Here is a 285,272-nt window from a genome sequence, read left to right on the forward strand (position 1 = left end):
TGAATGATTCCCTTAATTTGTTCAGAGCACTTTGAATAGCGGGTAGTGAGGACGCAAGAATGCTTCTTTTTGCGAGACTGGCCTTAAAAGAGATTAAGGGACATTTTAATGTTTGTACTTTTCTTAACTAATTTCTGTGTCCTATACATGTGCTGTTCTTTAAACCAATGTCTGTGTTCATGCAAGTCGCTGACTGCATAAGTCACACCTATCAGTAACTGCAATTTGGCAGTAAGCCCAGACCGTGTTTTGAGAACAAACAAAAGATCTCAGTTTCAAGGTCTCAGCTTAGAGAAAGAAGCCTTGGGAGGTGTTGGTCTGTCACGTTATAAAACAGTATTGGTCAGTCACATGGATGAAACAAAACGGTAATGATGAATGAATTATGCTAAATCATGTAAATGTAACTAGTCTGTGTATAGCCGTATATAAGACAACTGTTGGGACTGCCCTGGCAGAGTTTTTCCTGACAGACGTGTGTACTATAGTGCAATGAGTTGGTTGGAACCTTTCCAGCTCGCTGACAATAACAAACTACTATTCATTTAAGATTGACTTTGTGTCCCTGTGTAAATGTTTGTTTTGGATTTTCTCAACGGCGGACAATTTTTGTACCCTCTCCCCTTGAATTTTCTTTGCATCTCAGCCATGTTTTTGATGCGACAGAATTGGCTGTAGGGCAAACTGTATTTAATGGGAAGTGGGTGACAGCCCTCAAACTGTTACGATCAATAGGTTTCCTATAAAGATCAGTGTCTAGTTCATCATCCTCACACGAAATCAGATCAAGGAAACTGATTTGACGTGTGTCACATGGCATAGTAAATCCCAGGTGCTCAGAACAAGTGTTAAGTTCCCAACCTGGCCCTCACACAATCATTATCATCTATTGTCAAATGTATTATCACCAACCAATGATATTGCTGTATTTATACATGGCATGTTATATAAATGTCATATCAGAATTTGTTTAATTACATTTTCAAATGACCAAGTCTGATTTGTTCAAACATCTTAACATCTTTATTAAGCAAATAACATTATAAATAAAAAAAGTGCATAGAAAAATTAAACGGGTTTAGAAATATGTATACAATTATTTACAAACTCAGGGTTTATTTGTACAAGGTAACAAAGACAAGTTCACACATTTTCTTATGTCTTTTACACTTTGTTATACTTAATAACCCTACCATATAGAACATACAGCTTTCTGAACCAGTCCTGGGAGAGATCGTCACGGTAACTTCAGGTTTCCAACTAGTGCTTTGTATGCTTCATCGAACACACAGGCCAGCTCTGCAGGACATTAAAACCAAGTTACTCTAATTATATTATCATCCTCCTCTTTTTTGCATTAGTATTCTTTAACATCTGTCAGAACAACTGAGGTAGAATCCTGGCAAGAGGTTGGGGAGTGGAGTGGGTATAGAGAATCTTTCTGCTCTGAGTGGTGTTCCCACATCCGGTTTAAAGCAGAAAAGGAAGCTAGGTTAAGGATAGCCGTATCCCTGAAAACCAGATGCATCCTGTTAATGGCAAACTCTGCTAAGGGTGTTAGATGATTGACACATGGGAATACAGGCTCCATCTCACTGATTGGTCGCGCAGGCAGGCGGGCTTAAGCTCTTCCTTACTGTGTATTAAATTCCAAAAGGACAGTACTCATTTCCTTTAGATTATTATCTCTAGCTTGAAGGGTTCTCTGTAGCATGCAGATGGGAAGAACAGCATGGACTCGAATGCTTGCTATTCTCCTGTTATAAAGCCTGCCGATACTAAGGCCTGCTGTACTTTCTCCATGAAAATTAAACCAGAACAAAGAAATAAAATCGAAAACAATTCAAAAAGACCTGCTTTAGAACAATGTCTTGTGTAAAGACTGAAATGTAATACACAACTGTCCTCAAACATCAAGGTTCAAATAAAAGAAAGAGGAAACAAAGTAAACAAAAAGAGGAAACGAGGGGAGAAGATTTCCCACAAGACCACCACCATTTACACTAACCAAAGCTAGTTTCACCAGTCCAAAATCTGAACAGAAACATGAATAAATACAACTATTCTAGAGCTCAAGCCATCTCTCATTGTAAAGATGTGAACAACAGTGTGTACATTTGATTTCCTAATATGTCTGACTGAACTGACAGCGTAGACTAAAGTTGTACGACAGCAAACGTTAAGGTGCTGAGTGCATTCTCTCCCCATCTAGGTTTTACACCAAGACATGATTCTCTCTTAAAGCTATCCTACGGAGCAACACAGTACAGTACTGGCCTAATGCCATGCTTGAGATCTCCAGTGCACACGGGTGCTGTCAGTCCACACAGTCGGGAATATAGAGTTTATAACGCATCTCTTAGTGGTGTAACTTGGACAGTGTTCCACCCTTTGTGGATTGCGGAGAATGTCAGAGAGAGAAGTCAGTTCTTTGTTAACTCCACTGAATGTTGAGAAATATGAAGTCTGGATTTTGTTAGTTCACTAAAGACGCGCAACTGTAACGCAGCAAAGTCGTAGGCCTAATATTATTGCAAAAGGTAATCAGCATTTGCCATGATAGTAATAAAATATATTTTAAAATAAAAAAAGATGCACTGAGGTTTCCAGCTAAACTCGTCACTCTTGGATTGGGTAGTGTTTGCTACATACAAAAATGGTGAAGGGAAAGTTCTTAAAGATGTGATTTAGCTGCAGCAAACTCTATAAGGGTGACACTAACCATTATCTAACCGTTTAACTGAACATAATGGAGGTCCCTTCCCCGGTCTGTGTGAGAGGGGAGTGGAGAATGGATAGAAAAATAGGTATTATTGGCAGGGTCTCTGACCTAGGAGCCTCCAAGCCTATTGCCCATCATATTTAGCACCATGGTTCTCTGAACAGTCAACGGAAAGCAAATATGTACAACCTGACGCATGATGAGCACTGTGAAATATAATTTCAAATAAATAAAACTATGATTAAAGGATCAAGTAAAGATGGAGATATGGCTAAGGGATCAACCAGATAGGATGGAGCCAACATGATTATGGGTGTCAAAATTAAAAATGTACTCCCGCCCCCGACAAAAAAAGATAAGGAATATCTCCAAGTCTAGCTTTTCTGGTCCACCCTTATTTCAACAGAAAGGGCTTGACTTTATGGCGTCAAGGAAAATACCTTCATGCAACATAGAACCGGCATAACCACAACAGATGTCTGCAGGGTTCAGTATCCTGTTCTCAAGAAAAAACCCACACTATAACGGTAGCTAATTCCACCCTCTCCTGTGGTGAACTTGTCCAACCTCTGGCAGGTGCATATTGGTTAGATAGAAGTCAATGTGAGCTTATGGATGCATGTCCCTGTGTGGCGCTCCTCTTCCCTCTTGCTCCCCATATCCTGGCCCTGGTTCCTCTCCCAGTCTCTTCATAGTGGCTCATCCTTTCCTGTATTTTCTCCTCCCCCACCTCCCAACCCAGTAAAACCTTCATTTAAGGCTTTTAACCTCTGTCTTCCCCTGTTGCCTCTGCTCTCACCCCCTCCCCTAGTGCCTTGTTCCCCCTGCAGAGACTGGCAGTACCACGTCCTCCTCCTGCCCTAGTTGAGGAAGCGTCTGCATTTCCGGGCCCCGCAGTTGCAGTTGAGCTTGCTCGCTGGGTCTTCGATGGGGAACTTGTAGTCGTAGGTGAGCTCCTCGCCTCGGTAGATCTTGCGCAGAGCGAAGATGACGATGTGCTTCTGGCCCTCCACGTTGATGACGCGTGAGTAGCAGTTGGGCTCGCACGAGTGGTTGATGAAGCGCGCCGCATTGCCGTGCATGGTGGCGTCCACCACGTCAAAGTCATCGATACGGAACATGTAGCAGCCGATACCCTGTGGAGGAAGGAGGGAAAAGAGACAGGAGACTTAGTTTTAGTTTAACATGTATTATGTTGGTATCAATAACATGTATTCATTCAAGCCCACAATTAGTGGATTTTAAAGAAGTCCAACTAAGGTCTCGTTGGGACAAACCATAGGGCTTATGTCGTCTCAACCACACTCTGAACTGATTGATCTCACCTTGCCATCGTAGTACTTCTCTCGCTTGTCTGTGAGCACTGAGCGAATGACGATGCCGGCATACTCGATGACCATCTCCTGAGCATCGATGTTCCTCTTGCAGAACAGACCTCGGCCGTGGATAGCAGACCTACACCAGAGAGAGACGTCAAAAAAGGCACAAGTATGAACAACAGTTTTCATAGCTAATCTCCTTGGCTTTTAAAAAGATGCTATGATCACATCATTTTTGTATTTTTTATTATCTGATCCTGAGTCAATGGGAATTCATTTTACGCATTTTGCAGCAGAATAACATAATAGCAGAAAAGGGAGAGGCAGAAAATATACTGCTCAAAAAAATAAAGGGAACACTTAAACAACACATCCTAGATCTGAATGAAAGAAATAATCGTATTAAATACTTTTTTCTTTACATAGTTGAATGTGCTGACAACAAAATCACACAAAAATAATCAATGGAAATCCAATTTATCAACCCATGGAGGTCTGCATTTGGAGTCACACTCAAAATTAAAGTGGAAAACCACACTACAGGCTGATCCAACTTTGATGTAATGTCCTTAAAACAAGTCAAAATGAGGCTCAGTAGTGTGTGTGTGGCCTCCACGTGCCTGTATGACCTCCCTACAACGCCTGGGCATGCTCCTGATGGTGGCGGATGGTCTCCTGAGGGATCTCCTCCCTGACCTGGACTAAAGCATCCGCCAACTCCTGGACAGTCTGTGGTGCAACGTGGCGTTGGTGGATGGAGCGAGACATGATGTCCCAGATATGCTCAATTGGATTCAGGTCTGGGGAACGGCGGGCCAATCCATAGCATCAATGCCTTCCTCTTGCAGGAACTGCTGACACACTCCAGCCACATGAGGTCTAGCATTGTCTTGCATTAGGAGGAACCCAGGGCCAACCGCACCAGCATATGGTCTCACAAGGGGTCTGAGGATCTCATCTCGATACCTAATGGCAGTCAGGCTACGTCTGGCGAGCACATGGAGGGCTGTGCGGCCCCCCAAAGAAATGCCACCCCACACCATGACTGACCCACCGCCAAACCGGTCATGCTGGAGGATGTTGCAGGCAGCAGAACGTTCTCCACGGCGTTTCCAGACTCTGTCACGTCTGTCACATGTGCTCAGTGTGAACCTGCTTTCATCTGTGAAGAGCACAGGGCGCCAGTGGCGAATTTGCCAATCTTAGTGTTCTCTGGCAAATGCCAAACGTCCTGCACGGTGTTGGGCTGTAAGCACAACCCCCACCTGTGGACGTCGGGCCCTCATACCACCCTCATGGAGTCTGTTTCTGACCGTTTGAACAGACACATGCACATTTGTGGCCGCTACCTTCCACAAAGGCGGAGGTAGCGGTCCTGCTGCTGGGTTGTGTCCCTCCTACGGCCTCCTCCACGTCTCCTGATGTACTGGCCTGTCTCCTGGTAGCGCCTCCAAGCGCTGGACACTACGCTGACAGACACAGCAAACCTTCTTGCCACAGCTCGCATTGATGTGCCATCCTGGATGAGCTGCACTACCTGAGCCACTTGTGTGGGTTGTAGACTCAGTCTCATGCTACCACTAGAGTGAAAGCACCGCCAGCATTCAAAAGTGACCAAAACATCAGCCAGGAAGCATAGGAACTGAGAAGTGGTCTGTGGTTACCACCTGCAGAACCACTCCTTTATTGGGGGTGTCTTGCTAATTGCCTATAATTTCCACATGTTGTCTATTCCATTTGCACAACAGCATGTGAAATGTATTGTCAATCAGTGTTGCTTCCTAAGTGGACAGTTTGATTTCACAGAAGTGTGATTGACTTGGAGTTACATTGTGTTGTTTAAGTGTTCCCTTTATTTTTTTGAGCAGTGTATAAACCATGCCTCAGTTCCTAGTTTGCTGTGATAGCTGTAGAGAACCTCAGTGACGGCTTCCTGTCCAGACAGAGTGCAAATTATCTATTGTGGGGTCAGTTGGCACCCCATTGAGAAAAACATGAGCTCTTTAGCCCAGAATCATGATCATAGTCACAGGCTCTGTCCATAGTATTGGCTTTGACCTCAGTGCCTGAGGGGGGACGAGGACTAGTTGTGTGCTGACCTGTACACGCCTACAGCCTCCTTAGATGTCCTCTCCAGATGTCTGAAGCGCATGGCCATGGGGAGCTCCAAGCTCGTGGCACGTCTAGGAGAAAAGGGATAAGCAGAGAAGATGACGATGTGCTTCTGACCTTTCACGTTGAACTCTGAGAAAAGAGTTACTAGAGACTCAGACACAAGAGGGTAGTATACATTTTTAACGTTGCATGTTAGGGGGAGGTAGTTGCAGAAATGACGGAATGGTTTAGTCCAACCACAAAGGTCACTTTAGGGGAGTTACAAATACAGAAATGGCCAACATTTCAATTGTGAATTAGTTACAGCTATAAAAGCGATTATGTAAACCTGTAGTTGTACAGCTCCTTTGTTACTCATAAGTCTGAATGAGAACATTGATATGTTATGGCTACCAACTTATAAATGGATCATTTGTTGATGTGAAAGTTGTTTTTTTAAAGGAACAACACTTGCGGCCATGTACAACAAGTTCTAAGAATGTTCCGCAAGACAAGATCTTTCATGGACTAGCTCCTGCCGTATTTAAGCCAAAGTTTCCTTTTTTAAAGATGTCAGCATTTAGCTGGCTTCCTTTGCGATGGCCAGCATACAATAACTCTGTAATCTGACCTTGTGGATTTGAGTGGGACTTCATCCTCTTCCTCATCGTAGGGGTTGATATCAGGCAGCTGGCGGTGAAGGGAAGCCAGGAAGTTGAACATGTCGAAGGTGGACTTCCTGTAAGAGAAGACAGGAACAAAGGTGTTACGTTCAATTTTACAGTATGCAGGCTTGACTTTCTTTATCATTGTTTTTTTCCCTCAGCATTGGTGTAGAATTTGGGATGTGGACATCACCTACACATTCTTCATATGTTAATGAATGGAGCAGCATAGACATCATACAGGTCTTATTTACGCAGACTGTGGAGGTGGAGATGACGCTCACATAGAAACACAACAGCCACAGCCTTTGTCCCTCTAAACCTGACAGATGTCTACATTCAAAACATACATTTCACCAATACTCTACACAGAGAGACTAGCTTCCACTTTGAAATTGAAAACCACCTACAGAGGGGAAACCCCAGATTTTCCAGACATTTTCTAGACAGTGTTATGGGGTTGACCAACTGCAAGGTGAGGACACAGTAATACCGGTTCCCACCGTTACACTTGTGGTGATGTACCAATTCTCTGAAACTTCCAAATTAACATATTTGTATTTATTAAAACTTCTTCCAACCTATGACGCATGATTAGTGTTGCACATTTTGGGGAATATTCAGGTGGAAACTTTCCGTGGGAATAAACAGGAAATAACGGAAATATATGCAAATTAATATTAATACAATTTAAATGTAGATGTTTTTTGCATTGGATATATTTACCATATCATATGGAGACAGAAACATAAACCTTTTACCCTATCATAAGTAGACATAATTGCTAATTATTAAATCCTTCCAATAGAAAAAAAAACAACCTTAGTTACGAATTGAACTTTAATTAAATGAGTTGATTCTTCACATGGGATGATTTCACTGAACAAAAGAAAGCGAATATTGAATATTGAATCCATCGCATCTCCCAAAAACATTTTCAACATACATCTGTAAAATGATAGTCTAGAAACTAAAGCTTTGGTTGTCTTCCTCTCAGGCTTCCATGTCTTCTCCCTGGACCTCCTCAATGTCCACCTCTTGAACATCAGATTCTGAGGCCTCATCTTCCCTGTCACTTTCCAACCAATTTTTCAACCCTTGTATTGGGCAGCCTGTTGCGTGCTTTGGTGTGTGTGTTCCCAAACAAGGACCAGTTGCGCTCTGAGGCGGCTGATGTTGGTGGGATTTGGAGGATGATGGAGGCAACAGGGGAAAGAGCCGCAGATCCACAAAGTCCCTTCCACCAGGTGGCTGATGAGATATGTTGGCACGACTGCCATATTGCATCTCCATCCCAAAGCCCTTGCTTGGAAGTGTACTTTGCCAGACTGCCAAGAACCTTGCCCTCATCCAGGCTAAGGTGGCGAGGACACGGTAGTGATGACACCATAGGCCTTGTTGATCTCTGCACCAGACAGGATGCGCTTGCCAGGATACTTGGGAGTCCAACATGTACGCTGCGGCATGTATGGCCTTCAGGAAGAAGTCTTTGCGCTTTTTGCTACATTTCAGAACTGCAGTTTCCTCTGCTCGGAGCAACAGTGAAGTGGGCAGGGCAGTACGGATTTATTCTCTTACATCTGCAAGCAGAGGCTGAACATCAGACAAGACGGCATTGTCTCCCTCAATCCGTGCAATGGCTACTGCTACAGGTTTCAGGAGATTCAGGCTGCTTACCACTCTCTCCCAAAATACATAATCCAGGAGGATCCTCTTGATGGGGCTGTCCATATCAGCAGACTGCGATATGGCCATTTCTTGGAGAGACTCCTTCCCCTCCAGGAGACTGTCAAACATGATGACAACACCACCCCAACAGGTATTGCTGGGCAGCTTCAATGTGGTGCTCTAATACTTCTCACTTTGCTTGGTGAGGTTTATTGCTGCTATAACTTGATGACCCTTCACATACCTAAACATCTCCTTGGCTCTCTTGTAGAATGTATCCATTGTTTTCAGTACCATGATGTCCTTGAGGAGCAGATTCAAAGCATGAACAGCACAGCCAATGGCTATGATGTGAGGGTAGGACTCCTCCACTTTAGACCAAGCAGCCTTCATGTTCGCAGCATTGTCGGTCACCAGTGCAAATACCTTCTGTGGGCCAAGGTCATTGATGACTGCCTCCAGCTCATCTGCAATGTAGAGACCGGTGTTTTCTGTTGTCCCTTGTGTCTGTGCTCTTGTAGAATACTGGTTGAGGGGTGGAGATGATGTAGTTAATTATTCCTTGCCAACGAACATTCGACCACGCATCAGAGATGATTGCAATACAGTCTGCTTTCTCTATGATTTGTTTGACCTTCACTTGAACTCTGCATCTAGCAAATGACTAGATAAAGCATGTCTGGTTGGAGGGGTGTATGCTGGGCGAAGAACAGAAAACTCTTCCAATACACATTGCCTGTGAGCATCCGAGGTGAACCAGTTGAATGCACAGCTCGAGCAAGACATTCATCAGCATTTCTCTGACTACGTTCCTCCATTGAGTCAAAAAAACATCTGATTCCAGGAGGACCATGAGCTGTTGCTATTGATAAGGTGTCTCAACATTTTCACCTCAAATTGAAGTAGAGGGACTTTGTCAGAGGTTGCTTGTTTTGAGCGCTGAGGGAACTTTATGCACTTGGCCAGATGATTCTGCATCTTTGTTGCGTTCTTCACATGATTTGGAACAGTATTTGCAAATGTGCACAGATTTTCCTTCTACATTAGCTGCAGTGAAATGTCTCCACACATCAGATAGTGCCCGTGGCATTTTCCTGTAAAGATTAGAAAACAATTGTAAGAAAAAACAAAATGCAATTCCATGTACAGATAAATAGTTAAGCAGTTAGATTAAACAACTCCTTTGTAAGATAAATGTTTTAAAATGAAACATGTATGGAAACAGGTAAATTAACACTCCTCAATTAGCCGGCTAAAGCAGGCTAAAACCCAGATGGTAGCAAACACTAACTAGCAGATATTGTTAACCAGTAGAAACGGACTATAAGCCGCAACTTTTTTCTCACACTTTGAACCTCGCGGCTTAAACAATGACGCGGCTAATATATGGATTTTTCCAGCTTTCACATTTTCCCCCCCCAAAAAAACACATTCTGTGACGTGCTCAGTTTTTTGGTGGCATGAAGCTTTCATTAGACCAATGAAATTGCCGAACGGGTTAAGGTCAAACAACTTTTTTGTTTACTGTTTAGATTAAATCGAGCGCTCTCAAACTTATTACGGTAGTCATTGTCACCCTCATCATGGCAAAGACACGGAGAAATGCATATGATGCAGCTTTCAAGTTGAAGGCGATTGATCTGACCGTTGGAAAAGGAAATAGAGCTGCTGCACGGGAGCTTGGTCTTAATAAGTCGACGATAAGACGTTGGAAACAGCAGCGTGAGGAATTGAAAAAGACAACTAAAGCTTACTGCAAATTTTAAATTTTTTGTTACAAGCCGTGTTTCGTTAAAGCCTATTTATTTTTGTTACAAGCCATGTTTCGTTAAAGCCTGTGTAAACTTAATTTGTTTCAATGTACCGGTAGGCACCTGTGGCTTATAGACATGTGCGGCTTATTTATGTTCAAAATAATATATATTTTTAAATTCAGTGGGTGCGGCTTATATTCAAGTGTGCTTAATAGTCCGGAAATTACGGTAGTTAACAAAAAATCATGAATGTCATAAAATATATTCACCCCACCCAGTATTGTAATCAAAACTTACCCGAAAGCATGTAGTCCTTGGCTCAGTGTAGTAGTGTGGGCTCAATTGCATCTCATTAGTGTGCAAGATCTTGAGAATCTTGATGGAAGAGTACACTGCACATGTGATGGAAGAATGCACTGTGCATGCAGAGGGTTGCCATTCCATTGAATTGGGGATAGTTGAACCAAAATGTGCCACAAGACCTAGAATTGCCTTGTGTATCCCACAAAAAAGGTTCACTGTTATAAGCTAACTTTTTGGATGAATTTAAGCAAAATTCCCAGGCTTAACTTCCCATGGAAAAATTCCCAGAAAGTTTGACACTTTGCAACCCTATTCATGATACCTAGGAAGTATTGGTGAAATGTTTACAAGATATGTAAGATGAATCGGTAAGACAACTCGGACTCAATTTACACTACAAAATAATGACTTCCCTTATAATTTCTGTATTTAACTTCCAGGGCCCCTGTAGTAGACAGAACACCGGGACACTGACCTGAGGTAAACCTCAGAGCGGGCGCATCCAGAGGGGTTGACAGGCAGGTCCTCCTCTTGGCTGATCTGTTTAAAGAAGCGGAAGGCGTGGCTATGGCAGCGGCGGGCCCCCTGGAGCTGCTCCACCAGGAAGACCACTGTGTCGTGGAGCAGGCCCAGCATACGGGCACCTGTCATCCCAGAGAACGACAGCTGCCTAAGCCTGGCCCCCGCCCGCGCCTCCTGGACACAGTCGATCACTGCCCTCCAGGCCTCTGAGGAGGGAAAGGAAGGGGAAGAGGAATGGAGACAGAAAAGAGTAAAACGTGTGTAACACAGAAGAACACACAAATGTAATACATATGGAAAATAGCCAACATTTTGTGATAGATGGTTTATTACACAAGTTAATTCTAGCCAATTATGAGAACAAGTATTTGTCATAATCTTATGTTTAGTCATACAGTTGAAGTTGGAAATGTACATACACCTTAGCCAAATACATTTCAACTCAGTTTTTCACAATTCCTGACATTTAATCCTAGTAACAATTTCCTGTCTTGGGGCGGTTAGGATCACCACTTTATTTTAATGTGAAATGTCAGAATAATAGTAGAGAGAACGATTTCAGCTTTTATTTATTTCATCACATTCCCAGTGGGTCAGAATACATACACTCAATTAGTATTTGGTAGCATTGCCTTTACATTGTTTAACTTGGGGGAAACGTTCCAGGTAGCCTTCCACAAGCTTCCCACAGTAAGTTGGGTGAATCTTGTCCCATTCCTCCTGACAGAGCTGGTGTAACTGAGTCAGGTTTGTAGGTCTCCTTGCTCACAAACACCTTTTCAGTTCTGCCCACAAATGTTTCTATAGGATTGAAGTCAGGGCTTTGTGATGGCCACTCTAATACCTTGACATTGTTGTCCTTAAGCCATAACTTTGGAAGTATGCTTGGGGTCATTGTCCATTTGGAAGACCCATTTGCGACCAAACTTTAACTTCCTGACTGATGCCTTGAGATGTTGCTTCAATATATCCACATAATTTTCCTCCCGCATGATGCCATCTATTTTGTGAAGTGCACCAGTCCCTCCTGCAGCAAAGCACCCCCACAACATGATGCTGCCACCCCCATGCTTCATGGTTGGGATGGTGTTATTCGGCTTGCAAGCTTCCCCCTTTTTCCTCCAAACATAACAATGGTCATTATGGTCAAACAGTTCTATTTTTGTTTCATCAGACCAGAGGACATTTCTCCAAAAAGTACAATCTTTGTTCCCATGTGCAGTTGCAAACCGTAGTCTGGCTTTTTTATGGTGGTTTTGGAGCAGTGGCTTCTTCCTTACTGAGCGGCCTTTCAGGTGATGTCGATATAGGACTCGTTTTACTGTGGATATAGATACTTTTGTACCCGTTTCCTCCAGCATCTTCACAAGGTCCTTTGCTGTTGTTCTGGGATTGATTTGCACCAAAGTACGTTCATCTGTAGGAGACAGAACACGTCTCCTTCCTGAGCGGTATGACGGCTGCGTGGTCCCATGGTGTTTATACTTGCGTACTATTGTTTGTACAGATGAACGTGGTACCTTCAGGCGTTTGGAAATTGCTCCCAAGGATGAACCAAACTTTTGGAGGTCTATAATTTTTTTCTGAGGTCTTGGCTGATTTCTTTTGATTTTCCCATGATCTCAAGCAAAGAGGCACTGAGTGTGAAGGTAGGCCCATCCACAGGTACACCTCCAATTGATTCATATTATGTCAATTCGCCTATCAGAAGCTTCTAAGGCCATGACATAATTTTCTGGAACGTTCCAAGCTGTTTAAAGGCACAGTCAACTTAGTGTATGTAAACTTCTGACCCACTGGAATTGTGATACAGTGAATTATAAGTGAAATAATCTGCAGTAAACAATTGTTGGAAAAATTACTTTTGTCATGCACAAAGTAGATGTCCTAACCGACTTGCCAAAACTGTGGAGTGATTGAAAAACGAGTTTTAATGACTCCAACATAAGTGTATGTAAACTTCCGACTTCAACTGTATGTAGAAATAGTGGGTATTTGTGCAGAAATCATTGCCTTGAGTATTGGGTAAATGATCACTACAGGTAAGACGCATGAAGTCTATTCATTTGCCCTTTCCTCCCTGAAACCTCACCCTCTACGCTGTCTGCCTCCACACTGAAACCGTCATCGCTTTTGATCTCGAAACGGAGGTGGGGCTGGTCTCGGCTGGGGGGGCACTCATCGTCCTCGTCTGAGGGCAGCAGCTCATCATCTGAGCACGATACAGCACCTGACAGGATGGGAATACCACAGGGTATTTTCAAATCAGGCAGACTTGTTTACATTGTACAGGTATAAGAAGTATCATCAGTCATCATCATCATACAGACATACTGTTCATATGGCACTATTACACATAAGTACCTGAGTATTTGTTCCAGTCAGTCAGGGCACTGCGGCCCACTGCATCCCAGTTCTGTTGTTTACCTGTGTCCATCCCTAATCGAGGTATCGACAGGCGGTCCCAAAGCCCTGGCCTGTGAGGAATACAACAAGAGAAAACACTGAAATCGACTGGATACAGGCTTCGGTTAGGGCATAAATGCAGTGATGACAATTGGAGAGCATCGTGCAAACTAGGAGCTGTATTGTAGATTGTAATAACCGTCACCAGTCATTTACCAATCTCAGTTATGACTTCAAAAAAGGTTTCTATGCATGACCTGCTCTTTATAGTTACTGACCTCTACAAAGCCTATTGACAGTTCTATTTCAGGAGTAAAATGCCTTGTTCCATTTGTCATATCATACTATAGGTTACTAATAGGGAGAGGAAGAGTTAAGCATAAAGTTAAAAATAGCCAGACATGATCTTATCGACACTGACGAGAAGAGGCCCACACTGGAAACATGAGTGACGTGCCAATAGTGAAAAAAAGTATATTTCAATATGATTCTGACCTTTAGCATAGTTGCAGATGTAGCAAGTTACCCACTTTTAATAAAAAAGGAACACTACAAGAGACTCACTTGCCATTCAAAATAAAGGCATGACTATTCTTGTATTATTAATTGAAAATAATATGTGTACATTTTGTCTCATTACTCATTTCATTAGATCACTGCCCTGATAAGTTCTAAAAGACTAACCTTGTGCTTTCAGAGTCACTCAAGTGCTCCTCCTTTAGCTTGTCCAGGTCCAACACACCTTTCACCGTTGGGGTTTTAATGCGAACACCCCCGGCCCTGCTGGAGACAGCAGAAAAGCTGTCTTTGGGTACCGGCAGGTCCTCCTTAGCACTAGGGGGCTCTGGCTCTAGGAAGTCTGTCTTGGACTTCTTTGTGGCACCAATGCGATCTGAAAGGGAGGACACCCTCTTCATACGGACATGGGCGCGAGGAGGGCGGGGTGTTGAAACAGACAGTGTGGTGGCTGCGGGCTCGGGTTTGATGAGTAGTCCTGGGGGCAGGACCACAGATTTCAGGGAAGGGTTGTTAAGGAATGTGGAGGGACTCAGTATGCGCGGACCGGTCCGGTTGGGGGTGTAGTTACTGGCCATGGCTTGGTTGATGATGGCTTGGGCGCTCTCAGTCTTGGTCATGGAGGAACTCCCGTCCTGACCAGCAAACTCAAACAGGTCTGCAGCTTTGTCAGACTTTTTTCTCCTAGAAGTCGTGGAAGGTTCTTTCTTCTTTCTGGGTTTCTTCATCCCTGGTATAGCTCCATCTGCAGATGTGCTTGCGTTCTTCCTGGGTTTCTTGACTGCTGCCACTGTCCCATTGCTGTTGTGTGTGAGCAGTTGAGTGATGGTACCTGGGTTCTGAACCACAGGCGTGGCCATCCTAGGGACATGGGTTGGCATGGCAGTCCCTGGAGCCGGGGTGGACATTGTACCAGCTGCTGCCAAGGTGGCAGACAGGGCATTGCTCTGAAGGAGGCTGGCTATCTGAGTGACACAATTATAGGAGGGAGAGCTCTGACTGGGCAGCTGGAAGGTGTTGCTCTCTGGGTTCTTCACAAAGATCTGGCCCAGGCGGTTGACCAGCAGAACGTGAGGTGTAGGGTCCACGTTGGGACCACCCACTTCCTTCACAGTAAGGATAGCGTGGCCAGGTAGTCCCTGATGTAACAGCGGCTGTTGGGGCTCCAGTGGCGGCCTGGGGGTGGAGAAGTTGATGGAGATGGTGTGTCCCATGGTAGCTTCCTTCTGCAGAGACGTGGAGCTGTATCCGTTAATCATCACAGGGGCAGAGGAGGGCTGAAGCGAAGAGATCATTGGGTGACACTGGGTGGATAGAGCATCGGAGAGAGAGCATATGGAGGGAGAGGAGGATACAATGGTAATTGCTGTGGAGACCATGGCCTGGGATTGTGTGGAGAATATAGGCAGAGAGACTGATCCATAAGATGGGAGACTGACGCTTGATGTTGCAGACAAAATGGGATCAATTTGAGAGGACAAATGTGGAAGGGCACTGCCTGGAATAGGTGCTGATAATTTGGTACAAAAGGTCTCCATGGGCGGCAAGACTGTTGACCCTTGGGAGGATGTCTGGGGTTGTAGCGAGATGCTAGTGAGAGGTGGCCTCGAAGGGTTAAAGCCAGGCAAAGAGGACTGCACAGAGGGACTCATTTGTAAAGGGTTCATCTGGGCTACGCTGGGGTTAGGGAAGTCCGAGGAGATAAGAGAAGAGGGTTGAAGAAGCTCCAACAGGGTGCCCTGACTACTGCTCAACGAGGGATCTCCAGAACTCTCGGTCAAGTGGTTCATGTAAATTGCAGATCCATCTGTGGGCAATACAAAGTGGCCGCTGTTAGAATCCAAGAAGAGGTCTTTTGGATGTTGAGGCTGATGGGTTTCCATGGGAGCATCAACCTGGACAGGGACCAGTTCAGTGAAACAGGTGCTGGGGGAGGGAGGATCACACCTTTCAAGAACAAGTGGAGCCTCAGGGGCAAAGTCTAGACCGGAACCTTGGAATAAATCCTCTGGGTAGACCATATCAGGCACCTTAGTATGGACAAAGTCCGGCAGAGTTCCTAAAAGGGGTGCAATCAGCACTGGTTCCTGGGCTTCTAAGGTGGGGATTGAGTTCTGTTGTTCAAGAGGAGTTGGGAAGGTGTATAACTGCAGGGGAGTAGTATTCACATCAGCAGGGCTGTATGTTGTGGATGGGTCCACTGCATCTGGTCTTCGAGCTTCTGGTGAGATCTCAATTGGCGCAAGGGTCACACTGTCCAATTCAGTCCCAGCTAGTTGTGCGGCATTAAAGGCTTTGGATGGATCCTGGGGAATATACGCTGGGGGAGGTTTTGTTGAGGGGAGGACAACTCTGGTTGTAGACTTGAGAGGGTTGCTAAGGGGTGACTGATCTGGGACAGGGCTTCCAGAGTCTGCACTTAGACCATTTGTCGTCATTTCTACTTCAGGCGGAACATGCAATTGAGCAGGGTTCTGAACTTGACTGGCGGTCTTCAGTTTCTGAGCCCCGTCTGTGGTTGTCACGCTGGCATCACTCTCAGTCCCATCGTCCACGCCATCCAGTTGAGGGATAGATCTTGAAGAGGGAGAGGTAGGACCCTGGGTTGTGTCCCTGGAGCCTGTGCGACTGACCACAGTCCGCGAGAAGTCAAAATAGTGCTCCATGTCCTCATCGGAGGAAGTGTTCCCCCAGTCTTGCCTGGCAGACGCAGCTGAACGGGTCAGGGCTGAACGTGTCTTCCTCTTGCGAACCTCTGGCTCCCAGAACTCCTCTTGGTTGTCGTCGCCCTCCACGTCTATCTGGGCACCACAGTTCATGGCCACTCCCTCATTCACTAGCATCTCCTCAATCTCAAGCTCAGTCTTCAACTCGGAGCCCATGGCCACGTCAGAGTCCTCACGGAATTGTGTGAAAGAGCCCCTAAGTGGTGAGGTGCTGTTAGGTGCAGGGTTATCCTCCGGTTCTGGGGAGGCCAGGAAGTTGTGTGGTACCTCCACCGAGTCTGACTGGTTCAGGTCAAAAGACAGCCTGGGTCTAGGAGAGTGCTGGATGGTGGGGGAGAGGGACAGGCCAGGGGAAGGAAAGCTGCCCACACTGTCTTCCCATGGTGGCTGGGGAAAGAGTCCTGAGGTAGAGTGAGTCATGTTCCCGGGGCATCGGGCAGAGGAAGCACTTCGACCTCCGACAGGGCGGGTAGAGGGAGAGGTCAGCAGGATATCAGTAGCCCCGAGGGGAAACAGCGGAGAGGTGGGCACGGAGGCCTTGGGATGCATGGAGCCCCCAGTGCGGAGGGTGATTAGTCCAGATCCAGTTGGAGAACCCAGGGGTGGGGAGGACATGTCCCTGCGGGTTTGGGAGTGGGGGCTGTGGCGACGAGGCCTGCGTGTCTCCTCCAGGTCACTGATGGTCAGGATGTGGTGGGGTTTGGACTTGGTAGCTCCTGCAGAGGAAAAACAGATAGCAGTAAGACAACTGAACGGACACAAACAATCAATGCTTTCTGGGTAATATCTATAAATCAATCCAAACCTGACAATTGTTGTATTTTTTTACCCAGAGGTGTTCTAGAAAACAACATCAGCCAACTACGGAACAGTTACCTGGGGAGGGCAGAGGCCGGAACAGTCCTCCAGCTGGTCTCCTGATTTTGGGCCTTGCCCCTTGGTCAGGTTTAGGGAGTGGAGCTGAGAAGCTGGGAGTAGTGGGTCGAGAACGTGCCACGTCAACCTCTTGGGCATCAGATTCTAGAGGTGAAGCAACAACAACAACAACTGTGTTTCCTATGCCACGGCTAAGTCTTGCCAATATCCACTTTGCAGTGTAAGAAAGCCAAGTTACACATTCACACTAATATTTTATTCTGAACAAAAATAGAAACTCAACATTCAACAATTTCAAAGATTTCATAAGGAAATCAGGCAATTTAAATAAATTCATTAGTTCCTAATCTATGGATTTCACATGACTGGGAATACAGATATGCATATTCTGGTCACAGATATCTTTAAAAGAAGGTAGGGGCGTGGATCAGAAAACTGGTGTGACCATTATTTTTGCCTCATGCAGCACAACACATCTCCTTTGCAAAGAGTTGATGAAGCTGTTGATTGTGGCTTGTGGAATGTTGTCCCACTCCAATTCAACGGCTGCGGGAAGTTACTGGATAGTGGCGGGAACTGCAACACACTGTTGTACATGTCGATCCAGAGCATCACAAACATGCTCAAGGAGTGACATGTCTGGTGAGTATGCAGGCCATGGAAGAACTGGGACATTTTCAGCTCCCAGGAATTGTGTACAGATCCTTGCGACATGGGGCAGTGCATTATCATTCTGAAACATGAGGTGATGGCCGTAGATGAATGGCACGACAATTGGCCTCAGGATCGCGTCACGGTATCTGTGCATTCAAATTGCCATCAATAAAATGCAATTGTGTTCTATGTCCGTAGCTTATGCCTGCCCATACCCTCACGTCACGATGAGGCACTCGGTTCACAACATTGACATTAGCAAACCGCTCACCCACACGGGGCCATAGACGTGATCTGCAGTTGTGAGGTCGGTTGGGCATACTGCCAAATTCTCTAAAACAACTTTGGTGGCAGCTTATGGTAGAGAACTGAACATTCAATTCACTGTCAACACATCTGGTGGACATTCCTGCAGTCAGCATGCAAATTACACGCTCCCTCAAAACTTGAGACACCTGTGGTATTGTGTTGTGTGATAAAACTGCAAATTTAAGAGTGGCCTTTTACTATCCCCAGCACAAGGTGCACCTGTGTAATGATTATACTGTTTAATCAGCTTCTTCATATGCCACACCCGTCAGGTGAATTGATTATCTTGGCAAAGGAGAAATGCTCACTAATAGGGATGTAAACAAATTTGTGCACAGAATTTGAGCGAAATAGGCTTATACATATAGGCTTGTACATATTGCTATGATATTTTATTTCAGCTCATGAAACATGGGACCAACACCTTACACATTGCACTTATATTTTTGTTCAGTGTAGTAGTGAGGGTTTGATGCAGTGTTGTGTTACCAGGACTCTCACCTGACTGGGGGCAGGGGCTGTGTGCTATAGTGCTATTCTCTCCCTTATCAGGCATCTCTTCAGCAGGTTTCTCAGGGACCGGAGGGCGGACCTCACGGATCGTACATGTGTATTTGCATCGCCGCAGTGGGTTCACCGTGCTCCAGTACCAGCGAGAACACCTGCGGAGAGGAGGAATTGAAAGGAAGTCATAAAAACCACATCTGAACATGCCAATTTCTGATTCATTATTAATTATGAATTGCTGCTACTTACCGGTAACCCACTGGGAAAAGTTTTCCTTGCTTTGCAGACAGCTCAGTCAGAATACCTAGCTTTTCAATCTGCAAAGAGCCTGAATTCAGAAAATAACAATGATTAGTGAGTAAAACCCATGACCAGTCCTGCGTCCACTGTACTGTGATACCTGTACTCAAGTGAGCTAAAAATAACAATGTAATGTGTTGAGAAAACATACCAATCATCAAATTGATGTTTTCTGGCTCCAGTCCGGTCAAGAACTTCCTGCGAAGACTGACCCCATCAAAGTCCACGTACATCCTCCGATTGACCTCAAACCCTTGGCCGGTGATGATCTGCAATGGAACAAGAAGAATGTACACATGCGTGAGGAAACTCATGAAAAAAAACACAGTCTCACTACTGAGTAGTCCCAGGACTTTACCTTGCCACTGATGAGGTCTCTGTGTTTGTAGCAGTACACCTTCTTGTCGTCCTGGAATACACAGTTGCGGGAGCGGGCACACATGAAGTGGTAGTTGCTCTGGCAGGAGGTCAGACAGCAGCCCACTGTGGCACCTGTATGGTTACAGCGTTCACAGCGCTGAGGGAACAAGAGACAGACAGGTTAGATCAGTCCAGGAGGAAGAGAAAAGGGGTGGATAAGGCATTTGAGAGAGACGGACGTTGGACAAAGAAACACAAACTACAGCTGCTGGAAAAACAAGAACAGCACTGCACAAATAAAGTGAAGCCTCACCATGAAGCGCCCCCTAGCGACGGCACTGTGCACGTGCATCAGAGAGCCATTGTCCTCCTCGAACACCTCGGCGGACCACATAGAGCAGTTGATGTGAGCCCATTCGTTCTGGCCCAGGTACAGCAGCCTGCCCGCCTCCTGAGGAACACACGGAGGAGGTTAGAAATACAGAACTGCTGGGTTACCTACTGTGTGGATTTGGTTGACTTAATTTCCTGTGAGTCAAGGGATGTTATGTTGAACAAGGATGTGAAGGCTTAGTGCTCTGAAGTCAGATTGTGTTTGGTGTTTCTTTCCACCATGCTGTGATTCCGTAAGTCATTTTTGACAAGGGCTTCTCAGAAGTGTTCTGAAACCTAGTTTCAGTCTTACTCACATTGGACTTAGCATCTCCATACTTTTGGCACAGTGAGCATTGCCTCCCGTCGTCCTTGGACCACCCTGTGTCTAGGTCAGCCTTGGACAGCCGTCCCTCAGACTTGGATAGCCATCCCTCAGACATGGATTGCCGTCCGGCTCTTCCCCTTTTCCCTGAGGGACAAATGCCAGACATCACACAAAAACCACAACAATTTCCTTAGGAAATTGGTCTATTCAATATTTGCTTTCTCATAGTTTTTCCACCCCTCAGTTGTGTAAAGTACCTTTGAGTTTATTAAGCCTGAAAGCCCTGTTTTTTCTGAAGTGGAGGCCCCTGGTTGGCTCTGTGGTCAGTGGGGTGGTGGGGTGAGGCACCTCTTCTTGTTTCACCTCCAGGAGTGGTACATTCTCCATCTGCAGGGTCCCCAGAGGGGCCCTGGACCTTAGCTCCTCCCTCTCACGCCACTGGGCGTACACATGCTCAGTGGTGGGGGGCTGAACCGCATGGGACAGCATCCCACTGCAATGGGAAAGAGAATGGATGGAGAAATGGAGGGGTGAGGAGATGAAAAAAAGAGTTAGTCAAGTTGAGTCATGCTGTGCCAGATTCCAACTTGAGTTACCAGCACGTAACTCAAATTTGGATGGTTTAGGCAAACATCTGAGTTACATGCACACAGTTACACTCAAGTTAGAATTTGACTTGAAGAGTACACAACTGAGACAGTGGCTCACATCTAGCTGATTATACTCATTTACATTAAGAAACAATTCATGTTTATTAATCAATCTATCCCCCCAGAAGATAAGGTGACAGGCAGGTCAGGTCCTGAGCTAAATGAAGTCACTACTTTGTGTCCTCCGTCGCAGGGAAGGAAAGACGTGAACTGGGAATGTGTGAGAGAGGAGGGGGACAGTCCTGGTTTTAACATCCAGAAGAAGAAAATAATTGTAAGACTAACTTCTGTAACTTCCTGTCACATTATATTTGAATGACTGTTCCCCCACTTTAAGGTTGTTGTTGGCAGTATAGTACAATTCAATCAACTCATCATTTCCCATCAGGATGTGAACAACATGGGTGGCATACAAATGTGTGGCAAACCAGGAAACAATAAATCAGTTGCTCCACTGAATGTAGGCTTATGTTGCTTCATGGGAAAATACATACATTCCTGCAGGGCAGTAGTGAAGAAATATGTTACAACCCAAAGTTAAACTGGAATTTCATAGACATTTTCACATGAGTCAATATCTGATGACTTAAAACATGGCAACTTCTTCAACCTAAGTGTTAAATCCCCCAAATCCCAATGTCTGAGAAATAACTCCCAGACAGATAACCATCTAAGAGCCTTGGTAAATCGATCCCCGAATTTACAAGCATAACAAAAACCAGGTTTAACAGACTATGACAGGATCATTAACTAGTCGACTGCAAAATGTAGACTGCGAAATGATCACAAGAAGCTCAAACAGATATAATAATTTGACTAAAACAGTCATATCAAAACGTACATTTGTATAAAACCACTTATTTCTCTTTATGCGTGGGAAATAAAATCACTGTGGGCCACCAGTTGAGATATCCTGAACTAGAAGATATGAGGAGCAGATTGCTACTCACATAGGCAGGTCTTTGGGTCGGGGGTCCCACACTTTGGGGTCCTGACTGTTGAACCAGCTGAAGACCTCCTCCAGAAGCTGCAGAGAGAACAGTGAGGAGAGGGTGAATCTACACTCCCCTGTTGGCCATTTTAAAACGTGTACTGCTTTTTTCTTTACAATAAACATTCCAAATGTTCTTGGATTCAACCATCTTCTATGACTTTAGTTTGAACCAAGTGAACCTATGACCACCAGGGGAGTCATGACCACCAGAATCACAGCGCCCCATAACTCATTCTCAATTACATACCGTTCTGCTGACTAGACAGCCATATGGAACAACTTAAGACACCACAAGACATATACTGAGGACTGATGTCACTGACTGAGTACAGACCATGCATTGTGTTAGGGTGAGGGTATTCAAGTGTCTGTGTTGTCTAACTTCTGATATGTAACTTTATGAAACATTTAAACTAGTGTGTACAGTCTATACACAATATTTCAAAATAAGTTGAGAATGTCTCAAGCAAGATGAGCGTAAACAGCTGTGTTCACATAGTGCAGCCAAGTGTAGTGGGAACATTTGTATATCCGTTTATTATCACGTGTGTGTGCTTTTAACAAAAAAGCTGTGTTCATGTAGCTAAAGTACAGGAAAAACGCAATAACATTGCAGAAGACCTCGTTCAACCAACTGTTTTTCCGTCATACTGAAAGTACTGTGCTTGCAGCTACACGATCAAGTAAATACTTCCGATTCGTTTCCTCCCAGAGTGTTGCTGTCTGAGTACTCAGCATTACCTTCAAGTAGTAGGAGCGGGCCACGGCTGTGGGCCTTTCATCCTCCGGGAGAGACTCCTCCTGATCCAGACGCCTCCGCACCACTTGCACCACATCTTCATGGAATGATTTCTACAACATAAATAGACATGGAAATATACAAACAGAGTTATTTAGCTGACACTGCTCACTCATCTTCCTTTGAAATCTTTGAGATCCTGTCCTGCCAATTCAGATGCTATATAGATAGACACTGACCAGGGTGGTGTAGAGGCCTTTGTCAAACTTCTTGCCCACAGCACGGAGGTCACAGGCTGGCTGGCCCTCCGCTCCACTGTCAGGGTCAACCTGGGTCACACACTACATGAGGGGAATAGGGTCAAATTTAGTATGCTACAGAGAAACAACACTGAACATATAGCCACACAAGCACTTATGTGCAACAGTTCAAGAGGAACAGGCAAATAGTCCTAGCAGATCTGTCTGTAAATGTACATCTGATATCAGCTAATAAACTTTTTTTTAAAAGAGAGAGAGTCGTTGCACTCGTTCTTTTAAATGATTTCTTCAGAAAAGCCACATCAAAACTTGACTACAAGTCATGCTAGGTGTTAAAAAGCCTGTTGCTATTTTCAGCCTGAGCATCCTGTCTCATTTATCATCCTGTGGTAAGAAGCATTGTACGGCCTTGTATCTCCCACCTGTGAGCAGGCAATGAGGTGCTGGGTGAGAGTGGAGGTGAGCAGGCAGGCCAGCACCTTCTCTACCCCGGCCCTCAGCTCCATGTGGAGCAGCTCCCTCCAGGCGCTGGGCTGGGACTGGCTGCAGGGCCGGCAGGAATATGCCACACTCTCTGGCAGGCTGGACAGAATCTCATACAGGTCACCTGGAGGGGAAGAGAGCGGAGAACCATAAGAACCATTCCTTGGCACTACATCAAAGCATGGGAGATAACAGCATGTGATTAACTTCAGATTTGGGCTGACCCAGACAGAGGCATCTGTTCCTTAGACCAACCAAAATTGTACATTTTTCCCCCCACATATAAACACACCCTATGCATTTGAATAAAATCAACTATATGCACCGAGCTTGTCTGGTGATTTAAGCTCAACGTTTGATTAAATAATTTAGACAAATTACTCATGAGGGAGCCCATTGGGCACACTGAGTAAAAACATTTAGAATAAATGACAGCAAGTCTCTCCTCCCTGGTGCAGCAAACAGCAAGTGTTTATTGCACTGTCCGTGCCAATGCTGCAACATAATAACAGCGATTTCATTTCTTACTTGTTTCTTAAACTGAAAAGTTATGTTACTGAAATACCTACATTTGTTAAGGAACAATATTCCCTAGACCCTTCTTCTCTTTACGTGAAATATGTATGCACTGCATGCACGTGACCAATAAGGCCTTGCCTATAGCCTATCATAATCAGATCAATAAATTGGTTAACAAACTCCGAACACATGAAAACAAAATGGATGTGAAAAATAAACTTGAAAGTGCCAAGAGTGAGCAAAGCTGTCAAGACAAAGGGTGGCTACTTTGAAGAATCTCAAATATAAAATATCTTTGTTTGTTTACTACATGATTCCATGTGTTATTTCATAGTTTTGACGTGTTCACTATTATTCTACAATCTAGAAAAATAAGATTTCAGAGTGCCCTATGGTGGCGGTGGGGTTATGGTACGGGCTTGCATAAGCTACGGACAACGAACACAATTACATTTTATGGCAATCTGAATGCACAGAGATACCGTAACAAGATCCTGAGGCCCATTGTCGTGCCACTCATCCGCCGCCATCATATTTCAGCATGATAATGCACGGCCCCATGTCGCAAGGATCTGTACACAATTCCTGGAAGTTGAAAATGTCCCAGTTCTTCCATGGCCTGCATACTCACCAGACATGTGACCCATTAAATATGTTTGGTATGCTCTGGATCAACGTGTATGTCAGCGCATTCCAGTTCCCGCCAATATCCAGCAGCTTCGCACAGCCATTGAAGTGTGGGACAACAATCTCATCTCTGTACCACACACAATCAATTCTCATTTCTGTACCACACACACACACTTATCTGTAAGATCCCTCAGTTGAGCAGTGAATTTCAAACACAGAATCAACCACAAAGACCAGGGATGTTTTCCAATGCCTTGCAAAGGTCACCTATTGCTAGGTGGGCTAAAAAAAGCAGAAATTGAATATCCCTTTGAGCATGGTGAAGTTATTCATTACAGTTTGGATGGTGTATCAATACACCCAGTCACTCACTACAAAGTTGCCAGAGAGGAAGTAAACCGCTCAGGAATTTCAGCATGATGCCAATCGTGACTTTTTAAAAACAGTTAAAGAGTTTAATGGCTGTGATAGAAGAAAAATGAGGATGGATCAACATTGTAGTTGAAAATAATCATGGCCTCTAAACCTTCAAGCTGCATACTGGACCCTATTCCAACTAAACTACTGAAAGAGCTGCTTTCTGTGCTTGGCCCTCCTATGTAGAACATAATAAACGTCTCTCTATCCACCGGATGTGTACCAAACTCACTAAAAGTGGCAGTAATAAAGCCTCTCTTGAAAAAGCCAAATCTTGACCCAGAAATTATAAAAAACTATCGGCCTATATCGAATCTTCCATTCCTCTCAAAATTTTAGAAAAAGCTGTTGCGCAGCAACTCACTGCCTTCCTGAAGACAAACAATGTACACGAAACGCTTCAGTCTGGTTTTGGTCCCCATCATAACATTGAGACTGCACTTGTGAAGGTGGTAAATGACCTTTTAATGACGTCAGACCGAGGTTCTGCGTCTGTCCTCGTGCTCCTAGATCTTAGTGCTGCTTTTGATACCATCAATCACCACATTCTTTTGGAGATTGGAAACCCAAATTGGTCTACATGGACAAGTTCTGGCCTGGTTTAGGTCTTATCTGTCAGAAAGATATCAGTTTGTCTCTGTGAATGGTTTGTCCTCTGACAAATCAACTGTAAATTTCGGTGTTCCTCAAGGTTCCGTTTTAGGACCACTATTGTTTTCACTATATATTTTACCTCCTGGGGATGTCATTCGAAAACATAATATTAAATTTCACTGCTATGCGGATGACACACAGCTGTACATTTCAATTAAACATGGTGAAGCTCCAAAATGTCTCAGACATAAGGAAGTGGATGGCTGCAAACTTTCTACTCTTAAACTCGGACAAAACAGAGATGCTTGTTCTAGGTCCCAAGAAACAAAGAGATCTTCTGTTGAATCTGACAATTAATCTGGATGGTTGTACAGTCGTCTCAAATAAAACTGTGAAGGACCTCGGCGTTACTCTGGACCCTGATCTCTCTTTTGAAGAACATATCAAGACTGTTTCAAGGACAGCTTTTTTTCATCTACGTAACATTGCAAAAATCTGAAACTTTCTGTCCAAAAATGACGCAGAAAAATTAATCCATGCCTTTGTTACTTCTAGGTTGGACTACTGCAATGCTCTACTTTCCGGCTACCCGGATAAAGCACTAAATAAACTTCAGTTAGTGCTAAATACGGCTGCTAGAATCCTGACTAGAACCAAAAAATTCGATCATATTACTCCAGCGCTAGCCTCCCTACACTGGCTTCCTGTTAAGACAAGGGCTGATTTCAAGGTTTTACTGCTAACCTACAAAGCATTACATGGGCTTGCTCCTACCTATCTTTCCGATTTGGTGCTGCCGTACATAAGGTGAATGGAAAGGCTGGAGCAACGAACCGCCCTTGCTGTCTCTGCCTGGCCGGTTTCCCCTCTTTCCACTGGGATTCTCTGCCTCTACCCCTATTACGGGGCCTGAGTCACTGGCTTACTGATGTTCTTCCATGCCGTCCCTGGGAGGGGTGCGTCACTTGAGTGGGTTGAGTCACTGACGTGGTCTTCCTGTCTGGGTTGGTGCCCCCCCCCTTGGGCTGTGCCGTGGCGGAGATCTTTGTGGGCTATACTCGGCCTTGTCCCGGGATGGTATGTTGGTGGTTGGAGATATCCCTCCAGTGGTGTGGAGGCTGTGCTTTGGCAAAGTGTGGGGGGTTATATTCTACCTGTTTGGCCCTGTCCGGGGGTTTCATCAGATGGGGCAACAGTGTCTCCTGACCCCTCCTGTCTCAGCCTCCAGTATTTATGCTGCAGTAGCTTATGTGTCGGGGGGCTAGGGTCAGTCTGTCACATCTGGAATATTTCTCGTCTTTTCCGGTGTCCTGTGTGAATTTAAATATGCTCTCTCTAATTCTCTCTTTCTCTTTCTTTCTTTCTCTCTCTCTCTCGGAAGACCTGAGCCCTAGGACCATGCCACAGGACAACCTGGATTGATGACTCCTTGCTGTCCCCAGTTCACCTGGCCGTGCTGCTGCTCCAGTTCCAACTGTTCTGCCTGCAGCTATGGAACCCTGACCTGTTCACCGGACGTGCTACCTGTCCCAGACCTGTTGTCCCAGACCTGCTGGAACCCTGACCTATTCACCGGACGTGCTACCTGTCCCAGACCTGCTGTTTTCAACTCTCTAGAGACAGCAGGAGCGGTAGAGATACTCTCAAAGATCGGCTATGAAAAAGCCAACTGACACTTACTCTGTGTTACTGATTTGTTGCACCCTCGACAACTACTATGATTATTATTATTTGACAATGCTGGTCATTTATGAACATTTGAACATCTAGGCCATGTGCTGTTATAATCTCCACCCGGCACAGCCAGAAGAGGACTGGCCACCCCTCATAGCCTGGTTTCTCTCTAGGTTTTGGCCTTTCTAGGGAGTTTTTCCTAGCCACCGTGCTTCTACACCTGCATTGCTTGCTGTTTGGGGTTTTAGGCTGGGTTTCTGTACAGCACTTTGAGATATCAGCTGATGTAAGAAGGGCTATATAAATACATTTGATTTGTAGTTACTCCACAATACTAATTGACAGAGTGAAAAGTAGGAAGCCTGTGTATACCAAAAATTCTCCAAAACATGCATCCTGTTTGCAGTAAGGCACTAAAGTAAAACTGCAAAGAATTTGACTAAGAAATTAACTTTATGTCCTGAATACCAGTGGTGTAAAGTACTTAAGGAGTACTTTCAAGTTTTTTCCCCAGTATCTGTACTTCACTATTTATATTTTTGACAACTTTTACTTCACTACATTCCTAAAGAAGGTATACTTTTTACTCCATACATTTTACTCTATACATTCACACACTTATCAAGAGAATATCCCTGGTCATCCCTACTGTCTCTGATGGACTCACTAAACACAAATCCTTCATTTGTAAATTATATCTGAGGGGGAGAGTGTGCCCCTGGCTAGATGTAAAAAAAAAAAAAAAAAAAAGAAAACAAAAAAGAAAATTGTGCTGTCTGGTTTGCTTAATAAGGAATTTGCAATGATTTACAGTTTTACTTTTGATACTTAACTATATTTAAAACCAAATACTTTTAGACTATTACTCAATTAGTATTTTACTGGGTGACTGTCACTTGAGTCATTTTCTATTAAAAGGTATCTTTACTTTTACTCAAGTGAGCATCAAGAGCCTTTTAGCTACGCTTTCCTGGATATCCCTTAGATGTTCATTACTCTCATTTGCAATCTCCAAGTTGTTCCTTGTCTTTTCCTCTGAGGGAAGCCATGGTTGAGTCACTGTGCTTTACCAACTGATTGGTTTGTTGTTATACATAGATTACCAGGTACTTGGGGATATATTGACCTATCGATTTTATGGGCATAATTTAAACTCTGGTGTCTGGCTTCTATATATACAAACAGTTTTGTCTGTAAAAACACATCTACTCACTCCCCATGCGTCCTATCGGTACCCTCCTATGGCGTAAATTCCAAGGAAAACTAACTGAAACTAGACAATTTTTTGGGGAGAAACATGTTCCTGAGAGTAAAGGTCAACTTCTTCATAACTGGAGAAAAAACCCACTACAAAAGCACAAGATGGGAAACTTTGTTATTATATACAGTTGAAGTCAGAAGTTTACATACACCTTAGCCAAATAGCTTCCCACAATAAGTTGGATGAAGTTTGGCCCATTCCTCCTGACAGAGCTGGCGTAACTGAGTCAGGTTCGTAGGCCTCCTTGCTCGCACACGCTTTTTCAGTTCTGCCCACAAATTTTCTATAGGATTGAGGTCAGGGCTTTGTGATGGCCACTCCAATACCTTCACTTTGTTGTCCTTAAGCCATTTTGCCACAACTTTGGAATTATGCTTGGGGTCATTGTCCATTTGGAAGACCCATTTGCGACCAAGCTTTAACTTCCTGACTGATGTCTTGAGATGTTGTTTCAATATATCCACATTTTCCTTCCACATAATGCCATCTATTTTGTGAAGTGCACCAGTCCCTCCTACAGCAAAGCACCCCCACAACATGCTGCCACCCCCGTGCTTCACGGTTGGGATGGTGTTCTTCGGCTTGCAAGCCTCCCCCTTTTTCCTCAATACACAACATTTCAACTGGATTCAGCTGGTCAGTCTGTCATGGAAATAGCAGGTGTGTCTAATGTTTTGTACACTCAGTGTATGCTCTCTATTGTGAAAGCGGGGATGCAAACTGTTGAGGGCCAAAAAAGGTGACAGACATTCTTTGCACAGAAACATACAAAAAAAACTACGTAAACTGCAAGAAAATGTGCCTATTTTCAGAGTGGGGTTGTCACCATACCAACACTTTACTAAGGATGTGCTACCAGACCAAGTATCATAATACAGAGCAATATGTATCCACTTCCCTTGCACTGCGAGCAGCTCCAATAATTAAACAAATGTAACAGAAACCACATCACTGTCTGCACACCCCAGCTCGCCATCACGGCTAAATAGCATTTTAAAAGTGATAGAGATGTGCAGAAAGAACAGATGGAGAGAGGCCGCTGAGCAGGCTAACGGCTGGTTAGTGGGACGCAGCTGGCTGCTCACAGCTGTCACACGTGATACTGGATGAAGCACTCGTTCTGATCTGACATACCTGACATCCCGATCTAAACCCTGGTATTCTATTTGTAGGACGCAGAGGGTCGGGATCACACAGGGAGAAGATCTGTTGGGGCCTCGACGTTATAACTCAATGAGTGATACACTACATATAATGCACTTTTTGTCAGATCTACATGACTCACGTGGATGACCTTCTTCATTCTGAGATAAAAAGGCAAATAACACGGAAAAGTGACAAGTTTGCATCCTTGTGAAAGGTACTGCTGAGCATGGGAGCCTGTTACACAGCAGAATAAGTTGGGCGTAACACTGGAAAACCCACCTGTCAGGTCCTCACACTTGGCATGGACCCAGTGGTTACAGGTGGCACACTGCATCATCTGACTGTCGTAGTCACTGTCCTCATAGCACTTGAAGCAGATCGGACAGTAGTTGCCTTTAGAAAGAGATATCGTCAATATCCTGCCATTCCCATATAAACAGTGAAATCAAATAAATGAACTTGTCTAATCATGTTTTAACATTTGTGTTTGCAGATCGACTTCCCCAAAGCGCTCACGTCGTCTCACCTTGGTCGTGGAGCTTGGTGCAGTCTGGACAGAGTCCTTTATCGTGGTTCCACTCGGTGTCCCAACTCTTCCCTGGTGTAACCCCACAGCTTTTACACCTGATGCACGTCATACACACCCAGGCCTTCCTCCTCCTGTTGGGTTTGGGGTAGTTAGGCCCCAGGCATGAAGGGTGATAACAGTTCTGACATCTGTCACACTCCAGCAGAGGCTGAGGAACACCAGAGAGATACAGTATTACAGTTACACATAGATTGGTGGCAATACTGATGTCACAGTTTTTTCCTGATCAGTAACAACCAAAGATGGTGGATATATGAAGATAGTTCGTACTCAGGCCGTTAACAATTGAACAAAATGTCAGTTTTGGTCTACTTAAGTGTCTCTCCCATAGACATCAATAGCAGCTAGATCTGGTCTACTCAGTTCATTGACTCTCATTGAACCAGAAAATAAACAGAGTGCAGTGTCTCACTTCCTCTTCAGTCTATGGGTTAACTATAGACCCTAGATACAGCCTAAAAACTAGTGACCAGGTGGTTAAGTCCTCAGGTGTGACTGGAGTGACTGGGGCCTTGTGTGGACCCATACCTTGGAGTGCTTGTTTTTTCTGCCACATATATGGCAGCACTTGCAGCGGCGACAGCACCAGTTCTCCTTGTTCTCCTCAGAGGGCCGTTCCGTTGGCTCAAGGCAAAACCGGTGGAAGGGCTCACAGCACACCTGGCAGTACAGCATTTGCTAGAATAGGAACAGACAACGGTCTGCAGGTTTAAGACTTTCCAATGTGGATTCAAAAGATCCATCATGGCCATACATTGACAAAAACATCCTATATGTCAAAACATACTATAGAAAATAGCAGTGTTGAAAACAGACATTCCTCCAATGGGACATTGGAATAACAGAGCCATGTTGTGAGCCTTTACCTCTTGTTGTCCTTTACTGGCACACAGCAGGCAGACACAGGGGGGCATGATGGGCACAGAGGTCAGGATACTCAGGCCTCCCATCATCCACACGTTCTGGAGGTTACAGTCCTCCTGCATGGCAGACAGGGGAGGCTTAGACACAGCTTTCAGCTCTCATACTGAGGCCCGCAGGACAGAGTCAGACACAGGAGTGGGAGATACAGAGATGGGAAACAGCCTTTTGGACTCATGATGTAGAAGAACACTGACATCCAGTGGATAGATAAGGGTATTACAGAACTAAACCAAAGACAAAACCTGATGATGACCATGGCTAATTTAACCATGGTTATAAATGGAGTAGTTTGGGTCCTGGATGCTGATGGGCTGAAACAGCATTCTTGCTGTGTATTTTGCATACAATATAGCACGGGTATGACACAAAACAACTTATTTACTGTTATATTTATGTTGGTAACAGTTTATAATAGCAATAAGGCACCTCAGGGATTTCTGGTATATTGGCCATTATAAACTGGGTGGTTCAAGCCCTGAATGCTGAATGGCTGACAGCCATGGTATATCACACCGTATACCACGGGTGTGACAAAACACTTAATTTTTACTGCTCTAAATCCATTGGTAAACAGTTTATAATAGCAATAAGGCACCTCAGGGGTTTGTGATATATGGTCAATATACCACGACTAAGGGTTGTGTCCAGGCACTCCGTGTTGCGTCGTGCTTAAGAACAGCCCTTGGCCGTGGTATAATGGCCATATACCACACTCCCTCGGGCCTTACTGCTGAAATATACCACACCTTCTCAGCTTTATTGCTTAATTATAATTCAAGGCTCAAGTTCAGTTGTTTAAATCAATGCACTTGTGCTGGGCCTATATCTTTCTGGATTTGCTCGACAAGCAAAATCAGTAGCTGACTGGTAAATGAGATCTCTAAAACCACAGCTACAAGAGTCAGGGAAAAGCATCCGACCTTGAAGTCCACGCCGATCTTGTGCGTAGGCTCGGAGGGCTCCCTCTCCCTTTGGTCGAATCCATTGGCTAGGGCGGCCAGGACGCTGGGTGGCGTCTGTTCCAGAGGATTCTGGGAAAAATACGACGGAGGATGAAAACGGGCTCGTCCCCACCCCTCCTCCACCAACATCCTTCCCCTCTCACCCCCTACCCTTGCCCACACCGGGATGGCCCCAGTGTGGGATAGCAGGCGCCAGGGGTGGGGGGACCCCTGGTCCTCGGGGTAGGAGGATAGCTCCAGGTCTGACTGTGGGGGGGACTGCGTCATCTGCAGCAGTAGCTGCTCCGCCGACAGCCCCTCTGACTCTCTCTCTCCCTGGTGGACATCGTCCAGCCAGCTGTAGACACCACCACTCCATGGGCCTGTCCGCCTTTGCTGTGCCTGTGAAGGGTGGGACTGCTGAGGCCAAAGCAAAAGAGCACCAGCATTATTGCAACGAGCACCTAAGCAAGCAGAAGCTTAACTCAGAATGAGAGGAGAGAGAAGGAAGAGAGGACAGGGAATCCCACCATAAGGTGCAGCAGAGAGAAGACGAAGTGATTGGAGAGAGAGAGAGATTGGAGAGAGAGATAGATGGGGGTTGTGGAGATCCTTTGTGTTATACACCTAGGAGACCCAGAAACTGTCAATTCATGCACCGCCTGCTCAGTGGCATCAGAGCAGCAGCAGCTCTGTTGTGATTCTTTACCTTGTCAGTTTTACGGCGACCAGGAGGGACTCGGTGGTGCAGCCTGCGATGTCTCACACCGTCGTCCGACAGGTCTCCCAGGAATCCATCCAGAGAGACAAAGTCTGAAGACGAAAAGGAACCATTGCAGCGGTCATTAGACATACAGCGTTAATACTTCAGAGTTAACGCATTACCTCACAGCTTTGAACGGGATCTTCTAGAACAGTGGTTCCCAAACCTTTTATAGTCCCGTACCCCTTCAAACATTCAACCTCCAGCTGCACCAGGGTCAGCGCACTCTCAAATATAGTTTTTTGCCATCATTGTAAGCCTGCCACACACACAAACACTATACATTTATTAAACATAAGAATCAGTGTGAGTTGTTGTCACAACCCGGCTTGTGGGAAGTGACAAAGAGCTCTTATAGGACCAGGGCACAAATAATAATATAATAATATTTGCTCTTTATTTAGCAATCTTACATATAAAACTTTATTTGTTCATCGAAAATTGTGAATAACTCACCACAGGTTAATGAGGAGGGTGTGCTTGAAAGGATGCACATAACTCTGCAATGTTGGGTTGCATTGGAGAGTCTCAATCTTAAATCATTTTACACACATAGTCTGTGCCTGTATTTAGTTTTCATGCTACTGAGGGCCGAGAATCTACTCTCACATAGGTACATGGTTGCAAAGGTCATCAGTGTCTTAACAGCGGGATTTGCCAAGGCAAGATAATCTGAGCACAGCCCAATCCAGAAATTTGGCAGTGGCTTCTGATTAAATTCAATTTTCTCTTGTTCAGATATCGATAAGTGGGCGTGAAAGGGATAACGAATCCAGTTGTTTGTGTCATCCATTTCGGGAAAGTATCTGCGTAATTGCACACCCAACTCACTCAGGTGCTTCACTATATCACATTTAACATTGTCCATAAATTTGGGTTAATTTGCACATAAAAAAAATCCTACAATGATGGAAAGACCTGTGTGTTGTCCTTGTTAATGCAGACAGAGAAGAGCTCCAACTTCTTAATCATAGCCCCAATTTTGTCCCACACAGTGAATATAGTTGCGGAGAGTCCCTGTAATCCTAGATTCAGATCATTCAGGCGAGAAAAAACATCAACCAGATAGGCCAGTCGTGTGAAAAACTCCTCATGCAAGCGGTATATACAAGTGAAAATGATGGTCAGTAAAGAGAATCGCACTTCTGTGTGTGGTTAAAGCATTACATGGTCGCTGCCCATATCATTGCATAGCGCAGAAAATACATGAGAGTTCAGGGGCCTTGCTTTAAAATGTAACCATTTTCACTGTAGTGTCCAAAACGTCTTTCAAGCCGTCAGGCATTCCCTTGGCAGCAAGAGCCTCTTGGTGTATGTTGCAGGGCACCCAAGTGGCGTCGGAAGCAACTGCTTGCACATGCGTTACCACTCCACTATGTCTCCCTGTCATGGCTTTTGCGCCATCAGTACAGATAACACATCGTGACCACCAAAGTCCATTTGACAAGGCCCAGCTTTGTCACAAAGCTGTCCAGTACTTTAAAAATATCCTCTCCTGTTGTCCTGGTTTGCAGAAGAGGATGTCTTCCCCCATAAACGTAACGGACCTATACCAGGAGCTGTGCCAGGCCCACCACGTCTGTTGACTCATCCAGCTGTAACATATATAATTCACTGGCTTGTATGCGAATCAGTAATTGTTTCGAAACATCTCCTGCCATGTCACTGTTGCGTCGTGAAACAGTGTTGTTTGATGAAGTCACTGTCTGTATAGTTTACTTGGCCTTTTCCCCCAGCCATATCCACGTCAGCAGGAAGAATTCAGTCCTCCACAATAGCATGGGGCTTGCCTGTCCTAGCCACTCGGTAGCTCACCATATAAGATGCTTCTAGCCCCTTCTTATTAATGGCATCTGTTGCTTTTATACATGTCTTACTACTCAAAAGTCATCTTAATTCTCGCTCAAAAAACTCCTTTGGCTTATAATTCAAATTGGCATGTTTTGTTTCTAAATGTCTGTACAAGAGTGAAGGTTTCATTGAGTTGTGAGATAGTACTTTTACACATATAACACACTGTGGCTGAGGAAAGGCACTACTCCCAATGTAAGTGAACCCCAAATCAATGTAGTTGTCATCATATTTGCGCCTCTTCGATGGTTCAACGTCCCTGTCTGTTGTTCAGTGCTTTCCCAGGTAAGGGGGCAGTAGCTCTTCGGCTGCATCAGATTCACAACTGTCAGTGTCCATGATAGCTGGGCTAACAACAAATGTAGAATTACTGATGCTAGCATTGGACGTGCTCGTGGAAGCAGAACAATGTGTCGTTGACTGGTGCAGGTGTAGTACTACTGGTAATAGCGGTACTACCTGTAGAGCTGGTATGTGTCTCTATGGACGCGGGCCTTACTAAATGGACTGCTGGAAAATGTGAAGAAAAAACTATTTTTTTTTTTTTATTTAAAAATGTGAATCACATTTTTATTTGGCGTACCCCCGACGGCATTGCGCGTACCCCAGTTTGGGAATACCTGTTCTAGAAGATCTGAAGATATTAAATAAACAGAGGAAAATCCCTTTGTATGATCACTTCTCAATAATGTTACATTACTACCTTGGCTGCGTGGGCCGGGGCCTCTCCTCCGGCCAGGGGAGGCAGAGTTGGAGCCCACAGTGATCTCCAGGTCAGAGTCATAGTCCAGCAGGTCAAAGTAGGAGCGAGGCTTCACACAGCGCCTCGGTTGCTTCCTCACAGATGGGCTCTGGCTGTCCCCCACCTCCATCCCATCAACTTCCTCATTGCTAGACTGAACCACGCTGAGGAAGTGCCGGCTGCGCTTACCAGGACCTCTAGGAAACTTGCCACTCAGACGACGTGCCTTTCTGTCTTCAATCTGATCGCATCTTTTATATCTTTTGGAGAGAGAAATACATTTGTCATTTAGTTGTCTATTCAGTCTATATAATTCAATAGCATATATGTGAGTTGGTCACCTTTGCAATTCTGATGAGCAGTACACTTACATGCAGCACTGTCGCTTCGTATTGGGTCCTCCAAATTTGGGTTTGTCTAGGCAGTTCATGCAGTCGCCACAGTCCTCCTCGTGGTTGCAGCCCTTGCAGATCCCACATCTCCGAGAGCGGAGCCCGAACGGTCCAGGGCTCTTTTGTTTAGCAAAACCTGCTCCCGACTTCCTGACCTTGGTAACCTTCTGGTCCGGCAGCCCAGGGCTGTCTGGCCCAGAGGGAGACCGACCACCTGCAATAGGTAAGGTATATAATTATGATATCTTTCATATGAAAGTCAAAGAAAGTTGTGGGGAAAGACAAGAACGCATGATGTCACTTAAAAATGTTTGTTGAGAGATTTGCATTGATAATCAGTTTTGAAAGCTTGATGCTCTACCTTGGTTCTTGCCAGAGGGGGATATGCCAGTTCTCTCATGCAGTGGCAGAGCACTGAGTCTGGGGATCATGTCATCGGGCACCAGCGCACGAGGCTGGCCCAGCACCACAGCTGCTGCACGGCACACGTGTTTGATGCGTGGACCCCCCGCTCTGCGGAACTCCTGGTAACAAGGAGAGAGGGGGGACAGGGAGGGATGCTGTTATGACACATTCTTTTATCACAATAAAAAATGTATTTATGACCAGAATAGGTGGGTCTTAGTGAGGAAGAAACAACATACTGATACTTTATTGAGTAAGAGAAAGAGACAAAGTTGCATTCAGACACATTGAAAAGCAAGAGACACTGAACATAAAATATGCAGAGAACAGCACAGACCAGGATTGTGTTTATATGCCCATACCTGTGACAGTGGAGGGTCAGTCATGTTTGAGGCAGCAGGCTCAAGCTGCTCTTTCGGTTTCCTCCTTTGTCTCTTCCCTGCTGCATCTCTGGAGCCAGCAGGCCCTGATAGAAGCTGCAGGTAACATGTTTCATCACTATGGGCTTACACAGGAAGCTCTCCAGAGATATCACAATATTGATGTTAATGAATATCATCCTATTTAATGACAATGAAGGGAAACATAAAGCATATTCTGTATCAGAAAAAAGTCCCATCATGCATGTTGTTTACTGCAAAAAAATAACTGTCTGCATGCCAATTTTAAAGTGTATTCTTTTTATGAGTGAGACAATTATTACCCCTGAGGACTTGAGTTGTTTCTGCTGGTCGATCTTGTTGAGCTGGACCTTGGCTTTCTTGAGCAGATTGAACATCCTCTTATTGGCCCCTGTGAGGCAAACTCTCTGGGTGGCTCCTTTCTCCTCAGCAGTAGCACGGTCAGCCTCAGCGATCATGTCCAGATGCAGTTCCTGTGGCTCAAGCTTTCCTGCTTCTGGGACAGAGAATGTCCAAAAGTATGTCACTTTACTTTCCAGGGTAGTTTAAGCTTTGAAAACATACTCAGAGACATTAAACCAAGTAACATACAAATAAACAAAAATACCAGGTTTACATAATGCGCAGTTATTTATCAAGCAAGCTAATGTTGAACAACTATACGCATTAATTGATTGCTCTTCTCTTACCTGCAATAACATTTTCAGCATTTGTTTTGTCTTCCTCTGTCAACTCCTCATGTTCTCCATATTGAAATGTTAAGAACTTTGAATTCATAGTCCGAACACACACAGAGACTTTTCTCACAACACCAGGGCTATCAAGGTCCTCAATCTTGAGTTTGGATTTGCCTTGCTTTGATTTGGGTTTGCTTGGAGCTGTGATTGTGGGACGTTTCTTTAGACAGATGCTCTTGACTTCATCATCCAGACCTTCCGCTAGCATATGAACAGAAGATTGAAGAGTATTGCAAACACCATCTGTCATCATGTTTTTTCTTCTCCTTTTGGGAAGTCCTGGTTGCAGCTTCTTCAGTCGCTTGTACATATTTAGGTGAGATGTTTGCTTGTTGAACTTGTAGGACCTTTTCTTTTTCTGAACCTCCTGGGGATTGGTTGATGGGTCAGAAGCAATTTGGAATTCTTTGGATAAAAGTAAAGTCTCATACTCGCTCTGAAGAGTTTTGTCCAGCGTATATACTTCCTCGCCAGACTCTCCTGGCACATGCCATTTGAAACTGGGATTCCTCAAAAGGGACCTCCTCTTTCCAAACTGCTTTCCGGAGGATAAGCCATCACTCACGTCAGTGGTTTCCTGTTCGAGTTCCTGAGTTGAGAACAAATCGACATCCAACTGCGCCTCATTCAGAAATTCTTCATCGTCGATAGGCAGATCAGGAGTAAGCTCTCTACCTGTGCCATCTTCTCGTTTCCTTCCAGTGCGTGGGTGTAAGCCGAATAGTTGGCCTTTCTTCGGGGAGTTTCTACGAGGCAAAACAGACATGCCAGCATCATCCATAAACCTCTGTGGTGTCTTGATCACCCGTGAGGACCGGGCACTGACAACAGGCATGATGAAGTGCTTTATGTTTTTAAGGTACTTTGATTTACCATGCTGGTCATCAAAAGTATCAGACTGTGGTTCATCATCCACAGTGTCTTGTATATCCTGCTCCTCCAAAATTTGCTGGTTGAGATCCATTTCTACCTGCTTAGATAGAGTGTTAGGCCTGGCTCTTGGTCTTTTGGTACCAAGGAACTGAAGGCTTGAATTGGGGACCTTTTTCCTTCTGTACTTGGTCTTGAGGATGCCAATGAGTTTAGAGCTTGCCGGTGTGGAAGCAGCCTCTGGGGAGGAAACTTCCTTTAGGTCTACCTCTTCAACAGCTTCAGATACCTTACTTTCAGGTGATTTACTCTCATCACTCATTCTCCCTCTTGGCCTCTGCCTTTGTTTCTGCCTCTGTCCAATCAAGGCTCTTCGCTTATTTTTGCCATGTTTGAACAGACTTCTATGACGGCGTGGTTCTGTCTTTTCAATAACAGAGGGCTCCAAAAGCAGCACCTTTCCACTCCCTATTGGCTGGGTCTCTGGCTCCGCCTTTACCTCTGGTTGAGTGTCAGCCGAAGTCACAGGTTCAGATTGGGCTAATTCTATGTTTGGAGTTTCAGATGTTGGCTTCTTTGACTTCTTTCTAATTGAAAGGCTAGAAGTTCTTCTCCTAGGTTTAGAGACAAGAGCCAATGTGGAGATCTCCTCTGTCTGTAGTTCAGATCGGGCCATCTCTTTGTTTGGAGTTTCAGATGATGTTGGTTTCTTTGACTTCTTTCTAATTGAAAGGCTAGAACTTCTTCTCCTTCTAGATTTAGAGACAACAGACAATGTGGAAATCTCCTCTGTCTGCTGTTCAGATCGGGCCGTCTCGGTGGTTGGAGTTTCAGATCTTGGTGTCTTTGACTTCTTTCTTATGGAAAGGCTAGAAGTTCTTCTTCTAGGTTTAGAGACAACAGACAACGTGGAGACCTCCTCTGTCTGTGGTTCAGATGGGGCCATCTCGGTGTTCGGAGTTTCAGATGATGTTGGTGTCTTTGACTTCTTTCTAATTGAAAGGCTAGAATTTATTCTCCTCCTAGATTTAGAGACAACAGACAATGTGGTGATCTCCTCTGTCTGCTGTTCAGATCGGGCCGTCTCAGTGGTTGGAGTTTCAGATGTTGGCGTCTTTGACTTCTTTCTTATTGAAAGGCTAGATGTTCTTCTCCTAGGTTTAGAGACAACAGACAACGTGGAGGCCTCCTCTGCCTGTGGTTCAGATGGGGCCATCTCGGTGTTGGGAGTTTCAGATGACGTTGGTGTCTTTGACTTCTTTCTAATTGAAAGGATAGAATTTATTCTCCTCCTAGATTTAGAGACAGACAACGTGGAGACCTCCTCCCTCTGCTGTTCAGATGGGGCCATCTCTGTGTTTGCAGTTTCAGATGGCATCTTTCTTGACTTCTTTCTAATTGAAAGGTTAGAATTTCTTCTCCTAGGTTTAGAGACAACAGACAATGTGGAGACCTTCTCTGTCTGTGGTTCAGATGGGGCTAACTCTGTGTTTGGAGTTTCAGTTGGTTCAGGTAACATCTGTGTCTTCCCTGGCCTCTTTCTAACTGAAACACTCAAACTTCTCCTCCTTCTAGGTTTATAAACAGACAATGTGGAAACCTCAGTCTTCAAAACCTCATTGGTCTGTGGTTCTGCTTCACTGGCAGGTTCATCAGATGGATGTTCCACATTTGGACTTGTTTGAAGCTTGTGTTTGTGGGTTGTCCAGGGTTTATGACTTCCACGCTTCTTCCGTGGTGTAGACATCTTCGCCAGTCTTCTCCTCCTTGCTTTGGGAGTTGGCACAGCATTTGTGTCTGATAAAGAAATTTCTTCCTCCAGAATTTCACTTGAATCTTTTGTGATTACCAGTATCTTTTTTTCATCAGCCGCAGGAGTAGTTTGATGGATCAAGAATGATGGTTTTGAGCGTTTAGGTTTACCGGGTGAGGAGACCTTTTTTATCTGAAGGGGTGGAACAACCTTTGCCACAGTATCACCACATTCAGTTTGAGTGGCCTCCTCTGGATGTGGTTGCGTTACCTGTCCCACTTCAACAGGAAGAGAAGACTTTTCCTCAAGAGACGAAGTCTCCTTAGTCTTCTTCTTGGAAGACTTCTCATTATGTGTGTGCTCAGCATCTCTGGAAGTAGTACAACTCGTGGCCTCTTTCTCTTCAGGGTTCTCAACACTCTTGATCACACTGGGTTCAAAAAGAGAGGCATTGTCTAATTCAGTGGTATTCCGCTGCTTCTCTGTTCCTTTGACAGTATTTCCAGAGCCCTGCACTTGGGTGTCCTTTCTTTTCCCCTTAACCAATGTAAGTGTCCACACAAACTTGCTTCGTTTCTTCTTACGAGAGGAGCCCTTACTGTCAGACCGAGATGAGCCTTCCAATTTGGGGTTTCTGATTTTAATCAGCTTAAAACTTGGAATCCCGATTATGTCATCGTCATTTTTAAAAGCCAGACCGTCATTGGATTCAACAATTGGCTTTTCAGGTTCTGTGGCTAACGGAACATGGATTTCTGTGACAATCTTCTCTTCTTGATGTGCTTTGCTTTGTTTACGCCTACTCTTTCTGGATGGTGGTTTGGCTTCCTCTATTCTTGAAACCTCTAACAATGACTCTGCCAGACATACTTTGTCATTGCTCTGGTTTTTTAATTCTGTTACAAGGCCTTCATGTGTTTCGGAGGGTGGATTAGTAGTTCTATTTCTTCTCCGGATCACCAGTTTATTGACTTCAGTGCTTACCTCTGTGGTTCTTTCTTTCCGTTTGAATTTCTTAATGTCAGTTTTTGGCTCCGCATTTCCACTTTCCAGCGCAATGTCCTGTTTGCCTGTTGATTTTCTACCCCCCTCTGATTTTTGGTCATCAACGTCCCCAACTTTGGCCCCCCTTTGAACACACGGTTCAGTGTTCTTGGAGGCAGATCTACCACGCCTCCTTGCCGGTATGGCTCCTCCGCCTCCCTCATCCTCAGTGCCATTCAGATGCTGTGCCTCATCAGCTTGTGTCTCGGTCTTTAATTTGACATGGGCACTGGAGATCAGGTCACCTTTAACGTCATTAGCCTTTGATTGAAAATGTAATCCTTTTACCTTCAGCTTCTCCACAGATTTTAGACGTCCTCCCTTTTCCTTTCTCACCGTCTTCTTGGCCACCAACTTGATGGTAATCCTTGGAGTTAAAGCTGCCCCGTTCTTCGCAGGACGCCTCTCCTTTGCTGGGTTTGAGTGCTTGTTTTTTAAACCCTTCCTACCATCCTTGGAAGGCACTGCATCTGGAGGAATTGCACAATGGATTTCTTGTGAAGATTGTGCATCTTCTTCAGGAGTCGGAGACGCATCTGTCTCCTTTGGGGTGACTACAAGGCGTGGCTTCTCTCGTATCCTTTTTGATTTTGTTTGGACAGGATCACCTTATGGAGGAAAATAACAAATGAGAGAGGAAATTACTATCTAAGCTGATATACAATGGCTTCAGAAAGAATAAATACCCCTTGTCTTATTCCACATTGTGTTACAGCCAGAATTCAAAATGGTTCAAAATGAAATTTCTCACCCATCTACACACAATACCCCATAATGACGAAGTGAAAACACAAAACAATAAAGGTTTGCTAATTTATTGCAAATGAAATACACAAATCTAATTTACATATATAATTAACTCAGGGGTGCGAATAGTTGTCAGAATCACCTTTGGCAGCAATTACAGCTGTGAGTCTTTATGGGTAAGTCTCAAAGAGCATTGCACCACTGGATTGTACAATATTTGCACATTACTCTTTTTAAAATTCTTCAAGCTAGTTGCTGATCATAGCTAGACGTCCATTTTCAATTCTTGCCATAGATTTTCAAGCAGATTTAAAGGATAAACTGTAACTAGGCCTCTCAGTAACCTTCAATGTCGTCTTCGTACGCAACTCCGGTATATACTTGCAGTGGTGAAAAAAGTACCCAATATACCTTAACAGAAAATGACTCAAGTAATAGTGAAAGTCACCCAGTAAAATACCAGTCTAAAAGTATTGGGTTTTAAATACACTTAAGTATCAAAAGTAAATGTATAAATACATTTCAAACTCCTTATATTAAGCAAACCAGATCACCATTTTTTTTCTTTTTCTGGATAGACAGGGGCACACTCCAACACTTACACATAATTTACAAATGAAGCGCTTTGTGTTTAGTGAATCCTCCAGATCAGAGGAGGTAGGGATGACCAGGGATGTTCTCTTGATAAGTGTGCGAATTAGACCCTTTTCCAGGAATTTTGAGTGTCATAGAAAATGGAGTAAAAAGTACATTATTTTCTTTATGAATGTATTGAAGTAAAAGTAGTCAAAAATATAAATAGTAAAGTCAAGCCCAAAACAAACTACTTAAGAAAAAATACTTTCAAGTACTAAAGTACTTTACACCACTGTATGTACGTACGTACGTACAGTTGAAGTCGGATGTTTACATAAACCTTAGCCAAGTACATTTAAACTGTTTCACAATTCCTGACATTTATTACTAATAAAAATTATATAATAATAGTAGCGAGAATGATTTATTTCAGCTTTTATTTATTTCATCACATTCCCAGTGGGTCAGAAGTTTACATACACACAATTAGTATTTGGTAGCATTGCCTTTAAATTGTTTAACTTGGGTCAAACGTTCCGGGTAGCCTTCCACAAGCTTCCCACAATAAGTTGGGTGAATTTTGGCCCATTCCTCCTGACAGAGCTGGTGTAACTGAGTCAGGTTTGTAGGCCTCCTTGCTCACACAAGCTTTTTCCAGTTCTGCCCACAAATTTTCTATAGGATTGAGGTCAGGGCTTTGTGCTAGCCACTGCAATACCCTGACTTTGTTGTCCTTAAGCCATTTTGCCACAACTTTGGAAGCATGCTTGGGGTCATTGTCCATTTGGAAGACCCATTTGCAACCAAGCTTTAACTTCCTGTTTTGAGATGTTGCTTCAATATATCCACATAATTTTCCTCCCTCATGATGCCATCTATTTTGTGAAGTGCACCAGTCCCTCCTGCAGCAAGGCACCCCCACAACATGAAGCTGCCACCCCCGTGCTTCACGGATGGGATGGTGTTCTTCGGCTTGCAAGCCTCCCCCTTTTTCCTCCGAACATAACGAGGGTCATTATGGCCAGTTCTATTTTTGTTTCATCAGACCAGAGAACATTCTCCAAAAAGTACGATCTTTGTCCCCATGTGCAGTTGCAAAACGTAGTCTGGCTTTTTTATGGCAGTTTTGGAGCAGTATGTCGATAAAGGACTCGTTTCACTGCGGATATAGATACTTTTGAACAAGGTCCTTTGCTGTTGTTCTGGGATTTACACTTTTCGCACCAAAGTACGCTCATCTCTAGGAGACAGAATGCGTCTCCTTCGCAAGCTGTATGACGCTGCGTGGTCCCATGGTGTTTATACTTGCGTATTATTGTTTGTACAGAAGAACGAGGTACCTTCAGGCGTTTGGAAATTGCTCCTAAGGATGAACCAGACTTGTGGAGGACTACAATTTTTTTCTGAGGTCTTGGCTGATTTCTTTTGATTTTCCCATGATGTCAAGCAAAGAGGCACTGAGTTTTAAGGTAGGCCTTGAAATACATCCACGGGTACACCTCCAATTGACTCAAATTATGTCAATTAGCCTATTAGAAGCTTCTAAAGCCATGACATAATTTTCTGGAATTTTCCAAGCTGTTTAAAGGCACAGTCAACTTAGTGTATGTAAACTTCTGACCAACTGGAATTGTGATACAGTGAATTATAAGTGAAATAATCTGTCTGTAAACAATTGTTGGAAAAATGACTTGTGTCATGCACAAAGTAGATGTCCGAACCGACTTGCCAAAACTATAGTTTGTTAACAAGAGATTTGTGGAGTGGTTGAAAAACAAGTTTTAATGACTAGCCAGTCTCCAGATCTCAACCCCATAGAAAATCTTTGGAGGGAGTTGAAAGTCTGTGTTGCCCAGCGACAGCCCCAAAACATCACTGCTCTAGAGGAGATCTGCATGGAGGAATGGGTCAAAATACCAGCAACAGTGTGTGAAAACCTTGTGAAGACTTACAGAAAACGTTTGACCTGTGTCATTGCCAACAAAGGGTATATAACAAAGTATTGAGAAACTTTTGTTATTGACCAAATACTTATTTTCCACCATAATTTGCAAATAAATTCATAAAAAATCCTACAATGTGATTTTCTGGATATATTTTTCTAATTTTGTCTGTCATAGTTGAAGTGTACCTATGATGAAAATTACAGGCCTCTCTCATCTTTTTAAGTGGGAGAACTTGCACAATTGGTGGCTGACTAAATACTTTTTTGCCCCACTGTATGTCTACTTATGATGAGGTAAAAGGTTTACGTTTGTCTCCATATGATATGGTAAATATACTGCTCAAAAAAATTAAGGGAACACTTAAACAACACATCCTAGATCTGAATGAAAGAAATAATCTTCTTAAATACTTTTTTCTTTACATAGTTGAATGTGCTGACAACAAAATCACACAAAAATAAATCAATGGAAATCAAATTTATCAACCCATGGAGGTCTGGATTTGGAGTCACACTCAAAATTAAAGTGGAAAACCACACTACAGGCTGATCCAACTTTGATGTAATGTCCTTAAAACAAGTCAAAATGGGGCTCAGTAGTGTGTGTGGCCTCCACGTGCCTGTATGACCTCCCTACAACGCCTGGGCATGCTCCTGATGAGGTGGCGGATGGTCTCCTGAGGGATCTCCTCCCAGACCTGGACTAAAGCATCCGCCAACTCCTGGACAGTCTGTGGTGCAACGTGGCGTTGGTGGATGGAGCGAGACATGATGTCCCAGATGTGCTCAATTGGATTCAGGTCTGGGGAACGGGCGGGCCAGTCCATAGCATCAATGCCTTCCTCTTGCAGGAACTGCTGACACACTCCAGCCACATGAGGTCTAGCATTGTCTTACCTAATGGCAGTCAGGCTACCTCTGGCGAGCACATGGAGGGCTGTGTGGCCCCCCAAAGAAATGCCACCCCACAACATGACTGACCCACCGCCAAACTGGTCATGCTGGAGGATGTTGCAGGCAGCAGAACGTTCTCCATGGCATCTCCAGACTCTGTCACGTCTGTCACGTACTCAGTGTGAACCTGCTTTCATCTGTGAAGAGCACAGGGCACCAGTGGCGAATTTGCCAAACTTGGTGTTCTCTGGCAAATGCCAAACGTCCTGCACGGTGTTGGGCTGTAAGCACAACCCCCACCTGTGGACGTCGGGCCCTCATAGAGTCTGTTTCTGACCGTTTGAGCAGACACATGCACATTTGTGGCCTGCTGGAGGTCATTGTGCAGGGCTCTGGCAGTGCTTCTCCTGCTCCTCCTTGCACAAAGGCGGAGGTAGCGGTCCTGCTGCTGGGTTGTTGCCCTCCTACGGCCTCCTCCACGTCTCCTGATGTACTGGCCTGTCTCCTGGTAGCGCCTCCATGCTCTGGACACTACGCTGACAGACACAGCAAACCTTCTTGCCACAGCTCGCATTGATGTGCCATCCTGGATGAGCTGCACTACCTGAGCCACTTGTGTGGGTTGTAGACTCCGTCTCATGCTACCACTAGAGTGAAAGCACCACCAGCATTCAAAAGGGACCAAAACATCAGCCAGGAAGCATAGGAACTGAGAAGTGGTCTGTGGTCCCCACCTGCAGAACCACTCCTTTATTGGGGGTGTCTTGCTAATTGCCTATAATTTCCACCTGTTGTCTATTCCATTTACACAACAGCATGTGAAATTTATTGTCAATCAGTGTTGCTTCCTAAGTGGACAGTTTGATTTCACAGAAGTGTGATTGACTTGGAGTTACATTGTGTTGTTTAAGTGTTCCCTTTATTTTTTTGAGCAGTGTATATCCAATGCAAAAAACATCTACATTTAAATGGTATTAATATTAATTTGCATATATTTCCATATATTCCCAAAGAAGTTTCCACCTCTGAATATTCCCTAAAATGTGCAACCCTATTTCCCCAGTCACATTTTTATTTATGAAGCATCCCATAGTTTCCCAGAACAGCAGCCAGCCATGTGAACATTGTAAACAACACAATGGGAGAAAGCGGGAGCTGGTGAGTCCATTGTGTTCTATATCTATCGGTGAGTCTCTGCGTGGCGCACATGAGGTGATAAAGTTACACTTGTATGCAATTCCCTTCTAAATGTTAGCCATCAGATATCTTAAAACTGTCTAAGATGTGCTATACTCTCCAGCTGTGTATTTGGTTACTTGTTAGTTATCTAAGTAAGTGGCTGAATTAATAAGGAGACGGGCGGTTAGATTTCTGCCGTGTTTGATAAGTCAAAGAGCTCTGGATGAATCAGCTGTACAGTTGCAATTTTTTCTCTGTGCTTCCAACTATCGTTTTTTCATCCTTTCTGTTCTCCACCCCTCTTCTCAGCGTACAGATGCTGTTCTTCCTTCAGACAAGTATGCATTACAACTGTTTAGTTGCACAATTTTTCTTGTTCACTTCAGCTTGTAAATGTCCACACCAGAAATGACTACTAGCTATACTTGTAGAATTTTATGAGCTGGATTTGCCAGTCTTTGCAATTGGTTTGCTCGTTTGTGCTCAATAGCATTCAGCTAAAAGCGTCCATGAGAATTTGCCATTAGTTGTGCTAATTTTGTTGGAATTCTGGTAATAGACTGCCAATGGGCCTTTTTTGCGTTTTGAGCCACTTGTGTGCTATACCAGTAATACCGTAAATCCCGGGATGGCAGAATAACAGTATGAAAATCTCGATTCCGCCCAAGAATAATAGATAGGTGGCAAGGGATGGGCATATGTGTAGAATAGGCTAATACTTACTTTTGGAGGGATTATGTCTGGACCGTATGGGGCCTTTATATCCTTTACGATCAGATTCAAATCCTGTGAAATCATCTCCCTGAAAGGCAAGGTCAGATTATTAACTTTGGACACCCAACATGCATTTTCCGACTGTTTCACAATTTTCCATAACCTCACAACAGTTTGATCCGAATATGCATTTGAAATTGATGAATAGTAGTTTACATGCAACAATTAGGCCTAAAAGCTTTGACAACAGTGACAATAACCTAACACACACACACACACACACACACACCTGAACACAACTAGGCCTATGCAATTGAATGCTAGTACGAGTACTGTTGACTACAGAAGGTTTTTTTATATCCCAATCTTGAGGGAGAACAGTGGCATGGCAATCAACAATTATATTATGTAATGTCATGTAGTGAGTAGGTCATTCCATGGTAATGGTATTACGCCGAGACTCCTATTTTTTTACATTAAAATGTATGCTAAACAAAAAAACAGTGATTTCAAAGTTGAACAACCCATACAACTCTATGCACAAGGAGAACTTTGAACAATTTACACAGAAAATGTCACAAAAATACATTTACTGGAAGAACTGTGCTGATGTTAAATTTGGTATCAGTAAAATTTCCCTCTGTTTATGCAACCACATTTTCCAAAAACTTCAGATTCAAAGATGTTTGCAGAAAGAATGGAGTGTCAGCTATGACATGACACCTTGACTTTGAAAATTGACTTGGGTTATTGAACACACTATGTGAAGTGAATTTACAACCGGTAACAGAACAATGATTGCGGAATTACCTAATCGGTCTCTGATCTGTACAACACAGAAATGCATAATTATGGATATGAATGTCACTCTTCATGGTGATGTCCTGAATTAGGTACACAAAAGGTAAAAACATGCAATATCATACTTTGCATATATGGGTATTATTCTACACACTGGCCATTATTCTCATGATCTCTGTCCCCAATTAAGACCAAATTTGGTTGGTCCGGAACAAATCTGAACCAATCATAGACTTCTATGTAGGTTACAGTACAGCACAGTATTAGGATTGCAAATTTTGGTAAATTTTGCTGACGACTATCCAACACCAACATTAACCGGTCAATAAAACAGCTACATTTTTACAAACAGTAAAATGGCATGACCAACCGAAAATACTATACATGGAAAAGGAGCGGACATTTTTCATTAAGAGCTTAAATGCAAACATGCAACATTAGCAAGCCTATAGTCTTACAGTCAAAAGGCTATAGCCTATTATGGAACATGCAACTCTTGTAATGAAGCAGCTAATAAAATGTAATTTTCAAACATTTGCCAAAATGCATTATGCGGGAAAAAGCCGTTCTAAAAGTGCGCGCCTAATGCGAGTGGTTTCATGTGTGACAGGGATTAAAATCTGTTACACAAAAAGATGGGGAATCTAACGGCAACAACTAGGATGGGTTGCTAATATGACTAGGATTGTGCCTTTGGCTTCTAGCCAACAAAAGAAAGTTGATATGAAAATCAATAGAACAGTAGAGAAATTAAAGTTAATGGCATGAGGAAGTCTATATAAAATAATTGCCTGTTTTTATGGTTGGATTTTCTCTGGGCTACCTTGAAGCCAGGTAAGACATGCCTCATCATTTGAAGTAAAGTAAAACTTTCAGGTTTCAAACAATTATACTGCCTAAAGCTCATGTTGCAAAGCGGTGGGTGACACACTGATAGCCTGGCTACCGTTGACTATAGCATACAGTGGGGGGGGGAAGAATTTGATCCCCTGCTGATTTTGTACGTTTGCCCACTTACAAAGAAATTATCAGTCTATAATTTTAATGGTAGGTTTATATGAACAGTGAGAGACAGAATTAAAACAAAAAAATCCAGAAAAACACATGTCAAAAATGTTATAAAATGATTTCCATTTTAATGAGGGAAATAAGTATTTGACCCCTCTGCAAAACATGACTTAGTACTTGGTGGCAAAACCCTTGTTGGCAATCAGAGGTCAGACATTTCTTGTAGTTGGCCACCAGGTTTGCACACATCTCAGGAGGGATTTTGTCCCACTCCTCTTTGCAGATCTTCTCCAAGTCATTAAGGTTTCGAGGCTGACGTTTGGCAACTCGAACCTTCAGCTCCCTCCACAGATTTTCTATGGGATTAAGGTCTGTAGACTGGCTAGGCTGTGCTTCTTCTTGAGCTACTCCTTTGTTGCCTTGGCCGTGTGTTTTGGGTCATTGTCATGCTGGAATACCCATCCACAACCCATTTTCAATGCCCTGGCTGAGGGAAGGAGGTTCTCACCCAAGATTTGACAGTACATGGCCCCGTCAAATGATGCGGTGGAGATGGTGTTGACAGTACATGGCCCCGTCCATGTTTGACGGTGGAGATGGTGTTCTTGGGGTCATAGGCAGCATTCCTCCTCCTCCAAACACGGCGAGTTGAGTTAATGCCAAAGAGCTCCATTTTGGTCTCATCTGACCACAACACTTTAACCCAGTTGTCCTCTGAATCATTCAGATGTTCATTGGCAAACTTCAGACGGGCATGTATATGTATTCCTGAGCAGGGGGACCTTGCGGGCACTGCAGGATTTCAGTCCTTCACGGCATAGTGTGTTACCAATTGTTTTCTTGGTGACAATGGTCCCAGCTGCCTTGAGATCATTGACAAGATCCTCCCGTGTAGTTCTGGGCTGATTCCTCACCATTCTCATGATCATTGCAACCCCACGAGGTGAGATATTGCATGGAGCCCCAGGCCGAGGGATATTGACAGTTCTTTTGTGTTTCTTCCATTTGCGAAAAATCGCACCAAATGTTGTCACCTTCTCACCAAGCTGCTTGGCGATGGTCTTGTAGCCCATTCCAGCCTTGTGTAGGTCTACAATCTTGTCCCTGACATCCTTGGAGAGCTCTTTGGTCTTGGCCATGGTGGAGAGTTTGGAATCTGATTGACTGATTGCTTCTGTGGACATGCGTCTTTTATACAGGTAACAAGCTGCGGTTAGGAGCACTCCCTTTAAGAGTGTGCTCCTAATCTCAGCTCATTACCTGTATAAAAGACACCTGGGAGCAAGAAATCTTTCTGATTGAGAGGGGGTCAAATACTTATTTCCCTCATTAAAATGCAAATCAATTTATAACATTTTTGACATGCGTTTTTCTGGATATTTTTGTTGTTATTCTGTTATTCTTCAAATAAACCTACCATTAAAATTAAAGACTGATCCTTTCTTTATCAGTGGGCAAACGTACAAAATCAGCAGGGGATCAAATACTTTTTTCCCCCACTGTATGCACTCGAACGAGGAATGGGAGGCGAGCTTAAATTACGAGTTGAGATTGAGAAATAAAAAGTAATATATAAAAGCACGTTTCACTCCAGTACCATCTTTTGAGGAGCTGCTCTCTGACAGGTGATAGGCTATTCTCTGTATGCTGTGCGCGTGCGATAGATAAGATACATGACAACCAACGAAAATACACACGGCCAATTTAATTCCCCTAAATTATGCAAATTAACCTAGACTGATAAGCATGAACAGTCAAATGTATTTTCGGCAGCTAACCAATTAACTGTTAAGATCCCTATTCAGTACAGTAGACTCTACTGCACCAAACTTTACTCTACTGTACCAGGGATAGCGTTAGAGTTCAGAAATCTGCATTTTCAAAAATGCAGACCATCAAAATCTGCGTTTTAAACCATTTCCCACGTGTTTTATGTTGAAAGAGTGTCTTTTTGTTTCAATAGGGTGATCAGGGGAGTCCAACTATAGTTCTTCACAGAAAGTACATTAGTGCAACACATTCGTCAGAAAATAGCTTCATTTTCAGACGACAACAGAAGTGCAACACTATTTTTGGCTAACATCCACACAAGTAAATTAGCTTACAATGAAAAAAACAAGGTATTTTTTGCAAAAACGCTGCATGACCATCATATTTCTATTGTTTATCATAGAAAGAGCAATGCCAGCTACATTTCCTAATGTGTTGCTTGAAGTTAATCTTGCATTTTACCTGAGAAAAATAGGCTACACCGAGAAAATTACTAGAGAAAAGTACCTACACATCAGTCAGAGCACAATGCCTGTTCGTGAATTCTCAATTGAGTGAAGTGCAACTGAAGCAAAAAATTTGTCTGATGCCGAGCAGAAATTACAATAAGCATTTTAGATCTGTGCTTACAAAATGCGCCAAGATACAGTATCTTAAGAGTTCTCTTTTTCTGAGTGAAAAATGAAGAATTCTGCATTAATGCGCAATGAACTATACTCTTCTTTACCGTACCGTGCAAACTTGTGAAACAGACGTCTATGATTGCTGATCGGACCAAATCTGAACCAATCATGGACGTCTATGTTTGGGCCAAATCGAGGCCGGTCTAAACAGACCCAAAAAAAACTATGTCTGTGGACATTGAAATCAAGGCCGTAGCGGACTGACCAAATGTCAACGTCCATGGACGTCCGGTGTCAGTCGGTTCAGATGCCATTTCCAGTAAATGGAAAGCAAGTGGTCTCATGGGTAGTTGGTTGTCAGTGAGAGCTGGGAGAGGTAACATTAACTACTGGGGGGGGGGGGGTAAATCAGACCCTTTTGAATTTTTCCACAACAAAGAAATATATTACAACCTTATTCTAAAACGTATTACATTGCTGCCACCCACAAAAAATCTACACGCAATACCCCATAATGACAAAGCAAAAGCATTTTGCAAATGTATTAAAAATAACAAACTGAAATATCACATTTACATAAGTATTCAGACCCTTTACTCAGTACTTTGTTGAAGCATATTTCAGGTCTCTCCAGAGAAGTTTGATCGGGTTCAAGTCCGGGATCTGGCTGGGCCACTCAAGGACATTTTGAGACTTGTCCCGAAGCCACTCCTGTGTTGTCTAGCCTAGTGGTTAGAGCGTTAGGCCAGTAACCGAAAGGTTGCTGGATCGAATCTCCAAGCTGACAAGGTAAAAATCTGTCGTTCTGCCTCTGAGCAAGGCAGTTAACACACTGTTCCCTGGGCACCAAAGATGTGGATGTCGATTAAGGCTGCCCCCCGCACTGCTCTGATTCAAAAGGAGTTGGGTTAAATGTGGAAGACACATTTCAGTTGAAGGCATTTAGTTGTACTACTGACTAGGTATCCCCCTTTCCCTTTCTTGGCTCTGGGCTTAGGGTCGTTGTCCTGTTGAAGATTCAACCCAGTCTGAGGTTCTGAGCATTCTGGAGCAGGTTTTCATCAAGGATCTCTGTACTTTGCTCCGTTCATCTTTCCCTCGATCCTGACTCCCAGTCCCTGCCGCTGAAAAACATGCCCACGGCATGCTGCTGCCACCAACTTGCTTCACTGTAGTGATGGTGCCAGGTTTCCTCCAGACGTGACACTTGGCATTCAGAGTTCAATTTTGGTTTCATCAGACCTGAGAATCTTGTTTCTCATGTTCAGAGAGTCCTTTAGGTGCCTTTTGGCAAACTCCAAACAGGCTGTCATGTGCCTTTTACAGATGAATGGCTTCCGTCTGGCCATCCTACCATAAAGGCCTGATTGGCAGAGTGCTGCAGAGATGGTTCTCCCATCTCCACAGAGGAACTTTGGCGCTCTGTCAAGCAGAGTGACCATCGGGTTCTTGGTCACCTCCCTGTCCAAGGCACTTCACCCCCGATTGCTCAGTTTGGCCGGGCGGCCAGCTCTAAGAAGTGTTTTGGGGATTCCAAACTTCTTCAATTTAAGAATGATGGAGGCCACTGTGTTCTTGGGTACCTTCAATGCTGCAGAAATGTTTTGGTACCCTTCCCCAAATCTGTGCTTCGACACACACAATCCTGTCTCGGAGCTCTACGGACAATTCCTTGCTCTGACATGCACTATTAACTGTGGGACATTATATAGACAGGTGTGTGCCTTTCCAGATCATGTTCAATCAATTTAATTTACCACTGGTGGACTCCAATCAAGTTGTAGAAACATCAAGGATGATCAATGGAAACAGGATGCACCTGAGCTCAATTTCGAGTCTCATAGTAAAGGGTCTGAATACTTATTTACATGGGTTTTTTAATATTTTTTTATAAATTTGCAAAAATTCCTAAAAACCTGGTTTTTGCTTTGTCATTATAGGGTATTGTGTAGAGATTGATGAGAACAATGTTTTATTTCATCCATTTCAGAATAAGGCTGAATACTTTCCGAGTACACTAACAGTATGCCAGTGGGAAGGAGGACAGTAGTAGGTGATTCAATGGTGGTTTGTGACTACTATGATTTCCCATTGTTGACAATTGCAGTAATTCCATTAATGATTACTTAATAATTGATTAATGAAAATCAGTAAAAACAAACTAATTGTTTGGTGGGTTCTTTTACATGGAAACGACGATGTATAGTGTTATAGGTTACTGCCTAATTGGAATAGGTCTCCCATGTCAAATGTTTACCATCATTGGGATGACCTGTAGATTATTGTGCTAGTCTTGAGCACCAAACTATACCATTACAAACCCAACACAAGTGCACTGGACAAGCCATTACATCAACTAGTTAAGTTAATCATTCAAAAACAGTCCAAGCACATCTTTCAAATGATCTTCTCCTCCAGGTAATGCATCGTTGTTCATGGATGGTGAGGCATTACCAAGAAACCAGCAGCAATTTACCCAGTCACGCCTGGGAACTGGGGAGGGGTTGCAGGCCTTTAACTACATCTGCTACATGCCTGTTAATATGCAAATAAAGTCGATATTGTGGCAGCAGCATTTTGTCGGCTAATGTGGAGCTTGGGTCCAAGCCAGATTATTAACATATGAATACTTGCAGTCATTAGGTAGGCCTAGGTCATTTATATGTCAAATGTAAATATCTAATATGCTTGGTGCTCCTCTCTTGCCTGTAATGAAATAGAAAATGGACTGCAATAGCAGGCCAAGTAACGTTAACATCTCACATCATGACAAATTTACCCACTACCGGCTTTCGTTATCATAGTTTTCCCTCCAATGACTTCTCCAACAAGCTAGTTACATTAGCAAGCGTTACATTAATTGACTCGGTGACAGCGACAAAAAAACTGACCTGGTGACATTCTGCAAGCCATGTTTTTTAAAGGAACGTGAAATGATCCCCATACACGTTAGTTAGCTAGCTATCATAGAGAGTAGGATTCTGACGTAGCCCCTCCCCCTCTTGAATTCATAGAAACATTTATGTAGCTACGTTCGTTACTCACTGCAGCAATTACAGGCATAAAACAGCTAAATACTCATTTAAGACAAATACATGGCTAGCTAGCGTGGGTGTAAGTTATTCGTGGTAAATTTTATGTCTAACTAACCATAGAGCTACAATGCAGACAAATATTACATTAGCCTTCCCCTTTGTTAGCTAGCGCTATTGACGAACATCTCATGAAGTCGCTACTGCTAACGTTAGCTGGCTAGCTAACTAATGTTGACACTTAAAGCAAAGTATTATGAAACGGGGCTAACTCTACATGACACACACACACAAAACTACACACCAACACAGGTAACCAAAATGACATGATAAAAGAAGCAAAAATATACTAACTCCAGCAGCGATTTGGGCTCTCACCTCTTCGCTCCCACTTGAGCTGTACCCAGCCTCCGCTAAGCTCTTGTGGTTCGACTCTATCCCAAGTAAGCGCAAGTGAGACTGGTCCTCGTTTAACGAGAGAACCAGGCTTGTGGGCCTTGGGCCTCCAGTATTAGTCACATCGTCAGCTTCTGCCCCTGATCGGTCGAGTTGCCATCGCCTCTCAGAACGCAAGCGGCTGCGAGACGACCAAGGCCGACCAGGGAAGCGACCTCGGGGTGCAGCAGTACCAACTTGGCCTCCTATGGCAGCCGCGGTTGCTGATCCGCATCCCGCTGCCGCCATCATAGCTTCAAAAACAACACCGATAGCAACTTGAGGTGAGACGAGAGGGAAGGCGCGAGATAGGGAGGGGGGACCCGCAAGGCTGCCGGGAAATGAAGTATGTCCAAGGAAAGCTTCACAGGGTAACTTGCAAATCTTTATTTAAATGATGATTGAAATTTATAGGAGTTGTGTGTGCAATGCAATATGTAATGCATGTAATAAACCCCTTTGATATTAAACAAAGGACACATTGCTCGATCATAGTTTCATTACAACCATTACGTTTATCGATAATTAACTACAAGGCCCAGCTTCCCTCAATGCCAAAAAATACACATTTTGTGAATGGCCATCTACCGCTGAACCAATATTTTTAGGCTTGTCCCTATTCCTCAGTGGCCGACCGGCTTGTCCTCGTCTTTTGATATGATCATACAGATTAAACCACTATACATTATGTGCGCGCTCCTTACGTGAGAGAGAGAGAGAGAGAGCGCGAGTCACTTAAATCAAGCTCTAAACATAATTTGAAAAGAAGAATTGAAAACATCCACAAGTCTTATATTTTTTTGCATTGATAAGAGGAGAATTATGGTTGTATATTGTAGTAAAACTTCACTGATGGACATTATTCACAGAATAAGACAGGCAGGTTAACAGTAATTTTGCAACTGCAAGGCACATATTTTGCATGGCAATTCAGATCATCTGCACTGTCAGCAATAATAGGTGATTTACTACAAGCAAAAGTTAATTACACGGTTGAAACATATTTTAATGTAAATGCCAAAACATACGTTTCTATGTACGCTATCTGAACTACATTACCCACAATGAACTGGGGGGGGGGTAATATTGACGTCACATCCCCCTCTTCAGAAAACTGGAGTAGGAAGCAGAAAGGAACAAGTTGAAATTCTCTTTTGTGTTGATGGTCTGAGCTGTTTAACGTTAAGTCGTCAAGCAATTTAGATCTATTTGACATATTCAAGATTACAGGTAAAAGCCTCGGAAAATATTAATGATGTATTTTCTGTAATAGTGGTTGCTATAGAGGACAATTGCTGTTAACATTGTAGCATATATTGTTAGCCATCCAGCACGCAGTATTTTCGACCGCTTTTTCAAAACTTAGCTACTAGCCTACACATTTCGCCTTAAAATACTTAAGTTCGCAAAATGTGTGTTAAAATATGTTATTTTATCGTGTAATCTGGGCAGATAGCCAGGCTAACGTTGGATGGAAACACAAGACTTGTTCCATTCTTATCGATAGGGGGCACCCTCGTATTTTAGACGGGCAGTTCCATGAAGCCGAAATGTGCCAGTCTAGATCTTCAAAATACCCTCTCACTTTTATACTCTTCCATCATACTTCAAGGTCTCTTTGAAAAACTGTCAATACGAAGGGGGAAATAAAAGAAAATCAACATGAACCTAGAGCGCCTTCCCAATGAGGAGAAACTCACCCTCTGCAGGAAATACTATTTAGGTAAGTTGGTAAGTCTGAACCACCAAGTGTTGTTTTTCTCTACGTGACCAGGGGATTTCTGTCCCCTGGCATGGTTCAAATAGAAAAGTATTGCATGAACTATCCAATGTTAGTGTTTACAACGTGTATATATATATGTAGTAATACTGTAATGACTTTCTATCTCAGGGGGATTTGCATTCCTTCCGTTCCTGTGGCTGGTGAATGTGGTGTGGTTTTTCAAAGAGGCCTTTGTAAAGCCAACATATACTGAACAACTTAAGATCAAAACATGTGAGTGTCAATCCGCCAATCATAGTCTATGCACACAGAGAAAGTGCTGTTAATTAATATAACTAATGATTATTGTACAAATGATTAGTAGTCCAGGTTTTTTTGTGGCACATCCACATACTGGATAAATAATACATTTATGTTACAGGTTGTGTGTCTAATGAGATGTAGGCCTATGATCCATGATGAGATAAGATGATCCAGCTAAAACAAAGTTGGCTTTGTATTAGTTTAACATTAGTGTAAGTATTAGTGAAAGCATGCAGTTTCTATTCAAACATGACTACAATAAATTACATCTCTCTTTCAGATGTAAAGCGATCAGGGCTGGGGTTGCTACTGTGGGTTGCAGTACTCACCACATGGATAACCATATTCCAACACTTCAGAGCAGAATGGGGTGAGGTGGGCGACTACCTCTCCTTCACCATTCCACTTGGCATTCCCTGAGACAGACAAGGCGGGGAAACAAGAAAGCTTCCTACTGTATAAAACTTTACCATGACAGAATGAATAGACAAATGTAACATACGTTGAAATAGTTAAGTGTAGTTGATCAATGGATAATCATAGTAATTTTTCTGGGCTTTAATGAGTGGTAAGATGTCCTATGAACACTGCACCTTTTCCCCAAATTGTGTCTAGTGTGTGGATGTCTCAACACGTTTGAGTAAATTTGGAAGGTTGTACAGGCGAATGGTATGTATGACAAAAATAAATAGCAAATTCATTAACTTTCTAAATTAAATGGAAGTGTATGCCTTTTTTATTTGCTGTAATAAAGTTGAGTTTAGATGCCAGATTGTGGTCTAGTGTGCATTTCATTAGACATTTGGCCCCTATGGATAATATGAATGGTATGAGCATAGCTTTGGATAACAATATCCAATTGGTTTTGTTTAATATGTCAGTATTTATAACACTGCTCACGATAACAACATACTTATTCCAGATAATAATATTCATAGTATCCTTTGTACTCTCACAGTGTAAACAATTCCAACAGTGATGAGATATTAGCCAGTAAAGTACTTTATGATTGAAGAATTATGATTTTTAAGTGCTTAAATGAGGTCCGCTTCTGGCCAATCTCTTAGGCGCCTATTATGAAACTCAATCCATCTGTAGCAAATGTTACCCCCCCCCTCTTCAGGATCATGGTTGATGCCATTTTTAGGTACTCAGAGTCAGACTCTACTTCTATTACCAACCGACGCCATGGCAGGAAGGACATGTCATCCCACCAGCTCCAGTACTTAACAAGTCCATTGAGTCTGCCAGGGTTGTATAAGTAACACGACTGTCTGCTCTAAATGGGGTCAAGGGGCAGTGGATGTAAACCCAAATCAGATGTGTGTGATGGATGGTCATAAGATACCCAATCGATGAAGTGCTAAGACCTGTGACATGCAGGAGGCTTATATGACATTGTTGTGGATGTGGTGTCAGTGTAATTGTAGAACATGATGTTCACCCTGCATGTCATGATGACCTAATTATTGTAAGGTCGTTTTAATTCCCCCCCCCCCCCCCAATTCCTCTCCAGGACAAAGTGGGTGGGGAGACTGGCCAACATTAATCACAGATTTGTTCATCCCTCTCTTTGGGATTTCTATCATCTCTGTTGAAATTATAAAATTAATACAAATATTGAATCATTTTTCTTTCGAATAAAAAGATTTCCAAATAAGGCCAATGTGATTGAAGATTAGTGTGCTTAACACCTGCTTCACATTGATCAAAAGATCATTACAAAAACAATGTAACAGAAACATCTGAAGTTTGTACACCTATAAAATAAATATTGTAACATCTTTAATATTCCAGTGTTTGGTAAAATATTGTTACAGGGTGTGACATTGACAATGTTTGTGACCTTGTTCAACCTGTTTAATAAGCGGAGGTAAAAAAAAAATAAAAAATCCCATGCCCCAGTTGATAACCCGGGATAAGCAGTTTAATCAGTGTAGGCCTAATGGATATCATCATTCCAATTAAGCCTGTCAAAATATAATTGCAATATTTAATCAGTTTAAGGAATCTGTAGCAGCAATTATTGAGCAGTCCAGGATAGTTATGCAGTCTATCCCTAGAAGGAAGCGTTCGAACTGTTGCCTGGCAGAACACTGTATTGAGATTACTGCTTTTGGCAGTGTTGAATGCCAATTGCCAAATCACCAAAAGGGGCTCCCCAACAGGTGTGTCAAGGAAAACGACAATGTAAGGTTAATTAAAGAGGTGCATTATCACACGTACACTATATGATTTTAACGGAGAATATGGTAGCAGTTCTTCATATATAGGTTGATATGATAGGGAGGAGTGTTCCTTAAGGCAGGTCCCTACGCTATCGAAGAATTTGATCACATCTAAAACAAAATCATAATTCCCAGGGGAACTGGTGGTGAATCCAAAGCAATGCAGGGTGCCCCACAGCGAAGTTCCCGCCTCATTATGTTACTCCTGCTATCATAAATACAGACCTTAACTGGCACTTCCACAGTTTATGTCAGGGAAAAGGGCAGAGTCAGATACACGGACGCAGCAATCCATCCCATTGGCAGTCAGAACATAATAGGACTTGCAGGCATCTCATAACGGTAAGTGCTAACGACTCTACGTCTCAGACGGGATTTTACACGGTGACCCTACCCAGCAACAATTCGAAAGGTCTTTGAGGTTCAAGCGGATTCGGTATTATTTACTGCAACATTCCAGATTTGACAAGGACTATAAAAACCATCGCTGTAGCTTTTACGAATCAATCACTTTCTGAACCTCAGCAGTGAAGAAGCGGGTATATTATGGTTGAATTATTTCTTGCTTCATTCTAACAACTTCTATTAGGCTAATAGTTTCTCGAATAGACCTACATGTATTGGACTATCATTTTCCCATATGCCATTTCTCCCTGTGGCCTAGAATATTCGTAACATCCCCGGCCCATACGGGTGTGAAAGGCTGTAGTAATCACTGCATATTTTATTTTTTACCTCAGACGCGAAATGGACTTCGATCTGCCACCCACTTTTCCAGCCAGCGGTATCGCATGGGAGAGGGTCCTGCCGCCTCTTCTTCCCGGGCTGAACGGGACATTCGGGCTGTACTCATTCACGCCGTCGGAGCTGCTCACCCCAGTGACGGAGCACACTGGCGCTGCACAGGTAGGTTTATACCCGTTGCTCTAATTTCTCACTGATTAAACCATTTCTGGATTCATTTTTCATGACTTTGTTCTGTATCAATGAGGTAGCCTTGATTAATTAATTTTATGTTTTACTTTCTATATTCTACTGACATTTTAATGAATGCCCATTTACTGCAGGTGCTCTTGCATTTTCTTATCGTTTAAATAGAATTACAGAAGAAGATTAAACCAGCAGTAATAGAGCAGCAATAGTGTCAATCTGAGTAGTAATATTGGGTATCTTCCCCTGTTACCAGGTGTGTTGTGACCACAGTCGATTCACAGTTCAGGTTGATGTGAAACACTTCAACCCAGAGGAGCTGATGGTCAAGGTGACGGGAGACTTTGTGGAGGTCCAAGGGAAACACAAAGAGAAAAAAGTAAGCAACTACTGTGTTACATGTATTATGCAAGAGTTGTTCTCTGTTCATAATCACACTGCCCTGGTGTGATGAGACATTGAATATAGCCTGGTTGCTATGCAGTCTGTTTCTGCTTCAGACAACTACTGACCAAACAGACTGGAAACCAGGCCACTTGTTAGCCTGAAAACGAGCATTCCTCACTGACTGTGTTCACTATAAACGTGTGTTTGCAGGATGGGTCAGGGCTGGTGACACGACAGTTCAACCGGCGCTACAGGATTCCAGAGGGAGTGGACTCCATGGCTGTGGAGTCGGCTGTGTCGCCTGAAGGCATCCTCATCATATCTGCCCCTATGTTGCAGAGGGAGAACTCCAGACACCTGTCCCACTCAGAACCATGAGCATACACACCATAGGAACAAACACACAATCCATAGGAACCAGTGTTGTGGGGGGGTAGTAAACTACATGTAGTTCAACTAGTAATTTAACTACATTTTGCAGTAGCTTGGTGGCAGTTCATATCTTGGTAGTATTTAGTAGTTCGCTACACGGCAAAAAAAGTTAACTACACACTACTTTTTTGCAAATAGAAAATATGGGTGAAGTAGGCAATAATTTCCCTTTCTTTTTCAGTATTACCCCTTTCAAATTCTCATTTGAAACAGTTGTTTAATTTAATATGTTAAATTACACATTCTGTTAACATCTTACTCTAGAGTGATCTGTTCTTGCAATTTGTAGTCTGACATTTCAAATTTAAATATAGTTTATCGCAAAGTAGTTTGCAATTTTTCAAATTAACTTTAGTTAAAGAAAATAAAAATGTAGTTATGGGTAACTTTAGTGTAGCTTAACTTCTTCCAGTGTGAAGTAATTGGTAGCTTGGTAAACTGTACACACACCAAATAAGGATAGAAGCAAAAATACAGGCACGCTCTCCTCCAACAGACATATCAAACACTCACCAAGGAGTTGGTGCCTGCCTGTACCAAAACACCCATTAACTAAGCCGTCACACCATTAAAATTCCCTGCTCTCTCGCTCTGAGGTTTGTACATATTAACAGGACAGATTCCTCATTTAAAAGCATGCCTCATCCTAAAGAATCACATTTAACTCATCAATCTTAATATTTTTATGGAACCATTCATTGTAAATATGATATAAAACAATTAAAAATGTTGATTTGATTGTGTGGTGTGTCAATGCCCTCTAAATCATGTGTAAATGTTATAACACTCAGATTATCAAGTATGTTCACAAAACCCAACAGTAAGGTTGTTGTATATTTTCTAACTAGTCATTGTAAAAAGAGAATTTGTTAACAAAAAATAAATGCACTATATATTTCGGTAGAAAAATAAAAATGCTGTTGAATTGATTGTTGTTTTTGTTCCATGTGTGTGCTCACCACCAGTGATCACGCTTCCTGGAATTCATCCAACAGTGACTCCACCTCGCTGAAAGAAAAAACATCTATTTTTAGAGCATGTTCCAAGGTTGCTTCAACGCTTTGCATAGCCAAATATTATATCACTCTAGGAACCATATCTGTGTCTGCAATGAGAAAAAAAAAGGTACAATTTTACTCCAAAGACAAAACAATCAGCGTAACACATGATTTAACAACACAGTGCATTCGGAAAGTATTCGGACCCCTTGACTTTTCCCACATTTTTTTATGTTACAGCTTTATTCTAAAATAGATTCAATCGTTTTTTCCCTTCAATCTACATACAATATCCCACAATATCCCAGAATGACCAAGCAAAAACAGGTTTTTAGAATTTTTTGCAAATGTATTACAAATAAAGAACTGAAATATGACATTTACATAAGTATTCAGACCCTTTACTCAGTACTTTGTTGAAGCACCTTTGGCAGCAATAACAACCGAGTCTTCTTGGGTATGACGCTACAAGCTTGGCACACCTGTATTTGGGGAGTTTCTCCCATTGTTCTCTGCAGATCCTCAAGCTCTGTCAGGTTGGATGGGGAGCATCGCTGCACAGCTATTTTCAGGTCTCTCCAGAGATGTTCGATCAGGTTCAAGTCCGGGCTCTGGCTGGGCCACTCAAGGACATTCAGAGACTTGTCCCGAAGTCACTCCTGCATTGTCTTGGCTGTGTGCTTAGGGTCATTGTCCTGTTCTAAAAACTTGTTTTTGCTTTGTCATTATGGGATATTGTGTGTAGATTGCTGAGGATTTTTTTTGTATTTAAACCATTTTAGAATAAGACTGTATACAGTGCCTTCAGAAAGTATTCATACCCCTGGACTTATTCCACATTTTGTTCTGTTACAGCCTGAATTCACAATTGATGAAAAAAAATTCTCAACCATCTATGTTTTTAGAAATTATTCACATTTATTGAAAATGAAATACAGAAATTTGTAGACGCACCTTTGGCAGTGATTACAGCTGTGAATCTTTCTGGGTAAGTCTCTAAGAGCTTTTAACACCTGGATTGCGTAACATTTGCCCATTATTAATTTCAAACTCTGTCAAATGGGTTGTTGATCATTGCGAGACAACCATTTTCAGGTCTTGCCATAGATTTTCAAGTCGATTTAATTCAAAACTGTTACTCAGCCACTCAGGAACATTGACCTTCTTGGAAACCAACTCCAGTGTAGATTTGGCCTTATGTTTTAGGTTACTGTCTTGCTGACAGGTGAATCGGCGTACACATCACGGACAAACTGAAATAGTCCACCCACACAGACAGCGTCTCTTCAACCTCAGGGGGCTGAAGAAATTTGGCTTGTCACCGAAAACCCTTACAAACGTTTACAGATGCACAATCGAGAGCATCCTGTCGGGCTGTATCACCACCTGGTACGGCAACTGCGCCGCCCACAACCGTAAGGTTCACCAGAGGGTAGTGAGGTCTGCACAATGCATCACCGGGGACAAACTACCTGCCCTCCAGGACACCTACAGCACCCGATATCACAGGAAGGCCAAAAAGATCAAGGACAACAACCACCCGAGCCACTGCCTGTTCACCACGCTATCATCCAGAAGGCGAGATCAGTGCATCAAAGCTGGGACGTAGAGACTGAAAAACAGCTTCTATCTCAAGGCCATCAGACTGTTAAACAGCCATCACTAACAGAGTGGCTGCTGCCAACAGACTCAAATCTCTAGCCACTTTAATAATTCATGTAATAAATTGGATGTAATAAATGTATCACTTGTCACTTTAAACAATGCCACTTTCTATCATGTTTACATACCCTACATTACTCATCTCATATGTATATACACTGTACTCTATACCATCTACTGCATCTTGCCTATGCCGCACAGCCATAGCTCATCCATATATGTACATATTCTTATTCATCCCTTTACACTTGTGTGTATACAAGGTAGTTGTGAAATTGTTAGATTACTTGTTAGCTATTACTGCACTGTCGGAAATAGAAGCACAAGCATTTCGCTACACTCGCAGTAACATCTGCTAACCATGTGTATGTGACCAATAAAATTTGATTTGAATTCATCTCCCAGTGTCTGGTGGAAAGTAGACTGAAGCAGGTTTTCCTCTAGGATTTTGCCTGTGTTTAGCTCCATTTAGTTTTTTTTATCCTGAAAAACTCCCCAGTCCTTAACGATTACAAGCATACCCATAACATAATGCAGCCACCACTATGCTTGACAATATGGAGAATGGTACTCAGTAATGTGTTGTATTGGATTTGCCCCAAACATAGCACTTTGTATTCAGGACAAAAAGTGAATTTCTTTGCCACATTTTTTGCAGTTTTATCTTTTAATACCTTATTGCAAACACAATGTATGTTTTGGAATATTTTTATTCTGTACAGGCTTCCTTCTTTTCACTGTCATTTAGGTTAGTATTGTGGAGTAACTACAATGTGGTTGACCAATCCCCAGTTATTTCCTATCACAGCCATTAAACTCTGTAACTGTTTTAAAGTCACCATTGGCCTCATGGTGAAATCCCTGAGCGGCTTCTTTCCTCTCCGGCAAATGAGTTAGGAAGGACGGCTGTATCTTTGTAGTGACTGGGTGTATTGATACACCATCCAAAGTGTAACTAATAACTTCACTATGCTCAAAGGGATACTCAATGTCTGCTTTCTTTCTTCCTCTTTGTTTACCCATCTACCAATATATGCCCTTCTTTGCGAGGCATTGGAAAACCTCCCTGGCCATTGTGGTCGAATCTGTGTTTGAAATTCACTGCTCAACTGAGGGACCTTAAAGATAATTGTATGTGTGGGGTACAGAGATGAGGTAGTCATTCAGAAATCATGCTAAACACTATTATTGCACACAGATTGAGATCATGCAACTTATTATGTGACTTGTTAAGCATATTTTTACTCCTGAATTTATTTAGGCTTGCCATAACAAAGGGGTTGAATACTTGACGCAAGACATTTTTCAGCTTTTAATTTTTCATTAATTTGTAAAGATTTCTAATAACATAATTCCACTTTGACACTATGGGGTATTGTGTAAGCCAGTGCCCCCCAAAAAATCTCAATTTAATCCATTTTAAATTCAGGCTGTAACACAAAATGTGGAAAAAAGTGAATACTTTCTGAAGGCACTGTAATTACCCTGAAAATATATTAAGTTCATTATCTTAATGAGTAATGGAAAGGTCAATGAAATAAATGCCTGTATAAATAAATGTACTGTATCTAGGGAACATATACCAGTACTTTACCTGATTTGCTCCTTCACCCACTCTCTGCTGCCTTAAGACCTTCAGTAAGGGGTCGTCTTTAAACTTCTGCTCGTCTGAATCTTAAGGGGGGGAAAAAATATGCAGTTAAAATGTCACTGTGCAGATAACAAAAGTAACTTTAGGAGCAGTTGATTCCATGACCGATTCTTTTTGTTCTAACTTTAGTTACTTTCCAGCAAAGCTATGCCAGGTGGTCATAATATGTTATATTAGATCACATGTTAATTGTACAAAGGTTTTAAATAGCCAGAAATGTACACATGAACACCAGCAAGGTGAAGTGAAAATAGATAACTGTCACTGGTCCACACGGTCAATGTACTCCTGTAACAGAAGACTATGGCATCACTCAATTGATATGCCGCCCTATATAGTTAGCAAAAGACCCCTTTAGCATTTAGGTGCAAAATCCTAACTTATTATTTAGAGTAAGTAATGCATGTATAGGAATGGGATTTTCAGGAAAAAGTTCTTTTGGATTCAGTCCTGGTGGAACTTGACTGGAGGCTATATATACACTGTATTATACAGCCAGAGTCTATTCCACCTCTGCTACCTAGAGAGTTAAGGTCAGCAGTCCCCACTGCACCAGGCAGTCTCACCTTCAGCCTCCTGCAGCAGCTGAGCTACGACCTCCCGGGGCTGCTGTGCACTGGGAGGCGGGGCGGGGGACTGTGGGGGCGTGTATCTGGGAGAGTCAGAGGACACAGGGGTTCTGGGCGGGTCCGGAGAGTCCGTGGTCAGGAACAGTACCTATGAAACTACCTGCCAAGGTAAATTAATATGCTTTACTCAACTAATATCTTTATTTAAATTAAACTAACCTGGATAAATTAATAAAGTAAATGAATATTATTGTAACACTGAAAAATGAATAACAGTCTTTCTTCAATGTATTAATGGCATCTAGCATCGGTGATGCTGATGACCCACGGTGTTAACTGACCTGTCCCAGGGTAATGTGTATGGGAGAGGGTGGTGGCCCTCTCTCACTACCCCTGGCCCGCTTTCCTGTTGCCCCCAGTCTCTGCTGGGCTCATCTCTCCATGGGGTGAACCTGTCTTTACCTCTGGTGCTGTGTTGGCTCACACTCCAATCTGTAAAGCTGGGCCTCTCAGCATGGTCCGCATCACCAACGTGATGCCCACAGAGATATTATCATTGAGTTTTCCGACTGGGCCACATAACGCATCTGCTTCACATGTCATTCAATCAAAATGTCACCCCTATTAGATACAGGTCATACCTGACTGATTTCTTCTTTCTGCAGGACGGCCCTGTCCGCTTCTCACTCCTCTCCTCCTGTAGCGTCTCCTTTTTTGTCCTCTCGGTTCTCCTCTGTTGAACTGCCCACTATTCCTCTGTAGTCTCAGACGAGGCGGGCGGTGGTGGAGAGGACTCATGTTTACTCGTGGGCTCCTCAGTGGAGGTGTCTGTGGAGCTGAACTGGGCTTTGGGCTGCCTGGCGGTCCGGTCGGCCCAAGAGACCTCCCTCCTCTTTGGCCTCCTCTGGTGGCTGGGTGGAGGGGACAGGGGCTGAGCAGTATAAGGAAGGATGTCACAGAGGAGGTGCATGTGGGGACAGACCAGGGTATCCGGCTGCAACTTGGAGACGGTGGGGTTGGAGATGGGGAGGGAGAGGGCAGCTGCAAGGGGGAACGGTCCATGGGGGACACTGGTCTCCTGGGGGGCTGGGGTGAAGGAGCGGGTAACTATATGAGTGGAATATGCAGGGTGGGAATTCCGCTGTACCTAACGAAGGGAAACAAATCAAATTATCTGTGATTAGCTAAATGCATTGGAAAATCCTACCACACAATGGCAGACATTTCAAAGAGACTTCAAAACATATTTCTAATAGCAGGTGTAGTAGACAGGGGGGTAAGTACCTTGTGTGCCTGCCAGCTGACAGAGTGCTGATGAAGGGTGTGAACCTGCTGTGGGTGTGACTGAAACCACTGACTGGCCTGCTCCATCTTCCTCCTCAGACGCCACTGAAACAGGATGTCCTCCTCTGGGCGTGTGCGAGGGTCAGGGGGACCAACCAAGGACAGTTTGGGCATGAGCTGAGCTTAGGTTCCCCACAACTTGAGGAAACGATTGCACAAGAGGAATTATTGCAATGTGTATTCAGATATAAAGTGAGAAGAAAGAAAGTTGCAAAAGGAAAGTAAATCGTGACCATGAGAAATGAGGGACATGGCAAGAGCACAGAATAACAGTGGCTCTGGGAGTTTGAAAAAGCAATATCATGTGGTTGAGACAAGGGAAATTCATGCAAATCAGATGTTTTGAACTTCCCAACCCCCATGGCTCACCAGTGGTTGAGTTGATAAGACTGGTAATTATAGGCCTTCGGATTGGCTCATCTATGCTCACAGGGGAGGACAAATTGGAGCAGCCCAGGCCCTCAGAGCTGATGGGGATAGATCCACTACTGAGTGAGTGCTCACTGAAAACATAAAATGTATTTTTTGTAAGACTAATCCAATTCTCCACATTGCAACTGACTGAATTACATTTAATTGACCCCAACCCTGCTCAGTGTATTCCATTTCTCCCAGCATATCTACCTCTGTGTAGCAGACTACTGGCCTTCTCCTGTAGATGCAGTATCTCAGAGTCTCCAAGGTCACCGTGAGAGGAGTCTGACAGGCCCTGCCAGGGCATCAGAAAGAGAGAGGCCAGTGAGTGCACCAGAGGCACCATTTCTATCACCAACATTCTAGAACATTCACAATGTTGTTTAACTGAGACCTCAGCGGGTTCCGTTTTGAAAACGCTTTATGGATCAGTTCTATAAAAGTTCATGTCAGTTGCATATCGAGTTTAGGGCATTCCCTCAGGAATATGCAGCAAGCTGGATATGGAGCGGTGTTTTGACCAGAAGGGGTATCAACAAAGGCATCAAACACAGTTGCATAATCAAAGGGAACAGCTTCTAACTAGTTCATATAAACACATTGGTTGGGCAGGACATGTCGTCTGGTGTTGGTATGCAAATATTTATGAGAGGCACTCTGCATGAGGAGTCTTTCTTCCAATACATCTCAGCCATTCTGGCTCTTGCACACTTGACAGCATTACATAAACCTGTCCAATACCAATATATCTCACCATCTCAAACACAAACTCTTACCAAAACATAGCATGAACAGAACAATGTTGTTCTGATTAACACCACTAGATGGCTACACTGACCCCACCAATTTAATTTACACTTGTAACGACAAGGTTCGTCGCACACCATGGCACTAAGATCAAGGAGTCCCCTGCATGGGGAGAGGGTGGTGCCATGCCAAAACTGCCCAACTGGACTGAGGGTGGTGGCTGAGTCTTTTCTAAGGGAAAGGCCTGTGTACATAAAGAAATAGGGAATGAATGAGAAATTGTATTTTACTGTTTATACACACACAACAAATGTATTTATATTCTGGATTCTTGATATATCTCACTCTAATATATCTACTGCTGTACATATTTATCCAGTGTATAGATTGCATTTTGATAGTGCTATTTGGGTTGTTAACTGGATTCGTCCTGACATTCTTGATTTCTTTCCTTAAATATATATTTTTTTAATTGTTTGACATTTGACTGCATTGTTAGGAGCTAGTGACATAAGATGTTCACTGCACCCGCTATAACATCTGCTAAACTGTGTACACGACCAATAAACTTTGATTTGAAATGGAGAGCAGAGCAAGACAGTAGGTCAAATGCATCACAACGGTCACTAGATTCCTTGTTTTATAGAGCCAACAAAACATTTAGTGAGTTTCAATGAGATGTAAAGAACAATGAATGATCCAAGTGAAGTACCTTTGTCAGTGGTTTGAGTGGGTGTAGAACAGGAGGGTAGAGGGGAGGAGGACAGCCACCAGAAAGGCTGCTGGCCCTCTCCCACCATCGCCGACATCTGCAGATGTTCCTCTTGACTCTACGGCCTTCCGTGACAAAAGCGTTCAATGTACCTGGAAAAGGAATTATTGTAGTTACTAATGAGACATGTAAAGGGCATAACACCATAAAGCAATACAAAAATACTATACTCGTCAACTGCAAGCTTATTGTGGATATTATTATACACACTACAATGAAGACATACATAAGGATGCAGGGTCACAAATACTGTATGACATGTCACAAATAAAACATAAATTACCATTATGTAATTTGAGAAATAGTATTAAGCATACTTTGCCAACACTGAATCTTCCTGCTCTCCTCCCCCAGTGGAGACCAGGGACTTTCCTGATGTTGGGTCCTGTGTCAGTGTGTCTGTGTTCGGGGAGGCGGCAGTGTATGCCGGGGAGGACACAAGATCAGTGGAGGGCCAGGACTCTAAGAAAGTACGCTGGGCCTCTGTGGCAGGAGGACAGAGGACAAAGTGGTTGGCTGCCCCAAGGAAGCACAGGTCCTCTAGGGTTAGTGAGTGCGTCTGGAGAGGAGGAGGGCTGGACAGCTGGGCAAGGCCAACAGGGTTCAGGTCTAAGACAAACCAGGAAAAAAAGCTAAAGTTTGATCAGGAGACTATACTGACAATCCATATATTTACTGTATTGGAGTATGTGTATTTGGAAAAGACCCCGACAGCCCCATAGTTCAGTTCTTACGTTTTTCCTCTGTTGCTTTGGAAGCAAAAATCTCTGAAGCTGGAGACTCATATCTCCCTCACTAGCTTTAAGCACCAGCTGTCAGAGCAGCTCACAGATCACTGCACCTGTACATAGCCCATCTGTAAACAGCCCATCTATCTACCTACCTCATCCCCATACTGTATTTATTTATATTGCTCCTTTGCACCCCAGTATCTCCACTTGCACATTCATCTTCTGCACATCTACCATTCCAGTGTTTAATTGCTATATTGTAATTACTTCACCACCATGGCCTATTTATTGCCTTAACTTACCTCATTTGCACTCACTGTATATAGACTTGTTATCTTTTGTTCTACTGTATTATTGACTGTATGTTTTGTTTATTCCATGTCTAACTCTGTTGTTGTATGTGTCGAATTGCTATGCTTTATCTTGGCCAGGTCGCAGTTGCAAATGAGAACTTGTTCTCAACTAGCCTACCTGGTTAAATAAAGGTGAAATAAATGGTGCATGAGGGGTTGTAATGTGTTTTTCCCAGTGGCGGGTCTGGCGGAAAGGGATTCTTCCTCGTGAACAGAGCAGCACCACTAAGAGATGAAGAGAGACAAAAGGTGACCATTTTCATTGTGGTAAAAACACATCGTTCTGGTTTTGAAAACGGTAGCTCCGCATTCCTTTTCATTTGTTCCACGTCTCACCTGGATTTCATGCACCAACTCACACACTGGGCAGAGAAGTGTTATAGCCCACATGTAGACTACTCTTTGTTATAATCATAGAATGAGACAGTGTTAAAGTGTGTGTCAGGTAAATAGTTAGCACACATGCACTTGATTTAACAAGAGAGTGAAAAGAGCTAGCTGGCACTGCAAAAAAGTTATCCCTGTAACTTAGCTAGCTAACAGCATTGCAGTTTAAAACTAGTTTGTTCATTTAGAAAGGCTAGATCGCTGACACCGACAACGTATTAAATAGTTTTTAAAAAGCACGTACTTTCCATGTAAATGTTACTTGAGCATCTCGATTTGATCACTGCCTGGGTTGATTCAATGAAAGAAAAACACACTGCGCCTTCCGGGTTTTTATCTGGCTTAGACTTGAGTCAGTTACCAGGCAACCAAACGGCTAAATAAAATAGTTCGATTAGGAAAATCATATACATAGTCTAGACAATTAGTTCTACTTTTCTAAATGTTACATTCCTCGTAGGAAAGCCTTTTCTTCAACTATTTGACAGATTCGATAATCTTGAGTTTATCTTTACCGAGAACATCATTATCAACAACAATCGATTCTGGCCAATCTACAGAAAGTTGGTAGTGACAGACATCGATCTGGACCAATGATAGTCGTGTAGTCGACTCCACATTGTCCAACCAGCAGGCAGGAAACGACCTGCGCGCGGAAGAGGAAAGTCTACTGAAACAAATCCGACCACCGCGCTAGCCAGGCAGCTAGCTAGCTAGTTGTTGGAGGGTAACAAAACTACGTTCTATGTATAGATACGTGGCCTTTAGACATTAATTCGACAATAATGTTCTGCTGATGAAACGTTATGTAACAAATAGACACAAGTCGAATAATGCGGCTACACACGCTTATTCAAGAAAAGACTGCTTCAATTTGCGTTAGCTAACGTTAATTAGCTACTTAAGCTACTTTTTAGGTTCGGTATCCAGGCACAAGAACAGTGTCCCTTTGGGTCATTTGACGTTAATATCTAGAAACATTTTGAATCAGTGTTTCCCCGTATATAATCAATTTAGCAAGCTTGTTGTTGTAGCTAGCTACCAACTAACTTGTATTTTATCTTTTGTTTTGGGGATTTCTGAATGTCAGTGTGGACGGGCAGACGGATCATGCATCACGTCAAGATCAAGACTGAGAAGCCAGGTGAGAGCTTGAATATTTCAAATCCAAATACCCATTCAGCTGACGATAGTGGTATCTACTGGAATTATTATATCTCTCCTAAGTAAAGTCGACTGTTAATTTATATATGACAGATGCAGAGGGGAGTGGTGCACGCAGCCGACTAGATGCAGTATTACAGGGGCTGGTGGAGAAGAGTGATAGTGAGAGGTTGGTGTTTTTATTTTATTTGGAAAGATGCAGTACATTAACTGTCTTGACACTGAAACGTACAGCTTCAGGAACTTTTCCTTTTCCTCTTATCAAGCTTAGGTGATGGGAAATGCTGTTTTTGCTGTTTTACAGGGAGCAAAATGAAGATGAGACAAAGATGGCAGAAGAGTCTCTGAGCAAGTATGGCCATTTTTTTCTTTATTTTCTGGTATTTTTTATATTAAAAGTATGCTATTTAGACTTGCTCAATAGCCTATTGTGGTTCCGTTAGTACCACTACTTCTGTAGTAATTCCGATTGCCAATTTCTTCCATAGGGATGTGTCTCCATCTTCTGCTGGGAAGCGGTAAGCCTTATTTGAGTTTTTTAAACACATCTGACTGTGTGGCTGTTAGACACTGAAAGGCCTTGACCTGTCCCCTTTCCCTCGTTGTTGATGTCATAGGCCATCGTCACGGTTCCCACAGCACCGGAGAAAGAAACGGAAAGAGATGGATGATAGCTTAACAGAGAGCAACCAACATAAACAAAGTAAGTCTGCTGCAGATGTCAATCCCCTGCCAAACACAGATAGTTTGACTTTTAAAAACCTTTTCTCTCTCACTCACTGACTCTACCATTCAAGCTCTAGATATTCACCTACATATACAAACATTTGTTCTCCTCCCTCTCTGCTAGATGCCTACATTATCAAGTTGTTTGACCGCAGTGTGGACCTGGCCCAGTACACCACCAGTACCCCACTTTACCCCATTTGCCGGGCCTGGATGAGGAACAATCCAGCGGTCAGAGAGAGGGCTGCATCCCCAAGCCCCCCACACAGCATGGGGGAAGAGGAGGTAAGCTCACACCCAAAAAGCAGGACAAAGATGCCCACAATGTGGGCATAAATATATATCTTTTTCAATAGCGCTCTCTGTTCAGTATTTGTTTTCACCTACATCTTGCCAGGCTGCAGACATGCTCAATGGTAAGGGACAGAATGTGTATCGCCTCCCTCCGCCCACCTCCTGTCCTCTCAACCCTTCTGGAGATCCTGTCAATCTGAGGATCCCGCCCACAGAAAAGCCTATCGTCAGCAAGGTACTGTATAACATCTGTTACGCCCAGCCATCACTTTCATATTTGCCACAGTAAAACGGTTGATTGTTTCAATCTGTCTGTCTTTGTCACCAGTGTACAGATACAGCTCTTGTCTCTGGTCCCCTCATATACAACCACATAGAACGCTGGAAAAAGATAAGGCAAAAGTAAGTCCAAGGCATCTAAATAATCACAAAAGCTAACTTTGTTGACATGGATAGATTGGGGAGTCGAATATCAACTATTGAACCGACTGTAATCTTGATTGGGAAAAAAAGTTGATACAAGTTCTGTCAGTAAACATTGTTTATCTAGCTGCGTTCAATTGTATTAATATACATAACTGTGTTCAGATGGAAAGAAGCGTCCAACAAGAATCAGCTGAGGTATAGCGAGAGCATCAAGATCCTGAAAGAGATGAAGGAAATGTACGACCGCTAGATGGGAATCCCCCAGGCAGTATCCCACAGCAGAGGGAGGAGAAAAGAATAGCTGGTAGGAGTCACGAGGAAGTCATCTACTCCAGGACGCTGCACTAGTCCTCTCCCCAAGGAGGATATTACGTGTGACAATGTCAGAGGAGCCTCATGGAGCCCATTTTTACCATATACAACCACATTTAAGGACCCAAAGTCCTCGTTTTGAAAATGTAGCAATACTTTCAGTAATTTGACGCTTCTGGTGGGCCCAAGTTCACCTGTGACTGGTGTATTGGGATTCTATTTAGATAATTATTACATGTTTTTTTGTCATATTACAGAATATCTGGTAATGCATTATATAGTCTGTTGTCGATCCCACAATGTGTCATGAAAAGGTTGTAAACAGGTTGCGTAGTGTACAACATTTGTCTAAATTCTGGGATACTCTAAATCAATTCCAATGGTAAATATTTGTTTTAGGATCACCAGTTTCCCAGACAAGCAGTGCCCTTGGGAATATTTTTTTTCATAGACGTTCAAAAGAAAAGTCTCACACACATCTCCCTAATTTAAAGTAAGTAAACTGTAAAAAAGTTATAAAGTATTGAGCTATTGTAATTTATTTATCGCTATAATACATCTGCCAGTGTGCTGTTTTTACAGTTGATTGATTTCTGAAATGTAATTCAAAGGATTTCTCCACAGCAGTTATTTTGTCATCTGTAGGTCAGAAACACAGTCCACATGGATGAAATAGGTCCAAGATATCTATCACATACAGGCAATAAATGTTCTGTTTGTTTTGGATCACAAAGGAATGTCGTCTGAAGTAAAACCTTTAGCTGACCAAAGAAAAACACTTACGAATAGTCCTTTTAGGAGTCAACTCTTATATTAGCTACAAGCAAAATATAAACAAAGAAATTAATAAATGGCCTTAAGAGTTTTTTTTATTTTTGATACCAAAATACTTACAGTTAATAGATCCGTCTGGTCGAACAGTCTTGTAAGATTTTGAAATTAGAGGTTTAGGAGTGCTATTGTCTGTTTGTTTGTGATAATGTCCCCATAATTTCCCCATAACGTCAACATAACATCCCCATAACATCAAAATAAGGTCCCCATAACTTCAACATACCATCACTACAACATTAGAAGTTAAATCTGGTAACTGCATTTGCATTGCTTGCACTTTGAGGTTTTAGGCTGGGTATCTGTAAAGCACATTGTGACAACTGATTTAAAAAGGGCTTTATAAAAGACATTTGATTGATTTTGATTAATGCCACCATGAAAACCACAATGACCACAACTACTGACCATTTCAAGTCTCATAACTACAGTATAGATACAGTCAAATTACACTGTAATACAGATGTACTAGCCCTGTCTTTTGCAGACGTCTCCCATCTCACACCTCGGTTTCCACTTTAACATCAGACTGGTCAGCAGTGAGGTGTAAATGTCCTTCTCCTGGAGCCAGAGACTCAGACTTACGGGAGAACCGGGAGAGATGGGAGCTCAGGGAGCGCGTTGATGACACAAAGTTCATCCCGTGGTCCTCTGCAAAAGCGTTCTCGAATACAAGCAGCACGGACTGACGCAGCTTCTTCTGGAACTCGTCACACATGAAGACGTACAGGATGGGGTTCAGGCAGCTGTTGAGGAAGGCCAGGCTAGTGGACAGGGGAATTCCGATATGCACGACCAGGTTGAGGCCTGGGCTGCCATTTGTCATGATGTCCAGAAACTGTAAGACGTGGAAAGGCATCCAGCAGATGAAGAAGGCCAGGACAACGGAGACGATGATCCGGAGGGATCTGCGAGTTGTTCCTCTCTGAAGGCGCCTAGCGCGTATCCATATGGCAATGTAAGAGCCTATGATGACCAGGAACGGGATGAGAAAGCCCAGCAGGAAGCGGAACACAACCAAGTTCCTGTAGGTGGAAGAATCATGGGAAAATGAATAACTGCACATTGTTCTATTGCCATAGTGCATGATCTGCCGAAAGATGGTGAACGGGAGGCTGCAGACCAATGAGGCTAGCCAGATCCCCACACAGATGACCTCGGCCCTGCCTGGTGTGCACTTGTTATGGGCCCACACAACCACCCACGTGGACACACAGCGGTCCAGACTGATGGCCGCAAGGAGGAAGATGCTGGCGAACATGTTGAGCACATTCACCATGCTGTTTAACTTGCAAAGGATGTCACCGAAAGGCCAATCATAGCCACGGGCGATGTTGATGATATAGAGGAGTAGAAAGGAAGTGAAGAGGAAGTCAGCCAAGGCCAGATTGAGGAACCAAACAGAGTTGACAGTCTTCTTTATCCTGCAGCTTGTCACGTAGATCACCAAGCCGTTGCCAATGGGGCCAAGCACAAACGCCACACAGTAGACAACCAGAGATATTATGTCTAGGTGCCTTGTGTCCAAGACAGAGTCCATCCCAGTTGTCACATCGGAATACACCATGGTAGAGTTTTCTGAAATTAGAAATTTTACCAATTGTCTTTTAGGCTCTGACACATTGTAATCTGAAATACAGTGCTGATCTTCAGACTTTTCTAGAAGAGATCATTTGAAACAGATGTTAACTGAAAGTCATTGTCAAGGTAAGTCAGTATCTTGCAAAATGGTGCAAATGTTGTGCAATTTTGCACACGTCTACTGCACTGCTATAGATGAGCCTTAAATATCTATTTGTTTATTTGGATAAATTATTGACAAGAAATGGCCCAATGGAATGGGGGGGAAAGAGAAAAGGTTACATTTTGGTCATTTGTTACCCCAGTTTTTATAAATTTCCCACCTATGACCAGGTAGGACTTTCAACAAATAAAGTCATTCGATTTATAGAAGACATTTACTACATGACTTCGCCCTCATGGTCTTTATTCACACAATGCAACAATTCTAATGCATATAAGTTTCTAAAAAGTATGAGTATAAAGCAACTGACAAATTGAGATGACATTTAAGAATTGCAAGTTTGTCATGAAACTCTACTTCTACAAATGAAACATAAGTCTGAATGAAAAGTTAAAGCACCCAGGGTCAGAGATCATAAGGGTAGAAAATAAGACTAAAGCGTCTTACCCATTTCCATCCTATTCTCTATAGCAATGAATATCATCCACTCTCTCCCACCACAAATGAAACAGCTCTCTCTCACGCTCGCTGTCGCGCTCTGCCTCCCTCCCTTTCTCTCCAAACATCCTCTAAGTTTAAAGTGCCTTTTTTCATATTTGAAGATGGTATGGCTTTGGGTTGAATAACTGGAACTGGGTTACCGAGATTTACCACCCAAACCTACTCCTTTTCCCCAGTATAAATAACTGAGAAACCGGTAAATTATAATAAACAGGCTCAGCATGATGTGAAGTGGAATTCTTCAATTATAAGCCATATCTTAATCTGGCTTCTCTGGAAAAAGTACTCAATTGTCATGCTTGAGTAAAAGTAAAGATACCTTAATAGAAAAAGACTAAAGTGAAAGTCAGCCAGTACAATACTACTTGCGTAAAAGTATTTGGTTTTAAAAATACTTAAGTATTAAAAGTATGAATCATTTCAAATTCCTTTATATTAAGCAAACCAGACAGCACTATTTTTTTTATTTTTTTTATTGTCGGAAAACCAGGGCACTCTCCAACACTCAGACATAATTTAAAAACAAAGTATGCGTGTTTAGTGAGTCCGCCAGATCAGATGCAGTAGGGATGACCAGGGATATTCTCTTGATAAGGTCAGGACCATTTTCCTGTCAAAATGTAACGAGTACTTCTGGGTGTCATGGAAAATGTATGGAGTAAAAAGTACATTATTTTATTTAGGAATGTAGTGAAGTAAAAGTTGCCAAAAATATAAATATCAAAATAAAGTACAGATACCCCCAAAAAGTACTTAAGTAGTACTTTAAAGTATTTTTACCTAAGTACTTTACACCACTGCAGCCATGTCCTACTCTGCTATCTGCATTATCAATTATCAACGCTTTTCAGTATGGAGCGCAGTTCACAATGCATGCATCTCATCATGGTAACTTTTTTTATTGTGAAAGGTAGGACTACATTTGCATCAACTTAGCCTATGCTACAGTAATATAAGGACTGAATGCAGTCCAATTTACACTTCTCCATCTGGATATCGGGGGGGGGGGGTTCAATATAAAGATGCATTTTTTAAATTGCAGCTGCAGAGTTTTAAAACAGCCTATCACTCAAATACCGTTACTTTAAGTCAGTGCGTTTGCAAACATCGTCTTTCTCGCTCCATCAATTCCATTCAAATTGCATCCAAAATAGATATGCTGAATCCTGGTCAAGATTGATACATGTTGTACAGTGCATTCGGAATGTATTCAGACCCCTTGACTTTTTCCACACGTTATTTTACAGCCTTATTCTAAAATTGATCAAATTGTTTTCCCCCCTCATCAATCTACACACACTACTCCATAATGACAAAGCAAAAAGAGGTTTTTAGAAATGTTTGCCAAAAAAAAGAATAATCTCAAATTCACAAATATTCAGACCCTTTACTCAGTACTTTGTTGAAGCACCTTTGGCAGTGATTACAGCCTCCAGTCTTCTTTGGTATGACACTAAAAGCTTGGCACACCTGTATTTGGGGAGTTTCTCCCATTCTTCTCTGCAGATCCTCTCAAGCTCTGTCAGGTTGGATGGGGAGTATCGCTGCACAGCTTTTTTCTGGTCACTCCAGAGATGTTCAATCGGGTTCAAGTCCGAGCTTTGGCTGGGCCACTCAAGGACATTCAGAGACTTGTCCCGAAGCCACTCCTGCATTGTTTTGGCTGTGTGTTTAGGGTCGTTGTCCTGTTGGAAGGTGAACCTTCATTCCCAGTCTGACGTCCTGAGCGCTCTGGAGCAGGTTTTCATCAAGGATCTCTGTACTTTGCCCCGTTCATCTTTCCCTCGATCCTGACTAATCTCCCAGCCCCTGCTGGTGAAAAACATCCCTGTAGCATGATGCTGCCACCACCATGCTTCACTGTAGGGATGGTGCCAGGTTTCCTCCAGACATGACGCTTGGCATTCAGTCCAAAGAGTTCAATCAGACCAGAGAATCTTGTTTCTCATGGTGTGAGAGTCCTTTAGGTGGCTTTTGGCAAACTTCAAATGGGCTGTCGTGCCTTTTACTGAGGAGCGGCTTCTATCTGGCCGCTCTACCGTAGAGTCCTTATTGGTGGAGTGCTGCAGAGATGGTTGTCCTTCTGGAAGGTTCTCCCATCTCCACAGAGGAACTCTGGAGCTCTGTCAGAGGGACCATCAGGTTCTTGGTCACTTCCCTGACCAAGGCCCTTCTCGCCTGATTTCTGAGTTTGGCCGGGCGGCCAGCTCTAGAAAGAGTCTTTGGGTTCCAAACTTCAGCCATTTAAGAATGATGGAGGCCACTGTGTTCTTGGGAACCTTCAATACTGCAGAAATGTTTTGGTACCCTTCCCCAGATCTGTGCCTCAACCCAAACCTATCTCGGAGCTCTACAGACAATTCCTTCGACCGCATGGCTTGGTTTTTGCTCTGACACGGACTGTCAACTGTGGGACCTTATATAGACAGGTGTTTGCCATTCCAAATCATGTCCAATCAATTGAATTATACACATTTTAAAATAGGCCATATTATATTTCCAAATATAATTGTGACTTTGTAGGCCTCATGTCCTGCACCAGCATCACGTTCTCTCCCAGCTTCATGTTTTGAATGAGGTCTGTAATTCCAGTTCATATAATACAATACAGTATACTAATACAGTCCACACTCAAAAAGATTAGGCTACTAGAGCTTGTTTCCTTTATTTACCCAAGAGAGCATGTATACATCTATTGGCTTTTATGTTTTTGTGTAATGTGCGGTAGCCTATATCATAAACAATGTATTAGATAATGGCACTATTATTTGGGCTTTTTTTGCGCTTGGGATCATAAAATGTCTTTGTTGTATGGCTCATCAGGCTTGGATGTTCATGCCGATCAAAGCTCTAATCAAATCCAGACATTTATATTCTTTATATACTTTAGAATGGCACTTCTGGTTTTGGCATGAAATACTGGGTTCGTCATGTGACAAGTCATTTATTTTCGGGATGGAACATTTGTAAAATGCCAGGAAAATATGTAACCCTGGTATGGCTTGCTTGCTTGACATGTTTTTAAATTCTTTACATATTTGCGGTCTGGGGAAAAGTTTTGGGGAAAAAAGCTTTAATTTCCCCAGGACAGTTTACACATTTAAAAAAATAAACAATAACTGTGCCAAATGTGTTTTAGTAAGACTCTCCAAGGGTTACTATTAATGAATGCTATGTTTTTGTTGTGTGTGTGTTTTGTTTTGTTGATGATTATGTTTTTCCTGAGTGGTCTCTCGGCACTGTTCTGACTTCAAACAGAAACAACTTCTTTATACAACTTTAATTGAATGCATCTTTTTCAATTACATTGAAAACAATTAGACGGTGGCAACACAGTGAGCAGCTGTGCATGAGACAGGTTGAAATGGCACTAGCTGATGGAAAAGCCTGTATGACATCAAACACTCATGTATGGGACCACTGTTTGCAGGAAGAAGAGTTTGTGTCCGGAGACATGGCTGCTATTGCAGCTGGGGTCCACTGTGACTCTAGTTGGATGCGACGGTCTGATCAATCCAGCCACGCAGGTAGGCGACACGGGAGTAGACGGCAGGGGTATTGACGTTGCAGTTGGAGGTGCCCCAGGACACGATACCCACCTGAAACCACACACCACTGCTCTGACACACCAGAGGACCGCCAGAATCACCCTGGAGATGGAGGAGAAGAAGGGAGAGGTTAGGAGCACTGGCACTGGTAGAGATTATTGTAATAGGGGCCGAGTGGTGGACTATCCATTGTCATGCCATTGCCAGAGAATTTGGTTAAACAAATCTGTATCTGGCTGCTTTAAGATGGCGCGTGTGTTGGGGGAAAGGTTATTGCCAGATGAAATGATACCAGAGTGATTAGAGAGAAATGTTCAGTAACTGACTGGCGAAAGGTAGCCTCAACTTGCTCCAGGAGTACAGTCAGTTACCTGGCAAGAGGACACTCCGGAGGCTCCGGCGCAGATCATGGCGTCAGTGATCCTGTTCTGGCCCCAGTACTGCTTGCACTGAGCCGGGCTCAGCAGAGGAAGGGCCACCTGCTGGAGGATACGGGGGCTTGCTGGGGACGGGGGTCAGGGGACATGGTTAGGAAGGAGCTCAGTGCTCTAATGAAAGCTGAGGTGGAAACATTGGCATCCATTTGCACATACTCTTGTATTAACTGTAAATATATAATGTATCAATAATGGTTCAGTAGCTTGTGTGGCCACTCACAGGTGGTGCCAGTCTTGCCCCAGCCAGTGGTGACACAGCGGGTTCCAGAGGGGAAGGAGGTGCTGGAGGTGGCCAGGCACACACGGGACACGCGGGAGGTGATCTGGACGGGGGAGGACAGCTTCAGCAGGGTTATGTCGTTGTTAAAGTTCTGGCTGTTGTAGTAGGGGTGGGTGATAGCCTACAGGGATCAAGGAAAGATGTAGACACATAGTGAAGTGATTCATCTTCGAAAGTGAACAGAATCTCAGAACTCTGGTAAAACCTATGAAGCAGGCAGGCATGTTGTGGTTAAGTGAGTGGATCTCTCCCCAGGCTCCTGGACTTACCCTGGAGATGCTTTTGACCTGGATCGGCTCAGCATTGGACTGACGATCGTGCTCTCCCAGGATCACATGGTGACGGCCAGGACTGGAGAGAGAAAACAGATTACAGTGTGTATGAATGAACACAGCTCATCTGAGTGAAACTAAGAGGAATGCAATATGTACTTATGAATATGGTGCTAATAAAGCACTATTGAATGGAATTAAATGTACTTACGTGACACGGCAATGTGCAGCAGTGACAACCCAGTTCTGGCTGATTAGGGAGCCTCCACAGAAGTGGAATCCAGAGGCATCCTGAAGGAGAAAGGGAGAGGTGGAAGACAGTATATAGTATGGGTCTGACCATAATGTGAAGACAGTAGATAGATAGTATGGGTCTGACCATAATGTGAAGACAGTAGATAGATAGTATGGGTCTGACCATAATGTGAAGACAGTAGATAGATAGTATGGGTCTGACCATAATGTGAAGACAGTAGATAGAAATATGGGTCTGACCATAATGTGAAGACAGTAGATAGATAGTATGGGTCTGACCATAATGTGAAGACAGTAGATAGATAGTATGGGTCTGACCATAATGTGAAGACAGTAGATAGAAATATGGGTCTGACCATAATGTGAAGACAGTAGATAGATAGTATGGGTCTGACCATAATGTGAAGACAGTAGATAGATAGTATGGGTCTGACCATAATGTGAAGACAGTAGATAGAAATATGGGTCTGACCATAATGTGAAGACAGTAGATAGAAATATGGGTCTGACCATAATGTGAAGACAGTAGATAGATAGTATGGGTCTGACCATAATGTGAAGACAGTAGATAGAAAAATGGGTCTGACCATAATGTGAAGACAGTAGATAGAAATATGGGTCTGACCATAATGTGAAGACAGTAGATAGAAATATGGGTCTGACCATAATGTGAAGACAGTAGATAGAAATATGGGTCTGACCATAATGTGAAGACAGTAGATAGAAATATGGGTCTGACCATAATGTGAAGACAGTAGATTGATAGCATGGGTCTGACCATAATGTGAAGACAGTAGATAGAAATATGGGTCTGACCATAATGTGAAGACAGTAGATAGAAAAATGGGTCTGACCATAATGTGAAGACAGTAGATAGAAATATGGGTCTGACCATAATGTGAAGACAGTAGATAGATAGTATGGGTCTGACCATAATGTGAAGACAGTAGATAGATAGTATGGGTCTGACCATAATGTGAAGACAGTAGATAGAAATATGGGTCTGACCATAATGTGAAGACAGTAGATAGATAGTATGGGTCTGACCATAATGTGAAGACAGTAGATAGATAGTATGGGTCTGACCAAAATGTGAAGACAGTAGATAGATAGTATGGGTCTGACCATAATGTGAAGACAGTAGATAGAAATATGGGTCTGACCATAATGTGAAGACAGTAGATAGATAGTATGGGTCTGACCATAATGTGAAGACAGTAGATAGAAATATGGGTCTGACCATAATGTGAAGACAGTAGATAGATAGTATGGGTCTGACCATAATGTGAAGACAGTAGATAGAAATATGGGTCTGACCATAATGTGAAGACAGTAGATAGAAATATGGGTCTGACCATAATGTGAAGACAGTAGATAGATAGTATGGGTCTGACCATAATGTGAAGACAGTAGATAGAAATATGGGTCTGACCATAATGTGAAGACAGTAGATAGATAGTATGGGTCTGACCATAATGTGAAGACAGTAGATAGAAATATGGGTCTGACCATAATGTGAAGACAGTAGATAGATAGTATGGGTCTGACCATAATGTGAAGACAGTAGATAGAAATATGGGTCTGACCATAATGTGAAGACAGTAGATTGAAATATGGGTCTGATCATAATGTGAAGACAGTAGATAGAAATATGGGTCTGACCATAATGTGAAGACAGTAGATAGAAATATGGGTCTGATCATAATGTGAAGACAGTAGATAGATAGTATGGGTCTGACCATAATGTGAAGACAGTAGATAGAAATATGGGTCTGATCATAATGTGAAGACAGTAGATAGATACCATTGGTCTGACCATAATGTGAAGACAGTAGATAGAAATATGGGTCTGATCATAATGTGAAGACAGTAGATAGAAATATGGGTCTGATCATAATGTGAAGACAGTAGATAGAAATATGGGTCTGATCATAATGTGAAGACAGTAGATAGATACCATTGGTCTGACCATAATGTGAAGACAGTAGATAGAAATATGGGTCTGATCATAATGTGAAGACAGTAGATAGATACCATTGGTCTGACCATAATGTGAAGACAGCACTTCCCAACATTTTCAACATACATTTACTGTAAGTGGCTAACAAGAGTCATCAGTGATTACAGCATTGTGGTGTGAAAAAACAATGTATAGAATGAAAGAGTAGAAATGGGGATACCTGAAGGGACACTTGCCAGGGCCAGGAGCCAGATACGGCGTTCTGTCCGTTCACAATCTTCAAGCCGCTCACCTGCGGCGGGATGCTAGGCACTCCGCAACCTAGGGCACAAACACACAGTCTCAAACAACACCCTATCCTCATATATAGTGCACCACTTTTGACCAAAGTCCTACATAGTTTTGATTAGCCTCAGAGTATGGACTGACATGCCTTCAGTAACTACCAAAATATAATACAACACTTCACCTCCTTCTTGGCCAGGGCTTCTTTTAGCTATTCATCTCAATAGGACTTACCTATGTGAATAAATAAAGGATCAAAAAGATCAAATCAGTTCATGCTACCAGATGTTGATGACGACACCACTCACCCAGGGCTGAGGCCACCAAAGCGAGACAGCTGACGATCCAGAGCATGGCCATAGTGTAGTAGACTGTGCTTGACGTCTCTTTTTCCCTCTCCCTCTTATACCCTGACAGGCCCATCAGTCATGTCTCCCACTCACCCATGGGTTCCCCCAAGGTCTGATAGAGCTGGGAACAGTCAGGTGGAACAGATTGGAAAATCTCACGCCTCAGGGACTGTCAGATACACGCTTGTGTTTGCCATGTAGTGCACTGTACTCTATGTGGGCTAGGCCTAAGCAAACAAGGCTTTGCACAATGATTCCAGGGAAAGTCATAATTCTTTATCTTTATGCTGAGTGGAAAATATACCCAGACCCCAAATTTGGTCCTCTGAAATGCCCTTGATGCCTATTTTTCTGGTTTCTTATCACGCTGTCCAATTGGAGTTCTGATGATGGGCAGAACAATAACATCTTGTAACCGTGTGTTGCAATCCCACAAGCAGGGTGGAAAACCATGGTCAGACCATTCTGTTTCTATGCAGCCGTACATGACAGCAAAACAATCAAAAACAAAACACTTGATTAACATTATGGATTCAGATCATATGTTTTATGGAGCTCTCTGTGACAAAAACATGTGTTTTATTAAGAAAGGAAGCTATTGGGATTTATTCATCTATACAAAGTAGCAGTGAGGACATGTGTTCACATTGCTATTCAAGTTCATACTTTGACACATTTAAAATGTCACTACATTTGAGGGTTGTAACAGAGGGCCCACCACCACGAGGATGAGGCCACTGAGAAAACCTCCAGAAATTAGGATCTTATCCCATTAAATGTTGTTTATCAACCAGTCAGGAACCAAATCTGAATCTGCACATGGTGCTGTCTTCACACATCATAATCACATACATACCTATTTCTACTTGTTCATAATAAGATTGCTGCAAAATGAATGTCACTTTTGAGGGAACTTTTCTGATGAGCAATAGTGCAGATGTTCATACAAGTTTATAAGACTTTAAGCACTTTGTGACTCTGTTAATGTACATTAACTCTGTTAATGTACAAAATGCATTTGTCATCTCAAACTTCAGGGAGGGTATTTGGTGGGAGGTTAAAGAAAAACACAAAAAATGCTTATCAGAATCCAGCTTTATTGGTTGTGATATATTCAATCTGATAAAAGTGAAGGTTGTGTGAACTGCACAACAGTACAAAGCTGTAGGAGCCTGCCGTAGATATAAATATTACACAGGATGTACTCAATAAGAGAAGTGATGACACAAGCCAGGTCTGCAGTAGGTGATGTGTGAAGCCTGGGAGCTGAGATGTGGACAGGATGTGGATTCTCTTCTGTAGAGGTCAGGGATTTTAGTCAACCTCCTCGATGGTTGGACCAGAGGAAGAGCCAGCCCCAGCACCTCCAGGGAAGCCTCCAGGCATACCGCCTGGCATACCGCCTGGCATACCTCCTGGTGGGCCTCCGGTACCCTGATACAGATTGGTAATGATGGGGTTACACACCTTCTCCAGCTCCTTCTGCTGGTGCTCATACTCATCCTTCTCTGCTGTCTAGATAAAGACAAGGGGAGAGACGAGAGAGGAAGGGAGAGAGTATGAGACACAGGTGGTAATCACAATATTCTATCTTATATGTGTAGCCTACTTTTACCATGGGAGGAAATGCATCAATGTGAAACCATTGCTAACCAACTGATGTTGCACTAAGAACACTCAATCTAGGTGGAACTCTAGACCAGCCCCTTGTGGTTTACCTGGTTCCTGTCCAGCCAGGAGATCACTTCGTTGCACTTGTCCACGATGGTCTTCTTGTCCTCCGGGCTGATCTTTTCCGTGAGCTTCTCGTCGTCCACGGTGCTCTTCATGTTGAAGGCCAGGGACTCCAGTGAGTTCTTAGCTGTGACCTTCTCCTTCTGAGCCTCGTCCTCAGCCCTGTACTGGTCAGCCTCTTGCACCATGCGCTCAATGTCCTCCTTGGTCAGACGTCCTGGGGGATAACAAGATACAGACATCATTATATAATTTCCCATATGTGACATATTCATTATCTCCTACTCGCTCCTGTTGTCTCTCTTTCTTTTTGGGACTCTTTTCTTTGAGGAAAGGGTTGGAAATCAATAAGACCTTTGATCATATCGTGAGGTTCAAGGTTAAGGAGGCATACCTTTGTCATTGGTGATGGTGATCTTGTTCTCCTTGCCGGTGCTCTTGTCCACCGCAGACACATTGAGGATGCCGTTGGCGTCTATGTCAAAGGTCACCTCGATCTGGGGGACGCCCCGGGGGGCAGGGGGGATTCCGGTGAGCTCAAACTTTCCGAGGATATTGTTGTCCTTGGTCATGGCTCTCTCCCCCTCATACACCTGAGAAAGAAATTGTGGGAATGGATTAATATCAGATAGAATCACAGAGGGTATAGGTGATCTGGCTACTTTACACAAACGTTGGCCTTGTACAGCTGATAAAAGACTCACCTGGATGAGCACTCCGGGTTGGTTTTCTGAGTATGTTGTGAAGGTCTGGGTCTGCTTGGTGGGGATGGTGGTGTTCCTCTTGATGAGCACGGTCATGACCCCTCCGGCTGTCTCAATACCCAGGGACAGGGGTGTGACGTCCAGCAGCAGCAGGTCCTGCACGTTCTCTGACTTGTCACCGGCTAAGATGGCAGCCTGCACAGCTGTGGAGGACAGAGAGGAGATGTTGGATGAAACATTGAATCACATACACTTGACACAGTGAAATTTTCCTGCAACACACAGTGAGATACCTACCGGCACCATAAGCCACAGCCTCATCAGGGTTGATGCTCTTGTTGAGGTCTCGGCCATTGAATAAGTCCTGCAGAAGCTTCTGGATCTTGGGGATACGTGTGGAGCCTCCCACCAGGACGATGTCGTGTATCTGGGCCTTGTCCATTTTGGCATCTCTCATAGACTTCTCCACGGGTTCCAGGGTACCGCGGAACAGGTCAGCGTTGAGCTCCTCAAAGCGAGCCCTGGTAATGGAGGTGTAGAAGTCGGCACCCTCATAGAGGGAGTCAATCTCGATGCTGGCTTGGGTGCTGGAGGAGAGGGTGCGCTTGGCCCGCTCACAGGCAGTGCGCAGGCGCCGCACCGCGCGCTTGTTGCCGCTGATGTCCTTCTTGAATTTACGCTTGAACTCACCGATGAAGTGGTTGACCATGCGGTTGTCGAAGTCCTCGCCTCCCAGGTGGGTGTCACCAGCAGTGGACTTCACCTCAAAGATGCCATCCTCGATGGTCAGGATGGACACGTCAAAAGTGCCGCCGCCCAGGTCGAAGATCAGGACGTTGCGCTCACCGCCGACCTGATAAGAGAGAGCAATTAAGTCAGTAGGACTTTCAAAGGACTAATCAAGCAGACCTAGTGTGAGCCGTACAACACAGTGTTTTTTTGTTTGTTTTGGGGTTTCTGTACCTTCTTGTCCAGGCCATAGGCGATGGCTGCAGCGGTGGGCTCGTTGATGATGCGCAGGACGTTGAGTCCAGAGATCACTCCAGCATCTTTGGTTGCTTGGCGCTGGGAGTCGTTGAAGTAGGCAGGGACTGTGATGACAGCATTGTTCACTGGCTGAAGATGGAAAAACACTATTAGTTAGATCTAGTGTGTATCATCCCTAAATAGACTGTCAGTTTGAGTTATTAACATATAATGTTTACCCATCCAATCTTTTCAAACCTACATGGAGTGCATGGAGTGGGTAGGGGCTAAGAGTAGATTTGGAATTAAGGTGTTTTTTCATTTGGTTAGTCAGACTCCCTACCTTGCCCAGATAAGCTTCGGAGATCTCCTTCATTTTGGTGAGCACCATGGAGGACACCTCCTCAGGGAAAAAGGTCTTCCTCTCTCCCTTGTACTCTACCTCCATCTTGGGCTTGCCACCATCGCTCACCACTGTGAAGGGCCAGTGCTTCATGTCCGACTGTACCACGGCATCATCAAACTTACGACCAATTAGACGCTTGGCATCTTTGGACACAGGGATGGCAGAGTAGGGTTGATTTTCAAGAGTAGGATGAATTTGTCTGTGGACACTGGTCTAAGGTCAGTTTTGCATTTCCCCCTAATGGAGTGGGGCGAGGCTGATGGATTTAAATCTAGTACTTTTAGGCCCTCAAGTGGGGACTACTGTTAACAACAGGCAAGAGGCTACAGCGCTGAGCTTAAAATAAACCTTGATTCTGTTCCCTTTGTCCACTAGAGGCTTCATCTAACTACCCACTGTGTGTCAAGGTGAGGTGATGTGCTTACCGAACACAGTGTTGGTGGGGTTCATGGCCACCTGGTTCTTGGCGGCGTCACCGATCAGCCTCTCCGTGTCGGTGAAGGCCACATAGCTGGGTGTGGTTCTGTTGCCCTGGTCGTTGGCGATGATCTCCACCTTGCCATGCTGAAAGATGCCCACACAGGAGTATGTGGTCCCCAGGTCAATGCCTACTGCTGGTCCTTTAGACATCCTGCAACAACAAAACCAGAATTAGAGTTCATTAGTGAGAGGAGAATTACTTTCATTATTTGAGAATTACGTAGGCCTACAGTATCATACAAGAATGTTGAAAGATACTTTTCATTAAGACGATAATGTTATAAAGCCTTCTCTTTTGAATATTATCAGTTATTAGTAGCCAGCAAAAGGTAGTTGGATGACAACAGTCAAATGTTTAAACTTGTGTTGAAAGCCTTTGGGGTTAAAGGTCATCATGTTCATGTATGTGCATGTGTGTGTATGCGTGCACGCGTGCACGTCTTTGACAGTGTGTGTGTTCCTTCCCTGTCATTCACAGAGAGCAGATGCAGTCCCACGTGAGCCCCCAAATTGGAAGAGATCCCCGGGGCTCAGCTGTTCTAGAAAGTGCTGTCATGGCAACATGCCAACCAGTGGAGTGGTACCAACACCACAACTCCTTAAAGCAGCAATACCACCAGTAGCATACCACCAGAGCCAACAGGCCACCCTCCCTCACCCTCCCCTCATCCTGTTCTCCCCTCTCCACAGATCATTCTGGCAATACAACACCCAACTGTTACCAGCCAGGCTAAGTCAATGTGATGTATTAACACAGTGGCTTTTTTCCAACAGCTGAATCCCACAAACTACCAACACATTCTATTAATATGGCTCACAGATCTGTTGTTGGAACACAGGTTGGATTAAATTAAGTGATTATTAATGAGCTGTTAAGTAAAACTGGACTTTGCCAATATCATATGTACTGAGCAGTTACCTTGTTGAAATACTTACTACTGTACTTCACTATTGTGTAATATGGAAGTTATTATGGGCCTGGACTGTAATAACAGTAAAAGCCTTAGAAACCTCACTACTGGAGAAGGAACTATGATATACTTTAAAGCTGTTACCTCACAATTAACTAATACATTAAGTCAGTGGGGAAACAAGGGGGGATTGTTGAAATGGTGAACATGCTAGACAGGGCCAGATCATGTGGTGAGGCCCAAATAATTATCGTAAAAAAATTTTTTTTTACATTTTGCATGTAAATACTGTACCTAATTCTGTTTTACAGCCACTCACTGTACTCTTGTGAAAGGATAAAAGTAGCATTTCTCATATTCGGGATGGATTAAACAGACAAAGCCACCTCACATAAACTACTGGTACTGGTAAATTCCTTATCACTTATGATCTAATTCTGTTACTCCTGGTATACTCATTTAATTTGAACAAACTCGTTAGCATCCTTTTTATCTATTTTTTAAAACGTATCTAATAACTATCGGTGCTAAGCATACCATACATACCACTGTACCCATATTTAGATCAGCTGCGCATATTTCATATGTGCATTAGTGTTCAAACTGACAGAGAAGCATTAAGCATGGATCAAGCACATGGACAGAGCTGACACCATTGGGTGTGGTGTGTGACACTATGACAGTGTTTGTGACATACAGTGAGACCAGGCATGACACAAAGGGATTACAGGCACAACTTCCACTGGTCAAGCATGTCAGTGGACACTGGACAACATGTGTGCCCAGAAACAGAAAGTCATGCAATAGACAAATCATTCAAACAGGCTTTACAAGAACATTTGGCTTCATGCTACTTAAAAAACACTGCTTAAACAATTTGAGATAAGCTTTATGCTAGTTCTTAACACTCCTCCGACAGCCAATAGTTGACATAAAGCATGCTAGTGTCATTATGAGAGTGGGGTCATGTCCCTTGAGTTGGACAGGAGCTGGCAAGTCAAGCTGAAAAAGCAGAGCTGAATGCAACGTTTCTTAGAAAAGGAGTTACCTTGCTCAGTCAGTTGTGCAACGCTTCAAAGATTACCACACAAACCACAGAACACCGCCTGCTCAATTCCACTGAAGCACTCCTCTCCCTTTCCTGGACAGAAAGACTAAGAGGACGAGTGTCAGGTCTCTCCAGAGTATATAGCCACAGACAGTGAGCTGTGTGCTGTCTGAGATTCCATCAGGGAATCAGGTGACTCAGCCAGAGAAAGTTCTAGGCCCATGTAGCTGCCTGCATGTGCCCATTCAGTGCTTGCCAACTAACTTGATCTGGTATAGGAGTTAGCTGAATTGCTGTTAGCCCGTTTTCAGTGAATAAAAATTGAAATTAGAAAAGACTATTGTATTTTCTCTCTACACTTTATCTTAATTCCTGTTCTATAAAAAAAATGTGAAAAAAGTTTGTCCTGTTCACAGAGTAAAGAGGTTTTCTCAGGGCATGTTTAATTTGATTCACATGGTCTGGGGGCTGTTCAGTGAGATAAGCACTGTGAGAAGACTACAGATATCTCCTACCAGCAGCCGGGCTGTGGATTCACATTCATTAGAAAAGCAGGACAGCAAGCAGCAAAGCACATTCTAGTTTGTACAGTAAATTACATGATGTAATGAATTGAAAGTATTTTGGAATAACAACCTTTCATAGCATGCTCCATGAAAATACTACACTAACCATGAAAGCATTCACCAAGGGCTTACGTCAAGTAGGTCACACAAAGGCTATTCTAAAAAGGTTAAATGAAGAAAAGATTCACACGCCTTTAATGTCCCACAGTTTATTACATTTAACCCTTATACAATAACAGTCCATGCATACAATGACAAGCCTGTCCCTCCAACATGCGGAAACCTATTCTTCACTCTCTAACTTGCAGGGCGAGGAACTGAAATGTCAAGCAGCTATACATCTGGAAATAATCCTCTTCCTCACTGGTGGCCTTCGTTTGTAAATTTTTTTTAATTTATTGCTCCAAACCCAATTATACTCGGAATTACATGTTCACTCCTATCTGCCTAAAAGCACTGGACACCTGAAAGTGACATCTCCTTCAATGGCAATTTGCTGGATCAGAATAAAACAGAATAAATAAATCACAATATTTAATCACCAACAAACTAACCCACACACATGATATCAAACTTTCACTAAGCAAGATTGTGACAGGCATGCATATTTATTTTAGTATTCCAGACAGTATTGGCACACTGTCTAGAAGGGTTCTGGGGGCCTACAACAACCCCCCAAACAGATCAAAATAAATTTTAAATTACAGGAAATTAGCTTTAAAAATGCTAAATTCTCTCAGCCTCATGGCAAAATGTGTAGAATAGATTGGGACTAGCTATAAAACTGCAGTATGCCACTGTATTGGCAATGTGGCAGAATGCTAAACGTGCTACTCGTCAATGTTTAGGGATTTCCAGAGGGATGTCCTGTCCATACTCTGAGCTATTTCAGGAGAGGTGACACACAAGTATGGTCTTAAAATACAGCCAGGGCTGAGGGCTCTTGTAGAACTTATCAAACCTGACCCCACCTCCCGGCTCTTTCTCAGAACTGAACCAATGAACAGCTTCTCCTGTCACACAGGTCCATGACACATAGGTCAGCTGGCGTCCTATTTTATACCTTTACAAATAGACTAACTAGAACAGGCATCCCCGTAATTCTATTTCTATGCTTACCAATACTAGGGAGTCACAACACATGCAAACTGTTGCTACATGCAATTTTTCAGTGGTCTTGATGCAGTTCCAAGACTTGTTTTCTTCCAGTAGTATCACATATTATATAGTTGAATCTCAGATCAAGGGTGAGAACACCTTTTGGCCACATCATAGTCCTAATTATTATATCATTTTGGAAACAGGGCTTTCTTCTAAACTCACCAAGAAAAACATAGAAATCAAGTAGGCCAAACTCCCGGTGAACGTATGTAACTAATTCAGCGTTGCACACTTTTCTACCCGCTCATTGACACCTTTCTAAATAATAAATAGATGTTTTAAATAGATAGAAATTAGCATAATCAGATACAACAACAAAGAGAGTCCAAATTGATAGAATTGTTGGTAAATAAGCAGCATCACTCACTCAAGGTAGATCCCACAGAAATATGAATGCTTCAACGTTAGTGGACAAGACATGTCTCTTAGGAAATAGGTCCCTTGTTTTGAGTCCACCCAACAGTTACTACAGGTTGTAGCTGAATGTTCAAGAGGTTAAGTTAAGGACTGATCTGGGTTCAGGAGAAGAAGCTGCGGAGCTGGAACAAGAAGTGTCCCTCCTTGTTTTTACTTGTTGTGCAGCGGCCATTCATATAGTCCCAAGCAGAGCGCTTACAGTAGTTGTAGAAATGCTCCTCTGCTTTCTTCAGGGTGAGGTTCAGGTCCAGAGTGCCCTGCAAACTGCACAGAGAGAAAGGCTGATGAGTCTGGTTGTATTGCTTTGTAATGACAAGGCGAATATTTCAGATGATGGACACACACACACCCCTACCTGTTGGTGAACTGGATGAGCTGCACATCATTCCTACACCTCAGCAGGGCATCTCTGTTGTCCAATAATATGGTGGCACAGATGAAGAGTTCAAAGGTGAATTCTGTGTTGACGGCCTGTGCCTCAGACACTGGTTTATCCTCTGGAACCATCCCAGAACATTCGTTACAACACAAACACATCACAAGAAGGACAACAAACCATTGTTATAAGCAAATACAGAAGGACCAAAACGGCTTCTGTAAATTCATATTACCAATTGTATGGACATATACACTACATGACCAAAAGCATGTGGACACCAGCTCGTCGAACATCTCATTCCAAAATCAGCACTCGGTGGTCCTGTTCTGTGAGCTTTTGTGTCATCTACCAATTCGCGGCTGAGCCGTTGTTGCTCCTAGACATTTCCACTTCACAATATATTGTGTATTTGGAACCATGCTGTGCGGTGTTTCTTATGTACTGTCACACATGTGACATGTCACTGACTCACTAGCCTGGGACTTGGAAGGATGGCCACAGGAGACTACTGTCTCACCTATACTGTGCCTGCGGGCGATCCTCTCCTGGTAGCGGGCGCGGTCCACCTGCTGGGAGATGAGCTCCAGGTGGTCACAGCTCAGGATCTCAAAGAGACGCAGGGCGTCACAGTGCTCAAACTCCCTTTGGAAACCCAGCAGCAGCCATCTGGGAGAGGGGACACACATAAATGTAAGTATACACATTTCATGCAAATACACCCCTTCAAATTAGTGGATTCTGCCATTTCAGCCACACCTGTTGCTGACAGGTGTATAAAATCGAGCACAGTCATGTAATCTCCATAGACAAATATTGGCAATAGAATGGCCCGTACTTAAGAGCTCATTGGACTTTCAACGTGGCACCGTCATAGGATGCCACCTTTCCAACAAGTCAGTTCATCAAATTTCTGCCCTGCTAGAGCTTCCCCGGTCAACTGTAAATGCTGTTATTGTGAAGTGGAAACGTCTAGCAGCAACAACGGCTCTGCCGCGAAGTGGTAGGCCACACAAGCTCACAGAACGGGACCGCCGAGTGCTGAAGCGCGTAAAAATTGTCTGTCCTCGGTTGCAGCTCTCACTTCTGAGTTCCAAACTGCCTCTGAAAGAAATGTCACCACAATACATTTTATTTGGGAGCTTTATGAAATGGGTTTCCATGGCCGAGCAGCTGCACACAAGTCCAAGATCACCATGCGCAATGCCAAGCGCCGGCTGCAGTGGTGTGAAGCTCGCCGCCATTGGACTTTGGCGCAGTGGAAACGCGTTCTCTGGAGTGATGAATCACGCTTCACCATCTGGCAGTCTGACAAAAGAATCTGGGTTTGGCAGATGCCAGGAGAATGCTACTTGCCCCAATGCACAGCGCCAACTGTAAAGTTTGGTGGAGGAGCCATAATGGTCTAGGCCCCTTAGTTCCAATGAAGGGAAATCTTAACACTCCAGCATACAATGACATCCTAGATGATTTTGTGCTTTCAACTTTGTGGCAACAGTTTGGAGGAGGCCCTTTCATGTTTCAGCATGACAATGCCCCTGTGCACAAAGCGAGGTCCATTCAGAAATGGTTTGTCGAGATCGGTGTGGAAGAACTTGACTGGCCTGCACAGAGCCCCGACCTCAACCCCATCGAACACCTTTGGGATGAATTGGAATGCCAACTGCGAGCCAGGCCTAATCGCCCAACATCAGTGCTCGACCTCACTAATGTTCATGTGGCTGAATGGAAGCAAGGCCCAGCAGCAATGTTCCAACATCTAGTGGAAAGCCTTCCCAGAAAAGGTGAGGCTGTTATAGCAGCAAAGGGGGGACCAACTCCATATTAATGCTCATGATTTTAGAATAAGATGTTCAACTAGCAAGTGTCCACATACACTACATGGTATGTGGAAAAAGTATGTACTGCAAACACATACAGATGCAGTATATGCGTGTGTGTTGTGTACCTGTGACAGAAGGTGAAACTCTCCATGCTATCTGTGATCAGGTGGGTGTGGAGCTGAGGATCCAACTCCTTCAGCAGTGCTGCCTCCAGCTCTGAGTGACAACAATCAAAACGTTAATAACATTACCTTATTATCAAGTCTACCATATTATTACACATGTACAGAGGAGACAGATAAATAAATAAAAAACATAATTAAAACTAACAAACCTATCTTCCTGTGCAGGCCGTCGGCGCGGAAGTCCTTGGAAAACTTCTCCATGTAGCAGGAGAAGCTCCAGTAGGTGTCCACCTCAGAGTCCAGGACCTCCAGGAATCGGCTACAAAGGTCATTCATCCCCTGGGCATAGCTCACCTCTGACCCCCAGCACAATAGCATGAAGAAAGTAAGTAAATACAGTTACTTTAGCTTCCTACTAAGACTAAGGGGATAATCTGAACATGAAATATGAGTGTACATTTCTCGTAAGTTATGCATTTACTTCCATGGCAGATAGCCGTGAAAACGTACACACACATTTGTTAAGTTAGGATTGTGTGACATGTTACTCCGCCAACATATATTTATCCACTAGAGGGCTCTCTAACAAAACTTCCTTTCAGTGGTTGGGTGACAACCGGCTCATGACCAGTATACAGTATTTACAGCACTACAAACTGAGATAGCCAGGATCAAAGAGAAACAGAGAGAGTGAGAAAAGAAAGAAAAAGAGACAGAAGAGAAAGAGACAATAGGAGAGAGAAAGAGAGATTACCTGGGTGAAAAGCAGCATATGTGATCAGAATATCCCTCAACACCAGCAGATTGCCCAAGCCTTCACCCCTGTAAAAGCAAACAAACCAAAAACACTAGTGTTGCAAAGGGAGAAAATGTTACCGGTAACTTTACCAGTACACTACTAGAATATTAGACACTTTCTAGGACTTTAGGTCATTTTCATAACATGTAACAGATAAAATAAAATAAGATGTTTTAAATGTGACAAAGCTGTTAAAAATAATCCTTAATAAAACCCATTAATTTATGAATACAGTTAGTATTTAATATGAGGGTTTCAGCATGGAATATCCTTTCTATTTATTTTACTACAGGTATGTCAATATGTCTTTGTTGTAAATGTTTTGGGGCCGAACTGGTGGCAGTTGTGAAAAAGTAAAGAGTTGGAAGAGTTGCAGAGGTAATTGCAAACAATGTCATTCTATTTAATATGCTTTTTTTCCATTATGTAGGCCATTTTCTCCTGAACCATGTGGTCTATCCACTAGAACAGGGTTTCCAGAACTTTTTGTTGTTGTTGCAACCCAACCATGTAAAAACAGTGATGTAATCAAAGGCCAATGTTTACTTTTTTAATTGGGTCTATGGCAGTCTTTTACAAATCAGTTTGACAGTACTTCAATCTAAAGGAAGTATGGTTTGAGGTGACTGAAATGCATCAGAAAGGTATTGGGAAGTTCAGAAGATCATCAGGCAATAATTTAGCATGATATTCTGTGTTGAAAAGATCATTGATGATATTCTTTTCCCCCCAGTCTGATTTAGAGCCTGGTCTTGTCCACTCTGTTCTAATGAGTCCTGCGCAGCTTGAGGGAAACAGAAGACACATACGTATTCCTTATCTTTCAGTGAAGGGGTCATAATATTTTGTAGCTTAAACCGTAAAAAATGTTGAGACACATTTGTAGGAAGAAAACAGAAACTGCTCTGTTTATTACAACCGTATCTAGCGGCTACTGGAGGTTACTGACAGAACCCCGGTTCTATGAACCAAGCGCAATTATTCATTTTTTCTTTCAGTCGCAACCCTTAGTTTGGGAAACGCTGCACTAGAAACTAATGGACAATATGGACACAGATGCAAAGATTAAGAAAATATCACTATTTTATATGAATCTTTTTTTTTTAAGGTACCATAGATAAATTAACAGTTAATTACCCAAATTACTTGGACAAAATCTGATAACTTTGGTAAATTACCAGTAGTTTTGCAACCCTCGTTAAAACAAATCAGATCAAATACACTGATACCTCACACAAATACCTCACACAAAAAGACTGATCCTTAATATGAGCAGCTACATGTAGCCTACTGGCTTTATATGGGTTGTAATGTCGAGCTAAAAACCTTTAACGTTGTAACGACACAGCCTTCTTATCCTAAAACCAACAGGTAGTCAGTGTGTCACTGCTTACACATGTTGACAGAGAACGAACACTGAAGGCCCTACTCCAATATGCCCTGTTGATTTAAGTGTTGAACTGTTTGTAGCTGACAGCCTGCCAGAGGAGTTTAAACATAAATCCTGTTAAGCTTCCTGTTTCTGTTAAGTGTTGAGTAATGTTCCTTGTAAAGGCATCAGCATGCTTTAGTTCGCCTGGCACCTAGCCGAGCTCAGCTAACCAAACTAATGTGATCGCTTACTCCAATAAAAAACCTTTGCTTGAAAAACAAGAAAGAAAAAAATAGTGGCAAGAGTACCGTTTGTCCATTTTGAGATGCCGTAGCCAGATTACACTTCCTCAAAAAAGTCAGGATTAATTTAAGATAACTCAAGAAATCTGTCATTAATTTTGAGGATTTCCAGAGGAGATCTTAATCGTGCAATTTTGCATCTGACTAGAATGTTTGGTTCAGTATTTCCCAAGTGAAAAAATGTGCATGAGGATGAGTCATCTGTCGTTGAATGACAACAAGCACTTCATAGAAGAATCCCTACTGGTGACCAATATCCAACGAGGGGGCGTAGACTCTGGCTACCGACTTACTATTTGATCACCACAAAGTATTGAGTATTCATCTGTGAGCTAATTTCATTGGCCCCCTGTCTCAATGTACAGAGACTGAAGTTGATAATGAACTAAAGCCACTCACGAGTAGTAGGGTAGGTCTCTGTCTGTCCGAGGCACGTCCTTGTCGATGATTCGGATGGCCTCTTGGAGCTCCTCCAGATCAAAGGTCACCCGCTCAAACAACACCTGGGTTCAGGGATCAGAGAAACAAAGATATTAGTGGTCAGATGGATTATGTCATCATCTCAGACTTCAGTCTATAACATACTGTAGACTGTAAAGGTCTGTAACAAGACATGTCAACCTCTGAGAGCGCGACCAGCTGTTAAGAGATTGTAAAATATAATAATATATATAATATTCAGTAATACAATGAGAGTGGATTATATTGACATGTCCATGACTAAACACACAGTTTGTAGCCTAACACCCATATCCTGGTGCAATATAAACTGACAACATTTCAAACAGCCCCAAGCTAAATTACCTTAGTACATTTTCAACGCATAGCACTTCTGTTGAATAGCTGAATGGTCAATAAGGAAGGTGTATGGTAATTTTGATTTCTTACACTCAAAAATGCAAAGAGGGAGAAGTAGTTAAACCATGTACTCTTCAGAGGGTTTTGTGTGTACTTTCTGAGGCTGGTGGTTTACCTGGGCCTGTAGCTCCAGGAAGGACAGCCTCTCCTTGACCTCGTCACTCTGGTTCTGAGCCTGCAGCTGGACCCTGTCCTGCCTCACATCGAAGTACCGCACTGCTGCCACCAACTCAGCTAGAAACACACACAGGGAGGGAGGAAGAGAATGGGAGGCAGGTGAGCGAGAGTGAAGGAAGCAAATTCACAGAAGGAAACCAGGGAGAATTTACAAAATTGGTTGAGCTCATAGATTCCAGCATAAAGTTGACAAGTCTAGAATAAGGTGCTGAACAACAATAGATAGCGAGAGAGAGAGAGAGCGAGAGCGAGAGAGAAATAATAAGTTGATCTACATCCGGGCCCTACCATCGGTGCCATTTATACGCAGTCGGATGGCAGAAGGAAAAAGCTGCTGCCACTTCCTCTTCATGGAGTGGTAGCGGACGTTGAGCTGCTCCTGCAGTAGGGGGCGCTCCAGAGAGGTGGAGCTGCAGGGGTACATCCCGAACAGGAAACGCCACACCTGGCCACGCCCCGAAGGGGACACACCACCTAGACACATACAGCACAGGTTGAGTCCAGATACTTTACAATGGCTTCTTTCCTCCTGTGTATTCCATTTCCTCACTCCTCACTGATGGGAAACAACGGGATAGGTGAGAGATGCAATGACATGTCCACTTGGTGTTCTGGACTGGTAGGTCTCTAGCTTTTCAACAGAGTCGACCCAGGTTATAATGGTGAGACAAGGACTTCTGCATAATTTTACAGGAGTGTGAAGACTAGACCTAAAATATAAAAGATAAGCTATTGGATCAATTGGCCTCTGACTAGATATTAAAAAATATATATATTTAGCTAGGTAAGTCAGTTAATAAATAATTCTTATTTACAATGACGGCCTACCCTGGCCAAATCCTAACGACGCTGGGCCAATTGTGCGCCGCCCTATGGGACTCCCAAACACGGCCGGTTGTGATACAGCCTGTAATCGAACCAGGGTCTGTAGTGATGCCTCTAGAACTGAGATGTAGTGCCTTAGACCGCTGCGCAACTCGGTAGATAAAAGTGGCTAATTTATTCCTTCTAGCTAATTTATCCCTAGACAAACTAGGCTTCTCAAGGAATGAGTGGCTTATAATGTTTAGTGTGCAAAACAAGTCTTGATCCCCAGCATGGAGACCTTTAGCCCGCTTCTTAGAGCTCTGACAGGGATCATTATATAATGTTTTTGCACCATAGTCATTTCAGCTAAAGATGTCACGCCAGAGGAGAGAAGGAATGTGCATCAATGAAAATGGGTGGGGGGGTTCCATGTTAAGTTTTTTGATAAACACAGTCACAGTAGTAACCCCTCTGTAGCAGTATACCATGTACCTAGCTCACAGAGCACTACCTTGCGTGCAATGGAAGACTCATGACTCTCTCTGAGCTTTTCAGCATGATGAAGCCCTAGGGATTCCCAGGAACTAAAGTCAGGGGGGGGGGGGCAGTGTTTACAGTCAACACTATACACCCGGAGTCCTACATCTTGGTCATATACTGTAGCAGTTTCCCCTAACCACTGATACATGGTCAGATATTTTGTCATCCCTAAATGGTTAAGATTATGATTGGTAGTTGGATAATCTGATCCTAGATCTGATGTTAGGGTCCATTTCACCTTGAAAACATGTGAGTGAAGGCCCTGAGTGTACCGGTGACTGCAACTTACTTATGGAGCATTGATGCAGATAGAAGCTAGAAAGTATACAGTCCCCAGCTATTCACCCATTCATACACTCCCCTCTTGTTTTCCCTCAGGAGCAGATGTGTGTGGACTGTTGATGTCCTACCCACAAACCATGACTGATGGATTTCATGTGAATCATGATTTTTCCTCCCTCTGAAAATAATATGTCAGATCACACCAAAGGTCTTGGCTGGTAACTGTAAAACCAAACCATTGTCTGTTTCTAAAAGTCTTTGCTTGAGGGGTCTCAGTGAGGTTTGATTACATGGCTTTCTAGAGAATGGTTGAACTGTAGTGCAGTCAGCTAGCTCCTCAGGCAAACATCACTTGACTTCCTCTTGACTTGTAGATATTGATTGAGTAATACCAAATCTGGGAAACCCAGCACTGGGAAACAACTTAACTTTACTTAATTTAAACTTTGTGATAGGCTCCAGCTTACTGGCCCATAATGTTTGAATATTAAATCATTTTCAATCAATTAATATGTTGAATTATGAATTGGCAGTGATTCATGCCCATCAATTTCTCTTTAGGATATCGTATCCCATCCTTACCATTGTTGAAAATGTGCATCCGCAGCCTGGACTCGTCCACTCTCCCCTCTGCATCCATAACGCCAGGTAACTCGAGAGGTGTCGTGGGTAGAGCAGGTGCGTTTACCAATGATACTTTCTGTTGGTTCCCAAACTCCGCCGTGACATTATTGACAGGTGAACTTCTTTTCGTTGTCCCATGCTTTCCCTTTGTTTTAAGGGGAGCCCCATGTACTCCGAGTTCTTTGGCGGTACTTTCACGACCGGGAATATCGAGTGCAGGTGAGTGCGGTAGCCCGTTCTCCTGTAGAGTGTCCATGATGTATATTCTCACTAATGACACGAAGTGTAAAATACAAACATCCCTCCTCGTGAAAACGGGTTGAGTGCCCGCTACATTTGTTTGTTGTAAAATGTAAAAAATAAAATAAACTTCCTTTCAATTTTATGTTTATGCTGCGCTCCGACTTGAAATGGAATATCCTTCAATACACAGGAGTTAGGACATTTCCCAGTTCAGGCAGGAATCCATGTTGTGTGAGACTTCTATGCTCTGCCCACTTTAAACCTCACGACCAAAGTTCTTCCTGTGAGTCAGTCATATGACTGAACCTTACTGTTTAGTGTGTGTGTGAGGCTTACATTCGGGTTTTAATGTCGGGTTGAAAGCCGCAATTCTTCGGCTACAGGAGCATTTTAACACCACCTAGGGTTTTTTACGAGACAACTATTTCTACTGTATAAGGCTAGGCTACACGTGGTCAATCTGGCATAAGCGTTTGAAAGTGAAACGCCTTCATTCATATTCGTGGCTTCTTATGATGGACAAGGCTTACAGCTAACTAGTCTAAACTGCTCTTTTATCATGCTACACCAAAACCTAAATCTTTACATTTCCTCCCACACTATGAATGGAAGTGGTCTGTGAAATGCAGATTCAGTGCAATACTAAAAGTACAAACAAATGACCATAAAATATGTTGGGCCTTTTTCCATTAATGAATTGAATAACTACTTAACATTTTTTTTTTTTAACCTTTATTAAATCCTCCAAATGACATCTTTAAGAACTGATTGTGAGGCCTCCAAGCACTATGATGACCAACAGCTTCACTAACAGAAAAGCATAAAAAGAAAATAGTTGCATCTCTGAAGTATTCTCCTCTTCTGCACCTTAAAAAAATAATAATAATTGTGAAAACATTAACTACAAAGGGAAGGACAACATCATCTGTATGATAACTTGATACATTTTTGAGCAATACAATAGTAAGGGAATAAATGTGATATTTTTTGGCCTAATATGTGAAAAATGTTGTTGTGTTACCTGGGATAACTGAGGTAAATATTAACCCATAAGGTGTAGGCTTAGCCTCGCTGAGGAGGAGTCTTGTCCCATTGCCATGGTACTGCTTGTCCTTCCCATTGACGTAGCACTGCAGAGTGCAGAACTAATAGCCTATGTCATTCAGCTCTAACCAGGTCATCAGGATGCTTGTATCTGTTGTGTTCAGGTCGTAGGTTTTCTGAAACCTCCCCTTGAATCGGGGCAAGTCACCCATCTCCCTCCACACCTTCCTCTGGCCATGTGTGGCCGTGTTGATGTACCATTCTGCCCTGCAGCCAGTGATCAGCTCTCCGCTGTCCAACAGGACACGGCATCCCATGGAGACTTTCTGGACCAGTGTGCCGGTCACCACAGGGTCCTGGTCCACCCATACACGACAGAAAGCTTGATGAGGGACTGGACAACAGAATAGACAAATACTTGTGACAAATGTTCTCGTTATGGTATAATTAAGCAATAAGGACCAAGGGGGTGTGGTATATGGCCAATATGCCACGGCTAAGGGCTGTTCTTATGCACGACGCAACGCGTTATTGCTATTATAAACTGGTTACCAATGTAATTAGAGCAGTAAAAATACATGTTTTATCTTACCTGTGGTATACGGTCTGATATACCACAGCTGTCAGCCAGTCAGCACTCAGGGCTTGATCCACCCATTTTATAAATAACTAGATTCCTGTCAAGAGGATGACTTTCTTTGCCATCATGACAAAAGAGTGAAACTAGATGCACCTGTTTAGATCTCTCCTATAGTCAACATTGAGGTTTGTGTCTGTGAACTGCGCAAAACTAAATTAAAACCCAAACAAGATAAAACCATTACCTTTGAGAAGGATGATCACCATTAGGACAATGTGAAAGGTAGTCATTCTTTATGTCAACAAGAGCCAAAAAATTTGCATGTTGTATGATACTAAAAGTCAGATTTTGTGGGTTTAATAGTGGAAGAATTTCATCCAGATAAGAGATTCAGAGAAGAAATGTACTAAATGTCATTAAAGTCTTACCTTATGCCCCCAAATAGTACCGCAAAACAATTACAATAACCAACTTTACTTCCTTAAGTTCATTTCCTGATGCTCTACCTACACTCTGAGGTTTAAAGAAATATAGATATGAGTCAAACCCACTGTGGTTTCCAATGTAGGTTTGTGTGAGCATATGTCGATTGGATGTGGATATCAGAAATACTTCATGTGTATGTTTAAATCATTGACCTTGCAAAGGCCTAAACAATATAAAAGTGGTTTTGTTTTCCTACTTTAAAAGTTCCAGAGAGGGGTAAGCGAAAGAAAGAGGGGGGTGAGCGATAAAGCGGTGAGGGAAAGACAGAGAGGTGTGAGGGACAGAGAGATCGAGAAAGGCAGAGAGATTATATGAGATTTTTTTTCTGCGTTCCTGATCATGCGTCAGTTACATTCATACTCACTACCCCACAATCCCCACCCCGTGGCAGCCCCTCTCTAGTAGAACACCATGTACCTAGCTAACAGAGCTCTACCTTGTGTGCAATGGAAGCCTCATGACTCTGAGAGTTTCAGCATGACAAAATATCTTCAGCAACCACAGGTTAGAGATGATTGTGTTTACAGTTCAACACTGTATACCCTGTGTCATATCTCTCTTTCTCATATCTCCCTTACTGATAGATTGAGAGAGAAAGACTCCTCAGCACATTTGGTTCCTTGAAAGTTGTGGGAATGTACACTTTTAGTTACCCATTGGTTCTGGGAACAAAGCCACACGTCTCCTGACTGGTGACTTTGTTTTTTAAATGTTCTGATAACGGAAGCAAAAATTCAGCCTGTTCTGGGAATGTTCATTTTTAGGGTACAGGGTTCTGAGAACGTTTCATTATGGAACCCTGAAAGTTTTCCTGGGAGGTTTTATTAACATTTTGAGAACAAAAATGATAGGCTATTTGAAGGTAATTAAATAACATTCTGAGAACATGGAAATTAATTTGTTTAGGCATTTGTATTGTTATGGCAAGGCATCGGTGAGATTCGAACCTATGATCTTCTGTTTTCTATTCATGGAATTAGTCCACTGCGCCACCAAGATGTACAAACAGGCCCAATTTCAAAGGAAACTAGCGCTCATTAAGATTAGGTGTCGATAGAGAGAGTTTTGTTGATGCTGAGAACGGAATGTTTTTAAATTAAAAAAAAATGTATTGTGGTTTTTATGGAAAGTTTTCTTAATGTTCAGAGAACATGACGTTAAATAGAACCATGAGGAATACCTGCAGAAAACATTATGTTGAAGTACTGAAATTCCCACAGAAGAACGTTGTTTCTTAACATTCTCTGAAAGTTCAGAGAACATGACTTTAATAGAACCATGAGGAAACCTGTAGAAAACGAAATGAAATTCCCACCTAAGAAACATACGGTTCTCAAAACGTAATGTGCCATCTGGGTATCCTGCACCGTTCCCAGAATGTTGTGGGAAGGTTGTATTCAAACACACTCTCACCAAGCTCTAAGAAACATATGGTTCTCAGAATGTTATGTGCTAGCTATGTCTCAAGTAATTAGCCAACAGTCACCTTCAGTTTACACATTTACACAAAACTTCCTCTAATTCCTTTTTTTGTTCAATCGACATCGTTGTTAAGTAACAGGAAATATACATGCAATACTTTTGACACCACTCTTGTTATAACTGCTTGTCACTCATTTTACTGGAACCAGTTGGCTTTTAAGATGTGTGCCGGTGCCATGATCACTGCTGGTGTTTTCCTTGGACCTGTAGCCTCCTGCTTTGGCACCTTTTTTCACAACACAGTGAGTATCCTCCGTAGATTTGAGTTTTTATTTTGTTGTTGCTGAACCAACATTATTTCCCAATGCTTTACAGTCTCTGCTATGCTTGTTGGTCAGTGGTAATGTTGTATTTGGTTGACACAATTATGATGGGAGCGCCATCTGACACCAGGCATCTTTAACACAACATGTAAACAATATTAGGAATCTGGTGCGTCATTAGTTACAATTAACTTTCAAATCTCTCTGTTGGACCAGATGAGCCCATTGATGTGGATTGAGATGATGCTCATTTTGTCTCAGGCCTCTGGCGCTAGTGGTATGTGATTCGTTTTTATGTCAATATGCACTCAGTGTTTTCTTATGCTATGTCTAAACAACATAAACTGAATAATCCTAATACTTTTGTTGTTAATTCAAACACAGGTGTGGATTGGAAAGCTGATTACCAGAACGTTGTTTTTACCAATAAGGGAGATGATGTGACCATTCTATGCAATGTTACCTATCCCCCGTCCCCATCTAAAGAGCTTATCCAGGCCTACTGGAAACGCCTGGGAACAACTAAACTTAACATCAATGATAATGACAAGAATGAATTCCTCTATCACCCCAACAACACATTCGTCATCAAGAGTTTTCAGAACAGGACCAAGCTGACAGGAAATGTCGCTAAGGGAAACTGCTCCCTGAACATCAAGGGAATTGAAGAAGGCGACATGAGGGACTTTTACTACTTGAGAATTGCCACTGGAGCCAACAACTTCAGTTTTATTAATCAACTTGTCTCCATATCTGGTAAGCAGTAGAGGATGCAATGTAAAGTGCTTTTGTTCAGTGAAGTGTGTCATTAATTTGATTTGGAGGAAACTAATCCCTACTGTATTTTTTCCATTCAGGAACCTCCGGGACTATTTCAATCATACCAATGGACAAGTCAAACACGGGTGAAGTATTCAGCTTAGAATTTTCACGTACACACAGAATTTTAACTGTTGCTCTGAATCAGATATTGGTTTACTTTAGAAATGACCAGTGAACCTGGCACAGTTGATAACAGCGATAACAATGTATTTGTCAAAGTTAAAAAGTGGGCTGAAGTTGTTTTGTCTCCTTCTCAGTTGATTCCACGACTACAGTCCCACTAGACACCACAGAATGTAAGTAGACTCTCAGGGCCAATTTCCCAGACCCACATTAAGCTTAGTCTTGGACTAAAATGTATGCTATATCTACAGTGCCTTCACTGCATTCAGAAAGTATTCATACCCCTTGACTTATTACACATGTTGTTGTGTGACAGCCTGAATTCAAAATGGATGAAATATTTGTTTCTCTCTCATCTATCTACACCACAGGAGGTTGGTGCCACCTTCATTGGGGAGGACAGGCTCATGGTAATGACTGAAGCGGAATTAATGGAATGATATCAAATACATCAAACACATGGTTTCTATTTGTTTGATGCCATTCCATTTACGCCGTTGCAGCCATTATAATGAACCGACCTCCACTCAGCAGCCTCCACTGATCTACATGCAATACTCCATACTGAGAAAGAGAAAACATATTTTTAGAAATGTATGCAAAGTTATTGAAAATGAAATACAGAAATATCTTTACATAAGTATTCACACCCCTGAGTCAATACATGTTAGAATCAGCTTTGGCAGTGATTACAGCTGTGTCTTCCTAAGTTTCTAAGAGCTTTGCACTCTTGAATTGTACAATATTTGCAGATAATAATTTTTTTAATTCTTCAAGCTCAGTCAAGCTGGTTGTTGATCATAGCTAGACAGACATTTTCAAGTCTTGCCATAGATTTTCAAGCCAATTTAATTCAAAACTGTAACTAGGCAACACAGGAACATTCAATGTCGTCGTAGTAAGCAACTCCAGAGTATATTTTGCCTTGTGTTTTAGGTTATTGTCCTGCTGAAAGGTGAATTTGTCTTCCTGTGTCTGTTGGGAAGCAGACTGAACCAGGTTTTCCTCTAAGATTTTTCCTGCGCTTATCTCTATTCTGTTTATTTTTATCCTAAAAAAAAAACTCCCTAGTCCTTGCCGATGACAAGCATACCCATAACATGATGCAGCCACCATGCTTGAAATTATGAAGAGTGGTACTCGGTGATGTGTTGTGTTAGATTTGCCCCAAACATAATGTTTTGTATTCAGGACATAAAGTACTTAAAAAAAAAAAAGTGCTAACAGGATGCATGCTTTGGAGTATTTTTATTCGGTACACGCTTCCTTCTTTTCACTCTGTAATTTAGTTTAGTATTGTGGAGTAACTACAGTGTTGTTGATCCATCCTCAGTTTTCTCCTATCACAACCATTAAATTATGTAATTCAAATCACTGAGCGGTTTCCTTCCTCTCTGGCAACAGAGTTAAGAAGGACCCCTTTATCTTTGTAGTGACTGGGTGTATTGATACACCATCCAAAGTGTAATTAATAACTTCACCATGCTCAAAGGCATATTCAATGTCTGCTTTCTTTTTACCCATCTACCAATAGGTGCCCTTTGCAAGGCATTGGAAAACCCCTGGTCTTTGTGGTTGAATCTGTTAGAAATGTACTGCTTGACTGAGAGACCTTACAGACAGTTGTATGTGTGGGGTACAGAGATAAGGTAGTCATTCAAATATCATGTTAAATACTATTATTGCACACAGTGAGTCCATGTGACTTGTTAAGCAAATCTTTACTCCTGAACTTATTTAGGCTTGCCATAACAAAGGGGTTGAATACTTATTGACTCAAGACATTTCAGATTTTCATTCTTTATTAATTTGCAAACATTTCTAAAAACATAATTCCCCTTTGATATTATTGTGTGTAGGCCAGTGACACAAAATCTCAATTTAATCAATCAAAAATGCAGGCTGTAACACAACAAAATGTGGAAAAAGTCAAGGGGTGGGAATACTTTCTGAAGGCACTGTATCCATTTCAAATCAAATCTTTTGAGAGAGTGTCTCTTGATTTTGCATTGGGAGGCAGTTAGTCTAGCAGTTAAGAGTGTTGGGTGGGTAACCAAAAGGTTGGTGGTTCGAATCCTCGAGCTGTGAGAAATCTGTTGATGTGTCCTTGAGCAAGGCACTTAACCATAGTTGCTCTGGATAAAAGTGTTGACAAAAATGTGAAAAAATATTAATTCAAATGAATAATGGAATGAATAAATATTCCTCAGTCCTAATCAGAATGTTTTTCACAGTGTGTAAGGAAGCGCTATCCACGACCATATATATTGCCATCACGGTCCCAGTGGTTGTAGTTTTACTGGTTGCTGTATTGGGAAGTGTTTGGTTCTTCAAGTACAAGAAAAGGTGGGTCTGGTTGATGGGTGTTCCCAGAGGGATGCTCTCAAGTTTGACTGACATTGATCAATTTCTATAGCAACATGATGTCCTCTGCCTTCTATTAGTCATTGCAGATACATTTTAAATACATTTTTCTCACATTCACTATAATAACAACTGATTTGATTTTCTAGGTCCAGGTGTGTCACTAAGCAAGTGTCTGGATATTATGCTAATTTCACCATGACTCCAATGGCCAAACCTGAAAGGTATGCTTAAAACTATGAAACATCCTTCAGTAAATTGCTAGTTTGACATATTTCAGATTTTCTTCTGAGTGTTACTCTAAAATATGTTCTTTGAGTTGACCTACAGTGTCAGTGAACTACTTGTCTTCCCCTATCTCCACAGAGTCAAAACTACAAAGAAAGATGACACCCAAGTTCCTCCTCCAAGGGTCATCGATGAGCCCGTCTATGGCAACGTCCAGGTACATTACAGCACCCTGAGCAGATCTGTTTTAAACTGACAGTACTCTTTATAATGATAGTACATGTAGACTGTTGATAAGTCATCAGCTTTGGACCTAATGGTCTTTACCCACTGGGCACACACTGGTTGACTCAATGTTGTTTCCTCGTCATTGAAATGACATGACAATGAAGCAACGTGAAATAGATGTTGAGTTGACGTCTGTGGCCAGTGGGTACTATATATGTTTACCATGTTGGCCATTTAGTGTTGTGCTCATAGCTTCTTGATAGACCTTTTCCTACCTTCCCTGCCTGATTTATCCATTTCTCTTTACAGGGTCCAAACGAGCCGATGGACAGTATGGATCAAATGGACAGTGTATATGCAAATGTGGATCATGCAAAACAGTGACGAAGCTGCATCTCAGATTTCATCACTGCTTAATAATACTTGTTGAATGTGTGTGTGTGTTTTTTATCTTGATTGTTATCTTGTCAAAATGCAGTTTACAGAGTGTTAGCCCTCGTTTCTCACATCCTGTTTTGACTTTCACTTGGTTAGACAATATGTGCAGTTTGTTTGTTATATGTAAAATACATAGTTCAGTATGTAACTATTTTTGAAAGGACTGTCTTTCAAATAAACATACTTACTGAGATGATATGCTACCGGTTGTTTGATTCAATCTATGTCAAAACATTTCACACAAAAACAGCTCTCGCAGTCCTATATTGACAAGAATTCGCAACTAAACACAACGTTTGTGCTGAGTTGGACAGGAACATAAGGCTGCTAGAAATGGTCATTTCTTTTGACTAAGGCTTTCTGGATAGTCATGAGTGAATGAAGTCATACACATGAGATTCACGTCTCAAAGTGAATACATTTTTTGAGTTTTGATTGGTTGAGTTTTAAGTATTCTATGTTGCATATGTGAACAAACAGTATCTGATAAGAAACTTTGCAGACAATAACTGCCATTAATTGTTTCTTCTTCAGGGGTCGGATGCATATATAGGCCTTGATTTTGGTACTCAAATGCAACGTCTCAGGGTAAGAGTGGGTGAAACTCTGCCATATTACTGGACATGAACTAAGGAAACACAGAAAAGGTACTTCTGCATTCTTATTTTTTCAGTTCAAACTCATACATTGTATTCTGTGTTTGACGAATGAGAGCTGTTCCAATTGCCTTGGTTTTAGGATTTCATCTCCACGGCATCTGTTTTAACACATTTCCTCTCTTCCACAGTCACCTGTGATGGAGCTCAAACTGCTGTTTCATGTTTTGCTGTTATATGGTACCTCCTTAAGGATCAGACCCTTTTTTTCAATTTTTACCAATAATGACATACCCATATCTAACTGCCTGTAGCTCTTGACCTGAAGCAAGGATATGCATATTCTTGACACCATTTGAAAGGAAACTCTTTGAAGTTTGTGGAATATGAAATGAATGGGAAAATAACACATTAGATCTGGTAAAAGATAATACAAAGAAAAAAACATGCGCTTTTTATTTTTTTCATCATCTTTGAAATGCAAAAGAAAGGCCAGAAAGTATTATTCCAGCTTAGGCACAATTTAGATTTGCCACTAGATGGCAGCAGTGTATGTGAAAAGTTTTAGACTAATCCAATGAACTATTGTATTTCTGTTCAAAATGTTGTATAAAGTCTACCCAAATGTGCCTAATTGGTTTAGTAATAGATTTTCAAGTTCATAACTGTGCACTCTCCTCAAACAAAAGCATTGTATTCTTTCACTGTAATAGCTACTGTAAATTGGACAGTGCAGTTAGATTGACAAGAATTTAAGCTTTCCGCCCATATCAGATATGTCTATGTCCTGAGAAATGTTCTTGTTACTTACAACCTCATGGTAATCACATTAGCGCACGTTAGCTCAACCATCCTGCGGTGGGACACCGATCCCATAGAGGTTAATTTCCTGGTAATATTACAGCAGTCATGTTTGTGCAAGCTGTCTATGTACGCTAGGAAGGATACCGTTTAACTCTTGATTGACTTGAGCCCAATGACTTCTCAAGTGATCCATGGGGTCTAGTCTCAGGTCAGCAGATGTCCCAGGGGTCAAGACATTCCAGGTGTCCCTATACTTTCAGGTACCCTCCCACATGGACACACATCACAGACTATAGAGGCTCCTGTTATACCCTCTCCTGGTGGGGGAAGGTCAACTGAATCTACAACCTACAGGAGAACACCAGATGGGCCCAGAGTTTGCACCCAGATCCTGGGAGACCTGAGCAAGGGAAACTGCATCCTGAGGATCGATAATGTTCAGCGCGATGACGTTGGACCGTTCTGTTTCAGGACTGGCATGCCAGAGGACAACCAGTTCTCCTATGTTAGTAACATGGTTTGCGTCAATGTGAAAGCTGGGTAGGCCTATGTTGATTTGGTTGAGGATTTTTTTGCTATCTGTATCCTGTTGAATTGTTGAACGTGGCTTATTAAATGTGCCTTTCAAAAGGCCATATATCAGTCTTTGACTAATTGTTCAATGGATGCTTTTCTTCTGTGTCAGTCTGTCCAGTCCCCTCTTTGTCAGTGAGGGAGGAGGTGAAGGAGGGGGAGGTAGTATCTGCCTCCTGCTCTGTCTCACTCCTGCCCATCTGATCCCCCTCTCCTCACCTGGAGCCACTCTGGAACACCCAGCATCCAATCACAGCAGCATACCAAGGGCCATTGGGAGGTGACATCATCCATGACCTTTACCCCCGCCATCACTGATAACAAACCAACCTCTGGACAGTGAACAGCTCCAAGACTCTCAATGTCAAATGTCACTCTCTATGTCAAAGTCCTGTATAGTATAAATGAGAGTGGTTATATTTCCTGACAATGTTGTTCCAAACCAAGTGGTGTGGCAGCTGTTGGGCTGAACAAACAAACTCATAATTGTTGCATTGTGGGAAAGAATGACCCAGTCGGTGGCTCATCTGCATTATCAGTGCCGATTTTAACATGTAAATCTTGGTGGGGCAAACATGACATAAAAAAATTGGGATGCATGCCAGCAAACCCACTACAGTATACAACACAAAAACAATAAACAATAGATGAATTGCACTATAACGGTGACAAACGCTGCCCACAAACTGTTAGGGCCTACATAAAGCTGTCCCAAAAGCAGTCCCAAAACCTTACCACTGCTACACCTGACTATCAGCGGAGCCTTGTCTGGCAGCAAAACAGTTAATTCAGCCTCATTTACTGCCTTTAAAAAAAACATAGCTGATATGGCTGACTTGCTTAAACAAATGTCTACTGACTATTGAGATGTACAAACTATGGCATAAGGGGACGACAAGCGGATAAGAGGCAATCCGTAATTTCAATTAAGACATTAATGAGCGAGCTAGGACAGACGTAGTCAAAATAACTATTTGTTCAGCACTTTTGAAATGTACAGTGACAGAAATCATAACATGGGCCGTTCTTACAGTGTTCTCCAAGTCAGAACCGTAGGATAAATAAAGGGGGCATATACGCAGACAATGACATTTCTTACAATATTAGATAATTACATTTCAGTTTAAGTGGAGGGGGAGTTTGAGGATAAGGACACTATATCCTGAACTCCCAGGAATGAGTATGGGAATTATGAATTAGAATACTAGAATATTATTAAAATATAAATTATAAGAATTATTTAATAGGATCTCTGTTTCTCACCCTCTCAATGATGTACAGTAGGAAGGAGAACACACCATTCCCACTATTCAATACACTGAATCCTTAAAAAAAATGTCAATGCCTTTCAAATCAAATGAAGGATTTGTTAAAAAAACATGTTTTGTGAAATATTTTTTTTTCTCCAGATTTAATCATGTATACAGAGATACAATCAAAACCATGAAAAAAATGCATAATTGTCTGTATTTTGATTTGTATGCCTGTTACCGATATGTTCTTATAGAGAAGGTCAAGAAACCTAAAGTTTACTAAATCAGTGTTGTGAAAGAGTTCAAACCCTATGGAAATAAACAGATGTTGAACAAATAAATGACAGAGGAACCCCAAGTGGAGAAACACTGAAAGTCCCACACTCGTATTCTAGCCTCAGATAACCCTCAAGACACAATTTCAACAGACAGCTGGGGAAGTGTGAAACAAGCTATTGTTAAATACTGGTTGTATTTAACATTTAGTAAAAATCCTTCTGAATCAACCAAGCCACAGATAATAAACAAACGCCTTGTAAAAGCCGTAACATAAACGCCACAGCCCAAATAAGAATGCACCATATTCATTAGCCATAAGAACCATAAAGCTACATCAAGTTAACAAATATAAGCAGTCACCTGTTCTGCTACATTGGGTTAAAATGTTAATATTTCACTGGAATCTTTGAGAGACTGAGTACCATTGGCTCTGAACCAGCTGACTTCCACATGCTTTCCTTTTGTGTTCACACGTTACCATAGACTGAATCATCTCCACCATCACACTCGAATTGGTCGCCATCCTCTTCAGCCTACAGGAAACCAGATCAGAGATATCATCAACAACACTTCTTGTCACGACTTCCGCCGAAGTCGGTCCCTCTCCTTGTTCGGGCGGCGTTCGGCGGTCGACGTCACCGGCCTTCTAGCCATCGCCGATCCACTTTTCATTTTGCATTTGTTTTGTCATTTTTTACATTCCATTTTAGTCATTTATCAGACGCTCTTATCCAGAGCGACTTACAGTAGTGAATGCATACATTTCATACATTTTTTTTCTTCTGTACTGGTCCCCCGTGGGACCAGTACAGAAGTCTCTCTTACACACCTGGTTTCAATCCCCCAATTACTTGTTCATTATTTAACCCTCTGTTCCCCCATGTTTGTTTGTGAGTAATTGTTTGTCTTGTATACGGTCCGTTATTGTGGGCTCGGTATATTGTGTTGTATTTGTGATTACTTGAGTAAATACATTGATTACTCATATCTGCTGCCCTGCGCCTGACTCTCTACACCAGCTACTGTTTTTTTATATAGAGCAACATTTTCTCAGATCTCTACAGCAACTGTAAATGTCTGCAGTAGGCCTACAGTACATACCTCTATGTTGCCATATAGGTGATTCTTGGTATAGTAGTTTGTGTTGATTTCACTGCTGGTGTCTTTCTGCTCTTTCCTGTGGATAGAGTTAGGGCCACTCTCAGATGCATTCTCTTCATTTGATAAGACACAACAAGAGTGAATGTAGGCTAATCGGCTTTAACAACTCAGCAGGAGGTATACATTATGATCACAGATAGAACAGCCTGTAGCAAAATACCTTGATGTTGAGGGATCTGAGGAAGCACACTTGGATGCATCCATATCCTGCATACTGGTTACTGGCTGGTCACTATGACTCCTCCCACTGATGAGAAAAATAATGCCAATTTATACAAACAGAACAAAACAGCTAAAAACAAATACAAATCTGCATAGCTCCCTCCAAAAAGAAATAAGAGTAACTTACCCGTTGTTCAATAGGCAAGCTGACATGGGAACTAGTATTACCACCACCACTAATGCAGTAATACCAATTGAAACGTAAAGCATCAACATCTTAACTGTCCAAAAACAAATAAATTTGATTTATTAACGTACCAATGATATCCTTTATGATGTTAATATAGTTTGGAATACTTCATTTATGATACACTTCCCCAACTGTTTCCCTTACCATTTGTGGACACAGTAAAGGACAAGGTGGCATTGCCCTGTGTATTGCTGGCATGGCAGTGGACGGTCTCTGAGAAGCCTAGTGCCCTCTGTAGGGTCACCATGGTAACTGACCCATGCCTCTCAAGTCTGGTACTGGGCAGGGTGGGCAGGGGTTCAGCTGGAAGAGACCACTCCACTGTGCCGGGGGGTTCCAAATTCACAATGCACAGACAGGTTACCATGGAGATGTCTGAAGTGCAGGCGGAGCCCACTTTGATCTCAGGGGGGTCTGGGATGAGAATGATGAACAGTTTGGTTTTAACCGAACATGTAGTGCTACATCCTGAAGAGAACTTTCTTCATTATATATACACAGACATGACATGCTCCTAATATACAGAATGGCGGCATCTACTTACACTCTACATTGAGCTTCAGTGGGCTGGATTGGCCTTGTCCCTCTGTATTGATGTAGAAAACGAAATGAAATTCCCACCTTAGAAACATACGGTTCTCAAAACGTAATGTGCCATCTGGGTATCCTGCACCGTTCCCAGAATGTTGTGGGAAGGTTGTATTCAAACACACTCTCACCAAGCTCTAAGAAACATATGGTTCTCAGAATGTTATGTGCTAGCTATGTCTCAAGGAATTAGCCAACAGTCACCTTCAGTTTACACATTTACACAAAACTTCCTCTAATTCCTTTTTTTGTTCAATCGACATCGTTGTTAAGCAACAGGAAATATTGCAATACTTTTGACACCACTCTTGTTATAACTGCTTGTCACTCATTTTACTGGAACCAGTTGGCTTTTTAGATGTGTGCCGGTGCCATGATCACTGCTGGTGTTTTCCTTGGACCTGTAGCCTCCTGCTTTGGCACCTTTTTTCACAACACAGTGAGTATCCTCCGTAGATTTGAGTTTTTATTTTGTTGTTGCTGAACCAACATTATTTCCCAATGCTTTACAGTCTCTGCTATGCTTGTTGGTCAGTGGTAATGTTGTATTTGGTTGACACAATTATGATGGGAGCGCCATCTGACACCAGGCATCTTTAACACAACATGTAAACAATATTAGGAATCTGGTGCGTCATTAGTTACAATTAACTTTCAAATCTCTCTGTTGGACCAGATGAGCCCATTGATGTGGATTGAGATGATGCTCATTTTGTCTCAGGCCTCTGGCGCTAGTGGTATGTGATTCGTTTTTATGTCAATATGCACTCAGTGTTTTCTTATGCTATGTCTAAACAACATAAACTGAATAATCCTAATACTTTTGTTGTTAATTCAAACACAGGTGTGGATTGGAAAGCTGATTACCAGAACGTTGTTTTTACCAATAAGGGAGATGATGTGACCATTCTATGCAATGTTACCTATCCCCCGTCCCCATCTAAAGAGCTTATCCAGGCCTACTGGAAACGCCTGGGAACAACTAAACTTAACATCAATGATAATGACAAGAATGAATTCCTCTATCACCCCAACAACACATTCGTCATCAAGAGTTTTCAGAACAGGACCAAGCTGACAGGAAATGTCGCTAAGGGAAACTGCTCCCTGAACATCAAGGGAATTGAAGAAGGCGACATGAGGGACTTTTACTACTTGAGAATTGCCACTGGAGCCAACAACTTCAGTTTTATTAATCAACTTGTCTCCATATCTGGTAAGCAGTAGAGGATGCAATGTAAAGTGCTTTTGTTCAGTGAAGTGTGTCATTAATTTGATATGGAGGAAACTAATCCCTACTGTATTTTTTCCATTCAGGAACCTCCGGGACTATTTCAATCATACCAATGGACAAGTCAAACACAGGTGAAGTATTCAGCTTAGAATTTTCACGTACACACAGAATTTTAACTGTTGCTCTGAATCAGATATTGGTTTACTTTAGAAATGACCAGTGAACCTGGCACAGTTGATAACAGCGATAACAATGTATTTGTCAAAGTTAAAAAGTGGGCTGAAGTTGTTTTGTCTCCTTCTCAGTTGATTCCACGACTACAGTCCCACTAGACACCACAGAATGTAAGTAGACTCTCAGGGCCAATTTCCCAGACCCACATTAAGCTTAGTCTTGGACTAAAATGTATGCTATATCTACAGTGCCTTCACTGCATTCAGAAAGTATTCATACCCCTTGACTTATTACACATGTTGTTGTGTGACAGCCTGAATTCAAAATGGATGAAATATTTGTTTCTCTCTCATCTATCTACACCACAGGAGGTTGGTGCCACCTTCATTGGGGAGGACAGGCTCATGGTAATGACTGAAGCGGAATTAATGGAATGATATCAAATACATCAAACACATGGTTTCTATTTGTTTGATGCCATTCCATTTACGCCGTTCCAGCCATTATAATGAACCGACCTCCACTCAGCAGCCTCCACTGATCTACATGCCCATCTACCAATAGGTGCCCTTTGCAAGGCATTGGAAAACCCCTGGTCTTTGTGGTTGAATCTGTTAGAAATGTACTGCTTGACTGAGAGACCTTACAGACAGTTGTATGTGTGGGGTACAGAGATAAGGTAGTCATTCAAATATCATGTTAAATACTATTATTTATCACAGTGAGTCCATGTGACTTGTTAAGCAAATCTTTACTCCTGAACTTATTTAGGCTTGCCATAACAAAGGGGTTGAATACTTATTGACTCAAGACATTTCAGATTTTCATTCTTTATTAATTTGCAAACATTTCTAAAAACATAATTCCCCAGTGACACAAAATCTCAATTTAATCAATCAAAAATGCAGGCTGTAACACAACAAAATGTGGAAAAAGTCAAGGGGTGGGAATACTTTCTGAAGGCACTGTATCCATTTCAAATCAAATCTTTTGAGAGAGTGTCTCTTGATTTTGCATTGGGAGGCAGTTAGTCTAGCAGTTAAGAGTGTTGGGTGGGTAACCAAAAGGTTGGTGGTTCGAATCCTCGAGCTGTGAGAAATCTGTTGATGTGCCCTTGAGCAAGGCACTTAACCATAGTTGCTCTGGATAAAAGTGTTGACAAAAATGTGAAAAAATATTAATTCAAATGAATAATGGAATGAATAAATATTCCTCAGTCCTAATCAGAATGTTTTTCACAGTGTGTAAGGAAGCGCTATCCACGACCATATATATTGCCATCACGGTCCCAGTGGTTGTAGTTTTACTGTTTGCTGTATTGGGAAGTGTTTGGTTCTTCAAGTACAAGAAAAGGTGGGTCTGGTTGATGGGTGTTCCCAGAGGGATGCTCTCAAGTTTGACTGACATTGATCAATTTCTATAGCAACATGATGTCCTCTGCCTTCTATTAGTCATTGCAGATACATTTTAAATACATTTTTCTCACATTCACTATAATAACAACTGATTTGATTTTCTAGGTCCAGGTGTGTCACTAAGCAAGTGTCTGGATATTATGCTAATTTCACCATGACTCCAATGGCCAAACCTGAAAGGTATGCTTAAAACTATGAAACATCCTTCAGTAAATTGCTAGTTTGACATATTTCAGATTTTCTTCTGAGTGTTACTCTAAAATATGTTCTTTGAGTTGACCTACAGTGTCAGTGAACTACTTGTCTTCCCCTATCTCCACAGAGTCAAAACTACAAAGAAAGATGACACCCAAGTTCCTCCTCCAAGGGTCATCGATGAGCCCGTCTATGGCAACGTCCAGGTACATTACAGCACCCTGAGCAGATCTGTTTTAAACTGACAGTACTCTTTATAATGATAGTACATGTAGACTGTTGATAAGTCATCAGCTTTGGACCTAATGGTCTTTACCCACTGGGCACACACTGGTTGACTCAATGTTGTTTCCTCGTCATTGAAATGACATGACAATGAAGCAACGTGAAATAGATGTTGAGTTGACGTCTGTGGCCAGTGGGTACTATATATGTTTACCATGTTGGCCATTTAGTGTTGTGCTCATAGCTTCTTGATAGACCTTTTCCTACCTTCCCTGCCTGATTTATCCATTTCTCTTTACAGGGTCCAAACGAGCCGATGGACAGTATGGATCAAATGGACAGTGTAAATGCAAATGTGGATCATGCAAAACAGTGACGAAGCTGCATCTCAGATTTCATCACTGCTTAATAATACTTGTTGAATGTGTGTGTGTGTTTTTATCTTGATTGTTATCTTGTCAAAATGCAGTTTACAGAGTGTTAGCCCTTGTTTCTCACATCCTGTTTTGACTTTCACTTGGTTAGACAATATGTGCAGTTTGTTTGTTATATGTAAAATACATAGTTCAGTATGTAACTATTTTTGAAAGGACTGTCTTTCAAATAAACATACTTACTGAGATGATATGCTACCGGTTGTTTGATTCAATCTATGTCAAAACATTTCACACAAAAACAGCTCTCGCAGTCCTATATTGACAAGCATTCGCAACTAAACACAACGTTTGTGCTGAGTTGGACAGGAACATAAGGCTGCTAGAAATGGTCATTTCTTTTGACTAAGGCTTTCTGGATAGTCATGAGTGAATGAAGTCATACACATGAGATTCACGTCTCAAAGTGAATACATTTTTTGAGTTTTGATTGGTTGAGTTTTAAGTATTCTATGTTGCATATGTGAACAAACAGTATCTGATAAGAAACTTTGCAGACAATAACTGCCATTAATTGTTTCTTCTTCAGGGGTCGGATGCATATATAGGCCTTGATTTTGGTACTCAAATGCAACGTCTCAGGGTAAGAGTGGGTGAAACTCTGCCATATTACTGGACATGAACTAAGGAAACACAGAAAAGGTACTTCTGCATTCTTATTTTTTCAGTTCAAACTCATACATTGTATTCTGTGTTTGACGAATGAGAGCTGTTCCAATTGCCTTGGTTTTAGGATTTCATCTCCACGGCATCTGTTTTAACACATTTCCTCTCTTCCACAGTCACCTGTGATGGAGCTCAAACTGCTGTTTCATGTTTTGCTGTTATATGGTACCTCCTTAAGGATCAGACCCTTTTTTTCAATTTTTACCAATAATGACATACCCATATCTAACTGCCTGTAGCTCTTGACCTGAAGCAAGGATATGCATATTCTTGACACCATTTGAAAGGAAACTCTTTGAAGTTTGTGGAATATGAAATGAATGGGAAAATAACACATTAGATCTGGTAAAAGATAATACAAAGAAAAAAACATGCGCTTTTTATTTTTTTCAGCATCTTTGAAATGCGAAAGAAAGGCCAGAAAGTATTAATCCAGCTTAGGCACAATTTAGATTTGCCACTAGATGGCAGCAGTGTATGTGAAACGTTTTAGACTAATCCAATGAACTATTGTGTTTTTGTTCAAAATGTTGTATAAAGTCTACCCAAATGTGCCTAATTGGTTTAGTAATAGATTTTCAAGTTCATAACTGTGCACTCTCCTCAAACAAAAGCATTGTATTCTTTCACTGTAATAGCTACTGTAAATTGGACAGTGCAGTTAGATTGACAAGAATTTAAGCTTTCCGCCCATATCAGATATGTCTATGTCCTGAGAAATTTTCTTGTTACTTACAACCTCATGGTAATCACATTAGCGCACGTTAGCTCAACCATCCTGCGGTGGGACACCGATCCCATAGAGGTTAATTTCCTGGTAATATTACAGCAGTCATGTTTGTGCAAGCTGTCTATGTACGCTAGGAAGGATACCGTTTAACTCTTGATTGACTTGAGCCCAATGACTTCTCAAGTGATCCATGGGGTCTAGTCTCAGGTCAGCAGATGTCCCAGGGGTCAAGACATTCCAGGTGTCCCTATACTTTCAGGTACCCTCCCACATGGACACACATCACAGACTATAGAGGCTCCTGTTATACCCTCTCCTGGTGGGGGAAGGTCAACTGAATCTACAACCTACAGGAGAACACCAGATGGGCCCAGAGTTTGCACCCAGATCCTGGGAGACATGAGCAAGGGAAACTGCATCCTGAGGATCGATAATGTTCAGCGCGATGACGTTGGACCGTTCTGTTTCAGGACTGGCATGCCAGAGGACAACCAGTTCTCCTATGTTAGTAACATGGTTTGCGTCAATGTGAAAGCTGGGTAGGCCTATGTTGATTTGGTTGAGGATTTTTTTGCTATCTGTATCCTGTTGAATTGTTGAACGTGGCTTATTAAATGTGCCTTTCAAAAGGCCATATATCAGTCTTTGACTAATTGTTCAATGGATGCTTTTCTTCTGTGTCAGTCTGTCCAGTCCCCTCTTTGTCAGTGAGGGAGGAGGTGAAGGAGGGGGAGGTGGTATCTGCCTCCTGCTCTGTCTCACTCCTGCCCATCTGATCCCCCTCTCCTCACCTGGAGCCACTCTGGAACACCCAGCATCCAATCACAGCAGCATACCAAGGGCCATTGGGAGGTGACATCATCCATGACCTTTACCCCCGCCATCACTGATAACAAACCAACCTCTGGACAGTGAACAGCTCCAAGACTCTCAATGTCAAATGTCACTCTCTATGTCAAAGTCCTGTATAGTATAAATGAGAGTGGTTATATTTCCTGACAATGTTGTTCCAAACCAAGTGGTGTGGCAGCTGTTGGGCTGAACAAACAAACTCATAATTGTTGCATTGTGGGAAAGAATGACCCAGTCGGTGGCTCATCTGCATTATCAGTGCCGATTTTAACATGTAAATCTTGGTGGGGCAAACATGACATAAAAAAATTGGGATGCATGCCAGCAAACCCACTACAGTATACAACACAAAAACAATAAACAATAGATGAATTGCACTATAACGGTGACAAACGCTGCCCACAAACTGTTAGGGCCTACATAAAGCTGTCCCAAAAGCAGTCCCAAAACCTTACCACTGCTACACCTGACTATCAGCGGAGCCTTGTCTGGCAGCAAAACAGTTAATTCAGCCTCATTTACTGCCTTTAAAAAAAACATAGCTGATATGGCTGACTTGCTTAAACAAATGTCTACTGACTATTGAGATGTACAAACTATGGCATAAGGGGACGACAAGCGGATAAGAGGCAATCCGTAATTTCAATTAAGACATTAATGAGCGAGCTAGGACAGACGTAGTCAAAATAACTATTTGTTCAGCACTTTTGAAATGTACAGTGACAGAAATCATAACATGGGCCGTTCTTAGTGTTCTCCCTGTACACCAAGTCAGAACCGTAGGATAAATAAAGGGGGCATATACGCAGACAATGACATTTCTTACAATATTAGATAATTACATTTCAGTTTAAGTGGAGGGGGAGTTTGAGGACAAGGACACTATATCCTGAACTCCCAGGAATGAGTATGGGAATTATGAATTAGAATACTAGAATATTATTAAAATATAAATTATAAGAATTATTTAATAGGATCTCTGTTTCTCACCCTCTCAATGATGTACAGTAGGAAGGAGAACACACCATTCCCACTATTCAATACACTGAATCCTTAAAAAAAATGTCAATGCCTTTCAAATCAAATGAAGGATTTGTTAAAAAAACATGTTTTGTGAAATATTTTTTTTTCTCCAGATTTAATCATGTATACAGAGATACAATCAAAACCATGAAAAAAATGCATAATTGTCTGTATTTTGATTTGTATGCCTGTTACCGATATGTTCTTATAGAGAAGGTCAAGAAACCTAAAGTTTACTAAATCAGTGTTGTGAAAGAGTTCAAACCCTATGGAAATAAACAGATGTTGAACAAATAAATGAAAGAGGAACCCCAAGTGGAGAAACACTGAAAGTCCCACACTCGTATTCTAGCCTCAGATAAACCTCAAGACACAATTTCAACAGACAGCTGGGGAAGTGTGAAACAAGCTATTGTTAAATACTGGTTGTATTTAACATTTAGTAAAAATCCTTCTGAATCAACCAAGCCACAGATAATAAACAAACGCCTTGTAAAAGCCGTAACATAAACGCCACAGCCCAAATAAGAATGCACCATATTCATTAGCCATAAGAACCATAAAGCTACATCAAGTTAACAAATATAAGCAGTCACCTGTTCTGCTACATTGGGTTAAAATGTTAATATTTCACTGGAATCTTTGAGAGACTGAGTACCATTGGCTCTGAACCAGCTGACTTCCACATGCTTTCCTTTTGTGTTCACACGTTACCATAGACTGAATCATCTCCACCATCACACTCGAATTGGTCGCCATCCTCTTCAGCCTACAGGAAACCAGATCAGAGATATCATCAACAACACTTCTTGTCACGACTTCCGCCGAAGTCGGTCCCTCTCCTTGTTCGGGCGGCGTTCGGCGGTCGACGTCACCGGCCTTCTAGCCATCGCCGATCCACTTTTCATTTTGCATTTGTTTTGTCATTTTTTACATTCCATTTTAGTCATTTATCAGACGCTCTTATCCAGAGCGACTTACAGTAGTGAATGCATACATTTCATACATTTTTTTTCTTCTGTACTGGTCCCCCGTGGGACCAGTACAGAAGTCTCTCTTACACACCTGGTTTCAATCCCCCAATTACTTGTTCATTATTTAACCCTCTGTTCCCCCATGTTTGTTTGTGAGTAATTGTTTGTCTTGTATACGGTCCGTTATTGTGGGCTCGGTATATTGTGTTGTATTTGTGATTACTTGATTAAATACATTGATTACTCATATCTGCTGCCCTGCGCCTGACTCTCTACACCAGCTACACACAGGCCGATTACACCTCTATTGTTTTTTTATATAGAGCAACATTTTCTCAGATCTCTACAGCAACTGTAAATGTCTGCAGTAGGCCTACAGTACATACCTCTATGTTGCCATATAGGTGATTCTTGGTATAGTAGTTTGTGTTGATTTCACTGCTGGTGTCTTTCTGCTCTTTCCTGTGGATAGAGTTAGGGCCACTCTCAGATGCATTCTCTTCATTTGATAAGACACAACAAGAGTGAATGTAGGCTAATCGGCTTTAACAACTCAGCAGGAGGTATACATTATGATCACAGATAGAACAGCCTGTAGCAAAATACCTTGATGTTGAGGGATCTGAGGAAGCACACTTGGATGCATCCATATCCTGCATACTGGTTACTGGCTGGTCACTATGACTCCTCCCACTGATGAGAAAAATAATGCCAATTTATACAAACAGAACAAAACAGCTAAAAACAAATACAAATCTGCATAGCTCCCTCCAAAAAGAAATAAGAGTAACTTACCCGTTGTTCAATAGGCAAGCTGACATGGGAACTAGTATTACCACCACCACTAATGCAGTAATACCAATTGAAACGTAAAGCATCAACATCTTAACTGTCCAAAAACAAATAAATTTGATTTATTAACGCACCAATGATATCCTTTATGATGTTAATATAGTTTGGAATACTTCATTTATGATACACTTCCCCAACTGTTTCCCTTACCATTTGTGGACACAGTAAAGGACAAGGTGGCATTGCCCTGTGTATTGCTGGCATGGCAGTGGACGGTCTCTGAGAAGCCTAGTGCCCTCTGTAGGGTCACCATGGTAACTGACCCATGCCTCTCAAGTCTGGTACTGGGCAGGGTGGGCAGGGGTTCAGCTGGAAGAGACCACTCCACTGTGCCGGGGGGTTCCAAATTCACAATGCACAGACAGGTTACCATGGAGATGTCTGAAGTGCAGGCGGAGCCCACTTTGATCTCAGGGGGGTCTGGGATGAGAATGATGAACAGTTTGGTTTTAACCGAACATGTAGTGCTACATCCTGAAGAGAACTTTCTTCATTATATATACACAGACATGACATGCTCCTAATATACAGAATGGCGGCATCTACTTACACTCTACATTGAGCTTCAGTGGGCTGGATTGGCCTTGTCCCTCTGTATTGATGGCAGTGCAGTAGAGGGCTTCAGTGAGTCTGTTCACATTCTCCAGTGTGAGTGTCGGTCCAGTGGTGGGCAGAGGCCCTCTGCTGTTGTGCCAGCGGTAGCTGTGGGCAGCAGGGTTACTGTCACTGGAGCATCTCAGCTCTACAGAGTCTCCCTCCTTCACACTGGACACTCCCTCAACCTTCACATCCACTGGGGCATCTATGAATAACATCATTAGTAAGAATGATATTACTATGTAATAAACAGCTTAGGACAGATTCAGTGGATCAATTACATGCTTTCAATTTATTTAGATTTCTAAAGGGAAGTTTGCTACATCCAGACTTTGGACAAAGTTAAGGTTTTCTTTTTCAAATAAGTTTTGTTTCTAGTTTCACTTTTGTCATTTGCACAGATGTATTCAGTTTTCACAGAAGTGAAAGTGTAATTTACCAAACACTGTTGTTAACACACAGGTGTGGTCCACTTTTTATTTTTTTATTTCACCTTTATTTAACCAGGTAGGCAAGTTGAGAACAAGTTCTCATTTACAATTGCGACCTGGCCAAGATAAAGCAAAGCAGTTCGACACATACAACAACACAGAGTTACACATGGAGTAAAACAAACCTACAGTCAATAATACAGTAGAAAAATAAGTCTATATACAATGTGAGCAAATGAGGTGAGATAAGGGAGGTAAAGGCAAAAAAGGCCATGGTGGCAAAGTAAATACAATATAGCAAGTAAAACACTGGAATGGTAGATTTGTAGTGGAAGAAAGTGCAAAGTAGAAATAGAAATAATGGGGTTCAAAGGAGCAACATAAATAAATAAATACAGTAAGGGAAGAGGTAGTTGTATGGGCTACATTATAGATGGGCTATGTACAGGTGCAGTGATCTGTGAGCTGCTCTGACAGCTGGTGCTTAAAGCTAGTGAGGGAGATAAGTGTTTCCAGTTTCAGAGATTTTTGTAGTTCGTTCCAGTCATTGGCAGCAGAGAACTGGAAGGAGAGATGGCCAAAGGAGGAATTGGCTTTGGGGGTGACCAGAGAGATATACCTGCTGGAGCGCGTGCTACAGGTGGGTGCTGCTATGGTGACCAGTGAGCGGAGATAAGGGGGGACTTTACCTAGCAGGGTCTTGTAGATGACCTGGAGCCAGTGGGTTTGGCGACGAGTATGAAGCGAGGGCCAGCCAACGAGAGCGTACAGGTCGCAGTGGTGGGTAGTATATGGGGCTTTGGTGATGAAACGGATGGCACTGTGATAGACTGCATCCAGTTCATTGAGTAGGGTATTGGAGGCTATTTTGTAAATGACATCGTCGAAGTCGAGGATCGGTAGGATGGTCAGTTTTACTTACATTTGACATTGAGAGTTTTCAATGTTTTCGTTGTCTTCCCCCCCTGTATGCTGCTGTGCAGACCAGAGACTGGTTGTGATCAGTGCTGCTGGGGTTAAAGGTCAGGGATGATGTCACTTTCCACTGTCCGTTGGTCAGCTGCTGTGATTGGACACTGGGTATTCCGGAGTGGCTCCAGGTGAGGAGAGGGTAATCAGATAGGCAGAAGTGAGACACAGAGCAGAAGGCAGACAGCCCCCCCCTCCTTCACCTCCTCCCTCACTGACAGAGAGGGGGGGTCTGGAGAGCCTGAAATCAGCACAGACAAGAGAACAGTTATTGCAGTTCTTTTGAGGTGTGCCTCCACTACTTCTTGGTTCTGTCCTTTCAGTAATATAATTTATATCAACAAGAAGCTATAGCTATCATTAGGGTAAATAATGGGATACTATAATACAACAATTGAAATTCTCCTTGTCATTCTTCCCTTGGGAACTTACTGCTCACTGCAATGGAGACTGTGTTATCTTTGTATAAATACTTGTCATGGCCTTTGATTTCAATCCTGAAAGTAAAGGGTCCTTTGTCACTGCAATGGAGAGGGTCAATTCTGAGAGAGCAGTTCTTCAGCCGGAGATCTCCCACCAGCTCTGTACGACCCTTGTAGTCTTGAATGATGTTGGAGCTGTCTGGGTGGTATATAACCTCATTGTTGTCTTTGAACCAGATGCCAGTGAATTCAGAGGGCTTCTTCTCCGGTTCCAAGTAGTTGAATGAGCAGGGAATCACAATGGGTGAGCCCCGCAGGCCAGAGACTGAGTTGGGCACCTCAGCAGTCCATGACGAGGCATCAACTCCCATCCCTCAAATAGCAATGGGAAACATTTTAGTAAGAGGTGTTAGACAGTTAGACATGCAACTGACCACACTGGTTAGTTTGAACAAATTCAAAAAAATTCAAATGATTTACTATATACAGTATGCAAGCCATACCTCCAAGCCAAAAGCTGTGAGTAATAAAATGCCACAGTAATTGTTCAATTCCCATCCCTTCCTCTCAGTGCTGGACCTGCAGGGAAAAAGGAGAAGTTACTCTCCATATAATATTTAATGTTACATATAAGACTTTCAATGTCCAATTTCTTGCTTACTATTATCTATCTTGCTGTAGTCTGATAACCACCCTTCTTCATAGACTAAGGGCATTGACATATAAAGGAAATATTACCATCCTGCTCATATTATCCATTTCACATCTAACGTGATTTCTTTATTTTTGGACTTCACCTATTTTATCTCTGACTGAAGTTAGCTCTTCCCTTGAGGGTTAACCCCCTAAAATGTAATGTCTTCGACAAGATTTTTTCACATTGCCAAACTCAAAGGTTTTCAGAAGCGAAAGGTGAAATCTCTTGAAATTAGCATACAATCTTATGACTGTTTCTGTACCTTTCCCCATGTTAACTTTAGTCAAGGCTATTTCACTCAGTACCACTAAAACCACATGATTAAATCAAGCTTTTTGTCATATGAATTGCAATTCACAATTTTCTTCAAACAATGTACTTGTGATCAAATCTTTCACATCCTGTGGTGTATCATGATCTGTGCCGTAATTCGACTACATATTTCATTAATCTGACGCTTGGCATTGATAAAGGTCATTAGCCACTCGCAATTCTAAATACAATAACCATGGCCGTAGCTACATACACGTAAGAGGACACAGAGGTCCGGACCTCTGTAATTGTTTCAGTCGGGTCTCAACTTATTGTTGAAAGTTAGAATAGTAGAATACGAAAGGTGCATTTTTTTTTATTGGTTGTTCATCAGCAGTTTTCTTGTTATATGTCACTCACTGACAGTCACTCAATTAGCCCATGTCAGTATTTTTGAAAAGATTGGTTAATTAGTCTAGCCAGCTATCTAAACTTGTTGTAATAATGGCTGAATTACCGACCGGGTATGCAGGGGCTATGTCCTCCAGGGAGCCCACATTGATTTTGATAGTTACTCTCACCCAGATATCATAGGTAATGGCAAAATGTGTAGAATTGCAGGAAATTAGCTGTATAACTGCATCACAACAGATTCCTAACAGATCCCTCTGTACGTATTAAATTATAGTTTTTAATCCCGGTGCTAAATTAATGTGAGTTAATGTGTAGCGTCTAATCGTATAGCTAATTGGCTATGTGTTTGAACCTACAGCTAGGTGAATGAACCTACAGCAATCAAGGTGATAGTGGCTGGGGTCATTTTTATTTGTTTCAGCTGTTCTCCAAATAGCATTTTAGAGATGTATGTTATTTTATAGAAATGCAGTAAATGAGTAAACCCCCTCTGGGTTGCACCTCTCTCCCTTATGTTGTTGTGTTAAAATATTTAATTTTAATTATGACATATTTGTTAAGGAACTCACTTGGTGAAGGCCACAGGACTGAAAATGTATGAATGCAAACACCATGTCTCTGTCTGTAATGAGGGTCGTATGAAGGGGACCAAGGCGCAGCGTGTAAAGTGCTCATATTTCTTTTAATGACAACACTTAAACAAAAATAACAAAAACGACAGCCAACAGTTCTGTCAGGTACATAAAACGGAAAACAACTACCCAAAAAACCCAAAGGAAAAACAGGCTGCCTAAGTATGGTTCCTAATCAGAGACAACGATAGACAGCTGCCTCTGGTTAGGAACCATACTCGGCCCAACACAAAGAAATACAAAATATAGAAACTGAACATAGAAATACAAAAACAGACAAACACCCCCTGTCATGCCCTGACCTACTCTACCATAGAAAATAACAACTTACTATGGTCAGGACGTGACACTGTCACTAACAAATACAGTCATGGGTGGTAACGCTACAATTCACTCGAAAGGCAAGGCACTTTGGAAATATGCAAATAAGGTGTTACACGTTAGCAGTGTGTTAATTTAACACTGATGTGGACCTGTACAGACACAGGACCAGTATTAAATGTAACACTCTCAGTGTTGATGTAACACTGTGTAATTTGCTGTGAACAATTCAAAACCTATTCCTTATGATAGATTTAGATTTAGATAGATTTTGACGGTCTGTTTTGCCATATATGAATGTGTTAATCAATGCCTTTCTATGACCTATAGTAATAAAGGCCAAATTCAATGTTTTATATATGTCATGTCTAGTCCTGCTCCTCCCCTCCGGTATTCGACGTCACCGGTTTACTGACCACTGGTCCTGGCATTCATCATTACGCACACCTGCACTTCATCAATAGGCACACCTGGACTCCATCACTTCACTGATTACCTATTGACTATGTGTTTCATGTCTGTACGCTACTTGTGTATCTTGTATTGTTCCGTTTATGATTAGACTCACCACCTGCACTTGCATCCCAACTCCCAGCGTCCACGTTACAGAATACTGCCTCATCAAATGGAAGCTGCAGGAAATCTCCCAGACGGTAGACAAACAGGGATATCTACTTTGTAAGCACTACGACCAGCTGGCGCAACTGGGGATGGCTATGGAAGAGGTTCTTCTCAGTTTTCAACGTCTAAAACATGCGGCATTGCCTTCTACTAACGGAGGATAGTCTGCCACCAGTCGACCCAGCGAGCCAGCACATCAGTCCGCCCAGGTCAGCGATGCCCGTTTGTCCCTTCCGGATAGATATGATGGAACCCCATCTAAAATGCAGTGGATTCTTACTCCCGTGCTCCCTCTATTTTGCACATCAGATGGGAGCCCCCACCACCAATAGGTCCAAGGTTGCCACGGTTATTTCTCTGCTGACTGGACGGCGTTTGAGTGGGCTATGGCCGTCTGGGAGAGAGGGGAGGAGATGGCTTTGCATGAGGGGGTTCATGGCTCTGTTCAGAGGTATTTTTGATCAACCACAGGGAGGGGGATGAGCGCCTACTCCAACTATGGCAGGATGACCAGACAGCTGCCAAGTATGCACTCACCTTCCGGACAGTAGCAGCATCCAGCGGATGGAATAAACCGGCGCTCAGTACGCTCTTCTGAAGAGGACTGCGCGAGGAGGTCCAAATGGAACTGGCATGTCGTGACGACAGGACTTGTTTTCCTGTTCCCTCGTGTCGTAGCCCCTGTGGTCTGGGACGTAGATGTAGACATTAGCCAGGCTCTGGAGGGAACCCGCTCCCACTACTTGACCTTGGCACACACAATGGTTGTCGCTGGGCATCCTGGGATCACCCGTGCTATACAATCACTCTCCGAAAAGTATTGGTGGCCCACCTTGGTGCAGGACGTTACTCGCTACGTCAACTCCTGTTCTGTGTGTGCCCAAACTAAGTCTCCGGGCACGCTCCAGCAGGGAAACTCCTTCCACTTCCCGTGCTTCAGCGTCCCTGGTCTCATCTGTCCATTGACTCTGTTACCGATCTCCCCTCTGACGGTTTCACCATCATTCTGGTGGTTGTGGACAGATTTTCTAAATCATGCCGGCTTATTCCTCTCTCTGGTCTCCCTACCTCTCTCCAGGTTGCTGAGGCACTGTTCCAGCAGGCCTTTCAGGCACTACAGCCTTCCGGAGGACATCGTCTCCAACTGTGGCCCCCAATTCATGTCACAGGTATGGAGGGCTTTCATGGAGAAACCGGGGGACATGTTCAGCCTCACTTCCGGTTACCGGCCTCAGTCCAAAGGGCAGGTGGAGAGGATGAACCAGGAGCTGAGGAGGTTCCTGAGGAGTCACTACCAGGAGTGGCAGGGAGAGTGGGCCCGATTCCTTCCCTGGGCGAAATACGCCCAATTCAATATGTCACTCCTCCACCGGGCTTACTCCCTTCCAGTGTGTCCTGGGTTATTAGCCGGCCCTGGCTCCGTGGACTCCGAGCCAGATCGAGACCCCTGTGGTGGACGAATGGTTCCGGCATACAGAGGAGGTCACATCTACTCCTCCCCTCCAGCATTCAACGTCGCTGGTTTAGTAACCAACGGTGCTGGCATTCACCACTACGCACACCTGCACTTTATCAATAGGCACACCTGGACTCCATCACTTCACTGATTACCTCCCCTATATCTGTCACTCACTTCATTCCATTCCCCAGGTAGTATTGACTATGTGTTTCATGTCTGTACGCTACTTGTGTATCTTGTATTGTTCCATTTATTATTAAACTCACCACCTGCACTTGCTTCCCGACTCCCAGCGTCCACGTTACAATATACACTACTGTTCAAAGGTTTGGGGTCACATAGAGATGTCCTTGTTTTTGAAAGAAAATCACATTTTTAGTCCATTAAAATAACATCAAATAGATCAGAAATACAGTGTAGACATTGTTAATGTTGTAAATGACTATTGTAGCTGGAAGCGGCTGATTTGTTATGGAATATCTACATAGGCGTACAGAGGCCCATTATCAGCAACCATCACTCCTGTGTTCCAATGGCATGTTGTGTTAGCTAATCCAAGTTTATCCTTTTAAAAGGCTAACTGATCATTACCCTTTTGCAATTATGTTAGCACAGCTGAAAACTGTTGTGCTGATTAAATAAACAATAAAACTGGCCTTCTTTAGACTAATTGAGTATCTGGAGCATCAGCATTTGTGGGTTAGAGTACAGACTCAAAATGGCCAGAAACAAATAACCTTTTTCTGAAACTCGTCAGTCTATTCTTGTTCTGCGAAATGAAGGCTATTCAATGCGAGAAATTGCCAAGAAACTGAAGATATCGTACAAAGTTGTGTACTACTCCCTTCACAGAACAGAGCAAACTGTCTCTAACCAGAATAGAAAGAGGAATGGGAGGCCTCGGTGCGCAACTGAGCTAGAGGACAAGTACGTTAGAGTGTCTAGTTTGATAAACACCTCACAAGTCCTCAACTGGCAGCTTCATTAAATAGTACCCGCAAAACACCTGTCTCAACGTCAACAGTGAAGAGACGACTCCGGGATGCTGGCCTTCTAGGCAGCGTTGCAAAGAAAAAGCCATATCTCAGACTGGCCAATAAAAATAAAATATTAAAATGGAGAAAATAACAGACACTGGACAGAGAATTGGCTTTTTCTTTGCAAATCTGCCGAGAAGGCCAGCATCCCGGTGTCGCCTCTTCACCCCCACCTACAGGGGTCCTAAAATTCAAATAGCTAAGTAATGCATGGTATGACCATCGAGTGGTGCAGCGGTCTAAGTATCTCAGTGCTAGATGTGTCACTACAGACACCCTGGTTTGAATCCAGGCTGAATCACAACCGGCTGTGATTGGGAGTCCCATAGGGTGGTGCACAATTGGCCCAGTGTTGTCTGGGATTGGCCGGTGTAGGCTGTCATTGTAAATAAGAATTTGTTTTTAACTGATTTGCCTAGTTAAATAATAAAATCTATAGATATTTAAAACAATTATATATGTTGGCTTAGTAGAACCCCCCCGTCCTTGTAATACGCTCCGGCATATTTTTACTACCTGAAAATTGAGACATGCCATATAAATTGGTTCTTTGATTTCATCTAGGCTATTCATCAAAGTAGCCTATTTTGCATTGATAAACAAATATAATCTCAGCGACTGTTCAAACAATAAACCCCAAACAACATTGTAGCCTTATAGAATCCCCCTAAAATGTATTTTGTTTAGAAATAATAATGTCAATCTAGGCTAAAACAAAATATGGGAGCAAATACATTGAAGCAGCATATCAAATTAGGATAATGTTAGGCATATTATTTCAATCTAAATAAGATTATTTCACATGGAGATGTAGGCCCAAAGGCTAGCAACAAAGTTTAGCTAGCTTGCAGTGTTTAGCCAACTTGCAAGGGAAGACAAGACAAGAGACTCTTTTGCTTTCAGTACAACATTTTTACTGCATTATGAGGATTTTTTTATATTTATTAACTGTCAATATGCCAACATACTGGCTGAAAACAATTGATGTTAGGACTTATACAGGTGGTAAATGCAACAAGTACTAACATTATGTCATATAATAAGACAGCTTTCTAAGAAAACAAACATTGAGACCTTGGTCTATTTACATATATTTAAGACGCTATTTATAGAGAATAGGTGTATATAACCTATATATACACTGTAATTTATAGTGATATGACAACATTGAAGGTTAACAATAATTCTGTTACACAATGTTTTATATATTACATGCCTTCTATTTTCCTGCAAAAGTAGCATCACCTATGCCTCTACTGTCATTCATTCCAATTAGACTGGTTTGGATTTCTCCCTGACCACAATGGCTTCAATTTTCATACATCCAGGAACTTTGAGGGTTTATGACATACAGTGGGGGAAAACAGTATTTGATCCCCTGCTGATTTTGTACGTTTGCCCACTGATAAAGAAAGGATCAGTCTATAATTTTAATGGTAGGTTTATTTGAACAGTGAGAGACAGAATAACAACAAAAATATCCAGAAAAACGCTTGTCAAAAATGTTATAAATTGATTTGCATTTTAATGAGGGAAATAAGTATTTCACCCCCTCTCAATCAGAAAGATTTCTGGCTCCCAGGTGTCTTTATTACAGGTAACGAGCTGAGATTAGGAGCACACTCTTAAAGGGAGTGCTCCTAACCGCAGCTTGTTACCGATAAAAAAGACACCTGTCCACAGAAGCAATCAATCAATCAGATTCCAAACTCTCCACCATGGCCAAGACCAAAGAGCTCTCCAAGGATGTCAGGGACAAGATTGTAGACCTACACAAGGTTGGAATGGGCTACAAGACCATCGCCAAGCAGCTTGGTGAGAAGGTGACAACATTTGGTGCGATTATTCGCAAATGGAAGAAACACAAAAGAACTGTCAATATCCCTCGGCCTGGGGCTCCATGCAAGATCTCACGTCGTGGGGTTGCAATGATCATGAGAACGGTGAGGAATCAGCCCAGAACTACACAGGAGGATCTTGTCAATGATCTCAAGGCAGCTGGGACCATAGTCACCAAGAAAACAATTGGTAACACACTACACCGTGAAGGACTGAAATCCTGCAGCGCCCGCAAGGTCCCCCTGCTCAAGAATACATATACATGCCCGTCTGAAGTTTGCCAATGAACATCTGAATGATTCAGAGGACAACTGGTGAAAGTGTTGTGGTCAGATGAGACCAAAATGGAGCTCTTTGGCATCAACTCAACTCGCCGTGTTTGGAGGAGGAGGAATGCTGCCTATGACCCCAAGAACACCATCTCCACCGTCAAACATGGAGGTGGAAACATTATGCGTTGGGGGTGATTTTCTGCTAAGGGGACAGGACAACTTCACCGCATCAAGGGACGATGGACGGGGCCATGTACCGTCAAATCTTGGGTGAGAACCTCCTTCCCTCAGCCAGGGCATTGAAAATGGGTCGTGGATGGGTATTCCAGCATGACAATGACCCAAAACACACGGCCAAGGCAACAAAGGAGTGGCTCAAGAAGAAGCACATTAACCTGTTGAGGACAGACGTTAACCCCTAGCCAACAGCCAATGGCATCGCACGGAGTGAAATACAAAACCAACTAAAATACCACAATTCAATTTTGTCAAACAATCAACTATTTTACACCATTTTAAAGATAAGACTCTCATTAATCTAACCACATTGTCCGATTTCAAAAAGGCTTTACAGCGAAAGCAAAACATTAGATTATGTTAGGAGAGTACATAGACACAAATAATCACACAGCCATTTTCCAAGCAAGCATATATGTCACATTGTCACGTCCTGACCAGCAGAGGGAGTAGTTGTTTAGTATTTGGTCAGGACGTGGCAGAAGTTGTATGTAGTTTCTAGTTGTTCTGTTTCTGTGTTAGTCTTGTGACTCCCGATCAGGAACAGCTGGATATCGTTGTTCCTGATTGGGAGTCATATATTAGGTGTGTGTTTTTCTCTTGGGGTGGTGGGTTGTTTTATTTCGCACTGCTGTAAGTATTTGTATAGCCTGTGAAACTGTCACTTTCATTTCGTGTTTATTGTTTTCCGTGTACATCATAGTTAATAAAAAGTATGTTGAGCACGCAATCTGCTGCGTATTGGTCCACCTTTTCTGACAGTGATTTTCAGATATCTTCAGACGAAGGAGAATATCGTGACACACATAAACTCAAACCACAGCTAAATGCAGCACTAACCTTTGATGATCTTCATCAGATGACACTCCTAGGATATTATGTTATACAATACATGCATGTTTTGTTCAATCAAGTTCATATTTATATCAAAAACCAGCTTTTTACATTAGCATGTGATGTTCAGAACTAGCATACCCACCGAAACTGTCCGGTGAATTTACTAAATTACTCATGATAAACGTTGACAAAATACGTAACAATTATTTTAAGAATTATAGATACAGAATTCCTTTATGCAATCGCGGTGTCAGATTTTAAAATAGCTTTTCGGCGAAAGCACATTTTACAATATTCTGAGTACATAGCTCGGCCATCATGGCTAGCTATTTTGATACCCACCAAGTTTGGGGCTCACTAAACTCAGAATTACTATTCGAAAAATTGGATTACATTTGCTGTTCTTCATCAGAATGCACTCCCAGGACTTCTACTTCAACAACAAATGTTGTTTTGGTTCCAAATAATCCATAGTTATATTCAAATAGCTCCGTTTTGTTCGTGCGTTCAGGTGACTATCCGAAGGGTGACACGCGAGTGCAGTTCGTGACAAAAAAATTCAAAATATTCCATTACCGTACTTAGAAGCATGTCAAACACTGTTTAAAATCAATTTTTATCCTATTTTTCTCGTAAAATAGCGATAATATTCCAACCGGGCAACGTTGTATTCATTCAAAGGCTGAAAGAAAAAAATTGAGTAGTCTCGTGAATGCGCATCTCAGTCTCACTGTCTCCAGGCTGACCACTTACAAATTCTGCTGCTGTTCTTTGCGCAGAGACAGCAGACACCCCATTCCACTTTCTGGCGGCTTTAGAGAGCCAATGGAAGCTTTAGAAAATGTCACGTTACAGCACAGATGCTGTATTTTTGATTGAGATGCAACAGAAGGACAACAAATTGTCAGACAGGGCACTTCCTGTATGGAATCTTCTCAGGTTTTGGCCTGCCATATGAGTTCTGTTATACTCACAGACACCATTCAAACAGTTTTAGAAACTTTAGAGTGTTGCCTATCCAAATCTACTAATTATATGCATATTCTCGTTTCTGGGCAGGAGTAGTAACCAGATTAAATCGGGTACGTTTTTTATCTGGCCGTGAAAATACTGCCCCCTATCCCAAAGAAGTTAAGGTCCTGGAGTGGCCTAGCCAGTCTCCAGACCTTAATCCCATAGAAAATCTGTGGAGGGAGCTGAAGGTTTGAGTTGCCAAACGTCAGCCTCGAAACCTTAATGACTTGGAGAAGATCTGCAAAGAGGAGTGGGACAAAATCTCTCCTGAGATGTGTGCAAACCTGGTGGCCAACTACAAGAAACGTCTGACCTCTGTGATTGCCAACAAGGGTTTTGCCACCACGTACTAAGTCATGTTTTGTAGAGGGGTCAAATACTTATTTCCCTCATTAAAATGCAAATAATTTTATAACATTTTTGACATGCGTTTTTCTGGATTTTTTTGTTGTTATTTTGTCTCTCACTGTTCAAATAAACCTACCATTAAAATTATAGACTGATCATTTATTTGTAAGTGGGCAAACGTACAAAATCAGCAGGGGATCAAATACTTTTCCCCCCCCACTGTAGCCCCTCTGGTAATTGAATAGGATGTCAATGGCTGTGACTAGGTAGAAATATTTCACTAATCTATCCTTTAATATTGGTAAAGATCACTAGTAAATCTAAGTGCATGCTTTTCAACCGATTGCTGCCCGCACCCTCCCACCCGACTAGCATCACTACTCTGGACAGTTCTGACTTAGAATATGTGGACAACTACAAATACCTAGATGTCTGGTTAGACTGAAAACTCCTTCCAGACTCACATTAAGCATCTCCAATCCAAAATTAAATCTAGAATCAGCTTCCTATTTCGCAACAAAGCCTCCTTCACTCATGCTGCCAAACATGCCCTCGTAAAACTGACTCTCCTACCGATCCTCGACTTCGGCGATGTCATTTACAAAATAGACTCCAACATTCTACTCAGCAAACTGGATGTAGTCTATCACAGTGCCATCCATTTTGTCACCAAGGCCCCATATACTACCCACCACTGCGACCTGTACGCTCTCGTTGGCTGGCCCTCACTACATATCATCTATAAGTCTATGCTAGGTAAAGCCCCGCCTTATCTCAGCTCACTGGTCACCATAGCAACACCCACCTGTAGCACGCGTTCCAGCAGGTATATTTCACTGGTCATCCCCAAAGCCAACACTTCCTTTGGCCGCCTTTTCTTCCAGTTCTCTGCTGCCAATGACTGGAACGAATTGCAAAAATCACTGAAGCTGGAGTCTCATATCTCCCTCTCTAACTTTAAGCATCAGCTGTCAGAGCAGCTTACCGATCAATGTACCTGTAAACAGCCAATCTTTAAATAGCACACCAAACTACCTCATCTCCATATTGTTACTTATCCTATTGCTCTTTTGCACCCCAGTATCTCTACTTGCACATCATCATCCGCACATCCATCACTCCAGTGTTAATGCTAAATTGTAATTATTTCGCCTCTATGGCCTATTTATTGCCTTACCTCCCTACTCTTCTACATTTGCACACACTGTACATATAATTTTATATTGTGTTATTGACTTTAGGTTTGTTTATGTGTAACTCTGTGTTGTTTTTGTCGCACTGCTTTGCTTTATCTTGGCCAGGTCGCAGTTGTAAATGAGAACTTGTTCTCAACTGGCCTACCTGGTTAAATAAAGGTGAAATAAAAATAAATTAAATAAAAATTTGTCACGCCCAATTCTAAATACAGTAACAGTTCCAAGCAACAAAAAAAACTGCATACAGTATATCCTAAACTAACACAATTATTAAAATGGTCTTTACCTTATAACAATGTCCGGTCTTCAAGTAGATGTGTGTATGGTGAGAAAGTGTTGTTTGTCATGTATAGCTTTTCGAATCAAGTTGAGCAGTGACTCAATCAGGAAGTAACAAGAGGTCTAATTGTAGGACCTCATACAGATAACTGTTATCGCACCTGAATGCATCTACTAAAACATGCCCATTAACATGATAAAGTGTCAAATGTTACAGTGAGTAATTAAAAGATTACAGTAAAGAACATGCTGAACACAAATGCTGAAGCAGTTTTATTGTATTCCGGAGTGTACCTGACCCTTCGATGCTATCACCATCAAAACCCCTATGGGTGTCCTATTTTCATCTTTCAGTGGCTATGCGTTGTGTGTATTAGCCTAAACAGGATGTGTCTTCATTATTCTATGTATTCTTGGGGAGTGAGAGAGTACACTCTATGGAGAGAACAGTAGAGAATCAGACCAAAGGCCTTCTGTAGGCCTACTCTTTTCACACCAATCCTTGCTCAGTTGAAAGGAGCAACACAAAAACAATAATATACTGTATATACACTTCCCAATAATTATAACTGTATAACCATTCATATCAGGTTCATTCTGATTCACCCAAGCCATAGATATAAACAAAATCCAAGCCATAACACAAAGCCACAACCAAAATAAGAACGTACTATATTCTTTAGCCATAAGAACAATAAAGCTAACAAATAAGCAGTCGGCTGCTGTGCTACATTGGGTTAAAATGTAAATATTTTACTGGAGCCTTTGACAGACTGAGTACAATGGCCTCTGAGCAAGCTGACTCCCACATGCTTCCTGTTGTGTTCACATGTTACCATAGACTGCATCGTCTCCACCATAACACTCGCATGGGTCATCCTCTTCAGCCTACAGGAAACCAGATCAGATATATCGTCAACCACAACAACACCTCCAATGTTATTTTAATCCTTTGTATTTAGAGCAAAGTTTCTCAGATCTCTACAGTAGCTGAAAGCATAATGCAGTAGGCCTAAAGTCAAGGTGTGAATTATTGGGGCTCCAGGGGGGGCTCAGCTCCCCTGAATGAGGTGTTAGCTTCCCTAAATGCAACAAGTCAAACTTTGAGGGGGTCTCTATAAATGATAATTTAACCATTCTTCTGTTTGTTTGAAATGTAGTGATAAGTATGTTTTACAGTGGTAAATATGAAAATTAAAGCTCCCAAATGAAACGAACACCCCCACCTCTCTGTCATGGTTTAAAGCTGACCAATGGAGGCCAGAGCTCTCACTTAACTTAATTTCACTTTCATTCCGACTTACATGTTATGCAGGCCACCATAGGAACTACAAATGAGAGGGCGGGGCTTACATTCACTTCCTGGAATGTCAAGGGTTTAAACGAACCAATTAAGAGAGGCAAGGTCCTAGCCCACTTGAAAGCACTCTCGTCTGATATTATATTTTTGCAAGAAACCCATCTGAAAAACAATTCTCATAACAGACTTAAATGTAAGTGGGTGGGGCAAGTGTATCACTCTAACTTCTCTGCCAAAACAAGAGGCACAGCGATTCTGGTACGGAAAGGAATTCCCTTTCTACATAAAACCACTATTGTGGACAAAGAGGGTCGTTATGTGATCGTAATAGGAGAGATGCACTCTACTTCTGTAACTCTACTAAATATCTATGGGCCAAACATTGATAACCCCTCTTTTTTTTTAAAGTGTCCTTGCCCTGATGCCAGATATCTCCCATACTAACCTGGTCATTGGAAGGGACCTTAACTGTGTGCTAGACCAATATTTGGATAGATCCTCTACCCGGCGAACCCCTACCTCCTATTCAAGCGAATTCTTGAATACCTACATAGAAAATTTTTACTTATTTGATATATGGAGGATCTCTAACCCAACGGGTAGGGAATACTCCTTTTACTCTCATGTTCACAATGTTTATACTCGAATTGACTACTTTTTGGTTGATGCTAAAAAACTCCCCTATACCTGTAATGTGAGATATCATGATATTATAATCTCTGACCACAGTCCACTCACCTTCTCCCTGAGATTGGGTGACATCGTACCAAACGAGAGGGTCTGGAGGTTGAATCCTCAGCTCCTCACAAAACCAACATTCTGTGAACATCTTAAAGACCAAATTACATTTTTCATTGATACCAACGACAACACAGAGACTTCCCCAGCATTACTGTGGGAAACGCTGAAGGCTTATTTGAGAGGCTGTATCATCTCCTTTCAGACTGCCAGGAGTAGGCAAAACAGAAGAGAATTGGTAGAGCTGGAGGGACAAATTCACTTACTGGATAGGGAGAATGCTAGACACCCATCTAGGGAGAAACATAAAAAAATGATGTCTTTAAAATTTAAATACAATCAGATCCTCTCTGCTAAAATTGCTAAATCTTTTCTCTATGCCAAGCAAAAATATTTTGAGTTTGGTGACAAACCACACAAATTACTCGCCAGACAACAAAAATGTGAGTGACCGAATGATTCACAAAGTTAAATCTGCATCTGAGGAATTACTCTCTTCCCCCAAAGACATCAATGACAGATTCCGTCAGTTTTATGAGACTTTATATACATCTAAAGCGGATCTTAACCCCTTAATTATGCAAAACCTTTTGGAGGACTGTAATCTTCCTGCCCTGAACCAGGAAGACTCTAACTTCCTGAATAAGGAAATATCTCTTGAAGAAATTAGAGAAACAATAAAATCTCTAAAGAGTGGCAAGACCCCGGGCCCAGATGGATACCCTGGTGAATTATATAAAACATTCAGCAACATGCTCTCTCCCAACCTACACAAAATGTTGGTTCAGGCCAATGAGGATGGAGCTCTCCCATCCACTTTGGATGAGGCGTTTATTACAGTTATACATAAGAAGGGTAAAGATCCGGAAGAGGTAGGGTCATACAGACCAATATCCCTCCTTAATACAGACCAAAAGATTTTAGCAAAAACTTTGGCTAACAGGCTAAGCACTTTAATTGGCAAATTGGTCCATTCGGACCAGACCGGCTTTATCCCGAACAGAAACTCATTCTTCAATCTCAGGCGCCTATTCAACATTATGTATTCTCAGAGGTTACCTAACGTGGACCTTGCCGTTATATCTCTTGACGCCGAAAAGGCCTTTGACCAAGTTGAGTGGCCCTATCTATTCAAGTTACTACAGAAATGGAATATTGGAGATGGGTTCATAAATTGGATCCAGCTTTTATATAGGAACCCCTGTGCGAGAATACTCACTAACCAATCATTGTCGCCCCGATTTAACCTTTACAGAGGGACGAGGCAGGGTAGTCTGGAGCGTGAGGAGTGTCACCCTTTCTCTATTGGTGCTGTGATTTTGTCACCTGTCAATCTGGAGATGTCACTTTACCGTAACAATCCTATTATACATAGCACAGTCCGAATCTGGAAGCAAATTAAAGTCCACTTTGAGTTTAGACCAATATCATTCATGCTTCCTGTTGCCAGGAATCCCTCCTTTGCCCCCTCTAACCTTGATAACACCTTTGAGCGGTGGGGAGAGTTGGGGATAAGTACCATAGGGGATTTATATATAGGGGGAACCTTTGCTTCCTTTGAATCGCTGAGGGAAACTTATAATCTTCCCAGAAGTAACTTTTTCAGATACCTACAGATTAGAGACTATGTTAGAAAACACCTCCCAACATTAGGGAATGCTAAACCTTCAATGTTTGACGGATGCATAAAAATATGCCCCACCTCAGACAAACTGATATCTCGTATATATGATGCTTTTCAATCTGTTAGCGTACCCTCTACTGATGCCATTAAGGCAAAATGGGAGGAAGAACTAGGGACTGATATTTCGGTGGCAGACTGGGAAGATAGCTTGGAGTATATCCACACCTGCTCCATTAACTCCAGACATCGTCTCATACAATTCAAGGTATTACACAGATTACACTATTCCAAAACCAAACTGCATAGGATATTTCCTGATACATCCCCATGTGTGATAAATGTCAGGCTGAGCAGGGTACACTACTCCACTGCTTTGCCCTATGCTCTAACTTGTATGGTTATTGGTGTGGAATTTTTGAGGTCCTCTCTGAAGTTCTGGAGACTTCAATAAACCCAGACCCGCTTCTGATAATCCTGGGAGTGTCCGATTCCCTAAACGGATTAACCAACTCCCAAAAACAATTAATCTCTTACAGTCTCATTTCGGCAAAACAAATTGGAAAAGGAGGGAAGTGCCCTCTACCAAATTATGGCTCAACGAATTGGCAAACACTGTACACTTAGAAAGAATTAGATATATTCTGAACAATAAATTATCAACATTTGATCAAATCTGGCAGCCTTTCCTCTCTTACTTGGACCAGTCGGCGTTGTGAATTTGCACTTTTTAACGCACTCTCAATTGTCATATGGTAATCTACCTTTGGGCAGCATGTGCATGCCCCGCCACCCGAGCAGTTGGGAGGGGAATAGGGTGGAATAAGGGGGGGATAAAGGGGGGTATAAGTGGGGGGGTTATACATCTACCCTTTTTCTTTCTACCTGTCCTTGTTCTGTATGTCTTGTTTTGTAATATTTGTTTTGTGCCCAGAACACTGGGTCTTGTGGTTAATGTCTATTCTCTTGTGTTTAGATAAGAACTGTAAATTTGTCTTTTATACCTATACACCATTCTTATGTGTGTGTTCAATAAAAAATATTTGAACGGAGAAGAGGTTAACGTTCAGTTAGAAGCATTCGATTTCGCAATGGCATAGGACAAACATTATTTTGGATTTGTGTGCCCTTAAAGTGTTTTCACGGCGAAACATAATGAAATGTTATGAAGGCATAGTTACACTTACAGTGCATTTTCCGAGATCTCCAAGATCCATGATTTGTACAGGGTTTAAGTTCAATGTTCTAATTAAATCATTAAATGCTTAATAATGACAAATAACACTGTCATACACGTCATACACATTCCGGGTTCGCATACACATTCCGGGTTCGACCATATTAATGATCTAAGGCTCGTATTTCTGTGTGTTTATTATATTATAATTAAGTCTATGATTTGATAGAGCAGTCTGACTGAGCGATGCTAGGCTCGTAAGCATTCATTCAAACAGCACTTTCGTGCGTTTTGCCAGCAGCTCTTCGCAATGCATTGCGCTGTTTATGACTTCAAGCCTATCAACTCCCAAGATTAGGCTGGTGTGAAATGGCTAGCTAGTTAGCGGGTGTGCGCTAATAGCGTTTCAAACATCACTCGCTCTGAGACTTGGAGTAGTTGTTCCCCTTGCTCTACATGGGTAATGCTGCTTCGAGGGTGGCTGTTGTCGATGTGTTCCTGGTTCGAGCCCAGGTAGGAGCGAAGAGAGGGACGGAAGCTATACTGTTACACTGGCTATACTGAAGTGCCTATAAGAACATCCAATAGTCAAAGGTATATGAAATACAAATCGTATAGAGAGAAATAGTCCTATAATTCCTATAATAACTACAACCTAAAACTTCTTACCTGGGAATATTGAAGATTCATGTTAAAGGGAACCACCAGCTTTCATATGTTCCCATGTTCTGAGCAAGGCACTTAAACATTAGCTTTCTTACATTGCACATATTGCACTTTTACTTTCTTCTCCAACACTTTGTTTTTGCATTATTTAAACCAAATTGAACATGTTTCATTATTTATTTGAGGCTAAATAGATTTTATTGATGTATTATATTAAGTTAAAATTAGTGTTCTTTCAGTATTGTTGCAATTGTCATTATTACAAATGTCACGTCCAGACCAGTAAAAGGGGTTGTTTGTTATTGTAGTTTGGTCAGGGCGTGGCAGTGGGTGTTTGTTTTATGTGTTTTTAGTTAATGTTCTATGTTAGTATATTTCTATGTTTGTTCTAGTTTTTCTATTTCTATGTTTAGTTTATTGGGTTGACCTTCAATTGGAGGCAGCTGTTCCTCATTGCCTCTAATTGAAGGTCTTATTTAGTAGAGGTGTTTTTTCATGGGTTTTTGGTGGGTAGTTGTTCCGTATGTAAGCTGTGTGCCTTACAGGACTGTTTTTCGTCGTTGTTTTTGTATAAGTGTTTATTTTGGTTTTCTTCATAATAAAGAAGATGGGTATTCACATTCCCGCTGCGCTTTGGTCCCATCCTTACGACGAACGTGACAACAAATAAATAAATAAAAATCGGCAGATTAATCGGTAACGGCTTATTTGGGCCTCCAATAATCGTTATCGGTATTGGCGTTGAAAAATCATAATCGGTCGACCTCTAGTCTGGTCACTCTCTCCAGTGTGAGTGTGGGTCCAGTGGTAGGCAGAAGGTCCTCTGTTGTTGTGCCAACGGTAGCTGTGGGCAGCAGGGTTACTGTCACTGGAGCATCTCAGCTCTACAGAGTCTCCCTCCTTCACACTGGACACGCACTCAACCATAACATCCACTGGGGCATCTATGAATAACATCATTAGAAAGAATGATATTACTATGTAATAAACATCTTAGGACAAATTCAGTGGGTCAACCACATGATTTCAATCTATTTTCATTTCCAAAGGGAAGTATGGACAAAGTTTTAGTTCCCTTTTCAAAGAAGTTTAATTTGTCAAATTCACAGAAATATTCTGTTTTCACAGAAGTGAAAGTGAAAATCTTCCAAACAGTGTTAAAACACAGATGTGGTCCACTTACATTTGACATTTATTGTCTTGGAGCTACTCACTGTCATTCCTCCCTTGTATGCTGCTGTGCAGACCAGAGGCTGGTTGTTATCAGCGATGCTGGGTCTAAAGGTCAGGGTCAATTTCTCTTCCCACTGAGAATTGGTCTGCTGCTGTGATTGGATGCTGGGTGTTCCAGAGTGGCTCCAGGTGAGGAGAGGAGGATCAGATGGGCAGGAGTGAGACACAGAGCAGGAGACAGATACCACCTCCCCCACCTTCACCTCCTCCATCACTGACAGAGAGGGGGGGTCTGGAGAGCCTAAAATCAAAAAGAGATGACAACAGTTATAGCAGTGTGCTTCCACTTATTCTTCGGTCCATCCTTTCTGTACCATTACAATTATAATCATCAAGAAGCTATAGCTAATAAGATAACATTAGATTAACATAGGTCACTATAATTAACACATTTGAAATGTTCCTAGTCAATTTTCCCTGGGAAACTTACTGCTCGCTGTAATGGAGACTGTCATCTTTGTATAAATACTTGTCATAGTCTTTAATTTAAATCCTGAAAGTAAAGGGTCCTTTGTCACTGCGATGGAGGGGGTCAATTCTGAGAGAGCAGTTCTTCTGTCTGAGGTTTCCTACCAGCTCTGTACGACCCCTGTAGTCTGTGATGTTGGAGCTGTCTGTGTGGTAACTAACCTCATAAGTGTCTTTGAACCAGATGCCAGTGAATTCAGAGGGCTTATTCTCGGGTTCTGGGTAGTTGAATGAGCAGGGAATCACGATGCATGAGCCCTGCAGGCAGGAGACTGAGACCGGCACCTCAGCAGTCCATGACGAGGCTTCAACTCCCATCACTCAAATAGCAGTGGGGGAAATGTTAGTCAGAGGTGTTGGTCACATGTCAAGGAATATGAGTATAAGAATGGAATGCAGCTAGCTAGCTTAGCTTACTCAAACAACCATCTCAAACAGAAAGGGATGCTAGCTTTTGGTTTAATAAATGTATTGCAACCAGGGCCCGCCAATTTAAATGCTAAACTGCTCGCTGCTGACTGTACACTGTACTCCATGATTGTAGCGGGTTTACTAATGCGTTGGTTCTATTAGCTATGTTGACTATGATGTGAAAACGATGTAGTCTGTGTGAGGTTAGCAGTCATGATATGAAGGTTTGGCTTGGAAAGGTTTTTTCGCCTGGCACAGACAGCTGATGTGTTGTGCACTGAAGTACACAAGCGAAGAGAACCTGTGAGAGGATTACAGAGCGTAGATAGATTCGAGAAGTAATTATATTTCCAATTAGCAGTTGTATGTGGCTTCTATGAAAGTGAACTGTGTTTGCGTGTGATCAGGTGTGTATTCATTGTGCCGATTCTGTTGAAAAGCCATTTTTAAAAGGAATCAAACAGAACAAAACGGGGATAAACATACCTGAATTGGTCCAATATAAACTCTCGTTTGCAACTGTTGGACCAATGATTATACACTAGATCAGCTAAATCCAGGCAAGATTGTGATAGGTGGTACTGACTGTGTCACTGTCTGTCACCTTGATTACTCAAAATTCTGTCAACCTGTGCAATGTTCATCCACTGGCTAGGTTGTAGCAACCTCATGATGGGTACAGGGAACATTTTTGCATCGTGTAGTAGCCTAAACCTATCGATGTTACATTGAGCTGGTTGAAGGGAATATGAATGACAGTCATCCAATATGCTGAAATTGAAATAAGAGCATGTTCATAAATGGCAATGACCACCACTGAACTCACCACATTGTTTTGTATTTTCTTCTGAGCAAATTATTAAATAAATACATAAACTCAGCAAAAAAATAAACATCCCTTTTTCAGGACCCTGTCTTTCAAAGATAATTCATAAAAATCCAAATAACTTCACAGATCTTCCATAGACAATTATTGAAAATGCACCTGTGGAACGGTCGTTAAGACACTAACAGCTTACAGACAGTAGGCAATTAACTTCTATGGGCTACTAGCGTCCCACCTGCGGGACACAGCCAGTGAAATATCAGGCCGACAAATTCAAAAACAACAAAATGTCATAATTCAACTTTCTCAAACATATAACAATTTTACACCATTTTAAAGATACACTTCTCCTTGATGTAACCACATTGTCCGATTTCAAAAAGGCTTTACAGCGAAAGCAAAACATTAGATTATGTTAGGAGAGTACATAGACCAAAATAATCACACAGCCATTTTCTAAGCAAGGACATGTGTCAATAAAACCCAAAACACAGCTAAATGAAGCACTAACCTTCGACGATCTTCATCAGATGACACTCCTAGGACATTATGTTACACAATACATGTATGTTTTGTTCGATAAAGTTCATATTTATATCCAAAAATGTGCATTTTACATTGGTGCGTGATGTTCAGAAAATGTATTCCCACCAAAACCACCAGTGAATGTGCACATCAATTTACAAAAATACTCATCATAAACGTTGACAAAATATATAACAATTATTTAAAGAATTATAGATGGACTACCCCTGGATGCAACCGCTGTGTCAGATTTTAAAATAGCTTACGGAGAAACCACTTTTTTCAATATTCTGAGTACATACCTCAGCCATCACGGTGAGCTATACAGACACCCGCCAAGTTCAGGGCAACCTAAACTCAGAATTAGTATTAGAAATATTCTCTTACCTTTGCTGATCTTCGTCAGAATGCACTCCCAGGACTGCTACTTCCACAAGAAATGTTGTTTTTGTTCCAAATAATCCACATTTATGTCCAAGTACCTCCATTTTGTTCATGCGTACAGATCACTTATCCAAAGGCATAACGCGTGAGCGCGGAACCAGAGACGAAAAGTCAAAATGTTCCATTACCGTACTTAGAAGCATGTCAAACGCTGTTTAAAATCAATCTTTATGGTATTTTTTACGTAAAATTGCGATAATATTCCAACCGGACAATAGTGTATTCATTCAAGGAGAAAAAGAAGGAACAGCGTGCTCGCGTGACCGCGCATATCCAATTCCTTTGTTGCCAGGCAGTCCACTCAGAAACTGAGCTCCTATTATCTGCCCAGTGACAGGAGAATGCTCAAACCACTTTCTGAAGGCTTTAGACAGCCAATGGAAGCCTTAGGAAGTGCAACGTAACCCCACAGATACTGTAGTTTCGAAAGGGACTAGAAAGAAGAACCACAATTCTCAGATCCTCCACTTCCTAGTTGACTTTTTCTCAGGTTTTTGCCTGCCATATGAGTTCTGTTATACTCACAGACACCATTCAAACAGTTTTAGAAACTTCAGAGTGTTTTCTATCCAAATCTACTAATAATATGCATATTCTAGTTTCTGGGCCAGAGTAGTAACCTGTTTAAATTGGGTACGTTTTTCATCTGGCCGTGAAAATACTGCCCCCTAGCACAGACAGGTTATGGTCAGTTATGAAAACTTAGTACACTAAAGAGGCCTTTCTACTGACTATAAAAAACACCAAAAGAAAGATGCCCAGGGTCCCTGCTCATCTGCGTGAACCTGCCTTAGGCATGCTGCAAGGAGGCATGAGGATTGCAGATGTGGCCAGGGCAATAAATTGCAATGTCCGTACTGAGACGCCTAAGACGGCGCTACAGGGAGACAGGACAGAGAGCTGATCATCCTCGCAGTGGCAGACCACATGTAACAACACCTGCACAGGATCGGTGCATCCGAACATCACACCTGCGGGACAGGTACAGGATGGCAACAACAACTGCCCGACAACAACTTACACCAGGAACACACAATCCCCCAATCAGTGCTCAGACTGTCCGCTATAGGCTGAGAGAGACTGGACTGAGGGCTTGTAGGCCTGTTGTAAGGCAGGTCGTCACCAGACATCACCTGCAACAACGTCGCATATGGTCACAAACCCACCGTTTCTGGACCAGACAGGACTGGCAAAAAGTGGTCTTTACTGACGAGTCGTGGTTTTGTGTCACCAGGGGTGATGGTTGGATTTGCGTTTATCGTCGAAGGAATGAGCGTTACACCGAGGCCTGTACTCTGGAGCGGGATCGATTTGGAGGTGGAGGGTCCGTCATGGTCTGGTGCGGTGTGTCACAGCATCATCTGTGACACATCGATGATGCTGACTGGTGGTGCTAGTTGTGTAACCTACTTACAAATGCTGCCTGCCAACGATTGCATGAATGTGTTGAGGGTAAGAAGTCATGAAAACATAATTGAGCCACAAAAACTGCAGCAATGTTATTTCTTACCAGAGATGAGTTTGGAAGTGTCTTGCCTCTGCAATCAGCAACTGATGGAAAGGTGGTTGACTTACTCTTTTTATGGCAAAGATCCTGTAGGCCAGAGAGGTGTGAATGGGCCTAGTCACCATCAAACAAAAGGTTTCACTCAAAACGATATAGACAAGATGATTGTATCAATCAGGATTTCTGATTAGTTGAAACAATACCAGTTCACTTCCTCATTGCTGATGAATGCATTTGGCTCTCAATCAATTTAAGATTGGTGGTACAAAAGAAGCCCAGGCATTTCAAAAAGTCTAAATTAAATGATTGCAAATATTGTAAAATACCCCAAAATACATAGAGTTGGCATCCGAGTTGTTTGAGACTGTTTGTACTCTGGGTATATTTAAAAAAAATACCGTCCGCTACACTATTAGGGAACACTTCTATAATAAAGTCTATAATTCTGTTGTTGTAGGAGATCACTATGGGATAGATTCTCTTCAAATCAAAAATCAAATCAAATTTTATTGGTCACATACACATCTTTCTTTTTCCCAACGCAGTTATGCTAAAACCACAACCCGTTATTCAGAGGGGCGTTCTGCTATGCTCCCATTGGCTGGCTAGCATTGTCTCACTCACAGGCAATCAGCGCAGAGACAATGACCTTCCAAGGTAAGGATGGAAAGTGTAATTGAAAAATTAACTGCCTACTGTTATGCAGGCCTAATATTATCATGTTTGGTTGGAAAAAATACTTGTGTCATGCACAAAGTAGATGTCCTAACCTACTTGCCAAAACTATAGTTTGTTAACAAGAAATGTGTGGAGTGATAAAGCCAACTGGATGCTCTCAATTGTGCATCTGTAAAAGTTTGTGGCCTTAGTGCAGTATGATTTATTGTGTTCCAAATCTACAAAGAAATTGTCATAGTTGTAAATACAGAGTAGAACTGGTGGTACACTGGGTTTGTTCACATTTTAGTCGTTTACATTTTAGTCATTCAGCAGACACTCTTATCCAGAGCGACTTACAGTAGTGAATGCATACATTTCATATACATTTTTTTTCGTTTAAAAAAAAATAAAAAATAGTCCTCTACTTCTCTTTCTCCCGAGTGGCAGTGTCTTAGACCACTGGGTCTAAGACACTGCATCTCAGCGCAGGAGACGTCTTTGCAGTACCTGGTTCGAATCCAGGCTGCATCACATCCGGCTGTGATTGGGAGTCCCATAGGGTGGCGCATAATTGGCCCAGCATCGTCTGGGTTTGGCTGGGGTAGGCCGTCATTGTAAATAAGAATTTGTTCTTAACTGACTTGCCTACTAGTTAAATAAAGGTTAAATAAAAAACATATGATGTAATACCTTCTACTAACCAACAGGAGGAGACTATGATTTACAGAGCTCATTGGTGACAAAATTACTTCGATATTTACATTCTTTCAGTACATTAAGTTGATTTATGAAGTTGATTTATGACAATATGTTCATTTTTCCCCACACAGCAAATCAATGTGGATCAGTGTCCCAGTAAAAAAATAAACTGTGATAGAAAAAGGATGAAAAATAACTCAGAAGTAGATTTGGAGATTTAGAAACAAACATTACAGCCTATATTAAAATGCAATGAAACACATATATTTTTATTTGATCACTGTTGTTGAACATTTACACATGTTCATATTTCCACTGATCTGGAGATGATTTTAAGGTACTTTACTTTATAATCTTTGAATTCTCTATCTCAAGTGCATACAGTATATCTCAATATGGCCTGTTTTGACAAATTACACTATATTGTATCTGTCTGTACATTCAAGTGGACAACAGAAGCACTGTGTTGACCTGAGTGTCAGTTACACATAAGTACACACAGTTGAAAGGAGCAACACAAAAACAATAATATATTGTATATACAATTCTCAACTATTATACCTGTATAACCATTCATATCAGGTTTACTCTGAATCACCCAAAGCCATAGATAAAAACAAACACCTCGTAAAAGCCATAAAACTAAAGGCAGAACCCAAATAAGAATGTGTCCATTTTATTTAGCCTTTAGAACCATAAAGCTACATAAAGCTAACAAATATAAGCAGTCACCAGCTCTGCTACGTTGGGTTAAAATGTTAATATTTTACTGGAACCTTTGACAGACTGAGTACCATGGCGTCTGAGCCAGCTGACTCCCACATGATTCCTGTTATGTTCACACACTTGTATTGGTTGCTATCCTCTTCAGTCTACAGGAAACCAGATCAGAGATACTATCATCAACAACACCTTCATTGTTTTTTATATCCTTTCTACTTAGGGCAATGTTCTTCTCAGATCTCAGATATCTACTGTAAATGTCTACAGTATGCCTACAGTACATACCTCCATGTTGCCATATATTTGATCGTTGGTATAGTAGTTTGCAGAGGTGGGACCAAGTCATTGTTTTACAAGTCACAAGTAAGTCTCAAGTCTTAGCACTCAAGTCCCAAGTCAAGACAGGCAAGTCTGAGCCAAGTCTCAAGTCCTAAAGTTTGAGTCCTAAACAAGTCATAATGTGCTCTTCCCCAAATTGAATACCATTTCATATTTTTAACAAGAGTAATAGTTAGTATATTACATGTACGCAAATCATGAATGCTATTAAAAATACATATTTATTACTTTCCACATAAACTTTATATTTCCATGGAAATACATGAGTAGCCATGAGAAAGACACATCAATATGACAACAAAAGCTAAATATTGTAGTGCTCTCTCCCTCTCTCCAGATATACTCTAGACACCTAAAACAATCCTGCCATAAAGTGGAAGATGACCTGGCCTCCACAATCACCCAACCTCAACCCAATTAAGATGGTTTGGGATGAGTTGGACCGCAGAGTGAAGGAAAAGCAGCCAAGAAGTGCCCAGCATTTGTGGGAACTCCTTCAAGACTGTTGGAAAAGCATTCTCGGTTAAGCTGGTTGAGAGTATGCCAAGAGTGTTCAAAGCTGTCATCAAGGCACAGGGTGGCTACTTTGAAGAACTAAAATATACAATATATTTTGATTTCTTTAACACTTTTTTTGGTTACTACATGATTCCATATGTGCTATTTCATAGTTTTGATGTCTTCACTATTATTCTACAATGTAGAAAATAGTACAAATAAAGAAAAACCCTTGAATGAGTAGGTGTGTCCAAACTTTCGACTGGTACGGTATATTTTTAATTGTCACAAAAGTAGTGCACTGGGCCTTCATTACTTCTGTATGAGGGGACCAAAATAGCTGTTTAATTTTGTTTTTTAAATCACTCCTACCCCTAGATATCTACCCACGGTCATGATCACATTGAGGGATCTGAGGAAGCACACTTGGATGCATCCATGTCCTACATACTGGTTATTGGCTGGTCACTACAACTCCTTTCACTGATGTAAAAAATAATGGTAAGTTATCAAAACAGAACACAACCGCTAAAACCAAATAAAAACCTACGTAACTCCGTCCAAAAATAAATAAAAGAGTAACTTACCCCTTCTTGGTCAACAGGCAAGCTGACATGGGAATTAATATTACTACCACCACAAATGCACCCACTGTTTCCCTTATCATTTGTGGGCACAGTGAAGGACAAGGTGGCATTGCCCTGTGCCTTGTTGGCATGGCAGTGGACGGTCTGTGAGAAGCCTAGTGCCCTCTGTAGGGTCACCATGGTGACTGACTCATGCCTCTCACCCTGGTATTGGGCAGGGGTCCAGCTGGATGAGACCTCTCCACGGTTCCGGTGGGCTCCGAATCCACAATGCACAGACAAGTAAACGTCTGAAGTGCAGGCAGAGTCCACTTTGATCTCAGGGGGGTCTGGGATGAGAATGATAAACAGTTGTTTCAACTGAACATGTAGTGCTACCTACATCCTCAAAAGCACTGTCTTAATATTATATACACAGACATAGTGACAACATGTGGATGGATCTACTAACACTGGATCTATGCTGCTCTTCATTGGGCTGGAGTGGCCTTGTACCTCTGAGTTGATTGCAGTGCAGTAGAGGGTTAAGTGTGTATGGTCCCGTGGTGAGCTGAGACCCTTTGTCGTGCTGTCCGTGGTAGCTGTGGGCAGCAGGGTTACTGTCAATGGAGCATCTCAGTTCTACAGCAGTGGAGGCTCCATCCTCAGTGAATTTCATAAAAATAAAAATAGTGAAACATTAAAAAAGTATTGTTTTTAGATAAAACTATACAAAATATATTCACGTCACCAAATAATTGATTGAAACACACTGTTTTGCAATTAATGTCACAGTATCCTAAACAGCACTCTGTAGGGTAACACCATGGTGTACCTGGAGGACATCTAGCTTCCGTCCTCCTCTGGGTACATTGATTTCAATACAAAACCTAGGAGGCTCATGGTTCTCACCCCTTTCCATAGACTTATACAGTAATAATAACAACTTCCGGATGGCATCCTCCAACCTTTCAGAGCTCTTGTAGCATGAACTGACATGTTGTCAACCCAATCATAGGATCAGAGAAGGTATCTAGTACTGAAAGCATAAGCAACAGCTAGCCAGCACTGCAATGCATAACATCTGGTGAGTAGTTGACTCAAAGAGAGAGAAAGACAATTGTTGAACAGTTTTGAACAAATTCATTTCTTCCAAAATTTAGGAGAAGCAAGAGACCGAGATATTTCGCAGTATATTTTTGGTTCAGTTTCACTTACTTAGCTAGCGTCAAATGCAGTTAGCTAGTTTAGCCTACTCCAACACCTGGCTCAAACAGAGAGGGATGCTACTTTGGAACTTTTCCAAGTCAAGGTAAGCTTTTGGTTTTATAATTTTTTTAATGTTTCCTTTATTTTACTAGGCAAGTCAGTTAACAAATTCTTATTTTCAATGACGGCCTAGGAACAGTGGGTTAACTGCCTTGTTCAGGGGCAGAATGACAGATTTGTACCTTGTCGGCTCTGGGATTTGATCTTGCAACCTTTCGGTTACTAGTCCAACGCTCTAACCACTAGGCTACGCTGCCGTGGGCCCCACCTGTGTAACTGTACTGCATGATTGTAGCAGGTTTACGTTAGTTCTAGCAGCTAGGTTAACTATGAAGTGAGAATGATTTAGGATGTGTGTGGTTAGCGGTCATGATGGCTTGGAAAGTTTTTTTTTGCCTGGTCACAGACAGCTGATGTGTTGTGCAATGAAGTCCACAAGAGAAGGGAAAATGTGAGAGGAGAGCGTGTAGATTTTTTTTAGATTTACATTTTAGTCATTTAGCAGATGCTCTTATCTGTAAGAGCAACTTACAGTAGTGAATGCATACATTTCTTGTACTGGCCCCCCGTGGGAATCAAACCCACAACCCTGGTGTTGCACGCACCATGCTCTACCAACTGAGCCACAGGGATAAATGTGAGAAGGAATTATACATACAACGAGCTGTTTGTATGTTGTTGCTATGAAAGTGAACTGTGTTTGCGTTTGATCAGGGGTGTATTAATTGCACCGATTCTGTTGAAAAACTTGCCTTAAACGGAAGCAAACGGAACGAAACAGGGATAAACATACCTGAATTTGTCCAATAGAAACTCTCGTTTGCAAATGTTGGACTAATGATTACACCGGGATGCTGGCCTTCAAGGCAGAGTTGCAAAGAAAAATACATATCTCAGACTGGCCAATAAAAAGAAAATATTAAGATGGGCAAAATAACACAGACACTGGACAGAGGAAATCTGCCTAGAAGGCCAGCATCCCGGAGTTGCCTCTTCACTGTTGACGTTGAGACTGGTGTTTTGCGGGTACAATTTAATACAGCTGCCGTCTGTTTCTCAAACTAGACAATCTAATGTTCTTGTCCTCTTGCTCAGTTGTGCACCAGGGCCTCCCACTCCTCTTTCTATTCTGGTTAGAGACAGTTTGCTCTGTTCTATGAAGGGAGTAGTACACAACGTTGTACGAGATCTTCAGTTTCTAGGCAATTTCTCGCATGGAATAGCCTTCATTTCTCAGAACAAGAATAGACTGACGAGTTTCAGAAGAAAGTACTTTGTTTCTGGCCATTTTGAGCCTGTAATCAAACCCACAAATGCTGATGCTCCAGATACTCAACTAGTCTAAATAAGGCCAGTTTTATTGTTTCTTAAACTGCACAACAGTTTTCAGCTGTGCTAACATAATTGCAAAAGTGTTTTCTAAAGATCAATTAGTTTTTTAAAATGATAAATTTGGATTAGCTAACACAACATGCCATTGGAACACAGGAATGATGGTTGCTGATAATGGGCCTCTGTACGCCAATGTAGATATTCCATAAAAAATGTGCAGTTTCCTGCTAAAATTGTTAATTACAACATTAACAATGTCTAAACTGTATTTCTGATCAATTTGATGTTATTTTAATGGCCAAAAAAAAATAGATTTTCTTTCAAAAACGAGGACATTTCTAAGTGACCCCAAACATTTGAACGGTTGTATACGTATAGATTGCTTTTGGATTACTGGGACAGTGCTATTTGTGTTGTTAATTGGATTCTGACAATTCTTGATACATTTTTTATTTTACTTTTTGATGATTTGTGTTCTTGTTTGACATTCTATTGTGTTGTTAGGGGCTAGGTAACATAAGCATTTCGCTGCACCCGCTATAACATCTGCTAAACTATATAGGTGACCAATACATTTTGAACAGACTCACTGAAGCCCTCTACTGCACTGCCATAGACACAGAGGGACATGGGTGCTCCAGAGAATGGACAATCACAGTAGCTTATAAGGACCAAGCCTTTATGACTTCTATTACCCAGCTTCTCCTTTAGCTAGGTTGTAACAAGGGTCGTCTAAAAATGTCTAAAGGGGACCAAGGCGTGGCATGTAGAGTGCTGATATTTACTTTATTAATGAAACACTTAACAAAAACAACAAAACAACCACCAACAGTTCCGTCAGGTAACACGTACAAAACGGAAAACAACTACCCACACCCACACATGAAAAACAGGCTGCTTCCGCCGAAGTCGGATCCTCTCCTTGTTCGGGCGGCGTTCGGCGGTCGACGTCACCGGCTTACTAGTCACCACCGATCTATGTTTCCCTGTTCGTTTTGTCTTGTCTTAATTATACACACCTGTTTTCAATTCCCTGATTATGTTCCTTATTTAACCCTCTGGCTTCCCTTTCTGTCTTGTCCATGATTGTTCATGTTTATTGGTTGTTGGAGGTGTTTCTCCCAACCCTGTTATTTTGATGTGGGAGAATTTTTGATTGTGGTTTTGAGTAAACACGTTTGTTTGCACTTATCCCTGTGTCCTGCGCCTGACTCTGCTACTTCTCCAAACGAAAGCGTTACAATGGCTTCCAATCAGAGACAACAATAGACAGCTGCCTCTGATTGGAAACCATACCTGGCCAAAACATAGAAAACAAAAACATAGAAATCGAAATCTAAACCCCACATAGAAACAGAAAACCAAAACCACCCAAAACACCCACCTGTCACACCCTGACCACTCTACTATGGAAAATTACCTCTTACAAGGGTCAGGACGTGACACAGGTAGTAAATTGAGTCACTTCCTAGTAATGGATACACTTGGAACATTAATGTTTCTCACTAGTTTTGCTTGTCATGACAAGTTAACAGGGGTATTTCCTGAAGATCATAGTAATTGGGGAAGTTCCAGAGTTATTGTAGCTCATTGCACTTCTGTAAGTGGCCTGTAAATCATATGCTGTGTGGCTGTAAACTAATGGTTTCATATTCTCCCAACAGACCCTCCAGATGTGTATGTGGATTACTCGGGCTGAACCAACAAAACCAGACATTTGACTTGTCAGTTTGTTGTGGATCCCCACTCCCCTGCAGAGGTCAGTTGGACAAGTGCATCTATAACGTTAGTCAACCGTTTCAATGGGTTCAACCTCTACAGTTTTAGTGGAGGGGGAGTTTGAGGATCAGGACACAATGTCCTGTTCTGCCAGGAATGAGTATGGGGAGGCCTTTCTCACCATATACTTAGGAACTGACGACTAGAATATTATTCAAATATTAATTAGAAGAATTGAATAGACTCTGTTTCTCATCCTCTCAATGATGTAGGTAGGAGAACACACATTGTCCACACTTCAATACACTGAATCAATTTCTATGCATTTCAAATCATATGAAGGATTTGTTTAAAAAATACATGTTTTATTTATTCAGATTTGATAATGTATACAGAGCTACAATCATAACCTAATACAAATGCATTATAATCTGATTTTTGATTTGCTTAACTGTTACTGGTATGTTATTATAGAGGGTCAAAAAACCTAATGCGGCAGTATATTGACAAAATCAGTATTGTGAAATAACTCAAACCCTATGGAAATAAACAGACGTTGAACATCTCAATAAATGAAAGAGGAACCCCAAGTGGAGGAACTGAAAGTCCCACACTCGTATTCTATCCTCAGATTACCCTCAAGACACAACTTCAACAGACATCTGGGAAGTGTGAAACAAGATATAGCTAAATACTGGTTTGTATTGTGTATAAATGACATTTAGTAAAAAACATTTCTGAATTACCCAAGCCACAGATAATAAACATAAGCCTTGTAAAAGCTATAACACAAAGCCACAGCCCAAATAAGAATGTACCATATTCTTTTGTCATTAGAACCATAAAGCTACATCAAGCTAACAAATATAAGCAGTCACCAGTTCTGCTACATAATATTTTACTGGAACCTTTGACAGACTGAGTACCATGGGCTCTGGGCCAGCTGACTTCCACATGCTTCCTGTTGTGTTCACACGTTACCATAGACTGAATCATCTCCGCCATCACACTCGAATGGGGTCGCCATCCTCTTCAGCCTACAGGAAACCAGATCAGTGATATCATCAACAACACCTCTATTGTTTTTTATATCCTTTGTATTTAGGGTTAAGTTCTTCTCAGATCTCAGAAATCTACTGTAAATGTCCGCAGAACGCATACAGTACATACCTCTATGTTGCCATATTGGTGATTGTTGGTGTAGTAGTTTGTGTTGATTTCACTGCTGGTGTCTTTCTGCTCTATCCTCCTAGGGACACTCTCAGATGCATTCTCTTCATTTGATAAGACACTACAAGAGTGAATGTAGGCTAATGGGCTTTAACAACTCAGCAGGATGTATACATTATGATCACAGATAGAACAGACTGTAGAAAAATACCTTGATGGTGAAGGATCTGAGGAAGCACAGTTGGCTGTATCCATGGACTGCATACTGGTTATTGGCTGGCCACTCCGACTCCTCCCACTGATGAGGAAAATAATGTGAAGTTATCAAAACGGAACAAAACAGCAAATAACAAACACAAATCTACAGTTGATGTCGGAATTTTACATACACTTAGGTTGGAGTCATTAAAACTAGTTTTACAACCACTCCACAAATTTCTTTCTAACAAACTATAGTTTTGGCAAGTCGGTTAGGACATCTACTTTGTGCATGACAAGAACATTTTCCAACAATTGTTTACAGACAGATTATAACTCACTGTATCACAATTCCAGTGTGTCAGAAGTTTACATTCACTAAGTTGACTGTGCCTTTAAACAGCTTGGAAAATTCCAGAAAACGATCTCATGGCTTTAGAAGCTTCTGATAGGCTAATTGACATCATTTGAGTCAATTGGAGGTGTACCTGTGGATGTATTTCAAGGCCTACCTTCAAACTCAGTGCCTCTTTGCTTGACATCATGGGACAATCAAAACAAATCTGCCAAGACCTCAGAAAAAAATTGTAGACCTCCACAAGTCTGGTTCATCATTGGGAGCAATTTCTAAATGCCTGAAGGTACCACGTTCATCTGTACAAACAATAGTACGCAGGTATAAACACCATGGGACCACGCAGCCATCATACCGTTCAGGAAGGAGACGCGTTCTGTCTCCTAGAGATGAACGTACTTTGATGCAAAAAGTGCAAATCAATCCCAGAACAACAGCAAAGGACCTTGTGAAGATGCTGGAGGAAACAGGTACAAAAGTATCTATATCCACAGAAAAACAAGTCCTATAATCAACATAACCTGAAAGACCGCTCAGCAAGGAAGAAGCCAAAACCAGCATAAAAAAGACAGACAACGGTTTGCAACTGCACATGGGGACAAAAATCGTACTTTTTGGAGAAATGTCCTCTGGTCGATGAAACAAAAATAGAACTGTTTGGCCATAATGACCATCATTATGTTTGGAGGAAAAAGGGGGAGGCTTGCAAGCCGAAGAACACCATCCCAACCGGGAGGCACGGGGGTGGCAGCATCATGTTGTGGGGGTGCTATGCTGCAGGAGGGACTGGTGCACTTCACAAAAAAGATGGCATCATGAAGAAAGAAAATTATGTGCATATATTGAAGCAACATCAGAAGACATCAGTCAGGAAGTTAAAGCTTGGTCGCAAATGGGTCTTCCAAATGGACAATGACCCCAAGCATACTTCCAAAGTTGTGGCAAAATGGCTTAAGGACAACAAAGTCAAGGTATTGGAGTGGCCATCACAAAATCTTGACCTCAATCCTATAGAAAATGTGTGGGCAGAACTGAAAAAGCATGTGCTAGCTAGGAGGCCTACAAACCTGTCTCAGTTACACCAGCTCTGACAGGAGGAATGGGCCAAAATTCACCCAACTTATTGTGGGAAGCTTGTGGAAGGCTACCCGAAATGTTTGACCCAAGTTAAACAATTTAAAGGCAATGCTATCAAATACTAATACCCACTGGGAATGTGATGAAAGAAATAAAAGCTGAAATAAATCATTCACTCTACTATTATTCTGACATTTCACATTCTTAAAATAAAGTGGTGATCCTAACTGACCTAATACAGGGAATTTTTACGAGGATTAAATGTCAAGAATTGTGAAAATGCATTAAATGTGTTTGGCTAAGGTGTATGTAAACTTCTGACTTCAACTGTATATAACTCCCTCCAAAGATAAATACAAGAGTAACCCTACCCCTTCTTGGTCAACAGGCAAGCTGACATGGGAATTAGTATTATTACCACCACAAATGCACTAATACCAATTGAAACGTATAGCACCAACGTCTTATCTGTCCAAAAACAAATAAATATGATTTATTCATGTACCAATAATATCCCTTATGATAATACCTCTTTGGGTTAGGTGTCCCCCTAGCGTCCCAGCACGACAACATCCTGTGAAATTGCAGAGCACGAAATTCAAAATACAACAATAGTAATATTAAACATTCATGAAAATACAAGTGTCATATATCATTATTTAGCTTAGAATCTTGGTAATTTAACCGCTTTGTCCGATTTACAATAGGCTTTACGGCGAAAGCATAGCATTTCATTGTCTGAGGACAGCGCCCCGCACACACCAGCATTAAAAAAATTCAAACCAGCAGGGGTGTCACAAAAATCAGAAATAGCGATAAAATAAATCACTTACCTTTGAAGATCTTCCTCTGTTTGCAATCCCAAAGGTCCCAGCTACACAACAAATGGACGTTTTGTTCAATAAAGTCCTTCTTTATATCCCAAAAATGTCAGTTTAGTTAGCGCGCTTGATTCAGTAATCCACTCGTTCAACATGCATACAAACGAATCCAAAAAGTTACCAGTAAAGTTTGTCCAAACAAGTCAAACGATGTTTCTAATTAATCCTCAGGTACTCTAATATCTAAATAAATGATCAAATTTAAGACGAAGAATAGTATGTTCAATAGGGAAGATAAATAACGAAGAGCGCACACCTCATTCATGCGAGCAACAAGACTACCTTTCTAATGAGAGACACCTTGGAAAAACTACAACTACTCGTTCGTTTTTCAAAAAACAAGCCTAAAACCCTTTCTAAAGACTTGACATCTAGTGGAAGCCATAGGAACTGCAATCTGGGAGAAATTCTTTTGAATATCCAATAGGCTTGAATTGATATTGCCTGTGACCTAAAAAAAAAAACTTTCCGGATGGATTCTCCTCGGGTTTTTGCCTGCCATATCAGTTTTGTTATACTCACAGACATTATTTTAACAGTTTAGAAACCTCAGGGTTTTCTATCCAATGCTACCAATTATATGCATATCCTAGCTTCTGGGCCTGAGTAACAGGCAGTTTACTTTGGGCATGTTAGTCATCCGGAATTCAGGATACTGCCCCCTAGCCTTAAACAGAGACATTTTTTGCAAAAAAAGATATTTATTTTAACATGCCCATGGGCGTTACAATAAAAACGTAATATTCAGTATGGGTGAGTTAGACTAAATATTAGCACCACACAATCTGGTGGGTAATAACCGTCAATCTGGATAACAACACAAAACAAATCATAAGACTAGAGAAATTGTTACAGTATGACAAATATTACGAAAACAAGCAACACCCAAACACGACGGAGAGTAAAACAGGGGAACCTATTTCAAAACGAAAACATGACTCTTCTACATATAGGAGAGTTAAAAAGGTTATTCCATCAAACTTAAAATTATTAGAATAGTACACAACGCAGAACAGAACAACCAGGTTAACGGTCAGTGGCCCAAGCCCGCAAACAGGAATATTCCAAGTTCAGACAGAAGGGGGGAGTCAGATCGCTATGAATGCCAGGAACTTTACTTTTGGTGTCTATTTTTAATTGTTGTGCTACTAGTGCTGCCTGTTGATGTAAGTAGGCAGCTACAGTAGCTGAATGATGTTAACATCTTTGGGTTTTATTTCATTAAATGCATTTTATTTCATCTGGGTGCTTACGTCACCTACTAACACCCTGGTACTACCCGTGGCCCCCGTTCTCCTCAGTCTGAGAAAACACTGAGAGAGAAAGGTATGTGTTGCAGATTCCTCCTTTGTGGAAGTCCATAACGTGAAATAAATAAAACATCCCAAGGTTAGTGCTGTAGATATTGTTATAAGGGTGTGTGAGATTCTGGAAACATGTAACTTTCAGAGTTTTATTGTTGTTATTAATATAGTTTACAGAGTGCTAAAAAGTATTGCTGTCACTAGCTAGCATGCCTTTCTGTGATGCAAACGGTTAGCTGAACTGCCGACTGATGCTAGTGCTGCATTATGGGAGATGTAGTTTTAGCCCTCTAAGATCTGAATGGGATAAAGGCGATTTCACGTTGTAGCTTGTTTGTATTACCGTGTTTTTGTACATGAGTTGTTGTATTTTAATACTGTCAACACTGAAAGCACCAAGCAATGTATTGGGGATGTGAGACAGGATATGTGTTTTACCTTTCTTCATGCTCCTGTATAGAACAACTTGTCAGATGGTGCATTGGAGACTGATGTGTTCCTGTTCTGTCTTTTCACAATACTATTGCAGGTATGGTTTTATTGTCTAAGAATTAAGATCATACATTCTTTGTATTAAGTACTGGTTATTATTTTATACTATACATTATGGCTTTATGTATGAATGTGATTGTGTGAGTCCGAGAAAACACTGACAGGCTGACTACACCGCTCGCGCACGTGCCAAAATAAATTTAGAAATCTATATTATTCAATTATTGCACCAACACTGCTCGCGCGTGCCAACGAGCGTCTGCATTGTCAAGGGCTAAAATAGTAGTCAGTTCTATTTCAGACACAGATCGCGCTGCAAGTCCTGCCTCTCCTCATTGGTTTATAGAAGCAGGTACCCACGTGCCATCTCCTCATTGGTTATACCCACGTGGGTGACTGAAAGACGAATGAGGCCAGTGGCAGTAATGCACCTAATTTATGAAAGTTGCCAATCGCAATATAAAGTCAAGAGAAGAAAGAGCCTGGAAGGAGGAGAGATGACTAGAAACGATTCGGTTGGCCGTTTTATGTGTGGATTAATTGGTGGAGTAGAGGACCTTGTGCATTTCAGATAAAATAACAACTCGATGTTTATATCCCAGGACAAATTAGCTAGCAACAGCAAGCTAGCTAAATAGGACAAATTAGCTCGCAAGTGCAAGCTAGCTAGCTAAATTGCCATAAATGTTTAATGCTTTTCGACCTGTCCCCAAATGATTATAATTGGTTCAGAGTTTGTTTTGATATTTTAACCTGCGTGTCGTGATCGTGTTTGGTGTGGGGGGACAAAATACATTTGTGCACGATGGCGCTTGTGCACGATGGCGCATACGCGCAGCCGGTTTGGGTTCCTTGTGAGAGAGAAAGAACAACTTGTCAGATGGTGCATTGGAGACTGATGTGTTCCTGTCCTGTCTTTTCACAATACTATTGCAGATCAACATAAAAGCCAAAAAGACAGCCGTGGTGTCGCTCTTCATTTCTTGGTTCTCCTGTGGTACATATAAAGACCGCTACATACATACACAGACTATTTTATCTTTTCACCACCGGGAATGGTAAAGGTCGAAATCGATCTGTTAAAATCAATAAATGACAAACTGGTCATACTTAACACTAGTCAGTAAGGATATAAAAGAGTTGAAGGAAAACCTCGAAATGAGCGACGAAAAAGCTTCGACATTGGAGAAAGACACAAACAAGCTAAAAGGGCCAGTCAATAGATTGAAACCGAAGTTAATGAACTTAAAAAGGAGAATATCGTTCTGAGAGAAGCCTTACTTGACATACAGACTAGATCCATGAGAGAATCTGGTACTTACAGGTATCCAAGAGAAAGAAGGATAAGTTCCTGAATGTGTAGTTAGAGAATTCCTCCTTATAGCGCTTCAGATCCCACGCAAGCTATCGACAAAAGCCAAATCGAACGTGTACACCGCTTCAGACAGAGGGCAGAGGTATGAACGCCCAATCATTGCCAAATTTGCTTTCTTTAAAGATAAAATAATGGTTAAAAGCCTGGGTAAAATAACTTCCGGCACGAAAATATGCATGAATGACCAGTTCCCGAAGGAAATTGCAGAACGGCGCAAAGTTCTGTATCCAATTTTCAAGGAAAATAGATTGAAAGGGAAACGCGTAGCTCTCGTGGTCGATAAACGGTATATTGATATACATATTTTCTATCTTCAAATATAACTAATTAGAACACAAAAGCACTAATTCAACATGGTGGAGATAAAAACACAGTAAACAGAAGGCACAGTATGTGTGGATGATGTGGTGTGTGTTTTTTGGTTTTTGGGAAAGTGGCATTGAGTGAGAAAGGAAGTGGTTGCATATCCCAGAACCAATGTATGTCTGTGAGTAGGGGTTGTGAGAAAGCTTTCAATGTTGTGCAGATGAGGGATATACATTTTATAATGAATTATACATCTAATTTATTCATTTATTTATTGTCCTATCATGGTGGAACTACATTTTTAAAATTAATTATACATCTAATTTAATTTATTTATGGTCTTATATTGATGGAACGGTCCACAACCCTATACCCTAGATGCCTACCTGAACGACCCAGATACTATGGAGAAGTCCCTATCTGTTTTATGGGCCTACTGTAAGTAGCCTATGCGCAGCCAAATCAGAAAGATTAATGCGGTCAGAGACCTACTAAAGCAGCACCGCCCCCTCAAGATTCTGAGCCTGCCTGGCAGGTTTGGTCCTGCAAATCCAAAGCCCCCTGATGGAGAGCATAATCACAAGGAAATTCTCAAAGCTGCTAATTAGAACCTTGACGACCTTATACCTAGCCGGTGGGGATCCCCCCGGCTACCCGAAACGTTTGACCCAAGTTTAACAATTTAAAGGCAATGCTACCAAATACTAATTGAGTGTATGTAAACTTCTGACCCACTGGGAATGTGATGAAAGAAATAAAAGCTGAAATAAATCATTCTCCTATTTTTCTGTCATTTCACATTCTTAAAAAATAGTGGTGATCCTAACTGACCTAAGACAGGGACTTTTTACTAGGGTTAAATGTCAGGAATTGTGAAAAACTGAGTTTAAATGTATTTGGCTAAGGTGTATGTAAACTTCCGTCTTCAACTGTATATTTATTTTTTTAATGTCTATATATAATACAAATCAAGGTGAGGGCGATGGAAATGCATTTGGCAGTTAATCTGCTCCTGTTCTGTGGGTGGCACTGTGTGCTCTTTTCGAAGGATGGAATTGATCAACTCTACAAGCAACACTAGACTCTATTATTATGGTGGGAGATTTTAATACGGTTTTAAATACCTCTATGGACCGTAAATGAAATCACACTACAAACTATCTCCCTCGGGCACTTAAGGAAATCATGAATGTCATGGATATACTGGAATTAGTGGATATATGTAGACTTACAGTGGGGGGAAAAGTATTTGATCCCCTGCTGATTTTGTACGTTTGCCCACTGACAAAGAAAGGATCAGTCTATAATTTTAATGGTAGGTTTATTTGAACAGTGAGAGACAGAATAACAACAAAAATATCCAGAAAAACGCATGTCAAAAAGGTTATAAATTGATTTGCATTTTAATGAGGGAAATAAGTATTTGACCCCCTCTCAATCAGAAAGATTTTTTGGCTCCCAGGTGTCTTTTATACAGGTAACGAGCTGAGATTAAGAGCACACTCTTAAAGGGAGTGCTCCTAACCGCAGCTTGTTACCTGTAAAAAAGACACCTGTCCACAAAAGCAATCAATCAATCAGATTCCAAACTCTCCACCATGGCCAAGACCAAAGAGCTCTCCAAGGATGTCAGGGACAAGATTGTCGACCTACACAAGGCTGGAATGGGCTACAAGACCATCGCCAAGCAGCTTGGTGAGAAGGTGACAACATTTGGTGCGATTATTCGCAAATGGAAGAAACACAAAAGAACTGTCAATATCCCTCGGCCTTGGGCTCCATGCAAGATAACACCATCTCCATCGTCAAACATGGTGGAAACATTATGCTTTGGGGGTGTTTTTCTGCTAAGGGGACAGGACAACTTCACCGCATCAAAGGGACGATGGACGGGGCCATGTACCGTCAAATCTTGGGTGAGAACCTCCTTCCCTCAGCCAGGGCATTGAAAATGGGTCGTGGATGGGTATTCCAGTATGACAATGACCCAAAACACACGGCCAAGGCAACAAAGGAGTGGCTCAAGAAGAAGCACATTAAGGTCCTGGAGTGGCCTAGCCAGTCTCCAGACCTTAATCCCATAGAAAATCTGTGGAGGGAGCTGAAGGTTCGAGTTGCCAAACATCAGCCTTGAAACCTTAATGACTTGGAGAAGATCTGCAAAGAGGAGTGGGACAAAATCCCTCCTGAGATGTGTGCAAACCTGGTGGCCAACTACAAGAAACGTCTGACCTCTGTGATTGCCAACAAGGGTTTTGCCACCAAGTACTAAGTCATGTTTTGCAGAGGGGTCAAATACTTATTTCCCTCATTAAAATACAAATCATTTTATACAATTTTTGACATGCGTTTTTCTGGATTTTTTGTTGTTATTGTCTCTCACTGTTCAAATAAACCTACCATTGAAATTATAGACTGATCATTTATTTGTAAGTGGGCAAACATACAAAATCAGCAGGGGATCAAATACTTTTTCCCCCCACTGTATTATGTAGCTGGGACTCTTGTGACTGCAACCATATGAAGATCTTCAAAGGTAAGTGATTCATTTTATCGCTATATCTGACTTTTGTAATTCCTTTCTTGGTTGTAAAATGTTTGTATGCTTTTGTAAGCGGGGCGCTGTCCTCAGATAATCACATGGTATGCTTTCGCCAGTAAAGCCTTTTTGAAATCTGACAAAGCGGCTGGATTAACAAGAAGTTAATCTTTAAGCCGATGTATAACACTTGTATTTTTTATGAATGTTTATTATGACTATTTCTGTATTTTGAATTTGGCGCTCTGCAATTTCACCGGATGTTGTCGAGGTGTGTCGCTAGCAGAACGCCTGCGCCAGAGAGATTAACCCTCTTCCCACAGTGTATCCCAGATACTCTGTTTCCTCTAACCCCACATAACACTTGGCAGGGTACGCCTTGAGCCCTGCCTTCCTAAGGGCGTCTAACACTGCCTGTACCCGGGGTAAGTGGGATTCCCAATCTGGGCTGTAGATCACCACGTCATCTAAATTGGATGCGGCGTATGCTTGGTGCGGTTTTAGGACCTTGTCCATTAGCCGTTGAAAGGTGGCTGGGGACCCATGTAATCCGAATGGCATGACGGTGTATTGAAACAAACCATCAGGGGTTGCAAAGGCTGTCTTTTCTTTGGCTCTGGGGATCAGAGGAATTTGCCAGTAACCTTTGGTTAGGTCCAGGGTTGTAATGTTCCGAGCTTTACCAATTTTCTCCAGCAGTTCATCTTCTCGAGGCATAGGGTAAGCATCAAACTTGGAGGTTTCATTTACCTTCCAAAAGTCATTACAGAACCGCAAAGACCCATCAGGCTTGGAGGCCATCACAATTGGGCTAGACCACTCACTATGTGAATCTTCGACCACTCCAGCTGCCAACATTTTCTGTCTCTGATCTAATCGCGGCCTGTCGAGCCTCAGGTACCCGATATGGCCTCATGCTCACTTTTCTCCCTGGTAGGGAAATGATATCATGAGCTGTAACCTGAGTTCGGCCGGGTATCTCAAACACATCTGTTTTTCTGGATCAGGGTCTTTACTTCCTGTACTTGTGCTGGGGACAGAGTAGGTGAAATATTTGCTTCTCCTGAGTGTGTGTGGGGTACGTGACCATTAGTGTTTTTCTCTCTCTCTTCATGCTTTTAACGGGTTTATGTGATAGATCTGTTCCGGGGGTGTCGATCTATTCTCTAAAGTACTTCATATGGTCCTTTCCATGTGGCTAGTAGTTTGCACTATCGTGGGGACCAGCACTAACACCTTATCTCCCGGTTGAAATTCCCTCAGGGTAGCCTGCCGGTTATAAGTGTGCCGCTGGTGCTCTTGTGCTTGTCTCATGTGCTCTCTGACGATGAGCATGACAGTGGCTATCTTGTCTTGTATTGACATGCTCTATAACACTAGTATACGGGGTGGATTGGTGCTCCCAGGTTTCCTGGGCGATGTCAAACATTCCCCGGGGGTGCCTCCCATATACAAGCTCAAAGGGGGAAAACCCCAGCAAGGCTTGTGGAACCTCTCTAATGGCAAACATCAGATACGGCAACATGCAATCCCAGTTTTTCCCCATCCTTATCAATTACCTTCCTGAGCATTGACTTCAGGGTGCGGTTGAATCTCTCAACCAGCCCGTCTGTCTGAGGATGGTAAACCGATGTCCTCAACTGTTTCATCTGCCACAATTTACAAAGATCCGCCATAAGGCGGAACATAAAGGGGGTCCCCTGGTCAGTAAGGATCTCCTTTGGAACCCCTACCCTGGTGAACAGGAGCACTAATTCCTTGGCGATATTTTTGGAAGCCATCGTCCGAAGGGGAATGGCTTCTGGGTAGCGAGTGGCATAATCTAGAATGACCAGAATGTATTGGTGCCCTATGGCAGATTTGGGTAGTGGGCCCACTATATCCATCGCTATCCTCTCAAATGGCATTTTGATTTTGGGATGTGGCACTAACGGGCTTCTAACAGCTGGTCGGGGAGCTGTTAACTGGCACTCCAGGCACTCTCCACAATGCCGAGCCACTTCAGCCTGAATTCCTGGCCAGTAAAACCTCCTTACAATCCGGTCTCAGGTTTTATCGATACCAAGGTGTCCACCCAGAATGTGCCCATGAACTAGATACAGTACTGTCCTCCAGTACCGGGTGGGGACCAACAACTGTTCCACCACATCAACCTCTATTTTTGAGACTCTGTACACCAAACCCTTTTTCATGATGAAGTGGGGAAAACTATTAGGCATCGTCCCATCATTTATGGGAGTACCATCTACGACCTGCACATCTGCTCTGGCTTGCTGCAGGGTTGGATCCTGGTTTTGGGCCGTTAGTCGGGGACCTTGCCAGGTCTGCTGGTTCTAGATAGTCGTCCTCTGGATCCAGATCGACCCCAGCCCCACTAGTACCGGGCTGCTCGTTATGGATGAGGTCTGCCACTTCTTCCTCATCCTCCCCTACTAGCACCTGTGAGGTTAACCACTGGGAGACCTTCTCTTTTCTTGGCTTTGGTTGAAGGCTACATGCTACTTCCTGCTTGGTCAGGGTTGTTGGCTTCTCAAATATGCCGTTCTTTTGGCCTAACTTTGCAAAGTATCTACCCAGTATTACATCATATGGCATCTTTGGGACGACGCTGACCTCATAATCCAGCAGCCCATCCTCGGTTTGTATGCTCACTAAGGCTGTGGGGTACGGGCGGGTATCCCCATGAATGCACGTGACACTGATATCCTGACTTGTATCCAATTTATGAGTTGGCACTAGGTTTGCAACGACCAGGGTTAGCATACTGCCGGAATCCAGCAGTGCTTCAACCTCTTTCCCTTCAACCTTCACCATGCACATATGTTTGTTTCTTGATCTTTCGAGTACAGTGGTTACCACAGGACATGCGTACAGTATATCAGCTTCTTCTTTTTCACCAAGGTTACATTGCATTGGCTCTTCTTTAATAGGGCAGTATGCTGCAATATGTCCCAGTCAATTACAATTGTAACAGATAATAGGGTTTGGGGGGGGGGGCCCAACCCCAACCCCTGGTCCCGGTTTCCGGCTTTTTCCGTAGTGTCTCGGCCCCATTCTGATACTTTCCTCATGGCCCCACGCTGCTCTCTTCCCCCTCCAAATATTGGAACAGTCTTACCCTGTCCGCTGGTTTGCCCAGGCCTGGGGAATGGGGATCTTTCCTCCTGTGCCTGCTCAGCTGTTCCTGCCATACAATACCGTTCAACCAGGCCCACGAGATGGTCGGCGGAAAGTACCTCGTTCTGGCCAACCCATTGTCAAGCTTCTTGGGGTAGACCTCGCTGAAACTGGTCAAGTACGATGGTCTCGGCGATCTCGGCGGAAGAACGGGTCTCCGGTCGCAACCATTTCCATGCCAGGTGAATCAAGTCGAACATCTGTGTTGGGGGGGGGGGGGGGGGGGGTTGTCAATGTCGGTAGGACCACTGGTGGAAGAGATGTGCCCTCATGGCATCGGTCACTCACAGTCTAGTCAGAATCTCTCCCTTTTAGTTTAGCATAATCCTGTGCATCTTTCAACTTCAGGTCGAAAAATGCTTTTTGAGCGTCCCCTACCAGGTATGGTACCAGAAGCCCTGCCCATTCTTCTTTTGGCCACTTCTCCCTCTCTGCCATCCTTACGAAGGTGGTGAGATATGCTTCCACATCATCCTGCTTTGTCATTTTTTGAAGAAAATGATTGGCCCACCTCTGGGTATTTGTAGCTGGTAACTGAGCCCCAATTTGGTTCGCTTGCCCCTTTAGGCCTTCTCTTAACTCCCAGGTGTTTCTCTCTTGCTCCTTTCTGAGCAGCTGGTTGGTGCGGTGCTGGACCTGTAACGTGTCCTGATAAATTCGCATTGCATCCTGATGAGCTATTTGTTGAGCTCTAGTTGCCTCTTGTTGGACAGCCGCCGCTTGTAACAGGGCCTGTATGGCTTCCTCCATGCTCATTTTCCCCGAGCAAACTGTCCTAACCAAACAAAGCCACAAAAAAACCTGACTCCCCTTTGGAGTGCTAACTGAATTTTTTTTCTTCTACCTAACCAGCGGTATGGTTAGTCCATATGCCCGCATTCTCCACCACGTGTGACAAACCTTTTTAAGATTAGGAGAATTTGTCACAAATTAAACGTGAAACCATCACCAAAATTACCCCAGAATGAGAGTTCTTTCGAACAGGACAGTACCTGTGTGTTTGTTTCTCCGTCCTGGTCCACACAGGCCACAGGCGAGGTCAAGGACAGCAGGGTTCGGTACACGAATCAGGTTCTCGATAGGTCCAGGTCCAAACGCCAACAGGTAGGTCCAAACAGTCCAGCTCATACACGATAAATCCAACCGATATATATTGTCTCTTTCTCTTTGGTTCACAGATCCTTCCAGCTCCTCCTCTCTCTCTTCCTGGTTTGTCTTGACACCTTATCTGTGGGTCGGCCCCACCTTTTGAGCGTTCCACTTGCTTCTGGGAATTGTAGTTTTGGCGGTCGTCCATTTTGTGATCTGTAGTTCTGATCGGGGTGGCCATTTTAGTGAGAGGGCAGAGCCCATTTATTCGTTCTGCTCTCACATATCTGCCATTTATCACTCGACCCCCTTCTTTGCCACAACATCAAGAAAGCCAGTCAGTTGATTATTGACAAGTTTTACAACACTTTTGATAAACAGGGCAAAATAGAATTGGGCCTATAACAGTTAGGATCAGCTTGATCTCCCCCTTTAAATAAAGGACGCACTGTTAACATGCAGAAAACCCAGGCTTTTACGAGAGCAGAAATCAGTGAAGTAGATATCAGAGCACAAATCAGAATTGGGGTCAGCAACAGGAGAGGGGCCAGGAGGTACATGCACATTTCCAGATATAACCAGCAGTAATACAATCAGGGCACGGCAGAGGACAGGGAGAGTTCTGCAGTGTTGATTTATAACATTTGAATGTGCATTCGATGGCAAAAATATCATATTGACAGCAATTTCATCAGGTAACATGACTGCAAAGCCAAACTGTTTCGCTGCCAGACAAGGCTCCGCTGACAGCCAAGTGTAGCGGTGGTAAGGTGTTGGAACTGCTGTTGGGACTCTGCTGTTGGGACAGCTTTTTATAGGCCCTAACAATTTGTGGGCACCGTTTGTCATTGTTATGGTGCAATTAATGTATTGTTTAGTGTTGTGTTGTGTTGTGTTGTGGCTTTGCTGGCATTCATCCCCCAAATGTTTTTGTTTGTTTGCCCAACCAAGATGTACTCGCTAAAATCGCCAAGTGATACGTCACATGCCTTACTTTTATTTCCCTGCATAAGTAAAAGCAGAAAATGCATCACCTATGCCTCTACTGCTACTCATTCCAATTTGACTGGTTTGGATTTCTCCCTGTCAACAATGGCTGGCATTTCATACATTCTGGAACTTTGATGGTTTATAACATAGCCACTCTAGTAATTTAATAGGATCTCTTTGGCTGTGACTAGGTAGAAATATTTCACTAATCTATCCCTTAATATTGGTAAAGATAATTAGTCACGCCCAATTCTAAATACAGTAACAGTTCCAAGCAAAAATGCTGCACACAGTATATCATTCTCTAACACAATTATTAAAATTGTCTTTACCTTATAACAATGACTGGTCTTCCAGTAGACATGTGTATGGTGAGAAAGTGTTGGTTCAACATAGAGCGCCCCACCCTCGCTTGTCATGTATGGCTTTTCTAATCAAGTTGAGCAGTGACTCAGTCAGGAAGTAACAAGTGGCGCAGCTGTAGGACCTCATACATACAGTAGATAGTGGTTATAATGCCTGAATGCATCAACTAAACATTACCATTAAGATGATAAAGTGTCAAATGTTACCGTGAGTAATTAACAGATTACAAGCAAAGAATGTGCTGAACACAAATGCTGTAACACTTTATTTTATTCCTGAGTGTAGCCGGCCCCTTCGATGCTATCACCATCAAAACCCATATGGGTGTCCTATTTTCATCTTTCAGTGGCTATGCGTTGCATGTATTAGCCTACACAGGATGTGTCTTCATTATTCTATATATTCTTGGGGAGTGAGAGAGTACTCTATGGAGAGAACAGTAGAGAATCAGACCAAAGGCCTTGTGTAGGCCTACTCTTTTCACATCAATCCTCGCTCCCTCTCATGTTCTGTCTATGTAACATATCTGATATATTCATATTCTGGGTACTGTAGTCATATGATCAAGAGGAAAGCCTGACTTCCATGTGCAGAGTGGAGTGGTTTGGGAAATTCCAACTAAAAAAATGAGGCGAAACAAAATTGACAGTGTGTAAAATATAATTTTAATACTGCAAAATGTATGTATTTAAATAGAGTAAAGACAAGTGCATGGTAAGTTCTGACCTAAAGACATTGCTGTCAGGTGTGGGTAAAATCACTTGGGAAGAATATGATGTGGCTGTCCATGGTTCTGATTTCTGTGTGCGTGTGTGTGCGCATGTTCGTGCAAGTAGAAAAACATGTTGACTGACCCTCCTTGCAGAGAAACGCCAAATCATCCTCCTCTCATGTTGACGAAACAATCTATCACTCTGTCATACAGTACACGCTTTCATTTTTTGTTGTCCTAGGCTACCTGGCTAAAATGCTTGCTTGCTGGCCTAACTTCCATTCATGGGTAACGTTAGCTGGTTAACATTAGCCTTCTACATCTAGCTACATATTGAACTTCCATCCTCTCAGGGGCAAAACAATGTATTAATGGTTGGATCAGAATCACCATAGAGATCCTATTCAATTACTAGTGGGGCTGTGTCATAAACCCTCAACGTTCCAGAATGTATTGTAAAAAAAACAAAATAAGAAACATTCCCCTTGTGTATTGTTTATATCGTAAATGGTTTAGACTGTTTGTACTCAGAGTATATAACTTTATAGGGGATCACTTTGGGATAGATTCTCTAGATGTGCTTTTACTGCAACACCATTTATTGTGATCCAAATCTACAACAAAATCGTCATGATAATATTTGATGTAAATCTAGAGCAGACCAGAGAACTGGTGGTGCATTAGGTTTGTTCACATTTTAGACCTCTACTTCTCTTGCTCATCAATCCTCAGTCCATTTTACATAACCATATGATGAAACACCTTCTATGAACCAACAGGAGGAGAAGTGTTGATTTACGGAGGCCACTACGACCTGAGAAGAGTTTCAACTAGATTACACAGCCACAAAGTCAATGGACTATATCCTTATAATCTATGAAAACAAAACTGTGTTTTGTTTTTAAATTTAAGGTTAGAGTTAGGTTTATAAGCAGATTTTAATTAGATCACTTGTAGATATAGCTGGGGTTTATGACTTTGTGGCTTTGATAACCAGTGAAGACCCCTGCGAAGAGGAAGACAAGTGAAGACAGCAGCTCATTGGTGACTAATAATTTCTTCTGCTTGACATTTACATTCTTTGAGTACTTGAAGTTGATTTATGATAACAATAGATGTTTGTTTTTCCCACACATTAGATCAATGTGGATCAGAGTGTCCAAGTAAGAACATAAAGGATGAAAAATAACTCATTAGTAGATTGGGAGATTCAGAAACAAACATTACAGACTATATTAAAATGCAATGAAACACAGATATTTTTCATTTGATCACTGTTGTTGAACATTTACACATGTTCATATTCAGTCTGATCTGGAGAAGATGTTCAAGGTACTTTACTTTACAATCGTTGTATTCTCCATCTCAAGTATATACAATATATCTCAATATGGCCTGTTTTGACAAATGACACTATACTGTATCTCTCTGTACATTCAAGGGGACCACAGAAGCACTGTGCTGACCTGAGTGTCAGTTACACATAAGTGGATTACAGTTGAAAGGGGCAACACAAAACCAATAATATACTGTATATACACTTCCCAATAATTATAACTGTATAGCCATTCATATCAGGTTCATTCTGATTTACCCAAGCCATAAATACAAACAAAAGCCTTGTAAAAGCCATAACACAAGCCACAACACAAATAAGAATGTACTATATTCTTTAGCCATACGAACAATAAAGCTAACAAATAAGCAGTCGGCTGCTATGCTACATTGGGTTAAAATGTAAATATTTTACTGGAGCCTTTGACAGACTGAGTACAATGGCCTCTGAGCCAGCCGACTCCCACATGCTTCATGTTGTGTTCACATGTTACCATAGACTGCATCGTCTCCACCATAACACTCGCATGTGTCATCCTCTTCAGCCTACAGGAAACCAGATCAGAGATATCATCATCAACAACACCTCTATTGTTATCTTAATTCTTCATATTTCGAGCAAAGTTCTTCTCAGATCTCTACAGTAGCTGTAAACATATGCAGTAGGCTGACAGTCAAGGTGTGAATTACGGGGGAGCCAGGGGAGGCTCAGCTCCCCTGAATGAGACATTAGCTCCCCTAAATGCAACAAAGTCAAACTTTGAGGGGGTCTCTAATAAATGCTAATTTAACCATTCTCCTATTTGTTTGAAATGTAGTGATAAGTATGTTTTACGGTGGTAAATATGGAAATAAAAGCTACCAAATGAAACGAACACCCCCACCTCTCCGTCATGGTTTAAACCATTTATTACTATGTGGCAGCACTGTCCACCCAGCAGTGCTGAATTTTGGCCTAAGCTGAGCTCCTTTGCGCATAGATTTTCCTTTGTATTTCCTAATTTTCACAATTTCTTTGTCATATGTCCTTGATAAAAAATAGCCTGTATTCCAATGCATTAGGTTAATCCGTTGATTTATCATTGTTTGTTTTTGTCAGTCAGCTGTTTAGAGCACTCATTGCTTTGTTTTTCAGGTGCGCACTGGTTTATTATTATAATTTTTTTGTATATATATATATATATAATTTTTTTTTATTAAACCGTAACATGCAAATCATAAACAGAACAGCCAGAGGGATTCCAGAAAGAAATAAGAGAAGAAAAAATTATAATAATAATAATAATAATAATAATAATAATAATAATAATAATACAGATCCACATTATATCAATTGAAATACAGAAAAAAAAAATACGTTTTGTATACGTTTTAATGACTCTAAATAGTTTTCCAAATCAGATTAAAAAAATTAAGAAAAGGGGATTTTTCTTCATAAATTTTGATTTGTGTATAGATGCGCGCTGGTACTGGTGTTCTGTGTGCCATCCGTGGCAAGAAGTAGTATACCATTTATTTAGCTTTATTTTTTTATATCAATATTGTTTTGTTTCCTGGATCAGTTGATGATGGTTGACAATATCACTAGACAACTAGCCTACAGCTAAACACCAATTCACATCAAATCCATCCAACAAGTAGGCTATACTTTAATGACAGTAGGCCTATAAGGTGACTCAGTTAGAAGAGGTTAACGTTCGGTTAGAAGCATCCGATTTTGCAATGGCATAGGACAAACATTATTTTGGATTTGTGTGCCCTTAAAGTGTTTTCACGGCGAAACATAATGACATGTTATGAATGCGTATTTACACTTATAGTGCATTTTCCGAGATCGCCAAGATCCATGATTTGTACAGGGTTTAAGTTCAATGTTCTAATTCAAAACTCCAAGTATTAACTCATGAATTATGGACAACTCATGAACTAGGGTGTAAAACATTTTTTGATTAAATTATATTGAATGAAGGCTACCTGTGTGTTTGAATATGTGTGTAAAATAGTCTCGACTGAGAGACTGAGAGGGTAGGCTACTGGCAGTGGTGTCAGCCTAGTGGAGGCTAAACGCAAGTAAACGCCATTTACCCACCTTTTTTAGAGAAATTCATTTAAAGTATAGGGAGTGTTAATTTTTTTTACCCCGACCGGCAATCAGAGTTTACCCACGTATGTTTTTTACCACTACCTCACTGGCTACCAGTAGGCCTATTTGAAGTTCATGGTAATACACATTGTAACCTAGTCTAGTAAATTTACTGTTAGGCAGTGGAATGTTAGGCAGTGGAAGCTCCTCAGAGGAGGAAGGGGAGGACAATCCTCCTCAGTGAATTTCTGTCACGTCCTGACCATAGAAAGCTCTTATTTTCTATGGTAGAGTAGGTCAGGGCGCGACTGGGGGTTGATCTAGTTTATTTATTTCTATGTGGGGTTCTAGGTTTGATTTTCTATGTTGGTGATTTGTATGATTCCCAATTAGAGGCAGCTGGTTATCGTTGTCTCTAATTGGGGATCATACTTAAGTAGCATTTTTTCCACCTCTGGGTTATGGGATATTGTTTATGTTTAGTTGCCTGTTAGCACTGCATTGTCGTCACGGTTCGTTTATTCTTTATTTGTTTTGTCTTTGCCGAAGTTTCACTTTATTCATTAAAATTGTGGAACTCTACATACGCTGTGCCTTGGTCCGATCATCATTCCAACAAACGTGACAATTTCATAAAAATAAAATTGTGAAACAATAATAGATAAAACTACACTAAATATACCACGTCACCAAATAATTTATTAAAAAAATACTACTTTTCCTGTGAAGGTCTACAGTAGCCTCAACAGCACTCGCTAGGGGAGAACAATGGTGTAGCCGGAGGACAGCTAGTTTCCGTCCGCCTCTGGGTACATCGACTTCAATACAATACCTAAGAGGCGCATGGTTCTCACCCCCTTCCATAGACTTACACAGTAATTATGACAACTTCTGGAGAATGTCCTCCAATCTATCAGAGCTCTTGCAGTATGAACTGACATGTTGTCCACCCAATCAATGGATCAGAGAATGAATCTAGTACTGAAAGCATAAGTTACAGCTAGCTAGCTAGCACTGCGGTGCACAAAATGTGGTGAGTAGTTGACTCAAAGAGAGAGAAAGATAATAGTTGAACAGTTTTGAACAAATTAATTTATTCAAAAATGAATTAGAAAGAGCGAGCTAACTATATTTCATTGTCCGTTTTTTCTCACTTTCACTTACCTAGCTGGTGAATGCAACTAGCTAGTTTAGCCTATTCAAACACCTGGCTCAAACAGAGAGGGATGCTATGTTAGCCATAGCCAGCTGGCTATCCAACACTAGAACTCTTCCAATTCAAGATAAGCTTTTGGTTTTATTAATTTATTGCCACCGGGGCCCGACGGTGTAACTGCCAAACTGCTTCCTTTACACTGTACTGCATGATTGTAGCAGGTTTAATAACATGTTAGTTCTAGTAGCTAATGTTAGCTATTTTGACTATGATGTTAGCTAATATGGTGACAACGATGTTGGCTGTGTGTAGCGGTTATGGTATCAAGGTTTGGCATGGAAAGGTTTTTTCACCTGGTCACACAGCTGTTGTGCAATGAAGTCCACAAGCGAATGTAAAGGGTGAGAGGAGGAGAGTGCTTAGATGCAATAAGGAATTATATAATGAGCAAATGATCATGCTATTTGTATTTGGCTGCTATGAAAGTGAACTGTTTGCGGTGATCAGGGGTGTATTCATTCTGTCCTTAATGTTGAAAAACATTTCTTAAATGGAAGCAAATGGAATGAAACAGGAATAAACATACCTGAATTTCTCCAATAGAAACACTCATTTGCAACTGTTGGACTAATGATTATACCCTAGATCAGCTAGATACAAGCAAGTGTGCAAGGCGGTATTGAATGTGTCAATGTCTGTCAACTTGATTACTCACATTTCTCTCGACCTGTGCAGCTACTTTGTAAACTTTCATTCACAGGCTAGGTTGTAGCAATCTCATGATGGGAATAGGGAAAATGTGTATATCATGTAGTAGCCTAAACCTATCGATGTTACATTGAGCTGGGTGAATGGAATATGAATGACAGTCATCCAATACGCTGTAATAGAAATAAGACCATGCTCATAAAAAAATAAAACAATCGTCCTCCCTCATCTTAAACGGCACTGTCCGCAACTGATGTTAGAGTGACCATCCCGTTTTTCAATTAATGTAGGCCTTATCAATGGCAATCGCTGAATGTCATTGGCTTAACTTTTTGGTGTTTTGTAAGAGAGGTATATTTCCATTTATCAAACGGGGCAATTAGAGACTACAGTTTGGATGCTATAATTATTTTGGAGTAGACCAACATGCAGAGGTAGCTTACTTTTTGAAGTGATTTGTTTGACAATCAGATAAATATAATGACTGTTTGTGTTCATGCCACATTGAAAGGTAATACCTTTTTACTGTTTAAATTACGTATTTTTTGTTAATTGAAATAAATGATGCACGGGCAAGCGAGTGCACTCAATAGAGACCCCCTGAATGTCATGGTGTAATTCACTACAGTACATACAGTACCTCCATGTTGCTATATAGGTGATCGTTGGTGTAGTAGTTTGTGTTGATTTCACTGCTGGTGTCTTTCTGCTTTTTCCTGTGGATAGAGTTAGGGCCACTCTCAGATTCATTCTCTCCATTTGATAAGACACAAGATTGAATGTAGGCTATTGGGCTTTAGCAATACAGCAAGGATTGTAGGTTATGATCACAGACAAATCAGCCTGTATAAAAATACCTTAATGTTGAGGGATCTGAGGAAGCACACTTGGCTGCATTCATGTCCTGCATACTGGTTACTGGTTGGTCACTATGACTCCTCCCACTGATGAGAAAAATGCCAAGTTATCAAAACAGCTATCAAAAAAATTTTTACTTAACTCCTTCCAAAAATAAATTAAATAGTAACTTACCCCTTCTTAGTCAATAGGCAAGCTGACATGGGAATTAGTATTATTACCACCACAAATGCAGTAATACCAATTGAAACGTACAGCATGAACATCTTATCTGTCCAAAAACAAATAAATATGACGTATTAAATGTACCCATACTATTCCTTATGATATAAATAATTATGTGTTTAATTAATTAATTAATGATACACTTCCTTCCAGGGTTTCCCTTACCATTTGTGGGCACAGTGAAGGACAAGGTGGCATTGCCCTGTGTGTTGTTGGCATGGCAGTGGACGGTCTCTGAGAAGCCTAGTGCCCTCTGTAGGGTCACCATGGTAACTGACCCATGCATCTCCACCCTGGTACTGGGCAGGGTGGGCAGGGGTCCAGCTGGAAGAGACCACTCCACAGTGCTGGGGGGCTCTGAATCCACAATGCACAGACATGTTACCATAGAGATGTCTGAAGTGCAGGCGGAGCCCACTTTGATCTCAGGGGGGTCTGGGATGAGAATGATGAACAGTTTGGTTTTAACTGAACATGTAGTGCTACATCCTGAAGAGTATTGTCTTAATATTATATACACAGACATGACATGTCCCTTAGTGACAACATATGGACGAATCAACTAACTCTGGATCTACTTACACTCTACGTTGAGATTCAGTGGGCTGGAGGAGACTTGTCCTTCTGTATTGATGGCAGTGCAGTAGAGGGCTTCAGTGAGTCTGGTCACATTCTCCAGTGTGAGTGTCGGTCCAGTGGTGGGCAGAGGCCCTCTGCTGTTGTGCCAGCGGTAGCTGTGGGCAGCAGGGTTACTGTCACTGGAGCATCTCAGCTCTACAGTGTCTCCCTCCTTCACACTGGACACTCCCTCAACCATAACATCCACTGGGGCATCTATGAATAACATCATTAGTAAGAATGATATTACTATGTAATAAACATCTTAGGACAGATTCAGTGGATCAACCACATGATTTCAATCTATTTTCATTTCCAAAGGGAAGTAAGGACAAAGTTTCATTTCTCATATTCACAGAAATATTGTGAAAGTGAAAATCTTCCAAACAGTGTTGTTAATACACAGATGTGGCCTACTTACATTTGACATTTATTGTCTTGGAGCTACTCACTGTCATTCCTCCCTTGTATGCTGCTGTGCAGACCAGAGGCTGGTTGTTATCAGCGATGCTGGGTCTAAAGGTCAGGGTCAATTTCTCTTCCCACTGAGAATTGGTCTGCTGCCGTGATTGGATGCTGGGTGTTCCAGAGTGGCTCCAGGTGAGGAGAGGGGGATCAGATGGGCAGGAGTGAGACACAGAGCAGGAGGCAGATACCACCTCCCCCACCTTCACCTCCTCCATCACTGACAGAGAGGGGGGGTCTGGAGAGCCTGAAATCAAAAAGAGATAACAGTTATAGCACTTATTCTTGGGTCTGTCCTTTTTTGTACCATTACAATTATAATCAACAAGAAGCTATAGCTAATATGTTAACGTTAGGGTAAATAGGATACTGTAATTAACACATTTGAAGTTCTCCTTGTCAATTTTCCCCGGAGAACTTACTGCTCACTGCAATGGAGACTCTGTGTTTTGTGTATGAAGCCTTGTTATAGTCTTTGATTTCAATCCTGAAAGTAAAGGGTCCTTCGTCACTGTGATGGAGGGGGTCGATTCTGAGAGAGCAGTTCTTCTGTCTGAGGTTTCCTACCAGCTCTGTACGACCCCTGTAGTCTGTGATGGCGTTGGAGCTGTCTGGGTGGTAGATAACCTCATAAGTGTCTTTGAACCAGATGCCAGTGAATTCAGAGGGGTTTATCTTTGGTTCTGGGTAGTTGAATGAGCAGGGAATCACGATGCATGAGCCTTGCAGGCCGGAGACTGAGCTTGGCACCTCAGCAGTCCATGACGAGGCAGCAACTCCCCTCACTCAAATAGCAGATGTAGAAATGTTAGTCAGAGGTGTTGGACACATGTCAAGGAATATGAGTATAAGAATGGAATGCAGCCAGAAATCTTTCTGATTGAAAGGGGGTCAAATACTTATTAAAATGCAAATCATTTTATAAAATTTGACATGCGTTTTTCTGGATTTTTTGTTGGTATTCTGTCTCTCACTGTTCAAATAAACCTACCATTAAAATTATAGACTGATCATTTCTTTGTCAGTGGGCAAACGTACAAAATCAGCAGGGGATCAAATACTTTTTTCCCCTCACTGTAGCTAGTTTAGCCTACTCATACACCTGGCTCAAAAATGAAGGGAGACTTTGTTAGCTAGCTGGCTATGGCTATCCAACGCTGGAACTCTTCCAAGTCAAGGTAAGCTTTTGGTTTTATTAATTTATTGCCACCAAGGCCCGCCTGTGTAACTGATAAACTGCTTGCTGCTAACTGTACACTCTACTCCACACACTCTACTCTCTGATGTGTTGTGCAATGAAGTTCACAAGCGAAGGGAAAATGTGAGAGCGTGTAGATGGATGTGAGAAGGAATTATACATACAACGAGCTGTTTGTATGTTGCTGCTATGAACGTGAACTGTGTTTGCGTGTGATCAGGTGTGTATTCATTGCGCCGGTTCTGTTGACGGGGATAAACATACCTGAATTGGTCGAATAGAAACTCGTTTTCAACTGTTGGACTAATGATTATACTGCAGATCAGCTAAATACAGGCAAGAGTGTGGTAGGTGGTGCTGACTATGTCACTGTCTGTCACCTTGATTACTCAAAATTCTGTAAACCTGTGCACCTACGTTGTAAATGTTCCTTCATCAGATAGGTTGTAGCAACCTCATGATGGGTACAGGGAAAATTTGAGCATCATGTAGTAGCCTCAACCTATCGATGTTACATTGACCTGGGTGAATGGAATATGAATGACAGTCATCCAATATGCTGTAATAGAAATAAGGCCATGTTCATAAACGGCACCGACCGCCACTGCTGTAATCACATTGTTTGTCAGCAAATTAGTAAATAAATACAATATTTTTCACTGTATACAGAATCTATATTTGTAGCCTACCTCCAAGCCAAATGCAATGAATAAGAAAACACCATGGTAATTTTTCAATCCCCATCACCTCCTCTCAGTGCTGGACCTGAAGGTATAAGGAACATTTTATTATCACTAGTAAGTTAACATTGGATATGATACTTGTAATGTCTAAAATCTTGCATAGTTTGCCAATTCTTGCTTGTTCTTCTTGCTCGTTCTTGTCAGATATCCACCCTCCTTCAGAGAATAAGGGCACTAATCTGTACATTTGACATCTAATTCCCATTTCACATGTAAAATGATTTCTTTATTTTTGCCATCAGGAGTTCCCATATTTTGTCTCAGACTGATGGTGAGGCGAGTTAACTATTCCCTTGAGGGTTAACTGGCCTCCGCTCAGTACCCTGCCCTGAACCTTAGACACTGTCACTAGCCGGCTACCACCCAGTACTGCTGCCCAATGTACATATAGTCATTGAACAATGGTCACTTTAATTAATAGTGTTTACATGTTGTTTTACCCACTTTATATGTAAACTCAGCAAAAAAAGAAACATCCCTTTTTCAGGACCCTGTCTTTCAAAGATAAATCGTAAAAATCCAAATAACGTGACAAATCGTCATTATAAAGGGTTTAAACTGCTTGTTCAATGAACCATAAACGATGTTGAAGGGGTGTGTTGTCTACCATCGTTCACATCCCACCATTCACTTCCTGAAGTTCTCAAAATGAGTGAACCCTTACTCACCTCATTTTGTTATAGCATCTTTGGTCCGACAGACGATCACGTGAAACCCAGAATGCACTGTATATCAACAAACCTGGCTCCACACACATAGCTGGAATTAGCTTAGCTCATCAATCAGTACAATCTTCAAATAATTGTTTTATGCACATACTATGTGCCCATTACAATCTATGCAAAAATTGGAATGCATGATTTATCACTGGTAATTGAAAAACGTGAATAAAATAGTTGTCACGGTTGTCGTCGGGAATGGAGGACCCAAAACACCAAAACAACAAAACGAAACACACGAACAACAAAACAGTCTTGTCATGCTTACATACGCAAAACAAGAAACAATCTCCCACAAACACTAAACCAAACAATTACCCATATATAGGACTCTCAGAGGCAACGAGAAAGCACCTGCCTCCAATTGAGAGTCCAACCCCCCATTAACCTAAACATAGAAATATACCAACACAGAAAGAACATAGAAGTACAAAACATAGAACATAAACCAAAACCCGGAAATAATAAATCAAACGCCCTACTAAATAAACCACCACCCCGAACCACATAAAACAAATACCCTCTGCCACGTCCTGACCAAACTACAATACCAAATAACCCTTATACTGGTCAGGACGTGACAATAGTAAATATATCAATAATACCACACAAAACATTTTCTGATAGTGATTTATTGATACAAATGGCGCATGCAGGCAGTCAATCATGTAACCTCTCACTCCCACTGAGCCATTCAGTGTTGTTTATGAATGTAGCTAATGAGCTAAGCTGTAGCATTAGCAATGTCTTTCAAAAGGAGACAACTCACAAATTCGGAAATTCTGGAGATTTAAAGAAATTATGACAATGAGTCTGAAAGTCAGGAATCAGATTCTGACAATGAGGAGCTGCCCCCCCAGCCATTGAGAACCCTCAATCTGAGGACCACTTGTCCACTGACAAAGTCTTACAGTGGGGAGAACAAGTATTTGATACACTGCCGATTTTGCAGGTTTTCCTACTTACAAAGCATGTAGAGGTCTGTCATAGGTACACTTCAACTGTGAGAGACGGAATCGAAAACAAAAATCCAGAAAATCACATTGTATGATTTTTAAGTAATTAATTTGCATTTTATTGCATGACATAAGTATTTGATACATCAGAAAAGCAGAACTTAATATTTGGTACAGAAACCGGTTGTTTGCAATTAGAGATCATACGTTTCCTGTAGTTCTTGACCAGGTTTGCACACACTGCAGCAGGGATTTTGGCCCACTCCTCCATACAGACCTTCTCCAGATCCTTCAGGTTTCGGGGCTGTCGCTGGGCAATACGGACTTTCAGCTCCCTCCAAATATTTTCTATTGGATTCAGGTCTGGAGACTGGCTAGGCCACTCCAGGACCTTGAGATGCTTCTTACGGAGCCACTCCTTAGTTGCCCTGGCTGTGTGTTTCGAGTCGTTGTCATGCTGGAAGACCCAGCCACGACCCATCTTCAATGCTCTTACTGAGGGAAGGAGGTTGTTGGCCAAGATCTTGCGATACATGGCCCCATTCATCCTCCCCTCAATATGGTGTTCTTGGGGTTGTACTCATCCTTCTTCTTCCTCCAAACACGGCGAGTGGAGTTTAGACCAAAAAGCTCTATTTTTGTCTCATCAGACCACATGACCTTCTCCCTTTCCTCCTCTGGATCATCCAGATGGTCATTGGCAAACTTCAGACGGGCCTGGACATGCGCTGGCTTGAGCAGGGGGACCTTGCGTGCGCTACAGGATTTTAATCCATGACGGCGTAATGTGTTACTAATGGTTTTCTTTGAGACTGTGGTCCCAGCACTCTTCAGGTCATTGACCAGGTCCTGCCATGTAGTTCTGGGCTGATCCCCCACCTTCCTCATGATCATTGATGCCCCACGAGGTGAGATCTTGCATGAAGCTCCAGACTGAGGGTGATTGACCGTCATCTTGAACTTCTTCTATTTTCTAATAATTGCGCCAACAGTTGTTGCCTTTTCACCAAGCTGCTTGCCTATTGTCCTGTATTCCCATCCCAGCCTTGTGCAGGTCTACAATTTTATCCCTGATGTCCTTACACAGCTCTCTGGTCTTGGCCATTGTGGAGAGGTTGGAGTCTGTTTGATTGAGTGTGTGGACAGGTGTCTTTTATACAGGTAACGAGTTCAAACAGGTGCAGTTAATACAGGTAATGAGTGGAGAACAGGAGGGATTCTTAAAGAAAAACTAACAGGTCTGTGAGAGCCGGAATTCTTACTGGTTGGTAGGTGATCAAATACTTATGTCATGCAATAAAATGCAAATTAATTACTTAAAAATCATACAATGTGATTTTCTGGATTTTTGTTTTCGATTCCGTCTCTCACAGTTGAAGTGTACCTATGATAAAAAATGACAGACCTCTACATGCTTTGTAAGTAGGAAAACCTGCAAAATCGGCAGTGTATCAAATACTTGTTCACAAAAACATTATGCTACAGTAGAAACAACATGACACGACATGCAGAAACTATTATAACGTAATAAGGCACTTACTTTGATAGAAACGTACACATTTCCAAAGTAAATATTGGTAACGAAAACAGCTTTGATTGCGATGCAGGCAACAGACAGAAAATGTGAACACGTATGCAGGACGGGACATGAGCAAATGTCTGCAAACTTGAACTGCACAAACAATTGGGAAGTGTTTGGGGAATTTTGTCTGGGTCAGAAATGTCCGCAAAAGTAAAAATGACTACTTTTATGTGAATGAATGAGGCGGAACACACCTCAATTAAAACTGTTATTAAAAAATAGAAAACTTGTTAGACAATCATTTAAAGTTGAAAACAGCCTATAAAGAAAAACAGGCTGCGTGCTTTGGTTTGAGGGCAGCGCGGATTAAATGTACTGTTACATAACAATCACTTTCTGGAATGGAGAGAACTTTCTAACATCACGTGCATAAAAAAACTCATGCTGGGGCAACCGTTAGAGATATTTGGAACTCAACATGCACCTGTAGAATGGTTGTTAAGACACTAACAGCTTACAGACGGTAGGCAATTAAGGTCACAGTTATGAAAACTTAGGACACTAAAGAGGCCTTTCTACTGACTCTGAAAAACACCAAAAGAAAGATGCCCAGGGTCCCTGCTCATCTGCGTGAACCTGCCTTAGGCATGCTGCAAGGAGGCATAAGGATTGCAGATGTGGCCAGGGCAATAAATTGCAATGTCCATACTGTGAGACGCCTAAACCAGCGCCACAAGGAGACAGGACGGACAGCTGATCATCCTCACAATGGCAGACCACGTGTAACAACACCTGCACAGGATCGGTACATCCGAACATTACACCTGCGGGACAGGTAGAGGATGGCAACAACAACTGCCCGAGTTACACCAGGAACACAATCCCTCCATCAGTGCTCAGACTGTCCTCTATAGGCTGAGAGAGACTGGACTGAGGGCTTGTAGGCCTGTTGTAAGGCAGGTCCTCACCAGACATCAGCGGCAACGATGTCGCCTATGGGCACAAACCCACCGTCGCTGGACTAGACAGGACTGGCAAAAAGTGCTCTTCACTGACGAGTCGTGGTTTTGTCTCACCAGGGGTGATGGTCGGATTCGCATTTATCATCGAAGGAATGAGCGTTACACCGAGGCCTGTACTCTGGAGCGGGATCTATTTGGAGGTGGAGGGTCCGTCATGGTCTGGGGCGGTGTGTCACAGCATCATCCGACTGAGCTTGTTGTCATTGCAGGCAATCTCAACGCTGTGCATTACAGGGAAGACATCCTCCTCCCTCATGTGGTACCCATCCTGCAGGCTCATCCTGACATAACCCTCCAGCATGACAGTGCCACCAGCCATACTGTTCATTCTGTGCGTGATTTCCTGCAAGACAGGAATGTCAGTGTTCTGCCATGGCCAGCGAAGAGTCCGGATCTCAATCCCATTGAGCACATCTGGGACCTGTTGGATTGGAGGGTGAGGGCTAGGGCCATTCCTGCCAGAAATGTCCGGGAACTTGCAAGTGCCTTGGTGGAAGAGTGGGGTAACATCTCACAGCAAGAACTGGCAAATCTGGTGCAGTCCATGAGGAGGAGATGCACTGCAGTGCTTAATGCAGCTGGTGGCCACACCAGATACTGACTGTTTCTTTTGATTTTGACCCCCCCCCCCCCTTTGTTCAGGGACACATTATTCCATTTCTGTTAATCACATGTCTGTGGAACTTGTTCAGTTTATGTCTCAGTTGTTGAATCTTGTTATGTTCATACAAATATTTACACATGCTAAGTTTGCTGAGAAAAAAAAACAGTTGACGTTTCTTTTTTTACTGAGTTTATATACACAGTATGTGTGTACAAAACATTATGAACACCTGCTCTTTTTGTTATGACATAGACTGACCATTTTAGGTAAAATCTAATCTAGGTTAAATCTATGATCCCTTATCACTTGTTAAATCCACTTCAATCAGTGTATTTGAAGGGTTTGAGATAGGTTAAAGATGGATTTTTAAGCCTTGAGACATGGATTGGGTTGTTAATTTGATTCGTTATGACATTTCTCAATATTCTTTATTTTTTTACTTGTTTGACTTTTTACTGCATTGTGAGGAGCTAGTAACATAAGCATTTCGCTGCACCCGCTATAACATCTGCTAAACTGTGTACGTGACTAATAATCTTTGATTGATTTGCCCCCTAAAGTGGAATGTCTTTTACAATATGTATTTTGACTTTGCTTTCCACATTGCCAAACTCAAAGATTTTCAGAAGCTAAGTGTGAAATCTCTTGAAATTAGAATTAAATCTTATAAAATTGTATCCTGTACCATTCCACCATTTTCACTTTAGTCAGGGCTATTACTCACACTCATTTAGTACGACTAACAGCACAGGATTAAATAAAACTATTTGTCATATGCTTTTCAATTCACAATTTCATTCAAACAATGTACTTGTGATAAAGTCTTTCACAGTCTGTATCATGATCTGTGCTGTGACCATAGAATTGGGGATAGAATACTGGAATGGACTTGAAAGGTCTTATAAAAGGTCAGCCATTTTGGTCAGGGAGTTGGTCAACCATGGTCAGCCAGTGTGCTATGATAACTATTCTGTTACATCTGCTCCTGCCACGCCCTCTACTGCTCATCCTGTGTCTCCTTGACCTGCCGCCACTCCCCCAGTACTCTCTCCCTCTGTGTGTGTGTGAGATTGTGTGGGCGGAGACAGGTGTGCTGGAGTCAGAGCAGATTCCCACCAGCTGCAACCTGTTCCATAATCAAGACCTCTACAAATACTCAGCCCTGCCACTTCCACGCTGCCAGATCGTAACCTCTGCTCAGTCAGTCTACGGTTCTAGCCATTTGTTACTATTTAGATCCTTTTGTGCCTGTCTTTCCTTGCCTGATGATGTTTTCCTCTCTGTAACTCCCTCCAGTAACCACGAGCACAACCGTTCCTTGATTTTAACTGGCGGCTTTATTCTGTAGTTTAGTCAGAATTATCACCTTCCATGAGAACTATAAAGTAAATGAAAATACAGTTTAAGCACACTCTTACACCTTCTTGTCTTATGAGTGACTTATTAGCTTGGTATAACTCTGAAGTGCTTACATACATACACAGTTTAGCTGGAGCTATAACAGTATCAGATTGAGCACACGAATAAAGGAAAAAATACCTCATTGGCTGCTTATTACAGAAGGGAGGAAATCTAACTTCACACTTATTATTCCTGGCATGAATTCACGCTTCATCCTAACATACACATATCAACCTTTATGAACTACACCCGGTAACATGAAAACTTAGCTAACACTGCGCGGGAATGCCTTCACCCCCAAAGGTGTGTTGCTACGATAATGATCCCCGTTACAACAGTTATTAGCCACATAGTTCCACTTGTCTTATCATTTCACCCGCATAGCGAACACGTAAACAATTCAAACAAAAAACTACGACATAGACTTACAGATTAATTGTCAGTTACACTCTCCGCTACAGTTCTGCCCACTCTGACTTTGGTCCCTGTCTCCAGTCCCACGTCTCATCATCCTGCTACTCTGTCCTGGATTCCCCTCTCTACTACTCCCTTGGATTCCCCTCCGGACCTGCTTACCCTGTCCCAACTCCTCTCACTCCAGCCTCAGCCTCCACCCCTGGTTTCCTGAAACCCGCCCGTGCTTCCCCTGACCTGCATTCCATCTTCCCCCTGAGTTTAATAAATACATTGGTTACTTCGTCCCAGTTTCCTCGTCTGAGTCTGATCTTGGGATCCCCTGTTCCACTCTGCATAACATATTCCACTTAAACTAGCCAGCCAGTTGAAGTGGAAGGGTTCCAATTAATTTTTTTAATTAACTGCCAATATGCCAACATTCCATTGAAACAATGCAGTCAATCTACAGCCATATAATCAGTTGAAGATAGGACTTAAACAAGTGGTAAATGCAACAAGTACTAACATATATAACACACAGCTTTCTAAGAAAACAAACATTGAGACCTTGATGGTCTATTTACATTTTAGAAGCTATTTATACAGAAAATGTGTATAAAAACAATGTATACTGTATTTATAAGTATATGACAATATTGAAGGTTACCAATAATTATGTTACACAATTTCTGATATATTACATGGATTTTATTTTCCTGCAAAAGTAAAAGCAGGAAATGCCTCTACTGCTACTCATTCTAATTAGACTGGTTTGGAATTCTCCCTGACCACGACCACTATTTTCATACATTCTGGAACTAAGGGTTTATGACATAACCCCTCTAGTAATTTAATAGGATCTCTATGGCTGTGACTAGGTAGACATATTTCACTAATCTATCCCTTAATATTGGTAAAGATAATTAGTCACACCCAATTCTAAATACAGTAACAGTTCCAAGCAAAAAAAACAGCATACAGTATATCCTGAACACAATTATTAAAATTGTCTTTACCTTGTAACAATGTCTGGTCTTCAATTAGATATGTGTATGGTACGAAAATGTTTCAACATAGATCGACGCTCCCTCGCTTGTCATGTAGGCTTTTCAAATCAAGTTGAGCAGTGACTCAATCAGGAAGTAACAAGAGATCTAAATGTAGGACCTCATACATAGATAACTGTTATAGCGCCGGAATGCATCGACTAAAACATGCCCATTAACATGACAAAGTGTCAAACGCAACCATGAGTAATTAACAAATTACAGGAAAGAACATGCTGAACACAAATGCTGTAACACTTTATTTTATTCCTGAGTGTAGCCGGCCCCTTCGATGCTATCACCATCAAAACCCATATGGGTGTCCTATTTTCATCTTTCAGTGGCTATGCGTTGCATGTATTAGCCTAAACAGGATGTGTCTTCATTATTCTATGTATTCTTGAGGAGTGAGACAGTACACTCTATGGAGAGAACAGTAGAGAATCAGACCAAAGGCCTTGTGTAGGCCTACTCTTTTCACATCAATCCTGGCTCCCTCTCATGTTCTGTCTATGTAACATATCTGATATATTCATATTCTGTACTGTAGTCATGCGGTCAAGAAGAAAGCCTGACTTTCTTTTTTTATTTTATGTTATTTTAATATTGCAAAATTAACATATTTAAATAGAGTAAAAACAAGTGTATAGTAAGTTCTGACCTAAAGACATTGCTGTCCATTGTTTCAATGTCCCAACAGACTCAGAAATGAGACTACAGCTTTAGTTAATTTTGGACAAGTTTTTCCCAATATTCTAAGAGTCAGATGCATTCTTCCAGTTTTCACTTTAGTGTGTACTGCCCTACCAAGCAAAAAGGCAATAACTGCTCATAGTGTGGAACTGAGAAAAATTGCTTTTATTTATATTGGTTTCACAGTAACCTACTGCAGTTACTGCTAATATGACCCCCATTTTCTCCAGAACACAATACAACAGTGGCAGGATACTTGTCCTCATGATGAAGCATGTATTTAATGTAGCAAAAATTACATTTACAAATTTTTGACCAAATTAGCAGTTACTGCCTTTTTTCTTGGTTGGGCAGTATAGCTGTCCATGATAAACAGAAGTCAATGGTTCTTTCCTGGGTGACTCAGGAGTTCTGGTCTTCCACAAAGGCTGGGTTACACATCTCTCCCCTGTTAAGACAGAATTTGCTGGTCTGAGGGCATGTGGGCAGGTGGACGTAACGGATGCAGCTGCTCCTAGCGAGATGGTCCAGCTTGTTCCTAGCACAGCCATGCTTGGGGACCACCAACAAATCCTCTTGCTGTTTGGCCAGGAAGTCCTCCAGCTTGGCCTTGTCCTCCTTGCAGCTGCCCCAGGACAGATTCCCAAGAGGGTGGGACATGTGGCCGCTGGATACTCTGTTTCCCATGGGACAGGACGAGGTTACTGAAGACAGATAGAGGGGTGGTCTGTGGATCACAGAGCACATGAGATATGGAAGTTAAACACACAGTAATCAGTGTCATGTGAGGAAAAAGGACATATACTGGTGCTAGTTGTTAAACCCACTTACAAATGCTGCCTGCCAACAATTGTACGAATGTGTTGAGGGTAAGATGTCATGAAAACATAATTGAGCCATAAAAACTGAAGCAATGTAATTTCTTACCAGTGGTTTTGCCTCCGTGGTCAGCAACTGATGGAAAGTGGTTGACTTACTCTGTTTATGGCAGAGGTCTTGTAGGCCTTAGAGAGGTGTGAATGGGCCTAGTCGCCATCGAACAAAAGGTTTCACTCAAATCTATTTAGACAAGATGAATGTATCAATTAGAGGATATCTGATTAGTTGAAACAATACTACTTCGCTTCCTCATTGCTGATGAATGCATTTGGCTCTCAATCAATTTAAGATTGGTGGTACAAAATAATGAGGAAAGCACAGGTATTTCAAAATATGTAACTTGTAAATATATAAACTTGCAAATATTGTAAAATGTAGTGGAAAAATTAGAGGGGATATACACTTAACTGCCAAGTGGCTGGCATGGGGCCAAGCAAGATGACTCAATCACGATTTAAGACATTGTTTGGATGACTGACCATTTGTGGACTATCACAGGGGTCAAACAAACCTTATCTGTGGCAATCTCAAGGAAGGGAGGTTCCCACAGAAGTCCTGGTAGCACGGACACTGTTGGAGGTGTGAAGACAGATGAAAACATGAAATCGACAAAATGAATGTTACTGTGTGAATTGAATTATCATGTTTGGATAGTTTCAAGAGTTCATAAAGAGCTATGCATGTTGATATGTTTTATGGTACTTTATAAACTGGGTGGTTCGAGCGCTGAATGCTGATTGGCCGAAAGCCGTGGTACATAAGACTGTATACCACGTGTATGACAAAACATTTATTTTTACTGCTCTAATTACATTGGTAACCAGTTTATAATTGTAATAAGGCACGTTGGGAGTTTGTGGTATTTTGCCAATATACCACACTGAGGGCTGTATCCAGGCACTCTGCGCTGCGTCGTGCGTAAAAACATCCCTTAGTCGCGGTATATTGGCCATATACCACACCCCCTCTGGTCTTATTGCTTAAGTAAGTGCTATTGATGTATTGTTACAGGGAAACTGTTTTGTTCATCGGATGGCAGATACGTGGGTCATAGATGCACAGGGGTGTGCTCCTATCATTTCAAATGAGTTGATTAGAATTTGGATGTGTTGTTCCTGTCTTTTGTTTTTACTAGCAAGGTGCCAAGAAATGTTAATTCAGGTTGGGAGTGAGTTTCTGCTTGAAATTGGTTAGATTCTTCCAGAGACACACAGGTCCTCTTGCATTTATTCACATAATATTGGAGTCAGATTGATGAATGTAGTTTATTATTATTTTCAACATAATTTCTACATAATGGCTGTATGATTTCTAAACCTAACATTGGTGCATTGGATTTGTTCACATTTTAGTCCTCTATTCCTCTTGCTCATCATTCATATTTCACATAAACATATGATGTAATACCTTTTACAAACCAGCAGGAGGAGACGTGGTGATTTACAGAGGCCACCACAACATGAAAAGAGGAAGACAAGGGGAGACAGCAGCTCATTGGTGACTAATAATTACTTCTGCTTGACCTTTATATTCTTTGAGTACTTGTAGTTGATTTCTGTAGTTGATTTATGACAACAGATGTGTGTTTTCCCCCGCACAGCAGATCAATGTGAAGCAGAGTGTCCCAGTAAGAACATAAACTGTGGTAGAAAAAGGATGAAAAATAGCTCAGTAGTAGATTGGGAGATTCAGGAACAAACATTACAGACTATATTAAAATGCAATGAAACACAGATATATTTATTTGATCACTGTTTATTTGATCACATTTACACTGTTCATATTTCATCTGATCTGGAGGGTACTTTACAGTCATTGTATTCTCCATCTCAAGTACATACAGTATATCTCAATATGGCCTGTTTTGACAAATGACAGCATATTCTATCTGTCTGTACATTCAAGGGGACCAAAGAAGCACTGTGCTGACCTGAGTGTCAGTTACACATAAGTGGATTACAGTTGAAAGGGGCAACACAAAAACAATAATATACTGTATATACGCTTCTCAACTATTATAACTGTTTAGCCATTCATATGAGGTTCATTCTGAATCACCCAAGCCATAGATACAAACCAACGTCTCGTAAAAGCCATAACACTAAAGGCTTAACCCAAATAAGCATGTACCATTTTCTTTAGCCTTTAGAACTATAAAGCTACTTAAAGCTAACAAATATAAACAGTCAGCTGCTGTGCTTCATTGGGTTAAAATGTTAATATTTTCCTGGAACCTTTAACAGACTGAGTACCATGACTTCTGAGCCAGCTGACTCCCACATGCCTCTACAGAAAACCAGATAAGAGATATCAACAACAACACCTCTATTGTTTTTATATCCTTTGTATTTAGGGCAAAGTTCTTCTCAGAACTCAGATATCTACTGTAAATGTCTACAGTTAGCCTATAGTACATACCTCCATGTTGCCATATACAGTTGAAGTCGGAGGTTTACATACACCTTAGCCAAATACATTTAAACTCAGTTTTTCACAATTCCTGACATTTAATCCAAGTAAACAATCCCTGTTTTAGGTCAGTTAGGATCAAAACTTTATTTTAAGAATGTGAAGTGTCAGAATAATAGTAGAGAGAATGATTTATTTCAGCTTTTATTTCTTTCATCACATTCCCAGTGGGTCAGAAGTTTACATACACTCAATTAGTATTTGGTAGCACTGCCTTTAAAAATTGTTAAACTTGTGTCAAATGTTTTGGGTAGCCTTCCACAAGCTTCCCACAATAAGTTGAGTGAATTTTGGCCCATTCCTCCTGACAGAGCTGGTGTAACGGAGTCAGGTTTGTAGGCCTCCTAGCTCGCACACGCTTTTTCAGTTCTGCCCACACATTTTCCATGGGATTGAGGTCAGGGCTTTGTGATGGCCACTCCAATACTTTGACTTTGTTGTCCTTAAGCCATTTTGCCGCAACTTTGGAAATATGCTTGGGGTCATTGTCCATTTGGAAGACCCATTTGCGACCAAGCTTTAACTTCCTGACTGATGTCTTGAGATGTTGCTTCAATATATCCACATAATTTTCCTGCCTCATGATGCCATCTATTTTGTGAAGTGCACCAGTCCCTCCTGCAGCAACGCACCCCCACAACATGATGCTGCCGCCCCTGTGCTTCACGGTTGGGATGGTGTTCTTCGGCTTGCAAGCATCCCCCTTTTTCCTCCAAACATAACGATGGTCATTATGGCCAAACAGTTCTATTTTTGTTTCATCAGATCAGAGGACATTTCTCCAAAAAGTACAATCTTTGTCCCCATGTGCAGTTGCAAACCGTAGTCTGGCTTTTTTATGGCGGTTTTGGAGCAGTGTCTTCTTCCTTGCTGAGCGGCCTTTCAGGTTATGTTGATATAGGACTCGTTTTACTGTGGATATAGATACTTTTGTACCTGTTTCCTCCAGCATCTTCACAAGGTCCTTTGCTGTTGTTCTGGGATTGATTTGCACTTTTCGCACCAAAGTACGTTCATCTCTAGGAGACAGAACGTGTCTCTTTCCTGAGCGGTATGACGGCTGCATGGTCCCATGGTGTTTATACTTGTGTACTATTGTTTGTACAGATTAATGTAGTACCTTCAGGCGTTTGGAAATTGCTCCCAATGATGAACCAGACTTGGGGAGGTGTAAAACATTTTTCTGAGGTCTTGGCTTATTTCTTTTGATTTTCCTTGATATCAAGGAAAGAGGCACTGAGTTTGAATCTAGGCCTTGAAATACATCCACAGGTACACCTCCAATTGACTCAAATTATGTCAATTAGTCTATTAGAAGCTTCTAAAGCCATGACATCATTTTATGGAATTTTCCAAGCTGTTTAAAGAAACAGTCAACTTAGTGTATGTAAACTTCTGACCTACTGGAATTGTGATACAGTGAATTATAAGTGAAATAATCCGTTCTGTAAACAATTGTTGGAAAAATTACTTGTGTCATGCACAAAGTAGATGTCCTAATCGACTTGCCAAAACTATAGTTTGTTAACAAGAAATTAATGGAGTGGTTGAAAAACGAGTTTTAATGACTCCAACCTAAGTGTATGTAAAACTTCCGACTTCAACTGTAGCTGATTGTGGTGTCTTTCTGCTCTTTCCTGTGGATAGAGTTAGGGCCACTCTCAGATGCATTCTCTTCATTTGATAAGACACAAGAGTGAATGTAGGCAAATGGTCTTTAGCAACTCAGCAAGGATTCTAGGTTATGATCACAGACATAGCCACAGGAAGTAGGGGTGCTGATGGGTGCTGCAGCACCTCCTGATCAATCAGAATAAATAAACAAATTAAATAATAATAATAATAATAATAATACACAAGGAACAAACTATATCCAGGCTGTATCACATCCGACCGTGATTGGGAGTGTCACGACTCCCGCCGAAGTCGGCCCCTCTCCTTGTTCGGGCGGCGTTCGGCGGTCGACGTCACCTGCTTACTAGTTGCCACCGATCTATGTTTCACTGTTCGTTTGGTTTTGTCTTTATTGTGTACACCTGTTTTTGATTTCCCTAATTATGTTCATTATTTAACCTCTGCATTTCCTGTTTGTCGGTGATCGTTTCCTGTTTTGTGTTGTTGGAGGGGTTGTTCCCCAATCTGGGATTTTTGGAAGAAGTTTATTATGAATTTTAGTAGACACATATTTGTTTACACTCATTCCATGTGTCCTGCGCCTGACTCCGACACTTCTTCTAACTTGTGCATTACAGGGAGACACATAGGGCGGCACACAATTGGCCCAGCGTCGTCCGGGTTTGGCCGGGGTAGGCCGTCATTGTAAATAAGAATTTGTTCTTAACTCAATTGCCTAGTTAAATAAAGGTTAAATACATTTTTAAAAATGCAACATGTAAAGTGTTGGTCCCATGTTTCATGAGCTGAAATAAAATATCCCAGAAATGTTCCATACGCACAAAAAAGTTACTTCTCTCAAATGTTGCACATAAATTTGTTTACATCCATGTTAGTGAGCATTTCTCCTTTGCCAAGATAATCCATCCACTTGACAGGTGTGGCATATCAAGAAGTTGATTAAACAGCATAATCATTACACAGGTGCACCTTGTGCTGGTGACAATAAAAGGCCACTCTAAAATGTGCAATTTTTTGTCACACAACACAATGCCACAGATGTTTCAAGTTTTGGGGGAGTGTGCAATTGTCATGCTGACTGCAGTAATGTCCACCAGAGCTGTTGTCAGATAATTTAATGTTAATTTCTCTACCACAAGCCGCCTTCAAGCCGCAGACCACGTGTAACAAAGCCAACCCAGGACCTCCACATCCGGGCTTCTTCATCTGCAGAATCGTCTGAGACCAGCCACCCAGACACCTGATGAAAGTATTTATTTCCAATGTTCCCTCTAAGCTGTGCATGAGTAGCCCCGAGACTGCCGCTCAGCTCCCCCGGGACTGCCGCACAGAAATATTAGCCCACAGAGAGAGAAGCATGAGATTGAACTTCACTCAACTTTCTAGAGCAGTGGTCACCAACCAGTCGATCGCGATCAACTGGTCGATATTCAAGGCATTTCCTAGTTGACCACCCAACATTTCTGTAAAAAAAACAACGATAAAGCCTTGTGTTCCTATTTATTTTTATTTGTCTCAGGTTGTTGGCGGTAGGTGCTGTGGAGGGGGGCCCAGACAGCAAATTAAGTGCACTATAGGTCTACCGCTGGCCAATGAAATGGCTCAGATGACGATGTCTGCAGTAAAGTGGCAGGCATTAAAAACAGCTACAGCAAAGTTGATACTGTGAGATTTAAAAACGTTTACAACCATGACTAGAGAGAGACCACACAGCAAAGAGACGCTGTTTTAATAAGTGAGTTCATGTTTCAATTCTTACTCAGCACTATCAACACTTTGTATTCAACACTTTTATAAGCCATAAAATGTGCATTCTTCCTACCATACAAAAAAAGATTGCAGTTTTGAAACTGCAGTAAAAGTGCATTACCTGTAGTCAACTGTGGTATTTTGGACACAGTAATTGCAGCATACTGCAGTTATACTGCACTCTAATTGCAGTTATACTGCAATGTCCTGCATTTATACAGTGCTCTGACTGCAATCTTTTTTCATAAGGGTATTTTCACTCAGCGCCACAACAAGCACTGCAGCAGTAATGAATGAGTAGGAAAGTGTATCTATAGGCTTGCGTTGTGGTTATGATTAACGGCTTGAGTCTTTTTGAATATCGAGGAATATTTTACCTTCTTTCTTCATAGGATGGAACTCGAGTTCGCCATCAGCTGGAAGATGGTGTCCCTTTTTGTTCAGTGTCAGTGGAGGAAAGGGATAGCGGAGGATGACCCTCAGTCTGCTGCTCTTTCCCTCGGCTGAGACTGACCATCAGATGCAGGCACAATCAGCCCAGTAAAATTAAAATAAAAAGCAAATGATTTAAATGTATGCTCACTCAGCTGTGCTTCACAAGTAATATAACAACGGCTCTATTACCGGTGTGATCACATAGCCTAACTCAAATGTTTAAATATAATTTTAAAAAATGGCCCAAACAACAATGCATTGGCAGGGCAATTCAAGAAAGCCAATATGCAGTAATAATATATTGGGCCTATAGCTTACTGCACCTACCTCACTGCTACAGTACTGTTTTAATTGGTTAATGTTGCACAGGCTTCCATTTTTTAAGTCATGTTAAAAAATAAATCTGAGAGGTAGATCTCTGCTTGCATTTTGACAAAGTCATCTTGACTCAGAAAAGGTTGGTGACCACTGTTCTAGAGTTTTCCCTGTTAGTTAACACTATCAACGTTTCCCTTTACTGTGGCAATTGTGATCGAATCAACGCAATAGAAGCCACTTTCAATGCAACATACAATAACAAAACACACTATGCAACAGATGCTGTTGTAGGCAGAACGCATTGGAGTAGGATTCTATTGTATTGATAGCCCATACTCTACAGTCTACACAGACTGTACTCTAAACAAACTGGTGCAGCATAAACAATCAGAGCTGCAGTAGGACTATATGCAAATAGACCATTGCCATATATGGATCAGTGCCATTTACTTTGAACTGGACTGTGTTCCTAGATCATGTGTAGTCAGCAATAGAGGAGTGATTGTTTCCTACATACATTTCTAGACATCTTAGAAAGATTTGTTTGTTTTAAAGGGGCAGTGTTGTATTTTGACACAGGCTTAAATAGTAGCCAATAGACAGATGGTAGCATAATTTGTCTGATTCTCTGTGATAATGGTATGGGAATAATAATGCATTTTATTTTGTAAAGTGGTTTCCTGCATCAAACAACACAACAACATTTTCAGTCACCTCCTTGTCTGAAGGACAAGTGGATAAACAGGTTACTGTCAAGCCCTGCATGTTTTTTTTCAAAAGTCTCATGGAATGTAGGCCTACATTGAACACCACACATTGGATGCTACTGTAGGCTGAATGATAGAACAGCCATTTCCATGTTAAAATGTTATAGGATGCATTTTCTCTACTGTTTTTGATGGTAAGCCACTTTGGTAGGCCTATGATATGATCAAATAGCCACAGTAGCCTGTGCTTGAAATGAGTGGTATTGTACAGCTCTACAGTGGATGGTTAGGAAAAATCCACTTGAACGGCCATCCAACTGGTAATTACTATTTAAATCAGCCATGAATCCCCTTGTGACAAGAAGAATGGAAGCTTGTTGTGTGCAACAGGGAAGGGCAATTAAATGCAAGATTCACAAATAATTTTAAATTGTTAAACATGTCTAGCCTGTCTATCTATGGGTAACAGGATTGCCGTATTATGCTAGACCCGCTCAGTTTTTCACCATAAAACACCAAAAAATGGCCAAAAGAGTATAACCAGCTCACCTGCTTTTATACTATCATTTAAAAAGGAATAGTTCCTCCGTATTAAAACGAGAGTTCAGTTCACGTAACAGACAAAGGAATCCCTTTTCACATAAAATAAATAATAATCTTCAGAAATAACTTTGTCAAAGCAACAAAATAACTAGGGCTTTACAATACCAAAACTGAGTATTTTTGGGGTTACTGGGTTCAAATCTTTCTAGAAGTCATAGGGGGTGCATGGAGGGACATGAATTTTGACATTTTTGTAGTAATTTAAATGCATTTAAATGCATGTTAGTGTTTTTGGTTTGTGTCAAGTACAATAAAAATGTATTTTGACTAAATATATTTTAGAGGTGGCAGCCTGTTAGAAGACTTTGAGGCTTTTTGGCCTCACATGAGACGGAATGTCATGCCAGTTAATGTGTTAGGTTGTGTTCTGTAATTAACGGTTCAGCTTGTGCACAGTTCTGCAGTCTTAATGAGACTGACATAAGTGTATGTGATACCAAACAGCCTGAATCACCTAAGCCATAGATCATTTTAAAAAAAGACTTGTAAAAGCCATAACACAAAGCCACAACCCAAATAAGAATGTACAATTTTCTTTAGCCTTTAGAACCATAGAGCTACATAAAGCTAACAAATATAAGCAGTCAGCTGTTCTGCTTCATTGGGTTAAATTGTTAATATTTTACTGGAACCTTTGACAGACTGAGTATCATGGCCTCTGGGCCAGCTGACTCCCACATGGTCCCTGTTGTGTTCACACGTTAGCATAGACTGCATCATCTCCACCAACACACTCATATGGGTCGTCAACCTCTTCAGCCTACAGGAAACCAGATCAGAGATATCATCATCATCAACAACACCTCTATTGTTTTTTTATATCCTTTGTATTTAGAGAAAAGTTTGTCATGGAAATTGCAAGATTATGTTATAATGCTTTTATTGCATTATAATGGTTGTTTTATTCGACAGAATAGAGTATTCTGTTAACTATTGTGTGTGTTTTACTGAGGATGGGCCTCTATGAGATAACACTGACAGAGGAGATTTACGATGTCTTTGGGTGATAAAACCTAAAGAGCATTCCAGAGAACATGAGGTAATGTTTGTGCTACACCGTACCAGGGTGAGATGGTTCCAGTTTGGAATAGGAGGACCAGACACTGGTCTATACAATGAAAACTGTTGACACAGCAGTTGCTGTCTGCTATGTATTATGCATATCTTTCATACAAATGTTAACCCTGTGACCCATTCTATGTATATGTTGTTCGTCATGTTGGTTGAGAGGGGTGTATCTTGGCTATAAAATATCTTTGTACTTTTGTTTTATCACTCTCAACGGTTCATTAGAAATGGTGCATTGTTGAATGTCAAATGCTATTGCAAAGCTCTTATTAAAGATGTAGTTTAAGTATAACTTTGACATGTGTGAAGTTTGTCTCTCCTCGTTTGATAATACAGAAATTAACCACCACAAGTTCTTCTCAGATCTCTACAGCAGCTGTAAATGTCTGCAGTAGGCCAACAGTACATACCTCCATGTTGCCATATAGGTGATTGTTGGTGTAGTAGTTTGTGTGGATTTCACTGCTAGTGTCTTTCTGCTCTTTCCTGTGGATATATATATATATATATATATATATATATATATATATATATAGATAGATAGATAGATAGATAGATAGATAGATAGATAGATAGATAGATAGATAGATAGATAGATAGATAGATAATAACACTAACAGCTTTATAAGAAAACAAACATTGAGACCTCTATGATCTGTTTACAGATATTTTAGGGGCTATTTATACAGACAATGTGTATAAAACCTGTAAATACGGTATTCACAATTATATTTAATCATGTTTACAGTAGGTTAATAATGATTATATTACACAATTTCTGATATATCACATGCCTTACTTTTATTTTCCTATGCCTCTGCTGCCATTCATTCCAATTAGACTGGTTTGGATTTCTCCCTGACCACAATGCTGCCATTTTCATACCGTTCTGGAACTTTGAGGGTTTATGACATAGTCCCTCTAGTAATTTAATAGGATCTCTATGGCTGTGACTAGGCATACTAGACATATTTCACTAATCTGTCCTTTGATATTGAAAAAGGTCATTAGTCACTCCCAATTCTAAACACAGTAAAAGTTCCAAGAAGAAATGCTGCATATATCCTATTTTTTTATATTTGTCTTTCATTTAACTAGACTAGTCAGTTAAAAACAAATTCTTATTTACAATGACGGCCTACCAAAAGGCAACAGGCCTCCTGCGGGGATGGGATTCAAAATAAAAATAAATTAAATAAAAATATAGGACAAAACACACGTCACGACAAGACAGACAACACAACACCACATAAAGAGAGACCTAAGACGACAACATAGCATGGCAGCAACACATGACAACACAGCATGGTAGCAGCACAACATGGCAGCAGCAACACAACATGGCAGCAACACAACATGGTAGCACAAAACAGGGTACAAACATTGTTGGGCACAGACAACAGCACAAAGGAAAGAAGGTAGAGACAACAATACATCACGCAAAGCAGTCACAACTGTCAGTAAGAGTGTCCATGATTGAGTCTTTGAATAAAGAGATTGAAATAAAACTGTCCAATTTGAGTGTTTGTTGCAGCTCGTTCCAGTCGCTAGCTGCAGCGAACTGAAAAGAGGAACGAGCCAGGGATGTGTGTGCTTTGGGGACCTTTAACAGAATGTGACTGGCAGAACAGGTGTTGTATGTGGAGGATGAGGGCTGCAGTAGATATCTCAGATAGGGGAAAGTGAGGCCTAAGAGGGTTTTATAAATAAGCAACAACCAGTGGGTCTTGCAACGGGTATACAGAGATGACCAGTTTACAGAAGAGTGTAGAGTGCAGTGATGTGTCCTATAAGGAGCATTGGTGGCAAATTTGATGGCCGAATGGTAAAGCACATCTATCTAGCCACTCGAGAGCACCCTTACCTGCCAATCTATAAATGACGTCTCCATAATCTAGCATGGTGTAACGCCCTGGCCATAGAGAGGGGTTTTTTGTTCTTTATTTTGGTTAGGCCAGGGTGTTACATTGGGTGGGCGTTCTATGTTCATTTTCTATGTTGTCTATTTCATTGATTTTGGCCATGTGGCTTCCAATCAGGCACAACTGTTGTTGGTTGTTGCTGATTGGGAGTCACACATAAGTGCCTGTTTTTCCGTTGGGGTTTTGTGAGTAATTGTTTCTGTTTAGATTATTTCCGAACAGGACTGTTTTGCTGTTGGTTATCTTGTTTTTGTATAGTGTTCTTACGTTAATTAAATACAATCATGATGAACACTAACTCCACTGCGCCTTGGTCTACTCTCTCTCCCGACAGCCATTACACATGGGTAGGATGGTCATCTGAATCAGGGTTAGTTTGGCAGCAGGGGTGAAAGAGGAGCAATTACGATAGAGGACACCAAGTCTAGATTTAACTTTAGCTTGCAACTTTGATATGTGCTGAGAGAAGGACAATGTACTGTCTAGCCATACTCTCAAGTACTTGTATGAGATGACTAGGTTTAGGGCAGAGAAAGCTTGTTAGACACTAAGAAAGCTTTGTTGTAGAGTGTTTAACACAAAACCCAGGGAGGGGCCAGTTGAGTATAAGACTGTATCATCTGCATATAAATGGATGAGAGAGCTTCCTACTGCCTGAGCTATGTTGTTGATGTAAATTGAGAAGAGTGTGGGGCCTAGGATCGAGCCTTGGGGTACACCCTTGGTGGCAGGCAGTGGCTGAGACAGCAGATGTTCTGACTTTATACACTGCACTCTTTGAGAGTGGTAGTTAGCCAACCAGGCCAAAGACCCCTCAGAGACATCAATACTCCTTAGCCGGCCCATAAGAATGGAATGGTCTACCGTATCAAAAGCTTTGGCCAAGTCAATAAAAATAGAAGCATAACATTGGTTAAAATCAAGGGCAACGATGACATCATTGAGGACCTTTAAGGTTGCAGTGACACATCCATAACCTGAGCGGAAACCAGATTGCATACCAGAGAATACTATAGACATCAAGAAAGCCAGTCAGTTGATTATTGACAAGTTTTTCCAAAACCTTTGATAAACAGGGCAAAATAGAAATAGGCCAATAACAGTTAGGATCATCATGATCTCCCCCTTTAAATAAAGGATGAACCGTGGCTGCCTTCTAAACAATGGGAACCTGTCTAATTGCATAGTATCTACAGATTGTACATTAAAGATAAAGATTTTCACTGAAAGTACTATTATATTGTTTATTGATTGACTACGGTTTTCCAAATCTTCCAACAATGCTAATTTTAGAGTTAATTTGAGATACCGGTAAATTATTTTTCAGCCATTCCTGAACCTGTGACCAGAAATAAGCGACATAGAGGCAATACCAAAATAAGTGATCCAATGATTCTGTCTATTCGCAAAAAAATCTGCAGAGCTGAGATTGTCGTATGCCCCATATATATAACATTCGGTTTGCAGGAAGAATTTTGAATAAGAATTTGAATGTAAAAACTTGAATCAAGCGTTGTTTTGCATATCAGTTCATAAACCACGTGCCATGGAATCAGCACATCGAAAATCTCTTCCCAACTATTTTGCAACCTATATGGCGCCGCAGTCAACATTTTGGTCCTCAAATAAAACTGATATATCTTTTTTCAATTATCTTTTTTGACTGTATTGTTCTTTAATAAAGGCAGACAAACAAGTTCCTTATCTTCTTCTACTTCCACTTGCATCCTCCATTTTTGCAGTAATTCTGCAATCAGCTTATTGTAATTTTGGGTAGAGCAAACATTTCCATATACACTATATATGCAAAAGTATGTGGACACCCCTTCAAATTAGTGGATTTGGCTATTTCAGCCACACCCATTTCTAACAGGTGTATAAAATTGAGCACACAGCCATGCAATCTCCATATACAAAGATTTGCAGTAGAATGGCCTTACTTTAGAGTTCAGTGACTTTCAACGTGCCACCATCATAGGATGCCACCTTTCCAACAAGTCAGTTTGTAAAATTTCTGCCCTGCTAGAGCTGCCCCAGAAGCGTCTAGGAGCAACAACGGCTCAGCTGTGAACTGGTGGGCCACACAAGCTCACAGAACGGGACCGCCGAGTGCTGAAGTGCGTAGCGCGTAAAAACACTCACTACGGAGTTCCAAATCTCCTCTGGAAGCAACGTCAGGACAATAACTGTTCATCGGGAACTTCAGGAAATGGGTTTCCATGGCCGATCAGCCACACACAAGCCTAAGATCACCATGCGCGATGCCGAGTTTTGGATGGTGTAAAGCTTGCCGCCATTGGAGTCTGGAGCAGTGGAAATGCGTTCTTTGGAGTGATGAATCACGCTTCACCATCTGGCAGTCCGATGGACAAATCTGGGTTTGACAGATGCCAGGAGTACGCTACCTGCCCCACTGCAAAGTGCCAACTGTACAGTTTGGCGGAGGAGGAATTCTGGTCTGGGGCTGTTTTTCATGGTTTGTGCTCAGCCCCTTAGTTCCAGTGAAGGGAATCTTAATGCTACAGTGTACAATGACATTCTAGACGATTCTGTGCTTCTAACTTTGTGGCAACCGTTTTGGGAAGGCCCTTGCCTGTTTTAGCATGACAATGCCCCCATGCACAAAGCAAGGTCAATAGAGAAATGGTTTGTTGAGATTAGTGGGGAAGACCTTGACTGGCCAGCATAGAGCCCTGACCTCAACCCCATTGAACACCTTTGGGAGGAATTGGAACGGTGACTATGAGCCAAGGCTAATCGCCCAACATGGGTGCTGACCTTACTAATGCTCTTGTGGCTGAATGGAAGCAAGTCCCCGCAATAATGTTCCAACATCTAGCGGAAAGCCTTCCCAGAAGAGTGGAGGTTGTTATAGCAGCGAAAGTGGGGACCAACTCCATATTAATGCCATGATTTTGGAATGAGATATTCAACTCGTAGGTGTCCACATACGTTTGGTCATGTTTGTTAACTGCACATGTGACATAACTCCACCTTTCCTATTCATAATATCACTAACAAAAAAAACATTTCTTTGTAAAAAAAAAAAAAATTACTTTTTTTAATCAATTAGTATGTTTGAATTTAACCATATTATTTGTTGTAATATTTGTTGTGTCTTTTCTGGAGGATGAAACTGGAATTGCAACCAGCTTTGTATGGCTTGTTATAGAAAGGGCAATATTTTGAAAAAGGTTCCATTTTCAAGTAAGTGAAAGTGAAAGGTAATCTGGTTAAAGGGAAAAAGGCAACGTTTTAACAAGGGGTGATCCATTCTTACTAATCTACTGGAGAACCAGTTCTGGATTAAGTATAACTTTTGTATGACTGATGCTTTTAGTGAGAGGTTGAATGCATTAATATTGAATAATTTTAGCACCCCGAAATCATATTCATTATATAAATAACAAAGAGCTGCAGTCGGTTTTAGAATGGGTGACAAGTAATAAGAGAGTACTGTCACACCCTGATCTGTTTCACCTGTCCTTGTGCTTGTCTCCACCCCCTCCAGGTGTTTCCCATCTTCCCCAGTTATCCCCTTGTTTCTCAGCGCCTGCAGTCGCTCTTTTCTTGCCCTCCTGGTTTTTGACCATTGCCTGTCCTGACTCTGAGCCCGCCTGCCTGACCACTCTGCCTGACCCTGCCTGCCGTCCTGTACCTTGGACCCACTACTCTGGATTATCGAACCCTGCCTGCCTTGACCTGTTGTTGGTGTGCCCCGGTTGTTTCAATAAACATTGTTACTTCAACACAGTCTGCACTTGGGTCTTACCTGAAACCTGATAACTACTAAATATTTCCAAAAACTTAAAGCATTGTATTTGGGACAAACCATTCACTAAACCCTAAACCTCAACTAAATCTTGAAATGAATATTGTGGATTTTTGAAAATGTATTTATTCATTGCCTTATTGGAGGGGGAAGGAGGTTGTGAGAATAGTCAGCTCATCTATTCAGTAATTCATATACTTTAATTTACAGAATTCATCTTGTTCATCAATTAGGCATTGGAAATACATTAACACTTTACACATCCAGTGACATTTAATTTCAAGTATATTTCTGCCATGTTAAAAATGGGATTCAATAGCCTTTTTTATGTTGTACAGAATGTTAAAATAATGTGAAAGCTAACAATGCCAATGATTTGAAGCAATGTACAACACTTACTTAGATTGGCAGATGCCTCGCCAAACATCCATGCCTCACTGACTCACAGGGCCTTGAAGAGAGAAGAGGATGGGTGTGGGTGTGTGTAGGGGTTATGGGATGGGTGTTGGTTGTGGGTGTGTTTTTATTACGAGAGCTGTCCCTAAAATGAAATGGCTGTAGTGCATTCCACAGGTGGCTGCAGCATTACGCTAGTGGGGGTGGAGGGGTTGAGTTAATCCTACACAATGTGAAGCCCCAAGGGAGCGTCTAACGAAAGGGGCTATTCAATAATATCCATTATTAATACACACAACAGGTGTGATAGTGGAGACTGGGGAGTGGGGAGATGGGGGGTGTGGACAATGACAGGGAGGCTCCTGTTACGATGAAACTAATAAATAGAATGAGGCAATGCCCAGAAGAGGAAAGGGGAGGGGAAAGGAGGGGAGGTAAGGAGGTGAAGGCAAGGTGTCTCTCAGTGGAACAGGGCCACAGAGACCATGGATGTCACCAGGAGCAGGAGGCTCAGTCCGATGCTCTGGGCGTTGTTACATAGGTTTCCCTCGCAGCACTTCATGTCCATGCCCATGGTGGGCCCCAGTGCTCCTGACATGTCTCCCACACAGATGCTCTTGGAGGCACATCCCTTCATTGTCATCTTCTCGCCACCCATGTTCACTAGCAGCACACATAAGACAATGTTACTGATATTCTCAAGACTTAATGCTTCAAAGGCCAGTCAACTCCTGATAAGTGCAGATTGGATAAAACTTTCAGCCCATTCTGTTATGGAATACACCAGGAGGTGCCGATTCTGTAGGTACCAGATTACATTTGGACCTGCGAAATATGAAGCTATACCGTCCACTAGGGGCAAAGTGAGTGCCTATTACCATCTAGTAGGCTTGCTAGCATGTTGTCGTTGGGGATGGGGTGTTTAAGCTGCAGACTCTGGCTCTGAGGGTTGTATGTTCAATTCCAGTGCTAGGCACTCAGTTGTTTTTTTAAGCCTTTCCCAAACCTTAACCCTTAACTTAACCACTTGGAATTAAGTGTTTAAGCCACAGAATCCGGCTCAGAGGGTCGTGTGTTCAATCCCAGTGCTAGGAACTCGTTTTTTGTTTTAAGGCTTTCCCAAACCTTAACTTAACCAATCAGAATGAATGCATAAACCTAAGTTTTACCCTATCCCTAATCTTAACCATTGGGAATGAATGCCTAAACTTACATGTTAGTTTCACTTTTAAGGAGTTTCACTGACAGCTAAGATCACATGTCGTAATTAAAACTTCAGGCCATGGCGCAAATCTTTTGCAACAGTTAGGCCACGGGTTGGAGGTTTATTCTGAGATTAGGGAAACTTTCAGTGCAGTGCAGTAAACATTCAACTAAAATACTGTACATTAAGCTTTTACTTGCTCAGGGTAACTGCATGCTATCAGAGACCAGGACTATATAATCACACAGAATATCAAGCACTCCTCATCAGAGTAGGCCTATTATCATACATATGAGATGTGCAGACTCTGCCACATGGTCTCAGAGCATTTCGTATTATTCTGTACGTAAATCTGAGAACTCAAGTTAGTATGAAATGTTACCTTTCGTATAGTATGAATTAATTTGTGGATGTCCCTCATCCATTTTTTATAATATGTTACAAATTGCAATTCGTACAATATGTTATGAATTTTCAAAATGTGCAATATGTTACGAATTTACTTAACATATGATATGTTACAAATTCCAATTTGTTGTTGCTATCATTACCTATGTGGCTAGTTGGCTAATCTTATCTAGCACTAGGGGTTAGGGTTTAGGGTTAAGGTTAGGAGTTAGGGCAAAGGTTATATAAAAGGATTAGGGGAAGGGTTAGTTAACATGCTAAGTAGTTGCTAAGTAGCTAAAATGCTAAAGTTGTCAGTGATGAGATACAAACATGCACCCTTTGGGTTGCTAGATGTTCGCATTATATGCCCACCCATCCACTCCGACCAACCACCCTCCTTACGTGTTTGCCTTAGGTAACATTCTATCTGATGTAATTATACCTAATTTAACATATTACCCAAATTATGGGTGTCCCGGATTTACGTTTACTATGTTATGTCTAGTCTATGAGATCAGTCAAAGACTAAAGGAAGAGGCTTTAGGAATGTAAAGAATGTGCGGATAACGGCGCGCCATTAATCTGAAACACTACCTCTTGTTGAGATACAGCGGTCCTCGTCTCCCACACAGCTCAGAGCGCTCGTGCAGTCCGTTCCGGTACAGGTGAAGCACTTCTGGCCATTAGGGGTGGTTTTAGTAGATTCTACAGGATAGGTGATTCCACTTTTCACTCCCAGCTCACCACAAACCAAAATAGCTTCATTCTATTCCTTATAACAGTCTAATTAAATTATTCCTCTATGTTGAAAACACTTGGCAGCTGTTAAATCATTTCGCTAAATAAATCGTCTGGTTGTATTTCATTTTGAGGTAGACATGCCAATTTAAGAATTGAGTTAGAGTCTAATTCATAAACTCCTCATAGAACTATCAATTACAACAATTCATTTCAACTGTCAACTTTTAATTTCACCTTTCAACATGCTATCAAATCGAATGTTTTAATAGTAGCATTTATTGACGCTACCAGACAATACATTCTCATTGAGATAGTTACCAGGGATGCTTTGGGAGTTACAGAGGTCTGTATTGCAGCATGTGCTGGCGATCATAGTGCGCATCATTCCGAAGTTCACCGATGCAGTGAGACACTGTGCAGGCACCGAGCAAGACTTCATGTTCACATCGGATAATTTTGTACCACCTGGAAATAGAAAGAAGAGGTCGAGACAAGCAAAACAATACAGGTAATTTAAAAAAACTAAATGTTTGTTTTGGCGTTAGGCTAAAACTTGTGAGCTAAATGAACCTTCCTTTAATTTACCCATATAGGATGTAATTCGCGTGTTTCCACATTGGGTTGGACAGTCAGTCTCCTTGTCCGTGCATGCTCCTGATTCTCCTGGTGTGCACTCAAAGCACTTGAGTGAATATGCTGAGAAGGTGAAAAGTTACAGCATCCCATTACTTGAAATTCCGTTCATAAATTATCAGGGATATAATAGACCAAAATGTGGACACTTTGTTCTTTGGCTGAAATGCATTTGTCATTCGGTAAATTGATCAATGCTGTTGAAGTTAGATAGATGTATTGCATCTTCATTATAGTTCTAAACTGTTGGCTATAGGCTAAACTGAAATTGCAAAAACGTATAATAATTACCGAACTTCATCTTCAAAGCAGTAATAAGTAATACAAAAAGATATGGGCTACAGCTATATATATATATATATATATATATATATATATATATATATATATATATAGACATTTAAAATACATGATCATCAAATGCAATTTAACCGTAGGCTATAGCCTAAATTGACTTCTTACCTTTGGGGAGTAGCAAGCTCACGAGGATGGGTACAATAAGGTACATTTTGACTTGGAGCTGAAGGAGGTGAAATGATTTAGTGTGTGTCGAGTTACAGCATTTATCTGTTATCATTTAGAGGTGTGGTATGTTTGTCGAGAAGCATCCACACTCATGGCTATCGAAATCCACTGTGTTCAATAATTGAGCTTTGAATACAATGTTCTGTTGCAAAGCATACCATTTATAGAATGTGGCAATTAGAATTTTTACATTTAGTTTTCTGTGTTTTTACAGCCTGGAATTAAAATGCATTCCCTTTTTACTTTTTTTCACTGCTCAGTGCTCTGTAAAAACCTTCACAATTTCAAAATAAAAAATACATGTAAAAAAATATTATTTTATTTTTGGATAGGCCTCTACCAACTTTGCACACATCTTTCACAATTTCTCAGTCAATCAAGTTGTTTGCAGATCATTGCAGTCAAAAATATGACAGCCCCATTGTGAATATTATTTTATTTATTTTTATTTATGCTGTTGTCTTTATTGTTGTTAAATCTGTCTTTTGTCATTGGCAACGAGAAAACACTGATTTAATAACAGGAAATAAAACAAGTAAAATTATAGTCACAATGGCGCTATAGGTGACTCAGGAGTTTCCACTGTCTTGTCTGGGTAAGAAACAGTTTTCTTTCAATAAGAAAGTGGTTTTGGACTTGTGTTTTGTGTTATAGTCCTGCTAAAAGGAGAAAGTCTCTCCCAGTGTCAGGTCTCAAGCAGACTGGATCAGGCCTAAGGGCGTCAGCATGCTTCAGATCGTCTGGCGGCTAGCCAAAGTCGGCTAGGTGAACCAAATGAGTGTGCTTGCATACTCCAAGACCTTCACTTGAAAAAACAAGAAAAATCAATCAATCAAATGTATTTATATTTATTTTATTTATTTATTTCTTTTTACAGGGACAGTGCACATTAATCAACGTTTCAGTAAAAGTGCTGGTTTTAGCCAGCCGGCTAATTTTCAACCGCAGTCCCTGGGCAGGTTATTAAAAACAATTACAATATTGACAATCATTGAACAGTGAGCACACGCAGTGTAACATAGGACAAGCAAGACATAGCATACAGACAGAGCAACATAGGACAAGCAAGATGTAGCATACTGACAGAGCAACATAGAACAGCAAGACAAAATCCATAAAAGCAACAAAGTGTTTCCACACCTCACAAGCTACAGACAACAGACAACATGGAAAGTGGCAATACACAGCTAGCGATTATGTTCACAAATCTGATTGACCTTTAGCCATGTCTTCATGCATTTTGTGAAAGTGTGATATGTGGTGCAGTTATGTGTGTCTGATGGCAGTGTATTCCAGACATGGGAAGCTCTCACAGAGAAAGCGGAGGACCTGAGCCCTAGGACCATGCCCTTATAAAGCCCTTCTTACATCAGCTGATGTCACAAAGTGCTGTACAGAAACCCAACCTAAATCCAAAAAACAAGCAATGCAGGTGTAGAAGCATGGTGACTAGGAAAAACTCCCTAGAAAGGCCAGAACCTAGGAAGAAACCTAGAGAGGAACCAGTCTATGAGGGGTGGCCAGTCCTCTTCTGGCTGTGCTGGGTGGAGATTATAACAGAACATGGCCAAGATGTTCAAATGTTCATAAATGGCCAGCAGGGTCAAATAATAATAATCACAGTGGTTGTAGAGGGTGCAACAGGTCAGCACCTCAGGAGTAAATGTCAGTTGGCTTTTCATAGCCGATCATTCAGAGTATCTCTACCGCTCCTGCTGTCTCTAGAGAGTTGAAAACAGCAGGCCTGGGACAGGTAGCACATCCAGTGAACAGGTCAGGGTTCCATAGCCGCAGGAAGAAGAGTTGAAACTGGAGCAGCAACACGACCAGGTGGACTGGGGACAGCACAGAGTCATCAGGCCAGGTAGTCCTGAGGCATGGTCCTAGGGCTCAGGTCCTCCGAGAGAGAGAAAGAAAGAAAAAAAGAGAGAAAGAGAGAAAGAAAGAAACAAAGAAAGAAAGAAAGAAAGAGAGAGAAAAACAGATAGAGTTGAGAGAGCATACTTAAATTCACACAGGACACTGGATAAGACAGGAGAAATACTCCAGATATAACAGACTGACCCTAGCCCCCCGACACATAAACTATTGCAGCATAAATACTGGAGGTTGAGACAGGAGGAGCAGGAGACGCTGTGGCCCGTCCGACGATACCCCCGGACAGGGCCAAACAGGCAGGATATAACCCCACCCACTTTGCCAAAGCACAGTCCCCACACCACTAGAGGGATACCTTCAACCACCAACTTACCATCCTGAGACAAGGCAGAGTATAGCCCACGAAGATCTCCCCCATGGCACAAACCCAAGGGGGGGCGCCAACCCAGACAGAAATATCACGTCAGTGACTCAACCCACTCAGAATGAATCTAACATAACTCAAGAAATCTGTCGTTAATGTAAATTGTTTCAGAAAACTAGGTGTATGTCGCACATCACTACTTCACAGGAGAGGCATTTGAAGTTCATTTACATTTTTTTCATAAAAATGCGTTTTTTGGCAGAATTGCCTTCTGGAACATTTCATGTGCCTTAAAAACAAACATGTATGCCATCTGTATATACAAGATAAATTACGAGCATAGTTGGTTTAGCCACGGGAAAAGACAGGGACCTTCCCACTAGCCATGATTGGCTGAGATAATGGATGGGCTGGACATGCCAAGAGACGAGCTCAGATTGATCTAAAGCGAAAGAGAACACAGAAGGCTGTTGTATAAAACACCTGTCTGGATTACATCTTCAAACTAAGGGCAACCATGGCATCTGTGACAGAGAGGGAGAAGTGTTCATCCATGTATACGGGTAAGAGAGTCTAACTAGCTACATTTTCAGATATTATACATTTCTAATTTTGTCAGAAAGTTGTTTTCATTGCAAATTAAAGAGTACTGTTAGCTAGCTAGCTATCATTAGCTGGCTGGCTGGCTGGCTTACTAGCTAACGTTATGTGCATGATCTGTGTATTAATGTTATTCATTTCGCAAAGTAATTTGCATTGCTAGTTATAGCTTAATGTTAGCTAGCTAGCTAACATTGAACCTAGCTAGTTGGTTATCTTTAGCTACCTATAGATTCATGAAGGGTAGTAAAGTTATGAGTTGGCATTATGGTTAATTGTTTAGCTGGCTAGCTACATGTCTAAACAAAAGACTCCACTATGCAAGTAACCATTTCACTGTACCGTTTACACCTTCTAACAAGCTAGAAACGAACCAATACATTATTTATAAAGTTACTTTTAGTTGCCTGGTTTGCTAGATTGACATATACTGAATTCATTTTTAAACAGATGGGTTTATTCGCGTTAAATTGCACCAGTTATTCAATTTTAGACCCCCAGGCTGCTGATGTCATGCAGCCTGTCGATTTTGTAATTATACTTTTATTACAATGACAATGTCATAACAGTTGTATTGAGTGGACCAAAACGCAGCGGGTAAAGTGCTCATCTTCTTAATTTTATTAAAGAAAACACTTAATCAAAATAAACAAACGACAAAAACAGTCCAGTAAGGTGCACAGACTATACTAGAAACAACCACCCACAAACACAAGTGAAAACAAACACAACTAAATATGGCCTCCAATTAGAGACAACAAGCAGCTGCCTCTAATTGGAGGTCATTGCCAAAAGTCACATAGAAATAGAAAAGCTAGATTAAACATAGAAATAGGAAAACTAGAACCTAAACCCACAATACCCAAACACACAAAACAAACACCCCCCCTGCCACGCCCTGACCAACTATAATGACAAATAACCCCTTTTACTGGTCAGGACATGACAGACAAGTTTGATGTTGGACGACAATAGAATGTTCATGATGTCTCTGTGATAACTGTATACAGACATGTTGATAGAAGTAGTGTAAACCATTCTTGATCTTAAAATATTTGGTTGTACACTAACATACTCACTGTTTGGTGCAGTATTTTTCAATAAAAAAAAATGCATGAAAATGAGTGGAGAAATTTAGAGGGTTACTCAATTAAGTGTTGTGTTGGCTTTGCCCCAAATATAACACTTCGTATTTTGGCTTTTTTGCAGTACTAAGTGCCTTGCTGCAAACATGATGCATGCTTTGGAATGGGTTTCTCAGCACAGGCTTTCACTCTGTCATACAGGCCAGTGTGAAGCGACTGCGATATTGTTGATTCATCCAAATGCAGTTTAGCATTTTTTGTCATGAATCTTGTTCTGGAGACAGCTCAAAATAGTGGTCACTTGCTGGCACCCTAACTTTAACCCTAATCAACACTACTAATCCTAATGCCTAACCACATGAACATATTACCTCGACTAACCTGTACCCCCGCACATTGACTCGGTACAGGTGCCCACTGTATATATAGCCTCGTTATTGTTATTTTTATTGTTTAACTTTTTTTTACCTTAGTTTATTTAATAAATATTTTCTTAACTCTTATTTTTCTTCAAAATGCATTGTTGGTTAAGGGCTTGTAAGTAAGCATTTCACGGTAAGGTCTAAACCTGTTGTATTCGGCGCATGTGACAAATAACATTTGATTTGACTACTAACTACTACTAAATTAAGACCAACAAGCAAGTTATTTACAATAAAAAACATTTTGACAGAACACAGACTTGAATTGTATGAATATGCATGGCATGAGACTGATGGATTTGTTTACTGTGTTCTACTGTTTTTTTAGTTATTTGCTTCTTGATGCACAGTCTCTGATCAGAGAGACATTTGGACAGGAGTTAATGTTGACCTGATGAGCAATGAGGAGGATGGCCTGCAAAACGGCAAAGCAGTGTTTTGCATTGTCAAGAAATACAGAGCTGCTCAGAGAGGGACCATAGCTACTTGGCGAGCCACACCACACGGATCATGTCTGGGGACTTTTCGTCAAGGCAACATAGATCCCATGGGCCCCTCAACACTATAGCAGCACTTTAACCCTAATTGAAATTTTCCATGGGCAAAGCTGGATGACTCATGTCATCTCTCCCCCCTTAACCCATGTATGCAGGTAAGAACCACATTCGAAATTCATAGATTAATGAAAGTATTTTCAAAAGAATCAAGCAGAGTACTGACAGGAGTCATCCAGCTTGGCCCAAGTCACCTCCATGGGGGTTACTTTAGTTTCAGGCCCTGCTTAGACTAAATCAAATCACATGTTTTATACAACAGGTGTAGATCTTACCGTGAAATGCTTACTTACAAGCCCTTAACCAACAATGCAGTTCAAGAAATAGAGTCAAGAAAATATTTAGTAAATAAACAAAAGTAATTTTTTCACTAAAAAGTAACACAATAAAAGAACATGTCGGTAGGGGTAAAGTGACTATGCATAGATAAAAAACAGCGGGTAGCAGCAGCATAAAAACAAAGGGGGGGTGGGGGGTGTCAATGTAAATAGTCCGGGTGACCATTTGATTCATTGTTCAGCAGTCTTATGGCTTGGAGGTAGAAGCTGTTAAGGAGCCTAGACGTGGCGCTCCGGTACCGCTTGCCGTGCGATAGCAGAGAGAACAGTCTATGACTTGGGTGACTGAAGTCTTTGACTATTTTTTGGGTCTTCCTCTGACACCGTCTAGTATATAGGTCCTGGGTGGCAGGAAGCTTGGCCCCAGTGATGTACTGGGCGTACACACTACCCTCTGTAGCACCTTGTGGTCGGATGCCATACCAAAATCAAATCAAATTTTATTGGTCACATACACATGGTTAGCAGATGTTAATGCGAGTGTAGTGAAATGCTTGTGCTTCTAGTTCCGACAGTGCAGTAATATTGTTGAAGAAAAGGCAACATTTTTACATCCGTTCTCAGAACATTTAAAAAACTTTGAACGGTCAGGAAACATATCGCTTCATTCCCAGAACCAATTGGAAACAAAAAACGTACATTCCCACAACTTCCAAGGAACCAAATGTGCTAGCTGGGAAGTGCCTGGCCGCAAACAGGATGCATGCTTTATAATGTGTTTTTCAGTACATACTTTCACTGTTTTCACTCTGTCTACAGGCCAGTGTGAAGCAACTGCGGAGTTACGGATCCATCCAAACACAGGTTAGCGTTTTTTGTCATGAATCCTGTTCTGGAGGCAGCTCTGCATAGTGGTCACTTGCTGGCACCCTAACTTTAACCCTAACCACACTACTAACCCTAATGCTTAACCCTAACCTTAAATTATGACTAAAAGCACATTTTGGTTTTCATGAATTTTTACAATATAGCCAATTTTGACTGTGCAGCTGGCCCATGTTGCCGAAATAGCTCAGTTCTGCCGCAAGGAGAAGACTCGTGATATAAAATACAGTATATACCTGCTATCCAGACACAGTTTAGTTTCTCCAACCTCAGCCATAGTAGCTGTGACAAAATGAGCATCTGTGTTTAATTATATATTTTTAGATGATACTGTACCAGAAAGCCAAATATGGGTTTGAGAAGGAAATGATCAGGGCTGGATACATCCCGAAACAATTCTTGAATGTCAATCTTATGGAGGAAGTCAGGAAGGCTGTTGAGAATGCAAGAGTAGCAGCAAGCAAACCAACATGAAATGAGGGGCTTCCTAATGAGGCACTAGTTTCCTAATTTACTGCCAGTTCTATTCTCAAAATGGTATCCCGATAATCACTGCATTTGGTGTACGCACCCACAATTTCCTTTCTCTCTACAGTGTATACGTTCTCTTTTGCCTACTTTGAGTGCTGACATCTTGTCTTTGTCTGGTGGCCAGGTGTGTGTTATTATTTTGTGAACTTCCAAATAACTCCTATTCAGTTACTCACAACAAGTAAGTTCTCGACATTTCTGCCTCATATTGACCCAATCATAGCTACTTCCTTTGTCTCCATGCGTCAGACCTGCTGTTTACAGTATCTCTCGCACTAGTTTGTGGTCTGCCCGTCTATGCCAACCTACATCTGGTTCTTGTAACTGTTTGATGCCGTGGTCTGCATACCTGTCTCCCTGAGCATGAATAAGCCCATGTATGGACACCAAGCCCCCTATAGGGTGTTTGTCTTGTGCCTAGAGGCTGACAGCTGTTCATCATCCAGACAGGAAACACAGTGGCAAGTCTACAACTGCACAAGGAAATATGTCCAACAGACCAACCGGGACATTGAAACCAATGTAAATTGATATTTCAAAGTATTTAAAGGTCCAATGCAGCCGTTTTCTCTCAATATCAAATAATTTCTGGATTGTTTTCAATTAAAATGGTTAAAAAATAAATATTTTTATTTTACCTTTATTTAACCAGGCAGGCCAGTTGAGAACAAGTTCTCATTTACAACTGCGACCTGGCCAAGATAAAGCAAAGCAGTGTGTAACGATCGTCCAAAGGAGTAGACCAAGGTGCAGCGTGGTATGTGTTCATTTTGATACTTATTTTAAATCTGAACACTTAAACAAAATTATAAACAATGGAAAAACGACCGTCACGTCTTGCAGGCTTACAAAGCAGTACAAAAATAAGATCCCACAACTCAAGGAGGGAAAGGGCTGCCTAGGTATGGTTCCCAATCAGAGACAACGATAGACAGCTGATTGGAAACCATACCTGGCCAAAACATAGAAATATAAACCATAGAATGCCCACCCCACACCCTGACCTAACAACATAGAGAAATAAACCGTCTCTCTCAGGTCAGGGCGTGACAGTACCCCCCCAAAGGTGCGGACTCCCGGTTGCAAACCTGAACCTATAGGGGAGGGTCCGGGTCGGCATCTATACTTGTCGGCGGCTCTGGTTCGGGGCGTAGCCCCCACACCGCCCGCTGATCCCCCGCTTCTGTGTCGCCGGAGGAACCAGACCGTGGATCATCGCCAGAGGCTCTGAACTGCCGACCGCCACTGAAGACTCTGGGCCGCGGGCCACCACTGAAGACTCTGGGCCGCGGGCCGCCGCTGAAGACTCTGGGCCGCCGCTGAAGGCTGCGGGTCGCCGCTGAAGACTCTGGGCTGCGGGCCGCCGCTGAAGACTCTGGGCTGCGGGCCGCCGCTGAAGACTATGGCCTGCGGGCCGCCGCTGAAGACTCTGGGCTGCGGGCCGTCGCTGGAGGCTCCGGACTGGGAAGCATCGCTGGAGGCTCCGGACTGGGGAGCGTCGCTGTAGGTTCCGGACTGGGGAGCGTCGCTGCAGGCTCCGTGCCATGGATCGTCACTATAGGTTCTGCGCCATGGATCATCACTGGATGTTTGTGCCATGGATCATCACTGGAGGCTTCGGACCACGGATCATCACTGGAGGCTTCCTACGTGGAGCTGGAACCGGTCTCACCGGACTGGGGAGACGCACAGGAGACTGGGTGCGCAGAGCAGGCACAGGGTATACTGGGCCGTGGAGGCGCACTGGAGGTCTGGAGCTTAGGGCCGGCACACCCCGTCCTAGCTGGATGGTTATTTTTGCCCAGCAAGGGCGGAGCGCTGGCACAGGACGAGCTGGGCTGTGCTGGTGAACGGGGGGTACCGTGCGTAGAGCTGGTGCAGGATAACCTGGGCCGAAGAGACGCACTGGAGACCAGGAACGCTGAGCTGGCACACTTCTTCTTGGCTGATGGCCAACTCTAGCACGGCAACGGTGAGGAGCTTGCACTGAGCGCACCGGGCTGTGAGTGCGCACTGGTGACACAGTGCGCATCACCGCATAACACGGTACTTGCTCGGTCACTCGCTCCCGACGGTAAGCACGGGGAGTTGGCTCAGGTCTCAAACCCGACTTCGCCAATCTCCCCGTGTGCCCCCCCCCAAAACATTTTTGGGCCGCTGCCTCTCAGGCTTCCGTTGTTGCATTGCCTGTTCCTCCCAGTATCGCCATTCCGCTTTCGCTGCCTCTATCTCCTCTTGCGGACGGCAATACTCCCCAGGCCACAGCCAGGGTCCTGCCCCATCCAGGATTTCCTCCCAGGTCCAGTCATCCTGCCCACGCTGCTTGGTCCTTTGGTGGTGGGATCTTCTGTAACGATCGTCCAAAGGAGTAGACCAAGGTGCAGCGTAGTATGTGTTCATCTTGATATTTTTTTGAAATCTGAACACAATGGGGAAAAACAACCGTCACGTCTTGCAGGCTTACAAAGCAGTACAAAAATAAGATCCCACAACTCAAGGAGGGAAAGGGCTGCCTAAGTATGGTTCCCAATCAGAGACAATGATAGGCAGTTGCCTCTGATTGGAAACCATACCTGGCCAAAACATAGAAATATAAACCATAGAATGCCCACCCTACACCCTGACCTAACAACATAGAGAAATAAACCATCTCTGTCAGGTCAGGGCGTGACACAGTGCGACAAAAAACAACAACAGAGTTACACATGGGATAAACAAATGTACAGTCAATAACACAATAGAAAATCTGTATACAGTGTGCAAATGAAGCAAGGAGGTAAGGCAATAAATAGGCCATAGTGGCAAAGTAATTACAACTTAACAATTTACACTGGAGTGATAGAAGTGCAGATGAGGGGATGGGGTAGGGGATGGGGTAAGTAGTTGGTTGGATGGGCTATTTACAGATCGGCTGTGTACAGCTGCAGCGATCGGTAAGCTCCTCTAACAGCCAATGCTTGAAGTTAGTGAGGGAGATATGAGTCTCCAACTTCAGTGATTTTTGCAATTCGTTCCAGTAATTGGCAGCAGAGAACTGGAAGGAAAGGCGGCCAAAGGGGGTGTTGGCTTTGGGGATGACCAGTAAAATATACCTGCTGGAGTGTGTGCTATGGGTGGGTGTTGCTATGGTGACCAGTGGGCTGAGATAAGGCGGAGCTTTACCTAGCTAAGACTTATAGATGACCTGGAGCCAGTGGGTTTGGCGATGAATATGTAGTGAGGACCAGCCAACGAGAGCATACAGGTCGCAATGGTGGGAAGTACATGGGGCTTTGGTGACAAAACGGATGGCACTGTGATAGACTGCATCCAATTTGCTGAGTAGAGTGTTGGAGGCTATTTTGTAAATGACATCACCGAAGTCAAGGATCGGCAGCATAGTCAGTTTTACGAGGGTATGTTTGGCAGCATGAGTGAAGGAGGCTTTGTTGCGAAATAGGAAGCCGATTCTAGATTTAATTTTGGATTGGAGATGCGTAATAAGAGTTTGGAAGGACAGTGGTAACTTAGTCTCTTAACTAAGTTACCACCTGGTGATGTCACCAGGCAGGCCAAAACTCAATCCCACCAAAGCAGGTGGGATCTTTTCAAACAGCTCTTTCACAAAAAAAACTAAACATTTTCACAGAATTGTTTCAACCTCATTGTGTGGAAATATATTTAAAACACAGAAAAATAAATCATGCTTCGACTGCACTGGGCCTTTAACATCTGCATCTGACTCAGGTTTGTTAGACGCAAAATAGTAATCTCTCCACTGTAGTAGCTGATGTGTGATGAGCTCCACATCCCCCTCTCATACAATGCAATATACACTGAGTGTACAAAACATTAAGATCACCTTCGTAATATTGTACAAAACATTAAGAACACCTTCCTAATATTGAGTTGTGCCCCCTTTTTCCGTCAGAACTGCCTCAATTTGCCGGGCAATGGAGTTTGTGTCAACAGCGTTCCACAGGAATGCTGCCCCATGTTGACTCCAATGCGTCCCACAGTTGTCAAGTTGGTGTAAAGGCCGTCGTTAAAATGAGACCAAGGTGCAGCGGAGGATGTGTTCATCTTTCAAGATATTTAATGGAACGCATGAACACTACAAAATAAACAAAACGACCAGCAACAGTTCTGCCCGGTTACACACTAAACAGAAAACAATCACCCACAAAAACCCAAAGGAAAACCAGGCTACTTATGTGTGACTCCCAATCAGCAACAACGAACTACAGCTGTGCCTGATTGGGAGCCACACACGGCCCAAAACAAAGAAATACAAAAACATAGAAAAATGAACATAGAACGCCCACCCAATGTAACACCCTGGCCTAACCAAAATAAAGAACAAAAACCCCTCTCTATGGCCAGGGCGTTACAGTTGGCTGGATGTCCTTTGGGTGGTGGACCATTCTTGATACACAAGGGAAACTGTTGAGTGTGAAAAACCCAGCAGGATTGCAGTTCTTCACACACTCAAACCTGTGCACCTTGCACCTAATACCATACCCCGTTCAAAGGGCACTTAAATCTTTGGTCTTGCCCATTCACCCTTTGAATGGCACATATACATAATCCATGTCTCAATTGTCTCAAGGCTTAAACCTATTAAGGATCCGCAAGGATATGCATATTCTTGATACCATTTGAAAGGAAACAGAAAGGCCATAATGTATTCTTCCAGCCCAGGACCAATTTAGATTTTGGCCACTAAATGGCAGCAGTGTATGTGCAGTTTTAGACTGATCCAGTGAACCATTTCTGTTCAAAATGTTCTATCAAGACTGCCCAAATGTGCCTAAGTGGTTTATTAATACATTTTCAACTTCATAGCTGTGCACTCACCTCAAAGAATAGCATGGTATTCTTTCACTGTAATAGCTACTGTAAATTGGACAGTGCAGTTAGATTAACAATCATTTTTTATGTCCTGGGAAATGTTCTTGTTACTTACAACCTCATGCTAATCACATTAGCCTATGTTACCTCAACCGTCCCGCGGGGGACCCACCAATCCCAAAAATCCTTCTTTCACCTGTCTCCTCCACTTCATCTACACTGATTGAAGTGTATTTAACAAGTGACATCAATAAGGGATCATATCTTTCACCATAGCTTTCATGGAAAGAGCAGGTGTTCCTAATGTTTTGTACACTCAGTGTATATAATATGTCATTTAGCAGACGCTTTTATTCAAAGCGACTAACAGTCATGCATGCATACATAAATGTAAAATATTTATTTAATCAAACCTATTATCCTGGCGTTGCAAGCGCCATGCTCTACCAACAGAGGACCAAAATGCTTCAAGCACCTGGTGGAAAGGTGCTATATAAATCCAATCCACTGTTGTTGTTATTATTAACTACCTGTTAGGGCACATCAGGACTTTGTTGTTCCATGCTCTGATTGGGAGCTATTCCATGAGAAGATGCACCTGACAATCTTAATCCTATCCCTCCACTTCAGCTAGCCTAAACCAAGCCCTGTTTCAGAAGTACCAACGTGCGATGCCAGTATATTTATCTTTATAATAAGAAAGTCTGCACATGGTATATTCCTCTCCCAAGTGCTTCAATTTGACCTGCACCTGGTACAAGGTGCTCCTCCCGAATGTTAAAGACCTTCTTTTTCTATTTATATAATTTATTGTTTGCAGCAGGGTGTGCCTATCGCTCACACTGACTTCTTGTATTGGTACACAACACATGATTCAATCCCTGCTGAGTAACGAGTGCTGGTCTTGCAAGTGCCCTTTATACTTTTCAATAAATTACACTAAAAGTGTGGTCTCCATGTTCCCAAGACTTATAGCTAAAAGTCTTGAACTTGTCTCAAATGTATCTGTTCTGACACAAACATGTCTTCTCTAATGGGTGAAGATTTCTGCAGTTTCACAATAAATTGAGTTTTCCCTTCTGTTCTTGATCCAACAAGGATCATTGAGGTTTAGAATATTCTAATGATATTTCTCCCAGTGATGGTATGAGGACTCAGGAAATCTGACCACCCATGTAATCAAATAACAATAATGTTATTTTTCTGGACAAAAAGTAAAGTGAATTTAAACACTTAACCCTAGTTGTTCCTGTAAGTCACTCTGTATAAGAGTGTCAGCTAAATGACTAAAATGTAAATTTAATTTGTCCAATAGAACAGAATTGAACAGACTGATACAATGTTTTTCCTATGATTGCAACAATGTCATTGGGGTGCCTGTGCAGAGCATACACCAAATATGCACAGTATAGCATCCTAATGAGTGATGAGGGGACAAAGAAATGGCAAAGGGAACAAAGTAACACAAACGCATACAACACTTTGCCCTTGAACTGAAGCTAATCTGTAAAATATTTACTAATTATTTACATTTGATTTGGTTGGTGATATTAGTTTGTCACACTCCAGTTTTTACTTTCATTTACTCTGCAAATGAGTTGTTAAGTTTCTGTTCCTTTAGTTACATTTTCAGTCAACCTCAAACCTCATGTGATAGGCCCTACTTTTTGAATTGATAAACCCTCAACACTTCCTTTCTTTCATTGTGTGGTCTATAACCCACATGTTTTTAAGATTCTGTTTCTCTCAGTTATGTTTTGTGTCATGAGCCTGTTTCACAACTTCTCGCAACAAATAGCGAGCTTTGTCTGTGTTGCTCCTATTTGTTATTGTTTGAATCCGGGAAAACAATCTGGATCCCAGTCAGAGGAACACCCCTCCGATGCCTTAGGGCGTTTTACAGTTTTTTTCCTCCTGTAATAGACACCTTAGGAAAATTGGCTGCTCTGTAGTTGCGTGAGAATGAAAAGCTTTTTCAAAGCCCATTACCCTGGCAGTGCTAACTTCACCTTTTTAACCATTCATAATCATTCCAAGTTCATTAACCTACATTTTATACTACCCTGTCATTATTACAGTGTATGTAAATTTACCAAAAAAGCAGATAGACTAGGGATCTTGTTTTTTAATAGAAATTAATGAAAGTAAAAAATATTGACTGAACAATAAATCAAATTAAATGTTATCGGTCACATACACATGACTAGCAGATGTTATTGCGAGTGTAGCGAAATGCTTGTGCTTCTAGTTTATTAAAGTGACTAGTTGATCCATTTATTAAAGTGGCCAATGATTTCAAGTCTGTATCTAGGCAGCAGCCTCTCTGTGTAGTGATGGCTGTTTAACAGTCTGATGGCCTTGAGATAGATGAGATAGATGTTAACAATACTGTTATTAAGAAGGTTAAAAATAAGCACTGAAATGATTAGGGTCTTATGTCCATAGCCACAGGAAGTAGGGGTGCTGCAGCACCCCCTGAAAAATGTAAACAAATATTTTTCTGAAAAGTAGTGTACTGGGACGTTAGCGGACCAATATAGCCGTCTGCAGCACGGGCAACACTTTTTTTTCTTCAGGACTTCCAGAAAATTCAAATTAAAGGTACACCAAATTCAAATGGATAGCTTTAGATAAATGTACCCAAAACCCTATTGAATGTAAACTCCATGAGCAACTCTGATGGCCAGCAAGTGGGAGGGTTTTCAGGTGTTTAATTACATTTATTCAGTACACGCAAGGGAACCACAAAGCTCATTATTCATAAAGTCAGTCTGAATACCAACTACTGAGAAGTGCGTAGGGCCGATTGAAGTGGATTTAACAAGTGACATCAATAAGGGATCATAGCTTTCACCTAGCTAGATTCACCTGGTCAGTCTATGTCAGGGAAAGAGCAGATGTTCCCTACAGTGTATGTAGACACCGGTGTCGTGCTGGTATAGAATAAAGCCTAATGTTAAAAAGTAGCTATCTAAAGGCAAAGAAAAATATATTTTTAGGGGTGATGTCATTATGTCCAGCTGTTTTCATCAAAAAGATAGTTAATGGAAACTCACCCTAGCAGACAATTGTCGCATCTATTTTCTATGCCAACTTTCTAAATGTCGACCCCAAAAAATAAATCACTGGACAAGTCAATGAAAACATAGTTACTGTTGTGGTTGTACTTGTCTTGATTTTATTTGCTTTGCTCTTCTTAGGACTTCGAGTATCATGGTGTGGAGTCTCCTCGGGTCTTCCTCATCTCCAGTTACAGTACCTCTCTATGATTTCCCCAAGCTGGGGGAGACGATGGAGAAGGAACTTCCATTCCCAACATGAAAATCAACCAGAGGAAGAAAGAGGCTCTCCAAGCCAACACATGGAGATCAGCTATTGTATCTGTGTGGCAGCAATACAGTATCAATTTCAGGTCTCTCCTTTAGTGTAGATATAACCATCTTGGTAAGGGAGATCAGAATGTACTATCAGGCTTTTGGTCTAGATAATGAGTCTCTGCAGAACCTTGCTGATGAACAAATGTGCCAGTGGAGGAGCTGAAAGCAGTCAAGTCCCCTCTGAACAAGGAGATCAGACAAGACGCATCAAAATTCTGACCAAGGCACTTGGGTCAACATCGATGGTGGTTCAGTACTTCTTGAGTACCATTCCAGTCTTGGGCTCCATGGCTGCAGGAGGTATTTCATATGGCACCACCTACTACATGCTGAAGATCTGTCTGAAGATGCGCAACATTTACTGAAGAAGGCTCTGAAGGCCGATGAGTGAGATAATGTCAAAGAGACTGTTTTTATTGTGTTTATCAAGATCGAGGGATGTTTTTTCATAAGTGCCTTTTTATTATATAAGGAAAATATATATTGCCCAAAAATATATGTATGAAATACTATGCTTACTTTTGCATATCCATACCAATTTAATCTCTATAACCTACAGCATGAAATCTATTCTTTTTAAAAAGGATTCTATCACCACCATGACAGTCAGATGATTGCATAATCCCAAAATCTTTTTTTGCTTCTGGATTTGAAAAGAATCCTAGTTAATAATTAATATTACTTGCCTGAAATGTAAAGGAGGTGGTATACAAAGGATTTTATACTCTTTCAGAATGTTCTTACAATATTCTTATGTTATTACATCAGAAGAAGGGAGAAATAACAGAGTATATCGGTTTAATGTTAATGATTACATATTTTTATAAATTCTTGTCAAGTTGCAGAAGTGTCTCGTCCTGAATCTCAGCTCCATCTTTACATAATAAACAAATCAGAACATTTCAGGTGAACAGGTAACAAATACTTTAGAGAATCACACATTATGAAATAAAAATGAAGCACCGCTGTATGCTTCAACTAAATATTACTCTCACCATTTGCATCATGTTAGTCAGAATGTATCTTTCAAAGTCAGTCATTTCTGTACCATCTGATTCTTCTAACACTTAGCAGGGTTATTTACTGTCACATTGATACCTGAATCTTATCAGCTGTCCCTTTTTCTCCCTCTGTTACAAAGACACCAAGTTGAACTATCTGTAGATCCATGAGATGAGATGGACCTCTCCTCAACATCAAGCACCTCATATCACCACTGACTGAACCTGTGAGCCCAATAGTACTGGCACTGTCCATCTCCAGACCCACCTCCCTCTGTCTCTTCTGGTCCTCATGTAGGAAAGGGACATCCATTTCCTCCAGTATATTCATAACAGGTTGACATTGTTGCTAGGCCTGTAGACGGCTGTATTCAGACAGGGCTGAGGACTTCTTCACCCCGTCCCAGATACGAGCTGCATAGTGAAACCTGTCACAACATAACAGTCAAACATATTTTCGAGTACAGTTTTGCCTCATTTCCAGCTAATCACAAAATGTATACAGTGAGTGACAGACACGCCAACACTTGTCCCTCTGTGCTTCCCTTACCAGTTCTTCTCTGTTAGGATGGTGTGTGACAGCTGACAGCGGGACATGGCCAGGATTTGGCTGCGGAGCTTGGAGACCTGAGAGGAGAAGGTAGGGTGTCCTCTGTAGCCCGGGAGGAGGGAGAAGAGAGGGGCAGACCCAGACCCTAGAACAAAACACCAAGACACAGACATGGGGAATCAGTATAACAAAGGAATGAGAGAGGAGAACATCCACAAAGATAGACAGACGTGTGTGAAAACTAAGACATGGTATTTGCTCTGACCTGCTTTGGTTAGCGCATCCTCCCCCTCATTCTCCATGAGGGGCAGCAGGAACATGTTAACCTCTGTTTCCAGGTAGTCGCGGTCCAGGCCAGGGAAAATATTACAGTCCAGCATGGACAATGTGCCTGCATATAGAAACCAAAACATGATCAGTAAATACATGCTAACTAAGCCCATGTCTGCATACTTTATGGGGCTTTTTAATGACATTTGTCACTGCTTTGCACTTCTCACCCTACAAAAAGATGCACGTGCAGGAATCCTAATATAGAAACAACACAATAGTATAGTGTTTAAATATGTGAATGTTGTGATAAGCCTGTTGGTATATCCTCTCCAGTCTAACCTTTGTATTTCAGATGGGAGTGGGCCATCAGCTTGTCCACTGCCATATGCATCTTCTTCAGGTTTCTGGGACAGAACTCATCACGACTAGATTTGTTCTGCAGGAACACTAGACAACAGAACAATACATTATTGAGCGTTCAGTACACTGAGCCCAAACTAGAGTGTGTGTGCGTGCGTGTCTGTTACCTATGTGAGGGTAGTACTCTGATCCCTCTTCGTTGCCAGAGGAACCAGTGCTGTCGTGGCTGGCTGATGGGGTGGAGGGCTTCAACATCTCTGCTGTCTGGAGGAACCTGGTCAGAGACAATATCATCATCACCACAGAGACACTTCATACAACCTGGTCAGAATATTCACACAGCACAACAACCACTACAACAACAACATGAATATGATATCAGAGCATTCCCAATGGTGTGACAGTGGAATGGACGCGAGGTTGTAAAACATTTCCCCAAAAATATTTCCATGGTGATGAGTGGAAAAGGTAATGCCACAGCCAAAATACACTCAGACACGGAACACCACCCTCCAATAATGATCCCATCTGCCCTGATTTGGAAACCCATGATTAGCATTAGTGAATCAGTGCTAATGGACTCTTTTTTCCCCCCCCAGACGGATAGAGTGGTTACCTGTAGAGGTTGATGTCAGTGAACCAGTCTTGAATCACAATGACCACGTGGCACACTGTGAACAGGAAGGCAGTGATCTGAAGAGACTGATTCAAAAAGAGCAGAGGTGAAAGACTGAGTTAATACCTTGAGAAAACAGTAAAACTTACAAACCCACTTCAACATACATTATGGAAACACGTTATGCAAACAGACATGTTTTTAGACTCAATCATAAGACTGGATCAGATTAGACAGGAAGTAGCTCTCCTTTAGAGCCTCTGTTGCCCAGTGCCCCCTGCTGGCCCCTCACTGACCTGCATCTCCACATAGGTGTGAGGGAGGTTGTACTCTGGAGGCAGCTTGCGGTCGTTGTTGATGAGGTGATCCAAAATGGAGGGGCTGAGAATGGGCTGGAGGAACACACAGGGAAGAGGAACACATTGACATAGAAAATAACGTTGGAGAAAGAGGAATGGTATATGGATAAATACCATATTAGAGACACAGCAAATTGCCTTAACCGCTGATGCTTTAATCTGACCTGTGTGTCCAAGAAGATGACTCTTTCCTGGGTAATGTAGAAGTCAATACCAGTGCTCTGGTTCCCTCCTCTCTCTTTGATCTCCTGAGTCTGAGCCCTGAATACATAGACCCTACACAAACACACACAGGCGTGTCAGACACAGGGATACAATACAACCATCTGTTACCATTTACTTTCAAATTGAATTACATTCGTTTAGACTATAACAATATACAACACAATATTCCCTGTCTTTATAGATGGAAAGAGCTCCATGTAAGGAGGTGCCCAATAGAACAATACCTTTGGTCTTCTTCAGGTGCGTTGGCAGACAGGAGAGACATGATGGTAGATTTCCCTGTTCCCTGCAGGCCAATGACTCCCACTACCAACATGTCTGTCTGGTCCCTTAGGTACTGTAACACAGGACAACACAACATGTCTGTCTGGCTCAGTGTTCCTCTGGAAGAATGTGTAGCAGTGGGTAAACAACAACAGTGCTTTTTTCGCGAATGGCTTGTTAAATCGTCACCCGTTTGGCGAAGTAGTAAATTAACAGGCACTGCATCGATTATATGCAACGCAGGACAAGCTAGATAAACTAGTAATATCAACAACCATGTAGTTAACTAGTGATTATGTTAAGACTGATTGTTTTTTATAAGATAAGTTTAATGCTAGCTAGCAACTTACCTTGACTCCTTGCTGCACTCGCGTAACAGGTAGTCAGCCTGCCACACAGTCTCCTCGTGGAGTGCAATGTAATCGGCCATAATCGGTGTCCAAATATGCCGATTACCGATTGTTATAAAAACTTGAAATCGGCCATTCCGATTAATCGGTCGACCTCTAATGGGGTTGTGTGGATTTTCTATTCATTTATTTTGCAAAGGAAAAGTTAATGTGGACTGTCCTAGCATCTTCAAAGTGCCACAGCTAAATGACTGCAGCAGAAACACTGATCTGGTCCCTTAGATACTTTAATGCAGGACAATAAAACTGTTACACAACAGGGAACATGTGTAGCCTGGCTAGAGATCTATTACACATATGTATGGCATGACAACGATAATCAGAAGAGCTTTACCTCCATGGCGCTGTCACACCAGTTCATCTGATCGTCCACCAGCTTGATGCTGTGCTTCATCTTCTCAGGGGGGACAAGCTTGGTCTGGCCAATCACAGCTGTAAGTAATGTGCATGTGTTACATATTGTATTCACTGCTACAGTAAATAAACACTTATGATGGCTAGGGTAATGCTGATGACCAGTATTGACTCACGGTCCACAGCACCGCTGGAAGCAGCTGCTCCCATGCCTCTGTTTTGGATCTGGTAGACAGGTTGAGTAGGGCGCTGGCCCTCCCTCTCTAGCTTTGAGGCCCCAGAACATGGAGAAGCCACCTCAGGAGGGGTCCCTGGTTTCCCCCCGTCCTCCCTGGACTTGATGAGCATGATGGGCTTCTCCAGGGCCTGGCCTCCACTGATGGGTACACTCTGGGAAGGCTTGGACTGAAACAAAACAAGAGCCAATGCATTATACTTGAAGAATTTACTGCCAAGAACCATGCATCTGAATTCATTAAAACCTTTAGTCAGCTTACAGACAACAACCTTCAGTAAGAGCATCTCTCCTTACCCGTTCTCCAGGGGGTTTGGCCAGGATGATGGGGGTCTTCTGAAGGAGTGGTCCTGGAGGCTCCTCACTGCCATCCTTCAAAGACCAGATGAGAACTACAATAAACTAAGGAAGCCCATATAGATAATTTTCCCACATAGGAAAGCCTTGCACTCTTGTCCTTACCCTGCGTTCTCTGGGGACATATTCCCGATCTCGACTGGGACCAGAGAGGTTTTGCCCCGGGGGACCCACATCCCTGTCTCGGCGTCGCCTTCTCCTCCTTCCCTGTCCGTACATGCCAGGTTGACTGTGGCCAGATTCTGACATGTTGCACACTATGGTCAACTGTCAAAATAAAATGGGAACAGATAGCTACAACCAGTTCAAATGTAATGCATTCTGATCTACTGAAATGCAGTGGCTAGCTACAGTAACATATTTGGGTGGAATGGATCTGAGTGACTCTTTTCACACTTCAGGGTTCTTAAAAGCGGAAGTAGCTGCAGGTGGGTAGACGCACTTCCGGCAACAGAAATGCCAATGGCGGAATCGAGAAACATACGTTTTTGTAGTGTCCCGCAGTGCTCAAATTCCAAACGTAAACATACATATTTCCCCGAGCAATAAGATACGTCGAGGAAGCACATACTGTATATTTGCAGCTTACATTTAAACCCTGGCGACTATCTTCCTTCGTCAGACCGCAAGGGTCTGACGCCGGGGGATGTTCCAAGACGTTTTCAATGGAACGACTATCATCCCACAACAACCTGAATATGAAAGGGAAAATGCTCGTCTTAGAGTTGATGTTCGAGAAACCGAGAACCAGGAGCCGGACACTTAACTGCTCGTGTTGCTGGCGACCACGACTATGCGAAACCTCCTCCTCTTGGTAACGCTAAGTGGTGAATGTCTATTATGAGCTACATCAACTCGCTGTCCATGTAAAGTGGACGGGAACATTTTAAATGGAAGATATACATACTACATGAACAAATCATAGAAATTACCATAGCTTTAGCCGGGGAAATTACAATGATTGAATGAACGCTACTAGTCTTTCCAGGCCAACGACGCATATATTTAAAACACTTTCACTTGTCTTTCATTTTACTATACACATTGTTATTTCGTTAACACTTACATTATGCGATTAATTTGGTTTTCAAAAAGGATTAGCTACTTGCTTTCCAGATAGAATCCACAAAACGGAAACAAAATCAGATGGTAACGCTGAAGTACAGCTCTCAAATTATTTCGTTGGGAAACGAAGCCAGCTGCATTCGTTCCGGGCAGTTCAACGTGATTTTGCTGCACGACAGGGGTCTATTCATTACGCAAATTCTGTTGTAAAACGGAAAACGTTTTGCATTGAATACGATCGTTTTTTTTGTTGATAAAGTCAAGTAGGTTGGTGCTAGGTCCCTCCGTTTGCTCTGTTTTCTTCACTTTGGTTCCCAAACGGTAAACGGTTTCCGTTGCAAGACGTAACGAATACACCCCATAATTCCATGTTTTGCACACTGATTGGAGTTCCAACATTTTGGAAATGCAGTGTAAAATGTGGTTAGTAAAATGTAGCACCGTTCATGTAGTTCAGGCATACTTTTAGCTAATCATACTATATATATATATATATATATATATATATATATATATATATATATATAAACAGGCCTGGCATGCAGTAGAAACAGGGTGTCACAATAATTTCAGATAGATTTTGAAATGTCCTCTAAATGAACCTAGAATAAATCATGTGAATAGGCTTCAGTGCACAGATTTCAAACCATACATGCATGTGTAATGAGCCAGTGCCACGAAAACATGTTATTTTGTTGTTGAGGGTGAATATAAAATATACGCCTAAACCCTGGTAAGACTAAAAATATCAAAACTTTACTCCTCCAAATACGACTCGTCAGGAAAGCATGCAGTTTATTAGGCTACAGATTAAAGTAATTATGATGAACTTCACGGAGTGGTGAAAGTGCATGGTAGTGCATCTGTAGAGTTGAAAATTAGATGGAAACCCATTTAACTTTTATTTTTTATTCAGAAAATGGGAATTTAACAGCAAATTGTATTTTTACGCACAGTATTTTATCTGCAACAAATCAATTTGGTGGGAAAATGCGCACATTGTTTTTATGCGGATTTTGGAATATTCGCATGATAATCTGTCACCAATTGGATGGAAACCTAGCTAGTGATGCAAAACTGAAAAAATAATAATCAAATAGAACCACGTGCATTTTTGTAGGCCTATATGGTATGATATCATAATCTAGTGCAGAAAGGTTTTATGACTATGTTATTGTCATTAGATTGTGCCTTTAGGTTGTAGAGAACCTAAAAATAGTAATTTTGCTACCTAACAGCAATATAGTCCTATTGTTACTAATTTAAATTCCTCACTTAGCTAATAAAATAGTCCTAATAATATAATTAGTTGAAATGGCATCAACACTTGGCATCACATTTAAATCCTCAAGTATTGTAGGCCCTTATGGAAAGAGGTTACATTATGGTAAACAAAGGTACAGTGTGTAGTTTCTACAGCAGTCTTTCAACTTGCAATAGAAGTATGTGTAGCCTAATTATGAATGTGTTTGTTTATTTGTTAGTTTTTTTGCAAATGTGTGGAATTCGTTGAAATAAAATATGAATACTGGGAGTTGTAGTATAGCGTTTAGAAAGATGGCCACTGGTGCATACTGGGAGTTGTAGGCTTCACACTGACTCCACCCATTCCTGTTTAAACAGGAAATAGAGAATAAATGATGGAAGCCAAAGCAGGGAATATTAACGTTTTAAAAAGGACTTAAAAGGTAATGTTTTTCGAAATGTTGCTATAGTTATGTACAATTCGTAGTAGGTGTTAGCTAGGTAAATAAGTCAAAAAATGAATGAATCAATGCCAATTTCGCACGTGCACCAAACCAACGACATTATCGAATGGGGGAACGCGCTCTCTCTATTGATAACAACAACGTTGAGGGCGTCATTGCTTTGGAGAGAAATTGTTACGTCATCCTCACATTTGAGAATTAGCTTGTACGTTAGTGAGCGATCTAGCTACACACCTGTGTAGTCTGAAGTACATAATTGGAATAACTTGTTGTCTCATATCTAGTTCTCTCATATATCATATTCTTGACGCTATTCTGTTGCAAAACGTTTCGTAAACGGAAGCAAACGAAACGGGGTGGGACCTACCTGAATTTGTCCAATTTGCAATTGTTTGGACTAGTGATGGCCCCCTAGGTTGTCTGAATAAAAACATTTGATGATAACTTGTGAAGTAGCAATCTGCGTATCCCAGCTAACGGTGACGTTAGTACCAGCAGAGAGGAATAGGCGACAGTACCAAGTAGCTAGTAACGTTAGTGGTTAGCTTTACAATATAATGGAAGTTAGCAATCCGCTTGGTCAATATTAGCAACGTTTTGCAGATACTGACTTTAGTACTAATATTTTGCCTTTGGGAGTTGAACTATCACAGTAATACCAAAGATACTGGTAACTAACCCTTCTTCTATCTGTGGTAATACAGTAGCAAGTTATTCTGACTTAATCCATGTCACTATATCATCTGTGTGTCTGTCAGTCAGTCTGTTTGTGTGTGTGGATTTCTCTTTGCTTACTTTGTGTCACTCAAAATGTAGGGAGCCAGTATATGGTTGCTATGGAGATGGCTGCTGAAGACATAGTGATTCAGGAGACCGTGGGGGCAGAGGTGGAGCTACTGGAGGATGTGAACAAAGCCCACAAGCAGAGTCCACCGGTGAGTTGTTTAAACAGAGTTGATACAGGCCAGAGACATTAGTTATCAATGATATCCTATCAGTGTTCACAGTGGTATGTCATCCATCCCAAATTATGTACAGCGGGAGAGTACATATCATTTTGATAGCTGTCAATTTAGATAATAATTAGTTGAATGAATTTTTCATTTTTTAAATTTTTTAAACCAAATTCCCTTTCGGTCAATTCAGTCTGGCATGGAAATGGAATTGGTTCTGTATCCCTCTTGAATGTATCCCTATCGATACTTCTCTCTTTCCTCTCTCAATGCCCTCTCCATCAGCTGCCTTGTTATTTTTTCTTTCTCTTTTCTCCTCTGCAGGACAGGGAACACTCTGAAAATCCCAACTTTATTTCTACTCCTGTACACTTGGTACTTTTGATATGTTTTCCTTTATGTAGACTATTAAAGGAGACATTCACTCTTTTGAAATAAATCTGTATTTTGGATGTAAATGGCATGTTATTGAAGTACCCAGACACTTTTTTTGCGATTTCACTTGTTTTTGGGAAGTGTACCCCAACAGCGATATACTTCCTCATGCTCGTTTAGCAGTTACAAGGGCATTATAAAATGTGAACAAAGGCTCCAAAAACACTCAAGTACATATTTTTAGAAACAGCAACTTTCTCAGTATAGTGATGCAGGTCTTTAGATCTTGTACACATGAAATTGTGTGATCCAAACTTTATCCTCACTGTTATATTCCATTTTGTGTGACTCAAGTGATACTTCTCCATGTAACCCATGATACTTTTCCATGTGCGTATGTGCAGGCTACATGGAGAAGTGGCACAGATGGATAGGGGAAACTGTTCGAGTCGCACGAAACGTTGGTAGCCATGAAGTGCTTAGAAAGGCTGGTCATGGCTCACATCAACAGCATCCTCCCGGATACCCTGGACCCACTCTAATTCACATAGCGCCCCAACAGATCCACAGATGACGCAATCTCAATCGCACACCACACGGCCCTTTCCCACCTGGACAAAAGGAACACCTATGTGAGAATGCTGTTCATTGACTACAGCTCAGCGTTCAACACCATAGTGCCCTCAAAGCTCATCAGTAAGCTAAGGACCCTGGGACTAAACACCTTCCTCTGCAACTGGATCCTGGACTTCCTGACAGGCCGCCCCCAGGTGGTAAGGGTAGGCAACAACACATCTTCCACGCTGATCCTCAACACTGGGGCCCCTCCGGGGTGTGTGCTTAGTCCCCTCCTGTACTCCCTGTTCACCCACGACTGCGTGGCCAAACACGACTCCAACACCATCATTACGTTTGCAGACGACACAACAGTGGTAAGCCTAATCACCGACAACGATGAGACAGCCTATAGGGAGGAGGTCAGAGAACTGGCAGTGTGGTGCCAGGACAACAACCTCACCCTCAGTGTGAGCAAGACAATGGAGCTGATTATGGACTACAAACAGGAAAAGGCGGGCCGAACAGGCCCACATTAACATCGATAGGGCTGTAGTGGAGCGGGTCAAGAGTTTCAAGTTCTTTGGTGGTGTCCACATCACCAAAGAACTATCATGGTCCAAACATACCAAGACAGTTGTGAAGAGGGCACAACAAAACCTTTTCCCCCTCAGGAGACTGAAAAGATTTGGCATGGGTCCCCAGATCTTCAAAAGGTTCAACAGCTGCACCATAGAGAGCATCCTGACCGGTTGCATCACTGCCTGGTATGGCAACTGCTCGGCATCTGACCGTAAGGCGCTACAGAGGGTAGTGCGAATATGGGGCCAAGCTTCCTGCCATCCAGGACCTATATAATAGGCGGTGTCAGAGGAAAGCCCATAAAATTGTCAGAGACTCCAGTCACCCAAGTTATAGACTGTTTTCTCTGCTACCGCACGGTGCCGTAGCGCCAAGTCTAGAACCAAAAGGCTCGTCAACAGCTTCTACCCCCAAGCCATAAGACTGCTGAACAATTAATCAAATGGCCACCGGACTATTTACGTTGTTGTATTCGGCGATTGTGACAAATAAAGTTTGATATGATAAAGGTGTGATTAAAGTTCTGAATGACAGAATGTCATGTGTATTGCTGGTGGGGTAAGTTTCTCAAAAACAAGTGAAATCTCAAAGTGTCTGCATACTTCAATAAAATGCCATTTACATCCAAAATACAGAACTTATCCTTTTAATAAATTGATTTAGAAAAACTACTCTGGCTGTTAGGCTTTGAATATGCTTTAGCTTAGGCTGTATCTTTCTGTAGACTGTTTCCAAGGCTCTATTTATTGACGTTCACCAGTGCCTGCCTCATATGTAAGCAATTGGCAAACAATAATATATTTGTGGTCAGTCAATAGTCATCACTTTGTAAACTATTGATTGATTCATTTACTCACTTTGTCTCTAATATGTAATTTTGCTGTGAATTGCAGGAGATCCCCAGGGTTTCTGTGCCACGCCCGTTCTCCATGCCAGAGGACTCGAGTGACGATGACTGTGACCTGTCAGGGGACAGCGTCTCTGCTTACGGCATGCATTCCATGGAGCTGGGGGGAAAGTGCTGGGAATGTGGCGTGCAATTCAAGTCTGGCCAGGAGTTGATCGAACACTTTGAGAGCCACAGGTCCAAGGTCTCAACGTCCTGCAACATATGTCGGGTGACTTTCACTCGCACAGTATCACTGGCTATGCACCTAGTCAACGCACACCCAAACTCAGTCCTCCATTGCAGCAACTGCCAGCTGCATTTCAGCAACTTGTGGGATCTCAACAAGCACATAGGAATACACTTGTTCACCGAGCTGTTAAATACACCCCTTGAGGACATCTCAAATAATCGCTTGAATAGCAGTGAAGAGACTTTAAAGGGACAGTATACTCTACCTTCAGCCTTGGCCCTCAAACATGAGGACAACTCAAATGATGGCTTGAATGGCAGTGAGGAGACTTTAAAGGGACATTATACTGTACCTTCAGCGGTGGCTCTTGACCATGTGGACACCTCAAATGATGGCTTAAATGGCAGTGAGGAGACTTTAAATGTACAGTGTACTCTACCTTCAGCAGTGACCTTAGACCATACGTATAGCATGGAGAGCAATGGGAGAATGACAAAGACAAGACATAGGCTGGAGGAGGAGGAAGATGTCAAACCAGACCCTTCCACTCTGACCCTAGGCCCCTCCATTCTGACTCCCTCACTGAGGATCCGTGTCAAACTGGAGAGAGGGATTGAGGTTGATGGCGCCCCCCTCCAGTCGGATGAGGGTATCAGCGATGGAGAGGGGAGTGAACATAGCGAAGACACTGAGAGTGCAGGAGGAACAGACAACGACAGGTTAACAGAGAGCAGCGGAGAAACGGATATCGATGAGGAGGATATCAGGCTGAGTGAAGAAGAGGAGGAAATGAAAAGCAAACAGGGGGAGGATAGGAAGAATGACATCCAGAGCAAAAAAGAGGATGAGGATGCTGAGATGCTGATTGACCAAGATGGTGAGCCCTCCTCGTCTGAGCGGGAGTCAGAATTTGACCCAGAAGAGTTATCAGATTCTGACTCGGGGTCCAGCAGCACTGGGGAATCCAGTGGGTCTTCTTACACTCCTGTACGCACACGGAAAGCCAAGACCCGGCCATCCCGGACTAAGCTGCCCCAGACCAAGTTGTCCCAGGTCAAGCCTTATTATTGCATCTATTGCACCAAAGGACCGTATCATAATATGGACTTTCATGTGAAGACCTGCAATAGGAAGGGCTTTCAATGCTCTTTATGTCAAGCCGTCTTCCCTACCGAGATGGCCATGTTGGACCATGAGGTTCGGACTCACTCTGAAGCCATATCGGGCCAAATGTACACCTGTGAGTTCTGCCGTCAGGTCTTCCCCGATCTGGCCATCTACAAAAACCACAACTGTCCCAAAAAAGACACATCCTCCCCATATGTCCCTGATCCTACTATGTGTATCCATTGTGGAACAGGGCCATTCACTAATATGGACGTTCATTTGAGAGGCTGCAGTTGGAAAGGTCTTACATGCACTGAGTGCAGAGTACTCTTCCATAATAGGAAGGCCCTGCAGAACCATAACGTTTCGGTTCACGGACAACTTTCCACTATGTGTGCTGTTTGCGGCAGAGGGCCATTCACTGATATGGACTTCCATTTGAGGAGCTGCTCTAGGGATTGGTCCTTCCAATGCTCTGAGTGCAAAGTCCAATTTCCTTCTGAGAAATCCCTGGTGGACCATAATCTTCAATATCACAGTGCCACATCAAAGACCTCTGACCAAGGTGTCTGTGTCTATTGCGGCAGTGGACCATTCACTAGTCTGGACATCCACATGAGGACCTGCTCTAAGCAGAAGGGCTTAAAATGCTCTGTGTGCAAAGTTTTTTTTCCTACTGAATCGGTCCTGGCTGATCATGTGGTTTGCTATCACAGCACCCCATACCATGTCCATAGAACCCCATGCCAAGTCCAGAGCATCCCATACCAAGTCCAGAGCACAGACTCAGAGACCCCTGAAGGCACCTGTCTCCATTGTGGCAGAGGTCCATTCACTAGTCTGGTTATCCACTTGAGGACCTGCTCTGGGAAGAAGGGCTTCAAATGCTTTGTTTGCAACGTTTTTTTCCCTACAGAGACAGCCCTGGCCGACCATAAGGTTCTCGTTCACAGTATCCCATCAGAGACCCCTGACAAAGGTACCTGTGACCATTGTGGCAAGGGGCCATTCACTAATCTGGACAACCACATGAAGACCTGCTCTAAGAGGAAGTGCATCCAATGTTCTGTGTGCAAGTTTTTCTTTCCTAGTGATGTCCTGGCCAACCATATGATTTCCTATCACAGTACCAAATCCCGAGTTCAGAGCCCAGTCTCAGAGACGCCTGACAAAGGTGCCTGTGTCCATTGCGGCAGAGGGCCCTTCACTAGTCTGGAACATCACATGAAGTACTGCAATAAGCAGAAGGGCATCCAATGTGTTATGTGTAAAGCTTACTTTCTTACTGAGGGCAGTCTGGTGGACCATATCGTTTTGGCTCACGCTGACAAGCTGGTCGCCCAAGCTGGTGGGTCCTCCGCTACGACTTTCTCCTTCGTACCCATGGCTATCTCTACCACCTCAGGCCAGCAGAGCCCCAGTAGCTCCACCCTGATGTGTTACAGTAGTGGCAATAAGGAGCTGAAACGACTGGCCCCAGTCCCCGTGGCTGATCAGGGCCCCAATGCAGTTGGCCTGCTAACACCTGCTGGACAGTCTACTGTGTCTCTGCCTAGAGTAATGCTGTCTACCACCTCCTCTTCCCAGCCAGCTGTTCCTGTGGTGGCCACCTTGCTCTTTGACAACACTGGTGGTGGTCCAGGGAAAATGGCCAGGCTGGTCCCAGTGGCCCCACAGACCAACCCTCCCAAACCGCAGGTCACGGCACACACGCAGACTAACACAGCAAAGCCCATTGGGCAGTTCTCTAACCTTCTGCAACAGACTGTCCATCAGGCACAATCTGTCCAACAGCAGACACCCAGGCCCACTACCCTAGCCATGGACCCTATCAGATCCCCCACCACCCCATCCCCTAGACCTGTCTCAGCCTCTGCCCCGGGGAAAATCACCATGATCCGCCTCTCACCTGTCCCTACCCCCCCTCTAGCTCAGTCTTCCCCCCTTACCCTTGCCTTTGCCCCAGTCCCTCTAAGCATAATGTGTATGTTTGTGAATAGAAGTAAGGAGCTGGCCCTGGAGAAACGCATGAAGATGAGCTGGCGCTCCAAGGGCACCTACACCTGCCGCCAGTGCGGCGCCATCTCGCAGCAGCCCTCGCTCAGTGTGAAGCACCGCTACCTCCACCGGGGCTCCCGGCGGTACCGCTGCCACTGTGGTAGGTCGTTCCTGCGGCGGCTGCACCTCCTGCGCCACTACCTCCAGCACGCCCAGGCCACCCGCTACATATGCACTGCCTGCGGGGAGACCTTCGACGGGGCAAAGTGCCTCGCACAGCACATGGTTGGAGCTTCCAACACGACTAGATGTCCAGGTGACAGCATAACTTTGAAGCTGAGGAAAGAGTGCCGGATGCCCTTCTCTTGTCACTGTGGGCAGGTGTTTTGTAGGCCCGCTGCTTTTCTCTGGCACAAACTGAAAAACACCCAAAGGACTTAACACTGAAATGGGCCCACAGCAGGGCCCAGTCTAGGCCCTATTCAAAACAGTTTTTTTCCCCATGGCTCACACACAGGCAAGCCTATCATTTACTATGCTTAGGGATAGAGGAGGACAATGCAGGTTGTGGACTTGTTTGACTTTTTTCACTGTGAATGAAAGATGATTCCTTATGAAATAATCGGTATGTATTGGTTTAAAATGTGTTTTCACTTCCACTAAAACATTCTGTTTTCACCAAAAGACCAAAAATACAATCATATTAAAATTATATATTTGACTTTGAGTTGTCTTTGTAAGAGGTCATAGGTTATTTGTACATTAGAACACTAAAGCATTATCATTAATTCGGTTCCATGAAATGGCAATATTATTATCGTTAATATTATAAGTAGGTTATGATTTAGTTGGTAGAACAATACTCATTCAAAAACTTCCATTCACCAATGGCTTTTAATTGTCAGGAAGACCAGAAAATGTATTTACAGTACATGGTTTTATCATGTGCAAAAGAAAACCTGTAAACGTTTCACTTCACATCGTTTTTGCAGAATCTATCCTTTTGTAAGCCGATTTCACAATATTACCTGTACGTATGATCCTCATGTTAAAAAAACATTTTTTTTTAAAGAATTACATATCTTAACTCCAGTTAATGAAAATGCAGAAGTCCCGTTTAAATACAACCATGGGAATAGTTGTCCTCACAAGGTGCTTGATTTGGTAATGCCCCAGATTACCAGCCTTACCATTGGGGCTGGAGAACGGGTACAATTTGTGGATTCACAAAGTAAATGACATACATTATGCAAATAAGACAATGCTGTGCCACTGACCCATATTTCCCCATTCACACTTGAGTGCAACATGTATTGAGAGCTGTGTTCTAAAAATGCACCCTCATTTAAAGACTGGCCACTTTTAATCCTACCTGTGTACTAAGTATAATTTGGCTGTTACTAGTCCAAAAACAATCCATGTCACACAAGTATTGTTTGGTAAAGGATTTCAAAAGTATTTTGACTGTGATGATGTATTACCCATAGGCTGCCACAGAGCCCCAAGAATATGATGTCGTTTGACTGGTGTGTGATTGTCAAGCATGTACATATCCTCTGGGAGGAGCTGTTACATCAGTATTAGAATAACAGTGAGCAATGTCTCCATGTACTTTATGCAGGTTGACGTTTATTGTCGTGAGTCTTGCCCTGGAGGCAGAACTGAGCGGTTTCCGCTAGATGGGCCAGCTGCAAAGTCAAAATTGGCTATATTGTAAAAATTCATGAAAACCAAAATTTGGTTAGGCATTATGTTTAGCAGTGTGGTTAGGTTTCAAATCAGATTTTATGACTGGCTGTGCCAGATAGGGACCACTCTGCAGAGCTGCCTCCAGTACATGAGTCATCCCAATAAATATCAGCCTGCATACTTTATTAGGCTATGCCACTTGTCTCTTGATCATTATGAGAACAGCTTAACTATGTAAACTAACTGCTTCCCCATACAATCATCCTTAAGACAGCAATATATGTTGGGCCTTAACAGTCTAGATTAGTTCTTTATGGGAAAGAGTCTCTGTTAAATTCAGAGTCTACTTTGGTAACTCCACAGTACCTTAGGGAGTGTTTGAGTGGGTGGCCGGGCAGGCCTTGAGATATGGCAACTGACGAGCAGTTTATCCCTCTGACTGAGGCTGTGTGAAGAGAAATTGTGTTTTATTTCCTGATCTAACAAAATGGAGAGGATTAGAACAGTAAGAGAACAGAGATGTGTATTTTATAAGTGACCAGCAGCTCTCTCTAGTAATAAGGCAGTTGTCTCATACACTGGTGCCTCTGAGGATGTCACCGCTTTATACTTCCTGTTAGGAAAAATGTGTGGAATAACCATTGTGTTTTACTTGTGGAAAAAGGTATAATTGAAAGACGCTTTGAGGGAGGCTGTCAATACTGAGTGGCATTCAAATAAGTTTCCCTCACATTTAAAAACGCTGTTTAAACCTCTTGTTCCATAGGAACCAGGCATTATGTTTAGGAGACTCCAATGTAACTTGTAACACTAATAGCAGGAGTTAGGGGACTTACTTTACAGAGCCATCAGAGGGTGAACCCATAGAGCCCCTCCCTCTGAGATGACACAAGCTACAGAACCAGAGGCCGTGTTACTGTAGTTCTTAATTGAGATTGTTAACGCAATACTTTGTACATTTAACACATCTGATAAGAATACACCAGTCATCTATATCAGACCCCGCTGTAGAAAAATGAAGTCCTTTTTCTTTTTTGTCTTTACAAGTACGAGTCGTTGTGTAGGGTCCATTCAGCCGCTGGGTCAGAAGACGATGCCAGCCTTGGTCCTGGCAGTAGTCCAAGTGGTGCCGCAGGTCAAATGTTAAATGCAGCTTTGGGGGGAAGAGGATTCCCATCCCGGTCTGATGGAAATGACAGAAGGCTGGTAGCATCTATCTTTAGTCTTTGGGAAAGGCCTGTAGTGAGTGTGGTTCACCCAACCACCACCACCACACAGCCACGAGTCACCTGTAGAGAGGGAGAGAGAGAATAGTTACAATCTACAGCACAGGTTATTCTCAAGCATGTTCATATCAAGTTTTGTTGTGAAAGTTAAAGACATTTTTTATTTTATTTTTGCATTGTAATGTCAGAAAATGTCCATAATATTTCTGGCATTAATAGTGAAATGATAGTGTTTCACACTATTACTTATCTGCCAGTGTTGTGATTGGCAGTGATATTCGCCTATTGATTTCTACTGCCGGAGCTACATCTGTTGTCACACTGTGAAAGCTGTTCTGACTTTGTGGCTGTGTTATCGAGTTGACACTTCAGTTTATGTGAGAAAACAAGCACTGAACTGTGTAGGGAGTCATTGTACTATCTAAATGCTGTGAAATATATTTTCAATAATAAAATAAATATCATTTTTATAGCTGTTTAAAGCTGGTGGACCAAAACCGAAAGTAACAGCTGTAAAAACAATTATTATTTTGTTATTGAAAACATATTTTTCAGCGATTTCACAGCAATTTAGTACAATGATTCCTTACACTATTAAGTGCTTGTTTTCTCACATAAACGTAAAATGCAACCAGGAAATGACAGAGCGATTTCCACTAGATAACAGCCAGCCACAAAGTCAGAACAGCTTTGACAACAGATGCCGCTCTGGCTGGAGAAATCAATAGGTGAATATCACAGCCAATCACAACACTGACGGATAAATAATACTGTGAAACACTATCATTCCACAATTAGCGCCAGATACTGTATATTATGGACATTTTCAGAAATTATATTGGAAAAAATTCAATAAGAAACAACTAATGTGCTGCACCTTTAAGGTCTACTGTAAAAACTGCTTAGGTTGTGAAATGGTCTAATCTCAGGGTTGTGTATGTGTTAGCTGTAGCTGATAGGAGTTCTGTATTTGTATTAATTAAGGATCCCCGTTACGCTTCTTGGGATCCAAACAAGATTAAGGCGATTACATCGCAAAAAATAAAACACTACATCATACAACACATTATTACACCACTACTCTACCACTACATACAGTATCTACAATACAAAATGTATAATACCACAATACAACAACATTACAATGTATGTGTGTGTGTGTGTGCCTGTGTGTACATCTCTTTACAGTCCAGGTTGTTCCATAAGGTATAGTTTTATCTGTTTTTCAAATCAGAGTTTTACTCCTTACATGAGTTACTTGATGTAGAATAGAGTTCCATGTAGTCATGGCTTTACCGGTGTCTGTTCTGGACTTGGGGACTGTGAAGAGACCACTGGTGGTATGTCTTGTGGGGTATGCATGGGTGTCTGAGCTGTGTGCTAGTCATTTTAACAGACTGCTTGGTGCTTTCACCATGTCAATACCTCGCACAAAGACAAGTAGTACTAGTGATGCAGTCAATGTCTCCTCTACTTTGAGCCAGGAGAGATTGACATGCATGTTATTGAGGTCAGCTCTCTGTGTACATTTAAGGACCAGCCGTGCTGCTCTGTTCTGGGGCAACTAATTTGCCTATGTCCCTCTTTGTGGCACTTTACCATATGACTGGGCAGTAGTCCAGCTGCAACAAAACTAGGGCCTGTAGGACTTGTTTTGTTGATAGCGATGTCAAGAAAGCAGAGCAGAGTGTTATTACGCACAGACCTCTCCCCATTTTAGCTACCGTTGCATCAATATGTTTTTACCATGACAGTTTATGATACAGGATTACACCAAGCAGTTTAGTCTCCTCAATTTGCTAAATTTCCATATTATTCATTACAATATTAAGTTGAAGTTTAGGGTTTAGTGAATGGTTAGTCCCAAATACAATGCTTTAAGTTTCTGAAATATTTAGGTCTGGCTTATTACTTGTCACCAATTCTAATACTGACAGCACTTCTTTGTTAAGTGTTGCAGTGATTTCACTTGCTGTGGTAGCTGATTTGTGATGATGTTGAGTCATCAGCATACATAGACATATAGGCTTTACTCAGTGCCAGTGGCAGGTCATTAGTGTAGATTGAAAAAAGTAAGGGGCCTAGACAGCTGCCCTGGGGAATGCCTGACTCTACCTGGATTATGTTGGAGAGGCTTCCATTAAAGAACACCCTCTGTGTTCTGTTAGACAGGTAATAATAAATCCACAATATAGCAGAGGATGTAAAGCCATAACACATACATTTTTTCAGACACAGATTATGATTGATAATGTCAAAAGCTGCACTGAAGTCAAACAAAACAGCTCCCACAGTCTTCTTATTATCAGCCAATCATCAGTCATTTGCTGTACATGCTGAATGCCCTTCCCTATAAGTGTGATGAAAGTCAGTTGTTCATTTCTTTACTGTGAAATAGCATATATCTGGTCAAATGTAATTTTTTCCAAAAGTTTACTAAGGGTTGGTAGCAGGTTGACTGGTTGGCTGTTTGAACCAGTAAAGGGGGCTTTGCTATTCTTGGGTAGCAGAATTACTTTTGCTTCCCTCCTGACCTGAGGGCACACACTTTCCTGTAGGCTTAGATTGAAGAGATGGCAAATAGGAGTGGCAATATACACTGCTCAAAAAAATAAAGGGAACACTTAAACAACACATCCTAGATCTGAATGAAATAAATAATCTTATTAACTACTTTTTTCTTTACATAGTTGAATGTGCTGACAACAAAATCACACAAAAATAATCAATGGAAATCCAATTTATCAACCCATGGAGGTCTGGATTTGGAGTCACACTCAAAATTAAAGTGGAAAACCTCACTACAGGCTGATCCAACTTTGATGTAATGTCCTTAAAACAAGTCAAAATGAGGCTCAGTAGTGTGTGTGGCCTCCACGTGCCTGTATGACCTCCCTACAACGCCTGGGCATGCTCCTGATGAGGTGGCGGATGGTCTCCTGAGGGATCTCCTCCCTGACCTGGACTAAAGCATCCGCCAACTCCGGGACAGTCTGTGGTGCAACGTGGCGTTGGTGGATGGAGTGAGACATGATGTCCCAGATGTGCTCAATTGGATTCAGGTCTGGGGAACAGGCGGGCCAGTCCATAGCATCAATGCCTTCCTCTTGCAGAAACTGCTGACACACTCCAGCCACATGAGGTCTAGCATTGTCTTGCGTTAGGAGGAACCCAGGGCCAACCGCACCAGCATATGGTCTCACAAGGGGTCTGAGGATCTCACCTCGGTACCTAATGGCAGTCAGGCTACCTCTGGCGAGCACATGGAGGGCTGTGCGGCCCCCCAAAGAAATGCCACCCCACACCATGACTGACCCACCGCCAAACCGGTCATGCTGGAGCATGTTGCAGGCAGCAGAACGTTCTCCACGGCGTCTCCAGACTCTCATGTCTGTCACGTGCTCAGTGTGAACCTGCTTTCATCTGTGAAGAGCACAGGGCGCCAGTGGCGAATTTGCCAATCTTGGTGTTCTCTGGCAAATGCCAAACGTCCTGCACGGTGTTGGGCTGTAAGCACAACCCCCCCCCCCCCCCCCCCCCTCTGTGGATGTCGGGCCCTCATACCACCCTCATGGAGTCTGTTTCTGACCGTTTGAGCAGACACATGCACGTTTGTGGCCTGCTGGAGGTCATTTTGCAGGGCTCTGGCAGTGCTCCTCCTGCTCCTCCTTGCACAAAGGCGGAGGTAGCGGTCCTGCTGCTGGGTTGTTGCCCTCCTACGGCCTCCTCCACATCTCCTGATGTACTGGCCTGTCTCCTGGTAGCGCCTCCATGCTCTGGACACTACGCTGACAGACACAGCAAACCTTCTTGCCACAGCTCGCATTGATGTGCCATCCTGGATGAGCTGCACTCCCTGAGCCACTTGTGTGGGTTGTAGACTCCGTCTCATGCTACCACTAGAGTGAAAGCACCGGCAGCATTCAAAAGTGACCAAAACATCAGCCAGGAAGCATAGGAACTGAGAAGTGGTCTGTGGTCTCCACCTGCAGAACCACTCCTTTATTGGGGGTGTCTAGCTTATTGCCTATAATTTCCACCTGTTGTCTATTCCATTTGCACAACAGCATGTGAAATTTATTGTCAATCAGTGTTGCTTCCTAAGTGGACAGTTTGATTTCACAGAAGTGTGATTGACTTGGAGTTACATTGTGTTGTTTAAGTGTTCCCTTTCTTTTTTTGAGCTGTATAGTTCGCCATCATCCTCTGTGATTTTCCATCCAAGTTGTCAGTCCCAGGTGGTTTGTCATTGTTGATAGACAACAATACTTTTTTTCACCTCATCCACACTCACTTTACATAATACATAATTCAAAATTAAATTGTTTGTCCTTCATAATTTAGTCAGTTATGCATGGATGTGTAGGAGTTTGTTGTTGGCATGTCATGCCTACAATTGCTAATCTTGCCAATTAAAAAATCATTAAAATAGTTGCCAATATCAGTGGGTTTTTTGATGAATGAGCCATCTGATTCAATGAAGGATGGAGCTGAGTTCAGCTTTTTGCCCAAAATCTCATTTATGGTGCTCCAAAGCTTTTTACCATCAATCTTTATATCATTTAGCTTTGTTTCATAGTACATTTTTTTCTTATTTTTATTTAGTTAAGTAGACATTTTTATTTTATTTAACCTTTATTTAATTAGGCAAGTCAGTTAAGAACAGATGACGGCCTACCAAAAGGCAAAAGGCCTCCTGGGACGGGGGCTGGGATTAAAAATAAAAATATAGGACAAAACACACATTATGACAAGAGAGACACCACAACACCACATAAAGAGAGACCGAAGACAACAACACATCATCGCAGAAACACAAGACAACAGCACAACAACACATGACAACAACACTCAATTTACAGTAAGTTTGCCAATCGGCTGTGCAGCCAGACTTATTTGCCATTCCTTTTGTCTCATCCCTCTCAACCGGGGATTTAACAGTTTTTACATTCATTTTCCTAATGGGTGCATGCTTATTAGTACAGTGCCTTGCAAAAGTATTCCTATTGAGTTGCATTACAACCTGTAATTTAAATAGATTTTTATTTGAATTTCATGTAATGGGCATACACAAAATAGTCCAAATTGGTGAAGTGAAATGAAAAAAATGACTTGTTTCAAAATGTTCTAAAAAAAATAAAAAACTGAAAAGTGGTGCCTGCATATGTATTCACCCCTTTGCTATGAAGCCCCTAAATAAGATCTGGTGCAACCAATTACCTTCAGAAGTCACATAATTAGTTAAATAAAGTCCACCTGTGTGCAATCAAAGTGTCACATGATCTGTCACATGATCTCAGTATATCTACACCTGTTCTGAAAGGCCCCAGAGTCTGCAACACCACTAAGCAAGGGGCGCCACCAAGCAAGCGACACCATGAAGCCCAAGGACCTCTCCAAACAGGTCAGGGACAAAGTTGTGGAGCAGTACAGATCAGGGTTGGGTTATAAAAAAATATCTGAAACTTTGAACATTCCACGGAGCACCATTAAATCCATTATTAAAAAATTGAAAGAATATGGCACCACAACAAACCTGCCAAGAGAGGGCCGCCCGCCAAAACTCCCAGACCAGGCAAGGAGGGCATTAATCAGAGAGGCAACAAAGATACCAAAGATAACCCTGAAGGAGCTGCAAAGCTCCACAGTGGAGATTGGAGTATCTGTCCATGGGACCACCTTAAGCCACACACTCCACAGAGCTGGGCTTTACGGAAGAGTGGCCAGAAAAAGTGATTGCTTAAAGAAAAAAATTGGTGTTCGCCAAAAGGCATGTGGGAGACTCCCCAAACATATGGGAGAAGGTACTCTGGTCAGATGAGACTCAAATTGAGCTTTTTGGACATCAAGGAAAATGCTATGTCGGGCGCAAACTCAACACTTCTCATCACCATGAGAACACCATCCCCACAGGGAAGCATGGTGGTGGCAGCATCATGCAGTGGGGATGTTTTTCATCGGCAGGGAGTGGGAAACTGGTCAGAATTGAAGGAATGATGGATGGCGCTAAATACTGGGAAATTCTTGAGGGAAAACTGTTTCAGTCTTCCAGAGATTTGAGACTGGGACGGAGGTTCACCTTCTAGCAGGACAATGACCCTAAGCATACTGCTAAAGCAGCACCCGAGTGGTTTAAGGGGAAACATTTAAATGTCTTGGAATGGCCTAGTCAAAGCCCAGACCTCAATCCAATTGAGAATCTGTGGTATGACTTAAAGATTGCTGTACACCAGCGGAACCCATCCAATTTGAAGGAGCTGGAGCAGTTTTGCCTTGAAGAATGGGCAAAAATCCCAGTGGCTAGATGTGCCAAGCTTATAGAGACATAACCCAAGAGACTTGCAGCTGTAATTGCTGCAAAAGGTAGCTCCACAATGTATTGACTTTGGGGGGGTGAATAGTTATGCATGCTGAAGTTTTCTGTATTTTTTGTCTTATTTCTTGTTTGTTTCACGGTAAAAAATATTTTGCATCTTCAAAGTGGTAGGCATGTTGTGTAAGTCAAATGATACAAACCCCCCAAAAATCAATTTGAATTCCAGGTTGTAACGCAACATAATAGGAAAAATGCCAAGGGGGGTGAATACTTTCGCAAGCCACTGTAAGTGGAATAAGCAATTTCATAAATTCATCAAGTGCAACATCAGGTTGCTCCTCATTGCACACCACAAACCAGCAAATATTATTTACATCTTCAATATAGGAATCACAACAAAACCTTGATCTCTTATGATCTCTTATGCACTATATTAGGCCCAGCCTTTGGAATTTTGGTTTTCCTACATGTAGCTTCTATATTATGATCACTAAATCTGATGGATGTGTAGATTTCTGCAGCATTAGTAAAGATGTGATCAATACATGTGGATTATTTCATTCCTGTGCTGTTTGTAAATACAGTGTTAGGTTGATTGATAACCTGAACCAGGTTGCAGGCACTTGTTATAGTTTGAGGCTTTTTTTTGAGTGGACAGCTTGGTGAAAGCCTGTCAATATTTAGGCCACCTAGAAAATATACCTCTCTGTTGATATCACATACATTATCAACCATTTCACACATATTGTCCAGATCCTGACTGTTAGCACTTGGTTGGATTGTGGTTGGGTTAACTGTACCTGATATACAGTATGTGATGTGGTTGTGTTAGCTATACCTGATCTCAGGGTTGGGGTTGTGTTAGCTATACCTGATTTCAGGGTTGGTGTTGTGTTAGCTATACCTGATTTCAGGGTTGGGGTTGTGTTAGCTATACCTGATCTCAGGGTTGCGGTTGTGTTAGCTGTACCTGGTTTCAGGGTTGGGGTTGTGTTAGCTATACCTGATCTCAGGGTTGGGGTTGTGTTAGCTATACCTGATCTCAGGGTTGGGGTTGTGTTAGCTGTACCTGATCTCAGGGTTGGGGTTGTGTTAGCTATACCTGATCTCAGGGTTGGGGTTGTGTTAGCTATACCTGATCTCAGGGTTGGGGTTGTGTTAGCTATACCTGATCTCAGGGTTGGGGTTGTGTTAGCTATACCTGATCTCATGGTTGGGGTTGTGTTAGCTATACCTGATCTCAGGGTTGGGGTTGTGTTAGCTATACCTGATCTCAGGGTTGGGGTTGTGTTAGCTATACCTGATTTCAGGGTTGGGGTTGTGTTAGCTATACCTGATCTCAGGGTTGGGGTTGTGTTAGCTATACCTGATCTCAGGGTTGTGGTTGTGTTAGCTGTACCTGATCTCAGGGTTGGGGGTGTGTTAGCTATACCTGATCTCAGGGTTGGGGTTGTGTTAGCTATACCTGATCTCAGGGTTGGGGTTGTGTTAACTATACCTGATTTCAGGGTTGCGGTAGCGCAGGGCCTGTGCCAGCAGCTCAGAGGTCTGTTGGAAGCAGTGGCCCAGCTCGTCTAACTTCTGCTCCATGGAGATGATGCGCTGCTCCAGCTCCCGGTACGAGTTGTTCCAGTTGGCACTCAAGTCGCACATGATCATCTGCATCTGTTCACCATCAATCAACCAACCAACCAAACAAACAACCAAACATGATCATCTGTTCACCATCAATCAACCAACCAACCAACCAACCAAACAAACAACCAAACATGATCATCTGTTCACCATCAACCAACCAACCAACCAACCAAACAACCAAACAACCAAACATGATCATCTGTATCTGTTCACCATCAATCAACCAAGCAAACAACCAAGCAAACAAGCAAACATGATCATCTGCATCTGTTCACCATCAATCAACCAAACAAACAACCAAGCAAACAACCAAACAAACAACCAAGCAAACAACCATGCAAACAACCATGCAAACAACCAAACATGATCATCTGTTCACCATCAATCAACCAAACAAACAATCAAACAGACAGTCATACAGACAATTAATCCATTCATCTAATGCTAGTTGTTTTGTGCTTTTTATAGTTATTTGTCATAACAACACAAGCATGCCTAACAAAATCCAGACAAGGAGTTCAGATAAACCCAGACTTAACCCCGGATGAGCTGAGGGTGACAGTGGCAACTCTCTTGGGGGAAACAACTCCCTAGGGTAGTTAAAACATTGAGGGGAACCACATACGTCACATGTACATATCTCCCTCCTAAAAACTGTCTCCTGTGACCGTTTCTTCCTCATAAATTGGCTCCTGTGATTGATATACATATGAGCTGGACTTGCACAAATATATCAATCAATTTAATTAATAAAAGCGCTCACAACCCATTAACTACAGCCACTTTCTTTAGTTGTGCATTCTTTGCCAGGTATGCTGCCCATTAGGTAAAAAGCTCTGACTCGAGGATTACATCACAGAGTGACTTGAACCTTCTGCTAAACCTCATGGTCGTTTTATAGAGTTTTATGTGTCTTTTACAGACATTTTATGAGACACAGCAACTTTAATATACTGGATAATGGTCTGTGTAAGAGTGTGGTTATTATCTGGATCTGGGTTATCCTGCGCGTGGCGTGTGTGTCAAACATGTTGACACAGCTCTGCCGTGAGTTGTTCTAGCCTACTGTATGGTGTGGTTGGTTTACCTTGGGCAGGTCGACCATCTCACTGGCGTAATCTCTCAGCTTCCTTTGTTTAAGGCGCAGGTGCCGGAATCTGTCCAAAACAGACAAAGGACATAGCAACATCTTAGTATGATAACAGTGTGATAGAGACCTTAAATAAATGCCTGGGCCTGAAGTAAAAAACTGTCTTCACTACCACTAGTACGCATTACAGTACGTATAAATCTGACTGGGTAGTGTGTGCATTGTAGAGGGTCCCCTTCACTGAACAAACACAACACCCCTTACACTAACAATTACACAATCCCTTGGCTTTGAGAATAGCTGAGGTACATAATAAACAGTTGCTTCAGGCTTAAAGCGGCAATCAGCAATAGAAACAATAACAGAGCGTCCTCCCTGCCCATTTCTGTAAAAAGCTGAGGGATGGAGCTGGAGAAATGAAACCACTCACATTCATAGACAGGGCTATGGATGCAAGAACTGATCATCCATGCTATCAAAATGATAGTTTTAACTATGTTTTGAGGCTATATAGTGTTTGTTTACATTTACATTGTTTAAAAACATTGGAGTATAACAAGCTTATATTTTGGGTTCTGATGAGGCACAACAGTTGAACTAATCTGATGAGGCATTTATAAGTCATACTCTTCAAGAATCAATGGGTAGGGGAGACCAGGGTTGGTTGTCACAGTTTGTACTCTTGTGTGTATTTCTCAGCACTAATATATCTTACAAGATAATTTTTTTTATATTAGGAGAAAGACCAAGGTCTTTGGTTGAAATGGGGACCCTTTTTATCCTCATATTTATTCTAACATGGAGTTCTAAGCCATCAAACACACTCTGTCCACTTGTGACAGCCAGCCCCATCGTGGGGTTGGATACAATGTTTGCTAGTAGTTTATTCATTTTCTAACAGGAAGTGAAACAGTATAGCATACAGTCTTACAAATAGCCTTTCCTTGATTGAACGATATTCCTGACAAAATTCTGAATTTTATGTCATGAGAATAACATATGACATTCTGAGTAAATGTGTATGTAAGTGTTTAGTTTAGTTCATTAGGATCCCCATTAGCTACTGCACATGCAGCAGCTACTCTTCCGGAGGTCCACATAAAACGTACAAATACATGACAAAGTACAGAACAGTTACCCTCAGGAACGCCTCAATTCATCGGGGCATGGACTCTACAAGGTATCGAAAGCATTCCACAGGGATTCCGGCCCATGTTGACTCCAATACTTCCCACACTTGTGTCAAGTTGGCTGGATGTCATTTGTGTGGTGGACCATTCTTGATACCCAAGGGAAACTGTTGAGCATGAAAAACCCAGCAGCGCTGCAGTTCTTGACACAAACTGATGTGTCTGGCACCTACTACCATACCCCGTTCAAAGGCACTTAAACCTTTTATCTTGCCCATTCACCTTCTGAATGGCACACATCCATGTCTTAATTGTATCAAGGCTTAAACATCCTTCTTTAACATGTCTCCTCCCCTTCATGTACACTGATTGAAGTGGATTTAACAATTGACATCAATAAGGGATCATAGCTTTCAACTGGATTCACCTGGTCAGTCTATGCCATGGAAAGAGCAGGTGTTCTTAAACTTCTTATGGATGGTGGCAGTATTGAGTAGCTTGGATGACTGACGTGCCCAGAGTAAACTGCCTGCTACTCACGCCCAGAAACTAAGATATGCATATTATTAGTAGATTTGGATAGAAAACACTCTGAAGTTTCTAAAACTGTTTGAATGATGTCTGTGAGTATAACAGAACTCATATGGCAGGCAAACACCTGAGAAAGAATCCAAACAGGAAGTGGTTTGTAGTTTTTCAAGTGATTGCCTATCCAAACTACAGTGTCTGTGGGGTCATTTTGCACTTCCTAAGGCTTCCACTAGATGTCAACAGTCTTTAGAACCTTGTTTGAGGCTTCTACTGTGAAGTGAGGATGAATAAGAGCTCATTGAGTGAGAGGACTGCCAGCAGGGCATGAGCCTCAGCCATGCGCGCTCACGTGAGAGGTAGCTCAGTTCCATTGCATTTCTGAAGACAAAGGATTTCTCCAGTTGATACTTTATTGCAGATTTATGATAAAAACATCCTAAAGATTGATTCTATACATCGTTTGACATGTTTCTACGAACTGTAATGGGATTTTTTTGAGTTTTCGTCTGACCTGCGCGTCGTGAATTTGGATTTGTGAACTGAAGACGCGAACAAAAAGGAGGTATTTGGACATAAAGGATGGACTTTATCGAACAAAACAAACATTTATTGTTGAACTGGGATTCCTGGGAGTGCATTCTGATGAAGATCATCAAAGGTAAGTGAATATTTATAATGCTATTTCTGACTATTGTTGACTCCAACATGGCGGATATATTGTATGGCATGTTTTTGTGTCTGAGCGCCGTACTCAGATTATTGCATGGTGTGCTTTTTCGGTAAAGCTTTTTTGAAATCGTGAAGAAAACCCATAATGGTGTGTTTGGTGGGGAATGTGTCTTTTTCAAGTGTATGCAAATAGATTATACACGTGGTTAGGCATATTGCAGCACACACATGTTTCTTAAAAAGACTTAAAGAGAAGTAGTCAATTTCTCCTCAACCCTCAACCATGAGACTATCATGCATGTTGTTGATGTTAGTTCTGTTTGTGCAGTTAAGGGCAAGGCGTGCTGCTTTGTTTTGAGCCAGCTGCAGCTTTGCTAAGTCTTTCTTTGCTGAACCTGACCATATCACCGGACAGTAATCAAGACTGGAAAAGATCAGAGCCTGAACAACTAGTACAGTTGATCTTTGTGTCAAAAATGCAGAACATCTTTTTATAACAACTTTGCCAATATGACTTGACCTTGATAACAGACCATCCAATGTTACTCCTAAGAGTTTAGCTCCTTCAACTTCTTCAATGGTCACATCCTTTATGCACAACTCCTTTTACATTTACACTTTAGTCATTTAGCAGACGCTATTATCCAGAGCGACTTACAGTACTGAGTGCATACATTTCATTTCATGCATTTATTATTATATATTTTTTTTGTACTGGCCCGCCATGGGAATTGAACCCACAACCCAGGCATTGCACACACCATGCTGGCGTTGCAAACACCATGCTCTACCAACTGAGCCACAGGGAAGACCTCCAGTTGAGATTTAGGTCTAAGAGAATGTTTTTAACCAAATATAATGCTTTTGGTTTAAGATGCATTTAAGGCCAGTTTATTATTAATTACCCATTCTGACTGTAACTCCTTGCTAAGAGTCTCAATGAGCTCACTGGCTGTAGGTGCTGATGTGTAGAGTGTGCATTCTTGTAAACAATAGAGAATAGTAACGGCCCAAGGCAACTGCCATGATGGATACCACACTGTACATATCTGATGTTAGAGAAGCTTCCATTAAAGAATAGTCTCTGAGTTCTATTTGATTAGTAACTCTCCAACCATGTGATGGCAAGTGATGTAAACCCATAACACATTTTTTCAATATGAATTATGATCAATAACATCAAAGGCTGCACTGAAATCTAACAATTCAGCTCCAACTATCATCTTACTATCCATTTATTTTAGCCAATCATCAGTCATCTTAGTCAGTGCAGTACAAGTTGAGTGCCCTTCCCTATATGCACACTGAAAGTCAGTAGTTAACTTGTTCTTTGAAAAATAGCATTGTATTTGTTTAAACACAATTTTATCCATCCGTTTACTAAGAACAGGCATCAAACTGATTGGGCGGCTGTTACTATTTTTAGGTACTAGAATTACTTTAGCTTCCTTCCATGCCTGTGGACACACACTCCTTTAGGCTTTGGTTAAAGACATGGCAAATAGGGGTGGCAATACAGTCTGATACCATTTTCAATAGTTTCCCATCTAGGTTGTCTATATCTGGTGACTTATCCTTTTTGATGGAAACCAATAGTTTTTCCACCTCTTCCACACAAACTTGACCAAATTCGAAGCAATCATTCTCTTTCATTATTAGATCTTCAATACAATAATATGATGGTTCACTGTTCAATGTTGTCATTTCACTTCTCAGTTTGTCCACTTTACCAGTGAAATAGTCATTGAAATGATTGGCTATATCAAAAAGTTTTGTCAGAAATGACGCATGAACTTCAATGAAAATGTTTTTTCTGCCCATAATATCATTTAAGGTACAATTACTTTTTCTGTGGGTGTGTGTTAGAAATGACAACGAAGGGAGAGAGACAACGAAGGGAGCTCTTTATATCACAAGCACAAAAGAGCTTGGGATTTTATAATGGAGCTGTTAGTGACAACCTACTTAACATTCCATGTGACAACCATACCCAACAGTTATCACATGACTTGACCTAGGAACTCATAAATAGGTTTGAAATATAGCTCACCCTTTCCTATTTTCAACAAACATAATTCTTCATGGATACTCCCATAATTCAAACATTTACAAAGAAAATACCTTTTATAAAATCATTTTTTAACTTTCACCTATGAAAAACACAAATTCCCCTCACCTCAATGTTTTGTCATGCTGACATGAATTGACCAGGTGGATGAGTTCTTTCAAAGAATTCACACATTTTAACCTTAAATATACAGTGTATTACACAGCGCCATTGACATTGGGAGTCATTAGCACTGTGACAACCAACCTGTGAGACAACCAACTGTCACGCCCTGACCATAGAGAGCCATTGTTTCTCTATGGTGAAGTAGGTCAGGGTGTGACTGGGGGGTATTCTACTTTATTATTTCTATGTGGGGTTCTAAGTTATTATTTCTATGTTGGTGATTTGTATGATTCCCAATTAGAGGCAGCTGGTAATCGTTGTCTCTAATTGGGGATCATATTTAAGTAGCTGTTTTTCCCACCTTTGTTTGTGGGATATTATTTTGTATTTTGTGCACCACTTAGTCATGTTTCGTTTATTCGTTATTGTTTTGTGCGGTTGACTTAAATAAAATATGTGGAACCCAGATCACACTGCATGTTGGTCCGAGTATGCTTCCAGTTTGTACGACGAGTGTGACACCAACCCCAGTCTCCCCTACATATCATTAATTTATGAGTCCAAAAATGGATGTAGCAACTGCAGGTTGACCCTTTAAGTTTATCATGTTTGGCTCTTAGATACTGTCAATAACTCAACATCCAGGAGCCCTGCTTTGTGTTCGGGATGGGTAGATTGGAGAAATGTCTATTGCTCCAACGTTTTCAACGTTTAAATTTTGATTCTAAGTTGGATGAAACCAGAACTGCCCCAGAAAAACAGAAACCAGTATTGCAGGGAACTTCCATCAAGCACTCATGTGCACTAAAATGTCCTAGTGGGGATGCCAGAGCCAAAGAACCGATGCATAAAAGCCTGAAAAAGTAAAAACAAAATTAGTCTCTAAATAGTCTCTTAACTGTTTGGCTCAGGGGCTGGAAGTGTCTCCTCATGCTTTCTTTCCACCATGTATTTATAGTGGGTCTGCTAACTGTACAACAGGAAATGTAACCCCTCCACCCTTACGGGCATACTCTCTCTCTCTCTCCCACACACATACACACACACACATGGACACACACACAGTATTATGAAGTCCTGCTGCCTGATAATGACTCACACGTCTAAGCTTCCTAGTTTCCTATTTGTTAGGATCTCCCGTGAAAGAGGTCAGGCAACCCCACACCTCACTCCACTTGTTATTAGCAGGAAGGCTGGGAGACATATTGTCAAACAACATGGATGAACAACAATGAAAGTAGACATGAGGAAGCAGGCAGAGGACGTCAAAGTTCCCAAATGCTATTAGGAGAAGGAACTGTCATTCAATTTTTTTGTTATTGTGAAACACAAGCAGTTTTTTGTTAACTTTTCCAGTGTTTCTTAGTTGTAAATTGACGGCACGTGACGGAAGTTCTTTCTTCTGAATTCTGTGTTAAATAAATGTTTCACTGTTTGTCAGATGACCATTATCCAGTTCTTTTAGTCACGAGAGCTTTTGTGAGAGTGAGACTATGTTGTATCTTTACTCTATTCTAAATTCAAACTGTACTATTGTCAGTGAGTGTATCCATTTGATTGATGTCTAAAGTTGATTTTACATAGTGGCCTAATCTTTTACCAAAGGGGTGAGTACCAAACTTGTTTTGCTGGACTGTAGCATCCAAACAAAATAGACTCAGTTATGGTGTAGACAAAGAGTTAATAACCCATAAAACCAGCACAACACACACACACACTATTATGAAGTCCTGCTGCCTGATATTGACTCACACATTCACACGTTTAAGCTTCCTAGTTTCCTATTTATTAGGATCTCTTGTGAAAGAGTTCAGGCAACCCCACACCTCACTCCACTTGTTATTAACAGGAAGACTAGGAGACATATTTTCAAACAACATGGATGAACAACAATGAAAGTAGACATGAGGAAGCAGGCAGAGGACGTCAAAGTTCCCAAGTGCTATTATGGAGAAGGAGCTGTCATTCAGATTTCTTTTTTGGTCAAACACAAGCAGTTTTTTGTTAACTTTTCTGGTGTTTCTTAGTTGTGATTTGACTTCACATGATCAAAGTTCCTTCTTCTGAATTTCGTGTCAAATAAATGTTTCACTGTTTGTCAGATGACCATTGTCCAGTTCTTTTAGTCACGAGAGCTTTTGTGAGAGTGAGACTATGTTGTATCTTTACTCTATTCTAAATTCAAACTGTACTATTGTCAGTGAGTGTATCCATTTGATTGATGTCTAAAGTTGATTTTACATAGTGGCCTAATCTTTTACCAAAGGGGTGAGTACCAAACTTGTTTTGCTGGACCGTAGCATCCAAACAAAATAGACTCAGTTCAGTGTTGACAAAGAATTTATGAACCATAAAACCAGCACCACACACACACACACACACTTTAGATGGCTTAGTGCTCTGAACAGTCTCTAAATGCATTGCTATTCTTCTGTTTTCCAGTGTTTCTGCAGAACAAATCTAGTCGAGATGAGTTGTGTCCCAGAAACCTGAAGAAGATGCATACAGCAGTGGACAAACTGATGGCCAACACCCATCTGAAATACAAAGGTTAGACTGTGATGAGGACTTACACTCTGATGGCCTCCAGTAGGCACCTCTGGTGTCTGCGGTGCTCTCCACTGTTGCCCTTGGTCAGGTTGGTGCGGTGCAGCAGCCAACACTCCCTCAGCACGTTGGCAGCAGCATGGCGGATCTGGGACAGACAGAGCGCCAACATCAAGACCCGGTCAATCAAACCTGCAGCCCTAACGTGTACGTGTGTGACACACACTCCTTTGTACAGCATGACTGTCCCAGCTAGAGATAAGAGTATATGGAACGGTGATGCATTAAGCTAACACTCATGCTTATAGCAGGATTAAGTTATGAAGAATTACAGCACTAACCGGAAGGATGACAGCATGTCATAGAATGGTTTCATCTTGGGGGAATGTTTATATCATGGTGCCATCATGGGAGCATGTTTATATCATGGTGCCATCTTGGGAGCATGTTTATATCATGGTGTCATCTTGGGAGCATGTTTATAACATGGTGCCATCTTGGGGGCATGTTTATTTCATGGTGCCATCTTGGGAGCATGTTTATATCATGGTGTCATCTTGGGAGCATGTTTATAACATGGTGTCATCTTGGGAGCATGTTTATAACATGGTGCCATCTTGGGAGCATGTTTATATCATGGTGCCATCTTGGGAGCATGTTTATATCATGGTGTCATCTTGGGAGCATGTTTATAACATGGTGCCATCTTGGGGGCATGTTTATATCATGGTGTCATCATGGGAGCATGTTTATACTATGGTGCCATCTTGGGAGCATGTTTATATCATGGTGTCATCTTAGGAGCATGTTTATAACATGGTGCCATCATGGGAGCATGTTTATATCATGGTGCCATCTTGGGGGAATGTTTATATCATGGTGCCATCATGGGAGCATGTTTATATCATGGTGCCATCTTGGGAGCATGTTTATATCATGGTGTCATCTTGGGAGCATGTTTATAACATGGTGCCATCTTGGGGGCATGTTTATATCATGGTGTCATCATGGGAGCATGTTTATATCATGGTGCCATCTTGGGAGCATGTTTATATCATGGTGTCATCTTAGGAGCATGTTTATAACATGGTGCCATCATGGGAGCATGTTTATATCATGGTGCCATCTTGGGGGAATGTTTATATCATGGTGCCATCATGGGAGCATGTTTATATCATGGTGCCATCTTGGGGGCATGTTTATATCATGGTGCCATCTTGGGGGCATGTTTATATCATGGTGCCATCATAGGAGCATGTTTATATCATGGTGCCATCTTGGGAGCATGTTTATATCATGGTGTCATCTTGGGAGCATGTTTATAACATGGTGCCAACTTGGGGGCATGTTTATATCATGGTGCCATCTTGGGGGCATGTTTATAACATGGTGTCATCTTGGGGGCATGTTTATATCATGGTGTCATCTTGGGAGCATGTTTATAACATGGTGCCATCTTGGGGGCATGTTTATATCATGGTGCCATCTTGGGGGCGTGTTTATAACATGGTGCCATCTTGGGATCATGTTTATATTATGGTGCCATCTTGGGAGCATGTTTATATCATGGTGTCATCTTAGGAGCATGTTTATAACATGGTGCCATCATGGGAGCATGTTTATATCATGGTGCAACCTTGGGGGAATGTTTATATCATGGTGCCATCATGGGAGCATGTTTATATCATGGTGCCATCTTGGGAGCATGTTTATATCATGGTGTCATCTTGGGAGCATGTTTATAACATGGTGCCATCTTGGGGGCATGTTTATATCATGGTGTCATCATGGGAGCATGTTTATATCATGGTGCCATCTTGGGAGCATGTTTATATCATGGTGTCATCTTAGGAGCATGTTTATAACATGGTGCCATCATGGGAGCATGTTTATATCATGGTGCCATCTTGGGGGAATGTTTATATCATGGTGCCATCATGGGAGCATGTTTATATCATGGTGCCATCTTGGGGGCATGTTTATATCATGGTGCCATCTTGGGGGCATGTTTATATCATGGTGCCATCTTGGGGGCATGTTTATATCATGGTGCCATCATAGGAGCATGTTTATATCATGGTGCCATCTTGGGAGCATGTTTATATCATGGTGTCATCTTGGGAGCATGTTTATAACATGGTGCAAACTTGGGGGCATGTTTATATCATGGTGCCATCTTGGGGGCATGTTTATAACATGGTGTCATCTTGGGGGCATGTTTATATCATGGTGTCATCTTGGGAGCATGTTTATAACATGGTGCCATCTTGGGGGCATGTTTATATCATGGTGCCATCTTGGGGGCATGTTTATAACATGGTGCCATCTTGGGAGAATGTTTATATCATGGTGCCATCTTGGGGGCATGTTTATATCATGGTGTCATCTTCGGAGCATGTTTATAACATGGTGCCATCTTGGGGGCATGTTTATATCATGGTGCCATCTTGGGGGCATGTTTATATCATGGTGCCATCTTGGGGGCATGTTTATATCATGGTGTCATCTTGGGAGCATGTTTATATCATGGTGCCATCTTGGGAGCATGTTTATATCATGGTGCCATCTTGGGAGCATGTTTATATCATGGTGTCATCTTGGGAGCATGTTTATAACATGGTGCCATCTTGGGGGCATGTTTATATCATGGTGCCATCTTGGGGGCATGTTTATAACATGGTGCCATCTTGGGAGAATGTTTATATCATGGTGCCATCTTGGGGGCATGTTTATATCATGGTGTCATCTTGGGAGCATGTTTATATCATGGTGCCATCTTGGGAGCATGTTTATATCATGGTGCCATCTTGGGGGCATGTTTATTTGCTGATTAAACTGGTTAACGTTGATGAAAACAATGTTGCCTAGTGAAGAACTGGGTCAGGCGGGATGGGCTGTACACTAATGTTTGCTACACGGCGGTGATTGCAGAAAACCTAAACGGATGGACATATACCCGTCATACAGGGAACAATATTTGATTATGTGAATAGGCATCAGTGGGCCATATGTCGGTTACGGAAACATATTCCTCTTTTTTTCTCTTTGATTCTATTCGTGTCTGCTGTTCTTCCTGACGAGGACACTGTAACTGCCTATCTGAGCCTGGTGAAGTCACTCCAGCCGGGCCCTGTCTTGTGTTGTGCTGTGTGTGGGGTTATTATTAGGGGCCGTTATTAGGGGCCGTCAGGGGCCGTGCCCAGATGTCTTTCCTTATTCTTCCTGTCAACGTAAATCAGGGCAATGACGGACAGCTCCGCAGGGGCACACACACACACACCAAACAACTACAAACAGACGTAAGGATGCACCCAGTGAGAGGATGTGTTCAGTGCCAGGGAGGAAGCAGTTACATCCTCAGCAGACCTACAACCTCACATCCTCACACTGACAACACACTGTAGCCTGCAGCCAGGTGTAGCCTACACCCAACACTGCCAACCCAGCGCTCAGCTAATGCTCAATCAGGTCAGTGGATTTCAAAGAATCCTGCCATACACTACATACATATTCGAGAATAATGGATATTTGGAATTGGATATGGAAATCATGCTAGCATCTTCCGTTGTGCTCGTTTATTTTCAGGTTGTTGATTCTCCTTCCTGGCGATAAGCAAACAGATGGATCCTGTCCGAGGCTTCAACATGAAGTAACCCCTCAACAACATACGCTTGCTCACTGTGTCCTCAGTTACGGCAGTGACTATATACACACACACAACACACATCATCTTATCCAGTTTCCTGTCAGTCCGAGCACCCCGTCCTGGACTGACACAAGTCCCTTTCCTGACAGGGACACTATTGTTTCCTCTTTTTGACGCCTTTTGGAGGCTATTAAGAGATTGGCGGGCCCCACCTCCCAAGCCCTCCACCCCCCAGTCCTTTTCCCACACTATCCTGTCCTCTGGAATGCCCTATTTAAGGAAAAAAATATATGATAAAAAGACTTCAAAATCATAACACGTGTGCGATGCAGAAAATATCCCTACATCCACCCAGAAGGCCTCATCTGTTGTGTCAAGGGTTTTATTTTCTTGTGAGACCGAGGGAACCTTTGAAGGGAGCTGGCTGTTACCGGTTATCAATGTAAGACAGTGGTTTGGATCTTCACAGTATGTTTTTCTTATCATTCAGTTATTGGAAATATGGAGATAAATGACTCCTTGAACTGAGAGACACCCACAACATGTTCATTCATTACTGTCATTATAGAGCCAGGTATTTTTACTGACCATGTGACCACCTGACCAGGAAAAACTCCCTGCCCTTGTAAAGGTCAGAACTAGGGCCCAGCGTTTTCCTGACTAGGTGGACACATGGATATGGAAAAACTCTGGTGCAGTCGTTCTCCTCGTCTCACCCGTTTGGAGATCTGGATGTCCATCATGAAGAAGTGCACGTGTTTCTCTCCTTTGTTCAGCGCCAGCTTCTTGGTCATGACGGCCACCAGCATGGCGGTACAGGCCACACCCTGAGGACAAACACACAGACAGCCACACCACCGTCACCATGATTACCACCAACTCTGTCATCCTCCTCGTGTCCCTTTGTGACCCGTAAGAGTGGGAGTCAGAGTCGGAATTCACAAAATGATCATGTCAACATTCAAAATTAGCCCTATAGCTTCAGGTCTGCTTGGCTAACATCAAGATAGATATCACAATTTCTTTTCAAGAGGTTATTAAATAGTTGTGACTGGCTATAACTTGGAAAAAAATGGTGGGCCTATTTTGCCTATTTTGCCAAATAATACTAGTTACACTGAATTGACCTTAAGCTTATGTGAGAGTGAAATGGTTAATCATATGCCACTGTGCCACTGATATAGTAGTATGGTTTACTCTGAGAATAGCGTTGTGCTTTGCTGGATAGGGAACAACAAAATGCTGATGAATGCTCAGGAACCCAACAGAGTGAATCAGAGTGACTTGGCACTAAAAGTGACTATATTTCAGTGTGATACAATAGTCTCAACACACTAATTCTTACTGTGAAATCTTAGACTACACTTCTAACCTATGGAGGAGATATAACATACAGTTGAAGTCGGAAGTTTACATACACCTTAGCCAAATAATACTAGTTACACTGAATTGACCTTAAGCTTATGTGAGAGTGAAATGGTTAATCATATGCCACTGTGCCACTGATATAGTAGTATGGTTTACTCTGAGAATAGCGTTGTGCTTTGCTGGATAGGGAACAACAAAATGCTGATGAATGCTCAGGAACCCAACAGAGTGAATCAGAGTGACTTGGCACTAAAAGTGACTATATTTCAGTGTGATACAATAGTCTCAACACACTAATTCTTACTGTGAAATCTTAGACTACACTTCTAACCTATGGAGGAGATATAACATACAGTTGAAGTCGGAAGTTTACATACACCTTAGCCAAATACATTTAAACTCAGTTTTTCACAATTCCTGACATTTAATCCTCATAAAAATTCCCTGTCTTAGGTCAGTTAGGATCAAAACTTTATTTTAAGAATGTGAAATGTCAGAATAATAGTAGAGAGAATTATTTATTTCAGCTTTTTTTTCTTTCATCACATTCCCAGTGGGTCAGAGGTTTACATACACACAATTAGTATTTGGTAGCATTGCCTTTAAATTGTTTAACTTGGGTCAAATGTTTCGGGTAGCCTTCCACAAGCTTCCCACAATTCCTCCTGACAGAGCTGGTGTAACTGAGTCAGGTTTGTAGGCCTCCTTGATCGCACACGCTTTTTCAGTTCTGCCCACAAATTTTCTATAGGATTGAGGTCAGGGCTTTGTGATGGCCACTCCAATACCTTGACTTTGTTGTCCTTAAGCCATTTTGCCAAAACTTTGGAAGTATGCTTATCATCATTGTCCATTTGGAAGATCCATTTGTGACCAAGCTTTAACTTCCTGACTGATGTCTTGAGATGTTGCTTCAATATATCCACATCATTTTCCTTGCCATCTATTTTGTGAAGTGCACCAGTCCCTCCTGCAGCAAAGCACCACCACAACATGATGCTGCCACCCCTGTGCTTCACGGTTGGGATGGTGTTCTTCGACTTGCAAGCCCCCCCCCTTTTTCCTCCAAACATAACGATGGTCATTATGGCCAAACAGTTCTATTTTTGTTTCATCAGACCAGAGGACATTTCTCCAAAAAGTACGATCTTTGTCCCCATGTGCAGTTGCAAACCGTAGTCTGGCTTTTTTATGGCGGTTTTGGAGCAGTGGCTTCTTCCTTGCTGAGCGGCCTTTCAGGTTATGTCGATATAGGACTCGTTTCTCACATTGGATATAGATACTTTTGTACCCGTTTCCTCCAGCATCTTCACAAGGTCCTTTGCTGTTGTTCTGGGATTGATTTGCACTTTTCGCACCAAGGTATGTTCATCTCTAGGAGACAGAATGTGTCTCCTTCCTGAGCGGTATGATGGCTGCGTGGTCCCATGGTGTTTATACTTGCGTACTATTGTTTGTACAGATGAATGTGGTACCTTCAGGCATTTGGAAATTGCTCCCAAGGATGAACAAGACTGAAGGTCTACAATTTGGAGGTCTACAATTTTTGGTTGGCTGATTTATTTTGATTTTCCCATGATGTCAAGCAAAGAGAGTTTGAACGTAGGCCTTGAAGTACATCCACAGGTACACCTCCAATTAACTCCAAATTATGTCAATTAGACTATCAGAAGCTTCTAAAGCCATGACATCATTTTGTGGAATTTTCCAAGCTGTTTAAAGGCACAGTTAACTTAGTGTATGTAAACCTCTGACCCACTGGAATTGTGATACTGTGAATTATAAGAGAAATAATCTGTCTGTAAACAATTGTTGGAAAAATTACTTGTGTCATGCACAAACTACATGTCCTAACCGACTTGCCAAAACTATAGTTTGTTAAAAAGAAATTTGTGGAGTGATTGAAAAAAGAGTTTTAATGACTCCAACCTAAGTGTATGTAAACTTCCGACTTCAACTGTAGTTAATTTACCATTGAGTGCAATTTTATATCAATATGTACTGTAATTGCACAAAGCTCACAGTTGTACCAATGTGTATCTACCTACACTGTAATTGCATTGTACCTGCCAATGTAATTACTGTGAAAATTCAGTACATGGTTTTAGAGACATAGTGAAATCATATCATTTAAAGATTAGACTGGTTTGAAAATGAAGACCGATTTTTACCTGTTTTCCTTCCCTTGTTTGCATTAGTAAAAGAGAGAGAGAGATACAAGTCTGATAAAGAATAACAATCATATCAGCATGCAAGCCAAGGCTCACAATGAAACACAGGTTACAGTCAGGACACAGAGATAATGCTAAGAGCCATTCAGATGGATTAATCACAAATCCTGCACTAGTCCCCTGTCCCCTCCTAAGAGCTCCCAAAATACTCTGCTGGCTTCCTAACATCAACCAACCCACTCACTGGTACTGGCATGGGCATGGGCATGGGCATGGGCATGGGCATGACTAGAACCAAAGATTCCGTGTGAATCTGTAATCTGGGAATTCTGAGAGACACAACATCCTTCCCAGGGATCCATCCACACCCCACTGTTAGGATGTGTGGCGAGCATGCTGCACTGCTCACCTCCCCAACACAGCTGGGGCACTACCGGAGAGGCAGGCTAGCCCAGGATAGAGGTGTTGAGCCTAGGGGTCCTTGACAGCCAAGCGCTACAGGTGTGAGTACTGCTTCACTCATTGTCCTAGAGAGCTGCCCTGTTGGGAGTAGGAAACTTTTTTTTTCTTCCAAATCATGGGCACAGGTTGGCACGCCCTCCTGTTCCAGTGGTGCCAAAGACTATAAACTACCTAAAAATGGAAATGGTGGAAAAAGGGGAAAGCTTATATTAACAAGGGGAGAGAAAGAGGAGTGAAGGATAATTTTCCACTGTGTCGGGGAGGTGTCTCGGCCTAGCTCGCACCCCTCTGCCGGTCTTGTGACTCTCCGCCGCTTATCTGCTCGGATCAGAAACGGACAGAGCTGAGGTGAGGCAGAGAGCCAAGTCCTTACAGCCCAACAAGCAAAAAACACCCAGATACCTCCCTCCCTCTCCCTCTCTCTCTCCCTGTACTAGTCACATGTCCCTAAACCCTTCAAAGTGCAAGATCCTGTTGGTAACATGTATGAGAAACCTGTCCTCTGCATGTCCCCTTATGATATATGGGAAAAACCTGCAAGTCTGTGAAAGTGTGAAAGTCCTTGGAGTCATTGTGCAAAACATTCTGCAGTGGGACGAACAAATCGATTCAATGATTCGCAAGGGAAGCAAAAAGTTGTTCTTCCTACGTTGACTTAAAAAATGTAACTTTCCACAAATGGACCTGGTAGCCATCTACACGGGCTATGTTCAACCCTGCCTAGAGTATACCGCAACAGCTTGGCACAGCTCCTTGACTCAAGCCCTCTCTGAACAACTCGAGCCCATACAGAAGCGTGTTTGCAGAACCATCCCTGGCATGGCATATCCTGGAAACAACAATGCTCTGACGTCACTATCACTGCCCTCACTTCATGAGAGAAGAGTGAAACTGTGCCTGGACTTTGCTTTCTCCCTGTTCAAGTCCCCCTTCAGAGACGTGTTACCTGCCTGCCGAGGACAATTGTCAGACAGATCCACCTGCTCTCTATTCCACATGCCAGGACTGAGATACATAAAAGTCGCCCATTCCATACCTATATACAGTACCAGTCAAAAGTTTGTACACACCTACTCATTCCAGGTTTTCTTTATTTGTACTATTTTCTGCATTGTAGAATAATAGTGAAGACATCCAAACTATGAAATAACACATATGGAATCATGTAGTAACCAAAAAAGTGTTAACCTCTATGGGCTAGGTGGGACGCTTGCGTCCCACCTACTCAACAGCCAGTGTAATCCCGTGGCGCGATATTCAAATACCTTAGAAATGCTATTACTTCAATTTCTCAAACATATGACTATTTTACACCATTTTAAAGACAAGACTCTCGTTAATCTAACCACACTGTCCGATTTCAAAAAGGCTTTACAACGAAAGCAAAACATTAGATTATGTCAGCAGAGTACCCAGCCAGAAATAATCAGACACCCATTTTTCAAGCTAGCATATAATGTCACATAAACCCAAACCACAGCTAAATGCAGCACTAACCTTTGATGATCTTCATCAGATGACACACCTAGGACATTATGTTATACAATACATGCATGTTTTGTTCAATCAAGTTCATATTTATATCAAAAACCAGCTTTTTACATTAGCATGTGACTAGCATTCCCACCGAACACGTCCGGTGAATTTACTAAATTACTCACGATAAACGTTCACAAAAAACAAATTATTTTAAGAATTATACATACAGAACTCCTATATGCACTCGCTATGTCCAATTTTAAAATAGCTTTTCGGTGAAAGCACATTTTGCAATATTCTAAGTAGATAGCCCGGCATCACAGGGCTAGCTATTTAGACACCCGCCAAGTTTAGCCCTCACCAAAGTCAGATTTACTATAAGAAAAATGTTATTACCTTTGCTGTTCTTCGTCAGAATGCACTCCCAGGACTTCTACTTCAATAACAAATGTTGGTTTGGTCCCAAATAATCCATAGTTATATCCAAATAGCGGCGTTTTGTTTGTGCGTTCAAGACACTATCCGAAGGGTAAATAAGGGTTACGCGCCCGACGCGTTTCGTGACAAAAAAATTCTAAATATTCCATTTACCGTCCTTCGAAGCATGTCAACCGCTGTTTAAAATCAATTTTTATGCCATTTTTCTCGTAAAAAAGCGATAATATTCCGACCGGGGAGTGGTTGTTTTCGTTCAAAGAGAGAGAAAGTAAACATGGAGTCGACTCGGGCACGCGCCTCCAGTATCATTGTTCTCAGATCGACCACTTACAAAATGCGCTAATGTTTTTCAGCCAGGCCCTGCAAAGCCACCATTCAGCTTTTTGGCGCCTTCTGAGAGCCTATGGGAGCGTTAGAAAATGTCACGTCATGCCAGAGATCCCCTGTTTTGGTTAGAGATGATCAAGAAGGCCATGAAATGGTCAGAGAGAGCGCTTCCTGTTTGGAATCTTCTCAGGTTTTGGCCTGCCAAATGAGTTCTGTTATACTCACAGACACCATTCAAACAGTTTTAGAAACTTTAGGGTGTTTTCTATCCAAATCAAACAATTATATGCATATTCTAGTTACTGGGCAGGAGTAGTAACCAGATTAAATTGGGTACGTTTTTTATCCGGCCGTGCAAATACTGCCCCCTAGCCCCAACAGGTTTTAAACAAATCAAAATATATTTTATATTTGAGATTCTTCAAAGTAGCCACCCTTTGCCTTGATGACAACTTTGCACACTCTTGGCATTCTCTCAACCAGCTTCATTAAGTAGTCACCTGGAATGCATTTCAATTAACCCTTGTGTTGTCTTTAGGGTAAAATAATGACCCGCCGGTATGTGACAGCAGAGAAAACCCCCTAAATGATATTTTTTCAACTTGAAATTGTATGACTTTTCCTAGAAAAAGTGAAACATCGCCTTTGTTCATATTCCCTTGAAAGCTGTACACCACCAGGGTACAAAGATTGTCTTAGGGTCATTTTTAACCCGGCAGTTATAAAATCATTTACACACCACAAAATACACACACACACACACACACACACACACACACACACACAGAGAGATTATGTGTGCTACTGATTGAACTCAGACAAAACTAAAAAAGTATTGTGCATGTGCAGCATCTCCCCTCCACGACCCCACACGACTCAAGTTCACAGACAAAATAAATAAAAAATCTGACAAAATAAACAACATTTCAGACAAAATAAACATTTCTTGAAAGCATTGTTTACTAATGGGGAATGCAGTCAGAGGCTATAAAGGTGCTGCAGATGACAGTCCCCCCAGTTCTCTCTTTGCTGAAGCCATGACTGCACGTTTCAGTGCCCAACAGGTCGTAGATCTGATTCTTTCAGATGTCCAGGAGGAACAAGATAACAATGATTTAGAAGAGGAGGAGGTGTCTGAAGAAGAAGATGGGGAAGAATACAACCCAGAGAAAGCTGCATCATCTTCAGATGAAGAAGAAATCGCCCAAGCTGAAAGAAAGACATTTTTGTCAAAGAACAAAAAAATAATATGGTCCTTGTCACCATATGACAACCAGGGCAGGATGGCAGCACAAAATGTCATAAGGATGACCACAGGGCCCACAAGACATGCAGTTGCCCATGCCCAGGACATCGCCTCAACATTCTACATGTTCATCACACCAGCCATCGAAAAAATCATCCTGGAGATGACAAATTTGGAGGGATGAGATTGACCTGCGTGCTTACATAGGGCTGCTAATCTCAGCGGGTGTGTATAGGTCTCGAGGTGAGGCTACATGTAGTCTCTGGAATGCAGAGACTGGAAAGGTGATTTTCTGTGCCACGATGCCACTGAAAGTCTTTCACACTTTCTCAAGAGTGCTACGATTTGATAACCATGAGTCAAGACCTGCAGGACGTGTGAGAGACAAACTGGCGGCCATAAGAGAGGTCTGGGAGAAGTGGGTGGAGCGCCTGCCATAGCTCTACAACCCTGGGCCTGAAGTAACAGTGAATGAGCAACTGGTTCCATTCAGAAGTAAATTTGTATTTTCATATCTGTAATGTAAGTGATTTTCACTGTTAATTGTATTATGTATTTCTGTAATATCATTGATTTATGTGATTGCTTTCTGTGACACTGATACTAATTACTGATAGTAATCTATTTTTTCAAAAGGTCGCTGTCCTTCCGGCAGTATATGCCCAGCAAGCCAGCAAAGTATGGCATCAAGATATGGGTGGCCTGTGACGCACAATCCAGCTACGCTTGGAAGATGCAAGTCTACACAGGGAAGATGACCAGTGGAGGCCCGGAGAAGAACCAGGGGATGCGGGTTGTGCTTGATGTGACAGATGGACTGAGGGGGCACAATGTCAAGTGTGACAATTTCTTCACCTCTTATGAACTCAGCCAGCAGCTCCTGAACAGGAAGATCACCATGGTTGGCACAGTTAGATAGAACAAGCCTGAACTCCCTCCTGCACTCCTCGCAACAAGGAGGCCTTCTCATCAAAGTTTGCCTTCAACCCACCACCACTCTGGTTTCTTACCTCCCAAAGGGGAACAAGAATGTGGTCTTCCTGAGCACACTGCACAAAACGGCTGAGATCACTGATCATGAGGACAGGAAGCCAGCCATCATCCTGGACTACAACCACAACAAAGGAGGCGTGGACAACCTGGACAAGGTGATTGGAACTTACAGCTGCAGGAGGATGACTGCCCGCTAGCCCCTGGTCATCTTCCATAACATCACTGATGTGTCCTCATACAATGCCTTTGTGATATGGAACAAGATCAACCCTACCTGGATGCCTGATAAGCGGAACAAGAGGAGGGTGTTCCTGGAGCAGCTGGGAAAGGCACTTGTAACACCACACATTCAAAGAAGGGAACGCCTCCCCTGCACAGCAGCCTCTGCAGTGCTTGTGAAAGCTGTTGTCACGTCCTGACCCTAGTAAGATGTCATTTTCTATAGTAGAGTAGGGCAGGGCGTGACAGGGGGTGTTTTGGGTTGTTCTATGTTTTCTATTTTTATGTTTAAGTTCTAGTTTGTCTATTTCTATGTTGGGATTGTTTGGGGTTGATCTCTAATTGGAGGCAGCTGATCCTCATTGCCTCGGATTAGTGATCATATTTAAGTAGGGGTTTTTCTCTTCCTGTTTGTGGGTTATTATCTTTTGAGTAGTGTGTTTTCCTCTTTGCGTCACGATTTGTTGTTTTTGTATATTCAAGTATTTAAGTGTAGTGCATTTAGTTTCACGTTTAATAAATATGTGGAACTACGAACATGCTGCATTTTGGTCCGATCCTTCGAACAGCCGTGTCAGAATAACCCACCAACAAAGGACCAAGCAGCGTGGAATGGAGCAGCGGGAGTCGTGGACATGGGAGGACATATTGGAGGGAAAAGGATCCTGGACGTGGGAGGAAATAGAGGCCGGAATGGATCGCCTCCCATGGGAACAGGTGGAAGCAGCGAGGGAAGTACAGCAACGAGATCAACAGGCAAGGCAACGAAGGAAGCACGAGAGGCATTCCCCCCCCAATTTTTTTGGGGGGTGGGGCACATGGGAAGTTTGGCAGAGTCAGGGTGGAGTCCTGAGCCAACTCCCCGTGCTTACTGTGGGGAGCAAGTGACGGGGCAGGCACTGTGTTTTGCGGTGATGCGCACTGTGTCGTCAGGGCGCATTCACAGGCCGGTGCGATCTGTGCCCGCACCCTGCAGTTGTCGAGCTGAGTTGAGCATCCAGCCAGGGCGGGTTGTGCAAGCCATACGCTCCAGACCTCCAGTGCGCATCCGCGGCCCAGTACGTCCTGTGCCTGCTCCTCGCACTCTCCCTCCAGTGCGCATCCATAACCCGGTACAGCCAGTGCCTGCTGTGAGCACTCGGCCCTTAGTGCATCTCCCCAGTCCGGTGAGACCGATTCCTGCCCCTCGCACTCTCCCTCCAGTGCGCCTCCATAGCCCAGTATGTCCTGTGCCTGCTCCCCGCATTCGCCCTGAGGTGCGTGTTACTAGTCTGGTGCCTCCTATGCCAGCTCCACACATCAGGCCTCCAGGGCGCCTGCCCAGTCCGGGGTGTCCTGTTCCTGCTCCCCGCACTCGACCTGAGGTGCGTGTTACCAGTCTGGCGCCACCTATGCCAGTCCCACGCACGGACCTCCAGTGCACGGACCTCCAGTGCGCATCCCTAGTCCGGAGCCTTCAGCGACGCTCCTCAGCCCGGAGCCTTCAGCGACGCTCCTCAGCCCGGAGCCTCCAGCGACGCTCCTCAGCCCGGAGCCTCCAGCGACGCTCCTCAGCCCGGAGCCTCCTGCGACGCTCCTCAGCCAAGAGCCTTCAGCGGTGGTCTGCAACCCAGAGCCTTCAGCAGTGGTCTGCAACCCAGAGCCTTCAGCGGCGGTCTGCAGCCCAGAGCCTTCAGCGGCGGTCTGCAGCCCAGAGTCTTCAGCGGTGGCCTTTAGCCCAGAGTCTTCAGCGGCGGTTGGCGGTCCGAAGCCTCCGGCGATGATCCATGGTCTGGTTCCTCCAGACATACAGAAGCGGGGGGATCAGCGGGCGGTGGGGGTACTACGCCCGGAACCAGAGCCGCCGCCATAGACATTAGTCACCCACCCTACCCTCCCTTTGTGTTTTGTGGTTGTTTTGTTTTTTGGGGGGGTTTTTTGCATTTGGAGTCTGCACCTTTGGGGGGGGGGGGGGTACTGTCACGTCCTGACCCTAGAAAGATGTCATTTTCTATAGTAGAGTAGGGCAGGGCGTGACAGGGGGTGCTTTGGGTTGTTCTATGTTTTCTATTTCTATGTTTAAGTTCTAGTTTGTCTATTTCTATGTTGTGATTGTTTGGGGTTGATCTCTAATTGGAGGCAGCTGATCCTCATTGCCTCTGATTAGAGGTCATATTTAAGTAGGGGGTTTTCTCTTCCTGTTTGTGGGTTATTATCTTTTGAGTAGTGTGTTTTCCTCTCTGCGTCACGGTTTGTTGTTTTTGTATATTCAAGAATTTAAGTGTATTGCATTCAGTTTCGCATTTAATAAATATGTGGAACTACGAACACGCTGCATTTTGGTCCAATCCTTCGAACAGCCGTGACAGCTGTTCAGGGGGCTGAATCTTGTCCTGATCTACCTGAGGCTGCAGCTGGAGCAGGCAAGAGGAGGAGATCCCAATTCTGCCCCCCAAAGAAGGACTGTAAAACAAATACTATGTGCTGCACATGTGAGAAATACATCTGCAAAGTCCATGCACACACACTTGCATACTGTCCTACATGTGCTAACTACAGTTGATTGATTTATGTACTTCACATATTTGTTTTGTATCTATTATTTTATTCTTATTTATTGTTGTTGTTTATACACATTGTGGGTGGGGGCAATGGTTCATGGGAGAAGATTAGTATTTTGTAGTTGAATTCCTCATTGTACAGTATACAAGAATATACCACTATGTTGGCAAAAAATGTCAAGACTTATTGTTTCCCTTCAGTTATATGCATTCAAACTACTTTCTGCACATTTCTGCTACTTTCTTAGGCTATACAAGTGCTATCTCTTGCAAAAAAACCTATGCTGTACCTTCAGTAGTAATAATAAGAAGAAGAAGAAATCTCTACTTTAGCCTGTTTAGGATAGGGGGCAGTATTTTCACGGCCGGATAAAAAACGTACCCGATTTAATCTGGTTATTACACCTGCCCAGAAACTAGAATATGCATATAATTAGTAGATGTGGATAAAAAACACCCTAAAGTTTCCAGAACTGTTTGAATGGTGTCTGTGAGTATAACAGAACTCATATGGCAGGCCAAAACCTGAGAAGATTCCATACAGGAAGTGCCCTCTCTGACCATTTCTTGTCCTTCTATAGCCTCTTTATGGAAAATAGAGGATCTCTGCTGTAACGTGTCATTTTCTAAGGCTCCCATAGGCTCTCAGAAGGCGCCAGAACGGGGAATGATGACTCTGCAGTCCCAGGGCGAAAAAGAGTAGGGCTTTTGGAAAGTGGTCGTTCTGAGAACAATGACATGGGCGTGCGCGTGCATGTGAAGACTCCATTTTCTATTTTCAGTGTTTGAACGAAAACAAGGTCTCCCGGTCGGAATATTATCGCTATTTTACGAGAAAAATCGCATAAAAATTGATTTTAAACAGCGTTTGACATGCTTCGAAGTACGGTAATGGAATATTTTGAAGCTTTTTTTCACGATACGCGCCGGCGCGTCATCCTTCGGATAGTGTCTTGAACGCAAGAACAGAACGCAGCTATTTGGATATAACTATGGATTATTTGGAACCAAAACAACATTGGGTGTTGAAGTAGAAGTCCTGGGAGTGCATTCTGACGAAGAACAGCAAAGGTAATCAAATTTTTCTTATAGTAAATCTGAGTTTGGTGAGTGCCAAACTTGGTGGGTGTCAAAATAGCTAGCCGTGATGGCCGGGCTATCTACTCAGAATATTGCAAAATGTGCTTTCACCGAAAAGCTATTTTAAAATCGGACACCGCGATTGCATAAAGGAGTTCTGTATCTATAATTCTTAAAATAATTGTTATGTTTTTTGTGAACGTTTATCGTGAGTAATTTAGTAAATTCACTGGAAGTTTTCGGTGGGTATGCTAGTTCTGAACGTCACTTGCTAATGTAAAAAGCTGTTTTTTGATATAAATATGAACTTGATTGAACAAAACATGCATGTATTGTATAACATAATGTCCTAGGAGTGTCATCTGATGAAGATCATCAAAGGTTAGTGCTGCATTTAGCTGTGGTTTTGGTTTTTGTGACATTATATGCTAGCTTGAAAAATGGGTGTGTGATTATTTCTGGCTGGGTACTCTCCTGACATAATCTAATGTTTTGCTTTCGTTGTAAAGCCTTTTTGAAATCGGACAATGTGGTTAGATAAAGGAGAGTCTTGTCTTTAAAATGGTGTAAAATAGTCATATGTTTGAAAAAAGTACGTTTTTGGATTTTTCAGGAGTTTGTAATTCGCGCCACGCTCTATCATTGGATATTGGCGAGGCGTTCCGCTAGCGGAACATCTAGATGTAAGAGGTTTTAACAAAGAAAACAATTATGACAGGTGTGTTGCAATAAAAATGAGTGGTGTCCACTGATTAAATGCAGTCTTTCTGCATTGTGAAGAGGGAAAACCCCAATATTCACAAAGTTTGTGATGAATGACAGGTTGTTTCTTCATTTCAAAATAGATTTGGGGTTTAAAATTCAACTAAGCTGCTTTATTTTAGGGGTTTAGTGATTTTTTACCCTTAGGACAAGGGGAGTATACAAAATGTTAAGACTACACAAGGGTAAACCGGTGTGCCTTGTTAAAAGTTAATTTGTGAAATGTCTTTCTTTCTTAATGCGTTTCAGCCAATCAGATGTATTGTGACAAGGTAGGGGTGGTATACAGAAGGTAGCCCTATTTGGTAAAAGACCAAGAACAGCTCAAATAAGCAAAGAGAAATGACAGTCCATCATTACTTTAAGACATGAAGGTCAGTCAATGCAGTACATTTTAAGAACTTTGAAAGTTTCTTCAAGTGCAGTTGCAAAAACCATCAAGCGCTATGATGAAACTGGCTCTCTTGAGGACCGATATGCCATCCCATCTGGTTTGCGCTTAGTGGGACTATAATTTCTTTTTCAACAGCACAATGACACAAAACACACATCCAGGCTGTGTAAGGGCTATTTGACCAAGATGGAGAGGGATGGAGTGCTGCATCAGATGACCTGGCCTCCACAATCACCTGACCTCAACCCAATTGAAATGGTTTGGGATGAGTTGGACTGCAGATTGAAGGAAAAGCAGCCAACAAGTGCTCAGCATATGTGGGAACTCCTTCAAGACTGTTGGAAAAGCATTCCAGGTGAAGCTGGTTGAGAGAATGCCAAAAGTGTGCAAACCAATCATCAAGGCAAAGGGTAGCTACTTTGAAGAATCTCAAATATAAAATATATTTAGATTTGTTTAACACTTTTTTTGGTTACTACATGATTCCATATGTGTTATTTCATAGTTTTGATGTCTTCACTATTGTTCTACAATGTAGAAAATAGTCCAAATAAAGAATACCCCTTGAATGAGTTGGTGTGTCCAAACTTTTGACTGGTACTGTAGAAAATAGTAAAAAAATATATATCTATATTCTTCCATTGTAAAAACCTATAAACTCTTTGTACTCAGCATCAACCTACTTAACTGAGATATTGGCCTATATTCTTACTGGTGAGGGTCCATTGTTTTGTAAACAATGGCAGTTGAATATGACAATATATCATATTGAAACTCCTTTGTTCTTTTCTATGACAGAACAACACCTGAAGTGTATTATTTAATGTCATTTCCATGGCACCCAGACTGCTTGAACATAAGAGTCGCAGCACTGCCACAAATTTCAAATACGCTTACAGTGCTTCAAATTATCTTTTTTTCTACTGCGTGTACCTTTCTTACCAGTGGGTGTAACCAAAGTGTTTGAGTCACAGACATAACAATACATGCGTCAATAACCCCACCACTTCGTCGTTCGACAAGAGAAAGGTCATCTGTTATCATGTAGAGCACATTGGGGCTGCAATCTGTAAGAAACGTGCTATAAAAATAAAGTTGAAAATTATCAGTGCCTGTACTCTTTGAGTTCACCCATAAAACCAGTAAACTCACTGTAACCTTTCACAACTCCCCCCTCTGGTCAGTGCCAAGACATCTACATAACAACTACTCCAGTGTGTGTGTGTGTGTGTGTGTGTGTGTGTGTGTGTGTGTGTGTGTGTGTGTGTGTGTGTCACTTCTCTGACCCATTACTCAACACCCCTTATCTCAGAGGTGTATCAACAACCAAGACATCGTCAGGTATTCTTCCCTGAACTTGTCATATACAGACTGATAGTGGGGAAAACAATAATAAAAATAATATTACAGTGGTACAGTAGTGTTACATTTTCAGAATAGAAAAGCTTCAATAGGAAAACTACAGCTACTGTACTTTAAGACATTTAAGACACTGGCAACGCACAGGGGGCACCTGCTGTAATGTAGGACATTGTAAGAATGCCATCATGAAAAATAATATAGAAAGAGGCCAAGACAAGAGAGATCGATGGGAGTAGCGACAGGCAAACAATGAGTCAGCAGCAACAGTACTGTTCATGGCATGCTCTCTGCATGTACCCAGCAACTAGCCGTCAGCATCAAAGTCATTATTGGGACTGGGTGGCAGCAAGCACCACTGTATTTCTACACAACAACCAACTCAAGAGCACTGACTAGTGTTTCAATATACCTCTATTCTTCTTAATTTGATCACCCTGTTGCAAAAGAACTTTCCTGCAATGCAGTTTATTTGAGGTTTAAAAAGGCTTCTGAAGTTTGTAATTTCCACTTTGAAATTTCAGACATGATTTTCCCTTGCGAGAAATGAATCAACCCCTACAAAAATATCCATTAACTAAAATCCATGTCATAATTCACATTTCCTGTTGCTGCAGGATTATTGATTATACATCTGTACACCTGCAGAACATGAAGCCATGTACAATACATGTATGTTATTTAGCCTGTCTACTTTACAGTAATGTTCTGCTTTAAAAAGCGATTGTAACCTTTAAGATACAGGCTTTATCATGCTTTGACACTCAGGCTAGAAAGGTTATTTTCCCTATCTCTCCATTCTCCCCTCCCCATATAGTTACCATGACTCCATATAGTTACCATGACTCCGGTGAAGAGGCACACCACTTTTCCACAGCTGGTTTTGGGGGACACGTCCCCGTATCCCACTGTGAGGAAGGTGATGGCAATGAGCCAGAGAGCCGTGTCCATACGACCAGTCTCCTCCTGTGTCTGCCTGTAGAGGGCCACACACCCTGGGGTCACTCACTACACAGATACATATCTGTCTTACATGAAGATATTCATAGATTTTATTGATATTATATAGACATTACATTACTAACAAGATCAGACCAATGGGTAAGACAAAAACAGATATATTAAGTTGGCAAATCTGATTGTCAAGAACTCCAGTCACCCAAGTCATTGAGTGTTCTCTCTGCTACCGCACCGTAAGCGTTACCGGAGCACCAAGTCTAGATCCAAAAGTGTCCTTAACAGCTTCTATCCCCAAGCCATAAGACTGCTTTACAATTAATCAAATGGCCACTCAGACTATTTGTATTGACCCCCCCCCCCATTGTTTTTACACTGCTGCTACTCGCTGTTTATTATCTATGCATAGACACTTTACCCCTACCTACATGTACTTATAACCTGGACTAACCTGTACCCCCGCACATTGACTCTGTATCGGTACCCCCTCTATATAGCCTCATTATTGATATTTTCTTGTGTAACAATTTTTTTACTTTTGTTTATTTAGTAAATATTTTCTTGACTCTATTTTCTTAAAACTGAATTGTTGGTTAAGGGCTTGTAAGGAAGGATTTCACGGTAAGGTTGTATTCGACGCAGGTGACCAATAACATTTGATTTGATTTGTTTTGAGATTTAGAATCTTTATGGGCACCCAAAGATCAAAGCGTTGTAGTTACAGTTAGACTGTGATTATCTGTTTATCTATCAGTGGCTGTGGGGTCAGGAGAGGTCCTGTTTCAATTCCAGAAAAGAGAAAATGGAAGTTGAATTGTCTGGACAGATGGTGAAATTAACTAAAAAATGGATGACTTTGTAAGTTGTTGTTTTCTCCGAATCTATTTCAAGACCATTCCAATTCAGTGTTCCTCTTAAGTCTTCTATTGCCTACAGGGAAGTTATAATGCATTATACCTGTCGGGTGTTACTCAGAAGTCTTACAATCTGTCAATCATCAGATCGTATAACCAAAACGTCAGTTCGTTTAACCTGCAGCTTGATTAACTAACACGTTTGATTTTCTCTATGTAACTGAGATCTAAGAATCCCATCCCATTGTAGGTTCAGCCTAAACAAATGACCTCACGTTGGCCACAAACAGACTTCAGAGGCCTAGGATAGTATGTGTTGGCTCGCAATGAAGAGTAATTTTTCAGAGTAACTCAACAGAAAACGATCAACTTTGAATCTGTTATTAGACATCCTTTCTGAATGGGGAACTCAAATTGACCATCAATATTTGAAGTAGAGTGAGCAATTGATTTCCCCAGTCTGTTTGTAATAAACTGTGTAGGGGTGTGTGTGTATGTGTGCGTGTTTCTGTGCTGGCAGTAGTAATGTGTTATATTTAGATTTTTGGCAAACTGTTTTCATCTCTCACTGTGTGTCCTCTTTTTCTGTTCTGTCTATCCCACAGACGTCTGTGCCTGTGTATCTCAAACAGGAGATTGTGTGCGAGTCATGCGCGCGCGCGCGTGTGTGTGTGTGTGTGTGTGTGTGTGTGTGTGTGTGTGTGTGTGTGTGTGTGTGTGTGTGTGTGTGTGTGTATGTGTGTGTGTGTGTGTGTGTGTGTGTGTGTGTGTGAGAGAGAGAGAGAGAGAGAGTCTTGTGCATGAGTTGTGTGTGTGTGCATGAATGTGCGTGTGTGTGCGTGTGAGTGTGAGCATGCGTGTGAGCATGAGTGTGTGCCTGCGTGTGCGCGCCCCTCCACCCTACCTCTCACACAGCGTGAGCATCCAGGAAGCGATGAGCCAGAACAAGAAGATGAACACCATCAGCGTGCGCGCCGGGTACTTGTTCATCAGCACCTTGAGCACGAAGCGGAACGTGAAGTTGATGTTGTTGAGCGAGCCGATACTCCTATAGGAGGCACTGAGCAGCACCTTGCTGTGCAGTAGGATCGTCCTGTGGACCAGGTATAGCCTGAGGAACATCAACGCCGACAGTAGCAGCTCTGTGTCTAACAGTGCCTCCCCGTGGCGGGAGGACACACACAGCGGTGCCGAGTTGGAGGAGTTGACCTCTACCCCCTCCCTGGCGATGGGCGCAGGGACACCCACCTCCCAGTAGGTGCCCATGGGATGGATGGCACAGACCATTAGCTCCAGGGAGATGCCCAGCACCCTGCGGCTTGTCATAGCGATGCGCCAGTCCACCTGGTTGTGGTCAATGATGAAGAGCTGGAGAAAAAGTGAGGGGTCGGAACAGAGGCGACAGGGGAGATAGAAGGGGATGAGGGCGATTGGAAGAGCCAGAGGGAGAGAGGGGAAGAGAGAGAGAGAGAGAGAGAGAGAGAGAGAGAGAGAGAGAAATTGCAAGAGGGAAAGGGATTGAGTGGGAGAGCCAGAGAGGTAGGAAAAGAAGGATGTCAACGGAGAATTGTTCATTTGATTTGAAGCATTAAGTAAATGCTGATGATTAACTAAATGTGGGAATTGGAAGAACAGCAACGACAGAAACATGATGCCAAGGCAAACAAAGACCCACCCAAGCAGATACGGAGCCAGTGAAAGTCAAGATTGTGGGGGTTGTAAGCGACACAAGCCCTCTGACTCACAAGTCTCTTAGATTCTAAATATAATCCTGTCTGATCCTAGTCTGACATGACACAACTCCAAGAAATCACTTTATTATATCACTAAAGAAAATGAAAACCAAGTCCTGCTCTGGCCAAAACCTCCAATTCCTGTTGTTTTGAGGTTTCTTTGTAACTCTTGATATTTTAAACTGCCGTAAGCATATTAGAACACTCAGTTCGTAGTCTTGTTGCCCTTGACTGACTTTCCCATTACCCAATCGCCACCCAGTTCTAGCAGCAGAGGGGGAACTTCAGTCATACTCTTCCCCTTGATATTGCCACACCGTTCCCTTGATATTGTCACACCCTTCCCTTGATATTGCCACACCGTTCCCTTGATATTGTCACACCCTTCCCTTGATATTGCCACACCGTTCCCTTGATATTGCCACAGTCTTCCCTTGATATTGCCACACTCTTCCCTTGATATTGCCACACTCTTCCCTTGATATTGCCACACTCTTCCCTTGATATTGCCACAGTCTTCCCTTGATAATGCCACACCCTTCCCTTGATATTGCCACACCGTTCCCTTGATATTGTCACACCCTTGCCTTGATATTGCCACACCGTTCCCTTGATATTGTCACACCCTTCCCTTGATATTGCCACACCCTTCCCTTGATATTGCCACACCGTTCCCTTGATATTGCCACAGTCTTCCCTTGATATTGCCACACTCTTCCCTTGATATTGCCACACTCTTCCCTTGATATTGCCACACTCTTCCCTTGATATTGCCACAGTCTTCCCTTGATATTGCCACACCCTTCCCTAATTATTGCCACACCTTCCCTTAATATTGCCACACCCTTCCCTTAATATTGCCACACCCTTCCCTTGATATTGCCACACCTTCCCTTGAAATTGGCTCACCTGAAGCTTGTTGGTGTAAGTTAATTTCCTTACCTTTCACCTGTGTTAATAGAAATTCAACTGTACCTCCATCTCCTGTGTTTCTATAGACTAACCTCCAGGGTAGAGCAAGCCAACCTCAAAATACAGTCCTTGACCAACCAACCCTAACCAGTTTTTACATCCTTCGAGCCTGATCGGGCTATCCTGGTGGAAAGGACAACAATGGAGTACAGATTCCCAGTTGACTGAGGGCTCATCTTTAGATAGAGAATGAGGGAGATTATGCATCAAATCAGGTGGATGGAAACGAAGAAACCATCCATCCCAGTCCCACTCCAAGCCTCATTTCAGAAATGGATTGGTCCAAAACTCTACAATTACCTATTCTTAAGAGCTCAAGCCTAAACTCCAGTTCCTTGTGCTCTACCTTCATTCCCAGTCTCAACTGCAGTACCCTTTCAGACTACAACTCCATCTTCACTGCAGTACCCTTTCAGACTACAACTCCATCTCCACTGCAGTACCCTTTCAGACTACAACTCCATCTCCACTGCAGTACCCTTTCAGACTACAACTCCATCTCCACTGCAGTACCCTTTCAGACTACAACTCCATCTCCACTGCAGTACCCTTTCAGACTACAACTCCATCTCCACTGCAGTACCCTTTTAGATTCCACCTCCATTTCCACTGCAGTACCCTTTCAGACTACAACTCCATCTCCACTGCAGTACCCTTTCAGACTACAACTCCATCTCCACTGCAGTACCCTTTCAGACTACAACTCCCATCTCCACTGCAGTACCTTGTGCAGTCCCATATCTAGTTTGTCAGGTCTGCAGTAGTCAATGGAGTCACCCTAGCTCCAGTCCCAGAGGCCAGCCTGGCTCCCGTGTAAGGTTACCCTGTGCCCCCTAACACAGAAGACCCAGTACCTCCAGTGGCCAGTGGGCCAGTACCTACAGAGGCAAGCTGACCTCACACTGTGGCTGGTGCCCCATTCCAGTTCCTGTGGACAATGGCCAACAGCTCCACCAGTGGCCATCAAGCCAACAACTCCACCAGTGGCCAACGAGTCAACAAATCCACCAGTGGCCATCAAGCCAACAACTCCACCAGTGGCCAACGAGTCAACAAATCCACCAGTGGCCATCAAGCAAACACCTCCACCAGTGGCCATCAAGCCAACACCTCCACCAGTGGCCATCGAATCAACACCTCCACTAATGGCCATCGAGTCAACACCTCCACCAGTGGCCATCGAGCCAACACCTCCACTAATGGCCATCGAGTCTACACCTCCCCCAGTGGCCATCGAGTCAACACCTCCATTAATGGCCATCGAGTCAACACCTCCCCCAGTGGCCATCGAGTCAACACCTCCATTAATGGCCATCGAGTCAACACCTCCATTAATGGCCATCGAGTCAACACCTCCACCTGTAACCATCGAGTCAACACCTCCACCAGTGGCCAGAGAGCTATTCCCCTTGACTTACTTTCTCATTACCCAATCTATTGCGCAAAGCACATATAAACTTGGTATATCAACCACTCAAAGTTGGCCTCAGTGGGAGTGACCATAGAATTCTATAGGAGTGACCAACTGAGTAAAGTATTTGCCATCATTTAATTTTAGCGAATCACACGACTGCAAGGCATGGCTCTATGCTTGTGATGTGCTAGTGTATAGGGGAGGGTTAGGGGTAAATTGTTGTGGGAGATTATTGGTTGGTAGATTAAGACGATTAAGCCATTGGCTATACGCCGGGAGTTTATTTTTATTGGCTAACGATGCCCAAGTTTGACGCGTTGGTCCACCATATTCTTCGCTTGTTTGGGCAGAAGTGTTTGGACATTTTATTAATCTGTGGCTAATCCGTGTGGCATTCTGACAAACATTACAGTTCATTTCAGTTCTTTGTTGGTACAAGTTATTTTCCTTGTCTTTTATCTTTGGAAACGTTTATAGAAATTCAACTGTACCTCCATCTCATGTGTTCTCATAGACACACCACCTGGGTAGCCCACACCCAAACCCCCAGCAAGCCAACATAAAAATACAGTCCATTACCAACCAATCTTACCCTACATTTTTACAATTAGAAAGTCTTGTTCTTATTTGTACATTGTTGTTATACAGTATATACCGGTTAGCAAATACAATTGCCTTGAACGTATTGAAGATTTACAAAGAATTTAAAATGTTCAAATCCTGTGTGTAAACACTACGCACCTGTGAGTCTCATTAAAAGTATATCGCACACAGCAGAATGAAAAGAGCCCCTCCGGTAATGCAAATGATCTGCCACCAATGAAGAGGGCTCTTTATATGTGACTGAAAGGGGAGGGAGTAAGTGGTACTCATACTGGAATTGATCCAAGCCAGAAGCTGGGCCTGTCACTGTACAAGCAGGGCCATTGGAACCCAATGGGAATGGGAGCTGGTACGAGGCTTAGGGTTGGAGATCATGTAGAGACAGGGGATGATATTGACAGCCCATACCCCTGGGAACGTGTGTTTAGATACTCACTAGCGCCTGGGGACCCCAGCCACATATCGCTCTCTCCGCCTGCACACCGTCCTGAACGCTGCTCACGTGACGATTAGGAGGGGTATGTCCATTTTCCTCTTCCAATTTTTTCTTTCTATGCTTCATTTCTCTGATAATGTCCTTCTCTTTTCTGTGTTTTTTTGAGAGTGAGAAAGGTTAACGCTAGGTTGCGCTGCCGGCATGTTTTGTTTTCAGCTTAAACATGGAGGCCCAATGCTCAGCCCAAAAATGATAACCTCCACCCATGCTTGAAACCTCACCTCCCTTATCTCCCCACAGCACTTGCGCAGAGCCCCCCTCCTCTCAGATAGGCCTACACACGGATGTCAACCTAACAGGCGTTTAAAGACCGGGCAGTGTGCCCTGAAAAACCTTCTGGTTGCCTACCCTTTTGTCTAAAAACTTAATCATGTACTGCACTGAGTGGTACATAAAATATATCTACTTCTGCACAGTCTTCACACTTGCACTAAACCTGTTTATCATATAGCACCTTGTTGACTTCTATACTGAGCAGTAAGGACATGGAATTACTGTCTTTACATATTGAATTTCAGTATCTTCTCCAAAGTCCTGGCACCTTGTGCATTGACAAGGTATTACAGAGCAAGGATGAAAATAAGATGACCACCACAGAGAACTGTACAAATCTCTGTGGATTCGAGTCTCATCAGGGGGAACGTGCATATGTGTGTAAGCCACCGCATGGTTATTTACTAAGCAGTCCTGCTGACAGTATGTGTGTGTACTCAAGATATCATCAAGTTGCATCAGAGTTTTTTGTCACCAATCGATGAACAAACCAACGGTTGAATTTTGGTAGGACAGCCACACAACTTGAGCAATTCACTTCCAGATCAAACAAGAAGTATCAAAACAAAAAACACCTTGCCGCCCTGCCACCATAGGCGAGACCAAAAAATGCAGCCCCCCACAAAACTAGAATAGTCCCAGTAAGCAAAATGACGTTTAAAAGACATATTTTCCAGATGTTGAAGTTAGGTTTAATTTAGGTTCTGAATGAAAGGTGAAAAGGTATTTTCCATATGTTTAAAATACACATTTTCCAGGACATTGAAATCAGGTTCATTTTTGGTTCTGAATGAAAGTTGAAAAAAGGAATTTATCAAAACCAATGTCCATGGATGTGGAAATCAAGGCCGGTCCGGAACTGCACCAAAAAAAGACATCCAAAAGGCTAATCAATTTGGCTATTTATGCTCTGAATATCAGCTACCCAACTTCATCAGAAGTTAGCTTGAGCCGATTTGCAATGTGTTTACACAGCAGGAAATGCAGAAGTATTTTATTTTTCGCTATAATCAGCTTGTCAAAAAATGACCGATACAAACTTGAAACCACTGATCATGACAATGGGGTGAAACTCCTGGACAACAGTTGTGATTGTCCATTCCATATTGTCCATTTTACTTTGACCAGTCCTGTTTTTAGGATATGTTGTTTGTTAACATGAAAGCGCATTTTTTATTTGATTGAGCGCCATTTAGGTTAGGCAATTTGATCTGAAAAATCTGCATGACATAAAATGTGTCTGTCTCGTTACATTATCATACATTTTATCTCTAGCCTGTAGGCTACAGAAAAGGTCACATACTCTTTTTACCATAACTTATATCTGCTACATGATTTATGTTAGATTTTTGACAAAATGTTGGTGGAGCGCTGCAGCGATGTGTCTCTCCAACAGCACCCTGGAGAGGCACGCTGGGAATAGACAAGCAAGATATTTCGCATCCCTGCCTTTGACAAAGTGAGCACTGCTTATCAAAGGGAGGCATCATCCCTCACCTAAAAAGCCCATATGCCACTCGTTGAGAGAAATTGTAATTGTTTTTAGGCAGAATTATGTGAGGTTTTATTTGTTGTTGTTGGAGGTGCGTCTTTGTCAGTTTAGCTCAGAAAATGGCGCCCTCGTCAATCATTAGGCAGGATTAGTCCTGCCTAATGAGCGGGCCGGCCGTGCAAGTAGCATTCATAAAGGAGAGAAGTATCTTTAACAGTACGTGATTTAATGTAAGCCCTTTCTTCAACTCCTCCGTCCAAAGAGTAACTAACACAGTTCCCTCCAGGACTGCACAGTCAGTAATGGTGTCAGAGGTCAGAGAGAACACACACTCACCCTGATGTCCTTATAATGGAAGGCTACGATGAGAATCAGAAGACACCCAGTGGACATGCTGATGGAGCAGTTGATGATAAAGGCATAGCGGGAGCCCTGAGGAGGAAGAGGAGGATAGAGAAGATAAAGACATTAAAGGGAGGTTTAAAATTATTCCAACAGTGCTTCTGTTTTCGATTATTTTCCATTTAGCATTTTCCAGTAGCAGTGTGTTAGTGTTAGTGGAATGCTCTGACCTTCAGCCTCCGCTGGACACGCACACTGATTTGGTGACAACTTTATAATGTGTGAGATACACATGCACCCTCACGAACACACTTGGGCGGCATGTGATAAAGTCGGCCTATTGACCTGGCATTATATGAAGTATTGACTTCAAGTGAACCACCAGGTCGTGCAACCAAATAAAATGAGTGTAGGCCTACTAAGCTCTTAGCTGATGCATTAAAACGATCTTTA

General features: G+C 42.2%; 17 protein-coding genes and 4 long non-coding RNA genes across 39 annotated transcripts in view; 7 read left to right on the top strand and 14 right to left on the bottom strand.

Annotated features, from left to right (window-relative positions):
• Nucleotides 1-1,000: 1,000 nt before the first annotated feature.
• LOC115164151 (histone-lysine N-methyltransferase 2A) lies at nt 1,001-55,203 on the bottom strand. Of its 2 annotated transcripts, none has more exons than XM_029716373.1 (34): nt 54,848-55,203; nt 47,245-47,323; nt 37,466-41,788; nt 37,079-37,272; nt 36,738-36,851; nt 36,332-36,494; nt 35,950-36,184; nt 35,540-35,838; nt 32,932-33,035; nt 32,202-32,312; nt 31,224-31,337; nt 30,886-31,035; nt 30,295-30,505; nt 30,048-30,161; nt 23,467-23,651; nt 23,024-23,125; nt 22,787-22,897; nt 22,002-22,078; nt 20,659-20,894; nt 20,391-20,545; nt 20,015-20,152; nt 19,700-19,858; nt 19,493-19,610; nt 19,291-19,369; nt 19,036-19,196; nt 17,572-17,715; nt 14,138-17,411; nt 13,412-13,524; nt 13,140-13,277; nt 11,001-11,253; nt 6,767-6,874; nt 6,141-6,224; nt 4,048-4,177; nt 1,001-3,858 (listed from the first exon to the last, which is right to left on the bottom strand). In XM_029716373.1, exons 1-34 carry the CDS (start codon nt 55,154-55,156, stop codon nt 3,583-3,585), a joined length of 12,561 nt encoding a protein of 4,186 aa, XP_029572233.1. In that variant the 5' UTR covers nt 55,157-55,203; the 3' UTR covers nt 1,001-3,582. The 2 variants fall into 2 exon arrangements, with proteins under 2 accessions (XP_029572233.1, XP_029572223.1); XM_029716363.1 differs by having other exon boundaries at nt 54,824-55,203.
• Nucleotides 55,204-55,994: 791 nt separating this feature from the next.
• On the top strand, nt 55,995-57,700 carry LOC115164584 (gamma-secretase subunit PEN-2). Its single transcript, XM_029717227.1, has 4 exons — nt 55,995-56,134; nt 56,517-56,627; nt 56,796-56,900; nt 57,211-57,700. The coding sequence occupies exons 2-4, from the start codon at nt 56,567-56,569 to the stop codon at nt 57,348-57,350; spliced, it is 306 nt and encodes a 101-aa protein (XP_029573087.1). The 5' UTR covers nt 55,995-56,134; nt 56,517-56,566; the 3' UTR covers nt 57,351-57,700.
• A 1,583-nt stretch (nt 57,701-59,283) lies between these two features.
• On the top strand, nt 59,284-61,836 carry LOC115164558 (alpha-crystallin B chain). 3 transcript variants are annotated; one of them, XM_029717202.1, is made up of 4 exons: nt 59,284-59,500; nt 59,899-60,064; nt 60,345-60,467; nt 60,686-61,836. In XM_029717202.1, the coding sequence occupies exons 2-4, from the start codon at nt 59,906-59,908 to the stop codon at nt 60,851-60,853; spliced, it is 450 nt and encodes a 149-aa protein (XP_029573062.1). In that variant the 5' UTR covers nt 59,284-59,500; nt 59,899-59,905; the 3' UTR covers nt 60,854-61,836. The 3 variants fall into 3 exon arrangements, with proteins under 3 accessions (XP_029573062.1, XP_029573049.1, XP_029573056.1); XM_029717189.1 differs by lacking the exon at nt 59,284-59,500 and adding an exon at nt 59,509-59,697; XM_029717196.1 differs by lacking the exon at nt 59,284-59,500 and having other exon boundaries at nt 59,522-60,064.
• On the bottom strand, nt 60,160-71,173 carry LOC115164600 (uncharacterized). Of its 2 annotated transcripts, XR_003869952.1 has the most exons (13): nt 70,780-71,171; nt 70,267-70,373; nt 69,382-69,673; nt 69,005-69,156; nt 68,430-68,536; nt 67,756-67,840; nt 67,501-67,634; nt 67,072-67,269; nt 66,129-66,934; nt 65,785-65,947; nt 65,162-65,241; nt 61,867-61,915; nt 60,160-60,430 (listed from the first exon to the last, which is right to left on the bottom strand). It is a non-coding gene; the product is annotated as an uncharacterized LOC115164600 (long non-coding RNA). The 2 variants fall into 2 exon arrangements; XR_003869953.1 differs by lacking the exon at nt 68,430-68,536 and having other exon boundaries at nt 70,780-71,173.
• Nucleotides 71,171-74,190, top strand: LOC115164515 (protein lin-37 homolog). 2 transcript variants are annotated; one of them, XM_029717082.1, is made up of 10 exons: nt 71,171-71,262; nt 71,626-71,679; nt 71,793-71,868; nt 72,004-72,051; nt 72,188-72,217; nt 72,317-72,402; nt 72,550-72,710; nt 72,823-72,954; nt 73,048-73,121; nt 73,308-74,190. In XM_029717082.1, exons 2-10 carry the CDS (start codon nt 71,646-71,648, stop codon nt 73,393-73,395), a joined length of 729 nt encoding a protein of 242 aa, XP_029572942.1. In that variant the 5' UTR covers nt 71,171-71,262; nt 71,626-71,645; the 3' UTR covers nt 73,396-74,190. The 2 variants fall into 2 exon arrangements, with proteins under 2 accessions (XP_029572942.1, XP_029572934.1); XM_029717074.1 differs by lacking the exon at nt 71,171-71,262 and having other exon boundaries at nt 71,277-71,679.
• A 56-nt stretch (nt 74,191-74,246) lies between these two features.
• On the bottom strand, nt 74,247-76,573 carry LOC115164461 (C3a anaphylatoxin chemotactic receptor-like). The gene is made up of 2 exons (XM_029716979.1): nt 76,480-76,573; nt 74,247-75,866 (listed from the first exon to the last, which is right to left on the bottom strand). The coding sequence occupies exons 1-2, from the start codon at nt 76,514-76,516 to the stop codon at nt 74,788-74,790; spliced, it is 1,116 nt and encodes a 371-aa protein (XP_029572839.1). The 5' UTR covers nt 76,517-76,573; the 3' UTR covers nt 74,247-74,787.
• A 3,225-nt stretch (nt 76,574-79,798) lies between these two features.
• Nucleotides 79,799-83,988, bottom strand: LOC115164496 (chymotrypsin-like protease CTRL-1). The gene is made up of 7 exons (XM_029717039.1): nt 83,879-83,988; nt 83,506-83,606; nt 81,282-81,361; nt 81,068-81,149; nt 80,739-80,919; nt 80,453-80,583; nt 79,799-80,183 (listed from the first exon to the last, which is right to left on the bottom strand). The coding sequence occupies exons 1-7, from the start codon at nt 83,928-83,930 to the stop codon at nt 80,022-80,024; spliced, it is 789 nt and encodes a 262-aa protein (XP_029572899.1). The 5' UTR covers nt 83,931-83,988; the 3' UTR covers nt 79,799-80,021.
• Nucleotides 83,989-84,997: 1,009 nt separating this feature from the next.
• Nucleotides 84,998-90,335, bottom strand: hsc70 (heat shock cognate 70). The gene is made up of 9 exons (XM_029716542.1): nt 90,170-90,335; nt 88,156-88,361; nt 87,668-87,873; nt 87,322-87,474; nt 86,656-87,211; nt 86,359-86,561; nt 86,049-86,247; nt 85,639-85,871; nt 84,998-85,435 (listed from the first exon to the last, which is right to left on the bottom strand). The coding sequence occupies exons 2-9, from the start codon at nt 88,358-88,360 to the stop codon at nt 85,235-85,237; spliced, it is 1,956 nt and encodes a 651-aa protein (XP_029572402.1). The 5' UTR covers nt 88,361; nt 90,170-90,335; the 3' UTR covers nt 84,998-85,234.
• A 593-nt stretch (nt 90,336-90,928) lies between these two features.
• LOC115164427 (TBC1 domain family member 15) lies at nt 90,929-101,142 on the bottom strand. Of its 2 annotated transcripts, none has more exons than XM_029716885.1 (10): nt 100,357-101,142; nt 98,434-98,619; nt 98,084-98,202; nt 97,510-97,613; nt 95,392-95,459; nt 94,847-94,993; nt 94,638-94,728; nt 93,165-93,358; nt 92,669-92,810; nt 90,929-92,577 (listed from the first exon to the last, which is right to left on the bottom strand). In XM_029716885.1, exons 1-10 carry the CDS (start codon nt 100,652-100,654, stop codon nt 92,415-92,417), a joined length of 1,512 nt encoding a protein of 503 aa, XP_029572745.1. In that variant the 5' UTR covers nt 100,655-101,142; the 3' UTR covers nt 90,929-92,414. The 2 variants fall into 2 exon arrangements, with proteins under 2 accessions (XP_029572745.1, XP_029572754.1); XM_029716894.1 differs by having other exon boundaries at nt 93,210-93,358; nt 100,357-101,140.
• Nucleotides 100,529-108,897, top strand: LOC115164480 (uncharacterized). The gene is made up of 10 exons (XM_029717013.1): nt 100,529-100,617; nt 104,383-104,475; nt 104,713-104,773; nt 104,881-105,252; nt 105,354-105,401; nt 105,576-105,614; nt 107,676-107,787; nt 107,955-108,029; nt 108,172-108,250; nt 108,571-108,897. Exons 2-10 carry the CDS (start codon nt 104,395-104,397, stop codon nt 108,643-108,645), a joined length of 942 nt encoding a protein of 313 aa, XP_029572873.1. The 5' UTR covers nt 100,529-100,617; nt 104,383-104,394; the 3' UTR covers nt 108,646-108,897.
• Nucleotides 101,357-102,886, bottom strand: LOC115164612 (uncharacterized). The gene is made up of 3 exons (XR_003869956.1): nt 102,694-102,886; nt 101,663-102,079; nt 101,357-101,508 (listed from the first exon to the last, which is right to left on the bottom strand). It is a non-coding gene; the product is annotated as an uncharacterized LOC115164612 (long non-coding RNA).
• A 3,281-nt stretch (nt 108,898-112,178) lies between the features above and the next one.
• Nucleotides 112,179-114,520, bottom strand: LOC115164546 (uncharacterized). The gene is made up of 6 exons (XM_029717154.1): nt 114,322-114,520; nt 113,922-114,191; nt 113,715-113,808; nt 113,526-113,612; nt 113,306-113,381; nt 112,179-112,737 (listed from the first exon to the last, which is right to left on the bottom strand). The coding sequence occupies exons 1-6, from the start codon at nt 114,407-114,409 to the stop codon at nt 112,672-112,674; spliced, it is 681 nt and encodes a 226-aa protein (XP_029573014.1). The 5' UTR covers nt 114,410-114,520; the 3' UTR covers nt 112,179-112,671.
• Nucleotides 114,521-114,728: 208 nt separating this feature from the next.
• Nucleotides 114,729-118,238, top strand: LOC115164488 (uncharacterized). Its single transcript, XM_029717025.1, has 9 exons — nt 114,729-114,804; nt 115,042-115,102; nt 115,210-115,581; nt 115,683-115,730; nt 115,905-115,943; nt 117,015-117,126; nt 117,294-117,368; nt 117,511-117,589; nt 117,910-118,238. Exons 1-9 carry the CDS (start codon nt 114,739-114,741, stop codon nt 117,982-117,984), a joined length of 927 nt encoding a protein of 308 aa, XP_029572885.1. The 5' UTR covers nt 114,729-114,738; the 3' UTR covers nt 117,985-118,238.
• A 3,469-nt stretch (nt 118,239-121,707) lies between these two features.
• LOC115164465 (myelin-associated glycoprotein-like) lies at nt 121,708-144,470 on the bottom strand. The gene is made up of 8 exons (XM_029716989.1): nt 144,379-144,470; nt 143,699-143,989; nt 123,690-123,941; nt 123,290-123,559; nt 123,083-123,176; nt 122,894-122,980; nt 122,674-122,749; nt 121,708-122,082 (listed from the first exon to the last, which is right to left on the bottom strand). Exons 2-8 carry the CDS (start codon nt 143,958-143,960, stop codon nt 122,017-122,019), a joined length of 1,107 nt encoding a protein of 368 aa, XP_029572849.1. The 5' UTR covers nt 143,961-143,989; nt 144,379-144,470; the 3' UTR covers nt 121,708-122,016.
• Nucleotides 144,471-156,071: 11,601 nt separating this feature from the next.
• On the bottom strand, nt 156,072-170,004 carry LOC115164608 (uncharacterized). 2 transcript variants are annotated; one of them, XR_003869954.1, is made up of 4 exons: nt 169,601-170,004; nt 157,116-157,202; nt 156,905-157,025; nt 156,072-156,771 (listed from the first exon to the last, which is right to left on the bottom strand). It is a non-coding gene; the product is annotated as an uncharacterized LOC115164608 (long non-coding RNA). The 2 variants fall into 2 exon arrangements; XR_003869955.1 differs by lacking the exon at nt 169,601-170,004 and adding an exon at nt 159,064-159,105.
• A 1,691-nt stretch (nt 170,005-171,695) lies between these two features.
• On the bottom strand, nt 171,696-189,010 carry LOC115164411 (myelin-associated glycoprotein). 3 transcript variants are annotated; one of them, XM_029716857.1, is made up of 10 exons: nt 188,791-188,917; nt 181,101-181,176; nt 179,636-179,998; nt 179,170-179,460; nt 178,713-178,964; nt 178,296-178,565; nt 178,080-178,176; nt 177,905-177,991; nt 177,688-177,763; nt 171,696-173,646 (listed from the first exon to the last, which is right to left on the bottom strand). In XM_029716857.1, the coding sequence occupies exons 2-10, from the start codon at nt 181,153-181,155 to the stop codon at nt 173,584-173,586; spliced, it is 1,554 nt and encodes a 517-aa protein (XP_029572717.1). In that variant the 5' UTR covers nt 181,156-181,176; nt 188,791-188,917; the 3' UTR covers nt 171,696-173,583. The 3 variants fall into 3 exon arrangements, with proteins under 3 accessions (XP_029572717.1, XP_029572726.1, XP_029572733.1); XM_029716866.1 differs by lacking the exon at nt 188,791-188,917 and adding an exon at nt 187,808-187,836; XM_029716873.1 differs by lacking the exons at nt 171,696-173,646; nt 177,688-177,763; nt 178,080-178,176 and having other exon boundaries at nt 188,791-189,010.
• A 16,176-nt stretch (nt 189,011-205,186) lies between these two features.
• Nucleotides 205,187-209,048, bottom strand: LOC115164532 (urokinase plasminogen activator surface receptor). Of its 3 annotated transcripts, none has more exons than XM_029717133.1 (5): nt 208,897-209,048; nt 208,387-208,497; nt 208,120-208,266; nt 207,655-207,736; nt 205,187-206,129 (listed from the first exon to the last, which is right to left on the bottom strand). In XM_029717133.1, the coding sequence occupies exons 1-5, from the start codon at nt 209,009-209,011 to the stop codon at nt 206,000-206,002; spliced, it is 585 nt and encodes a 194-aa protein (XP_029572993.1). In that variant the 5' UTR covers nt 209,012-209,048; the 3' UTR covers nt 205,187-205,999. The 3 variants fall into 3 exon arrangements, with proteins under 3 accessions (XP_029572993.1, XP_029573001.1, XP_029572985.1); XM_029717141.1 differs by having other exon boundaries at nt 207,655-207,733; nt 208,897-209,047; XM_029717125.1 differs by having other exon boundaries at nt 207,655-207,765; nt 208,897-208,994.
• Nucleotides 208,230-224,742, top strand: LOC115164635 (uncharacterized). The gene is made up of 2 exons (XR_003869961.1): nt 208,230-208,309; nt 223,587-224,742. It is a non-coding gene; the product is annotated as an uncharacterized LOC115164635 (long non-coding RNA).
• LOC115164392 (protein SMG9) lies at nt 224,548-229,957 on the bottom strand. 3 transcript variants are annotated; one of them, XM_029716838.1, is made up of 14 exons: nt 229,834-229,957; nt 228,873-229,034; nt 228,708-228,782; nt 228,352-228,580; nt 228,156-228,253; nt 227,372-227,484; nt 227,087-227,198; nt 226,860-226,955; nt 226,564-226,649; nt 226,115-226,221; nt 225,927-226,034; nt 225,580-225,705; nt 225,315-225,459; nt 224,548-225,192 (listed from the first exon to the last, which is right to left on the bottom strand). In XM_029716838.1, exons 2-14 carry the CDS (start codon nt 229,014-229,016, stop codon nt 225,114-225,116), a joined length of 1,518 nt encoding a protein of 505 aa, XP_029572698.1. In that variant the 5' UTR covers nt 229,017-229,034; nt 229,834-229,957; the 3' UTR covers nt 224,548-225,113. The 3 variants fall into 3 exon arrangements, with proteins under 3 accessions (XP_029572698.1, XP_029572689.1, XP_029572706.1); XM_029716829.1 differs by lacking the exon at nt 229,834-229,957 and adding an exon at nt 229,700-229,784; XM_029716846.1 differs by lacking the exon at nt 229,834-229,957 and adding an exon at nt 229,357-229,425.
• LOC115164193 (uncharacterized) lies at nt 229,499-238,912 on the top strand. 4 transcript variants are annotated; one of them, XM_029716457.1, is made up of 4 exons: nt 229,499-229,581; nt 232,358-232,476; nt 232,819-232,869; nt 234,900-238,911. In XM_029716457.1, the coding sequence occupies exons 2-4, from the start codon at nt 232,369-232,371 to the stop codon at nt 238,629-238,631; spliced, it is 3,891 nt and encodes a 1,296-aa protein (XP_029572317.1). In that variant the 5' UTR covers nt 229,499-229,581; nt 232,358-232,368; the 3' UTR covers nt 238,632-238,911. The 4 variants fall into 4 exon arrangements, with proteins under 4 accessions (XP_029572317.1, XP_029572302.1, XP_029572327.1 ...); XM_029716442.1 differs by lacking the exon at nt 229,499-229,581 and adding an exon at nt 231,036-231,520 and having other exon boundaries at nt 234,900-238,912; XM_029716450.1 differs by lacking the exon at nt 229,499-229,581 and adding an exon at nt 231,649-232,211 and having other exon boundaries at nt 234,900-238,912.
• A 158-nt stretch (nt 238,913-239,070) lies between these two features.
• Nucleotides 239,071-285,272, bottom strand: part of LOC115164439 (intermediate conductance calcium-activated potassium channel protein 4) — a 52,268-nt gene continuing 6,066 nt past the window's right edge. Inside the window, exons 2-9 of one of the 3 annotated variants that reach the window (XM_029716907.1) lie at nt 284,814-284,909; nt 278,399-278,862; nt 276,524-276,659; nt 261,562-261,672; nt 257,226-257,347; nt 250,147-250,216; nt 248,920-249,086; nt 239,071-241,168 (exon numbers count right to left, since the gene is read on the bottom strand). In XM_029716907.1, the coding sequence (XP_029572767.1) occupies nt 241,165-241,168; nt 248,920-249,086; nt 250,147-250,216; nt 257,226-257,347; nt 261,562-261,672; nt 276,524-276,659; nt 278,399-278,862; nt 284,814-284,909 (1,170 nt within the window). In that variant the 3' untranslated portion in view covers nt 239,071-241,164. Of the gene's footprint in view, nt 241,169-248,919; nt 249,087-249,310; nt 249,327-250,146; nt 250,217-257,225; nt 257,348-261,561; nt 261,673-276,504; nt 276,660-278,398; nt 278,863-284,813; nt 284,910-285,272 lie in introns of those variants that run through there. The other 2 variants (XM_029716918.1, XM_029716927.1) reach the window with 2 other exon arrangements.

Source organism: Salmo trutta, chromosome 3, assembly GCF_901001165.1.
Source record: "Salmo trutta chromosome 3, fSalTru1.1, whole genome shotgun sequence".
Taxonomy (NCBI): domain Eukaryota; kingdom Metazoa; phylum Chordata; class Actinopteri; order Salmoniformes; family Salmonidae; genus Salmo; species Salmo trutta.

Bases quoted from the DNA above. Each gene is read 5' to 3' on its own strand.
- LOC115164546 (XM_029717154.1), bottom strand. From the start codon at position 114,409: ATGTTTCTAAGGTGGGAATTTCATTTCGTTTTCTACATCAATACAGAG. The intron at 113,809-113,921 runs GTAAGGGAAACA...GTTTTTGGACAG, and splicing joins CTTTACTGTGTCCACAAATG to TTAAGATGTTGATGCTTTAC. The intron at 112,738-113,305 runs GTATGTACTGTA...GGTTTCCTGTAG, and splicing joins ACCTATATGGCAACATAGAG to GCTGAAGAGGATGGCGACCA.
- LOC115164532 (XM_029717125.1), bottom strand. From the start codon at position 208,942: ATGTACCTTATTGTACCCATCCTCGTGAGCTTGCTACTCCCCAAAG. The intron at 208,498-208,896 runs GTAAGAAGTCAA...TCACCTTCTCAG, and splicing joins GAGCTTGCTACTCCCCAAAG to CATATTCACTCAAGTGCTTT. The intron at 208,267-208,386 runs GTAAATTAAAGG...TTCTATTTCCAG, and splicing joins GCGAATTACATCCTATATGG to GTGGTACAAAATTATCCGAT.
- LOC115164193 (XM_029716457.1), top strand. From the start codon at position 232,369: ATGGTTGCTATGGAGATGGCTGCTGAAGACATAGTGATTCAGGAGACC. The intron at 232,477-232,818 runs GTGAGTTGTTTA...TCTCCTCTGCAG, and splicing joins CCCACAAGCAGAGTCCACCG to GACAGGGAACACTCTGAAAA. The intron at 232,870-234,899 runs GTACTTTTGATA...TGTGAATTGCAG, and splicing joins TTTCTACTCCTGTACACTTG to GAGATCCCCAGGGTTTCTGT.
- LOC115164488 (XM_029717025.1), top strand. From the start codon at position 114,739: ATGATCACTGCTGGTGTTTTCCTTGGACCTGTAGCCTCCTGCTTTGGC. The intron at 115,103-115,209 runs GTATGTGATTCG...ATTCAAACACAG, and splicing joins TCAGGCCTCTGGCGCTAGTG to GTGTGGATTGGAAAGCTGAT. The intron at 117,369-117,510 runs GTATGCTTAAAA...CTATCTCCACAG, and splicing joins CCAATGGCCAAACCTGAAAG to AGTCAAAACTACAAAGAAAG.
- LOC115164584 (XM_029717227.1), top strand. From the start codon at position 56,567: ATGAACCTAGAGCGCCTTCCCAATGAGGAGAAACTCACCCTCTGCAGG. The intron at 56,628-56,795 runs GTAAGTTGGTAA...TTTCTATCTCAG, and splicing joins CTGCAGGAAATACTATTTAG to GGGGATTTGCATTCCTTCCG. The intron at 56,901-57,210 runs GTGAGTGTCAAT...TCTCTCTTTCAG, and splicing joins ACAACTTAAGATCAAAACAT to ATGTAAAGCGATCAGGGCTG.
- LOC115164465 (XM_029716989.1), bottom strand. From the start codon at position 143,960: ATGGAGGAGGTGAAGGTGGGGGAGGTGGTATCTGTCTCCTGCTCTGTG. The intron at 122,981-123,082 runs GTAAGTTACTCT...TTTTCTCATCAG, and splicing joins GCTTGCCTATTGAACAACGG to TGGGAGGAGTCATAGTGACC. The intron at 122,083-122,673 runs GTATGTACTGTA...GGTTTCCTGTAG, and splicing joins ACCTATATGGCAACATAGAG to GCTGAAGAGGATGGCGACCA.
- LOC115164427 (XM_029716885.1), bottom strand. From the start codon at position 100,654: ATGGACACTCTACAGGAGAACGGGCTACCGCACTCACCTGCACTCGAT. The intron at 98,620-100,356 runs GTAAGGATGGGA...GTATGTGTCTAG, and splicing joins GATGCACATTTTCAACAATG to GTGGTGTGTCCCCTTCGGGG. The intron at 97,614-98,083 runs GTAAACCACCAG...CCCTGAACCCAG, and splicing joins TCCTGGAGCTACAGGCCCAG to GTGTTGTTTGAGCGGGTGAC.
- hsc70 (XM_029716542.1), bottom strand. From the start codon at position 88,360: ATGTCTAAAGGACCAGCAGTAGGCATTGACCTGGGGACCACATACTCC. The intron at 87,475-87,667 runs GTAGGGAGTCTG...TTCCATCTTCAG, and splicing joins CCGAAGCTTATCTGGGCAAG to CCAGTGAACAATGCTGTCAT. The intron at 86,248-86,358 runs GTGAGTCTTTTA...TTTCTTTCTCAG, and splicing joins AACCCGGAGTGCTCATCCAG to GTGTATGAGGGGGAGAGAGC.
- LOC115164411 (XM_029716857.1), bottom strand. From the start codon at position 181,155: ATGGGGATTGAAAAATTACCATGGTGTTTTCTTATTCATTGCATTTGG. The intron at 178,965-179,169 runs GTAAGTAGGCCA...TGTTATTCATAG, and splicing joins CAAGACAATAAATGTCAAAT to ATGCCCCAGTGGATGTTATG. The intron at 177,764-177,904 runs GTATTTTTATAC...CTCTATCCACAG, and splicing joins TCAGATCCCTCAACATTAAG to GAAAAAGCAGAAAGACACCA.
- LOC115164496 (XM_029717039.1), bottom strand. From the start codon at position 83,930: ATGGCCATGCTCTGGATCGTCAGCTGTCTCGCTTTGGTGGCCTCAGCC. The intron at 81,362-83,505 runs GTATCCCCATTT...TTTCTCCTTCAG, and splicing joins CCTGGCAAGTGTCCCTTCAG to GATGCCTCTGGATTCCACTT. The intron at 80,184-80,452 runs GTAACTGACTGT...CTCCATCTCCAG, and splicing joins CCGGAGTGTCCTCTTGCCAG to GGTGATTCTGGCGGTCCTCT.
- LOC115164515 (XM_029717074.1), top strand. From the start codon at position 71,619: ATGTCAGTGTGGACGGGCAGACGGATCATGCATCACGTCAAGATCAAG. The intron at 72,052-72,187 runs GTATGGCCATTT...TTTCTTCCATAG, and splicing joins GCAGAAGAGTCTCTGAGCAA to GGATGTGTCTCCATCTTCTG. The intron at 73,122-73,307 runs GTAAGTCCAAGG...AACTGTGTTCAG, and splicing joins TGGAAAAAGATAAGGCAAAA to ATGGAAAGAAGCGTCCAACA.
- LOC115164151 (XM_029716363.1), bottom strand. From the start codon at position 55,156: ATGATGGCGGCAGCGGGATGCGGATCAGCAACCGCGGCTGCCATAGGA. The intron at 36,495-36,737 runs GTATGGGCATAT...CCTTGTTACCAG, and splicing joins CTGACCCTCCACTGTCACAG to GAGTTCCGCAGAGCGGGGGG. The intron at 22,079-22,786 runs GTAATGCTGAGT...TTCTCTCTGCAG, and splicing joins CCCGCTCCTACTACTTGAAG to CTTCTGGAGGAGGTCTTCAG.
- LOC115164461 (XM_029716979.1), bottom strand. From the start codon at position 76,516: ATGATATTCATTGCTATAGAGAATAGGATGGAAATGG. The intron at 75,867-76,479 runs GTAAGACGCTTT...TTCTAATTTCAG, and splicing joins AGAGAATAGGATGGAAATGG to AAAACTCTACCATGGTGTAT.
- LOC115164480 (XM_029717013.1), top strand. From the start codon at position 104,395: ATGTGTGCCGGTGCCATGATCACTGCTGGTGTTTTCCTTGGACCTGTA. The intron at 104,774-104,880 runs GTATGTGATTCG...ATTCAAACACAG, and splicing joins TCAGGCCTCTGGCGCTAGTG to GTGTGGATTGGAAAGCTGAT. The intron at 105,615-107,675 runs GTAAGTAGACTC...TGTTTTTCACAG, and splicing joins CCCACTAGACACCACAGAAT to TGTGTAAGGAAGCGCTATCC.
- LOC115164392 (XM_029716829.1), bottom strand. From the start codon at position 229,768: ATGCGTCGTTGGCCTGGAAAGACTAGTAGCGTTCATTCAATCATTGTA. The intron at 229,035-229,699 runs GTAATTTCTATG...TTATTTTGACAG, and splicing joins TTTCCCCGGCTAAAGCTATG to TTGACCATAGTGTGCAACAT. The intron at 227,485-228,155 runs GTAAAGCTCTTC...CCTGTGTTACAG, and splicing joins GGTGTGACAGCGCCATGGAG to TACCTAAGGGACCAGACAGA.
- LOC115164558 (XM_029717202.1), top strand. From the start codon at position 59,906: ATGGACTTCGATCTGCCACCCACTTTTCCAGCCAGCGGTATCGCATGG. The intron at 60,065-60,344 runs GTAGGTTTATAC...CCCTGTTACCAG, and splicing joins AGCACACTGGCGCTGCACAG to GTGTGTTGTGACCACAGTCG. The intron at 60,468-60,685 runs GTAAGCAACTAC...GTGTGTTTGCAG, and splicing joins GGAAACACAAAGAGAAAAAA to GATGGGTCAGGGCTGGTGAC.